Raw genomic sequence first — 288,358 nt, forward strand, 5'->3', positions numbered from 1 at the left:
CGTGGATGAGTCAACAAGTTGACCTATATTCGGCATACCGAACTATATTGTACACATCTTCCTCAGGCAACCGAACCTGTGTTAGGTTACTTTTCACCAACCCGAGCGCTCGAACCTTAGCATTCAAAATAGCCTCAGGCGACCGAACTTGTGAGTTAGGTCAACCAAATGTTGAACCGGGCACCCGAATCGCAGACCTTTTGAGGAATTGCCTTATTCAACTAACCGAGCCCATATTCGGGCACCCGAACCTTGGGTTGGGCACCCAAAAACTCTTGGGTTGTTTTTTTTTTTTTTTTACTAAGGTTAAAGTGGTTAAATAGGGTTATTTTCTTTAAATTGGCTTAAAACTTTTTTAATAATGCCCATTGAGTCCTCAACGGTCATAATTTTGTCTATGCCTATATATACAAGCTCATTTGCAAAATTAAGGGTGAATTAGCAAAATCATTAAGCCGACAACTCTCATTTGAAGTTTGTATTGTTTGATTTTTATCTTGAGAGTTAGGATAGAGTTGTTCCCACTAATTTTAACAAATAAATCTTGTGTGGGAAAACTCAGTAGCTTGAGGGTCTTTGCATTGATATTGTAAGATTTCTTAGGCTTATATTTTGTGTGCAAAAAATATTTTACAAGCTCGTTTTCAAACAACTCTTGTGTTTGCTGTATTGAAAAAAATATTTTTGAGTTTATTTAAATATTATTGCTAGCATCTTTGAAATACTGATCTGACATTGAGATTTTGTATACTTGGTTTTCAAAAAATAGACTGTTTAAATACTCTAGTGCTTGCTTGAGAATAATCATTAGACTGAGTGTTGATTGCACACGTAGAGCACCGAGCTTATAGTTCTTATATGTTTGGTGTGCATTGATTAGTGTTTGTGCTTAGTGGTACATATCTTCTTGTGTAAGAAGCATTTGTTTGTATGAAAATTTTTATATCATTTGTATTCCAAGCATGGGCCTAAAGAGGGAGACTAGCCTTGTTGAATAGTCCCGAATTGGCTTAAACCCGATTAGGAAAGTTGGGTGCATCATCCAGGTAAGGTGTAGGCTGAGGTCAGCCCCACTAATTGACCTAATTGTAACCGATGCCGCTCCAACTGTTAAGTGAGTATTAGTGGAATCCTCGGGCTTACGAGCTAGAGGTGAGAACGTAGGCAGTATTGGCCGAACTCCAATAACATATCGTGTGTGCACTATTTACATTTCTGCAATTCACATTCCTATACATGTATATTATTCTGTGAATGTTGCTCATGATTTAATTTCTGTATATTTTATTTATCTGCACATTAGGAATTACATAGAAAGGCCCTAGGTTGTGAAATATTGCTAACATTTGATTTAACTTAAGAATAAGTTTTAAAATTCCAATTCACCCTTCCTCTTGAAAATACACCAAAGCTAGCAAACTCAATCGGATCAAATAAATCCTTACAATTAAGAATATCCTCCATCTTTGGTTTCCAAATTGAATAATTTGAAACTGTGAGCTTGCACATAGTACCTACTACGTTGTCTTCCATATTTTAGATGAACCTGACGCTCTAATACCACTTGTTAGGACTAGAGGAGCCCATGGATAGGTTTGATACACATGGATGAACACCATCTTGACCCAAAAGTTTAAGCCTATTGGGTCTTGGATCCAATAATGTATATAAGCATTCATCATCCACTCAAATTTTCAATGTGAAACAAGCTTACAAGTAGAATTCTCAATACTAAGGAGTACAGAAGATCGATGGTGGCAGTTGCTAAATGAACCACCTGATGGACATTATCTAGGACCTTCCCATTTTCAATTTGGTAATAGAATATATATATATACATGTTGAACATGACAACTATATATGCTTGTATGATTTAATCAAGCAGAATTCCTATATATTAATTAATATTCAAAACTAAAATATTAACAGTGAAAAAAGCATCTAACCTTTTGCTTGGTCCCGGCACAGCCGACGACGTAACATCCGAATAACTTGGCAAATTGCCCAACCAAGTTCCCAACAGACCCTGAAGCAGCAGATACAAAAACCTTCTCCCCCTTCTTAGGCTTACACACTTGGAAGAACCCAGCATAGGCTGTCAGCCCACTGGACCCTGTCATAGGAAAGAAAAGAAACAGAACACAAATCAAGAACTTCGTTATATGAATTAACTAAATATTCTCATGGTACTGATGCAATCTCCATGCCCCCAATATAAATATTTACCTAGGACCCCAACATGGTAAGACGGTGGAAATCCCAGAGGATCCAACTTTCTCACAATTCCACTTCCTCTTATAATACTGAATTCTCCCCAGCTGAAAAGTCCCACCACCAAATCACCCTCTTCAAAATCAGGGTTCCCAGAGGCCACCACTCTCCCCACACCATGAGCACTAATGGCCTGTCAATAATAGTTCTCCACACGAATCATACATTCAATTAACTAGCGACGCATATATGAGGCTTACTATAAATTAGTAGTGTCGGTATTGTATATATATGCCTGTGTGTGGGCATTGGCTTACCTGCCCAGGAGTAATGGATGCTGCGTCTCTTACAGTTTTCTGTGAGTGGCAGTGACTTTTCATGCGGTTTAACTGGTAAGGATCGATCGAGAGGAATATGTTTTTCACAATAACATCATTTGAGTTAGGCTCAATCAACAGAGATATGGCTTCAGCCCTGAGCTCAAAATTGGCCTCTTCTGGTGCGCCTTCTATGTGAGTCTTAATTGTTATGTATCTGTTGGTCACTTCCATCGTCACCCCTTCAGTATTTTTGGTGCCAACTAAAACTGGCTAATTCGAGGAATTTGAAGAAGAAGAAGAAGATGGTGAGGAGAGAATCTAGATAGAAATTGTGAGGCTATCGTTTGTTTACTTTCCCCATGACCTTCTGACATGCAATGAACATTTCATCCAAATAATAAGTTGCTTGCGACTGAGTTGTCTAGCAACAGTAAAAAGGAAAGAAAGCTGTGTATGTTCATCCCAGTAAAGGGAATATTAATCTGAACCGAAATTATCACAAGGAAGATACTTTACTTGTTTGGTGAACATGAAGTTTAAAAGAGGCACATCAACAAGAATTAAAAGAACGAGGACTGTGCCCATGTCCACTGCTTTGGACACTGAGTCACTTCCTATACAACTCCAAATCTAAGGGGAACCCTAATACGTTTTGTAGGCTAAAAAGGCCGAGGGCTCATTAAGCCCGACCCATTTAATTATAGGCCCAAATTCAATCTAGGCAAGTTTGGGTTGGGTCCGGGACTACCCAACCCTTGATTTGTTTTTCAAAAATATCCTTGTGTTTGTATTGTCTAAATAAGAAAAGCTAATGAGAATATAAGAAAAAATATTACATATTTTATAACTACTTCCATCAAAAATATTTATAACTAACTAATAATTAATTTATAAATAATTGCGATTGTTTTTTTTTTTTAGTATTAGCTTTTGGACTTCTTAAAATATCAGTGACCAATATAAAAAAGAGATTAATTAAATCATAGAATAAAAAAATAAAGTTATATAGTAAAATAACTGTATATTAAGTGTACAAAATTATATTATAGGCTTATCATGTGTATATGACAACTAACAAATTAAAGTGGGATAGCACCCGTGCTTTTGATAAATGAAAGAATTTTAGGGCCCGATTAGTTGTGGAAATTTTTTTTTTTTTTTAATATTTTTAAAAAATGTTTCTTTTTTAGTTTTTTAAGATTCGTGTTAAAAAGATAGAAAATAAAGAATTTGTTTAAATGTGCGATATATTTTTTTATTTTAAAATTTTAAAATAATTACAACAAAAATAACTTGTTTTCAATTTTCCAAAAATCATATAAGGTAATATTTTGGAGTCATGGATTTTGTGGTTTGAATTTAAAAGAAATTTTATACACAATTCACACAAATTAAAATTGAAGATCCAAATCTATGCTCTCATATGCAAAGTAAGAGTTAAATAAAATAATAATAAAAGTGTGGTTTTCAACTAAAAAAAAAAAAGGCAGCCTGGTGCACAAAACTCCCATGTATACGAGGTCCAGGGAAGGAGCAGACCTGGACCACAATGGGTTCATAGTACGTAATCTTACTTTACATTTTTGCAAGAGTGATAGGGATCAACATGTCTTACCCATTTCTTTTGCCGACATGGTGACACGTGGACAACCTCTCGATGTCCACTCCTTTGCTAATATGGTGACACATGGACGACTTCCAGATGTCCACTATCATTAAATTTGTTTTGTAGAAACACATGGGATTAATTGAAGATCATATTTGAATACCATCTACTATCTGGATAGAAGACATTTGATGGAAGACTTTGTTATTGTGTTGACTTTATATTTTGTTTGGATATATTATTTCAAGGTTATTAGGTGCTTGAAGACTCAAGGTGAAGTGCTGAAGTAAGAAGGCTCATATAGGCCCCCACATGATCTTATGGGCCCCACACTGCTTTAATGGGCCTACACGGATTGGACCTCCCCTTTGAAATATGTTTCATATTTTAATTTGTAATATTGCAAAACAATTAAGCTTGCTTGCAAGTAAGTTGTGAGTCTTCAATGTGTTAGGATTTAGTGAGTATTTATTATGTTTAGTTCCTCATGCATTATCCCCACACGCTTGTGTAAAAAATTAATGTATTGTCCCCCATACTAGCTAATCTAGTTAATGTATTGTCGCCCCATGCTAGCTATATATATCCCTTCATTGTAAGAACTAAAAGTTTAGAGAAGAGAAATGATATTGAATATTGAAAGGAATTTCCTTTGCTAAAACTTGAAAGCTTTGTCCAATCTCTTGATTGTGTAGTGTGAGGCTATGTCGCTCTCTCCAGAGATTAGGTGGTGAGAGACCACTATCTATCTAGCACATTCATACACCCACACGGCCACCTTCCCTTCATTGCATTGTTGTGCTCATCTTGGTTACTCGAAGTTTGTACGAAGGACTTAAGGCATGGTCTAACTTGTGTTGAACAACATCAAGCCATCCAATAAAATCTCTTAGTAAATTCATTACTTGTCTGAATCCTTGTAGTATTCGTAAACCATTGCTAGTAGACTAAAATTCTATATTTGAAAAACTCATTTGAATCCATAGATTGCAATATTGATACTTACTAGCTAAAATCAATTGTGGAATATTGTTGTGCTAACATAGAACTTACATTCTTGAAACTTTGAAATAGCATATTTTCTGTCTATAAGTTGATTCCTTTGTGAAAGACCAATTGGGACTTATTTCTGGACAGCATCATACACCTTTTCAAAAATCCAACAACATGTGAAATGAAACATGATTTATGGAGTTATGTTTAGATAATTGAATTCTTAATTTAAAGTTTTTTAAGTGTATGTGCTTGTGCGAGGGTTGAATCGTAGGACTAGGTCGACCCATCCCGTCCTACATCATCTTGGTATCAAAGCATAGGTCAAATTAGGCAAACCCTCTAAGTCCCAACATCCATTAGCAGCTCGCAGGATTTCAGGTTTTGTCTAAAACTATTGACAGTTTCAGACATTCAGACAAAACTGTCGATGGTTTTTTCCCAGAACAGCTTACACGGATTTTGAGTTTTGGATCTTTAAACAAAACAATCAATGGTTTTTCCCAGAACAGCCTACAAAGATTTTGAACTTTGGGTATTTGGACGTTAGTTAGGTTAGGTTTACACTTAACCCTACTTTGTGTGACCAAACACCATTCCAAAGGACTGTCCTAGTGGTGTCTGAATCCTTCCCCAACCCCTAAAATGTATGCTTAAGTCGGGAATCCTTATCTAGGTCGTAGGATTGATGTTGAGAGAGATACCTCAATAGATGAGTTGTCAAGTGAGCTAAATGAGAATGCCAGGTTGAGTTTGATGAGACGCATTATGATAAGTCCCAATGATCAAGAGGATTGGCATCGCACTTCTATTTTCCATACTTACATCAAGTCTAGGAGTAAAAGTTGCAAGATGATCATAGATGGTGGTATTTGTATAAATGTTGTGTCTAAATCTGCAACTCAAAAGTTAGGTTTAAAAGTTGAGCCACACCTACAACCATATATTGGGTTGATGCCACTACCATGCCCATGAGCCATAGATGCCTAGTTCCCATTAAGATTGGTGATTATGAGGATGAGATTTGGTGTGATGTCCTTCCCATGGGCAATACCCATATTTTGTTAGAAATACCTTGGTTGTATGATTTGGATGTCTCACATAATGGACATGCCAACACTTATTAATTTAGGTGTCCATTAGATCCAAAAAGTGAGAAAAAGAAGAAGGAAAAGACACAAACTAGTGAAGAATCATTGAATATCATAAGTAAAAGTCAATTTGAGTAGGAAAGTCGAGATACACAGGTAGTGTCGATGGTTGTCAATAAGGAGAGTGAGACACCCCTTCCTAAGTATGAAACACAACTGGAAGTATCACCAATACTTTCCAAGTTTGAGAATGTTATCTCTCAGCCACCTAGTGTGTTACCTCCCATGAGAGATATTTAACATGTCATTAACCTTATTCCTAGTTCATCTCTACCTCATTTACCACATCATAGAGTGAACCCGAGAGAACATGAGGAGCTAATGAAAAAAGTGAATGAACTAAGGGAACATGACTTTATTCAAAAGAGCATAAGTCCATATGCCTACCTTGCTCTTATTACTCCCAAGAAAGATGACACTTGGAGAACTTGCATCGAAAATAGAGCAATCAACAATATCACCTTCAAGTATAGGTTTCTCATACCTAGACTAGATTATATGCTTGATTAGATGGTAGGATCCAAGAATTTTTCAAAGATACACCTTAAAAGTGGATACCCTTCATATTAGGATTAGGCCAAGAGATATTTGGAAAGCCTTATGAGCGTTACTAGGTACCGAACTCCAGTTTTCTAGTGCTTACCACCCCCAAACTAATGGGCAAACTGAGGTAGTTAATAGGAGCTTAGGTGACCTATTGAGATGTCTAGTGGGTGAAAACATAGGTTCATGGGATTTGTGTCTTCCTATGATTGAATTTGCATTCAATAGTTTAATGAATAGGACCACAGGCCTTAGCCCATTTCAAGTTGTCGCGGGATATGGTCCTAGGAAGCCTGTAGATCTGATTCCACTACCACCTAAGTCTAGAGTGAGTGAGTCGACTAATGCTTTTGCAAAGCATGTACACAATCTACACTCTAAAATAAAAATGAAAATTAATTTGAATAATGAACATTATAAATCTAGTGCTGATATACATCGCAGGTTACAAGAATTTTCATAGGGTGATATGGTTATGGTTTGTATTCGTCCTAAGCGGGTTCCATTAGGAATGGTAAGAAAGTTGCATATTAAAAAGATAAGACCTTTCAAAATTTTAAAGAAAATTAGTTCTAATACTTACATACTTGATATTCATATTGATTTTGGCATAAGCAATGTGTTTAATGTTGAAGATCTAATACCTTTTCTTGAAGCATCATCTTTTGTGGAGTCATCCAATACTAACCTTGCAGCTGATTCTACTCCATTCCCTACTCATGAACCTGAAAACCCAAAATTACCTTTGCCTCCACCTTTACCCTTACCCAAGAACCTTGATGAGATTGAAGAGATCATGGATGACAAGACAACGTTCACATGAGTAAGATCATACCAAAATTTCTTGGTCAAGTGGAGAGACAAGACACTTTCCGAAAGGAGCTGGATTCTTAAAGAAGACCTCCTTCGTATCAACCTAGAGTTGTATTCTCAGTACTTCATTTCTCATTTTTCAGAAAAGAATTCTTTTGGGCTTGAAAGAGATGATGGGGATTAACTTGCCTTACCCATTTCTTTTACCAACATGGTGACGCGTGGACAACCACCCGATGTCCACTCCTTTGTTGATATGGTGACACGTGGACGACCTCCAAATGTCCACTATCATTAAATTTGTTTTGCAGGAATACGTGGGATTAATTGAAGATCATATTTGAAGATCATCTACTATTTGGATGGAAGACTTTGTTATTGTGTTGACTTTATATTTTGCTTGGATATGTTATTTCAAGGTTATTAGGTGCTTGAAGACTCAAAGTGAAGTATTGAAGCAAGAAGACCCATGTGGACCCCATACGGTCTTATGGACCCCACATGGCTCCAATAGGCTCCATACTAAGTGGGCCTCCCTTTGACTTATGTTTCATATTTTAATTTGTAATATTGCAATACAATTAAGCTTGCTTGCATGTGCATATTTAGTAAGCTGTGTGTTTAGTAAGTTGTGAGTCTTTAATGTGTTAGGATTTAGTGAGTATTTATTATGTTTAGTTTGCCCATGCCTTGTCCCCCCATGCTTGTCTAAGAAGTTAATGTATTGTTCCCCATGCTAGCTAATCTTGTCCCTTTATACTAGCTATATATATCCCTTCATTGTAAGAACAAAAAGTTTAAGTTGAGTTTTAGCATTCAACACCGTTTTTCATCCTCAGACTGATAAACAGACTGAGAGAACGATTCAGATACTTGAGGATATGCTACGAGCTTATGTGCTGGAATTTGGGGGTAGCTAGACCCAATATCTACCACTGGTGGAGTTCGCATATAATAATAGCTATCAGGTTAGCATCGGTATGGCACCATATGAGGCGTTATATGGTAAAAGGTGTCGTTCCCCACTGTACTGGGATGAATTAGGTGAGAGGCGAGTTCTAGGACCAGAGTTGGTGCAACGGGCGTTTGATAAAGTCCAACTGATTAAAGATAGAATTAGTGCAACTCAGAGTCGGTAGAAAAGTTACACAGACACTTGCCACCGAGAGTTAGAATTTGACATGGGAGATCGGGTATTCTTGAGGGTAGCTCCTCTGCGAGGAGTTATGAGATTTGGGAAGAAGGGTAAGTTGAGCCTTAGGTACATTGGTCCATTCAAGATACTTGAAAAAGTGGATTCACTTGCCTACAAGTTAGCTTTACCACTAGCTCTGTCTAGGATACACGACGTATTTATTCCCCTTACCAAATTCCTAGAGAAATGTTGTAACGACCTCAAATGCTTAATATAAAATGTAACATAATAAATAGAAAAGTCAACCCGAACCCATGGGTAACGGGGACACCTGTCAATCACAGCGGAAACCTAAGTAACAGTAAGTATAAAATTTCAATCATCCAACCATAAAATATAATACCAGAGTTTACCATATCATCAAAATACTGTATTTATATACAACCTCCAAAACATCAAAATAGACGTAGGATCCTACAACAAAAATCTCCTAATCCTAGATCAAAGCTTACCCTTCTAGCAGGGAAGTTCAACTCACTCAACGGCGGTCATGACCCGCCGGTCTCCCAGGGTCTCCTAAAAAATTAATTAAGTTCAGGGGTGAGACACATCTCAATAAGGGAAAATAAACTAAATGCAACTGTGTGGCAACATGAATATATAATACAGTTATATGTATACAATACATTTCATATATCTGTAAACATTCGTCATAACATACTGAATCATCATATACTTTCATATTTTTCTAGTAACTCATATCATTCATAAATCGTCTATTATATCTGATAATACTGAAAACATACCCAGGATATATAACTAGTTGATGTCATGTATTACCCCCCATGACGGGTTGTGCAGCCCGAAGGCGGGACCCGACAATGGCTGGCCAACCACTTTCGAGTCAAAAAATGTCTGTAAGTACGATGGGCCCGCCATACCCTTGTCCAGACTGTCAAGTGGACATCTACAACTCTACACTAAAAGCCGCATCTACTATCCATCTCCCACCCCCTCGTGGGGTGGTTAGCACAAGTCTGAATATAGATATCTGATCTATATAGTTACGGTACCGAACTCCTGAAACTGAACCAAACTAACATCCGGGTTCTAATAACATATAATACATGATATTATAGCATTTTTCATAATTTCATAAATACGCCCTCGTGCCAAATATTTCATAATTACGGCCTCGTGCCGAACATTTCACAAATACGGTCTCGTGCCGATTCATAAATATGGCCTCGTACCGAACATTTCATAAATATGGCCTCATGCTGAACATTTCATAAATACGGCCTCGTGCCGAACATTTCATAAATACGGCCTCGTGCCGAACATTCCATACATATTATTTTGAAAATAAATCAATTATCATGTATTTCAAAATCATCATATACTACATTATTACGTAATTCCTAAAAACAAGCTTATCCGTAAAATTGCCGTAACATAATACATTTCATGAAAAATAATACTCATGCCACAAAATATTGAATTAAACCATACGTTCCATTTAAAATCGTAATTCCTGTATACAGCAGTATTTTCCCAAATATACATTTATTCAATAATATTCATACGTAATACACGTTTTTCTGAAAATCAATTTGCTGAGAAATAATGATAATTTGCTCGGAAAAATAATTGTTTTAGTTTATTCCCTTACCTGGTAACTAAAATGCTCCTATATATTCCTGAACTCACACCCATAAGATTTCCTGATCAATGCCCTGAAAATGAAAGCTCTCAGTTCTAAACTTCAGTATTTTCACGTGTATATCATTTCCTATAACTACAGTAAGACCAAATTCGGCATAAAAAGTCTTACCTCAACTCAGGGATGATTTCCAACTTGCTTTCACCAACGATCCGCTCCGAAAAATTAAGAGAGAACTTCCCCAGAAGCGTCGTGGTGGCTTTAGATCGTCGAACTGGCGGAAATCAAGCACAAAATAGAAGAGAGAAAAAAGAGAGAGAGAGAGAGAGAGAGAGAGAGAGAGAGGAGAGAGAGAGAGAGAGAGAGAGAGAGAGAGAGAGTGAGAGGTTTCTCAATTTTGAAGTTAAAATCCAGATTTTTGATATTTATAGGACTGGATTCGTCGGCGAGCCATGTCATCTCATCGACGAGTCCTTTAATAATTTCGTCGACGAAACCCACTTCTCGTCGAGGAAATTCAGACTGCTCAAAACCTCTCTCGGTATTTCCTCGTCGACGAATCCCCTGTGTTTTTCAATGAGGCCTTGATAATTTTTCTCGATTATTCCTTCCAAAGTGCAATGTTGTCGACAAACGCGAAGCGTTCGTTGACGAAATCGACTTCTTCCTTCTATTACTGTTTCCATTTCCCTTCCTCTTTATTATTTAAATCTCATTATTATTCGGGTTGTCACAAATACCCGCAGGGATCCTAAAGCAGTGTCTGCGGCGTTCGCACAATTCCCTATATTCACATACCCTAGTTTAATCAGTTCAACCACGGAACAAACTACTATCCTAACATCTCTATGCTCACACGCTCTCGTTAACCAATTAAATTTTAAAGAAAGCGTGGGCATGATTCACTTTCCATATTTAAATTTAATTCCTAACATAATTAAAACATCGATCTGATCAAATCCCCGCAGTTTAATCTAATTCCAAAATATTCACAAAAATCAAATATAATCCAATCCTGCTATATAATTTAATCACAGGAATGTTTCCAAAAATTTAATATAATCCAATCCTACAGTTTAATTTAATCTCAAGAATATTTCCAAAAATATAATATAATTCAATCTTGCAGTTTAATTTAATCTCAAGAATATTCTAAAAATCTAATATAATCTAATCCTACAGATTAATATAATCCCACGAATATTTTCAAAAATCTAATATAATCTCATCCTACAGTTTAATTTAATCTCAGAAATATTTTCAAAAATTTAATATAATCCAATCCTGCAGTTTAATTTAATCTCAAAAATATTTTCAAAAATTTAATATAATCCAATCCTGCAGCTTTTCCTAGTATTGTATGGGTTCGTGTATCCTAACTTTATATAGACTCTAGTATGATATGTTATATAAATAGATGAAACATCCTTTTTCGACTCTTCCTCCCAAGGGAAGACTGACCTAGTTCTTCCAAGGGGATCCATTCTTAAGGTTTCCATTATCTCAAATGTAACATCTAGATCTTCCACTACTAAGTGATATGTATTAAAGAGTGTCTTCTGAGAAATGATGAAATATGAAATATGGAAATACTTTACTGAGAAATATTGAATAACGTGAAATGATATATATATATATATATATATATATATATATATATATATGTTATTATGTCTCAGAAATATTTCCAAAAATCTAATATAATCCAATCCTACAATTTAATAATTAAATACTACAATTTAATCGGTTAATTTTTTTAAAACAACATACATATTTGTATTCCTCATCTTAGCCTTGGGGTGGTGCTTAAAATCTTCAAATCAAAAATCTGCTCTGATTAACTTGCTCAAAATCGAAGCCAGGACTTCGTGGTGGTGTATAATCGTCGATTTGACCGAAGATTCTGGAGCAATTGAGGAGAGAGAGCGTGAGGAGAGAGAGAGAGAGAGAGTGTGTGTGTGTGTGTGTGTGTGTGTGTGTGTGAGGCCGTACGGCCATATGGAGGGGCTCTCTAGGTTTTGGAAAAAAAAAAAATGGATCCTAAAGAAGCTTTAGGATCTTTTTACACTTATATATATTATTATAATAATATTAAATATATATATATATATATATATATATATCTTTATTCTAATTAGTTTCTTTAATTTTTTCTCATTATAATACTATTCATTATATTTGTTTATTTAATTAATTAATTTAATATAATATTAACAATAATTTTTTTTTTCACACTTACACATATTAATTTTGGGATCATTACATTATATATATATATATATATATATCTTATTACAATAATATTTTATTTTCACTATAATATTATTCACTTAATTTGTTTATTCAATTAATTTAATACAATAATAATAATTTTTTAATTAATTAAATATTTTTTCCCCGGTTTACTACGTTATAACTTTAAAGGATATTAGAAGATAATTATATACTATTTTATTATGTATTATAATATATTAATTATTATGAAACACAATTCAATTATCAGATGAAGAAGAAAACCCTCTTTTAATTTGAAATAATATTAAAAATTAAAAATACTAAGTTAATTAATAATATTACTTTAATATAAATTAATATGATAATAATATTTTATAAATATAAATTAAGAATAATTTTATTTTTAATCAAAAAATAAATTTATATTATTCGTAATCAATGACAAATATTTAAATATTAATTAAAAATAACAATTAACATAATTATTAATTAAATTTTTAATTACAAATTAACCATATATTATTTTACTGTGCATTACAGCCTATTAATTATTAATAAAAGATAATTAAATTTTGGAATGAATAAAAAAGTCTTCAATAAATTTAAATTAAAATTAATAAATTAAAATTTTTAATTTAGTTATTAATGCTATTTTTAACATAACTTAATGTGATAATCATATGTTATAAATATACATTAATAATAAAATTATATTTAATTAATAAATAAGAATATTATATTATTTTAGTTAATAAAAAATATTTAAATTTTAAATATTAAATTAATATTTTTATCAGTTAAATTTATTTATTAAAATATTTTTTCAATTCAATATATATTTTAAAATTATGATATATTATTTTACTATGTATTATGGTATATTAGTTATTATAATTCAATTCTGGATTAAAGAAGAACTATTTTTTGTTTTAAATTAATATTAAATAAATTAAAATTTTGAATTTAATTAATAATATTATTTTTATCATAATTTAATATGATAGTAATATGCTATAAATAAACATTAATAAAAAGATTATTGTGAATTAAAAAAATTAATTTTATATTATTTTTTAATATAAAATATTTAAATTTTAATCATAAATAATTAAAATAATTATTACTAAAATTATTAATTTAAAAATATATAATAAAAGTAAGTATCCAAATACCACTTATTTTAAACATAACCAAACACCACTTATAACTTTTAATACTTTTCCATCAGCACTTATTATCGACACTTATTCAACATCCTTTTTTCAAAAATACTTTTGCATAAGTGGTTCCGAATGAACCCTAATAAGTCAAAAAAATATATATAGTATTAAAAATTCTAGGTTTAAATTTTATTTATTAAGAGATCAATTTAATTAAGCGTAATATATAATATTAACTATAGAAAAATAATGTTTATACTTGAATATTTTTCAATATTTACCAGATATTTCTTTCCTTAAAAATTTTTGATTCAATGTCTAAAATTAATAAAATAAATGTCACTTTATCAAAACCAAAGAGATATGGATGCATGTATTATATATACAAAAAAAAAAATGTATTCATACAATAAAAAAAAAAAATAGATTTATTAAATGATATATTACAACAAAATATAAAACAAAATTGCTAAGATCTAATTGTATCAATGATAGAGTCAATTCCCATCACATAATTTTTTAGGAGTACTGAGAGAAAAATTAATATTTTATTAAGAATTATTTTTATTAAGTGCTGATTTTTCATTTGCTTTATGGCAAATTATTGCAATGATTTTATGGTGCATTTTGAATATTTTGCAAACCAAAATGAAAAAGAAAAATGTATTTTTATGTTTAATGAAGATTTGAGTTTTATTATTTACTGCGACAAAAAGGAATAAAAATGAGATCGATCTCGTGTGGTATCAGAGCCATGTCCTTGCCTGGAGTCCAGGGAAAAGTTTAGGCCATAGAAGTAAATTATAGAAGTACTAAGGAGCAAGTAGCTGAAAGGGGAAAATTGATTATCCATGGAATCTCATTCACAAAGCTCAGAAATTACTCCTGCTCGACTCTCTTCTTCCATCTCTCTACCTTCCACTATCAAGAAAACCACTTCTTCAAAGATTACAAACCTAGTAGAATACTCGTACATTCCTGATTCTGCACAGATACAGGAAACCTCTCTTCCTCTTGTAAATCCTTACAATATTTTTAGAAGAAAAAAGTCTCTAGCTAATCAAGTCCGTACTTTGCTTATCTCTCACAACCGACCACAAGTCAAAGAGTTTGTACAGACAACCGCTCTTGACAAGTGCCTGATTCCAGCCACAACTAAAGAACAGTATGTCGATCTTGAGCTCGATCAAGATCTCATCAACCAGTGGATTCGAGAAGGTTATACACATCTTCACTTTGGTGCTGTCAGACTCCTTCTGACACTCCACGGCAGAAAAGGTCTCCCGGTCACCGCCAGAATCACTTTGCTGAATACGACGTATACGCAGTATGAACATGCAGCAATCGGTACCTCGCTAACCACTCTCCAAGCTGGTAGCGTGTGTCTCACCTTCTTTCCCAACTTCAACATTCCTCTCAGAGACAAGAACCTGAGGAATTGTATGAAGGTTCAACTGCAAATCACTGGCGCTCCACAAGTCTCATCAGCCTACATGGCTACTCTGCATCATCAACTGATCTACAGACTCCAAGATCACGCCGTTGATCTTCCTTTACCAGGACAGTCTGAAGAAACCATCCTGATCACTGCGGAACGAGAAGATGACGTTCCAACCATTCTGCAGATCCCACGTCAAATCCCTAGAGAAGAACTGAAAGATCTCATTCCTCTTGAATGGATCTCCAGCTATGAGCAGCTTCATCAACAGTCCTCACCGATCCATCTTTCAGATCCAAAATTCCAAAGACTACCAGATGGTACGGTCAAGACAGTTTTCAACCCGAAAGACACGGCATCATCCAGTACACTTCCGGTGTTCCAGTCACTAATGATCAAGCCTGTTACTTTCGAGGATGACATTCCAGTCAGTCATGTTGAAGCAGACGGATCTCCTATCTACACAGACAAGATTGAAGGTCACTTCATATGGGATGTTGACCCATCCATGTGCGATCCAGACTGCTCATGCCGCCAAAAACAACAAAGAGAAACTAAACCATCCTGCAAACCGTTTTCTCCCTACAGAAAACCCGATGACCCATCCAGCCCATGGATAGGCATCCGACGCCCAGATCCAAAACCAAAACCTTTGTGGATATACGATAGAGCTCTTGAAATTCTTCGAGAAGAAGGTCTCCTTCCTCCTGAAGAACCTGAACCAGAACCCTACCAAACTCCTGTTTCCAAACTTCCAGAAACCCAGCCAATCCCTTGTTTCATGGCCTCGCCATATGACAAACAATTTCCACCATTAGAACCCAGATCATACGATTCCAACCTCCACTCTAGACCATTCATTCAACCCTCTGAAGTTCAACCAGACGGATCAAGGAAACTTCCATCACAAGCTGAACAAGTTCTGAACTGGCAAACCCAGAATGCTAGAACACAGAACACGACGCTGAATGCCATTGACAACAAAGTTGACAGACTTATCAACCATGGCGCTCAGATCAATCAACGAGTTGATACCCTTGATTCCAGAATTAAAGCATTATATGATGATCTTAAAAGAAGAATCGATGTTCTTAGTTCTGAACTCAGACATTTCATCTCTGAAGGATACTTTGGATCCTTATTCAGTGCTAAAGAAGAAGAAATCCGAAGACTCAGAGAAGAAGTATCACAGATTGAACGAGAATACCGTCCAACTCCTCCTACACCAACCTACACACCAAAAGCATTTCCATATGCTCCATCATATTCCTTCATTCCACAGTCACCTCCAACACCATCTTACAGACAGCCTGATTATTCCAAACACTTCAAATCTACTGCTGAAATCCTGAGAAAACATTCCCTTATTCCAGCAGCCCCTGCTGTTCGCAGATCTCAAATCCCAGCAACACCTTTGCCTCCTAAACCTATTCATCAACCGCCTGAACATGTTGATCAGAAACTCAAAAGCCCATTTGTTTCACCTGATCAATCTCCATCCTTCCTTGCTGACCCAATTCCAGAAATGCCTATTGAAGAAAACAGTGATGTTTCCACTGAGACTGAAACATCATCCTCATCAACAGATCAAGAGATCACTGATCTCACCACCATGATGATGGCATCTCCCACAGAACCAGGATCGTCCAGAACTCATGAATTCCATGACGAGTCCGATACCACAGTCCCTATTGTGGAAGAACCCTCGGAAGCCACCTCGGCTCCTCCTCAATCGGCTCCTCATCATTCAAACAACAACTCATGGTTCTCTTTTGACGGATTACCTCCAACAAAGTGGAGAGACAGAATTGGTGAATTCGGTGCATGGATCGATCTCCAACTCTCAAAGCCCAGGAACACATTACAATCAGTTCTTGTTGAATTTACGTCCAGATTTACTGGTACACTAAGAGATTGGTTCCAAAGTCTTGGTGAATTCAGACAAGTTACGTTCATTAATTCCCAGATTCCCTCCTTTGCATTGGGAACACTCTACAGAGAATTTGTTGGTGATCCAGACATTCACGCCAATGTTGTTCGTCAAGAATATTTTGAGATGAGATGTTGCTCTCTAAAGAAGAAGGATCTTGATTTTCATTATCAAAGAATGTCTAAACGGTATTATCTTCTTGGTGGATTTCATGATGATAATCTTAGACAAGTTTATATTAATTCATTACCAGAAGATATCCAGCCAGACTTACAGAGAAAGATCGCTTCACTCTCTCGGCCTCTCAAAGAAATCTCTCTTGGAGAAATTCATCAGCTGGCACTCACTGCTCTTGAGAAGTTGTGTGACACTCACCAACTATTTTCAAAGATGATCAAGCAGAACCATAAATTCACGAAACAATGCAAAAAGCCCTATCTACAGATCAAATGCAAAGAGAAGAATTGCATCTGTAGTCCCAAGAAGAAGAAGCATTTCAAAGACTACGGTTCTGACAGACTTTCAAAGAAAGATCATAGAAAGAAGAAAAGATTCAGATTCTTCAAGAAAAAGAACAGAAGAGGATATGACAAATCTCCTCGCTGTTTCATTTGCAAGAAAAAAGGACACTATGCAAAACAGTGCCCAAAGAACAGGACAAAGTCTGCCAAACTTGCTCAACAGTTGCAAAATGAAGAATTAGATGCAGATGCAGAATCTATTCTTTCAGAGCAAGAAGAAATGACAGAAGACACAGTTCTCGTCCTCACTGATTCAGAAACATCTGATTCAGACCATGATTATCAGACAGATGAATCTCTTCAGATCCAACCAGTCCAGCCTGTTCTATTTTCCCAGAATCCTCAAATCAGTCCACATGTCCAGATCCAACTCCTTCCTGAAAAACATGGTAAACCTATTCCTGCTGTTGCATTCATTGATACAGGATCTCATAAGACCATGATCAATCCTAAAGTCTTACCTCCAGACTGTTGGTCTTCCCACACTCAGTTTTTCAGAGCAGCCAATGATCAGATCTTTTCAACCTCTTTGATTTCCAAAAACAAAATTGGGATTAAACTCCTTCCTAATTGCATCATTTGGACTCAGGTAATCGGTAGTCCACTCCCTCAAAAGGATGTTCTTTTAGGATGGGATGTTTATTGTCTTTCGAAATCATTAAGGATTCTTCCCACTGGAATTAAGTACAAAAGAGAATTCAAGCCTTTCACCCAGACAAACAAAATTTATTCTCTTTCGTATTCCTGTCCAGATTTCCAGTCCATCCAAAACAAACTTCTGAAGTTATGTGCTGAAAGCCATGATCAGTTTATTCATGATCATCCTCTTTGGAAAAACCCAGACTTCTTCATCCACATTCCCTTCAAGCTTAATGAAGATGTTAGTCCTACTAAAGCTACACATCCGGGAATGTCTCCTTCAGACCTTAAGCTAGCCAGAGAAGAATGTTATTCTTTATTAAGACAAGGTCTCATTGAACCAACCAATTCCTCTTGGGCATGTCAAGCATTCTATGTTGAAAAAAGATCAGAGAAGATCAGAGGAAAAAAGAGATTGGTTATTGATTACAAGCCTCTGAACGTGTTCATCAGGGATGACAAGTTCCCTATTCCAAAAGCAAGAACACAGTTCATCCATCTTGCTGAAGCACAGATATTTTCAAAGTTTGATCTTAAAGGTGCATTTTGGCAACTCGGTATTCATCCAGATGACAGATACAAGACAGCGTTCTGTATACCGAATGAACAATTCCAATGGACAGTTTTACCCTTCGGTTTAAAGATCGCGCCGTCACTGTTTCAAAAAGCTATGACCAGGATCTTCAATCCTATTCTGCATAGTACCTTGATATACATCGATGATATTTTATTGTTTTCAAAAAGTCATGCAGAACATCATCAGCTTCTTGAACATTTCCACCAGTTGGCATCACAGTACGGGATCATGTTATCAGAAAAGAAAAGCGTGATTGGACAAAAGGAAATTGATTTCTTGGGGATGAAAATTTCCCACGGTACTATCTGCCCAGGTCCACATCTCGCAGAGCAATTATTGAAGTTTCCAGATAATAATCTTTCTGTCAAGGAAATTCAACAATTTCTTGGCATAATTAATTATATCAGAGACTTCATCCCGCACGCAAGCCATCACACCAGCTCCCTGTCACAATTGTTGAAAAAGAAGCCTCCTCCATGGGGCCCTGATCAGACAAATGCTGTCAAACATTTGAAAAAAGCTGCAAAGGATCCACCGCCTCTGACTATTCCATCTACCGGCAATCTCATCCTCCAGTCAGACGCAAGTGATCATTATTGGGGTGCATTGTTACTTGAAGATAAGGACAACAGAAGAGCCTACTGTGGACATGCAAGCGGAGAATTCAAAGAATCACAGAAACATTATCACACCGTATTCAAGGAGATAATTGCGGTGAAAAATGGAATCCAAAAGTTTGACTTTTATGTCAGATCGAAGCACTTCACTGTCGAAATGGACAACTCATCCTTTCCGAAGATGCTTGAATTCCACAATAAGATTCTCCCTGATCCACAGATACTCAGATTGAAAGACTGGTTTTCCCGATATGACTTCTCCGTGAAGCATATAAAAGGCGACCACAATGTTCTTGCAGACATGCTATCTCGCCCCAGGAAAACAGCCTTCCTCATTACCAGCCACCAAGCCATACCACTGATACTCATGGCTTCGTCCTCATCCTCTCCTCCTGATATCCTCTACCTTAGTGCCTCGACCCATATCCATTTCCCTCCAGATATGGAACCTGACCTCACTGATCCAGAAAGAATCAAATTCTGTGCCAAAATCTCCCATTACCACTATGCTAAGAATATTGGTCATTACCAAACCTTTCCAGCCTACCCATTTCTTAACCCTTACGTCATCAAACCATCAGCCTTCCATACACATGTATTATGGTACCTTTGGTATATTTCTGTTTTGCAGGTACATGCTGTATTCATCCCGCTACAGGAGACGTATACCCATCTTCATGATCCAGCTAACCAGAAATCACTATTCTGGACCTTCCTCCAATTGTTCGATCCACTATCTACATGGAGAAAGAAGCTAACAGCTCTCATGGGAAACTACAACTTATGGAAGATGGACCATGCGGAAGCAGAAGCCGTACACAGTATTTTCATACTCCATCGACCGTATTTCTACAATCCTACCAGAAAGCTGTTATGGTCCCAGAATCAAGCTTATGAATGGGATACCCTGTACGACCTTTCTACCTGGCCAAGATACAAGTTCTCACTGCTGAACCACCTCTGTGAATTGAATGATCTGAAGTCCTGCTCCGAGCTCGTCGTCCTCATTCCTGACGAGATTCCTGCTCCAAAGCCACCAGATCCTCCAGATGATCCGATGGACACAGATGATGAAGACAACCCATACAAGAAAATGACGTTCTACCATCCGATCCATGGACAGATAACGGATGAAGACTACTTCAACCTGAATCTCTCTCCATCATGCAGAAGTCTAAAATGACGGGCCACGTCCGTAACCACTTTATGTATTATTATGTTAAAGTCCACAATGGTGGGCCGTCCTATGTCTGTGTGCGATGTAAGATTGCTTAGAGTCCAAGTTTGTTGGCTTGATGTGTCAATAAGTCTTGCATAATTAAAGGTGGTGGGTCACTCCCGCACAAATGCAGCCGCCCATGTGCTGTCACCTTTCTTTATGTCAGTTGTCAGTTGTTGAGTCCTTTTGACAAAGTTGCCAGTCGATGCCACAAAGTCTTCACCGGCTTTGCTTTATGTCATCGTCCAACTTTATGTCTCAGTCGAGTCTGCTTTATGTCACTCTCGTTGTTTGCGTATCATGTAAGCTTTCGGGGTCTCAGACCTCTATATAAAGGGACTGCCTTCCCTTATGTAAGGCAGAGCTAGTTGGAAAGTAATCAGAGCAAGTTGAGTTAATACAGAGCTAAGTGTTTGTTTCCTTCCATGGCTTTCTAATCTTCTCCTTTCCCCTGAAGGCTAACTGCCCGAAGGACTTCTGTTCTCTTACTTCTATGGACTTGTAATGTCTATATGATGTTACGAGGGATATCTTTACAGTGGATACCCGTAACCTGCCAAGTCACTGAGGAGTGGCGTCAGGCTAACCTCTGGTTTAACGAAACTGTAATGGGTTCCTTGCAACGATCGTATCATGGCGCTGAGTATGCTCTGTGCTTGCCTCTATGAGGATCCTGCACACCAGAAAGGTAGTACGGTCCCCGAAGACCTCCTCTGAGAAAGCATTTTGGTTGAAAGACCCGAGTTCTCCGTTGAGTGGCCGTGTGGAAGGCCTGTGTTGGAGATGTGGTCTAAGATTGGGTTGCTTTCCTTTGGAAGGTCTTGGGGCTCCCGACTCTCGTGTGGTATCAGAGCCATGTCCTTGCCTGGAGTCCAGGGAAAAGTTTAGGCCATAGAAGTAAATTATAGAAGTACTAAGGAGCAAGTAGCTGAAAGGGGAAAATTGATTATCCATGGAATCTCATTCACAAAGCTCAGAAATTACTCCTGCTCGACTCTCTTCTTCCATCTCTCTACCTTCCACTATCAAGAAAACCACTTCTTCAAAGATTACAAACCTAGTAGAATACTCGTACATTCCTGATTCTGCACAGATACAGGAAACCTCTCTTCCTCTTGTAAATCCTTACAATATTTTTAGAAGAAAAAAGTCTCTAGCTAATCAAGTCCGTACTTTGCTTATCTCTCACAACCGACCACAAGTCAAAGAGTTTGTACAGACAACCGCTCTTGACAAGTGCCTGATTCCAGCCACAACTAAAGAACAGTATGTCGATCTTGAGCTCGATCAAGATCTCATCAACCAGTGGATTCGAGAAGGTTATACACATCTTCACTTTGGTGCTGTCAGACTCCTTCTGACACTCCACGGCAGAAAAGGTCTCCCGGTCACCGCCAGAATCACTTTGCTGAATACGACGTATACGCAGTATGAACATGCAGCAATCGGTACCTCGCTAACCACTCTCCAAGCTGGTAGCGTGTGTCTCACCTTCTTTCCCAACTTCAACATTCCTCTCAGAGACAAGAACCTGAGGAATTGTATGAAGGTTCAACTGCAAATCACTGGCGCTCCACAAGTCTCATCAGCCTACATGGCTACTCTGCATCATCAACTGATCTACAGACTCCAAGATCACGCCGTTGATCTTCCTTTACCAGGACAGTCTGAAGAAACCATCCTGATCACTGCGGAACGAGAAGATGACGTTCCAACCATTCTGCAGATCCCACGTCAAATCCCTAGAGAAGAACTGAAAGATCTCATTCCTCTTGAATGGATCTCCAGCTATGAGCAGCTTCATCAACAGTCCTCACCGATCCATCTTTCAGATCCAAAATTCCAAAGACTACCAGATGGTACGGTCAAGACAGTTTTCAACCCGAAAGACACGGCATCATCCAGTACACTTCCGGTGTTCCAGTCACTAATGATCAAGCCTGTTACTTTCGAGGATGACATTCCAGTCAGTCATGTTGAAGCAGACGGATCTCCTATCTACACAGACAAGATTGAAGGTCACTTCATATGGGATGTTGACCCATCCATGTGCGATCCAGACTGCTCATGCCGCCAAAAACAACAAAGAGAAACTAAACCATCCTGCAAACCGTTTTCTCCCTACAGAAAACCCGATGACCCATCCAGCCCATGGATAGGCATCCGACGCCCAGATCCAAAACCAAAACCTTTGTGGATATACGATAGAGCTCTTGAAATTCTTCGAGAAGAAGGTCTCCTTCCTCCTGAAGAACCTGAACCAGAACCCTACCAAACTCCTGTTTCCAAACTTCCAGAAACCCAGCCAATCCCTTGTTTCATGGCCTCGCCATATGACAAACAATTTCCACCATTAGAACCCAGATCATACGATTCCAACCTCCACTCTAGACCATTCATTCAACCCTCTGAAGTTCAACCAGACGGATCAAGGAAACTTCCATCACAAGCTGAACAAGTTCTGAACTGGCAAACCCAGAATGCTAGAACACAGAACACGACGCTGAATGCCATTGACAACAAAGTTGACAGACTTATCAACCATGGCGCTCAGATCAATCAACGAGTTGATACCCTTGATTCCAGAATTAAAGCATTATATGATGATCTTAAAAGAAGAATCGATGTTCTTAGTTCTGAACTCAGACATTTCATCTCTGAAGGATACTTTGGATCCTTATTCAGTGCTAAAGAAGAAGAAATCCGAAGACTCAGAGAAGAAGTATCACAGATTGAACGAGAATACCGTCCAACTCCTCCTACACCAACCTACACACCAAAAGCATTTCCATATGCTCCATCATATTCCTTCATTCCACAGTCACCTCCAACACCATCTTACAGACAGCCTGATTATTCCAAACACTTCAAATCTACTGCTGAAATCCTGAGAAAACATTCCCTTATTCCAGCAGCCCCTGCTGTTCGCAGATCTCAAATCCCAGCAACACCTTTGCCTCCTGAACCTATTCATCAACCGCCTGAACATGTTGATCAGAAACTCAAAAGCCCATTTGTTTCACCTGATCAATCTCCATCCTTCCTTGCTGACCCAATTCCAGAAATGCCTATTGAAGAAAACAGTGATGTTTCCACTGAGACTGAAACATCATCCTCATCAACAGATCAAGAGATCACTGATCTCACCACCATGATGATGGCATCTCCCACAGAACCAGGATCGTCCAGAACTCATGAATTCCATGACGAGTCCGATACCACAGCTAATGTTTTATTTCCAAGACCTGGAGGAAGACGGCATACGCTAATCACCCAATATATTATAGTCAAAATTTGGAATAAAAAATTAAAAATTTTAAAAGAAAATTTTATTACGGTGTACCCTCTAATCCCAATAGCTATCATTAAACAAAAAAAAATAAGGGCAATCACATAGTATTAATTAAAATCAATTAAAGTATAATGACACAAAATTCAGCGCTGAGCAGGCTTCTAATTCAGAGAGACAGGAGGTTAAAACAATATTTGGAAACAAGAGTTTCAATACTTATCTAAATTTATACAAATTCAAATACAAACATTTGAAATACATACTTTCGAACGCAAGAGTTTCATGGCATGATCCCAACACACTGCACCAACTACTACTGAACACCACAGCACACCACCGCTCGCTGCCAACACCAGTAATCGTGCCATTGCCAATCACCAGAGCCAGTAAGCACCCTTACCATTACCATTTTTCAGCACTGGCCACCACAGTAAACCATAGCCACCACCGACACTCGCTGGCAGTCATTGTCAACCATCTTCAGTGACAATCACCATCACCACTATCCTTGCCAGCAGCCTTCACCTTTGATGCTGCACCGCCCACCACGGCCACTGCCACTGCCACCACCTACAAAGAAGAAAATCTGGTAGAGTTCTTCATGCCAACCAAGCCTTTATTATGACTTGGACACAAGCCCATTTTTTGCTGAATTGGAATGAAAATACAATGGATAAACTGGTTTTGTTTGCATTCAGCACCCAACCAAGATCTACAAAAGACAGGGAATCAATGTTGTGACGATCATGCTGAGTAACAAAGAGGATGTTCTGCACCATGACAGTGACTTCAAATGAACATGAATGGTCCATTTACAAGCCCCCAAAACACCACAAGGATCTTCCACCCGCAAGGGAAACGCCACCTGAGGGCATTTACAATTTCTTATACAAAGAACAATAACATCAAGAAGTAAGAGATATATAATTAAATAAATTCCTCATTTCAATTGATAGTAAATAAATATTACAATTGGCCTCACAAAATTGTCAACTTACAAATATCACTATATCAGCTGTTGTTGTTCCAAGCACAAAACTCTTAACTTGCCTAACAATTAAATTATTTCGCTTCCACCCACCCCCCAACCAAAAAAAATCTTTTCCAGTCAAGAAAAAATGGCTTGCTACAGAATTTTTGGGTATTCATTCAACATACAAGAACAAGCAAATACCATGACTAGTAGAAGTATCAGGTTTCTATAATAAAAATATCAATTAACAAAACCACCATCAGCACTCGATTCGAACAGCCCCACTCTCGGATGATATAAACTTGGGCTTCCTGTTCACTTGCTCCAAGCACTGGATGACATCCCCAATCTGGAAATCATCACAATCACCAATCACAAGTCCACACTCACTCCCCTTCCCCACCGTCTCCACATCCTGCTTCTCCCGCTTGAGTGAGACGCACGGCCCCTCAAAGACAACTTCCCCACTCCTTAGAAGCCTAAGGATTGATGATTTGGTGAAATGGCCGTCTACTACCTTGCAGCCAGCAATCCTCACATCCTCTCCCTTGGACTTGCTCCTTCCTTTGATCTCAAAGATGTTGAGCACCTGAGCCTCCCCAGCAACCTGGGTTTCGAAAGTCCCAGGAGCTTTCTCTATGACTAAATTCCCAATATCCTCCAAAAGGTGATAAATCACACGATGCAATTTGATCTGTAGCCAACAAAAGAAAGAATAAAGGTAAAAAAAAAAAGACAATGATCTCCACCCATGCCATTTTTTTGTTAGAAAAAGGGCAGTATGCATACTCTCTTTTAAATACAATTTCACCAATCAGTTAAAATAAAATTGAACACAGAACACAGGATGGGGTTTGCAAGCAAAAGGTTAAATACCTTTATACTTGCTTGAGTTGCGGCCATGCTGATAGAACTAGGTGGGCTCCGAACATTGAATCCAACTATAAATGCACCACAAGCTTGTGCCAAGTCCACATCAGACTGGGAAACCGGCCCAACACCAACATGGACTATGTTCACAAACACCTGAAAATAAGATTGAAGATACATATTTATGAACATAATTTTTCTTAAAAAAATTCAAGATTAATTTTTCCTTTATCCCCCACCCCCCTTTTGGAAGGAGGGGATTTCACGCAAAAAAAAAAAAGGAAAATCACCATCTAATTTTTTATAAGCAAATACAGTTACTACAGTTTTACTTTAAAAATCCAGTGTCTCAAGGGTTAAGAATTTAACAAATTAGAATAATGAGAATGATAGTTATCCCTTTCTAGAGGGTCTTTGACTAGTGAAGCACTGGAGTATCAGGCCATCAAGCACAAATACACTTGTTTCAAGACCCCATTTGGCAGAACCAAAATGACCATAATTGTAACTATCAATCTCCACATTGCAAAATAAAACCCAATAATCACCAACTAACAGAAAATTATTGAAACCTTGTCAACAACTGAGATTAAAAATAAAACAAATAACACATGCATAGGGATGTAATAGATGCCAGACAGACCTGTGGACTGTTTAAAGTCTTCAATGCATCTGTTACTGCTTGGACAGTGCCTTGAACATCGGCTTTCACTATAATTGGCATTTCAACCCTCTCAGGCACCTCTTCTGATGGATCTGGAGTTTCTGTCCTCTCCTCACCAATCTTCCGAAGCCTATCTTTCTCAAATTTCTTTTTCCTTCCTGCACTAAGCATTCTAGCTCTCTCTTCTGAATCCACAACAATAATATCATCGCCAGCCATGGGAAGCCCCTTCAGCCCCTCAATCTCAACAGGCATTGCAGGTGTTGCCCGCTCTGTCAATGTCCCAACCATATCCCTAATAGCTCTTATTCTTCCCCATTCTACACCCACAACAATATGCTGCCCACAAACCAAAGTCCCTGCCTTCACTATTGCAGTAGCCAGTGGGCCCCGCCCTTTATCAAGTCTCGCTTCTACCACATAAGCTTGAGCAGGCCCATCAATGCGCGCTTTTAAATCCATCAGGTCCGCCTGAAGAAGCAAAGCCTCCTCCAAGTTATCCAAACCAGTTTTATTTATAGCTGAAACTTTAACCACCTGAATATCCCCACCCATTTCCTCCAGCAACAACCCTTCTGATGCAAGCTGGAGCTTCACTCTTTCAGGGTCAGCTGCTGGTTTATCACATTTATTAATGGCAACTACTATTGGTACTTCAGCGGCTTTTGCATGGGAGATGGCTTCAAGAGTTTGGGGCATCACCCCATCATCCGCAGCTACCACTAGCACAACTATATCCGTGACAGCTGCACCTCTTGCTCGCATTGCACTAAATGCAGCATGACCAGGTGTGTCAAGAAATGTGATTGATGCTCCCGACGCCATGCCAACAACAAAAGCACCAAGATGCTGAGTGATCCCTCCAGCTTCCACGGCTACCAATGATGTTTGACGTAGAGCATCCAAAAGAGAAGTTTTACCATGATCAACATGACCCATAATAGTTACAACCGCAGGCCGTGGTAGAATCTCTCTACCTTCATGCGAATGTAGCCTCCTAACATTGACCCCAACTTCCTGCAAACACGGATAGACTCTAAATTAACTACTTAAATATTGCATGACAGCCAAACACTATATACCACATGGCCAAAACAAATACAGAAAGCAGTAAGCAGAATTTCAGAAACTAAGGCAAGCAAAAATGAACATCATTATCTGTCTTGCCACCACAAAGAAAGGTGGCAAGGATTATTCAGACAAGGCAGTAATGATGTCAATAGTTTCAACCAGCATGTATGCATGGAGGACACGGAAATCCAACAGTGATACCTAGAGGAGATGCTATAATAAAATAATGTAGTAGATTATTTTTAAAAACCTACAATATTTCATCTTACCATAAGAAAGCCAAAATTCTCTCATATGAACCTTAACAACTGTTTTGCACTACTGTTTTTCACCTGGAGCATCTCTCTCTCTCTCTCTCTCTCTCTCAAAGGAGGGGGGAAGATGTTTCGTTCTTGACCCATCTCAAATACAAATGAACCTACAGTGTATATGGCACATGAACTGACTGGGTGATCAATTTTGGACTACCGTTTTTCAGCTGGAGCATAACTATCATTCATATTGTTTGCAATTTGTGGCTTTTATACAACGTAAGATATCATTCCATGATTTCTACAAGCAAAAGTGAGAAATACCATTGCAACCAGTTCCGCAATATCAATGCTGATAGGGTCAAACTCTGATTCAACCTTTTCCCCAACATTTACAAGAATATTCTGCAGAGTAGGTATTGACTCACTAGTACGTTTGGCAAGCTCAACAATGGTCATGCCTTCAAAAATGTCAATTGTTTTATCTGACAATGACTTGGTAGTTCTTTTCAGTCTGGGAGGCACATATGGCAATTCAACAGGCGGCTGGGTCTTATTGACCCTCTTCACAAACTTCCCTTTCCTGGGAGTCATCTTAGGATATGGTTCATCATTTTTTCTTCTAGCCAATAGCTCCGGACTTCCATGAAAACATCTAATCAAGATCAAAAAATATACATTGTAAGTTCCCAAAATGTACAGTAGTTAGGAATGCAAGGCCAATGAAATCTGACAAACACTATGCCTAGGTATGAGGTATAAAAATGCTTTTGCCATCAAGGACCAATACATAATTAACATAGCTTCTAGCACTGAAATAAGAAATAAGAACACATTTACTTTCTAAAATAAAAACATATGACCAGAGGGAACAGGTGGACTGAAACAAGCATTTGAGATTATACTGTTTTTATTCACACAGCACGTGATAAATTCCTGTTGACCATCTCTAAATAGATTCTGACAGCCTCCTCTTGACCATTTCTAAAATTGAATCCCTGCAAATACCTTGAGTAATTAGATTGCAAATACTGATAACTTCTCAGCCTATAATTTTTTCCCATGTTCATTTCTCTCTCGTTTAAAAACCAAGCTGATCAAAGCAGGAGCAAACTTCTTAACTTCATGCAGTGACCCACAAAGTACTTAATGCAATCATCAGAACCACTGCTACAAATACATGTAATATAACAGCAAATACTACATCAACTGAAAGACAGCTTTGCCAAACCCGCCTACAACTGGATTTATGCAGGCTCTACTGGCTCACCAGCCAATCCCACAGAATTCAAGTTTTCTTTAGCAGACTTCAGCATTCCCTTTCTTATTGAAGGTTAAAGTACACTAACCAAACCCATTTTACAAGACAACCATGAACAAATAAAACAAGCCCAATAACAGTAGTAACATAAACAATTCAGATTGGAGCACCAATTCTTGAAAACAAGGCATGCACAACCCACGCTATGAGTGCCATTTCAAATAAAGTTGGTAGTCCAAGCCAAGCATAGTAGTCTTTTAAATCAAAAAAATAAGGCTAAATCCATAAAATGCTCAAGCGCCAATCTATTGACATAAATATAACACTTAAGACAAAATTGAATATTTTTTAATAAATAATGCTACTGCTTTAAATAAAATAAAATTAAACTATTAAAACAAAAAGCAACAACACCACCTTCTCCTCTGCTTAGTTGATGAGTCGAGCTTCTTCATATACCAAGATTTGGTTTGGCCTGGTTGCGCATGTTGATGAAGAAACCTAACGGAGAGTTCTCTGAGAGCATTTGGAGATTTAGTTGAGAGAGGAAAAGTAAGCCACTAAAAAGTAGACACAACCTTTGAGGATTTGGTAAATAAAGTAGTCAAAAAAAAAAAAATCAAAACATCATAATTGAAAAAGTATGAAAAATTTTCTTTCAAAAGTAATGCTGAGCTTTGAAAAGTACCTAAAAACAAAAACCAGCTTCTCCTTTAAAAAGCTACAAAAACATTTTCCTAAATGGCTCACATGGAGCTTTTCCTTTCAACAACCCCAAGAAGGGGATCAAACCTAACACAAAAGAATAGGATTGAGGCCCCAACATGGGGTTTCAAATAAAAATCTATCTGGTAATACGTGTACCATTCATGGGGAGAGTTTGCATGAGCATCATGGACAAAGTTGCTAAACCTGGCTCTGTTTGGAACTCAAGCAATGAAATTGGCGAAAAGAAATGCAGACCTGAGATGTCTACTTACCGAATTAAGGGTTGTATAGTTAAAATTTTGAAATCATCGCCACCTGCCAATTCCGAGTTGACATAGAATTCTGCAGCATGAAACTTGGAAACATAAGAAATCATAATCTGGAATCTTCAAATATAAGTTTCTCTGTGCTTTGTTTCAATGCTCAGTCAATGCTCAAATGATGCCCAACAATCAGGGAGCCAATTAGATGGGACAATCACCATTCATTGACCAATTGTCATAACCATGGTAAATTAGAAGTTGGCAAGGGGTTGGTTGCTGAGCTTAAACTAAACTCAGTCCAGATGTGATCGTGATCATGCAAGCAAAAAAAATAGACAGGTGCTTCAATTTACCTGGTACATATCTGCCTGAAGCAGAAAATGATTTCACTGCATCTACAAAGACAGGTGTAGAAACTGAAACTCCATCTCTAGGTGGTGCTGAAGTGAACACCTTCCCAATACTACCAGAAATTCCCTGCCAAAAAAATTACAGGGAAAGGCTCAAGTATTGTAAACCATGTCTAGAAGGTAAAATGAGCTACTTCAGAATAACTAATGCTTAAGTAACTGCTTAGTCATCACCAACCATATCACACTACAGCTAAATGTGTGGAAGTGGAACAAGTATATGCGACTTTTAAGAGAAAATGCATCTTTGGGTGTGTGCACATGCACATAGAGGAGAGAGTCCATTTTCGTTGGCATTTTACTTTTTCCCACACAAACAGAAAGAACCATATTCATCCAGCATTAAAAGCAAGATTGATGATCCTTGTAAATAAGTAAATTTCCTTTCTTTAAAAATAATAATAACAGATAAACATGTTCTAAAAGAAAAATGTGTGCGTGCGTGAGAGAGAGAGAGAGAGAGAGAGAGAGAGAGAGAGAGAGGGGGGGGGGGAAGAGGTTCATCCAAAAATATAGGCTAAAGCATAACCATCACCCAAATAACCAGAAAGGGACAAACATGGCTTGAAGTTTAACCCAGTATGTTAAAAAAAAATGTTCCCACTATCCCATACAGAACATTTTGGGAAAACGGAAACAATCTTTTTTGTATAAAAGAAGAATTTTATTAACAAGGAGAGAGGAAAAGAAAATAATAAAGACACCTCAAAAGCCAAAAATAATAATAAAAAATTAATAAATAAATAAATCAGTACAACAATGATTTTTAATCATGTCAGAAATCAGTAAGACACACCTTAGACACCTCCTTTAAAGCTCCAGAAGAATAAACCCATAAGCCAAAAAAAAAAATCTACCAACGCAAAAAAATTAAGGCAAAACATTGAGCCTTAAAGATTCTAGTATTCTTGCCCAACCAAACACATCGAAACACAGAAAATACAGCACCAGTTGACAATTTTCTTGCATCCTTATCCCTCCCAAGACCCCTAAAGTAAATCTAGGCAATGCCACTGCTCCCCAAACAAAGCAAGCTTATTACACGTACTCCAAGCAGCATATCAATGTGAGAAAAGATGAGAACAGGATTCTCCATCATTCAGGCAAATCAAGCAAATATCAAGAAACAATGCTTCATCAACCTTCTAATCTATAGCAGATTATTGGGGTAAACTCTAAAAAGGACCACAAAATGAACAAAAGCTCAAACCCTGGAAAGAACTTTAGCTTTCAAGTATAACTTGCCAAAGGAAACAATGTAGGATAATGGATAAGATATTTTTTTTTGGGGTGGGGGAGGGGTTGCAGTTGAGAGCGGTTGTCATTTAATCTCCATAGTTTCAACTTGAGCAATATTAACCTTATATGAAGGTTCCATTTGCAATTCCAAGAATCCATTCAAATCGAGTACTTAAATTATCACAAGGAATTTCCATGTCATTAGGATTTACACAAGTGGCAAAAATTTTTATTCTTTTTCCACTTCATGTCATTTTTATCTCTTTTTTTTTTTCCAAAATCTATTCCTTAATTCCTTTCTGCTGTAGGCTTTCAAATATGGGTGATTGACCAACTGATCAATGGGCATGCACTCAGTTCAGTCCCTTTCTTCTCTTCTTTTTCAACCAGCTTGCATTTGCTCTCTCAATTTCATGACATTTTCAGGGTACAGTGTTGGTTCAAGAACTCGCCCTAACCATGGTGACACCCATGGCAACTATAGTGGTAGCTCCATTGATGATGATGGGGGTAACCAAGAAGGTATTGTTGCTATGGATGGGACCATGGTTGGTCAATAGGATGGTTTCAGGATGCCGGTTTGGCCATGAGCAATGGTGGAGATGCTGACAAAGTAGAAAGGGTTGAAGATGGCAACTATGGATGGCGCCAGATTCAATTGTATCTCTCAAAGGAATGGTGTTGGTGATGGTAGCAATAAAAATGGAGGATGGTTTTGCAGTGATTATGGATTAGTTATGGAATCAGATTGATGGTCTTGGACATGCTTGTCGACTTGTCATCATATTGTTGACCATCAGAAATTATAGTGACCATAGTAGGAGCCGCTACAAGTAGACACAAAATGATTTACTTGAAAAAGAATAGGGGAAGCATTGGAATGCCTGGCAGGGTCGCCTGAATGGATTAGTTATGGATTCAGATTGATGGTCTTAGAAATGCTGGTCAACTTGCCTCATATTGTTGACCATCATAAATAATATTGAGTCAGTGACCATGGTAGGAGCCGCTCCAAGTGGACACAAAATGATTTACTAGAAAAAGAAGAATAGGGGAAGAAAAGTGGAATGCAAACAACTGGCAAGGTCGCCCAAAATTGCAAAGATGGGGGCATTAGTGATTCTCCCTTCAACCATGAACTTTTCTCTTCATAGTATTTCTCTCTATTAGTTTACTTGTAGAAAGAGTGTAGGTGGTTGGGAAATAAATAAATAAAGTGAAGAAGAAGAAGACGAACAGCTTGGGTATCTCAATCCTACTTTCTGCAACAACAGCCTCCACTTGGCCCCATTTTCAGAATCTAGAAAGAAAATGAATAAAATCATGAGTACAGGGGGGGCAACAGAAGATGGCAACTATGGATGGTGCCAGATTCAATTGGAGTATCTCTCACAGGAATGGTGTTGGTGATGGCAGCAATAAGAATGGAGGATGGTTCTGCAGTGATTATGGATTAGTTATTGATTCAAATTGATGGTCTTAGGCATGGTTGTCAACTTGTAGTCATATTGTTGACCATCAGAAATAATAGCAACCATGATATTGATGGTCTTAGGCATGGTTGTCAACTTGTAGTCGTATTGTTGACCATCAAAAATAATAGCGACCATGATTGGACCCGCTACAAGTGGATATAAAATGATTTACTTGAAGAAGAAGAATAGGGCAAGAAGTGGAATGCAAACAATTGGCAAGGTCACCCAAAATTGCAAAGATAGGGGCATTAGTGATTCTCCCCTCAGCCAAGAACTTTTCCCTACATGGTTTTTCTCACTATTAGTTTACCTGTGAAAGAGTATAGATGACCGGGAAAAAAATATATAAAGTGAATAAGCTTACTTTCTGCAACAATAGCCTCCACTTGGCCCGTTTTTCAGAACCTAGAAAGAAAATGAATAAACTATGGGACAGGAGGGGGAGCAAGAGAAAAATGGCATAAGATGTGAGAAAACAGAAAATAAGGAAGAAAAGGAAAAAGAAAAAGAAAAAGGCATGATATCAGCAAACAATCCTAATTGGACAGTCTTAAAGGCAACAAGCAGAACTTAAATATATGGTTGACATTGCAATAATTGAACTAGAGAGATGAAGTTCACATTTGGTAGATGAGAAGTCTTCCTAGGAATAGAATGGTCATAATATAGAGATTAAATTGGTTATAAAAGAAGTGTTGTCATCATAAAGCAAATGACAAGCCAAAAAGTTTTGTAATCCATAACATGGAATAGGCATGGAGTTATTATTTCCAAATTTCACCATTAGAATGTCAATTTCCATCCTATTCCATGTTGGATAGAATAACCAAACTTTGGCATGAGTAAATTTTTTTAAATTATTATATCCCGCAATTTCTATTCCACTGCTAACTTATTCCATTTTGTGAACCAAATGTAACATAAATAGAAAATGACCATAAAGTCCAGACCACCTATTTGAGTTATTCACCTTATGCAGCAAGTAGACATTTGCAAGGAACTTCTGGAACTTATCTCTTAGGATGTTCAGTGTTTGTAGCTGTGAGAAAACCAATCGCATGAGTTCCTTCAGTGATTTATGGGCATCAATGCAGCTTTGAAAAGATTATCATGAAATCTAATTTCCTTCATATTCTTCCTTCTATACTAGACTGCTACCCTGACAACAATATCTTTTCTTAGAGGATCATAGACCATTCTTTCAATATTTTGGGGCTTCTCCATATTTTTAAAAAGGGTTTCAAGGCTTAAGATTAATATGGGGAAGAGTGGTATCACGGCTAATCGGCCATTAATAAGCTTGTGTCACGTGTTAGGGAGTTACCCTTGGAGATAGGATGTGTTGCATCAGATTGGCAGTTAACCTATTTAGGGGTTCCTTTGGGGGTAACCTATTTAGGAGTTCCTTTGGGGGTTAATGCTAGATTTGAAAGTTCATGGGATCCGATTGTCAAAAGAGTGACTAAGCAATTAGTTGGGTGGAGGGGTGCTCTTTTTTTTCTTTAGGAGGTAGGATTACCCTCATTCAGACTTATATTTCCAAAATCCTGCTGTATTTTATTTCTATTTTCAAACCTACAGGGATTGCCAATGAGATGCAGAGAATTATGAGAGATTTCCTTTCGTCAGGGGTGGGGTGGTTTGGTGATGGGAGAGGTGGTTTGTAGGTCTAAGCAGGAGAGTGGTTTGGGTCTTGAAAATTTGGTGTCTTAAAACACGGCTCTCTTGGCCAAATGGCTTTGGTGGTTCCCGCAAGAGGATTCCTCCTTGAGGCATAAAGTTATTAAAAACAAGTTTGGATTTGATGAGAATGGGTGGGATACTAATTTGGGTCCTAGATGTTCTTCGAAAAGTCCGTGAAAAACTATTTCTCGTATTTATCCCCTCTTTATTCCCCATACTAAATTTATGCTGGGTATGGTTTGCAATATTCGATTTTGGAAAGACCTTTAGTTGGGAAATGTTGTTTTGTCTGCCTCTTTTCCTCGCCTATTTCGTTTGATTTCAATACAGGATGGATCTATTTCTTCTTTTATTGTAGAGCCAAGTGGTCCTTTTTACCTTCATGGAATTTCCACTTTTGGAGATCTTTGAATGAAAAGAAAAGGAAGAGCTATCCTCTTTGTTAGTCTTGTTGAGTAATTGTCAAGTCTCTTGGGAAGCTAATAGACAATATTGGACCTTGAACCCAGCAAGGTTCCATTCCTAAAAATTTTATTGTGAGTTATTGACTAGCACTGCCTTTTTCCCCTCTCTATAAAACTATTTGGAAGGCCAAAGTCCCCTCCCCCAAAATCAAAGCTTTTCTTTTGTAATCCATGTCTAGAAGGTAAAATGAGCAACTTCAGAATAGCTAATGCTTCAAAAACTGCTTAGTTATCGCCAACCATATGACCCTACAGCTACATGTGTGGAAGTGGAACAAGTGTATGTGACTTATAAGAGAAAAAGCATTTTTGTGTGCACGCGCACGCACGCATGGAGAGACTCTATTTTAGTTGGCATTTTACTTTTTCCCACACAAACCGAAAGAACTATATTGATCCAGCATTAAAGGCAAGATTGATGACTCCTCATAAATGAGTAAATTTTTCCCTTGTTTAAAAATAATAATAACAGAAGAACAAGTTCTAAGAGAAAAATGTGTGTGTGTGTGTGTGTGAGCGAGAGAGTGAGAGGGAGACGGAGAGGTTCATCCAAAAAGATATGCTAAAGCAGACCCATCACCCAAATAACCAGAAAGAGACAAACATGGGTTGAAGTTTAACCCAGTATATTAAAAAAAAAAAAATGTTCCCTCTGTCCCATACAAAACACTTCGGGAAAACAGAAACAATTTTTGTATAAATGAAGAATTTTATTAACAAGGAGAGGGGAAAAGAAAATAAAAAAGACACCTTCCCAACCAAAAATAATAATTATTATTTAACAAATACATAAATAAATTAGTACAAAAATGATTTTTTATCATGTCAGAAATCAATAAGACACACCTTAGACACACTCCTTTAAAGCTCCAGAAGAATAAACACACAAGCAAAAAAATAATAATTCTACCAAACCAGACATATTAAGGCAAAACATTGACTGTTAAAGATTCTAGTATTCTTATCCAACCAAACACATCAAAACAGAGCAAATACGGCACAATTTGACAATTTTCTTGCATCCTTATCCCTCCCAAGGCCCCTAAAGTAAATCTAGGCAATGCCACTGCCCTCAACCAAACCAAGCTTATTACACATACTCCAAGCAGCATATCAATGGAAGAAAATATGAGAATGGGATTCTCCATCATTCAGGCAAATCAAACAAATATCAAGAGACAATGCCTTGACAACCTTCTAATCTATAGCAGATTATTGGGGTAAACTCTATCAAGGACCACAAAATGAACAAAGCTCAAACCTTGGAAGGAACTTTAGTTTTCAAGCATGATTTGCTAAAGAAAAGTAGGATAACAGATAAGATTTTTTGGGGTGGGGATTTTTTTGGGTGGCGTGGGGTGGCGTGGGGACACTTTGTTGCCTCGAAGTTGAGATTGGTTGTCAGTTAATCTCCATAGTTTCAACTTAAGCAATATTAATCTTATATGAAGGTTCCATTTGCAATTCCAAGAATTTATTTAAATCGGGTGCTTAAATTATCACAAGGAATTGCCATTTCATTATAAGTGGCAAAAAATTTTATTCTTCTCTTTCCATTTGATGTCATTTTTATCTCTATTTTTTTCCAAAATCTATTCCTTAATTTCTTTCTGTTATAGGCTTTCAAATATGGGTGATTGATCAACTGATCAATGGGCATGCCCTCAGCCCAGTCCCTTTTTTCTCTTCTTTTTCAACCAGCTTGCATTTGCTCTCTCAATTTCATGACATATCCAGGATAAAGTGTTGGTTCATGTACTCAACCTAACCATGGTGACACCCATGGCAACTATAGTGATAGCTCCATTGATGATGATGAGGGTAACCAATAAAGTATTATTGTGTTGGATGGGATCATGGTTGGTCAATAGGGCTGGTTGCAGGATGTCACTAAAGCTCTTGAACAAGATGAGGAAGCTGCATGGCAGCCAAGACCAGCAAATAAGGATCACTGCAGACCAAGTAGAAAGGGATGAAGATGGCAACTATGGATGATTGGGAAAGAGTATAGGTGATTGGGAAAAAATATCTCAATCCTACTTTCTGCAACAACAGCCTCCACTTGGCCCCTAACTTAGAACCTGGAAAGAAAATGAATAAAATTATGGGACAGGAAGGGGGCAAAAGAAAAATGACATAAAATGTAAGAGAGAAATAAGGGGGAAAAAAACAAAAAAAGCCATGGTATCAGCTAACCCTAATTGGACAGTCTTAAAGGCTGCAAGCAGTACTTAGATATATGGTTGTCATTGCAATAATTGAACTTGACAGACGAAGTTCATATTTAGTTCATGGAAAGTCTTTCTAGGAATAGAATGGTCATAATATAGAGATTAAATTGGTTATAAAAGGAGTGTTGTCATCATAAAGCAAATGACGAGACAAAAAGTTTTATACTTCACACATGGAAGGCATGGAATTATTATTTCCAAATTTCACCATGAGAATGTCAATTACCATCCTTTTCCTATTGGATAGAATAACCAAACTTTGGCATGAGTAACTTTCTTTTAAATTATTATATCCCTGCAATTACTATTCCATTCTAACTTATGCCATTTCGTGAACCAAATATATCATAAATAGACAATGACCATAAAGTCCAAACCACCTATTTGAGTTATTAACCTTATGCAGCAAGTAGACATTTGCAAGGAACCTTTGGAACTTATCTCTTGGGATGTTTAGGGTTTGTTGCTGTGAGAAAACCAATCGTGTGAGTTCCTTCAGTTATGTATGGGCATCAACGCAGCTTTGGGACAGAATATTATCATGAAATCTAATCTCCTTCATATTCTTCCTTCTATACTACACTTCTACCCTGGCAACAATATCTTTTCTTATAGGGTCATAGGTCATCTTTTTCAATATTTTGGGGCTTCCCCATATTTTTGAAAAGGGTTTCAGGGCTTAAGATTAATATGGGTAAGAGTGGTATCACAGCTAATCTCCTATTAATATGCCTATGGCAAGTGTTAGGGAGTTACCCTTGGAGATAGGATGTGTTGCATCGGATTGGCCATTAACCTATTTAGGAGTTCCTTTGGAAGGTAATCCTAGATTTGAAAGTTTTTGGAATCTGATTGTCAAAAGAGTGTCAAGCATTTAGTAGGGTGAGAGAGTGCTCTTTTTTCTTTAAAATGTAGGATTACTCTCATTTAGACTTGTATTCCTAATATCCCGCTGTATTTTCTTTCTTATTTCAAAATTCCAATAGGGATTGCCAGTAAGATTGAGAGAATTATGAGAGATTTCCTTTGGTCAAGGGTGGGGGAGTGTTAGGTACCATTTGATGATGTGAGAGGTGGTTTGTAGGTCTAAACAAGGGGGTGGCTTGGGTTTTGGAAATTTGGTTTCTAAAATTACAGCTCTCTTGGCCAAATGGGTTTGGCGTTTCCCGGTAGAGGATTCTTCCTTAAGGCATCAAGTAATTAAAAGCAAGTTTGGATTTGATGAGAATGGGTGGGATACTAATTTAGGTCCTAGATGTTCTTCGGAAAGACCATGAAAGTTAATTCACATATTTATCCCCTCTTTATTCCTCATACTAAATTTTTGCTGGGTAGGGTTTGCAATATTTGATTTTGGAAAGACCTTTGGTTGGGGAATGTTGTTTTGTCTACCTCTTTTCCTTGCCTATTTCGTTTGAGCTCAAGACAAGATGGATATATTTCTTCTTTTATTGTAGAGCCAAGTGGTCCTTTTTACCTTCATGGAGATCGTTGAATGATAGGAAAAGGAAGTCTTTGTTATTCTTGTTGAGTAATTGTCAAGTCTCTTGGGAAGCTAATAGACAATCTTGGTCCTTAGACTCCGCAGGGTTATATTCTTAAAAATCTTCTTGTGAGTTCTTGACTAACATTATTTTTTTTTCCCTCTCTACAAAATATTTGGAAGGCCAATATCCCGTCCCCAAAATCAAAGCTTTTCTCTAGTTGGTTGTGCTTAACAAGATCAACACCAATAACTTGTTACAAATTAGAAGACTGTTGAAGGCTCTCACTCGGAACGTATGTGTGCTTTGTCTCAATTAGCTCTCAAATTGCTCCACATCTTTTCCTTTATTGCGATTTTTCCGGGAGGATATGGGAACTTCAGGGGGTGTGTTTTTGGATATTCAGCACAATTGGCATTCCTTGTTTACTTGTTAGGGCATGCTGGTTATTCTAGGTTGTTTTTCATGCTTCTTGGTTTTCCCTTTTGCTTTTTTTGGGGTAACCCAGAGCATGGAAAGGAGATGTCTTGTTCTCCTGTTTGTACATTCTTAATCTATCAATGAATATCTTTTGTTAACAAAAAAAAAATACTACCCTTCTCTACATCATGTCCATTTGGCATAATTCCTTATTTTTCCCCTTTTAGGCACAATTTCACATTTCATACCACAACAAAATGGTTTTCTATCACCAGCTTTTCAACAATGAGGATATGAGTTGTATGATAAGTTGTCCATACACCAACAATAAAAAATATAAACAATGAATAAATAAAATCCACAATGGAGTAAAATGGTCCAATTAAAGCAAATGGATTTTGATAAATAAAAGTCCCCATGACCTATGTGCAATCTGTGGCTGATTTTTTCATGCCCAATGTGTCATATTTTAGACTAAACAGAAATCAAAAAAGTAATAATAATTGATAAATTGATAACTCACCTTTTTCCCAATCTGTCTCCAAGCCATTCATAAGTATGTTAATCCCTGCACAATTCAGGGCACATGAAGCCCAAAAAGAGCCATCAGCATGGGATCGCTGACAAGGAAACAAACTTACATGCAAAAGCAATAAAAACATATACTGTATTTGCAAACTATGCACATAAAACCAATGCTAATTTTTGGTCATTTCAAAATAAAAAATAAATACATTAGATAAAAACAAAACAAAAAAAAAACAGAAAACAAGTGATGTATTATTGCTACATTGGACAATTTAAGTTGCAACAAAGTTTTACAATAATCTCGCATATAGATTCTTGGTTTTCTGAGACAGTTCGCAGTTGATGATGAAGTGGACTATTTCTAGAACTTCAAGTCCAATAACTAATACTCATCATCAATAATAAAATTGAAGATGGAATTGATTTCGAGGTTAGGGAATTAGAGAATGCTCTTTATATTGACTAACATAACAATTTTCCAGTTAATGAGCATTACATGAATAGACTTAGACTGCGCACAACACATGAGTTCAACAGTGCCTTCGAACATCATAAAATTTTTAAAAGCCCTATCTTGCTTCTATGCTGGCCATTTTCCAGCAGATAATTCACATTTCAGACGATGAATTACGACAAAGGAATTCTGATTTGCACCAACCGCACAAATAATTCAAATTTATAGATTGGGGAGTACAACCATTGTCACGGATCTAGATATAGAATAGAGCATTAAGCCAGTGAGGGTGATGAAGAGAGGGGATTCTTAGGTCTTACCGGAAGGAAATCTCGATCTCAGATAGCTAAGGCTAAGGGAGTGAATAGAGAAGGATGACTGTGTGACTAAGAAACCTCAATTAATTACCATCGCGAAGCGGGGAGCCTTATGGCCCGGGACGTCCTTTAATATATATATATATATATATATATATATAGAGAGAGAGAGAGAGAGAGAGGGAGAGAGAATTGGGCATGTTTTTTTCTCTTTTATATGACAAATATTGAGGTAAACACAATTTTATGATGAATTGTTGTCATCACTCCCGCTCATTCTACAAATGAAAGCATAACATATAATCAACAGTTCATCAATCAACATATATCAGTTATCACCGAAAAAAAAAAACTGGGGTGAGAACCCCAAGAGGCAGAAAGGGACACGGGCAGTGCGCAGTGAACAATGCATCGACCAAGCCATCAAGAAATTCAGGAAAAAAAAATATTCCGGGAGAATCATCTCTGGCCTCATCTGGTAGGTCGTAAGCTGACTATCGTCGGAGATAGAGGGGGTGGAGAGAGAAGGGAGAGGGAGGGAAAAGAGACCTGTCCTTGCTGCTCAAGATTCCAGCACCGACAAAGAGGAAATCTGCTACGGAAGCTCCTTCGAACCTGTTTCTGCTCCGGCAACTCCTTATGGCCGTCGCAGCTCTGGCGGTGCAAGCGCAGGCGAGTCGAGCCCACAGACGGCCTCGGACTGGGGAGGAGGCTAAGCTGCTGCTGCTGCTGCTGCTGCTGCTGAACTAATGAATTATGAACCTTCTCATTTTTTCTTTAGGTTGGATATTAAACGAGGGTGAAAAGGAGAGAAAACGCTGCGTTTTGATCAAAAAGTGTCCCATCCGTGTCCGTGTAAAAAATAATCCAAAATAAATAAATAAAATAAATTTGTTTTTCACACAAGGGTTGTTGGTATCATGTCTTCTGTGTGATGATATATTTTTTATATCATTCATTTTGCCAAAAAGTGAATCTGATTTTTACAGCACCTTAATTGATATACAATTTTTACTAAATTATTGCATTTTTATGAAAATTAAAATTAAATAACTATGTAAGTTTAAAATATAATTAAAAGTATTCATCATTTTTTAAAAATTAAAAAATAATAAAAGTCATTCAAAATTTTATTTTGCTATTTTTTAATTGCCATATTAGGAGTATATTTACATCGTGTCAAATCTACACAATTCGATTGCAAGTTCAAAAAACTTGAAGTCAACTTGATTAATCTCATTTTGATTATGAACTAAGATTAAAATAATATAACATTGTAGTAATCGAGAAAAAAATAAAATTTAAAAAAATAATAATAAAATAAAATTAATTAATTAAATTAACAAGTAAAATGAATAGTATGATAAGGAACAAATATATATATATAAATATTAAAGCATGTATATGTATATATATATATATATATATATATGTGTGTGTGTGTGTATATATATATATATAAAAAGTACGAAAGCTTCTTCAAGAAGCTTTACTTTAATTAAGGTTTACTATTATATATATATATATAAACTAACACAAGCTTCTTTAAGAAGCTTTGAAAGTCAAATCCAAATTGAATTGAATTTTGGTGGGCGTGAGTGCACTCTCTCTCTTCTCTTTTCACTCTCTCTCTCTCTCTCCTCTCTCTCTCTCTCTCTCTCCTACGACTCTCTCTCTCTTCGATTCCGGGCTAGTTTTACGCTAGATCGACCAACCGAAGCCACCACGACGCTCCTGGCGAAGTTCTCTACAAGTCCGCCGGAGCAGATCGTTAGAAAAACGAAGTTGGATTTCATCCCAAATCTAAGGTAAGGCTTTATATTCAATATTTGGATTTTTGACAGTTGAAAAAAGTGATATATGCGTAAAAATACTGAACTTTAATACTGAAAATTTTCAGTTCCAGGGTGTTGATTGAGAACGTTGGGAATCATCCATAAGTTGAGGTAATACTTTTTAAGTCGAATTTGACTTAGTGATAGTTATAGAAAATGTTGTACGTACGAAAATACTAAACTTTAATTCTACGAGTTTTCATTTTCACGGAGTTAAGTTGAGAACCTTGTGGGTACGGAGAATATTTTCTTATGGGCTTTTCAGGAATCAGGTAAGGGGATAAACTAAGTTAGTTTTGTTTTGAGAAAATGTATGTATATATATGTAGCATCTGGTTTCAGGAAAAATAAATATATTTATATATATGATTTATATTTGAAAAATACTGTTTAAATGATGATATGTTGAATACGTAGAAAATTTGTTTAGTGTGGCATGAGTATAAAAATGTTGTGAAATACTTTTTTTTTTTTTTGGAATGGGGACAATATGGATTTCTATGATGGAAAACCGGTGTACGGGCCGAGATATTTTTATATGTATATGTGATTTGCCGGTGTACGGGCCGTGCTATGTGATTTGCCAGCATACGAGCTATGCGATGTGATTTGCCGGCATACAAGGCGTGCAATGTGATTTGCCAGCGTACGGGCCGTACTATGTGATTTGCCGGCAGTGCTATGTGATTTTCCGGCATACGGGCCGTGCTATATGGTTTCCCAGCGTACGGGCTGTGTTATGTGATTTGCCGGCATACGGGCCGAACTATGATAAAATGTGTAATACCGGCGTACGGGCCGATGATTTTCATGATACACGTATATATGTGAAATGATATGATTGATGTGAAAATAAATGATATGAGATATTTATGTATCACGGTTTTAATATATGTATATGATATCAAAACCTGGTTGGCTTGGTCTAGGCTAGCACTTGCACGGTATCGTTGCTATGTGTCTATGGTCCTCGTGATCATGATATCTGTGTTAATGCCGCTGTACGGAGTGGTATGAGATTGGATGGTTGATGTGGTTATTTTCAAGAAGTGTGTTGTTATCGCCTCTGGTGTACGGACCAGTCTAGGTAGACCCATCGGACCTACAGACTATTGTTTGACGTGGCAGTGGTCGGCCAACCATTGTCAGGTCCCGCCTTCGGGCCACACAACCCAATCATGTGGGGGTAAGACATGACAACAGCCAGCTAACCTACTAGGATTGTTTTTATGTTATTATTATTATGATATGAGATGAGAAATGTTTATGAAAATACAGTATGTTCTGCCATGTTTTGATATGCATAGGTTTTCCCAGATTTGATAAACGGTATTGAATATGTTATGTATGGTATATGTAGAACACAGAATACTCATGTTGCCACACACTGGTATTAGTTTATTTCCCTTACTAAGAGGTGTCTCACCCCTAAATCTTATACATTTTTCAGGAGCCCCTAATAGGGGAGCGGGAAAAGCCCCGCTGATCTAGATCAGTTGTTTGCCCTCTTTGGAATGGTAAGTTTTTGGTAGGGACAGTTAGGTTTTGTGGGGATTGTCCCTAGATTTCATTTTTGAGATGTATATACTGTGAGATAGTAATTATAATGACTCTGGTATGTGTTATGCACATTATGATGAGATGTATATGATTTTATACTTTTTGCTGCGTAGGCTTCTGCTGTATGTTTTATTATATCCCTGGTGCCCACGGGCCCAGGTGGATTGTGACTTGTTGAGTTTGAATGTATGATGTGATGATAATTTATTTATATAAAAAAATATATATGTGAAAAAGGAGCAAGTCATTACAAATATATATAATATTAAATATACATAAATATATTATTATATGACTTGCATGACATAAAAATAATTAAATAACAAAAATTCAATTAGGTTCACGTACTATAAAACTTGAACTTGACCATATGGTATTGTTCATAATTATGGTGCCACTAAAACTTTCGGCTACATGCCCATTAATGCATTAAACTTGATTATATGCTTGTTTATGATTGATATGCCCTAAATATATCAATTTATAAAATGAAGTCAAAATCCAACAATCATTACCCAAGTCAAGTGTTATAGCAGGAACAATTAGCTCTGACCTAATAATGTAGGGAAAGATCCACGTTGACACCTTAAACCTCCGGAGCAATCCACGCCCCCGTGTCATAACGATGGATCACCCCAATGGTCAAACCTCGCTGCTATAAAGAAGGGCAATGCAAACGAGCAAAGGTAACTCACTCTTAACCCAATCTTACTGTTGCATTCAACCTCTTCGAAGTGTTCCCTTACTTAGCCATCAGAGTGATCCCCTGGAGTACACCCCGAGTCCTCAAAGTCTGTTTTGTTTTCATCATTTTTAGGTCATCAGAAGTCAGAGAGTAACGTCGCAGGTCATCACCATTTTTATCCCGCAACAGTTGGCACCATTTGTGGGAACCGCTTCTGAGAGGTGTTCATCTTATTTCCGACTACCAATTCTCAAATAATGACAACTACCCACGACTCAAGCTCAAACCCTGCCTCTGGTAAATAATCACCCCAGTCTGTTCACTCCACGCTTGGAAATCGTTCGAAGGTCACCAAAGAGGAATTGTTAGGACCGGTGGAGCCTATGGGTAGACTTTATATACATGGGTGAACACCAATTTGACCCAAAAACTTAAACCTATTGGGTTTTGGGCCCAACCATGTGCATAAGCACCCATCATCCACTATATTTTTCCAATGTAGGACAAGCTCACAAGTGGAATTCTCAACAATCTCCCCCTCACTTGTGAGTTCCAACTGTTCCCCCTTGAATGAAAATCGTCTACCTTATAGGAGTAAGTCTAATTCTCCAACAATTACTCAAGTGGACCTTACCACCAGTGCCTTAAGTGCGTCGAATTACATTCCACGTGCCTCCGAACCAATCCTACCTCTCACATCTTGACCCTATTCGAATCCATCCGCAATCTAGATGATCCTTATTGGCATCAGCCACACACTTGGTCCTTCATCTATTAGCACGTTAGGATAATTAGTTTCACGTCTCGACTTTTTACGATGTCACTTACCCATACTTACGAACCGTCAGCTCTGATACCACTTATTAGGAACCTATATGCAATAAACACACGCCAAAAAAATAAGAGACACCAAAAATTACGTGGTTCGGTCTAGATTGACCTACGTCCACGAAGCACACCACAATCCACTATGAAATTTAGAGAAAATATAAACTCTCTCTCTGCTCTCTCTGCACTCATCCTCATGCTCCTCTCTACACATACATATTTTCACTTGCACATTGTAAGAACCCGAACTGTGATAACTAGATTTAAATATTAAGAGAGGGGCAAAATTGGAATTTACTAGGCTTTGTCGACGAATCCAGATTTCATCGACGAAGCGTGTGCTTTTCTCATTGATGAAAATCAGACATTCGTCAACGAGGAAAAACCGAGAGGTTTGGGAATTTGGAAATATCAGACTTCGTCGACGAGGCCACCGATTCATCGATGAAATCCCTAACTTTTTGTCGACGAAGGCACCATTTCGTTGACGAAATTGGGCCGGGTCAAAGGGCTATAAAAGGAGTGTTTCATTTCTTCTTCATTAAGTTTTCTCAAATATCTCTCTCTTTCTCTCTCTCTTAACTCTCCCTACTCTCTCTCTCTGGATTTTTTCGTCGATTGTTGACGGAATCGGAAAATGGAAGTTACCATGAGGATCGTGGAAGAATTCTCTACAACTTCTACAGATCGGAATCTCGTTTCGGAGGTTTTCGAATTTTGGCAAAAAATTGAGGTAAGGCTCGGTTTTCAATTCTGATCAAGTAGTTTTGTAGGTATCAGTCTTGTAAGTATTTTCTGTACTGTGATTTGTAGGTTTTGGAACTCGGTTCGCTGTTTAGGAGTCTTGGAGTTTGGGATTTGTGATTCGGGGTTAAGGTAAAGGGAAACTGTGTTATATTGGTTATTTTTGAAATCGGACTCGATGGAACTGTGGTCCACAGTCCTGTGTGTGTTTTGGCTACTCATTTGAGGGGATCTAAAGGGGAAAACTATGGGTTTTTCATTATTGCAGTTTTTGGGAAAAAGGGGGTGACGGGCTGAATCCCAGGTTTTGTTGAAAACCGAGTATATGTGTGATTTATACTGCTTGATTGTGATGGCCGTGTCTTGACTTTGTTTAAGCTGTATTTGTTTGGAAAACCGTGATTTAGATTACTAAATGAGTTTGGTTTGTTTGGTTATATGAGCATGCATATGTGTGTGATTGCGAAATGGCTGATGGGATCGTAGTTCCAAAAATGAGTTCAGGTACTGAGAGTGTCCGGCTTTATATCTAAGAGCGTGTGTTTATCGCCTGCCACGTAGGCAAGAGTTCCGGTTCTATATCCGAGGGCGTGAGCCTTGTCCTGCAGATTAGGCCGAAAGATGTGGATCCACCATTTAGCACCGGTACGATGCCATGGGAGTCGAGGACTAGCCATGTGCCAGTGGTGCCGTGCTTCGCGGGTTGGCTCCGGGCCAACATCGGATTGTCGTAGACCGGCTTCAGGCCGAAGGGTGTGACAACACCGGGTTACTGATCATGTGTGTGTGTTGTGACGGGGTTGCGTATAAATGGCTGCCGTATATGTGCGTGTATGCACTGTGTAAATTAGTACTAGATTCCATTCAACTGCATGTATGTTGTTGTCATGATAACACTCAAATGCCACACACCGATATAACCTGTGTTCTTCCTTACTGAGAAGTGTCTCACCCTTGCTGTAAGTACATTTTTATAGGTCCTTCGAGTAACTGGAACTAGCGTCCTGGTTTGGGGAGCGTAGTGGCCGGTGTACTGCATTAGCACTTGGGTAAGTGTTAGGACTGTAGTTTTGTTGGGTTGCCATTTTGGGTTGTATTTGGGCACCCGGTTGTACGTTTTGATAGAGCTGTGTTTGACTCATGTATAAACTCTAGTATGGTACTATATATATTGATATAGAATGACTTTTTCCGCTGCGTATACGTTGTGATTGGATGTGTTTAGGGCGCCTGGAAACCCCACGGGTGTCGGACCCTCATCCAGTGTACTGTATATTTTGACGATTTGTTTGATACAGGGACAGGTTAGGTTACATTCTCACCTTCGAGTCCCATTTCGGGGTTCGGGGCATGACAGACATACTTATTTATTTATAGATGGCTGGAGGAATTACATTAAATGGTGATGGAGGAATTACAATAAATCAATAATCAATAGCCGTGGACACAGCTCAACGCGGCTCCAGCTTACACATGGCACCAACTCACACACGACACCATGTCTCTAGCTTCAGCTACTCAACATCTCAAACTCTCTTTGTTACGTTATTTGAAATATTTTTTAAGAAAGTATTTTGTTTGGGCATTTATTTTTAAATGTGTTTTCATTACAAAAATCATATAAGCTAAAAACCATAGTTTCCCATGAACTTATTTTTAACACATTTACTTGGGAAAATATCTTGAGGGTTTAAAGATCTTTAAAAAACACTCATTACATATTTCATTTTTGAAATCAAATATCATATAAATCTTTGATGTGTTTATCATATAAATTATTTTCAAAAATTGCCAAATCATTTTCAAAAACACTCATACTCTATTGAGTATTATTTCATATGATAAAAGAGTGCATTTTTTAGAGTTTTAATGTTGTACATTTGAGTATGTATTCAAAAGCATATTTATATGTACAAAAATGTTTTCATGTATTGGTTGGGTTCATCCCATAAATTGAACTGGGGATTCTCCGCCTCGTAAGAGAGATCGGTTGGTTCTGCCCATAATTGAACTGGGGAGTTTTCGCCCCGTAAGGGAGACCAGTTTGGCTCAACCTAGTAATTGGGTTGGGGTTTACCTTACCTCGTAAGGAGAGGTTGTAATGACTTTTGTGTAATAACCAAAAATATATATATATATATATATATATATATATATATATATATATATGATTAAAGCATAACAATAATAATAAAATAATAAAAATAGTCATTAAGTTAATATCAATACAAAAGTGTTTTTCTATAAGATTCTTGATTCCATGTTTGATGCCTAAGAAAGACCTTATCTTAGCGAGTACTCATAAACCATTGCACTTAATCGCTCCCTGGAAGTCGACCTTGTAAAATGGAATTTCATAGAATAAATAGGGTAGACACTATTTATACACGTAAATAAGTATATATATATATATATATATATATATATATAATAATATTTTGACTGACATAATGTAATGCCCCGAACCCTTAAACCTGGGTTCGGTGCGATATACCTGATAAAATCCCTGATAATTCATATCATACGCAGCGGAAAACATAAATTAACCATAATCTCTATATAACAATATACCAGAGTTTACTAATTCTAACTATAATCCATATTATCCATTCATCACCTGCATTTCCATAATTACATAATCCCCAAAACATTTCAGTATTTTCGCAATCATTCTCTACTCAATAATCTTAAAACATAAAGACATAAAACATAAACATTTACATTCATCAAAATTAACCTAGAAATATACCCTTTTCTTTTTCTATTTCCCAATAATGCTATAAAAACCTCGAGCTCTCAAAGTTCGATCTCGAGGAAATCCTAAAAAAAAAAAAAAAAACATATTCAGGTGAGACACATCTTAGTAAGGGAAGAAATAATATATTAAACTCGGCGTGTGACCATCATGAGATTATACATATCATTTTATAATATTTGCAAATTATTATCACAATACTGAAAGTCATTTTCTGAACCTAACAATCACATGCAAAGGTTTATCCACGAGATTACCTAAAAATAGAGGTGATTACCTATCCATACAAGTAGTACCCTCCTACTCTGATACTTAGGTAACCCGAAGGTCACTATTGAAGTATACCAGAGTACTCACCTTACTCAGTAAGCCCTCAAGTGTTAACTTGATCTCGTAGTCACACATTCAACAACAGTTTACTAGCAAAGGCCCTTAGGATAGAGAATTCTACTCGTCCATACAAGTAGGTTCCCTCTGCCCTAGTACGTTATGCAGCTACTGCCACATCTAAAGCTAATAGTACACTCGCCTTACTCAGCAAGCCCTCAGGCGAAGAGTATGTCTCGCCCAATCGTAATATGTTTTACATACATAGATACTTCTAATATCATAATACATCATTATTTCCATCATTATTTAATCATTCACATTCTTTCATGTTCATAACTTAACATTTCTTTGTGTTTCACTTTAAGTGACTTTTTCTCATTTGTATCATTCACATTTCACATTTCATTTCATTGACTTTACTTACTTAACCTGCATCTCATACATTTAACATATATTTGCACAGAATCTCATGCCACATAATTTAATAATAAAATTCATACATATTCCTATGAAATAGGTCAACCCACATTTAGCATTTAATTACTGAAAATATAATTTATATTTCTTACATAATTATCTAGAAAATTCATTCTACCTTGTTTAGTTCATTTCCACAAATGCATAACTAAATAAGTGGTCCTACGCTCATAATTCATAGTTTTACATGGTTAACATTTTAATAATTCACACCAAAACATACATATAATATAACATAAATTATTACCTTTAATTTCTTAAAATCTGATTTAATATATAATTTCCCCTTATCTGATTTCTTGAACTACGCCAACAGGGACTCCGAATAATACCTGCGACACTCACTCAGACCCTTAATCACCCTAATTCCATTTAAATTAAATTTAAATAAAATACTATTTAAATATTTTCTAAGGTCATAATTTTCAAATTAACAGTTATACCCGCAAATTTAACTCATTTGCCAAATTTCTCAAATCTCACTCTTGCTTTAGAGTGGGGTCTAAAAAACCTCAATTGAAAAATTATCTACGCTAAAATGACGACGACGACGACTAGGACCCCGTGGTGGTGTCTGATTGTCGATTTAACCGCACATTTACAAAGAAATTAGGAATATAGAGAAAAAATATCTTTCCCCAGGAGCAGTACTTAAGCCGTTTCCATGACAAATCTACTCTAGTAGAAATGTCGACAGCAAAACTAGGAATCCAACGATACCTTCCGTTTCCCGATGCACCGTAAACTCATTGAGAAATTGAGAGAGAGAGAGAAAGAGGCGGAGACGGACGCGCAGGAGGGCGGCTACCTCTATAAGAAAAAAAGAACTTCTTCTTATATATTAAACTTAAACTTATACATATATATATATATATATATATATCTTGTTTCAATTATTCTTTTTTTTTTAATTCTTTCATACTATTTATTTTTATTTATTTATTTAATATATCAATTTAATAATATTTAACTAATTAATTGATTAATAATTTTAATTAATTAATTAACTTTATTTATTATTTTATCTATTTACCCCATTGATGAAAGGCTTAGAAGATTAGATATTACTATCCATATCAATAAGTTGCACCTTTTTTTTCGGGAGTCTTCTCATAAGAACTTCATAGTTAAGCGTGCTTGACTTGGAGCAATCTTGGGATGGATGACCACCTGGAAAGTTTTCTTAGGAAGTGTGTGAGTGGACAAAAACACACTGAAAATGACATGTGTTAATTTGTGGGGCCAGTCATTAGTTCGATAAGGCCCACCCCCCTATTATCTGGTTCAGGTGGAGGAGAAGAAACGCAGTGCTTCTTGGCAGACCCAGGTTGGGGCGTTACACATAATTTGTAAAAATATATAATAATAATAATAATAATAATAATAATAATAATAATAATAATAATATATGTATCATATGCGGGACCGACAAGACCACGTGGGGCTTACATGAGTCCCGAAATCGTGTGGGGTCCACATAAGTCCCGAAACTGTGTAGGATTCATACAATCGTATAATAACTATTAGAGTTACATATGATCCACTTGGGTTTCAAAATTGTGTGGGACCCACAAGACCATATGGGGTCTATATAAGTTTTTGAAATTCGAACTTAATTTATTTTCATAAAAAAAAATTAAAAATAACTTAAAAATAATAACAATGATAATAATAATGATTTCAAAATAATAATAATAATAATTAATTAAATTAGAGTGTCGGTAAGCACTCTCATTTCCCTCACATGATCCTCAACCCCATTCCATACCTAGCCCATCCCATGCACATTCCTTAATTTTTAAAAAAATTATAATTTCACCCATCTCCTCATATTTTTACAAATTTTATTTTATTTCCCAAAATATTATATAAATATAAAACTCTCAACCTTCATTTTTTCACAAAAAAAAATTTAAAGGAAGAAAATAAATAGTGGGTGAATAATTAGTGGCGGAGGGATACTTTTGTTATAATTAAATTCTCACTTACCTACTATTTCCGGTCTATTTATTTTTTCAGAGATATTCATTGTATTCATAGCACAAGGTTAAGTAAGAGGTAAGTAAATTTGATTATTTTAATTTTTTATTTAAAATTTATACTCGAATTTATTTGTAAGTAAATTTTGATTATGTTAGTTATTTTCATAAAATTTTCCCAACTTTATTTTTACGCATGTTTAATTATACCAGCTTTATTTTTAATATACTTATATTTATTCTTAAGTTAAAAATTATTTTAAACCCCTCAAGTATTTTACAGCATCAATTTATATTCAATAAAATATTTTTAATATAAAAATTGTGTAACATGAGTTTATTAATACGTTACATGTTTCATGAAAATATGAGTAAAGATGACATGAGTTGATTTTTATATTGCGTATTTCACGAAAACATGAGTAAAAATAAAAATTTAATGATATTATTTAAATTGTATAAATTATATAATAAGATATTTTCAAAACCTCTTATGACTTAAATGATACAGAAAATTACGAATGTTTGGTACCGCAACTTAAAGTTTAAATGGATTAAAATGCACTCACATTGTTCACATAGTAATTTTACATAGTAATGGATTTCTCCTAAGTGCACACTTGGGTCGGATCAGAGTTTAATAGGGAAAATCTCACTTAATGATAATGTACGTTGATTTAGTTTAAACAGTCAGTTAGTTAAGTCTAATTTTCAAACCGCACAATCCAGTCATAGGGGTAAACACGACTTACAACTAACAGGTCTAGGGGTGATTTTTATAATATATGCATATACATATTTAATTACGTATACAGAGTTATTAATGATTTGAAGGAAAAATATATGTTTTTATGAATAAGGTCATTCTTGTGCCTAAATAATGATCTAAAAGAAACGTATATGGAAAAGTATATTTATAAATATAATTAAATATTACAGTTATAATTTTAAGGTTAAAAGTTTAATTTAACAGTCACAATATATAGTTATAAATTTTTACCAATTTTTCTGTTGTAATTGATGGTAAAAATTTTATACATAAATTTTTAAATTTACATTTATTTTAAAAGCAGTTTTGAAGTTATAGTATTAAATATTATTTTATAAAATTATAAAACTCATTTTTGTCACACACTAATAATAATCTTATTTATTTACTGAGCGTCGTCTCACCCCAGTCATTATTTTACATTTCAGATAATTTTGAAGAGGGTACCCAAAATATAACGTAACAAGTGCATGGACGGGAGTAGAAATAGCATAGTAGAATAAAAATTTAGTATAATATAATTTAGAATTATGTTTGTGTATTTTAAAATTTTATAAATTTTCATTTTAATAATTGAGACATATATTTGTAATAAAACTAATTAGTACTCTGGTAGTAAAAATAATTTAGATTTATGTGCGTTCGTTGAAAAAATTGTATGTAAGAACTCACTCAGGTTTGGGTCCTTACAATTGGTATCAGAACATAGGATATAAGTCGTGCATACTCTAATATATAAATTTTACCAGAACTTAATCATAAAACATTATTTCAATAGGATTTTGTAATTTAGGATATTTCTTCTAATAACCCGAGAAAAAAATTAATTAATTAAAATTATTAATCAATTAAGTAGTTAAAATTTATTAAATTAACGTATTAAATAAACAAATAAAAAGAAATAGTATGAAAAAAAAGTTAAAGGTAATTATTAATTAATTAATTAAACATTATTAAAGTAATTAAACAAATAAATAAATAAAAATTTTAAAGAAAAAATTATTAAGAATTAATTAATTAATTAATTAAGTCTTATTAAATCAGATGTATTAAATAAATAATATGATATATATATATAAAATATAATATTATTATATTATATGTAAAGTAAGTGAAAAAAAAAAGAAAAAAAGAAAGGAAAGAAGCTGAGAAGGAGATTGAATTACAGAGAGCTTTGCGCTCTCTCTCTACTGCGTCGCCCACTTCTCCGTCTCCGCCTCTCTCTTTTCCCTCATTTCTCGACGAGTATTCGACCAATCGGGAAATGGAAGGTGCCGTTGGATTCCTAACTCCACTGCCGATATTTCTACTAGCGCAGATTTGTCGTGGGAGCGACGTAAGTACCATTCATAAGGTAAGACAATTTTTTCCTAATTTCTCAAATTTTCGTTAAATCTACTGTTGAATCGACAATCAGGTACCACTATGGGGTCTTAGTCGTAATCGTCGTCATTTTAACATAAGTAAAGTTCCAATTAGGGTTTTCTAAGCCCCACTCCAAAGTGATAGTAAGATTTGGGAAATTTGGTAATTTGGTTGCATTTAAGGGTATATTTATTTATTTAGAATTTATGGGTTTAGGAAATATTAATATAATATTTTATTCAGGATTCGTTACATGGAATTATGATTTTTGATTTAGGGTTTAAGTGAGCGCCACAGGTATTTTTCGGGGTCCCTATTGGCGTAGTTCAAGAAACCAAGTAAGGGAAAAAATATATATTAAACCAGAATTTTTATGAATTTAATGGAAAAATAAATTGTGTTATATATACGTGTATATGTTTCGGTATGAGTAAAATGCCAACTATTTAAGTTATATTTTTTTCGAGTTTAGGATTGGTTATTAGATATGTATATGTGAAAATAAACTGATGAAAGTGGAAAAATATTTTTAGGATAATTATGTAAGAAATGAAAGGTATTTTCAATATATAAACACTAAATGTTGGTTGACTTATTTTATAGATAGTGTTTGAATTTTATTGTTAAACTGTGTGGCATGAGATTCTGTACAAATATATGTTAAATATATGAGATGCAGGTTAAGTAATGCATTGTGAATAAAACATAATATGGACTATGTTACTTGTGTGTGTTAATGCAACCATGTAAACAGTTGAAAGATGTTGGGTAAACAGCTGAAAGATGTTGGGTAAAACAATTGAAAGATGCTGGGTAAATGTGTAACAACTGAAAAATGTTGGGTAAATGTGTAACAACTGACAGATGTTGAGTAAATGCGTAACAACTGAAAAATGTTAGGTAAAACAACTGAAAGATGTTGGTTAAATGTATGACAACTGAAAAATGTTGAGTAAAATAGTTGAAAGATGTTGGGTATTAAATGAAATGAAATGAAGATGGAAATGAATGACATGTAAATAAAATGTGAAATGTGAACAATGTAAAATGGGAGTCACATAAAGTGAAATAAAATGAAAAATAAAAGAGGAAAACATGAATAGTTGAGAAATGCAGAATAATGGCAAATAAAATAATGTATTATGGTATTAACAGTATTTATACTAGTAGAACATATTACGATTGAGGCGAGGCATACTCTTTGCCTGAGGGCTTGTTGAGAAAGGTGAGTGCCCTAGTTCTATCAGGTGTACTAGTAGGATGCATAACGTGCTAGGACAGAGGGAAACTACTTGTATGGACGGGTAGATTTCCCTATTCTTTGGAACCTTTACCGGTAAACTATTGTTGAACGGTGTGAGTACGAGATCAATTTATCACTTGAGAGCTTATTGAGTAAGGTATATGCCCTGATATGCTTTAACTGTGACTTTTGAGTTGCCTAGGTATCAGAATAGAGGGGTGCTACTTGTATAGGTGGGTAATCGCCCCTATCATCAGGTAATCTCGTGAGTTAAATCTTTTGCATGTGTTTAATTAGGATCAGATAATGATTTCAAAAATTGTATTTACGATTTTTAAATGTTAAATAATATGTTGTCATATACCTCATATTAGCCACACGCTGTGTTTAATATATCGTTTCTACCCTTACTGAGATGTATCTCACCCGAATATAAATGTATTTTTTTTTCAGGACCTCCTCGAGGTCAAGCTTAGAGAGCTCAAGTTTTATAGCATTTTTTGGAGATATAACAAAAAGGGTATAAACATTTTAATGATATTTTTGGGAATGTAAATATTTTATATTTTATATTTTAAGTCTTTTATGTGACGCCTCGATTTTTCATACAAATTTTTTTTTCAATATAAATATTAAATAAATAATCATGTCATAAATCCACAAATAGGCCACGTCAACAATCCTACTATCGTTCATACGATCCGACCCGCATTGGGTACCAGGTAAAAAGTTATTTTATTATACAACCTAACAACGGAAGACAATATATACATATCAGTCAGAATACAAAACTCAGAGTATCAACATACATACAAATATTCACACTACCTTCCCATACTAAAAAAAAACAACTCAATTATAGGAGAATTACATCTCCCCTAGTCCAAAACTCACCTTGTGTATCAGGGTCTCAGCTCCCTACTATCACGGAGCTCTATCACCCAGTCGATCTCTGTTCCTTGAAAAATTTAGATAAATTGAGTGAGACACATCTCAGTAAGAAGGAATAAATTATTTATAGTGTGTGGCCATATGAGTACAATTATAATATACTTTACTTTTCAAATCATTATTTCATCTGAGAAAATACACTAATATACACATTCTCACAATCGTATAGATATACAACACAAGCTTTTCTTTTATAAACTTTAAAATTATTTATCAAATTCAATGATTTCCAACACATATTTACTCGCGAAGTTCCTGAGAATAGGGAAGATTACCCGCCCATACATGTAGCTTCCCTTTGCCTTAACACGTTATGCTGCTAGGTATGGCCACATCTGATACCTATCAGGACACTCACCTTACTCAGTAAGCCCTCAGGCGGAGAGTTTCACTTCGCCTCAATTATTTATATTATTAACTTACACGGTTTCATTTCTTAATTTTATCATTCTTTATTTCTTAATTTCCATTTTTTCTTTCATTTATAATTTTAGCCAATTTTATTATTCTTTCACTTTTCATTTTCACTTTATTTTCTGGCTCATGAGTATTCTCGGTATCAAATACCAACATTGCGTCTGTAACTCATGGCTACCCTGAGGATCTTTCTATACACGTCATGTTTCCCCCCATAGTCAAGGTTGTGCGGCCCGAAGGCTGGATCTAACTGCGGTTGGCCAACCTGGTTAGATCAAATGTCATATCACATATCGCGTCTGTAGTACGACTGGTCGGCTTATAACCCTGATCCATACTCAGGGGTCCCAACAACTCTACAAAATGGCACAGTTGACTATCACGCCACATGCTCAAAGAGTCCGTGCGATTGCACTAACACCACTACCAACGGTAACGTGCTCAATATCATAACCATTCAATATGGTTTACCATCAAATACCCGCAATCATTATGCGGTATTGGCATTTTATCATTCATATTTCATGTATTTCCACATTTCTCATTTTCATATTGCAAAATTAACATTGCAATATTTACATTTCACATATTCACATTTCAATATCAGCATTCTCAACACATTTCATCATTTAAATGATATTTTCTCAGTTCATAATTCATCTCATCTCATACTATCATATACATATCTTACTTCACAATTACTCAATATTTCTCAAAACATATTTCCATATTTCACCTTTCTTCATTTTCTCAGAGAATACATTTCTTGCACATTTCACTTTCATCATTTTCCCACATTTAAATTCTCGTATTAAAACACATTTCAGTATCACATATTTCACAAGTTAAATCATTTAACTTAGTTTAAACATTTCTCAATATAAATCATATGCCACACAAATTTCATCTGATATTTATATCATAATAAATTTTAAGTAAAATAACATACGTCATTTTCACATATTTCTCAACTCAGAATTTTCATAAAAATACGGTTATAATTTATTCCCCTTACCCGACTTACTGAGAGACTCATTAGGACCCAAATCCTACACCCTTGGCGCCTGAAATTTAACTCATGCAATTTACATTTTTCCTAGATTAATTAATCTATTTTTCCAAAATAATACTCATTTAGCCTTCCCTAGGCTTCATATACCTCAAATTAACATTTAAATTATTATTTAACACCCCCACTTAATTTTCTAAATTTTGGCTACGGATCCCAAAATTACACTTGCGGCGCACACCCGGGTCCTAAATTTCAGAAATCCTACTTCAGCCCCAGATGCTCAATATTTTAGCATTTCTAAATTAATACTAATTAATTAAAAATAAGCCCCTTAATAACCTCCACACCCTAAATTTGGGATTTTGGCCCGACACCCCATGAGAATACCGTCCTGCTAGACTTGTAGAGAATCATCCCTAGATTCTTGTGGTGGTGTCCATTCGTCAATAGGGCTTATAATTTGCAAGAATTTAAAGAAAAAAGGAGAAAATGACTTATCCCACTGAATACGCCTACGCCGCTTTGGTAGAAATGACGGCAGCGGAGAATGAAGTCCAGTGATATCTTCGAATTTTCGATCGAGCGAAAATTCGTCACGAAATCGATGAGAGAGGGAGAGAGAATGAGTGGAGAGAGAGTAAAAATTCCGAGTTGCGCACAAGAAGAGAAAAGAAAAGAAGAAGAAGAAGGAGAAGAAAAGAAGGTGGGGGGGGGGGGAGAAGGCTCCTGAAGCTTCCTATAATAATAATAATAATATATTTAAATAATATTAATAATAATATATTTTATTAATAAAAATATAAAAAAATTAATTAATTTTTTTTCTTTTTTTTTGATTAATTAATTAATTATTATTTTATTTTATTTTTAGAATCACTACACTAATCTTCTATATCACCTTTTGGGGTTATTACATTTTAGACATTATGAATGGTTGTGAAAATACTGGAATGTGTTGTTTTTTTGTCTCACATTGGTAAAATAGTTCCATATTAGTATAAAAGGTTGTTTTGAATTTTTTATATTATTTGTCCCACATTAGAGAGAAGTGTTTTTTGAACTTGAAATTGAAGTTATATAAAGAGTTCAACTCTTCATTTGTAAAATACACGTCAAAGTTGTACTTTGTCAAAAAGTAGTGGATTGATCATTGGCGCCCGAGGACGTAGGTAATTGTATACCGAACCTCGTAAATTTCTTGTCTTATTTTTTATTTTATTTTATTATTAGTTTATGCATTGCTTTAATTTCTTAAATATTCAATAGCAATAGTTGTAGTATTGGTGTTTGACACAAGTGGGGTGTCCGACACAACAATTGGTATCAGAGCTAGGTTGAATAGTGTTGATACGGAGGTGTTCCTTTATTAGAATCCTTGATTCCATGTTTGATGCCTAAGAAAGACCTTATCTAAGCAAGTGCTCAGAGACCATTGTGGCTCATTCGCTCCTTGGTTGTCGGCCTGGTCAAAGTGGAATTTCATAAGATAAAACAGAGTAGACACAGTTGGTACGTACTATTCATCTTAGGCCTTTTACTTTGTTGGTTGCTATTGAATATATAGAAGATGACAGAAACTAGTGCAGCAGTAGGAGAAACTCTGTCCACACGAACTCCAATCCCTTCAGCTTCGACACTATCATCGAAGACGATAGCTAATGCTTGGTTTGAGGTGAAGAAATTTGATGGTACCAATAATTTTGGTACGTGGCAATGTGAGGTGATGGACATCTTGTATCAACAAGAACTAGATATTGTTTTGGATGATAAACCAATAGATATGGGTGACAAAGATTGGGAAAAGATTAATCGTTAGGCATGTGGTATGATTCGTTTGTGTCTCGCCAAAAATTAGAAATATTATGTTATAAGGGAGACATCTGCAAAAAAATTATGGAAGACATTGGAAGATACATTTATGACCAAGAGTCTGAAAAATTAGCTCTATTTGAAAAAGAAATTGTTTCACTTCTGGTATCAACCAGGTTTTTTGATTAATGACCTCATAAATGCTTTCAATAAAATTTTGGCCGATTTGTTAAATTTGGATGAAAAAGTGAAATATGAGAATAAAGCCATATTGTTACTGAATTCTCTCCCTGATGAATATGAACATTTGACCACCACTTTATTGTATGGGAAAGATAAAGTTACTTATGATGTTGTTTGTACAGCATTGATTAGTACTGAACGCAGAAAGAAGGATCAAAGGGTCCATAAGGAAACAGCATAAGCACTAACAATAAGGGGACGTTCTCAGAGTTGTATGCCTGGAAGGAAGAGTAAATCTCATGGGAGGAGTAAGTCTTGTAGGAGACCGGCTAAAGATAAATGCGCTTTTTGTCGTGAGAGAGGGCATTGGAAGAAAGATTGCCCTAAATTACAGCAGAAGAATAAGGGAAAAGCACATTCTAATGCCAATATAGCCAATGATGATGGAAGTGAGTCAGATTTTTTTCTTGTTGGAACATCTTCGTCACATTATTTTGGTGAGTGGATTTTGGATTCTGGTTGTTCCTATCACATGTGTCCCAATAAGGAATGGTTTTCTAATTTTAAAGAATTAGATGGTGGGGTTGTTTTCATTGGAAATGATAATACTTGTAAAACAATTGGAATAAGATCAATACAGTTGAAATGTCAAGATGGAACTATTAAGACCTTGACTGATGTTAGGTATGTTTCAAGCCTAAATAAGAATATGATTTCATTGGGTGCCTCAGAATCTAAAGGGTTCACTATTACTTTGAAAGATAGAACCTTTAAGATTAAATCAGGTGTGCTTGCGGTGATGAAAGGAATGAGAAAAAATAACTTGTATTATTTACAAGGTAGTACAGTTATTGGCTCAGCAGCTATTGTTTCTTAGAAAGACGCATGTTTAGATACAACTAGGTTATGGCATATGCGATTAGCACATGTAGGAGAAAAATATTTGCAACAATTAGCAAAGCGAGGTTTGTTTAAGGGTGCAAAGGTGTGCAAACTTGAATTTTGTGAGCATTGCATTATGGGAAAACAAACTAGAGTGAAATTTGGCACAACAATCCATTAGACTGAAGGTATTTTAGACCACATCCATACAGATGTATGGGGGCCCATAAAAACGGCTTCGTTGGGTGGTATGCATTATTTTGTCACTTTTGTTGATGATTTTTCTTGAAGAGTTCGGGTGTATTCCATGAAGCATAAAAATGAAGTGTGTGATATTTTCCTTAAGTGGAAAAAATTAGTTGAAACTCAAACTGGCAAAGATTAAACAGCTCAGATCAGATAATGGTGGTGAATACATGAGTGACCCGTTTATGAAGGTACGTAAGGATGAAGATATTACTCGACTCGGGTAATTAATCGAATTAACCGAAAAATTCGGTTAAATAATGCTGTTAACCGAACCGACCAAATTACTGAATCACACCGAACCCAACCCGACCGAATTACCAATTCAAGTAATTCGATTAACCGATTTTAACCAAATTTATTCAATTATACATTAAATAAAATTTTCTTAACTAATTTATTTTAATAATTGTGTTAATGCATTTACTTTATCACATAGGCTTATTTATTTTGAGGTGCAATAAATTTTATTTATTTATTTGTTATAGGGCTTCGCAAATCAAGTGGAAATAAAAAAAAAAGGCGATGTTTTTGTTATTATTGAAACATTGAAAATAAAAAAATGAAAAAAATTTCTCTAAAAAAATTTATTTGTCGGCCTCGTCATCCCCTTCGACGACAACATTAATTTCCATAAGGTATATCCATGTTCATAATAAAAAACAATTATATTCATAATTTATACTTAAAATTTAATTAATTAATAATTCGGTTAATCGGTTAACCGAATTATTTTTGGTTGTTAACTGAACCGAAACCGATTAACTGAATTTTTGTAAAATCCCAACCGAACCGACCGAACCAAGTTTTTTACCCAAACCGAACCGACCAATTTCGGCTTGTTAATTCGGTTAATTTAGTTTTCACCGAATTATGCTCACCCCTAGGTGGTAGAGCGCATGAATCGGACTTTACTAGAAAAAGTTCAATGTATGTTGTCTAATGCTGGGTTAGACAAAATGATTTGGGCTAAGGCTGTTAGATATGCGTGTCATCTCATCAATCGTCTACCATCATCTGCAATAGGGGGAAAAATACCATATAAGGTATGGTTTGGAAAGCCTACTAGTGATTATGATTCTTTACATGTATTTGGTACTATGATTTATTATCATGTTAAAGAATAGTTGGATCCAATAGCCAAGAAAACAATATTCTTGGGGATAAGTGCAGAAGTCAAAGGATACCGTCTTTGGTGTCTAGAGATGAAAAAAATGATTTTAAGTAGAGAAGTAACTTTTGATGAACTTGCGATGATGAAGAAAACAATACACAAGGAGTCATGAGTTGAAAAGAAGACCAGTGGTACTCAACAACAAGTGGAGGTTGAGACAATTTTGGGAAACTCAGTGAGAAATGAGACTACACAAGGTAACTCTCCAGTTACAGTGGGGAATAGTGTACAAGAAGAAGAGATTTCAATTCGAGAATCTTCACAGCAACAAGAATCAATTGTTTCTCAAAGGCCAAGACGAGAAATTCGAAAACCTGCTCGTTATACTAATATGGTGGCCTATGCACTTCCAGTTGTGGATGATAATGTTCCTTACACTTTCAAATAAGTAATGAGAAACTCTGAATAAGACAAGTGGAAATGAGCAATGGATGAAGAAATGCAGTCTCTTCATTAGAATTAGACTTAGGAGCTAGCTCAGCTGCTCGGGGGTAAGAAAGCAATTGGTTGCAAATGGGTTTATGTAAAGAAAGAAAGATTTCGAGATGCAAATAATGTTCACTTGAAAGCTAGATTGGTAGCTAAGGGCTATGCATAGAAGGAAGGCATTGATTATAATAAGATATTTTCTCCAGTTGTTAAACATTCTTCCATTCGAATTTTGTTGGCTTTGGTAGCACAATTTGATATTGAACTAGTTCAACTCGATGTAAAAATTGCATTTTTACATGGTGATTTGGAAGAGGAAATCTATATGACTCTACTAGATGGATTTCAGGTTGTTGGAAAAGAAAATTGGGTATGTAAACTTGGTAAATCGTTGTATGGTTTAAAACAGTCTCCAAGACAGTGGTACAAACGATTTCATTAGTTTATGTTGGGTCAGAAGTACATCATAAATAAACATGATCACTGTGTTTGTTTTCACAGGCTACAAAATGGATTTTTTATATATTTACTCTTATATGTTGATGATATGTTGATAGCTTCAAAGAATAAGGAATAAATCAACAAGTTGAAAAGTTAGTTAAATCAAGAATTTGAGATGAAAGATCTTGGTGAAGCAAAGAAGATACTTGACATGGAGATACGTAGAGATAGAATGAGAGGAAGAGTTAGTTTGTCATATAAACAGTATTTGAAGAAGGTAGTACTGAGTTTTGGCATGTCTGAGCAGTCAAAACCAGTAAGCACTCATCTTGCTCCTCATTTCAAACTTAGTGCGGCTTTATCTCCTAAATCAGATGAGGAACGTAAGTATATGTCACAGGTTCCTTATGCAAGTGTTGTTGGTAGTATGATGTATGCAATGGTTTGTACTATACCTAATATTTCACAAGCTGTTAGTATGGTGAGCAGGTATATGCATGATCCGAGTAAAGGACATTGGTAAGCTGTGAAATGGATTTTGAGATATATTATGAATATGATTGATGTTGGTATAGTATTTGAGGAAAATAATACAATTGATCAACGTGTTGTTGGATATGTGGATTCTGATTTTGCAGGTGATTTGGATAAACGTCGATCAACTACTGGATATATTTTTACATTTTGCAATGTTCCAATGAGTTGGAGGTCTACCTTACAGTCTATCTTTCCTTGTCAACAACAGAAGCAGAGTACATGGCAGCTTCAGAGGTTGTTAAGGAAGTTATTTGGTTACAGGGTTTACTTGAAAATTTGGGAGTTGTTCAGAAGCACATTGTTGTGTTCGTTGATAGTTAGAGTGCTATTCATTTGGCAAAAAACCAAGTCTACCATGCACGAACGAAGCATATAGACGTTTGGTTTTATTTTATGCAAGATATTATTGATGGAGGCAAGATACTTCTTCAGAAGATTCCTACAACTGAAAATCCCGCAAATATGTTAACCAAGATTGTGACAACAATCAAGTTTAAACATTGTTTGGACTTGATCAATATCCTACAAGTCTGAATAATTTGGAAGGCACTAATGATGTGGAACTTCAGAAAATGTTGGTGACTGAAAAATTTGTTGAATTTATCGTCAAGGTGGAGATTTATTGTTTTTTTGTCCCACATTGGTAGAATAGTTCCACATTAGTATAAAAGGTTGTTTCGAATTTTTTATATTATTTGTCCCACGTTGTAGATAAGTTGTTAGCTTTACCGTGATCCCAAAAGGGGAGGTGAATTGGTATTTTTATAATTTATCTCCTAGGTATTCCTCCTAACAGCAGTATGTTCACAAGCCTATGGCCAATCTAGTGCAAATAATGTAAATATACCAGAAATTAAATAAAGCAGTTTAAACAATCACACAAGCACCCGAAAGCAGGTGCCTATGTCCCCGCCTTGGCTAACCAATACAAGGATTATCACAATAACTTGCTCACTTAAACGGGTGGAGCGGCACCTATACAAACCAGGTCAAATTACCGTAGGGCTGACCTCAAGCTTTACACCAATCCTTACCGGGCTGGATTACCGTCTCCTTAGGCCACGCCTGGAATCTCTCAGATATACAATCAAAAGGTACAATACAAGAGTGCTTTCACATAAAGCAGATTTGTACCACAAATGCGCACAAACACATACACCACAAATGATTTAATAATGTAAGCTCAATGTCGTCTAAGTAGTTTAACTCTCAAATATGTATTCTATCAATGTAGTGAGTACGTGAGAGTATCAATAATAATCTGTGTATCTCAAAATATTCAATCAAACATATTTACACATAATACCAAGCAAACCTCAAGAATATCAATAAGAGAATATCTCAATCACACAAATGTGTATATGCTTGGATTGCAAAATAGATAATCTTTGTTTTAGATATTTGGGTAAGTTTGAAATATGTTATTACAAACTAAAAGCAAATACAAACTTCCAAAGATATTGCAAAGATAATGCCACACTCGAAAGTTTGCCACAAGTCTTCTTAGGGTAGGCTTATTAGCAAATCCTCCTAAGAAAACTTAGGTTATGCTTTCGAGAGAAAAATTGATTCAACCACTTCAAACAATGAGAGCAAAACCTTTTTGAATATACACTCAAAGCACTTACAAATGATTTTGAACTTGAAGAAGTAAGCTAGAGTGTTTTGTAAGAAAGGTATGAGCAATACGAATCAAAAGGAGTATTTTTGCTTGAGAGAGAAATCTTTAATCCTTTTTCGCTAATCACCGTTTAATCTACCAAATGAAAGAGTATATATAGACATACTGAAAATTTTGACCGTTGGGGACCTATTAGTGATTATTGAAAAAGTTTAATGACATTTAAATCAATTTAACCCTGTTTAAAATTATTAACTGCTGTAAAAAATAGGAGCAACCCGAGAGGTCCGGTCGACCAGGACTCAAATGGCTCGGTCGACCAGGAGACTTTTGAACTGAAAGGCTCGGTCGACCGGCGAGGGAGATTTCCCAAACTTCCGAGGTTCGGTTGACCAAGGCATTTTGAACTGCCTAGTTCGGTCAACCAGACCACTGGGAATTCTCTCGAGGACCCTTCGGTCGACCAAGTCGTTGTAGTACGAAAGTTCTCGGTCAACCAGATGGTCAACTGTTGACCCAGGAGGGTTTTCGATCGACCAGGGCCTTTTGAACTAACCTTACTGGTCGACCGAGTGGTCAGACTTTGACCCCAGGGAGTTTCGGTCGACCAGGGCCTTTTGAACTACCTTTGCTGGTCGACCGGGTAGTCAAACTTTGACCTAGGATGTCTCGGTCGATCAGGCCAAAATGAACTGGCTTGACTGGTAGACCAGAAGTGCATTGTGTGTGCATTTTGGTCCTATATTGAAGTAAACAAGCCCTATTCAAGTGCCTAACAAATATATGTGAAAGTGTGAGTGTCCTAGGGCACTTGGGGTCCAATTTGAAGACACCAAAAAAGTCCGGTGTCGGTCGACCAAAGGTCAACCGAAATAAAAATCCTAAGGTCTTTCTATGGTTATTTTTGGTTTGTATCTGGTTTGAGCTTACAAAATAAATCATGCATGTGATGTGTGTGCTTATTACAAGCCGAATACCCTAATTACTATTGCAGACAAAACTCACTACAAAAATATTATAATTAAGAGCATGAATGTCTTCAAGCTTTGAGCTTTTGCGTGCCATTGATGATATGCTAATATGAATCTGCACATGAACTAGATGTTTATTAAATACAGAAGTATTTGTCATTATCAAAACCAGGCATGACCTATAAGGTCAACATAAGTGTTTTTTGAACTTGAGGTTGAAGTTATATAAAGAGCTCAACTCTTCATTTGTAAAACACACCTCAAAGTTGTACTTTGTCAAAAAGTAGTAGATTGATCATCGGCGCTCGAGGACGTACGTAATTCTATACCAAACCTCGTAAATTTCTTGTCTTGTTCTTTTTATTATTTTATTATTAGTTTTTGCATTACTTTAATTTCTTATAAATTTAATAGCAATAGTTGTAGTTATGGTGTTTGGCACAAGTGGGGTGCCCGGCACAACAGAATGTGTGGAGAGGTATGTATTCATGGTAATGCAGGTGTTGGATGGATAGTAAGGATGTTATAGTTAGAATTAGTAAACTCTGTTATTATATTATATAGAGATTATGTTTATGTTTTCTGCTGTGTATATGTTGATTATGGATTATCAGGAATTTATCAGGTATAACGCGCCGGACTTGGGTTTAAGGGTTCGGGGCATTACATTTCTTTTGGTTTGTTATATTATTATACGTTAACAATAGATTTATGATTTTAAAATAACATTTGATCATTGTTTAAAAATTGACCATAAAGATAGCAACATTTGAGGAAATAAGATTAACATGAAGGTTCCTAATGACAGGTAATAATCTTATATTCTCTAAGAAAAATTGTAGTATTATTAAAGACACGTTAATTAATTTAAATATGTTATTTATGTTTGTAGAAACACGTACCCATATTGATGATTCATAATTAATTGTTAGATCAGATGCATTAATAATTTAACAATTTCATATTCATAATCAAATATATAAATATAATAATATAATAATATTAGAGATTTATTTATTTTCGTTGTTATTGTTTTCACTCAAAATATAAGAAGTAGCACATTAAACTCTGCTTGGTTTGGAGGTGCTGCACATACAAATAGATATGAATAAACGGTTTATTCTGAAATTTGGATTTACCCAAATTTTTTTTACATGTGCAAGTTGGATATGAATATTTATTTTTACATTGCATATTCAATTCTCATCAAAACATTCAAACTTAATTTAGGAATATAGATTTTGACGAAATCTTTAATTTTTATTTTGTATTAGTTTATAAGGAATTAAATACAATTTAAATGATACTATATTATATTTAAATTAAAAAAAAAATCAAGTTCATCATTCAATTATTGTAGAATTCTTCTTTTAAGGTAGTTAAGGAAATTAACCAGCCCTGACCATGGTTGTCCATAGTAGTATGTATTAGAGCATAGCTCCTTATGCAAAAATGTACATAAGTGACTTAAAGTAACTTAATAATATAAATAAATAAATAAAATAAACAAAAAAAAAAATAGCCTCACGAGTGGGAATCATCGGCTACAGCTCACTTACCCTTGAAGTAAGGTAAAGACATGAAACCACTTGGGCATAGTGGGGACTTGAACCCGTGATCATATAGATGCACGGCCAGTTCCTTACCACTAGGCCACTCACCCAAGTTGTGACCTAAGGATGAGATTAATTATAGTTAAAGTATTGGTAAATATGTAGAAACATAAATAGAACCTTGAGTCCGCAAATTTTGCAATACGCGTCGCTTGCTCAATTTCCGCGGCACGCGTCACTCTCTTTTGATTTCAATGACACATATCGCTCTCCATTGATTTTTGCAAAACGGGTCACTCAAGGCACGCGTCGTTTTCTCTCGATTTTCATGACACACATCGTTCTCCCTCGATTTTTAAAAAACGCGTTGCTCACAACACACGTCACCCTCCCTCGAATCTCGCGACACACGTCGCTCTCCCTTGATTTTTACAAAAAAACGTTGTGCACTATATATCCGCGGTACGCGTCGCTCTCTCTTGATTCTCACAGCACATGTTGCTCTCTCTTGATTTCCACGACATGCAGTCATTCCTCCTATAAAAATGGTCTACCCTCATCGAACTCTAAGCATTACAGCTTTCTATCATCTTGAACAATCACATTTCAGTTCGCAGATATTAGCTATTCCCAACTTTTCTCTTTGTTGTCTCATTACTCATTTCGTTTAACTGAAAATGTTACCAAATGACCCAACTCCCCAAGTTGCTAAGAGCACCATTAGATCGTTAATCCAAATATGGAAACCCAGCAAGGCACAACTCGAGATTTTAGAGGATGCCTTCCGCAACAATCAAGGGGAACTCACTTATGTGGAGTGGGCTATCTTGCTTGCAGCACGTCTCCGACGACATGGTCTGATCAAGCCGAAAAATATACGCTTTTGGTTTGAGAAACGTAGGCGTAAGCGGGGATCAGTTGAAGAAACCACTATTTCAATTATTGCTCCACCAATTATCCATCTTACCTCCTCCGCCACTACCGCCCTGAGTAGTGCCCTCTGCCATTTTCTCAACCACTTGTGCCCTTATACCTATCGACAATATTCCGTCTATGAAACTTATAATTAACATCACATCAATGAGCCATACCCCAACAATGGCAACATTGTAGTCACCGCACTAAAGGTTTCCGATAATGCTGACCTACTCCACCATTGCCAAAAGATCCAATACGCATTGAGACTCATGTACGGGCCACTGATGGCTCCTTACGAGCATCCCCACCGAAGGCCACAAGGGAAAGAGGGCAACTCTTCATCCCTTGTCGAACAAACGAGCATTCTCTCCCTTTTTCCGACCCAAGTCGGCAACATTACAATAGGTCAACCCTACCAATTCCGACATATAAGACTGCTCTTACCTATTTGGACATTATGAATGGAATTTAATGCCATTTGACCTTTAAAAATGCTCATTCAGGATTTCAAAATGCGATGAATGAAATATTTAATCCTTATTCAAATTTACAATAATTTACATTAATGATGTTCTAGTATTTTCATAAACAATAGAACAACACTTCAAACATTTAAATATAAATTTTTTAAATAATCAAAATAAATGGTTTAGTAGTCTCTCGGCCAAAGATCAAACTCTTTCAAGTAAATGTTCATTTCTTAGGCCATAATATGTATCAAAATACTATAACTCATATTAAAAGAGCTTTAGGTTTTGCAGATAAATTTCCTAATGAAGTTAAAGACAAAAATCAATTGCAAATATTTTTAGGATGTCTTAATTATGTTGTAAACTTTATACCTAATATTCAGAAAATTCTCAAACCACTTTTTAAGAGACTAAAGGAAAATTCATCCACTTGGTCTGAAGAACATACACAAGTAGTCAAAAGAGTAAAATCTGCTATCAAGACTCTTCCATGCCTTAGTCTACCATATCAAAAAGCTTTTATGATAGTTGAAACTGATGCTTCTGACATATGTTATCGTGGTATCCTCAAACAGAAGTTAGATTCAAAAGAAGTCCTTGTTAGATTTCATTTCGAAGTCTTGTTAGGTCCCAAAGTCAATTACTATACCATCAAATAAAAGATTTTATCGATTGTTTTGTGCATCTAAAAATTTCAAGATGATTTGATCAATAAATAATTTCTACTGCGCATTGATTGCAAAAGTGCAAAAGAAGTTTTAGAAAAAATATGTTAAAATTTTGGTTTCAAAGCAGATTTTTGCTAGATGGCAAACCATTCTTTCTATTTTTGATTTTCAAACTGAATTTATTAAAGGATTTTCAAACTTTGTACCTGATTTTCTTACAAGAGATTTTCTTTAGGGCAAGAATGCCATGACAAAGGGCTAGTGACTGTTATTCAAAAGAGAGTTATTCAAAAGAAGCTTCTCGCGAGGGAAGCGAGGGAATCACTATTCAAAATAGGTTTTAACCACTTATAAGACCTCGGATACAACCTTCATTCACTGAAATCTTGCAAGAACAAGCTTCAACTCTAAAGAAGTCTACAGGTTATGCAGACAAGCTGGTTTTCAAAATTTGTTCGCTATTGAACTAGAGTGGGATTCTGCCACTCCATTTGAAATTATTCAAAAGTATTTCTACAGAGGATGTCATTTTGACACTCTTGATCATTCAAGAACTCAAAGGTTTTATGAACTCATTTTGATTGAAACTAATTCGATTTTCATTGATCATAATTATGATTCAAGAGATATTTCAGGAATAAATTTTTCTAAAATTAAAATTTTAAAGTTCTTACTCCTGCAGATTGGGGGCAACATCCTAGAACTCCCAAAAGATTTCAAGGCATTTTTATTCCTTAGATATATGATTATAAAGATTATATTCAAGCCTTGTCAAATGTCTTATTCATATGAAATTTCAGTCATTTTTGGCTTAGTTATTTTGATCAAAAGATTTTAAGAAGTTTTCCAAAATAGTTTATTTATTGGTTCCAATTTTTCGGCCCAAAAGAAAATATTTTTCTTGAGGCAATTCAAAATGATTTTGAATTCTTTCAAAAGAATTTGCATGCCCCTCAAGGATTCTCTCATCGTCATTCAAATTTATTACTTTGTTGTTCTCATTTATTGATAACTTGGATTTTCTATTGGGACTATTGCATAGTTCTTCTTGAGATTAGTTCCTTAAATCATTCAAGAATGATTCGAATAATTTTTAGAGTTCGTTGGTGGGACAAGTTCACCATCCCCGAAGGCAAAGTTAGACTTTGGCTTGCCCAAAGTTTGCTTGTTTTTTAAGATGGTCCATCGTCAATTTCAAAAGACAAGAAGATAGTTATGGAAGACAAAGCATTGTCATCATGTTTTTTAAGGAAGTCAAAATCCAAAAGCCTTAAGGTTCAAATACTCAAAATAGTTGCTCAATTGAATTCAGACAATTCAGACTCAAAATAATTAATAACAAGATTATTATTAAACCATTCATAACAACTTTAATATGTTATAAATATACATTGATAACAAGATTATTGTCAATTAAAAATGATAATCTTATGCTATTTTTTAATTCAAAATATTGAAAATTTAATTATAAATAATTAAAAATAATTATCTTATGTAATTTTTTAGCTTAACATTTATTGTCCGTACTTATTAAATTAAATATTTTTTCTTAAATATACTTTTATATAAACAGTTCAAAATGATCCCTTAAATTTTTTCTTAAAATTTATTTAAATAATTATCAAGAAAATAATTTCAAACAAATACTTTTAATGATAAATAATTATTATAATATAAGTTAAATATTAATTTTTATAAGAATATTTATTTGAAGTGATAAATGCTACAATCACTGTCTTTTTACGTTCCCTTTGGAACAGTTAAAAAAAATAGCCGCCTCGCTTTCCCCCGCCCTGAAATTGAGCATTCCTGTCCGAAGGGCTGCGGAGCTGATAAACCACGCAGTAGGGTTTTAGCTTTTGTAATTAGAAGGCTAAAGAGTCTTCAGGACTGAGCCATCCCCGTCTCAGATTTCACCTTGGGGCATTTCCCGTTCCCGCCCTTTTTATTCACCGTTTCTCTTCTGCAATTCTCCGCGCTTCGGTCATTGCACTTCTCGAGCTCTTAGGGTTTCACAGTTGCAGGCCAGTATGGTCTCCCCAAAGCAGCTCCTCTCCATTATCGAATCGGCTCTTCTCGGCCCTTCACCTCCCTCCCCCACACAAAGGATTGAGCTCCTGCACGCCATTCGTAGCTCTTTCTCTTCTCTCCAGTCTCTTATCTCCTACCCCGTACGCTGTCTCCTTCCTTCACCTACAATCAGTTCTCACTCGTTTTGTATATCAATTTACTTGAACGTATTTGCGTGCATTTCCCTTTTTTTTTTTATAAATAATTTACTTCGGTTTGGTTTTCCAGCCGCCGAAACCATCGGACCGTTCTCAAGTTCAGTCAAAAGAAGTGAGACTTCCAGATTCCTCGCCAGTATCGCTAGACGATCAAGATGTGCAGATTGTAAGCTCAGTTCACCCTTCGCTTGTTAGCCTGACTTCCATTTATTGACTTTGTAAATATTGCTAGTCCAAAATTCAGGAGGGGCCTAAGGCTACATTTGGATAAGGCATTTGTAAATATCTGGAATTTCTAAAATGGAGGGATTTTATTATATTCTAGTTTTTACAATGCATATAGTCTCAAATGTATTGTTTGTGTTCACAAATCTGGAAATTCCATACTTGTAAATTCCCCGTTGGGTCCTTTATGAAAAGAATTGTAAATCCATCACTAGAGTTGTGAAAAATCACGAATTATTTATTGATACACTTGTACCATATTCAATAAACTATCACTAAAACTGCAAATGAAAGTAAGTAGCATTAGCAAACAAACGGCAGGAGCTGCTAGCTCAGGCACTGACTGAGTAAAACAAAAAAATTCTCTATCATTAAATCATTGACAAAAAATAAAAAAACAATTAATGGTATTATATCTGTAGAGATCAAACAAAGAAGCATGATTTGTTCAGGATCGACCAAAATTCTTTTAGAACAACAAATTTCAACATGTTTTCTCAAAATCAAATCCTAATCACAAGCACCTTACTCCATTCATGAACAAACAAAACAGGAAATCAGAAGTGTGGTTAGAGAAAGAAGAGATTGAGAGAAACAGGGATAGAGAACATTTTTGGCTAGGTAGAGTAAGCTATGGATTGGCTGAGAGATGTAGGGATCAATGATGCTTCAAAGGATCCCATTTATCTGGTATAAGAGATGCTGTCAAGAGAAACTGGCAAGAGAGAGAGAGAGAGAGAGGTGGAATTTGATCCTGTAGATCCATCCATGGCAGTGTGTAGCTTGAAGGGGGTGTTGTGGGGGAGGGGATGTAGGTATTTCGAATACCTCTCCAAACTGGTTTTAGGAAATGACACCATTTTAGGTGTCACTTGGGGAGGGAATTTGGTGGGTTTAAATATCCTCTAAAAATCTCCTGTAATTTTTAAATTATACAGTGGAAGGATGCAAACAAGGAATTTGGGACAAATGTGTTTTCTAATACCTTTTAAAAATCAAGTGCGTCCTTAAAACACCCTATCCAAGTGGACTAAGTTTCAATCTGTCTCAAAATAACTGTGTTATTTATTCATGCATATGTGCTGTTCTATTGCTGATTTACATTGTTATTACTAATTTTGGTGATCATTTTTATTTTATTTTTGTATTAGATTCCTTATAAGTTATTAGCATGCCACAGTAAGTTATGGTACAAAGCAGGCCTCTAGTTTCAGCATGGTCCAGCCGGCATTTTAAAATTTTGAGTGCTTATTGTATGACCATATTTAAATTTATTTTTGTATTTTAAATTTTTTTGGCACTTTGGGAATTTTAGGCTCTACGACTGAGTGATGATCTCTACCTCAATGAAATAGACTGTGTTCGACTGCTTGTGTCTGCTAATCAGGAGGTAGATTTGGCTTTTTTATTTTTTTGTATTTTTGTATTTTTTTTTTCCCAATTTGCATTTATGTCTAATGCATTGGTCAGCATTATGATCTGATACTTTTTTCTATTTTAAATTTTCCAATATCCCAGTGGGGCTTGATGGGCCGGGAGCCATTAGAAATATTGCGACTTGCAGCAGGACTTTGGTATACAGAGAGAAGAGATTTAATAGCAGCACTATATACATTATTACGGGTATTTTTTCCCCATATCCGTTCCCTTCCCTTTTGAATTGCCGTAGTTTTTGTTTTCTTACAATAATTTGTTGCATTTGCAGGCTGTTGTGCTTGACCAGGGGCTTGAAGCTGATCTTGTGGCTGACATTCAAAAATATTTGGAAGATCTTATCAGTTCTGGGCTTAGACAACGATTTATTAATCTTATAAAGGTATGAGTCATTAAATGCACTCTTTCTTATTTGTCTTTCGAGAATCAAACTTGCACAATTGTTTTTATTTTCATAGTTTAAGAGTTATTAGTCATCTCGAACAAAGTTGTTGAAATTGGGAATCTAAGTAGAATCTACAGTGAATTATTTGAGATTAAATCCTGGAACCAGAACAATAATTTTTATATTATAAACAATGATAAAAGAGACATGCACTGACATTTTTATTTATTTCTATATATATTTATTCAAATTTAAAACTAAAATTTTTTAACTGCTGTGGTACAGAAAATATAGGTAAAATTTGTACAAGGAAATATCCCTGTTTGATTCGTGATACATGAATGGGAAAAAAAATCCTTGACAAGTCTCTTATATTTTGGCGCCCCTTGGGGGGGGGGGGGTCCAGCAGGTGGGCAGGTGGGCAAAATTGTTCAAACCTGCATACTTTTGTGCTGATTTCTTTTTCATTTAATTACTAGTAAATAGCCCATGAGTTGTTGGAAGAAATTGCCCACAATTGTATAAATTGGTAGAAAAGGATTCATATAACTAACCTTAGCTAGTGGGACTCAGTGCTTCGTTTGTTGTTGTTTAATTACTAGAAAATATGTCATTTGTTTTGCATATGATTGCATGTTTTATAAAATAGTTTTATAATTCTTAATGAAGTTTAGGTATATCTTTAAAATAAATGAATAATAAATTCTCATTATTAAGTTAACAAATATTGAAGTATGAATGTTGGAAGTAATTTAATTTTTTACATAAAATACAAACATAGACACGGAATAATAGTATGGCACCACATTGATATTGGCATACAAAAAATATTTAAAATATAGTATATTGTATGATTGGATTGCACTAATTAAAATTATGCAAAGTATTAAATTTTAATATCCATATAACCTTATAGATTAAAAAAATAATAAAAAATATGCATTTTTTTTATAAAGATTTTAGGTAGCAAGTCTTAGTGGATGAATTCTTCCAAGAAAATACTAATATGTGCATTGAAATTTCTAAACTGTGATTTGCTGCCTAAAAGCCTTACAATTGTACTCTTTATTTACTTAATGATCAATTAATATGGTTTTTAAATTTTAGGTAAACATAAATTTTATTATTTGCAAGCTATTTACAATAGCAATAACAACAAGTCTTAAGTCCCACTATGTGGTGTTGGCTAGATGAATTATTTTCTGCCAATTCACGCGATCAAGAGCACTTTCTTTGACTAATTTGAAAGCTATTAAATCTTGACAGTTATGGTGTAATCCCAAGAGGGGGGGTGAATTGGGTATATTAAAATCTAGGTCGCTTTTTCCCTAATTTCAAAACCACAATCAGTATATTGCAACCTAGGGTCTTTCTATACTATCTCAAATCCCACAAATATTTAAGCACGCAAATATTTAAAGTAAATTAAAGCAATCACAACAAATTAAATATTAACATGCAAGTGTTGAAAATAAATAGAGAAAGGAGAAAGAGAGCAAACAAAATATTTTATGAGGTTCGGCAAATCCTGCCTACGTCCTCTCCTCAAGCCAAACCGTTTGAGGATTCCACTACCTTGCTCACTTAACCGGGCGGAGTAACGTCGTTTACAAATTCTCCTTACAGAGCGGAGTCTCCCTAGCTTACTTAACCGGGCGAAGCCAAACCGTTTCTCCTTACAGGGTGGAGTCCCCCTAGCTCACTTACCGAGTGAAGCCACACCGTTTCTCCTTACAGGACGGAGTCTCCCTAGCTCACTTAACCGGGCGAAGCCAAACTGATACACACCTTACAAGATGATGCCCTCCTCTTCTGGCAATACCCCGCACCGGGAATACGAAGATATTAAATAAAAGTTTGCGTACAATATGAATGCTTCTCAAATAAGCAAAGATGTACAAATTGAAGTTTATATGCACTCTTAAATGATATGAAATTAAGTTTAGTAGAGTATTTAGGATTTCCCTCTCAAAAAAAGATATTTGAAATATATGAGAGAAGATAATGCTAAATGATCTTTGATTTAAATATGAGTTATGAAGTATATGCTTTCAAAGATCCTTAGAACCCCAAGTCTTCAAAAAATGATCTTTAAAAAATTTGTTCAAAGGAAGTTAGGGTTTTTGCCCAAAAAGATTTTTGCAATGAAGACTATAAGAGCTTATGTATCTTGCAATGAGGATGCTCAAAGATTCACAAGCTAAGTAATGTTTCTCCAAAGATATTTATCAATAAAAATATGTGGAGAAACACTAGCTTTATTCTCTAAAAATGATTTGCAAAATGAAGGATTAAATGAGAGTAAATGCTTGGGATGAAGAAATAAATGCCCCAAATAAATGTTCCTTTCAACGACCCTCAAGTGCAATACTTTGCAAATGAAAGGAAGTGAATGAAGATCAAAGCTCTTTTTCAAAAGAATAAGAGAAAGAGGGTAAAATAAAGCACAAAATATTTGAGAGGATTTGCAAGATAATCAATCGTTAAGAAATGAGTTATGAGAGGGGTATTTATAGATTCTCTCAAAAATATGACCGCTAGGGACCTATTTGGCATTTTTGAAAATTGTTTAATAAAAAGTTAATGACTGTTCAGCGTTGGAAAATGGTCCAACTCGAGAGGTCTGGTCGACTAGGGGAGGCCCTAGTCGACTATCCTCAGGTTATTTTTCAAATTGCAGATACGTCCGGTTGATTGGGCAAAGCGCCGGTTGGCTGGCCTCAGTGCTTTTTCAAAAAGCAATGATGGGTTTGGTCGACTGGGGACATCACTGGTTGGCTGGACCAAGGCGATTTCCCAATCATCGAGACTCGGTCGGTTGGCCTGATGATCCGGTTGGCCGGGCTTGGAAGGCCGGTCGACTGGGCATTTTCAGTTCATTTGGTGGCTGGTCGGTTGGGGCTGCTCACTACAGGCCAAATGAATAGGTCGGTCGACTGGGGCTTGTAAAACATTAAAGGGTAGGTCGACTGGGCTTTGTATATTTTTATTTATGGCCTAAGGGTAGGGTTGGTCGACTGGGGCTTATAGAACGTGAAAGGGCCGGTCGATTGGGACTTATATATAATTAAATTTTGGGCCTGATTTGTTTTCAAAAACATTTTTAAAAGCCTTTGTGTGAGTTTAGATTTTATGTGAAAGTTTTTTCGTGAAAACATTAGTCCCATATGGTCAGTCTATGGTCAGCTATTGAGCTTAGCATCATATCATGCTAGACATGCATTATTACAAACAAAATCTAAATGCATTGCAAACTAAATAAAACATGTCTTCTCTTCTTTGCTCTTTAAATCTTCATGGAATACGCCATAATTTATATGTTTTAAGTCCCTTCTTGGCTTCCATATTTCCTCTTCCATGTGTGCGTTCTGAATTATGAACCTGTTCAAATACTAAGCACACACATGAGATACTTGTGTTTTTGTCATTATCAAAACAGAGATCAGATTCTCAACAAATCTTTTTTCGCTACCTTATTTCAAGTTATTTGGATTTATCCCTTCCAACCCATTTACATTGGTGCATTATTGGGCCTACGTTTCAAATGCGCAAACCATTTAAGCCACCCCTCCCTTATTTTATTATCTACCGGTGTTATGCCTAACTTACTGTGAAAAATGTTCATTCCTTAATATATCTTTTCAATGTTATATCACTCATCCACCTTAGCATTTGCATTATGGTGACTTTTACTTTTTGAATTTGTTGTTTTTTAGTTGCCTAACATTTTGATCCATATAACATGATTGGTCTTTAGTCAACTTATGGAACTTATCTTTTAATTTTAGTGGTATTATATGATCACATTGTTTTTGAGTTGTTTACCCCATGAACACTCCTTGTGTATTTGGTGTTCATTTTGATATCGATAAATTTATTACTTAAAAAAAAAAAAAAAAAGACCATATATTTAATAAATATTATATAAATTTCATTGATTTTGTTTTAATTAATAAGTATACGCTAAATTTAATATATTCGTTTTAACATTTTAAAATATTAACTAATACTTTAACGGTTCGTATTTATGATGCTGGAAGTTATACTTAATTTTACTTGTATAAACTATGATCCAACTTCATTTCAAGATACATTTTTCTTCTTCAAAACAACTTTATCTTTTGTTCTCTCTCAAAATTTATATTCTGTTGGGTAATTAAATGATACTACATCTCCTATCGCTTTGGTGTTTGTGAGTGCAAACAAAATCGAGCCAGCTGAGTAATCTTGGAGGTCGTTCACGTTGTGACTATATGCACCGGGAAATATTCTCTGTAGGCGCAAAATCGGCTTTAAGGACAGTGGTCCTTCCACACTTCAGTTTCTGATGAGTATTTATATTTTTAGTTAATATTAATTTTATTAGTAAATATTTTTCCTTCAATTATATTTCCAACACACAACACACATGACGCACTCATCCATTTTACGAAACCTGCTTTAACTCTATGTGCTACGTCATCTTTAATTTCTCCCTCTACTTGCATAATAGATCCTACTATCCAAGATATTGAAATCTATTAGCGTTGTTAAAATCTTGATTGTTTGTTTAATCTTGTCTTCAATATTCCTTCTTGCATGGCTGAAATTACATTTCATAAATTCTATTTATCTTATTTCTACTTATCCTAAAACCTCTAGACTCTAAAATTATTATCCAAAGTTCTAACTTAGATTTTATTCCACTCTTACTTTCATCAATCAAAAAAGTATCATCTACAAGCGTGGGGTGCGTGATTGGATTGGCCTTTGAACTACTTAGGGGTTCCTTTAGGAGGGAACCCTCGAGTGGTGAATTTTTTGAATTTGGTAGTGGAAAGGGTGACAAAGAGATTAGGTGGCTGAAAGGGGCTCCTTTTTCTCTCTTGGGGGTAGAACTACGCTTATTCAGACTTATCTTTCTTGTATTCTATTGTATTTCTTGTTTGTTTTTAAGATTTCAACAGGGATTGCTAGTAAGCTTGAGAGAATCATGAGAGGTTTTTTGTGGTTTGGTGTGAGGAGTTGTAGGGACCTTTTATTGAGTTGTCCGAAGGTTTGAAGGTCTAAAAAGGAAAAGGTGGGGGGGGGGGTGCGTGTCTAAAAACACCACTCTTTTAGCTAAGTGGCTATGGCGCTTCCCTTAAAACGAAATTCCTTGTGGTATAGAGTTATACAAAGTAAGTTTGTGTTGGATGATAGTGGGTGGGGTACCAATGCTAATTTGAGATATTCTTCGGGGAAATCACGGAGGTGTATTTCCTAAATTTATTCTCTTTTCACTCCTCACACTAAATTTGAGATCGGGAGGGGATCCCAGATTCTCTTTTGGAAAGACCCATGGCTTGGGAATGTTTCTTTCTCCATTTCTCTTCCTTATATTTTTGGATTGTGCTCTGAGCTGAATAGAGTTATCTCCTTTTCCGTCAACATTTGAATGGCCCATTGGTTTCTTGGAATCTCCATCTTAGGAGGCCTTTAACCGATAGAGAGATGGTGGAGTTATCTTCCCTATTGTCCTTATTAATAATTGCAACAAATATTCGAGAAGGGAAGCTCGTTCGTGGTCTCTTGATCAATTGGGGGTGTTTGCTTGCAAATCATTCTATGATTTCTTGACCTATTCCAACTCTTCTTTTTCTCTCTATCCTATTATTAGGGATGTTAAAGTTTCCCCAAAAATAAAAGCTTTTACTTGGTTGGTTGTGCTTAACAAAATCAATACCAATAACTTGCTGCAAATTAGGAGATCTTTGAAGGCTCTCTTCGGATGTTTAAGTGCTTTGTTATAGGAATTCCAAGACAGGGTCCCATCTTTTTATGCATTGTGATTTTTCTTGGAGGATATGGAATAAACTGTTCGGTATTATGAAAGAGAGTTGGGTTTGCCCCTATTCAGTGGAAGACTTGTTTGTCATCTCATTTGCTGGCTTTGGAAGAAGGAAGGATAGGGTAGCTCTATGGAGGAGTGGTTTATTTGCAGTCATATGGGCTACATGGTTTGAGCATAATGCGTGGATATCTTTTGGGAAGAAGCTAAATTGGTCACTGGTGTGGGAAATGATTCAGTATATGGCTTTGTTGTGGTGTGTCGGGTTTGGAATTTTTAGGGAAGCTAGTTTTCAGGATTTATAGAGAGATTGGAGGAACTGGCTGGTTTGATGTTTTCTCTTTTTTGTTGTTTTGGTTTCTTTTTTCTGACTTGAATCAAATTTTCTTCGGCAGATATCTTTCCTCCCTCCTAAATTCTTCCCCTATTAATGAAATTTCTGTCACTATTAAAAAATATCATCTGCAAACAGCATACGCCATGGGATCTCTTTTGGATGTTCCTAGTAAGTTCAGCAATCACTAGAGTAGACAGATAGAGACCTAAAAGTAGAACCTTGATGTACACCTATTGTGATTGAAAATTTTCTAGACTTTCGTCCTGCTGTCCTACACTAGTCGTTACTTTGTCATACATATCTTTAATGACATCAATACATCTGCTGCATGCTGTTTTATTTTCTAAGACATACCATAGAACTTCCTTAGGCACTTTATCATATGCTTTCTAAGTCAATAAAAGTCATATGCAAGTCCCTCTTCTTTTCTTTGAAATTTTCAATTTATCTTCTTAGTAGGTTAATAGCTTTTGTTGTCGAAGTGTCAAACTCTCAAGCATACGACCAAATTGATTTTTAGAGACCCTCGTTTCTATTCTTATTCTTTGTTCCAATAACCCTTTCCCATAGTTTCATTCTATGACTCCTAAGTTTAATTCTGCAATAGTTATTACAATTTTGAATATCACCTTTATTTTTTTAAACAGGTATTAATGTGCTTTTCCTTCATTCCTTCGACATTTTTTTGGTTTTTATAATAGTGTTAAATAGATTAGTTAATCATATACTTCCTTTATCCCCATGACATTTCCAAACTATAATTGGGATGTTATTTGGTCCTATAGATTTCCCACTTCTCATCTTTTTTAAAGCCATCTTAACTTCAGTGATTTTAATCTTGCAAACAAATCTCAAATTTGTAATCTTTTTCTCATTTATCACTTCTAGGCTTAAGCCTTCAATTTGGTTTCCATTAAACAACTTATTAAAGTTTCTTCGCCACCTCCCTTTTATGTCTTCTTCTTCTTCTACCAACACATTATCATTCTCGTCCTTTATACGATTGTCATTTTTTAAATCTTTGCACTTTTGTTCTCTAGCTCTATTTAGTTTATATTATGTATCTTTCCCCTTCTTTTGTATCTAGTTTAGCATCTAAATTATTATAAGCTCTATGTTTAGCCTCACAAATGACCTTTTCTTCTGCCTCTTTTCGGGCTTCTTTATACTTTCCAAAGTTTCTATATTTCTACACTTTTGCCATGTTTTATATCAAATTCTTTTTGTATCACTACTTTTTGGCTGGCTTTTTGATTCCAGCGCCAGTTTTCTTTGCTCTTCGAGACTCTTCCTTTGGATTCACTTAAAATCTCTTATGCTATCTTTTTAATATAGTTAGTCACTCTATTCCACAAGAGTGTTCACATCTACTTTATCCCCTATTGTCCAATCGTCTACTTCGATTATTTTATCATCAAATTTTACTATATTTTCTCCATTCAGACTCCATCATCGAATCCCCCTGCATTGATTTATGTTGCTCTTTTTCTTCCATTTCGTGACATAAATATCTAATCCTAGAACTCTATGATGTGAGGTCAAGCTTTCCTAGAATCGTTTTACAATGCTTACAAGACAAATGATCTCCCCTCCTAGTCAAGGAAAAAATATATTTGGCTTTTGTTTTGTCCGCTCTGGAAGGTTATTAAGTGTTCTTCTGTTTCTTAAAATAGGTATTCATCAGAACAAATTTGTATGACATGGCAAGATCTAAAATCATACCCCCACTCATTTTTATCTCCATATCCAGGGCTTCCTTATGTCCTCTCATAACCTTTATTATTCTTTCCAATGTGTCCATGGAAAAATCTAAAATCAGCTACTACGAATGTTTTTTAGAGGCTTTCTTATAATTACTCTAGGAAAGCCATGTTGTAAGCAACTATTGCGGAATTTGAATTTGAGAAGTGGATGCAAGTTCCCCCTTGTATCTCCTCTCTCTTTCCTTTCCCCTTCCTTCTTCTCTTCAACTTCTAATCTCTACCATGGTTGCAGATCCTTGATGCTGCCTCTGCGTCATTTGGTATCATTGCCCAATCATGATCTCATTCTTCCATTTCAAATCCCACATCTTTCCTTTCACTTTCTTCTTTCCCCTCTTTTTCTCTTCTTCATTCTCCCCACAGTTTTGTAGCTTTTCTTCCCTCTCTTCTTCTTCTTCTTCTTCTTTTTCATCTTATTCCTCATTCTTCTTCTTATCTTCTTCTCTCTCTGTTTCTATTCCTTTGTTCTCTCTCTGATTCTTCTCTGCCTTGAATTTTAAAAAAAGGAGAAAAAAGTTCTGAATTTTTTTTGAAATTCCAGCCATGTCCCCGTTTGTTTGAACACCACTTTCCAGACACCATTATGCAACAACACCCATCCCCTGAAATCAGAAGTCTCAAATTTTAATCACCATCTGACCACGTGCATGTCCTGATGCGCCACCATAAGGTTACCTTACTGCCGGTCCCTTCAAAATCCAGCTTTGATAGAATTGTTTTGACACACTGCCACCCCCACTATATTCCCCACCCTTAATCTATCTTCGCCTGAAATATCGTCGCTGGAGGACACTTGCTGGCGCCCCATGTGCTGGTGATTCTGAGTGAGATTCTGCTACTCTCCTGCTTCCAGAATTGAGAGAAATTGGTTCCGGCCATGATATTTTGGGTTTTCTATGCAATATTTTGACTTGCAATTGTGGGGACTATATATTGCAAGCAAGCGTGATAATTTGCTACGAAAAGCAAGAAATTGTCGCTGCCAACTTTGAAAATGAGGTTTTGTTGCTGCGTTTTGTGAATTTTCTAAGTGAAATTTGTTTCATTTCAACACAACACTCAAGATTTAATGTGACTTGAAGATGATTCTTGAAAATTGAGAGTCAACTTGTGGTTTTACATAAATAGATGGAGCTGGTCAAATTGTGTTGAGGGCCATTGGTGATATATAGTTGCAGTATATATTTGTAAATCAGCAATATGGTGACAAATTATTGGAAGAAGGAATGCCATTTATCATACCTTGGCCACAATATCAAGCTTTTCCACACCTTTCTCTAGTGTGGAGGAAATGTTTGCGAAATTATCATTGATGGATGATACCCTATGCATATGGTTTCTACTAATGGAGTCACTTTTATGCAACTTCATCCAAAGCCTCACCCAAAGCCTTATGGGATGTCTTGGACTGACAACACTACCTTACATGTTTATGAAAGATGCTTGGTTCCTATCCAAATGGGTGACTATTTTGATCATGTTTGGTTATCATATCTATGAATTGCTTCTTTTTGGGCTCATTCTTTTGGGGTTTTTGGGGTCCTTCACTGTCTAATATTCATAGTGATTGGAAGGCAATGCTGGTATAATTTTGTTTACATTTTTTTGGAGGATACCTAATCCTCCTTACACTGTAAATTTCTTTATTCTTTCATTAATTAATTTTTTTTTCTATTATCTGAAAACATTATTGTGCTATTATTGCTTTTATGTTAACTTTTTATCTGCTTGATTCTAGGAACTCAATCGGGAAGAACCAGCTGGTTTGGGTGGGCCTCATTCTGAACATTATGTTCTTGATTCCAAAGGTGCACTTGTGGAACGACGGGCTGTTGTTTGTCGTGAAAGACTCATCCTTGCTCATTGTCTTGTTCTTTCTGTTCTGGTTGTGCGGACAAGTAAGATTCAAAGAAGCATATTTTCTGTGAGTTTATGAGATCATTTCGGAGCATCTTGAATGTTATGCAAACTTGAGTTATAGATGTTAAATTAGATGGTTTCATGATCCAATTCCTAGCACTTCTTGAACAATATACAGTTTGTGCAACTTTGTGCTAGTTTGAATTCTGTGTTATGGGGGTTTGATGAAGCAGCAGGGACCCAGATACAGCATTCTAATCTGGAAGCAGATAGGCTCTGATGTTTTACTCACAGGGATGCTGTGCAGGAGGATACTAGGCTCCTTCTCAGACGACAGCTAATTGTGTAATGGGACCCTACTAAGGATATTTTGATGGTTCCAATGGAGGGGAACTGGCAGGCATTCACGCTGCAGGGTTTTTCAGAAAACACTTGTTGGTAACTGGTGGATGTGGATTCATATCTAACTATCCAGAAGGGCAGAATTTTGCTGGTGATTTGGGAATGCAAGGTGCTAAGGGGTTTGAATATGGTCATGGAGCAAAGACTTAAGCTTTTGTGGGAGATAATGATGATGAAAAGTCTCTGATTGCTCTTAAGGATAAGGAAAAGTTTAGGCCTACCAAGGTTAATGCTCGGGCATGTGATTAAATGTTTAAATGGAATTTGGATGGTAGTTATTGACTTATTGTATTGAGGAAGTTTTTATTGATTTAAAGGAAGGTACAGAAAATAAGGGTAATATATGATAAAAAGTATAATTAGGGTAAGTTCAAGAGAAAAAATAGAATTGGGGTGATGTATATGATAACGAGAATGAGTTTGATAGTGACTTTGCATGTGATAAGAGTACACCACTACTGGATTACTTTTGTGAGCAATGTGGGTTTGGCTCAGATTCCTCTGATGCTGTTCAAGATATTTGCTGTTTCTCAGCAACTCTGGTTGGAGGTTTAGAGGTATTCCAATTTTTGATGATATAGAAATGGATAAAAGCAGCAGGCGAGTGATCAGATTAGGATGGTATTCTGCTTGGCCCTGTTTCTTCTGTGACAGAGATTAATGAGAAGTATTTAGAAGCTAAACAACTATTGGACGAGATGGGATTGTCACTGTTGGATTCGGGAGGTCAAGAAGTTCAATTAGATGATGGTATGAGAAAGGTGAAAAACAGCCAGTACAAATTAACAAATTTGCAGTGTTCAATTAATTATGACGGGAAGGATTTTAGAAGGGATTTTCTTAATTAGCATTTCGTTTGATTTTTCTTTAGTTTCTCTTTGTTTTGTTTTTTCTCTTTTGAGGACCTCCTTTCCTCCTATAACTTGTATTCTCTTTTTCTTCTATAAAATTGTCTTGCTGTGTGGCAGATTAAAATTCTTGCTACTTAAGATAACTATGATTCTGATGCCCGCTAATTAAAGGGTTAGTGATGGCATCGTGTTTCTCAGAAATATGATGCTGGGGACGATGCAGGTTTGGCAAACGGAACGCAAAAATGAAGCCATTACACTCACTTGTCGTATACATGTATTACATATTATGGTGGCGCTCCAACATTGCTATTAGTAGAAAGCAATTGTTATTTAAGGATAAAAGTAGAGTTCTCATCGTCATAGATGGATATAATTATTGTGTTTCTTTGTCACACTTTCGGTTGAGAAGAGGTGATGGGTATTAGCGGAGTTGCAATCTTTTATTTTCATAAGAACAACAAATCCTTGGGTGAAGACATTCTGGATGCCCAATAATTTGATCATGGTCCATTTGGGAGCAAGTGGCCGTAGGCGCTTCTCTCTTTGGATAGGATTCCAAATAAGGTAGCTCTAGTTGATTTGCATACCAGATGACAAAGAGGTAGTTAAGTGACAAAAATTTCTGTGCATGACGATGGGAGGTATAGAGGGTTATAGGCCTATCACATTCAAGTTGCACAATTGCACTGAAGATGCAATGCCTGGACTGTGGTTCCATCAACGTGCCTAAAAAAATTAGGAATTCAAGAGAGCTGATCACATGTCAATCGTAGTCTGTTTTTGTGAAGCAAAGTTTCTTTTTGACGGAAATGACAGATTTCAGGTGAAGATGGCCAACAAATGAAAGATCCTGTTCATGGAAAATTTGATGAGGGCACAAATAAGTAGATTCAATTAGGAAGATTACTTTATGCTTTGGGAATTGTTTCAAATGTAGAGCACAAAATGGGAGAAAAGCATGCTAGTGTAGTTCATCTAGATCGTTCCAATATCTGGTGGGCTTGCGGCTTTAGAGTTTCTTACGCTGTGCTGATTGTTACAAGGGGTTTGAAAGCCAATGATAAAAAAGATGAGCTGATGGAGAGAGCCCAAAGCAAGGCCCAATACAAATCAAATATGGTTCTGTTAAAGCTTGATATACATTGTAGACCCACTACGTAATAGCTAAAGCTTTTAGGTAAAGTGGTATTCTAACATGATATTAGAGCTGATTACCAAGGTCCCAAGTTCTAGTCTTGTTGGCTGCATTTATTATGTGGTGTTTAAAAATTTTTGTATGCCTTGTAATGGGTGTTACCTATCGTGTGTTTACCTCTCCACATCTTGTTGGGCTGCATATGTAGGGGAATGTTAAAGCTTGATATACATTGTTGCCCACAACCTAATAGCTTAAGCCTTTAGGTAAAGTGGTATTCTAATAGGTTCCAACTTGCCTACTCCTAACAATACAATAAAGCAAATTTGAAGGTATGAGTCGTCTTCTAAGGCCTATTTGATTTGGGCTTGATATATTCATGGGTTACATGGGACATTGTTTGGTCATGCAAACACGCAAGACCTGGGATAGGCATTATAAGATAGGGTTTCTTTTGTGATTCGAATGGAATTGGAAAGTAAAGTCTTCCGCCGTTGCAACAACAAAGGGGAAAGGAACATTAGATTCATGTTTTTGAAGGCCTTGCAACAATTATTGGAGGTGTGTGATTGAGTGAAAACGAAGATTATCGGAATTCAAACTAAGAAAGAGAACTAGGTGTTAGAGTTAGATGATAATGTGAGTCATATGATGCTTTGTTTTGACTTTGAGGATGTGGCGGATGATTAGTATCCTCTCAAGACTTCGAGCAAGAGGAGCTACAACTGCTAACAAAGCATTTGAGGAGGATAGGGGGTTGTAGCAATTTAGAAAAGCCAAAATCTGAAGGTGAGGTTTTGGATGTCAAAAATGATGTTGGAACTACTACGAATGGTAGGCCTATGGTTATTGGTTTCAACATTTATATTAATCAAGCATATAGTCAAGGGTGGAGATGACTTAGGTCCTAGCCAAAATTTGTTGGAATCAAATTTCCATGTTGTAAGTTCTTTGGAACATTCTACCGTTCCAAGCTGGGAAACAAGTGTCTTTGGAAGTGACAGCCACAAACTTATTAACAATGTCAATTCCAAAGGTAAATTCCCTATTCCCTTTGTTTCCTTATATGAATTTTGAATCACCATTGCGCCAGAGGGGATCATTAGCTGAGGGGAATTTTAAAATCGTTGACCATTTAGGAGATGAACATATAACTAGCCCACTTAAGATATTCTTGATGAGCTGGCTTTGAGTTTGGTGAATCCTTGTGTGGATTTGGTTAGGATTAGAAATGGGGTCTTGGCCACAGGAAAAATGCAAAAAAATTGAGCTAGGAGTTCGTTAGGCTTGCTTCCTTAACTATGATAAAAGAGACAAGTCCTTGGGAGTGAATGGATGAATTATATAAGACTTCTCTCTCATAATATGTGGGGGTTGGTAATAAGAGTAGGTTGGTTAATAAGGTTAGTGATGATATCTTGCTTTTGCGGGAGTGTATATTAGTGGAGGAGAGGTTGATGTTGTTTCTTATTCAAGAGAATTTGAGAATTTGAGATGAAGGGTTTGGTGTCTCTCCCTTCTTCTGGTGCATTTGGTGTTAGATAGTGGTTTGATACTAGAGTAGCAATGCCGGAATTGTTTGGAACCACTTATAGAATAGTACTTTTTCAAAAAAAGTACTAATCTAAAAAGTTACTTACCCAAAAGAAGTTTGCAATTACTTTATTTAAGTACTTTTTTCAAAATTTTTTTCTCAAGAGATACTTATTTTCCTTAAAAAAAAAAAAGTTTGGAAAAGTATTTTTTGAATTGAATACTTATCTAAGTGTACTCTGTTGAGATTTTGATTAAATAAATGACCTAACTCGAAGATAGGTCTCTCCCTCTATTTATAATACAAATCAAATACATTCAATGACCATAATACCCTTACTAACTCTCAATAATTAACATACTCATACTTAGTAGTAATACTAAAATATTAAAATAATCTTTTAGGCTCCTCTTCAATCCAGAGCATGAATATCATATGCTCCTAGCTTGTTACAAATAAATTTAACACAAGCATCCCCCAAAGCTTTGGCAAACAAATTAGCAAGCCGCATATTGGACTTCAAAACGAACTTTAATTTGAATAATCATCTACAAAGGTTACAAAGTAATGGAAACCCAACTTGGACACAACTCTACTAGGACTCCAAACATCAGAATGGACTAACATGAAATGGCTTGCCGCCTGTTTATTAACTCGCGAAGCAAAAGAGACACAATTGTGCTTTCCCAACTGACAAGACTCACAATCAAGACTAGACAAAAAACTCAAATAAGGAACTAGATGTTTCAGTTTTTCCAATGAAGGATGACTAAGGCGACAATGAATTTGGAGAGATGTAGCAGCAACAGTGTTGGCGGTAGAAGGAGATAGTGACTCAAAGTGATAAAGTCCACCAGCTTCATGTCCTATGCCAATCGTCTTCGTTGTCTTCCAATCCTGAATAACCACAAAATTAGGGAATAATGTTAGTGGGATTTAGTAATCTAGCTAATGAACATAAGACTGAAAGGAAACTTTGGAATATACAAAACCGAAGAAAGAGAAATAGAAGAAGTGAGATTTACAGTCCCAAGTCCCTTGATAGCAGTGATGAATCCATCAGCAAGAGTAACAAACAGTGTAACACAAGGTAAATTTGTAGAATAATGAAGAGTAGAGCAGAAATTAGGTATACTTATGATTAGTGGCAGCAGAGTCTATAACCCTAGGACTAGGAGGAGAAGTACTAGATGACAGAGATGCTGTGGGACTAATTGTTTGGGCAAGAGATGCAATGGGAAGAGAAGCTTGTTGTGACAATTGATGCTGCTAGGACTTGGAAAATTATTCCTCTGACATAGATACAGTATGTTGCCCCCACTTGGCCCCAAAGGTGTGGAGTCGGTGGTGACTGCATTGGCCACACATGAAGGTCTGTCTTGGAGATGCCAACACTGTTCAATAGTATGATTACCTTGTCCACAACAAGCGCACTTGTGAGGAGTGCCTTTATGTTGTCCGTCTCTACCGACACAACCATGCAAACCACTTCGATAACTTCTGAATTGTTTGGTAGAGAACTAGAATCACCATGTGTGCCAAAGGCTGTACTCTCAAAGCTAGGTGCAAGAGTAGGAGAATGTGGGGTAAAAGAAGCACAAAGGACGCTAGAACAAACATCGTCAAATGATGGCAACTCTGCACTACTAAGTATTTTGGACCTGATTTGCCTCAAATTCAGGTCTCAAGCCTGCTAGAACTCGAAGAATTGTCATCTGCTCCCTTTGCTTTTGCATCTCACAATTGTTAGTGGTTATTGGTTGCATGATGTTATGCTCATGAATATTTTTCATCTCTTCAAAATAATCTACAAGGCTCCTGTCTCCTTTTTGTAATTGAAAGTACTCCTGGGATAAATCATACATACGTGTAATGATACTAGAGTATAGAAGCTTGACATTATCCCAAATCTCCTTGCATGTATCTTGATGCATGCACAACCATGCAATCTTGGGCTCCATCGAATTCCAAAAGAGGAAGCAATCAAGGCATCTTCCGGATCCACACTTCTTTTCTCTTCTTATCTTAAGGATCAGACTGGAGCAAGTGATTAGATTTTCCTCTTGCTAAATAGAACTGAACTGCCTTAGGACTGTTGAACATAATTATTTCCATACAACTTTTAAGTTATCTGTGGCAGTAATGAAGGAAACATGTTTTTAGGATTCATAGACTCCATCCAAACACTCTCAAACCAGCAAACAATCTAACAAGAAGAACTATCAAAACTAATCGGGACAACCACAAACAATCTGAAGCACTGAAACAGCAAACTGATGTAGCACTGCCACAGCCTCACAACTCAACTTATGAACACTGCCACTGCTCCAAGACACTCAAAAAAGCCTTTACGAACACCAAACAAGAACAAACGGATTACCACAAGTGCATGGTCGAAAAAGGTTAGATCTTTGAGCAAAAAACTTGCCCAACAGCTTGAGAATATGGTTTAGGGAAGGAATCAGAATATGGAGAAGGAAAAAAGTAGAAAAAGTGGCTTGAATCTCTCTCACGTGCTAGCGTGTGGGGTTGGGACTGCCGGCAGTTTGCTGGCACGTGGCGACGCATGGAACACTTTTTGGCAATGGGGTTTTGTAGGGTTATGTTCAGAGGGTTCCGTTTTTGATAATTGGTTGGTTTTGTGAAATAATGAAGGGTGGAGGTGGATCTGAGAAGGGCAGCGATAGGAAGGTGTTTTTCGGTGAGCATTTAGTGTGATAGGTTTTGGGTTGGATCATGATTAGATACCATGTTGAGATTTTATTAAGTGAATGACCTAATTTGAAGATAGGTCTCTCCTTCTATTTTATGATACAAATCAAATACATTCTAATAACCATAATACCCTTACTAACTCTCACTAATTAACATACTAACACACTTAATAATAATACTAAAAGACTAAAGTAATCATTAACATAAACCAAACACTATTTATTGACACAAGTACTTAATTTAAGTATTTTTTATAATAAGTACTGATTTTTTAGGTCATCCAAACAGGGGCTTAGCAACCGTTTTTTTGAAGAGTTAGTCTGTCTCTTTGGATTTTGTAGTTTACATTGGGTGGTTGGGGGACTTAAAACATTATATGGTGTTCCAAGGATAGGTTAGGAGGATTGAGGGTGACTTTTATTGTGAACAAGTCTTATTTTTCATTTGTTCCCTTGAACAATGGTAATTTTACTTGGTGGCTTCAAAAGACAAAACACTTCTTGTATTAATAAATTCCTACTTGCGTTTAGGAAGATGTTTTTTCAAGTTTTGTGCAGAAGGTTCTAGCCAGGCCTGTCTATGATCATTGTTGGGTGCTTTTAGATCACAATCGAGCTCAGTGGGGTCTCAGCCCATTCATATTTGAGAACATGTGGTTGAACTTACCCTTCTTTTCATGACATCATTGAGGTTTGATGGGGAGACTGTTAGGTTCCAGGGGTGGAGTGTGTTCTAAATTGATGAAAAAAAATTGAAGTTTGTGAAAAATAAAATGAAAAATTGGAATGATGAGTCTTTGGAAACAATAAAGAGCAAAAAAATAACATTTTTTATGAGATCGAAGGATTGGATGGGTTAGAGTGCAGGTTGTTAGGTGGGGAGGACAGAGCTAGAAAAGCTCATTTTTGTTATGATGTTGAGATGCTTTTGTTGAGAGGGGATATTAGTTGGAGATAAGTGGGTGAACTAGGAGGATTGTGACATTGGTGTTTGATAAGGTGGCTGATGGGTGGCGTACGAAAAGCTTCATTAAGGAGTTGGAGTTAGACTAAGAGTTTTGTGTAGTATTGTAAGCAGATTGGAGAGAAAATTATGAGCTTTTGGAAGCTTTTATACACAGAGAATGGCCAACTTGGATCGTGGTATAATATTATTAGCTAATTTTGCTCATGCCATTATTACCATTATATCTGATTGTGGTATAATATTATTATCTAATGTTGCTCATGCTATTTATTGGCTGTTTCTCCCTGCCTGGCATCTTATGTCCTTTAGAATGTTTGATTATTCCTTTCCTGTCTGCAGGTCCCAAAGATGTGAAGGATGTGTTTTTTGCTTTAAAGGATAGTGCTACTGAACTTAATAATAGCAGTGACACCCTAAAAGATCAGGTTTATTTTGTATTCATATTGCTTGAACCAGTAGGTTATCCTTGAAATTTCAGGATGGTCTATGAGCTAGCATTGCTGTATGTGTATTCTTATGGTTTTACAATTTGAGCTAATTCATCTTTTGATGCCTATTTCATTTGTGTGCAGATTACATTTAGCCTTCTTTTTGCGCTCATAATCGCTTTTGTATCAGATGCTTTGGGTGCATTACCTGATAGAACATCCATCCTTTCCCGTGATAGCTCCTTTAGACGTGAATTCCAGGATATTGTAAGCTGATCTGTCCCTTGTGTTTTGTTGACTTTTCAGATTTGACTTTCAACCTTTTTATAAGTGTATATCCCTTAGGTGATGGCTGTGGGAAACGATTCAGTTGTTGAGGGCTTTGTTGACGGTGTGAGACTTGCTTGGGCTGTACATTTGATGTTAATACAAGATGGGATTGCTGCAAGGGAAACAGTTTCAAGCACTTCATCAAATGATTTGGGGAGCATTTATTCGTGCTTGGAAGTCATTTTCTCGCATGGTGTTTTTCAGTTTTTGCTGGACAGAGTACTTAGAACTGCTGCCTACCAGGTTGGTTTTTTAGCTTTCTCTTGTATTTTTATTTTAAAATGCTATGATATTTTTTCGCTAACCATGACCATTCATGCTAAAACATGTTTTTAATCAATCATCTTATGGAGTTATTCGTGAGATTTATGTTTTGTTGTTTATCTATTAATTTTTTTTCGTCCTGAGTGACAGAATTATTTGCAATTTTTGTATTGAGCCCTTAGATCTCAGCCTGAAGAAACTTATAGATGCTTATTTGCCTTTTGGATTTCACTTTTGCCCCATGGAATTATTTATTTGCAGGTGGCTTAACTTTCATTTTACTGTTTATTGGCAAAGGTAGCTGTATTAATATGTATGCTAAGTTTTAGTTCAATTCTTGTTGTTGTCGTCCTTGTTGCATTTTCACCTTTTTCTTTACAATGCTTTATGGGGAAACCCACCATTGAGGTTTGATCAGTATTGCACTTCAGTCCATACTTTTGGTCACATCCATACCCAATGCTTTGAACTTTTTAATGTTTAAAGGATAGAAAGACGAAATGTCCATTAATATATTTATGTAAGAAGATACATAATGCTCTCAATCGGTTAATGAATGTTGTACCTTTGTCAGAGGGTTTTTTGGAATTCATTGGGTGTTGTCTAATAGTGTTGAGAAATTCCATGAATTATCAATCTTTCTATTCTTTGGTTAGGGGGTATGTGAATTAGTGAATACTCTAAAGCATCTAAAAGTGGTTTTGAAGAAGTGGAGTTTAGAGGTTTTTGGGGACATTAGAGTTTGAAAGGTTAATATTTGAGCAATGTTGAGCATCTAGTTAGGAGAAATGAAAATTTTTTTTTCCTCTAAAGAGGTAAGAACTTGGTGGGAAACACCTTAATTTAAGTGGGGGTTTTTGGCTAATGGGAAGTACAAGCAGAATTTGATTGAAGAACTAGAGTCTATTAGAGGGGAGGTTATTGAAGATTTTTGTTTGATAACAAAAGAGATTATGGATTTGTTTAAAATTTTTCATTGTGAGGAGGATTACAAATTAATTTCGGTATGTGATTAAGGGATAGATCATTTAGCATGTAAGGATTGTAAGGTTATCCCATGTGAACATAGAGTTTTAGTGTTAGATATTTGTATTAAAAATGGAAGAGAAAGGATATTATAAATAGTAGTGCAAGTGAACTAGGTGGTGAAATCTAAAGTGAGAAAATATAGTAAAATTTAAAGATAAAATGATCAAAGATTCTGATTGGAAAAGCACTTTATTACCTATAAACACAAGTAAAGGAGATATTCAAAATCATAATAACTTTCATGGAATTAAACTTTAGAGTCATACAATAATATTCCGGGATAGGGTAATTTAAAAAAAAGTTTAGGTTAGAAACAAGGGTCTCAAAAAATCAACTTGGTTTTATGCTTGGGAGATGTAGTATAGAATCTATATATCTTTTAAGAAGACCAATGGAAAGTTTAGGGAAAAGAAGAGGGATTTGCATATGGTTTTTATTGACTTAGATAAAGATTTTGATAGGGTACCTAGGGAAGCTTTATCGTGGGTATGCAATAGGTATGCTGATGAGGGCTGTAAATGTATCAAGTTGCTTGCGAGCGGCTTGAGAGCTCGGCTAGGTAAGAGCTCGTTCAAACTTGTTCATTATAGAAATGAGTGATTTCGGGATCGTTTGATGAACGAGCCAAACTTGAACATGAACGGGCTTGGCTCGTTTTGGATCATGGGCAGATCTGTTATAGATTTAGTTGGGGTCGTTTTATAGGCTTGTTTATGGCCTCATTTAATAAGGTTTAATTATGCTCGATAGACTGTAGTGGGCATAAAAAAATGGGTTGTCTAGGCATAGGCTTGTTTAGCCCCAATTTCATAACTTGAATTTAGTGATGGTTCGAGTGTCCAATGCCAATAGGTTGGATCAATGAGGGCGGAGAAACCCTTAAGCAACACTAATAAGAGCCTCTTTGAACCTTTTGCCTAACAAAACCCTAGGTTCCTCTTTTCTCTCATAGTGTGAGGGCCCAAAAAACCAAATTGTTCTTGAGCATCATTGTTGTAGTTTGACTCAGTAAGGGTTCGTGGGCTCGTTCATTTACATAATGGACAAGCTTGGGCAAGCATATCCAAGCTTGGCCCAAGCAGAGTTAAAAATTTGATAAACAAGCTTGAGCATGGTAAAGCTTGCCTTGACTCAGTACCTTTGCAGCCTAGCAGCGATGTCATTAAGGATATATATGATGGAGTAATGACTAGCATTAGGACCAGGTTGAGAGTGTAGGGAATTTTCCATCACAATACGTGTACATCAAGGATCTGCTTTGAGCCCTTATCTTTTTGCAATAGTGACGAATGAACTTACTCGGAGTATCCAAAATGAGGTTCCATAGTGTTTGTTGTTTGCAAGTGATATGGTCTTGATTGATGAAAGTAGAGGTGGAGTAGAATATAAGTTAGAATTGTGGAGAGAAGCTTTAGAATCTAGAGGCTTTAGGATAAGTAGAAATATGATATAATATATGAAATGTAATTTCAGTCATAGTAGGAGTAATATTGGAGATAATATTAAAGTTAATGGTCAAGAAATTGATAGCATTGGTAGATTCCAATACCTTGGATCTATTATGGATGCTGAAGGAGAACTTTTAAAAAATGTATACTTAGAATTAAATCAGGTTGGCTAAAATGGAGAAGTGCTTCAAACATGTTACGTGATCGTAGGACACCTTTAAAATTAAAAGGAAGGTTTTTTTTTTGATATGTAGAAAGACTTTATTAAAAGAGCATCAAGGGGATGCCAACCTTGATTATGCACGGTCATCCCTCATGCAGGATGTCATAAAAATATAAAATTACATCATGGTTAATCATTACATTCCTACTTTGCTAGCTGAAAACCACAGTAATCAACTGCTTTTTACTAGTTTGAAGTGGTGCGAGAGAGTTTTTGAACACTCTTATTTCCTTCTTTCCAAGCACTCTAGAAAATTGCAAGAGGGATGAGAGAGAGAGAGCCTTTTTCTTTCCCTTGGTTACTTGAATCCCTTTCCATGCCCAGAGTTCCCCACCCACTGAGTTGGCAGTAGCCCTCCTTTGTCGGATTATGTTTAGAGCCATATTCCAAAGGTTGTTTCTCTAGGGGCAATGAAGGAGGATATGCTCAACCAATTTTGCATTAGCCATGCAAAGGGAGCAGCCAATGATGACAATCAACGCCCTTTTTCTATAAATTATCTAGGGTTAACGATCTTACCATGTGTTGCCTTCCAAGAAAGAAAAGCTACCTTTGTAGGGGTAGCCGTTTTCCAAATGATAGTCCAAGGGAGATTGTAGTGATTTGTTTCCATTGGTGAGGGCTTCCTGTAGAAGGATTTGATGGAGAAGACCCTGTTTTGTCAATGGTCCACTTTGGTTGATTCGGTATGTTTTGGCGTTGAAAGTTGTAGAGAAGACTATAAAAATTAATAACATGGTGGATTCCCAATCTTTTATGTTTCTGCAAAAGGGAATATTCCAGAAGATCCCTTGCTCTGAAATTTGAAGGTGATGATTGATGGGAGCTTCCTTATCACGGCCACGTTGTAGATAGTAGGAAATAAAGTACTTAGGGCCTCCCGGTCGTGCCACACATCATGCCAAAAGTAAATGTTGTCTCCATTCCCCACTTGAAATATGATAAAAGGAAAGAAGTCATCCTTTCTTTCTTGATGAATTTCCACACCCCAACATCATGTGGTCCTCTGCTAGCTTGAGTAATCCATTCATTATGCTCTAACCCATATTTGGAGGCAATGATACCCTGCCAAAGATGGTCCTTCTCTTATATAAATCTTCACAACCATTTCTGAGAAGGGCTTTATTGAAAATGTAAAGCGACTTAGCCCCAAACCTCCTGCGTGAATGGATTGTTTGATCATGCTGCATTTGACAAGGTGGAATTTGAACTCCACTCTCGCACTCCACCATTAGAACCTCCTCAGAATTCCTTCTAGCCTCTTGGCTACAGAAGTCAGATGAGGAAAGAAGACATGAAATAGATGGGAAGGTCTGTGGAAGTACTTTAAAAGGAAAATTTTATAGTATGGATATAAGTACATGGATCATAATGTTGGGCAACTAAGAAACAACATGTACAAGCAAGTAATTGATATGAGAATGCTAAGGTGGATGAGTTGCATAAATCATAATGTTAGGTGATAAATTAAGGATTGGTAAATTAGGCATAGAGATAAGATAAGGGAGGGACAACTCAGATGGTTTGGGCAATTGCAGCCTAGGCCAAGTAGTGCACTAGTGAGGAGGAGTGAGTTAGTTACTGTAAGGGGCATTAGAAGGTGTAGGGTGACCTAAACTAACTTGGAATGAGATAATGAAGAAGGAATTAATAGCCCTGAAATTGTGGGAGGAAATTGCCCACAATCGTTTAGATGGGCGGAAAAGGATTCATGTAGCTGACACCACCTAGTGGGACTTAAGGTTCGGTTTTGTTGTTGATTGAAGGGGTTTAGTGTGGAGCCCTCTATTTCAACAATGACAATATCTGTATCTGGAGTTAGGACTTCAATCTCATCTAGGAAGGGTTTTTTTTATGACAATTTCAATGCAGATATGGGCACAAGCAAGGTTTCTCATCTATTTAGTGAATGCATCAAGATGGAGAGGGTTTCCAATCCAGCTGGAAATGTAGCCAAGGCCGCCTTGGAATGTTGAGGAATTTTACCCAAATAGGAAGTTTTTAAGGGGCTTTGGATGTTTTTTGTGCGGGAGGGTCCCACTTTGAAAGGAACGTTGGGGTGTTGCCCACAAACCACGATCCATTTTTAAGGACCCTGCTTGAAGCTGCATGGTTTTGGAATTTGAAGTTGAATAAATTATTGGGTAAAGTGAAAATATCAGGGTTGATTTTCTTCCAAAATTTTCCTACCAGTTTTCTCACAAGAGTGAATGCAGGGCTTGCTGAGAAACTGAGCAATGAGGGAGCCTTTCCATTTGTCCAAGCCAAGCTTGAGAATGCTCTTGGGGGCACATACAATGATGGGCTTGAAATATTGTAGGTGAGAGTCCTAATCTAGTTTGAGGTTTTCTCTCTTGCATTTGCAGCTGAAGAGTCACAGTCATGACGCTGGGTTAAAGGGCTTAGACGGGTTTGAGCCAAGAAGCTGCTCAACCGTGGACCCTGGGGTGGGGGGAGAGCCAAAAGATGGTTTGTGGTGAGGGAACGAAGCTAGGATGTGCGAGTATGGGTTACAGGGATTTCAGGAATGACATGGCATGTGTTGGCTTGTTGATGCTAATGTACGCCAAGAGGAGATGCATGGCTTTTTAATCAAGCTTGACTTAAAAAATGTTTTGAAACTCTTTGATTTATGAATTTTTTAATAGTGATAATTGGTTTTTTTGTTTGATTGAAACAAATAAGGTTCACGAGGCCTTTTGGGTCTGGTTTCTTGTTTGTTCAGTTTGCAGAAAATCTCTCTTTTTCTATTTTGTATATTATAAAATTGTGTGTTCCTATTTGGAATGAAGCATGATGCATTATTTTCTTATGTAATGATTTTTAGTGTGATTTATATTTTTAATTTTTAGGAATAAAGGCTCAGTTTTTGTCTCTTTGTATGGTTATTTATGTGCGTGTTGTCTCTATGCAGAATGATGATGAGGATATGATCTATATGTACAATGCATATTTACACAAGCTTATTACATGCTTCCTATCACATCCAACTGCTAGAGACAAGGTAAGTTGGATCATCTCATTTTCCCCCTGAAATGTAATGACATACTGAAGATACTGTTCAAGATGATAGTTCCAGAAATCTGGCAAATAAGATGGTTTATTCACTAAATTAGCAAACAAATTTTTTTGTTAAATTATCTTCATAATTATGCAGTGTAAATATCTTTTAAGGTATCACACTTCTGATAAATCATTATGATTTTGAACAACATAATGATGATGAATAAACATTCATTGTTTCGTTAAGCTTAATTTGTGTGCATGGTTCACTTTCATTGTGCTCTTAGATTCATTGATTTGTGCTTTTGAGTTGCATGGACACATTGGGAAAAACTCAATTAAGTTTTAGTCAGTTATAAAGTACATAAATTTTTTTGGAGGTTCTGCTGGTTGACTGCAATGCCTTCTTTGGAAGTTTTTGTTATGTATCTCCATTTTCAGATGGTAGCTCTATCTATTGCTTTATACTAATGGGATTCTGTAGCAGCTTATGTTGAGAGAAGTTATGTGCCTTGGGCATGGTTCTGTTTGTTAAAAGGATGTGCTACTGTGAATCTAATACTTGTTTATTATCTTGATGCCAGCTTATTTGTTCTTAGATCTTTAAAGTATCTTTTTTTTGCTATCTTCTTAAATTGCTCGTTTGTTTTTTTTTGATTGGGAGAAAGTAAAAGTAATTACAAAAGTAGTTCATTGAAAGGAAGTAGTTTGATATTTATATTTGGGAACCTTAATTTCTCTATGATTTGCTCTAGAATCTTGATCAATGGATGACATTGTTGCAAGCGAAGAAGCATTTGGGATTTGTGACAAGTAAAAGAGGCATATTTATCATCCATTATTTTCTTTTTTGTTTTTTGTTAAAAAAGATTTATTAGATAGAGAAAAATAAGTTACAAACTAAATGGGGATGGAAAGTCCGCCAAAAATAAATATAAAAAATCAGAAGAAATTGAAAAGAAAGAAAATAGAAACAATGAAATAAAAACTAAACTAAATTAACCAAGAAAACCCTCTTCAACACTTCGAATTCCTCTAACCTGTCTTCACTTTTTTTTACCATCATCGGGGCACACTTAGTTTCCTCCAGGGTTAGACAGCTTTAATTCCTTATGCATTATTTCTTGAGCTTCTAAATCCTTCCTAGGAATCTCCTGGACAGGTGTAGGCAGAAATCCTATTTCAATGAATATAATAGCCATTGAATTTCTGGGGGAGTTGTTGATTATTCTATTCATTATTTCTTGAGAGCGAAGAACTTTCTGATGGAACAAAATTCAAAAAATAAAAAAAAGGAAGAAAGAAAAGAAGGAGAAAGAGTTGTGCAACTGTTCACTCCACTGTGTTTTGAGCATGCTGTAGTAGCATGAGGCACATGAGTATTTTTGTTAAAATTATTGTTAAAATTTTGCTCCTGCATTACTTCCCCTCTGTTTTCCTCTCTAACAAATGTGGTCAAACAAGAGACACTCATAATCTCTTTCTTTGCAACTTATGGGGTCTAAATGTTTCGGGATGGAGTTCGATGATCTTAAAGCTGTTTTCTATAAGATTAGAATCCTTTTTTGTTTTGTCATATTATTTAGTGTTTTCTATGGTAATGTTTGAATTGCTTTTCTTGTTTTGCTAGTTCTGCTGTTATTTTTGTTTAGTTCTCTTTGTTATTTTTTGATGTATAATCAATGTGAATATTTTATGCTAATGGTCTTTTGAAATTTTGGTTTTTGAATTATAATGATCAATTTCTAGTGTCAAGAGTTAACTGTAAGACATTGAACATAGGGTTAGTTTTTTTTTTTTTTTGGTGCCCATATTATTTCTGTTTTTTGTGTGATGTTTTTTTTGTTTTCTTCATTTTGTGAGTATTACTCTTATTTGTGCTTAGTTCCCTGTGTATTATTTTTTTTTTTATGTGTAATAAGTGTGACTATATGCTTATGGTCCTTTCAGAATTTCAATTTTGAATGATAATGATTATTCTTAAGTGTCTATTTTATGTGTTTTTTTTTAACATACAACGTGACAGGTAAAAGAAATGAAGGAGAAGGCTATGACTGCCCTTAGTCCATATCGTATTGCTGGATCGCATGATTTCATGCATGACAGTAGGTTGGACTCTCAACAGGCCACTGAAGGGGGGCCTCAACCATTTGTCTCTCTCCTGGAGTTTGTTAGTGAAATTTATGAGGTTAGTGTGCCCTCACTTGTAGGCGTCATGTTTGCTGTCAGTTTATTGAACCATTAGCCATTGTTGTTATTAGTAAGTCATCTATCTTGGAAGGCATTGTTTGGGAAAAAACTCAATACTTGTGGATAAGACTTCTGTGCCACATTGGGAGCTTAAGGAGGGCATGATGTAAAGCTGGGCATGATGTACAGCAGGGCATGATGTGCACAAGGCATTGTGGAGAATGGAGATGCAAAATATATATTTTCTAAAATTTCTTTTTGAGAACTAATTTATATTTGCATGTGTTTGTATTGTGTGTGTGTGCATGTGTACTTTTCATCACTTACAGTGCCTTCTAAAAAAGGCAGTATATTGCACTGACCAAAGGTTAAAAGGTTCAATGAACTATTTTGTAAGGCACTGTAAGAGATGAAAAATACATGTGCGCGCACAATACATATGTACATACATATATATATATATATAAGTATGAAGTGTGTAAATTATTTTGTAGTCTGTCTTTTAAAAGCAAGATGAAACAGTTGTAAAAAGGATTACGTTGAACTGAATTATAAGTCAAACAATACTCTCTGAATAACAAAAGCTAGTTTATTTGAAATTATAAAACCTTCTAAAGCTCTATCTGACCATTAAGTATAAAAAAAATAGTAGTTATTAAGCTTAAATATAAAAAAAATTACAATTATAAAGGGAAAATTGTTGTCAGCAAATCACTGTTTGCATAAATATTGAACTATTAATATTGATTTTTTTTTCTATCAAAAAATTATTGAATTCTGTCCACAGGTTTGTGTGTATGTATTTCAAAATATATATGGATAATAATCGAATATAATATAGAAGATTATAAGCAAAACTCTAAACAATGAAACTACTTAACTTCTTGCGTGTGCAACGCAAAACCAAATTCTACGTTAATAGAACAATTAAACAATTTAGTTAATTATTTACTATTTTATCATATAATTTAAATGCGATTCCAATATTCTTCAAATCAGAATTATGATATGATGTATGGGGGTAATATTGTAATTAAAAATTAAACCATCAGAACTAACTATGTGCTCATTATGCAAAACCGACAAAAAAAAACCAATGATAACTCTTATTTATTGTGGGCAGTGGAAAAATCTTAAAAGGGAAAAAAATGGAGAAAACGTATAGTCACACTCCAAGGATTTAAGTACAAAACACAACTTTCATTTTTTTTTCTTCTCCTTCAAAGTTATAGCGTATTTCTTCACTACAACAGTTGGGAGTACTCCAGTTTTTTTTATCATTTTACTGAGGGTGTTTAAATTGGTATAGATAATTAATCAAATAAATTTATTGCAAAACTCTCCATTATTTTTTACTATTTTACGAAATTGTAATCAATTTTCAGAACAAAATTTATTGGTAAAAATTAGAAGAGTCTGAGATGCCCAATATTTGAAACCTTTCTAAAAGAAGTAAGCCAGGGTATGGTGCAAAGTAACACCACACTTGTCTTGCATAGTCAGTAGGAAAAAAAATTATATTTGTCTATAGTTGATAGACAAAAGTTAATCTCCTTTCCTCTCTTAATATATCTTTTTTTTTTTTAATCAAAAACAAAATTGATAGGCAAAAGTATATATATTTTTTAAAAAAATTAGAGAAATGCTGTAGCATCAAAATTTTTATTTAAAGAGAAAACATTTATTGATAAATGTACATTATATTTTAAATCAGAATAATTCCAGTTACAAACTTATAATAAAGTTTTGTTAGTCTGTTTAAAGAGCATACAACAAAAACAACAACAACAAACCAAGCCTTAAGTCCTGCCAATTTATGTAATCATGGACAATTTCCTTCGATAAATTTAGGCTATTAAATCCTCACTCTCTATTCCATTCCAAGTTATTTTAGGCATATGGACCCTTTCAATTGCCTCTCACAGTAACTAATTCACTCTTCCTCACTAGTGCACTATGTGGCCTATGTTGCAAGCACCCAAACCATCTGCGTCGTCCCTCCCTTATCTTATCTTCTACAGGTGCCACACCTAACTTACTGCAAATATATTCATTTGTTAATTTATATTTGAACGTTATATCACTCATTCATCTAAGAATTCTCATTTTGATAACTTTTATTTTTGGATATGATGTTTCTTAGTCGCCCCAACATTTTGATCCATATAACATAGCTGACCTTACAATCGTTTTATAGAACTTTCCTTTTAATTTTAAGGGTATTCTAGGATCACAAATCACACTAGAAGCACTTATCCATTTTACCTTTTTTGCTTTAATTCTATGCGTTACATCTTCTTCAATTTCTCCTTCAGCTTCTATAATATATCCAAGGCATCAAAATCTACTAGTACTATTGGTTTCTTCATCATCAAGTTTAACTTTGTCTCCAATAGTCCTTCTACTATTACTGAAATTACATTTCATATATTCTGCCTTATTTTTACTTATCCTAAAGCCTCTAGATTCTAAAGTCTCTCTCCATAATTCTAACTTAAATTTTACTCCACCCCTAGTTTCATCAATCAAGAGAATATCATCTGCAAACAACATACTACATGAAACCTCATTTTGGATACTCCTAGTCAGTTCATCCATCATTAAAGCCAAAAGATAATGGCTTAATGCAGATAAAAAATATAATTGAATATTACAATTACATTTAAAAATTTTTGTTCTAAAACACATATTATATCTTAATTCTAATTCAAAGAAAATAAAATCTATTAGTAAGTATACATTATAGATATTAAAATTAGAATAGTTTCAGTTACAGTAGAGTATTTTCGATTTTTTTTATTTAAATAGCATGCAGACTGTATTAGATAACTAGAGTGCAAGTTGTTTTCCCAAAAAGAAAAAAAGGGAGAAAATATTTCAAGTTCGTATAAAACAATATAATTCAATCACATGGTGAAGCTTAAAATTATTCATCTAGAATTAAATTCGTAGAGACTATTGATACTTTAAATCAAAATTTAATTACAGCAATGTGTCATTTATCTTGTTTATAAAATAGAAATTACTAGAAATTATCTAAATATCATTTTGCAGCTTAAACTATTTATAAAGTTAAATCATTAAAATTTAAAAACTTATCTATGTTATCTGATGTTATTCACTTGCGATGCATGTGACAAGTTTGCTAGTAGATATGTTCGTATTATGTGCATGCAGTCCCAAATTGATCAAGAATATACATCTTTTCTCAAACATATACATTTTTTATTCATAAAATATTTATCCTTTGGGAGTTTTCTCAGCAATGTATATTAGTATGTTCATAAATTAGATGCATATGATACATATGATTTTCTTTGGCATTTGAATGCTGTGCAAGTTTCATTCTTTTCAACATACTGTTTCATCCTATTCTGCAACTATGCTTTTGTTTTTTCAGTTGAGAACTGATCATGTTGTTGTTTATAACCTTTATTCAGAAGGAACCAGAACTGTTATCTGGCAATGACGTCTTGTGGACATTTGTGAATTTTGCTGGAGAGGATCACACTAATTTTCAAACCCTAGTTGCATTCTTGAAAATGCTGGGTACCTTGGTATGAGGAGAGTGTGTTAGACCCTCTAATATCTTTTTTTATTATGATTATATCCATGGGAAGCTTCTTCATGATTATGCAGTTTGTAATATTAGCTATTTTGGTGTTCCTTTCAGGCTTCTAGCGAAGAGGGCGCTTCAAAAGTTTTTGAGCTACTTCAGGGCAAAACGTTCCGGTCTGTTGGATGGAACACTTTGTTTGATTGCTTATCAATTTATGAAGAGAAGTTCAAACAATCCCTTCAAAGCACGGGGACCATGTTGCCCGATTTTCAGGAGGGGGACGCAAAAGCACTTGTTGCATATTTGAATGTTCTTCAGAAGGTTTTCACTTGTTTACCTGCTGTTTCTCCTGACATTTAACAATTATTCTTTTACCTTTTTATTACTTCGCTTTGTCCGTGCCCTTTCAAGTGTACAAGTGCATCATGTGTCTCTTTGTTTATGTACTCATCCGGAAAAAAATATTATGGAAAAAATATTATGCAATCTTTTAAATTTGATTTACGTATCTTTTTTGGTGTGAGTTTTAACCACTTTGTTTAGCAGTAGTTGTCCCTTGTCCTTGTTCAAATACAGTCTTATGATGTATAAGGCTAGTTATTCAGTCATTTTTTTGGATTAAAAAACACAATATTGATAAATTTTAAACTTATTGTAATATTTTTGTAAATATTACCTTCTGTGAATATACCCATCTGTTTTTATTTATTGCAATCTCATTTTGCGTCTATCAGTATTACATTTCATTTTGAACATATCTATTCATGAATTTCTATTCCTGAATACTAATATATTTGAACTTCAGGTCAATACCTTCTGAATCCTAGACTCCTGGTTGATGTCAATAGGCATTTTTTTGCTCTTCTTGGCAACTGTTCATCTTAAAATTTGTTTTTCTTTATTAGTAAAGGTTACTAGCTAGTGTAGTTCTATTATGTGGGCTTTTAGGAGGTATGCATTGGATATGATCCAATCTCTTGCAGTTTGAACTAATTAGTTTTTCTCAAGAGGTGAACGTTTGCATTTGTACTTGACAGCATGAGACTTCTTTCATTGCACCATACAATGATTTTTTTTTTCTTAATTCTTATCCTTTTTGTCTTTTAAACCGCAGGTAAGGTCTGACCCCCCCAGCACTCCTGCGGCGGAAGAAATGGATTTTATATGTCATATTGTCTAAACTGCTTGAAATTTTTGGATTAGGATCATATGTCATAACATTAATGGTGTATTATGGAGTTTTACTTAATTTTAAACAACTGTAACTGGGAACTTATTAGAAGAAGGGAAAAGTGTACACATAATGATGAATTCTCAATCAAGTTTTAGTTATTTGAGTCTTCTAAAAAATATTTACCAATCTTATGAGGGACATTCTTGAGTTATAAAGGCAATGTAGCGATAACATATTTCCATTCTATGATCAATAACATATTTGTGACACTGTAATTTTAAGTAATCTTCACCAGTAACCAACCATTTGCCAACACATCATTTTTCATTATATGATCAGTAACATATTTCCTTTTCTATTTTTGGATGAAACTCAATGGATGGAGCAACTGATTTGTAATCTTAACATTCCATGTGACAGGTGGTGGAAAATGGGAATCCTATTGAAAGGAAGAACTGGTTTTCTGATATTGAGCCGTTATTCAAACTCCTTAGTTATGAAAATGTCCCTCCTTATTTGAAGGTTTGTGTGTTGCTTATCTAGATGAGTTTGTTATGTCTTATTCCAAAATCACACTTATTCTCTCTAAAGAGAGAGAAAAACTTGCAGTTAATATTTCTATACATGTTTTCCTCAAGTATTGCTTGCACTTCAACAGGGTGCCTTGAGGAATACCATAAATACTTTTGTTCAAGTCTCTCCTGCATTAAAAGATACTATATGGAGTTACCTTGAGCAGTACGATCTACCTGTAGTTGTTGGGCCTCAGGTTGGGAACGGTGCACAACCTATGGTGGTGCAGGTTAGATTTATTGTTTACCATCTGCATTTTTTTTTGCAGGTTATAAAACCTGAAGTCTATATTAATTAGCCCCTCCCATAGTAGGAGAAAACTAAATATCTTATAATGACATTTTCTGTGTCATTTTACAAACTATTGATATATTGTATACATAGCTTTGCATTTTCCCTCTCCTTGTAACAAAATAAGAGGGTTTCTTAATTTCATGCATCGGGTTTTCCTTTTAACATTATGGTTGCTTCTATAAATTGTTTCTGTAAGTTATCTCTAAAATATATTGCAACTACTCATAATGATTGCAAAAGTGCTACAGTTACATATACTTCAATGACAATTTGATGGCACTTGATCTATATGCATTGTGTTTGGATGTCATATTATCAATCTGTAATTATAGCAGGTTTACGATATGCGGTTTGAGTTGAATGAAATAGAAGCAAGAAGAGAGCAGTACCCTTCAACAATATCATTCATTAACCTGTTAAATACTCTTATTGCTGAAGAAAGGGATGTAAGCGATAGAGGGCGTAGGTACTATTGCTTGCTTTTCGTAAATATTCTTTATCAGTTTAATTTCTTCTTTTCCTTTGTCTCATTTACTGTTGAAATACCTTTTGCAGATTTATTGGGATCTTTAGGTTTATATATGATCATGTTTTTGGGCCATTCCCTCAAAGAGCCTATGCAGATCCTTGTGAGAAATGGCAGTTGGCTGTTGCTTGTCTTCAACATTTTCAAATGTGGGTCCTGCATTTTTTTTTATCTGAGAACTGTATTCATTCGGTGGCATCTTCATGTCTAATTCTCTTTTGGGAAGTGAAAGCTCTTTTTCACTATAAATCTTGTGCAAAGAAACCATCTACAAAGTGAGGAGTGACACTCTGGATGTATAAATGTCAAAGATAGGGCCACACAAATACATACAATCTCAGGGAAGCATTACGTCTTAGGACTTGAAAATGAGTGAACGTTTTGGTTTGTGTACAATATTATCTTATGTATGTAAAACAATTATTATTATTATTATTATTATTATTATTATTATTATTATTATTATTATTATTATATCTATTTTCAACTTAATTGCAGTGATTAGTCTTCCAAGTTGCTCTTATTTGTTTCTCAAGAAGGAAGGCAAGATGTAATGAAAATGTATCCTGGAATTGTAAACTTACCATGAACTTATGAGCTGTGCCCTAGCAGTCAAAGTGTACTATCCGATTGTCTGGTTTTATGTAAGTTCCACCTTCTAGGATATGTAAGGTGTATATCTGTTGCATATTAAGCCATTTGACAAATATGGACCAGGTGGACAAGCTAGGGTTTATCTTGTGAAAACAAAATTTTGATTATCTGGTCCTTTTTGTTCTTGTCATCTTTGTGGAATTTTAGTCGCTCTGGTTATTCCATGAAAACATGTCCACTGGAAACCTCTCTCTCTCTCTCTCTCTCTCTCTCTCTCTCTCTCTCTCTCTCTCTTTGAGTTGGCCAGAAATTTGAGATTCTTTCGTATACTTGTACTCTTATGTGCAGGATACTGAGCATGTATGATATTAAGGATGAGGACGTTGGCAGTGTTCTTGATCGATCCCAAGTTTCAACTGTGCCACAATCAACTCCTCTTGAAATGCAGCTCCCTGTTATAGAGTTGCTGAAAGTATGTGGTGTTATTTTTGTTGCCATTCTTGCTGTTTTATTGTTATAACCTTTCACCCCATGTGGAAGTACATGAAATTCCAATGCTTGCATTTTCTATGTTTGGACTTATTTTTGGCCTTGGGTTCATATTGAGCTAGTTCTTCTTTGTTGGATTCTACGTGATTTGACCTCCATTTCCACTTTTTTTTTTGGCCTTGGGTTCATCTATTTTTTGGATGCTATGAGGCATATCCTCCCTTTCCATATTTGTTTTGTATATCATGGCAGTAAAGCCTGCCTTTACAGATTTTGTTTCTAAAACTGTGTATGATAAAGTTTTGGGATATGTTTTTGGGGCAGTTTAGGCTCATTTTTCCTAGGGTTGCTCCTCCTTGTTGGAAGTAAAACCTATATGTAATTCCTTTTTAAAGGTACCAAAGTAAAAGCTATACTTAGTTTGGCGCCCCATTGGTGCCCTTCACTGTTTTATTTTGTTTGCTTATTAAAAAAATGATGTTGTGGTCTTTAAAAGGGCGAAGGTGGCTTTCTCTATGGTACTTTTAAAGGCTTGGTCATGCCCCCTTCTTAAAGTAAACAGGAACTTTTTGCTTCATCTCTCCATTTTGGTCAATTATGATTTTCACTCAATACTTCTGATCAGCCACTGGGTTGTGCTATATCACCACTTACTGTCCGGTTACCAGCATTTGACACACTAAAACACATTAAACGGTATCTGGAAACATTACGTTTTTTACTTTTCACATTTTTTTTTTTGGGTGATTGTAAGTGCATATGGCATACTAATTCTGAAGGGAATTTTTGTTTGGCAAAGAAAAACATTGTTGAAGGCTGTGGGGTGGGACGTGAACCAAAAGCAAAGAGAATCTGCATAGAAATGTAGTCAACAAATTCAATGGCACAATCCACAAAATTCTAGGGCTGTAACCATGTAACAGTGAATTCTTGTTTTTGGACAGCACAAGAAGAATTTTATTCATAGATCAAGAATTTGCGACCAGGAGAATAAGACATCTCCTTAGCAAAGGCTGGAAAAATCCAAACAAAAACAGAGGAAAATTGAAAACTAAAAAAAACTAAATAAAACCAGTGCAATCTAACAATCAAATAAGTACTGCCAGTTGCACTGAATATCTGAAAAGTGCACCCCCTTAAAATTCCCATGATCCACACACCAAAGAGATTCCAAATGATGTATTTTCTCCCAAACCAGCTAATACGACGATTTTTCCATGAAAGAATACATGCATTATGCTCCATCCACAGCCCCCAAAATTTTGCAAAAACAGGACATTTTCAGAGCACTGTCCTTTCCTTTTTTGCTGCCAAAACCAACAAAAAATTGCTGAAAAGTCCTCTACTACCTCTGAACTCACCCAACATTCACCTAACAAACCAAATAATGCTGTAACAGCTAAACTGAAAAACCAAACTGAAGTGGTTTGGTTCTTTCTAGTGTTTGGGTTGGTTGTGTTTTACCAAACCATGAAGCATACCCACAGTTCGTCTTGGTTCTTGGTTTTGAGTTTTTAACATTAATTTTGAATCAAACTAAACCACTAATCGATTGAATTGAACCTTTTGTAGAACAAAAGTGAACCACACTGTCATAGAACCATATATTTCTCGACAAGACTAAACTGGAATTAACCATGTTAAATTCATGCATAAAATCTGAAAGTAGTGGAGTGGGGAGTTGAACCCTTGACCTCAAGATCAAGCCTCAATGCAGCATCACATTCACAGTTATGTTTTGTATTAATGTTTTTAAATTTAAATCAGTACATAAAAATTGCAAAAAAGCTTTCAAGTTCCCTGTTCCCGATGTGCTAGTGCTTTACTCCCAAAACTCAAGTTGTAAATCACTCCCCCAACATTATACGATATCCGTTTTGTTCCCTTAATTCTAATTTTCCAGTCTCACATCTTCCATTCTGCCTCCTAGTTGTGACATTGAAGGTTTCTTGAAACATTTTGTTTGAGTGTTTTTTTTTAAATTTACTTATATTTAAAACCATTAGAATGAACTGGGAATTTCATTGTTTGTTGCCCATCTATAATTTTTCTAATTTATAAAGCTCAGTTGACCACAAATCGGAACTGTACCGGGAAATTTGAGATCGGTTTGGTTTGGTTCTGGTTCTAATTTTTTGGAACTGAAATAGTTTGGTTCAGTTCAGTTTATCCTTGGAACCAAACCAAACTGAATGTGCATACAGTTGGGGGGCGGCAGAGAGGATTGCACGATATTCAGAGTTCCATTTGGTATATTATGGTGTCTGTATCATTCATGTCCATGCTGTTGTCTTTTTTCACAGATTACAAAAGTTTCAACCCTCAATAATTTTTGATCGATGTGGCTTATGGCAAATTGGCAATAAACATCTGTGTAGAGGTTCAATTCCCTGGGCTTTGCACAGTTGTGTTTACATGTTTGCAAGCTGAGTTTTGATGCTTTGAGTTAGGGGTTTTTCTTTGTTGATGTTGGTAACAGGATTTGATTTACGTACTAAGCAACTGCTGGGAGAAGCCTGAGGTGTTGTACTGCTTGATTTTCTTCCATTTGTTTGAATGATCCTGATTTATGATGTGACTTTTAATATGAAAGAAACAAAAAATATGAAATAAAAAGGTTAAAAAAGTTTTTCTTTAACATTTAGAGTAGCTCCTTAATTGCTACATTTATTTTATTTTTTGCTACAAATTCCATCTAGGCTTCTCCCCCAAATAATATTAAAGAATATGGATGAAGTTAGTTTTCCTACACTTGCAAATATATGTTGAATTTTTTGGCACCTTTTAGTTTAAAAGTTTTTAGAATGGTCTGCAGTAAAATATCTGTTGGTAGAAAGTGGATGTGTTCTTTATAAGGGTCCAAGTTGCATTACAGGAGGTCTGACCACAGGGCTATTGCTTAGCTTTTTCTCATTTCAATTGCAAATGATTGAGGGAAATTTTGGGAGTGAAGAGCATAAATTTCTACAGTTCCTTGATTTTAAAAAGAATAACTTTCCTAATGTAAGTACGTAACTGAGTAAGTTATCTATGGAGACAAAAGCAGCCTTGCTAGAACTTTCTGTACGATTGTTTTAAAATTTTTGTTGTTTAGCATTGTGTGATAAAATTTTAATGATTTGTTGATATTTGGGTTCCCTGTTTGTGCTCTCAACAAGTGCTGTTATTTTGCAGGATTTCATGAGTGGTAAAACAGTTTTTCGAAATATCATGGGTATTCTTTCACCTGGGGTGAATTCTGTTATTACTGAGCGCACAAGTCAAATCTATGGACAACATCTCGAGAAGGCTGTGCTACTTTCTTTGGAAATTATAATCCTTGTTTTGGAGAAAGATATAGTCCTTTCTGACTTCTGGCGCCCTCTATATGAGGTAATATTTACATATTTGACTCAATGTAGAGTTCTTTAGGGTAATTCCTCTCTCTATTATGTGGTAGGAGTTTGTGTTGAGTTTATTAATGAATATAAATGCACATAGTAGGAGTTTGTGTTGAGTTTATTAATGACTATAAATGCATATCCTTATGCAATTGACAATACAGTGCCCGTGCCAACTTCTGTCTGAAATTTATTTAGGTTCTTACTAAGTAGTTCAGTTTGTGTATAGAGATGGCCATTATACTATTAAGTTGACTTACTTGAAGATGTGCTGCATCTCATACAAAAAAAAGAGCTTATGTGCAACTGTCCAGGTGTAATTTTGTACTCTACAAAATAGAAAATTTATCTACTTTTTGAAGGGGAAAAAATGCTTTTGGCTCTTTCAAATAGAAGAAATTTGACCTTGCTGCATCTACCCATGCCTTTATTTTGTGTCCAATGTTTGTAATTGAAAAATCATAATTATAATTTTCTGTATGTGTATTTATGCTATGAAGTAAATGCTCCTTTTTATTTTGCTAATGCCTCTGAATCAAGGATCCTAAGGACCCATGAGAATGATTGCTCACGTGTGAATATCTCCTATATTTCATCATTCTCTTCATCTTATTTGACTTCAAATTTATCTATTGGTGCACGCCATTTCTAATGATATGATATATTATTTCTTGGGCAAAGGACACTCACCTCCCCTGAGGTTTGGTAAAAAGACAAATACCTCCCTTGAGGTTTCAAAAATGGCACAAATCTCCCCCGAGGTTTGTCAAAAAGACAAATACCTCCCCTCAAAAACCTCAAGAGAGGTCCTTGGAATTCTTGAAACTCAGGGGAGGTCAATGTCTTTTGCCCTTATTTTTTTTACTGTTTGCTTCGCACCTGTAGATGGGTATTTTGTATTTCACTTAAAAAATGCTTGTAATTTTCTGGTAATAGAATTCATAATTATTTACTGTGGAAATAAGTTTGTTTCGCAAAGATATATTAATTGTTAGAGATATTAGTTTATTAACTGTTTTTATTTTTGTTAATCAATGAACTTTTATTTTTTTGATGAGCAAAAGTGTAAATTCATTAAAGGGCACCAAGAGGGTGCCACCCAAGAACTAGCAGGAAGAAACAAGTACGGGGAGAAAGGGACAGAGGGAATCCTGTGTGACAGGATATCCAAAAATTCTTGACTGTTTGTACACCTAAAATGTAAAAGACATATTTAACTAGTAAGTTAGATTATCAGGCCATCTATCTTTAATAAGGCAAGTGTTGTATCTGTTCGGCTATTCTATTTCCCTCAGTTCAACACAATCCAAAAACTGGCAAGAGGGATTGAAGACAAATATTTTTTCCTGTATGCACCTGAATGGATTCCTATTGGAGCCCTTAATTCTTTCTCCACAGTCCCAGTTGTTGCCCAAGTTTGGCCAACCAATGCAACAGCCAAATCTCAAAAAGTATTTTTTTGTCCAAAAGCTGTGCCGCAAAAATGTGATCCACATATTCTGTTGCTTTTTTACACAAAAAACATCCACTGGAAAATTTTCGGTCTTTTTTAGATCATCAATGGTTAAAATCTTGCCTAGAGTTGCTTCCCAAGCAAAAAATGCTTCGTTGATTGGGACCACTGTTTTCCAGACAGCCTACTGAGTGAGTTAACCTGTTGGCATTGATGTTTGATCTGCCCTGCTCCTTATATAATGAGCTAACCTTGTAATAACCATTCTTGAAGGGCTTCCACTTAGGTTCATCTTGAATACCTCGATGTACCTCATTTCTGTACAAGCAGCTACAAAAAATCGGCCAAGGTTTACAACTCCCAGTCTTGGGCATTCCAAAATGGATTTTCCACACCATCTCTTTGTCTGATAGAACAATATGTGTCATGTCTCTATTTTTGGCATGTGACTGACTGTGACCCCATTTAAAATTTGATGGATGCACTAGGCCTAGGCAAGAATTTATTTTGCTAAACCATCCTTTGAAAACAAGTTAGAAACCAATTAAGAGTGAATAGTTGTTGAAAACACAAGATACATATATATATATATATTGTAAAACAACTAAAAAACATTTTACTTTCAATACAAACCCTTTACGTTGGGCTGTACTTTACAAACAACATTTTTCACACTTCCTAGTTACACACATAACCGCCAACTGGATACATGCTTAGTATCCCTATTGTCGTCCTGCCAACCTATAATACATGGCAAAATGACAATATCTTGGAGAACTTAATACGTGGAGCTCTCCTTCAGTTTGAACATGAAATTATCTAGGGTGAGCAACTACAAGCTCAATAGACATTCTTAATCCCCCCTTATTCATATAAGGATTTCAATACTTAACACATGATTTCTTAACATGCATGCAGAATCATAAGGTGCATGAAAACACTCTTTATTCAAAGCAATATGCCCTTAGAAGCGAGCCCAACTGAGTATTCCCCTGTTGGGGGGATCCCTTGTCAGAAACCAAAGAGAGGCCCATAGCTTTATTATTTAAACATTGGGCATGTTCTATTAAATGAACCAACTTGCTAAAAAGGAAGCCCCTCCTTTCTTACATACCTAGCCCAAGTCCAAATGAGAGCTTGCGTCCCATCCCAACCTTCTTACTCTTGTCTTCACGGATTGCAACCCTAGCTGTTTCTTGCAGCGACTACCGGAGACCTGTGCCCTACCTCCTCTTGGATAATATCCTCCGGAAGAACATCTAGAGTTGTCACTCTAGATTTCTTCAAACGCAGCTCTTTTCCACTCCAAAAACATAAGTTCTATGATTTTGTACTGCTTACATAGCCTTCACTTACCTTTCCTTTGGAAACCACCTGCCTCCACAATTTGGGAGCTGACGAGCTTGCGACACCTGCTCCTTCAAGCTTGGGATGGAACTCCTTCACAAAATCATAGAACACATTCGCAAAGCTTTGCCATACAATACCATTTACATGTCTAGGAATGAACACCAAAAAATTCTTCCCTTTCCCTCTCAACCCTAGCTCCAAAAACTTCCCACCCTCGCCCATCTAATCACCATCCAACAAATGAGGTTTCTGTTTTGAATATTTCTGGATCCCCTACCTAGCCGAACGAAAGTTAACAATCCATCAGCCACCCATGAAGCTGCCTCCTTAAAAAACTTAATCCACCTATTTCGAGAAATGTTGTTCTCAAGCACACACAAAAATGAGGTTCCCTCCTAATTTTCATACTTGTATTGAAGGATTTACCTACCTGCACCGAGTGCTTTAACATTGTCTACTATTGGCACATCCATGGTCGATTTTGTGCGAGAGTGAGAAAGTTGTTTCGTAAGAGAAAGAGAGAGACCCTTCGTTGAGAAAAAAACCAAAAAATTTGAGACTGTGAGAGTGAGAGAAAGCTTTGAAACAACCCTTGGACAAAGGATGGGCTGCTTCAACAAAAGACGCTTTGGGCTTAGCTATTGTCACCGATGAGCAAGCTTGATATTTTCGGCGATGAAGGTGAACTAGGCTGCAAGGCAAGGGGGAGGTTCGATGGTGGTAGCAAGTCCTACTAGGGCTTCCTTATGAGTCCCTGTTGCTAGGGGAAGGTTTGATGGTGGTCGCAAGTCATTTTGACATATTATATTTGCCTATTCCTCTTGCTTTGTCATCCAATTGAGTCCTTCTCGTTGCTTGGATAATCCTAGTCGTTCTTCCTCCAACTTCTACTTGTACGCATATGTTTCTTGGTCTGAGATGATTATCCAACATCCAATTTTAATTTTGTTTGCTGTGATTTCTTCCCTGATATTATTGTTTTGTTTGTACTCCATTGTTCTTCCTAGGTTTGTCTTTGAAGTCTTGTCCCATCCTAGGTAGAGGATTGCAATGGTTGAAGAGATTTGTGCATTACAAGATATTGACTCTTATTGGGAATTAGTACATCTTCTTGCTAATAAGTCCTTGATTGGCTGTCGCTGTGTGTATATAGTGAAGGTCAGTCCTCATCTTTTCCGTGCTTGAAGGCCCACCTTGTTGTTAAAGGCTATAGTCAGGTTTATAGTTTGAATTATTTTGACACATTCTTCCTTGTTGCCAAATTTGTCTTGCTTTCTTTTTTCGTTGTACGTATACTTGGCTACCACCTATTATTGGCCTTTACATCGCTTAGGTGTGTAAAATGCCTTCGTTTATGGTGGTCTTTAGGAGGAGGTCAATATGGAGCAACAACCTAGGAGGTTTGTTGCTCAGGGGGAGTCACGAGCATTGTTGTGTCATCTAGAAAAATCTTTATATGATTGAAGCAATCTTCTAGAGCATGGGTTGATAGCTTCAATGCAGTTGTGCTTGAATTTGGCCTTCAGCTATTTGCTTCTATCCCGTACTGCTGCTTGTAAGATTTTGCTATTTGTTTATGTAGATGACATTGTGATTACTATCCAAAATTTGAAGCGATTTGCAATTTATCTAGACAAAGTTTCAAACTAAAGGTTTGGGTCCGTTAAATGGATCCAGAGAGCAAATTATTAGCAGATGTGGTTGATTTGTTGGCTGACCCTAGACAGTATCACATACTTGGGATTTCAACTACCTCAGTCACAAGATGAGACAAATTTCAGCAAGTGTTGTGAGCTAGTTCCTCAATTTTCCCCGACCGAGCCACTAAGATGCTTTCATTCATATCTTGTGGTGCCTAAAGTTGAATCGGGAAGAGGCTTCTTGTATCAGAATCTGGGTCACACTTGTATTTAGGGTTAAACAAGTGCATATTGGGATAGGTCACGAGATCCACAACCGGGTATTGTGTGTTTGTTTGTGGTTACCTGGTATCTTGGAGGAGTAAGAAACACTGTTGTGGCTTGATGGATTGCTGAGTCTGAATATAGGGCCATGGCGCACAGCACATTTGAGTTAATTTGGTTGAACAATATATTGGAAGAAGTTGATTTCTCAGTGTCTCAGCCAGTGGAGCTGATGTGTGAGATAATCAGGTTGCTATTTACATTGCCTGCAGTAGTCTTCCATTAAAGAGTGAAGCATACTGAAGTTGGCTGTTATTTTTTCGAGGAGAAAGTCTTGCAGAAGCTCCTTCAAACCACTCATGTGAAGTCTGTACACTGTCTTTTTGATATGTTCACCAAAGCTGTAAGGGGAGTTCAGGTTAAATCTATTGGTAGTGAGCTAGGAGCATATGTTGTCGAAGCTTCGGCTTGAAGTGGTGTGTTTTTAGTTATTGGTTATTTAATGTTATTATTTATGTTAGTAACTAAAAATTTAGTGAGGTTGTTATGGTTGTAGTTATGTAGATGGCATATATTATAAACATTGGAAGGGACATATCATTGTGCTTAGATCTTCCAATTTACAACATTTTTAGATTAGAAAAAAAAATGAAAAATTTTTGAACTTCAGTTGGATTCGGACTATGTTTCTATCTTCCATTGCTCGCCACACTTTTCTGGTATATGTTTGTCCTAGAATCTCATGTTATATGCTATTACTCTTTTCTTAAAGACTTAAACCAAAGTGTGTGCCTGATTTTTTTTTTAATAAATAATTTTTGAGTATGATTGCAATATGCCTTTATGTTGCTTGTGTCACACAGTAGATGTGCTTTTCTGTCCCTCGCTTATTTTGTTGGTTTTTTTTTTCTTAGTCTCCCCTCCCCTTGTAAGGTAACTGCTTCAAGGTAAAAAAATGGCCAATTTTTAATGATCTTGTGGCATTCAGTTTAAAGCAGTCTTTATTTCCTCTAGGAAAATTATATTTAAAATGATACATATTTAAGAACCAAAAGAAGTATGTCTACTAAAGCTCCATACTTATTTAAAAATAGTTTCCCTCAACTCTTGGTGATAAATATTTGAACTTAAATTATGTTCTTTGATGTATCTCTACTTTTTGGACATGAAAATTTTATTGTCTTCTCATTATTTCACATATTATTCTAATGCTCTATAAATTTTCTTGGGATGTGTGTGTATGCTTCCCCCACCCCTCTTTTTTAATGTCTGAATCTCAACCCTATTTTGATGTTTGGAACAAACATTGGATGAGTTTGAGCATTTGCTTTTGGTCCTCCATGAGCTCTAATGAAGATGATTGAATTAATCATTTCATACTGTACTGAATTTGAAAACCATGATTCATTCTCTAAAAGACTAACCACACTGAATGAAATAGTTCTCATTGGTTGTTTTCTTGCTGTGCAGCCATTGGATATTATACTAGCTCAAGATCGTAACCAAATTGTATCTTTGTTGGAGTATGTCAGATATGATTTTCGACCACAGATTCAACAATGTTCTATCAAAATAATGAGCATTCTAAGGTGACCTTGTTTAACAATGTTCCTATTGAACAAACAATGTTCTTTCTGCTGTTTGTGTGTGCATATTTGAGCAATATTACTCTACCATCATCATCATAGTTGTCAAATATAGGTCCAAATTGTGAATCAAAATCCCAATTTCACAAGTGACAAATCGGAGACAAATTGAGGTTCGATATAAAATTGGAAAAATTGATTCCAAATGACATGCATGTGTACAACAAATGAAATTGTGGAATACATTGAAATTTCAACAAACATGGACTGGTACGCCAAAAGCTCATGAGTCAAAATTTTTTAAAAACCTTTACGTTTATGGTATAAGTTTAACATGTTTTAACAGTAAAAGAAATCATGTGTATGCTGTTTTTCAAAAAATAGAAGGGGCAGGAATCAAGAAAAAATAATAGAAAAATTGAACTTTATGGTTTTAAAGGGAATGAATCAACAAAGAAAAATAAAAATTTGACCTTTATGGTGTTTATAAAAGAAATCATTTTTAGCGGATGGGATTTTGAAGCAAATAGTAGGGGTGTACAAAATTTACCGAAAAACCGAAAACCGGACCGAAACACATTTCGGTTCGGTTTTTCGGTTTGCGGTTTCGGTTTCGGTTTTGGAATATAAAAAATTTCGGTTTCGGTTTCGGTTTCGGTTTGGGACCAAAACCGAACCGAAAAAACCGAAAACCGAATTAATAAAAATAATTATATAATTATATATTATAGATGCTGCTGGTGTTGCCGTGTTGGATCGCCAGTCGCCAGCGAGAAACCACCTCCAAATCCACCTCTGGTCGGTCTAGATGGCGGAGATTTCTAAGACGAAGTCCATGGCTCCATGCGACGCTTGCGCTCCTCTTCTTCGAGCTTAAGAGAGATGCCTCGGACACGATGGACACGACGGACAGAACACAATCAACACAGAACCCTTCTGCCTTCTGGATCCGTTTCATGAGGTGGGTGGAGAACAGGAGAAGCCGGCGATCTTGTTTCGGAGGCGCTTGGAGGGGATAATGGCCACTTCTTGGATGATCTTCTTGTTGGTGAAACGGATCCAGAACTTGCCGTGGAAATCCAGGGTCATGCGACTGCCGAGAAGATTTCTCAATCACCTGCCGGCTGTCGAGAAGATTTCTTCACCGTCTTGGTGTGCAGTGCACAGTGCGCACCTCCATCTCTGTTTGTGTGTGTGTGTTTGCGAGAGAGAGAGAGAGAGAGAGAGAGAGAGAGAGAGGCCGGTGGCCACCGGTGAACTGCAAAAAGGGCAAGCAGATCTGCGAAGGAACATGCAGCTGCAGGAACCTGCTAGCCATCCCACATCGTTTGGAAATGGGAAATGAACTAGGATCCCACCTTATATATTTTATATGGATCCTTCTTTGAACATGTATCAAGGTTTGGGCTTTGCAACTAAAGCCTTGGCCCAGGAGTTCTGTGTCGTGATGGGCTGTGGCTCCCAGGCCCGAGTATTAATACTATTTTGATATTTTAAAATTCGGTAAAACCAAAAATAACCGAACCGAACCGGGAAGTTCACGGTTTGGTTTGTTCATAAACCGACGGTATACGGTTCGGTTTCGGTTCAGTTATTTTGAAAACCGAGGACTTCGGTTCGGTTGGCGGTTTTGGCAAAAACCGAACCGTGTACACCCCTAGCAAATAGGCATGGGAATAAAAGAAAAATTCACGAATGAGGACTGAGATTTCAGAATAGTATTTTACCTACCATCTTTGATTTAGATAGCTACTAATCCTCAAACTACTTAAGAGATACTGCTGTGAATTTCAGTCAAAGACAAGCAATTTCTAGGTGCAACAGCAACATAATCCTTAGTTCAGTACCTGGTTTGGCACTGTTTCAGAACGACAATGGTGGCTCTCTGCTACCTTTAGCAATGATGGAGGGACTGGTAGGTGCTGCAGTGTCGAATCCTAAAAATCTTCACAATCCTACCTGGTCTGGAGCTGAGCTCTGCCAAGAAATCTTTTCAAGGACAGAAGCCAGGGACTGGTAGGTGCTGCAGTGTCAAATCCTCAAAATCTTCACCATCCTAGCTGGTCTGGTGCTGAGCCCTTCTGAGAAATCTTCTCAAAGATAGAAGCCAGAAATAACTTCTAGAAAAATGGCTGATGGTTCTTATTTATACTAGGCCTAACACTTCCAAAAGAAGCCAATGGCTATTTTGAACATAACCCCCTCAAAAAATCACTTATCTTGAAAAGCCCTGCGAAAGATAACTCTCATCACAAAGTACCCCCTAAATACAAAACGACACTCAAAATCGAATATGACCAAAATAAACCTTAAAATTTTGAAATTACAGAAATAACCCTGGCACCTATAGATAACAACACTAAATATAAACAGAAAATTGTATAAAGATAGCAGATTTGCATCAGCTTTCTCTAACAATTAAAACAAGAAAAAAACATTTTTAAAACTGAGAAAAAATAAACATTTAAATCTGGACAAGGCAAGTAGAAGCTCACCCACTCTTGTCAACCAGCTTTCTTCACAATGGCAGACGGGTAGGCTGGTTTTCTTCTCCAGACTCAGGTTTTCTTTTCAATGGCAGTATCGGCAGAAAACTGTGTTGCGGAAGGAGAAGGCCAACGTTCTTCTTTGATTTCCCCTCTCGTATGAAATCACATAAACAACAAATGGAATGCCATTGAACGAAAAGAAGGGTTTAAAAGTATTTTGGGTCAGTTTTGAAGCAGTCAGTTCCAATTCAATTAAAATCTGTGATTCACCAGGTGAATTCTGGGTTCACCCGTGAGATTCAAATTGATTGAGAATTGTACAATTCTATTATTATTATTATTATTATTATAAAGATAATAATTACAAGAACATGTCATATTACCATTATTTTTTTTTTATTCCCTCTCAAAAACAGTTCTCGAATGGTTGGGTTGGTACAACTATTGCTAAAATCCAGCGCTGCTAACTCTTTGATGGAGGATTATGCAGCCTGCCTTGAGCTACGATCAGAAGAGTGTCAGATTATTGAGAACAGCAACGATGATCCTGGTGTTCTTATAATGCAGGTTGGTCACTGCAGTTTTGGGTTTTGTGTTTGTGTTTAACTCATATTACTGATGGTTTTTCTGTTCACTTCTACAGCTTCTTATCGACAACATTAGTCGTCCAGCTCCAAATGTTACACATTTACTGCTTAAGTTTGATGTTGACACCCGCGTCGAACGAACATTATTACAACCAAAATTTCATTACAGGTTTTTTGGTGAAAAATTGCCTAAGCATGTTCATACTGCATGCTCCTAATTTTCCTTTTTATCAAACTTGCGTCTCTTTTGTCATCTGCAGTTGTTTGAAGGTTATTCTTGATATCCTGGGAAAGCTTTCAAAACCAGATGCTAATGCATTGCTTCATGAATTTGGTTTTCAGGTTAGGTGGTAGTAGTCCTATTAATGGAATCATTTTTGGTTTGTTTACGTTCTTGAGAGGACTGCTAACAGTTTTCCATCTCCAGCTACTCTATGAATTATGTCTGGATCCACTAACATGCGGTCCTACCATGGATCTTTTAAGTAATAGGAAGTATCAATTCTATGTTAAGGTACAAATTCAGCAACATAATGTTTTAAAGATCTTAAATGGCACCCCTTTTTTCCTTGACTAGATTATATCAATATTGCTACTTTTCCCTTTATTTGTTAAAAACCTTTATATTTCTGTACAACAGCACCTTGATACAATTGGTGTGGCTCCACTTCCTAAAAGAAACAACAACCAGGCGCTACGCATCAGTTCCCTCCATCAGGTTTATTTGTGGAATAATTTATTTTCAATTATTTAGAGTAGAAGTCCTTTATGTTAATGAGTTCTAGATGCTTTTACATGGGTATGTTTTATTGGTGGGCATCAGCAGATTCTTTGATATGTGGAAAAGAAAAACTGAATATTGCACTAACTTATGAAAAAGATTACATTCCCTTTAAATAGATGATAATTCTCATCTAATTACTAGGGATATTTACAACCTACTGAAAATAAAATATCCTATTTAAAATGGAAAGCAGTAAAATAGGAAAGACTATCTACAGAATCGGGTAACATGCTACCCAAATCCCCTAGGATTGTGGAACCAAAAATAGCTAACAAATCAACTGATTTGTTAGCTGTAAATCTCCTAAAGATCAGCTTCTAATAAAGGCTGACAGATATCTAATAATTCTACACTCCCCTTGAGTTGGGTAGTAAATATTGATAGGCCGACCTTGGAACTCAGATCATCAAAATTCTTTCTTGGCAGAGCCTTGGTAAGGATATCAGCTGTTTGGAGACATGTAGGCACATACAACATCTTGATTATTCCTTCCTCTATTTTTTCTTTTATGAAATGTCGATCAATCTCCATGTGTTTGTTCTATCATGATGCACTGGGTTCTTTGCAATGCTGATGGCTGACTGACAACATCCCCATGTGTTCTTCACCTGAAATATTTAATGCCTTTAGAAGCCTTATTAGCCATATTCCTTCACAGATGCCGTGTGCCATTGCCCTGAATTCAGCTTCTGCACTGCTTCTTGACACAACTGATTGCTTCTTACTTCACCATGTAACTAGGTTTCCCCACACATATGTACAATACCCAGAAGTTGACCTTCGATCATGTATTGATCCTGCCCAATCCGCATCATTGAATACTTCAACATCTCTTCTTTGATTCTTCTCAAAAAATAGTCCTTTACTTGGTGTTAGCTTTAAATATCATAGGATTCTATAAACTGCCTCCATATGTTCTTCATTGGGATTGTTCATGAATTGACTCACCATACTGACAGAGAAGCCAATATTAGGTCGGGTGTGAGACAAATATATAAGTTTTCCAACTAGCCTTTGATATCTGCCTTTATCCACTGGTGCATTGTCTTCCTTGGCTCCTATTTTGGTTGTTGAATCCATAGGATTATCTGTTCGCTTGCATCCGAGCATTCCAATCTCTTTCAAAAGATCCATAACATATTTCCTTTTGGGAGACAAAGATTCCCTTCCTTGACCGTGCCACTTCCATGCCTTAGAAGTATTTGAGATTCCCAAGGTCCTTGATTTCGAATTCTTTAGCTAGAAGACTTTTGAGACTACTCATTTCCTCCTCAAAATCTCCCGTTAGAATGATGTCATCCACATATACAATGAGGATCTATTTTTCCTTCAGGAGAGTATTTAACAAATAGTGTATGATCTGATTGACATTGAGAATAGCCATACCTACTAACCACCTTTGTGTATCTTTTGAACCAGGCTCTTGGGGATTGCTTGAACCCACATAAAGATCTTCTAAGTTCGCAGGCTTTGTTGTGTGTAGCTTGTGTCTCGAATCTAGGAGGAATTTCCATGTAGATTTCTTCAGCTAGGTGAGGAAGGCATTCTTGACATCTAGTTGGTGAAGAGGCCAGTCTAAATTTTCTGCCAAAGATAAGAGGACCTACAATGTATTTAACTTGGCTACAGGGACAAATGTCTCTTCGTAGTTGATTCCTTATGATTGAGTGAATCCCTTTGCTACCAGCCTAGCTTTGAATCGGTGAACACTTCTATCTTCATTGTATTTTACAGTGAATATCCATTTGCAACCTACTGGACTTTTTCCAATTGGTAATTCTGTGATCTCCTATATTCCATAATTCCATTCTTTTCTAGTGCACTGATTTCTTCCCAGATAGCAGACTTTCATTTAGGTGTACCGAGAGCGTCTTGCATGTTATTAGGCACCTTGATTTTGTCGAGTTTGGCAACAAAAAATCTAAAATTTGATGACAGCCCCTGATATGACACAAAAGTATATATTGGGTGTTTTGTGCATGATCTCACACCTTTTCTCGCAGCAATAGGACAATCTCTATCATCATTAGTTAACTCATTATGGGAAGTCTCGGGATTAGAGTTACCTGGTGGATTTTCACTTGATCTAGGGGATCAGACTCTTGGATTTGCTCAAGAGATGCTTGTTGTTCTATCTCCTTTTGGTTCCTTCTCCTCCGTGAATAGGTAATCAACTCATCATTTTTTGTTGGTTGAATAGTGTCCAGATGCTGATGTTTCACAGGAGATTCTAAGAAGGGATGTGAAGGAGAAATGGAGTCAGTAGTTGGAATATATTAAAAAATTTGTGATAGGTGAGAAGGGCCATAATCAGAAGAAGGGTGAGATAACTCTTCAATATCCCAAAGCTGGAATTCTTGTGTAATCTCCCCCTAAATTTTAGATTTGGGGTAATATGGTTGTGTCTAAAAAAAGGTGACATCCATGGAGTAATAATATCTTTTAGTAGCTGGTGAATAGCATTTATAACCCTTTTGGTTTGGAGAGTACCTGAGAAAAGTGCACTTAAGGGCTCTAGGATCAAGTTTACCCCAGTGTTGACTATGAACACGAACAAAAGCTGAGCACCCGAATACTTTGAAGGGAATAGTGGAGATGAGTCGAGTGTTGGGAAAGGATTGAAGTAGAGTTTGACAGGGAGTTTGGAATTTGAGAACGCGAGAGGGCATCCTCTTTATGAGGGAGGCTGCAGTGAGAATGGCTTCACCCCAAAAGTATGGCTTCACCCCAAAAGTGTTTCGGTACATGTGTAGAGAACATGAGGGAGCGGGCAACATCTAGTATGTGCCGGTTTTTTCTTTCTCCAATTCCATTTTGCCGAGGAGTGTCGACACAGGAACTTTGGTGTATTATACCTTGACTTAAGAGATAATCATCAAGAATGAATTTGAAATATTCTTTGGCATTATCAGTTTTCACAGTTTGTATTTTTGCTTGGAATTGTGAAGATCATGGTGTTAAAATTTTTGAAAATCTAACCTGCCTCTGACTTTTCTTTCATGAGGAATATCCAGGTAAGTCTAGTGTGACCGTTTATAAAAGATATAGTGAGATCCAGTAATATTCTTGATCTTAGATGGCCCCCACACATCACAATGAATCATTGAAAAGGGTTGGGATGCTTTGTAGGGTCGGTTGGGATAAGAGTTGCGAACATGTTTTGAAAATTGACACATCTCACACTGAAAATCATTTGGATTTTTATTATTGAATAATGAAGGAAAGAGCTTCTCGAGATACAAGAAATTTGGATGTCCTAACCTATAGTACCACAACATAATTGCACTATCATTATTAGAACAAATGACAGAAAAATAACTTTTGACTTCTAGACACTAAACAATTGGATTTGTGAGTTGTTCCTTGAGGAGGATCATTAACCCCGAGAAGATAGAGCCGTAAACACATCTTATTTCTGCCAATCGCATGGTTTTAAATTGCGGTTGTGGGTAGCGTAACGTAACGGTAACGAGTGTAATGGCCGTGAATTTTTTTGAAGCACTCACAACCTTGTGCATATTAGCGTACTTGCATGTTTTAAGCTTTTAGCCCTTCTTAGAAAGAGTTAAGTGTATTTTGGATCCTTTAGTTCGAGTAATTAAGTTTGTTGGTAAGGGCAACAAGTTTACATTTGTTTTAAACCACCATTGATAGAAAAATTACGTGCGTGTGTGTATTTATACTTCTCATTATTTTTATCTGTGATAAATTCTTATGTGCGCTAAATTAATTAAAAGAACAAAATACATTATACACTTTATTAATCTATTAGACACATAAGACATACAAATAATACAAATATAAAATAGCTAGAAAAGAAAGATGGTTGAAGTTGAAAAATATAGAACATAAATATCACATTACAATATCAAAATAAAATATTTTCCTAACTAGTATTTTCAAATTGTTAATTAATGCATCTATTGTGATTATTTAAAGAAATAGTAAATTTTGTATCATTGTCATCCTCATTATAATCTTTCCCCCCTTTCGCCACATGGTATATTGAGAATGATTTATGAAAAAGAGGGAAAAAGTGAGAAGAAAAAGTAAAAAATAAAGTAAAATTTTTGGTGTAACAGTCTTATAGCGGTTACGTAACGGCCGTAGTGGCCTTTACGTAATGGTCACGGTCCATAATGGCCGCTACGGCCGTGATTTTTCTTCTCACCGATTTCTTGGTGTGTAATGGTATCGGTAACCCAAAAAACCGTTACGTAATGGCATTACGTAACGGTCGCGGCCTTTATTTAAAACCATGGCCAATCGTCTTCCCCGAATCCAAGACCTGAAATTCACACATTTTGGGAAAAATTTAGTAACACAATTGAGATCCCGAGTGAGTTTACTAATAGACAATAAATTGCAATCCAAATTTGGCTCTAATAGAACTGAGTTGAGTGTTAGGTTCTCTGAAATTTTAACAGAACCTGTACCAGCGACCTTTGAGAGTGAACCATTTGCTATCCAGATTGTTAAATTTTCATAATAGGGACTATAAGTTGGAAAATTTTTTTCTATCTTTGGTCATATGATCCAATGCTCTTGAGTCTATTATCCATGGATCTACCTTCTCCTTTTTAACATTAAGAGCACTTAAAAAATTACCTTTGTGTGCCAAAGAACCGGTACCAACCACAATGGTAGGGGCTACTGAAGATTGGCTGAACATTTTTTTGCAAAAATTCTAGTTGCTCCTTGCTGAAGAGACTGGGCTTGGGTGGTGTTGGTTTTTCATCTACCGAGACGAAATTTCCCCGTCCTTCCCTTTTGTTGGCAAAGCGAGAAGGTTTCCAATCTGTGGGTTTACCATGGATTTTCCAGCAGGTGTCCTTAGTGTGACGAGGACGTCAACAATGGTCACACCACAGCCTCCCTTTCTCGGTCTACTGTCACTGCTGTTATATGGATTTCCTCGAACCACAAGGGCTGAACTCTCTAGGTTTGTTGCGGAATCTTAAGGGCCCATCATTATCTTATTTCGACTCTCCGCTCGGTGGACTTCTGAAAACGCTTCTTGGATGTTTGGCTGTGGTTTGGTTCCTAGGATTCTTCCTCTTACTTCATCAAGAATTTTATTTAATCCAATTATAAATTTGTATATTCTTTTCTTTTCAACAATTTGTTTAAACCTGATTCCATCTTCGGGACAGCTCCAATATTGCTCCTCGAATAAGTCCAGCTATTGCCAATAGCGGTTGAGGGTGTTGAAGTATTGGGTCACTGTCAAATCTTCTTGGCGTAAGTCATGGAGAACACTTTCCACCTCGAATAATTCAAATGTATTCTCATTGTTAGAATATGTTTCCTTGGTTGCTTCCCAAATCCCCTTCGCTGTTCCGTAGAGAAGAAAATTTTCTCCAATGTCATTTGTCATGGAATTAATGAGCCATGACATGACCATGTTATTTTTCGATTTCCATGTTTTGAACTTCGCATCATGCTTTCTTGGTTGGGCTGCAACTCCTAAGAGATAATCATCCTTTCCCTTTCCTCATATAAACATCATCACGGAATGGGACCATTGGAGATAGTTATTCCCATTAAGTTTGTGTCCTATAATGGGCATGAGGCTGCTATCTGAACTGCTGCTGTTGCCTGATACCATGGTTTCCTGATTGGTGGTGACGTTTGAGATTGAATAGGTGGAGTCGCGTCTCCTGGTGGCCATACTGTATTTGGTCGTATGGGAAGATTAGGGTTTAGAGGATGCTCTGATACCATGTTGAAATGTGGAAAAGAAAAACTGAATATTCCAATAACTTATGAAGAAGATTACATTCCCTTTAAATAGATGATAGTTCTCATCTAATTACTGGGGATATTACAACCTACTGAAAATAGAATATCCTATTTAAAATCATAAGCAGTAAAATAAGAAATACTATCTACAAAATCGGGTAACATGCTACCCAAATCCCCTAGGATCGTGGAACCAAAAATAGCTAACAGATCAACTGATTTGTTACCTGTAAATCTCCTAAAGATCAGCCTGTAATAAAGTTTGATAGATATCTAATGATTCTACAATATGTGAGCATGTGCATCATTGTCATATCATGTGATCATGTTGATTATAATTATGTTGATTATGTTTTGTATAGTCTACAGGCATTTTCCTGGAATGACAGACCATGATACAGTTTTAATATGGATTTTTAGGACAAAATGGTTGCTTTCAAGACAAGATCATGAGCTTTTATGCTTTGACTACTGGAAACATATATTATTACCAAACAATGCCCCCTTCTTTTATTATTTAAATTCACAACTTTATAATGAAAATGGTATGATGGAATTTCCATATTTTATTGTGAGTGAGGAACCTGGGTTGGGAGATTGTGTGGTTAGACACAGTTTGCATTAAAAGTTGTAGCATTTGGCTCTTTCATGATTAGGGAATAGAAAATGGTCCTTTGTTTATTTGAAAAGCTTTGTGCTTCTTTCTTTTAGCAGCAAAAAAGAGATTTTGTTAAAGGGCACCAATGGGCTGCCGCCTGGGTACAAGCAGAAGGGACCAAAAGGATAAGTATCTCATTTTAGATAGTCTATCCTAGAAATCCGTTATATCAGCTAGCAAGAGTATAAACCATCTACCTTCAAGATTTGAAAGCAGCCTGCTTTTATCCTTTGAAAGCTCAAATGATGTTCTCCTTCCACACTACCCAAAAATTTGTGAAAGAGTCGGTTAGGCCTTTTTTTTTCTTGTCACTGCTCGAACAAGTGCCTCTCCAGGCTCAGATCTCTTTCTGCAGAGTCTTAGCTGTAGCCCAAAGCTGGCTGACCATATTCCAATGATTTCTAGTCTGAGTGGATCTGATCGAGGGATTAAGCATCTTCTTCGCACAAAGGAATCTGTAAACTAAAGTTACCCCATCTTTCTGAACATTATTAACAGTGACGATTTTCCTCAAAGCCGCCTCCCAAGCTAAAAACCCGCTTTGGTGGGGTCTAGAGATTTCTTGAAAGCTTTCCAGGGAAAGTTGATCTTAACCTCAACAATCCAGGATCTGGTAATAGGAGTTGGCAGTGAAGTGATGGAGATAAAATGCTTGGACTTCAATCAAACAGATCGCATATGTGGAACAGATTATGCATAAGAATATTATGTTAATTCTTATTGCTTATACACCATATGCTTCCCTCACTCACCCTCATTGTCTTGATGCTTCTTAGAATGACGGAGTGATGCAACATGTGAAACAAAGCTGTAAAAAGTCAAATTCATTGCATTTTGGTTTTCTTGATTTTTGGATACCGATATCATTTAAATTTTTATTTTCGTTAGATCGTGAATTAGTAGAGTTTAGGATTTTATCTGTTTGGAAATTAGGACCCCAGTATATTAGGTTTGCTTGTTTCCCAAGTATGTTTGGTCTTTGCTGTTGCATCATTGACATTTGAGGATTTCAAATTGGCTTTGACAGTAATCTGAGTTAGCAGTCAGGTTTACTGGATATCAACTGGTTTTCTTGATTAGGAGTTGTAGTAGCTTCCGGTGATGTTTGAAGAAAATTGTATTATGGTGAATACAACTAATTTAATTTAAAAAATTGCATTTTGATATGACTACGGCTAGTTTAATTTCATGAACTTTTGTTCTATTTACTCTGTAAATAGTGGGTGAGGTCAGATGGACGTATAGAGGACTGCGTACTGCAGAGGGCTAATTTCCTTTATCACAAATCATGATTCCTGCCTGCATTTGTGGCTTCTTGGAGAATTTCCTACTTCTTTTTTCATTTTATACTTTTTATATGCAATTTTGGTTATTAGAGTGTGACACTAGTTTGAAGACCTTTTTCCAAAAGATCTTGGAAAAATAGATCACCTCTGAACTGTATTGAACTCAATAACAAAGTCTACAACCCAAAACTAGTGAAGGGTGGAGCTTGTGCTTGTCATTTATCAATGACAAAGTCTACAACCCAAAACTAGTGAAGGGTGGAGCTTGTGCTTGTCATTTATCTGATTGTAGATAAACACATGTTTATCTTTAACAATTATATTGCTTTATTGTATATTTCCGTGTTCCATTTTTTTTTTGCTATGTAATTGAATTTTAACACATCACTGAGCATTCAAGAAAAATGTTCGTGGCCATAAGTCTACAACAAAATTGTGGATATATTCTGTACTTCTACTCAATATACAACAACAACAACAAAACCAAGCCTTAAGTCCCACTAGGTGGGGTCGGCTATATGAGTCTGCCAATTTATGCGATCATGGACCATTTCTTTTGACAGATTCAGATATTAAATCCTTACTATCTCCTCCAAAGTTATTTTAAGTCTATCCCTACCCCTTCTACTACCCCTCATAGTAACTAACTCACTCTTCCTCACTGGTGCACTATGTGGCCTACGTTGCAAGTGTCCATACCATCTGAGTCGTCCCTCCTTTATCTTATCTTCAACAGGAGCTACACCTAACTTTCCGTGAATATGTTCATTCCTTGATTTATCTTTCAATGTTATACCACTCATCCATCTAAGCATTCTGATTTTGGTAACTTTTACTTTTTGGATATTCTGTTTTTTCGTCGCCCAACATTCCGATCTATATAGCATAGATGGTCTTATAGCCGTCGTATAAAATTTCCCTTTCAATTTTAAGGGTATTCTACGATCATAGAGTACACTTGAAGCATTTCTCCATTTTACTCAACCTGCTTTAACTCTATGCATTACATTATCTTCAATTTCTCTTTCAGCTTGCATAATAGATCCAAGGTATCGAAATCTACAAGTGCTATTTATTTCTTCATCATCAAGTTTAACTTTGTTTCCAATATTCCTCCTATCATTACTAAAATTACATTTCACATATTCTGTTTTATTTATACTTATCCTAAAGCCTCTAGATTCCAAAGGTTCTCTTAATAATTCTAACTTAGCCTCTACTCTGTCCCTAGTTTCATCAATTAATACAATATCATTTGCAAATAACATACCCCATGAAACCTCCTTTTGAATGCTCTTAGTCAACTGGTCCATCACTAAAGTAAAAAGATAAGGGTTCAAAGCAGATCCTTGGTGTACACCTATGGTGATTGGGAGACAATTTGTGACAACATGCCCTCTTTTCTAAGAGACAATTTCTACTATTGGGGATTTTATAATAATACACACACAAATATTATTTTGAAGCCGGAATTCCTTATTATTCTTTTGTGAATTTAATGTGTTCGGTCATCCTGTGGACTAATGAACTGAGTAATAGATGCATCCTACATATATATTTGAGCACCAAATAATACATACTTTTTCTTGTTTCTCTCAGCGAGCATGGCTTTTGAAGCTTTTGGCAGTGGAATTGCACATTGGAGATATGACTAGTTCCACTCACCGGGAAGCATGTCAGAGTATTCTTGCTCATATTTTTGGTCTTGATCTTTCTGAACATGGAACTGATCCTAGTGCATCCCATTCTTTCACTATTCCAATCAGTGCTGCAAATGCTGGAACCTGGAGTCTCAGCAAAAGTAAGGTACTGTTACTTTTGTTTGCTTTATCTATGTATTTTATAACATATTACTCTAGAGCTATAAATGCTTTAATTATATTTGATCTTTAAATCACTTATGGTTGGAAAATTGTATTTTTATTAAATGCTTTTCTTTAATTTAATGCTATTGGAATTTTTCCTGCTATTTACCTTATATGGACATTGACCATGGACCTAGGCCTGATTTCATTTTTTTTTTTTGCTGGACTTTACTGTTGCCATTATTTTAGAGCTTGGTTATAGCGGATTTATGTTAAAATAAACATGCACTAAATTTTTTCACTTATTCATGTTCAGTCAGTCTGTTATGTACTAAAAAGTGTTTTTACATCTGTAGTGCTCATGATTGAACTTATTGTCAAAGTATGGCTTTACTTTTTCTTATATGCAGGTCCTTGTATTAAATCTTAGCTTCAAGTACATAATTGCTACCCTTTCTCCCTATCTTTAGTGCACTATCTAGAATTTCAAAAACCATTGGTAATACAAACACTGGGGGGTAAATGATACTTATGACTAGAGAAAACACATTTAAAGTCCTATTTGGCATCAACATCTGATGTAGATAGTTACTTTGCTTAGCAAGTAGTTTCTTGTGAACTTGTTTTGGGTTCTTGCTATGTTCATTATGATTTTTATTGAGCATTTGATTGGCCATGCTCTTAAAAATCAGTTATTAATGAAACACTATTAGAACTTGTTGCCAATAATTGCTATTAAGGATACGAACAAATATAGCTGTCATTGGGTCCTTGCCCTAACCACACAAAACATCTTCTGCCCTTTTAATATGGTCATCTCATCCCTTTTTCTACTTGCCCTTATTCCTTCATGGCTGCAATAATCAATGTACTTTCTGTGTTAATAAATGTGATGCTGACTTTAATCGGGACTTCTGGCTTCATTTTTGGAATTTTTTGTCAATTTGTCTTAATCCATATGAGGGATATTTTTATAATTCAGATCTTATATTTGTTTGGTTCTATCTAGGATTTGTTCTATTTTGATTTAGTTTAGTTTTATTTGGACTCTAGAAAGTGTTGGAAATTTCTTATTTTAAGGAGTTAAACTAATTTTTTTGATTTTTGTTTTGATTTTTTTAAGTTCTTAATTCTGTTTACTTGTTCCTTGATTGTGACAAGGCCATTTAGATTTGAATATCTGCTGATTAGAAGTTCTTAAAAACTTTCTGTTTTACAGGAATTTAAGTCTCAACTGGTTTTGCATTAGTTAGATTTGTTTTTGAAATGGTTTGACTTGCGTGAAAAGATACTAAGATTTTGTAAAGGTCCCTTGTTGTACCAAAATGATATGATAATTTGATGGCTATTTTTTGTGTGTTTTCAGTTTGATTCTTGACCATGGAAGGCCATCCCATGGCCTCCTCCTGAATTTCCTCATCTGATGCATTTCTAATTTCCTTCGTTCTTTAACATCTTCAGCACTGTTTCACATATTCTTAACCCCACCCAGTATACTCGATCTATATTGTGCATTGCTTTTTTTTTTTTTCTTAATATGATCAACATCATCAAGGATAATCTACATAGGATGTGCATATATGATAATTGTGATTGCTTTTTGGATGCCTAATCTCTAAGAGTCTATTGCCTTTTTCTTTCTGAATTGGCTTAGTTCATGGTTTGGAATTTTTGGATTCTTAGGTCCCTACGAAAAATCAAATTCCACTTGATCGTTAGGGTGAGTTTGGTACATCATTTTTGCATTGACTTCTCCTTTTAGAAAGTAAAATATGGGTCTTCAGTGAATTACTTTTTCTGTTTATTTTCCTTTTGGGATAGAAAACGAAGCTTTATTGAAATTAGAAAGGAGAAACAGGTACAATAGAGTGTAGTAGTCAAAAGCGCACCTGAGGCACGCCTAGGCGCAAGGCGCAGTGGGGCAACGAGGCTAGCACCTCATTCCTCTTGAGGCGAGGCGACCTTCAAGAGTCAAGGAAGACACACTGAAGTGCACTGATGCTCTGGGCACAGTGAGTTGCGCCTTGAACTTTTTGAACCTGTTAAGAAAGAAAATGTAGCCAGAACCATCCCTAGCCCTCTTCCAGCAATCCAGCCTTCGATTCAAACCAGTCCTAGCCCTTTGTCTTTGAGCTTTAAACTCGAACCAGCAGGATTCATCCTCAACCCTTCGAACCAGCTTGAAACCAGCAGGAGCCCTTCATCTTCGACCTTTTGAAGCAGCACAAAACCAGCAGGAGCCCTTCGTCTTTGACCTTTTCGAACCAGCATGAGCATTTCGTCTTCAAGTCTTTGAACTAGCAGGAGCCCTTCGTCTGTTTGTCTTCGAGCCTTCGAATCAGCAGGAGCCCTACGTCTTCAAGGTTCGAGCCTTCGTGAGTCGTCAGGCTTCGTCAAAGTTCAAACTAGTAAGTCTTCTTCTTCTTCTTCTTCTGCTTCTTATTTTTCAGTTCTTATTCTTCTTCTTCTTTGTCTTCTTCTTCTTCTGCTTCTTCTTCTGCTTCTTCTTCTTCTTCTTCTTCTTCTTCAGTTTTTCTTCAGTTGTTCTGCTGCTTGCTGCCTACTGCTTCTTCTTATAAAAATAACTTGCATTAAGCCACTAAGTTAATATTATATAATTTGTAATTAATTATTTAGTTTAATGCAAGTTCAAAATTAATATATAACATTTTTTTTTACTGAATTTAGCTGCTGTTTTGTAATTTAGTTTTTATTGATGATTGAGGAGAATTTTTAGATTTTAAACTTTGAAATCTTTTATTGTACTCTTTTCTTTTGATATTGAACTATGTTGATGCTTTTGGGCCTTCGGCCTGGTAATTTCATTACATTTCTGATATTAAATATTTTGGCATTTTAAATTCTAATATATTGATGTGTTCATATATCAATAACCCACCAAAACTGATAAAAGAAAAGATGACAACAATTTAATAAAACGACCCAGTCTCAGTTGACATCTTGAAAACAGTATCCTTTAAAGCAGCCTGCGCCATATGCCCAAAGAGAACTCAAACATCTCAATGAAAGCCTATCCTTGACTGACTTCCCTTGCTGCCTCCAGTTTTGAACCCTTTGGTACAAGGTTTGCTCATAATCCTGGGGTAGGAATTGAGCCTTCAGCTTCACTTTCATCTTGCCCCATCTTTTGATTTTCCTTTCCCCCTATTCTCATGATCATTTTGATAATGTTTCCACCAATTAGAAGCAGGCCCCCTAAGCTTTGCTCCCACAAGCTTCACTTTACTCTCTTTTGGCACATCTTTCCATTCAAAATAACTCTCAATCTCAATACTGTCAACCCAGTCCAAGAATTCTTCAACTTCCATATCATCATCAAATGAAAATTTTCTTGTACACATTACTCTTTGGAATTTCGTAAAGCTTGTACAATGAAATCTTCCCATCTTGGAGGCCTTTCATTTTGTCGCGTAAGCCTTCATTTTCAGAGATCCTATCATCACTAGAGCTGTCAATTTCAGTCTCAGATTGCTCATTTATTTCGTTTCTTGCTCCTCTAACAAAATCATATTTATTGTCACCATCATTTCAGTGGCCTCGATTACCCATAGCTTGTGTAACAAGATGAGTAAGTTGTCTTACTTGTTCCTGCAGCCCCTACACCTGTTAATCATCCAACCAGCGACAATAGTGGGAAGGTAGCCCAAGTTAACCAGCGGAAAATGGCGGTGAAATGCTATAGATGCTTCGAGTTGGGCACGAGGCCAACAAGTGTTCAAAGAAGGACGAAGGAAGAGATGATCTTGCTGAGGATCCGGAGTCTGATGGTGAAGAGAATTTTGGATTTCTAGAGGATCAAGAGCTGCAACAGGAAGCTGGAAGGGATGCGAGGAAGAAGGGATTGAGGGTGATTTCGCTTTGAGCTTAGGCATGAGTCCAACGAGTGTCCAAAGAGGGACGGAGGAAGAGATAATCTTTCTGAGGATCCAGAGTCCGATGGTAAAGAGAATTTTGCATTTCTAGAGGATCAAGAGCAGCAACTGGAAGCTGAAAAGGATGTGGAGGAAGAAAGGATTGAGGGTGATGTCCTTGGTGAGGCTTTACCCTATTGATGGTTATTAACTTCAATCCATTCTTTGCCACATCCTTTTTGGCTTCCAGTTTCCACTCTTGGCCCTCAAGAGATGCAAAATTCTCTTCATCATCAGCTTCTTGATCCTCTGCAAGATTAACTCTGCGTTCAGCCCTCTTGGACACTTGTTGGACTTGTGCCCAACCCCGAAGCATCTATAGCATTTCACCACCACGTTCCTTTTGCACCCCTTGCAGCGATGAATCCACAATGTCAACTTGCTCTGATATCAATTCGATGCAAATAGGTCTAGGAATATAAGAAAAATTCAAAAATGAAGACTGAGGTTTTAAAATAGTGTTTTGGCAACCTTCTTTGACTCAAGTAACTACTAACTCCGTAAAATAATGAAGAAATGACTGCTATAAATTTCAATTCATAAAATAAGACAATTTCTTGGCACAACAGCAACTGAATTCTTGAAATCAGTACCTGTTCTGGCATTATTTCAGAGCGGTAACAGTAGCTCTCTGCTAGCCTCTTGCGCCTTTAGCAGTGATGGAGGGACTCATAGGCACCTCAGGGTCGAGTCCTCAGAACCCTACTCTCCAAATCTTCACTACTCTAGCTGCTCTGGAGCTGACCTCTAGAGAAAAATCTTCTCAAACATAAATGCCAAAGACCTCCATGGAAAAGTTTATGAAGACTCCTCTTTATACTAGCCTAAGGCTTCCAAAGAAAAGCCAACTCCTATTTTGCACATAACCCCCTTGAGAAACCATTTATCTTCTAAAAGTACCACCAAAAACAACTCCCAGCACAAAAATACCCTTGCATATTACAAAATGACCCTCCAAAGCTAATATGACTAAAATAAACCTTAAAATTCTTAAATTAAAAAAACACTCCTAGCACTTATAGATGATTAACACTTGACATAAACAGAAAAGTAAATTAAGATTGCAGAATTGCCTTAAGAAACCACATCAGCTTGCAGAAGGTGAGAAAAGAAAAGTTTACATGAATTACCCCCTGATGAGTCCAAACACCAAACTCTACCATCATTCCTATGGGAGATTTGGCTATCCTCCTCCACATATCATAAACTTAACAAATTAGGCGCAGTATCTGATATTGGGAAGAATTCCTTTTAGAAGTTTAGAAACGCCTTGAGATGCCTCAGCAGATATCACTTGAGATTTACCCAAAGACTCTCAAGACAGAATAAGCAGATTCTGATTTAATTGGAACAGAGGCCAAAATTCCTTCCTTGACTACAGTGTTTCAAAGGCATGCAACTTCCTTCAAGTGGCAAACACGACCTGTACATATGGCCTTAAATTTTCAGGAAATTATTAAAATTTTTGTTGACTTTTGCTTCAAATCAGCCTCGAAATTGAAATGGCTGTCGATTTCCATCTTACAAAATGTCCATCAAAATTTCAATAAATTATCTGAAATCTATTGAAATCTCCAAAATTTTTGAACTTGTTGAAAATTTTAATATTGAATGAAACTTCCTGGGACTTAAAATGTGACATGGAAACACAAAGTGAAATTCTCTCTTAATTAATTAATTAATTAATTTTTTCAAATTAAAACCCATGATTATACAAGGGTTTTAGAAATTGTATGAAAAAGGAATTTTAGATATGTGCAACAACATTTTATTTTACCATTTATGTTTAAACTGTCTTTATTTATATAATAATTAATAAATAATATTTAACTGATTTTTGATTTTCTTTAATTTTAATTGAATATTTTTAATACGAATTACCGCTACTGCACCTCATATACAACATATTTGTCATTGCTGTTTTACATTTATAATATATTAGTTCTAAAACTTGCATTATTATGTCTATTAGCCATTTGTAAAATTTCATGAAAGAATTCCATGCTTTACTACTAATATTCATAATTTTTTTAAATAATCAAAATGGACTTAGAAATTTCTGTGCTTTCAAAGCTTCGAATTTTAGTCGAAATTTGTACATTCTCAGACTTCTTCTCGCAGTTCAATGCCACCTCCGCGATGATAAATAATTCATATTCCCTCGATCCCTTGGTGCTTGAGCTTGATGCTTCATGTTCTTCAAAAGTTTCATCATCACAATCATTTTGTCTAAAACTATGGGTTTCAATAAACCTCTATCACACTCGATCACAGTACCACTCCTCTCTGGTTATCTGGGGCTGCGATGAAGGAGAAATAAGCCCTTCATTAGTTATTTTTTGAACGTTTAGTTTAATCAATCACCCAGGGGGTGGTAACTAAGCCTTAACATGTTTTGCATGCTTGTTCTAATATCATTCACATTTTCCTTTGTCATTCTCATGGAATTTAATAGTGTACAATCACTTCAGTGGTCCAAATTTGTTTCTTACTAGTTTTTAGATTTTGAAGAAGTGATTCATTACACCCTTAGTGTTTTTGATGATAATTTGTATCATGGCTGTTTGATACTTGTATACTTATGCAAAATTTAGTGCTCTTTGGGTCATTTGTTCCAACATTGATGCATTCTAGGGAGCTTGATGTCATTGTCATTTTCACTCATTTTTTCTTATCCTGTTTTCATGTATTTCTGTAGGTTCTGCCAGAGACTTTATGTCTACTCTTTTTTTGTCTGCACATGTGATAATCTATTCGGATATATATATATTTGTAATCCTGCATGAAAATATTGGATTTCTTTTTTTTCTTGTCTACAAACTCATCTCTAACGGACTCTACATTTAATTTTTCACATTGCTGTGAAAGGGCTTGTATATTATGTAGTCTTGGAATTTCGTTTGAGTCATAGCTTTTGTCTAGTCTCTCAAGAATGCACTTACACTTGGTTCTCCAAGGGATTGGCTATGGAAGGCACATGTTCCTTTCTTGGTGGGTAATGGAAAATCACTGTCGAACCAAATTATATATAGCTCCAACTGCCTGTTACAGATGTAGACTTAAAATCTGCCATCATATATATTAACAATAAAAATAAATGAAGCACAAAAATGCTCCCACTCACACCACATAATTACAAAAATAGCATATTTTCTTCTAATACTCCCCCTCAAGCTAGAGGGGAGCAAATATCACTTCTTGTTACAGCCATTAGACAAGGCAGGCTTAAATAAAGCATTTGTGCATATGTCGCCCTCAAGTCATCCACAGATTTAATGAATGGAGTCCTCACAACCTTCTTCAATACTGCATCCTTTTGAAAATGACAGTAAACTTCATTGTTCTTTCTGATCTCACGAAACACGAGGTTGCTAGCATGATAAGTGGTAGCATCATCCCAAAGCATGTCTATGATTTTTGTTACCCAGAATCCCATCTCTACCATAAGAGATTTGAACCATATAGATTCATGCATGAGCCATAGCTCTGTATTCTGCTTTGGCACTAAATCTTGCTAAAGGAATCTTGAATTTAGATTGAAGAATTCTTACAAAAGCAGCAGGGAGTGAACACAATCTTCAATCTTGGACTTCTCCAAGATTCCCAAAATTCCCAAACCCCTTTTGTGACCTAGCCTCACATGCTTAAAGCAGTCTGCTGCTCTACAACCAGCATAGCTCTGGCGTTGGCAGATTCTTTGCCTCTTCAGTGTAGCTCCAGCACAGTTAGAGCTTCTGTCTGGGCGTCAACATAGCTCCAACACATACTCTGCATGACTATGTGTGCTACGGACCGAGACAGAGGAAGGTCGGGGAGTCTGAGCAGATGACCAGAGAGGAGAAGTGGCTCGGGCGGGAGGCTACGAGCAGACGACCAGAAGGGAGATTACGAGACTCAAGCCAGGGGGGGGGGGGAGTCCAAGCTGACTAAGGGGCTCGGACGAACAGATCGGCTCTTCAGCTTGGTCGAACAGACGGCTCTTCAGCTCGGACGAACGGGCGGCTTTTCAGCTTGGAAAAACGGACGGCTCTTCACAAAGGAGCTGTTCTTCGCTGAGGAACTCGTATCTTTGTACGTGGACTGAGCAGGCTGAGGCGCTTCGCAGGGGGGACTCAAACAGAAGATGCCGAGCAGCTTGAGGGGCTCGGGCGGGATGTCTCTTCGCAGGACGAGCTCTTCGTGGGACAGGTCATTGTGGGCCGATAGCGTTAATCACGTGGAAGCTGGGCTGGGCGCCGGGTCGAAGTCTCTGGAGTCTTCAGCATCAATTTTACTGCTTTATTGTTGTCTTAATGTAAATGGGCCAAATGGAGGCCAAGTGTAGTAGAGCCCATAGGGCATTTCAGAGTAGTTAGTTACAAGTTGTTATGTATTAAGCTGGGGGGCCAGTGGGAATAGGGGGTCAGTGAGAAAATTGGGAATCTGTTTGTTTCTTTGTTTCTTTGGAGAGTGGCTCTCTCGAACCAGCCAACCTATAGCTTCATTTCCATTTTTATTGCATTCAGTAAGTCTCCATTCAACCATTCATTCCATTTTCCTGTTGAAATTCATCCAATCATACAGCTCATACTAGCAGATTCATTACAACATGCAACCTCAGTGATTGCCCCCCTGGCTGACGCTTAGCTTCAATTTTTAACAATAGAATAGGAAAAAGAAATTTAGTATTTCTGCTTCTTTATCTCCATACTCTGCCTCATCTTCCAAAACTGGGTTCTCTCCAAGAAGATTGCGCGAGTAAAGGACTCAATTCCTTTGTGTTTGCTTCTTAGAATGAAAGGAAAGGGTCCTGCTTGCAGAGAACTCTTGATAGTAGCCGCATTTTTGTTTTTTCAGTTCTATTCAATAATCTTGCATGGTTGTTCTCGTTTAATCAACTCTAGTTCTCTTGGGTAGAGTTCTTGCAGAGTTCTTGTTTAATCAGCTTGGAGTTCTTGGATCTTCTTGAATTCGATTAGTTCTGGTTTTTTGGAGTTTGATCAGCTTGCACAGTTCTTGTTCCTTGAACTTGCAATCTTGCAGATGCAGAGAGCTCTGGAGTCAAACCTTCAACAACAAGAGAGCTCCCAAGTCTTTCTTTGATTCTCTTCTAATTCAGAAAACAGCAGTGCAGGCTACTAACTGCTGGTTGCTAATTCTAGTGTTTTGAAAGGCGAAGCTGTAAGCTGTGTTGGATTTTGAATCTTGAATTTGGATTAAAGAATTCTTGCACTCCCTTGTTGCTTAAATATTCTTTGATTGATTTTCGTTAGCAGCATCAAAATTTCCTGCAGCAAAAGGTACATATTGTAGTATTTTTCAATCGGTTGTCATTTCCTTTTTGAGTTGCAGTCACTGGTGGATCTTTTTCTCTCTTGTTATTTCTTTTCTTATTACTATTATTAAAATTTTCTAATAGTTGGTCCGTAGTGGAGATTTTGTGTTTATGATTTGTAGGCTTAATATATGCATTTTTGTGTTTTTGTGATTTTTATTTGTGAGTTTTGTAATATACAAGATTTTTCAAAATGTACTATTGCATGATTTTTTTAATTGTAGTCTAGCTTGATTCACACTTTAAATTGTGTGCTTTAAAATTTATTAATGCATTTGTATTAAAAATGATGTGTGGTTTTTACCAGTTATAGGGCGCGATTTAGAAATTTGTTTGTGTGACAAAAAAGGCAAATGTTTACTTCGCTTGAGCAACACAAATTCTTTGTGCACACAGCTGGTCCCAAACCCAGATAAAGGAGCAAGGTTGTGTTAGGTACAACGTAAAATTTTGTCAGATCTTTTTATCATGAGTTCTTACCAAATTCACCCAGGTCATGGGAGTAGACCAGGTTAGTATAAAAGGGAGAGGATAAATAAGTTAGCACAAGAAACTAAGATTAAATTAGCAACTTGGAATATAGGGACCCTTATTGGAAAAAGTATGGATATAGTAGAAATAATGTTTAGGAGGAAAATTAACTTAATCTGCCTTCAAGAGACGAAATGGGTAGGAGAGCGAGCTAGATAAATTGAAAAATCAGGATTTAAACTTTGGTACACTGGTAAAGAGAAACATAAAAATGGGGTGAGTATTATTGTAGTCAAAGATCTAAAAGATAATGTAGTAGATGTTAAAAGAATAGGGATAGGGTCATTAAAATCAAGATAGCTTTAGGCTTGGAGATAGCGAACGTCGTTAGTGCGTGTGCTCCCCAAATAGGACTAGCAAAAAATTTTAAAAGACAATTTTGGGAAGATATGGATAGCATTTTACAAGGGATACCAATGTCTGAAAAGAAATTCATAGGAGTTGATTTGAATGGTCACATTAGAAAGGATAATATAGGATGTGAGAAGATACATGGAGGCCATGGATATGGAGATAAAAATGAGGTCAGTGATACAATCTTAAATTTTGCCATGTCTTATGATTTGGTTATATTGAATACTTGCTTTATAAAAAGAGAAGAACACTTAATAACCTTCAAGAGTGGGTATAATAAAAGCCAAATAGATTTCTTTTTAACTAAGAATGAGGATTGACTCGCTCTAAAATGAGCAGCGCAAAAGCTATCTCAAGTATAGGAGTTCTGTCGCGTAATAATTAGCCCAAAATGTGAGATCATCTCTTTAGGGAATGTAGTTTAATTTCAAACTCGCGTTAAAACAAAAAGGAGAAAATAAAACATTTACTGAACACAGTTCAGATTCAAATTCCTGGGTTTTTGAGAGTTTGTGACTAAATTGAATCTACGCAAAACATAAACTGCGAACCTAACACGCATAAAGTAAATGACAAGAAATGGTAACGATAAATAATAGACGACAAGTAAATGACAAAAACAACCAAAGCTTTAAATATTCAAACAATGAACCAAAAATAAGAATTTCGTTAATCTAACAAAAATCATTCAACACTAAAATAAACCCGACACAATAAAAATAACTTAAACGAAAAAAATAAGCCTAACAATATCTTAAATAAAAAAAAAAAACTCAATCCAGTTTCATTAATTTAACAAGATATTCAAATAACCTTAAAGTAAAGCATAAAAGAAATATTCATTTAATAAATATTCAACCATGAAATTTCCAATCTAATCATTAACTTAAATAAAATCAAATCCAACAAGAGCTCAAAATAAAATAAACTAAACTTAAACAAAAGCTTAAATAATGATGAACTCAAACAAAATATTAAAGTAGCAATAAAGTAATGAACAAAAAATAAACAAGGGAACATACCATGGTTTTAAATCGCGGTAGCGGGTAGCGTAACGTAACGGTAACAGGTGTAACGGGAAGCAAGGGTAGCAGGTGTTACATAACGGGAAGCAGGTGTAACGGCCGTGAATTTTTTTGAAGCACGCACAACCTTGTGCATATTAGCGTACTTGCATGTTTTAAGCTTTTGGCCATTCTTAGAAAGGGTTTTAGTGTATTTTGGACCCTTTAGTTCGAGTAACTAAGTTATTTGGTAAGGGCAACAAGTTTACATTTGTTTTAAACCATCATTGATAGAAAATTACGTGTGTGTGCGTATTTATACTTCTCATTGTTCTTATCTGTGATAAATTCTTATGTGTGCTAAATGAATTAATAAAATAAAATACATTATACGCTCCATTAATCTATTAGACACATAAGACATACGAATAATATAAATATAAAATAGTTAGAAAAGAAAAAAGGTTGAAGTTGAAAAATAAAGAACATAAATATCACATTACTAATATTATTATAAAAAAAAATTCCTAACAAGTTAGTATTTTGAAATTGTTAATTAATGCATCTATTGTGAGTATTTAAAGAAAAAGTAAATTTTGTATCATTGTCATCCTCATTATAATTTTTTCCCCCTCTTGCCACTTGGTATATTGAGAATGATATATGAAAGAGAGAGAAAAAGTGAGAAGAAAAAGTAAAAAATAAAATATTTTTTTGGTGTAACAGTCCTGTAGCGGTTACGTAACGGCCGTAGCGGCCTTTAAGTAACGGTCACGGTCTGTAACGGCCGCTACGGCCGTGATTTTTCTTCCCACCGATTTCGCGGTGTGTAACGGTATCGGTAACCCAAAAAACCTTTACGTAACGGCGTTACGTAACGGTCGCGGCCTTTATTTAAAACCATGGAACATACCCCCAGCTCCTTCCCAGGTGCTGCTCCAACTCCTTTGTGCGGCTGCCCTCCTCCCCCAATAAAAAACCCTATTCTCCTCTCTCCTTTTTGCCCTAGCCGTGTGGTGCTTGAGTTAGGCACATGGGCCTAACTTTTGGTGCCCCAAGACTCTCCTTTTGCTTCATGGCCCGGCTGCCGTAGCAGGTGCAGCAACTTCAAGCCAGATTTTGACCTTGATGCAGCCAGTATCTCTCAAAACTCAAAACATGAAAGTTGTAGAAATTTTTCTTGGCGTTCCATAGCATCTTGAATCATCTCAATCGGAGCTTGGAGGAGAGAGTTTTGCTCAGATTACGAAGTGATGTCGAAACTGTCCATGATCGCCCAATTAGCTTCGTTTTGCTCTTAAAGCCTCCATTTGCATCATTTTGCATGGCCTGTTTCACTTTTTTAATTCCCAAAATACCTTGCAATAATTAAATACAAAAACTCATAAACTTAAGGCAAGTATAGGATAAAAAATTCAAATATTATAAATTGAGCTCAATATTGAAATATTGGACATAATTAGGCATTTAAGTGAACTTGCAATCTTGAATTCATGATTTTAAACACCTAATTACGTAACTTTGATGCGTAATCAAAGATCGTCTATTTTGTAAGGATTGTAAAGTTATTTCAGGTGAAAGTTTGACTACACAACATAGTCTTAGTATTAGATATACATATACAAAGATGGAAGAGAAGGACTAGCATAAATCAGCGCAAGAGAACTAGATGGTGAAACTTGAAGAGAGATAATATAGTAAAATTTAAAGATAAAATGATCAAAAAGTGTGATTGGACAGTAGGGGATAAGGTGGATCCGTGGATGCAAATACTGCTTGGAATAGAATGACAAATTCTATCATAAGGATAGCAAAATAGGTTTTAGGCGAGTCTAAAGGAAGATACTCAAGTAGTAAAGAAAGTTGGTGGTGGGATCAAGAAGTCCAAAAGGCCATTAACACAGAAAGAAATTGACATAAAATATGTCAAAATTGTAGAAATATAGAAAAAAATTGAAAAGTATAAAGAAGCAAGAAAAAATGCAAAAAAAACTATTTGTGAAGCTAAACATAGAGTTTATGATACTTTATATACTAAACTAGATACAAAAGAAGGACAAAAAGACATTTATAAACTTGCTAGAGCTAGAGAAAGAAAATGCAAAGATTTAAGTGATGTAAAATATACCAAGGACGAGAATGATAATGCCTTAATTGGAGAGGAAGACATAAAAGCGAGGTGGTAGAGATACTTTGATAAGTTTTTTATTGAAAATCGAAATGAAAGATTGAACTTGGAGGTGACAAATGAGGAGAAGACTAAAAATAGTAGATTTATTCTCAAAATTAGAGTCCTTGAAGTTAAGATGACATTAAAAAAATGAAAAGTGGGAAATCTATAGGACCAGATAAAATACCAATTGAAGTTTGGAAATGTTTAGGAGATAAAGGAATTAATTGGTTTACTAATGTATTCAACACTATTATAAAAACCAAGAAAATGCCAGAAGAATGGAGGAAATGTACATTAGTACCATTGTATAAAAACAATAGCGATATTCAAAAGTGTAATAACTATCGTGGAATGAAGATTACGAATCATACGGTGAAATTATGGGAAAGAGCAATTAAACATAGAATAATATTAGAAACAAAGATTTCATAAAATCAATTTGGTTTTATGCCTAGGAGATCAACAACACAAGCTATTTATATTTTAAGAAGTTTAATGGAAAAGTTTAGGAAAAGGACTTGCATATGTTTTTTATTGACCTAGAGAAAAGTTATGATAGAGTACTTAGGGAAGTTCTTTGGTGGGTCATAGAAAAAAGGGAGTTTGTAGTAGATTTACGGAGGTCATTACGGATAGGTATGATAGAGTAGTGGATAGCGTGAGGATTGTAGGAGGTGAATCTTGATATTTTCCAATCACAGTAGGTGTGCATCAAGGTTATACTTTGAGTCCTTATCTTTCATTTTTAGTAATTGATGAACTAACTAAGAATATCCAAAATGAGATCCCTTGGTGTATGTTGTTTGGAGATGATATCATGTTGATTGATGATAGTAGGAGTGGAGTGGAATCTAACCTAGAACTTTGGAGAGCAACATTAGAGTCTAAAGGGTTCACGATAAGTAGGAATAAGATAGAATATATGAATTTTAATTTTGGAAATGTAAGAAGTAGCAATAGAAAGAAGATTAACCTTGATAATCAAGCAATTCATAGCACTGATAGATTTAGGTATCTTGGATCTAAGGGGATATTGAAGAAGATGTAGTACATAGAATAAAAACAGGTTGGGTAAAATGGAGGAGTGCATCAAGTGTGTTGTGCGATCGTAGAATTCCCTTAAAATTAAAAGGAAAGTTTTATAAGACGACTATAAGGCCAACTATGCTTTATGGTTCAGAATGTTGGGCAACTAAGAAACAATATATACAAAAAATAAAACTTGCTGAGATGCAAATGTTAAGGTGGATGGGTGATTTAACATTAAAAGATAAAAGTAAGAAATGAACATATGTGTAATAATTTAGGCATAGCACCAGTTAAGAACAAAATAAGGGAGGGGGAGACTTAGATAGTTTGGGCATTTGAAATGCAGGCCTAATGGAGCACCTATAAGGTGAAGTGAGTTAGTTCTTGTGTTTGGCATGAAAAGGGGTAGGGTGTAGGCCTAAAATAACTTGGAATGAGGTAGTGAGGAAGATTTTAATAGCCCTTAATCTAATAGAGGAAAACAATTTTGATAATATGAATTGGCGGAAAAGTATTCATGTAGCCGGCCCCACCTAGTGGGACTTAAGGTTTGTTGTTGTTGTTGTTGTTTACGCTGTGTAGCAAAATTACCTTCCACATAAGTACAATATCTAGTACTAGACCTTCAATCATCACTACAGCTACGCCAATTTGCATGAGTGTATTCCATGATTTCACACTTTCTATTACATTTATATACCAAACCTTTGCCAGGAGTGGTTGGGGGATACCATAGAATCCAAAAAGTAGCATCCTATTGTAGTCATTTGAGATTTCTTGAAAGTGACTCATCACTCTATAGCAAAGGATATGTATAGCTAAGTGAATATCAAGTATATCTACTTGCGAATGAGCTGCCTATATCAACATTTCACTTTGAAATCCGGATCAACATCAAACTTCACATTGGGATTCATAGTTCTATCTATTGATTTAGAACTCCCAACATCCGTGCCTCACTTAGTAAGTCTAAGGATGTAATGCAGAGTTTGTGAGTCTTTGATTTCAAAATTTTTTTAGCAATTGCTTGACATTGCAATCCTGCTCTTATCACTACTAGGAATGATGTATCATGATATCATCAACAAAATTGCTAGAAGTATCAATTCACTCCTTTTTGTGGACAAAGACTAAATGATTAGAGTAACATTGGATAAAAAAAATAGATGCTGAGACCACCATATTAAATTTGTCAAACCAAGCTCAAGGATTTAGGACCATAAATGAAGTTATACATTTTAAAAACTTTACCATCCTCCCCCTAAGCAACATTCCCAAGAGGTTGCTCTATGTATATGTGCAAATCTTTATACAAGATGGCATTTTTAAAAAAATAATCAGTACCATATATTTGGGTGTACGCCTTGGCAATTAATTGAGCCTTAAGCCGCTTGATTGAGTTATGATGAAGATATTTGATGGTGTAGACAAAATTACACCTAACCAACTCTTTACTTAGGAGGAAGATCCACCAAGTCTCATGTCTCTTGAGTGATGAAAGCGTTCACTTCTGCAGCTATTGCATGCTTTGACCCAAAGTTGGCAAGTGCTTCTAACATTTGAGGAAGGGATATAAACTACAAAAAATGGATTGGGCAAAGGAACATATAGAACTAGGAAGGTGAAGAATTAAAACATAAAGGAATGGGATAAGCAACTAAAGATTGAGTATATGTTCGGGTACCTTTTCGGTGAGCAATTGGCAAATTCAGGTAATGTAGGGATGGGTCTCCAAAACTAGAAGTTAGGATAGCGAAGGTGACTACTTAGCGATAATGATGTCTTTGCTTGCTTTCTGCCGTTCTTAAACCATAATTGCTTCTTTTAGTTTGTGATTAATGTATCCAGAAGGATCTTGAGTTTTCTCCAAAGTAGTAAGGGTCGGAACAGAGGATCAATCCACAAGGAGACTTGTTGATGGACTCAAAATAGATTAATCCAAGGAGGACTCGACGCTAGATAAATAAGGTTTCCTGTGAAATAAAGTAACAACTACAGTAACATTTTTCTTGTGAGCGTGTGGTGATATCATCTATATCCATTTTGAGTTCTTGAGTACCCAACATAGGCACATTTACCAATGTGAGGGAACTTGTCCTAGACTAGTTTGCGGAATATGGACAAAACATGTGCAACCAAAGGCACAATGAGCAATAGAGAACATAGATGTTTTTGCGCACACGATACATAAGGGAATTTGCCTTTGTAGAATACTGGAGGGAATTTTGTTGAGTTGAAAACAGATTTTAAGAAGAGCATTAATCAAAAGGGTTTTAGGAAGATGAATATGAAACAATATAGATCATGCTATTTCAAGTAAATGCCTATTCTTCCAATTTGAACTACTCCATTCTACTAGGCGTTTGTACTAATAATATTTGATGAGTAACCCATTTTGCCCAGCAAAAATACTTTTGAAAAAATTAAAGCTCATTATTAGATAAAAAACTTGAATTCTAATGTCAAATAGAGCTTTTATTACTTGGAACTAGAATTAATGTCATATTGCAAGAAGTGGATGTATAGGACCATTAAATAGTACATGCCATCCTTCTTAAGCCCTCCAACAATACTCCTTTTCGTCTCTAGATCCTAAATAAAACAATGAGAAGGAAAGGAGGTCAATGAACAGTTATGTGATTTTTAGTTAATTGATTAATTTATAGCATGTTGAAGTGAAGTTTAGGCACATAGAGTATAGTGGAATGAGGAATAGAGGGAAACAAAAGAATATTTCCACAACAAGAAACTGATATATTCAAACTAATTGAGCCATGAGCAGAAGTAACCTTAGAGTGTAAACTAGTGTGTTTCAATAATCCAATGTTGGGAGGATGAAGAAGCAAGAAGCCTAAGATTTCTAAGATTGAGTTTGGAGTTGTTGAACTACATGAACATAATTGTTATACTCCTCTTAGGACATAGTAGATGGTGTACTCAACTTCTTAGTGGAGTGGCCAAGTGCTTTTGAAGTCTCAATATTAGATTCACCCTCAGCAAGAGCTTCTTGGCCTAAATCTATTTCCTGTGGAGATCCTATGAGTGATCAATAGTGTGCTTTCTTTGCCACAATGCTTGCAAATGCAAGAATTGCCGTGAGAAACTCCTCCTGATGCGATACCCCATCCACATCTACCATCCAAACCTTGTCCTCATCCTTGACCACTTCCTTTACCATGGTTAGAGATGGTGCTAACCATGGATGAATTGTCATGGGAAGAATCTTAAGAAGACTAAGGGCCATCTTTGGTGATCTGATGGATTCTGGCATATTCTTCATTCATGGATGGTATGGATTCACTAGCAAGAGTCTGATCATAGATGGGTTGAGGCACAAAACTTGGCAAAAACTTTGCAGCCAAAAACTCCATCCTTTCCCTCTTAATCATCTCAAAGTTAGAACTAATCGGTTATAGATTTTGAGTTCCCCCCCACATACCCCTTGTAGTGCTATGATACTAATGGACATAGCTTCTTGGTCTTATTTGAAACTCTTTTCATACTTGTTAAAAACAAGAGTTTGTTATCTTATGAGAAGCTCACAAGAAGATCATTCATATGGACTTGGATGTAAAACATCACCTTTGTAAAAATTTGTGTCTCCATGCTATTCCCCTACCAGAGAGGCAATACGTCATTCTCTTTCATCCAATCTTCATAATCCTTGGAGTCTGGAGCTGGGGGAGAGTGCAACAGATACTTGAACTTCCCTTTGTGTTAATATATGCGCACTGCCTGAGACCACAAGAAGTAGTTAAAGGATCCATCCATTTTGATGGCTGTGATATATATGTTAACAGCATCATCCAAAGCTCTCACTTTAGAGGCCATCGTAACCACCATACATGACAATCAGCTCACACAGTATCAGGAATGAACAATACAGAAACAATGCAGAATCAGCAGCATGTAGTGCTCAGAACAGCATTTCAGACCTTAAAATATCCAGAAATTCAAGAGGCAGATATGGCCACAAACCTGAAGGTAAAATATTCTTGGAGGAATCACTTGACTAAAGAGGGCTGGTGACAACAAAGCACCAAAGGCACTTAATAAACAAACTTGCAGCGGCTACAGGCATTATGGCCGGCAGCAACTAGAAGCAAGCACAGGCAAGAGCAGGAGATAAAGTCATGAGCACCAATCAGAACCAACTGCAACTGATACAAGATTGCCAGTGATCAACAACGATCACCCACCACACCAAAACAGCATCATTATACCACGACAAGCCAGTGGAATATCAGAACAACAGCAGTAGCATGCCAGAAACAGCATGCAACTGACTTCAGGTCTGAAAACTACCAGAGACTCACAGACCATCCGACCAAGGATGCTTTACATCATAAGAGAGAGGAAGAGTGTCCCAAAACAACTCTCAAACCAACCAGACGATCACATTTTTGAACTGATCAAGGGAAGAAAATAATAAAAGAAAGAGTGTCAAAAAGAAAAAATGGATTGTCCAGAATCAACTCTGAGATATCAGGTTTAGAGGAGATCAATGCTCTGATAGCATGTTGTAAAGTTAGAGATGGGGAAGAGAAAAGAGAACAAGAGAAGGGAAGAGGGAGGGAAACTACTGATGTCAGTTTCCTGGAGCACTTCATGCAGATCCAGGTTTGCCCTAATTATAAAAGGATAAACAAGACAAAAGTAGTACCTCATTTACATCTTATAATTACTAAAACAGCATTTTTTCTTCAACAATCACAAACAATTATGATATAGCATATTCAGCTGCATATATGGATTATAATTTTTGAGTGAGATCTTCTTTTTCACCTTCCGAGCTGCAAGAATGTTGGGTTCTTTCCTTTTTGTTGACTAATACTTTGATTCTATATTTAGGTGTTGGAGTTGCTTGAGGTTGTCCAGTTTAGATCTCCTGATACTGCTATGAAGTTTTCTGAAGTTGTCTCCAATATGAAATACAATGTGCTGGTAAGTTCCTGTTCTTGAGGCTATCTCATATCTTGGTTTTCCTGTATTACATCTAATTGTATGTACTTTACAGGCAGAAGATGTACTTAGGAATCCAGCAGCATCAGGAAAGGGTGGTATCTACTATTATTCAGAGCGTGGTGATCGTTTGATTGATCTCAGTTCATTAAGAGACAAGCTTTGGCAGGTTAATTTCTTTAGTGTGTGTTTTATTTCATCTAATGTGAACTTCAAGCTGTATTTTCTTGTGTTCATTATGCTATTTTCCTTTCAGCAATGTAATTTCCTTAATCCCCAGTTGAGCTCCTTAGGCAGTGAAGCAGACTTAAATGATGTAAGAGAGACCATTCAACAACTTTTGAGGTGGGGATGGAAATACAATAAGAATCTTGAGGAGCAAGCTGCTCAACTTCATATGTTAACTGGCTGGTCTCAGATTGTTGAAGTCTGTAGCTTTCTTTCTTACTATTTAAGATCTCTTCCAAGTGTTTGTGATATCGGCTTTATGTTTTCTAACTTTACGTCATTCTCCACTATTTGCATTTTCAGGTTTCAGCTTCCAGAAGAATATCATCTCTTGAAAATCGATCTGAAATTTTGTTCCAGTGAGGAACCATTCCATCATGAGTGCTTTGAATCCACTGTCTTTTGATATCTCGTTACCTATTAACTGTTTATTTTTGTTCCTGGCAGGTTACTTGATTCCTCTCTGACTGCTTCTGCTTCTCCTGATTGTTCATTAAAAATGGCCTTAATATTGAGTCAGGCATGATTGATCCATTTACACTATGTTTCTCATTTGGCACTGCAGAATCATTTTAGCAGTTTCTATTATGGTGCTTGACAATCTCTTTATTACTTGAAATGCTTGAAGGTTGCGTTAACTTGCATGGCCAAACTGCGAGATGAAAGATTTCTTTGTCCTGGCAGTTTAAACTCTGACAGTGTGACATGTCTTGACGTGATAATGGTAAAACAATTATCAAATGGTGCTTGTCATTCCATATTGCTTAAGCTAGTCATGGCAATTCTGAGACACGAATCATCAGAAACCTTGAGGAGACGGTGCGTTTCTACTGTCCAGATGGTGCTTTTTCTTGATTGCTTTAGATTTATAATAGCCATCTGACTACATTGTTTCTGAATTCAGCCAATATGCCTTGCTTCTGAGCTACTTCCAATATTGTCAGCATATGCTTAATTTAGATGTTCCAATAGGCGTCCTGCAGTCCTTGTTGCTTGATGAGCAAGATGGTGAAGATATAGATCTCCAAAAGGTTTATTACCTTTGATCCCATTACAATTTCAGTTTTATTAGCTGTATACTTGAAGAGGGATTATTGTTTTTGTTAACCATGTTTTCAGATTGATAAAGAGCAGGCAGAACTTGCACAGTCCAATTTTGCTATTCTAAGAAAAGAGGCTCAATCCATCCTTGACTTGGTATGTGCTTCAATCCTTCTTTGGTAATTTGTTTACAGCATAGAGAACTGGACCAGCTGTCTGTAGGACTTCCCAAAAACTTCGTAATTATTCATATTATCATGTTAAAAAATTGATTAAATAATGGATAGGAGCTATAAACAAATGCTCATGTTTTTCTTTAATTATCTGCACATCTGTATTAAAATAATTAAGTGGGTTAGGTGCATAGTGCATGTTTGTACTCAAGGTTTTAAATTTCAGTTTCAACTCAAATTTCGAAGCTCCACAAGTATGGAAATTTTGATGGAAATTTTGATTTCAATGTCAATTTCAATTTTGATTTGAAAAAATAATGGAAATCAGTAGAAAAACATGGAATTCTTTTATGAAACTTTAGAAATGGTTAATCGACATTATAATGTAAGTTTTAGGACTAATATATTACAAGTTAAATACATCTATATTATGTATGAGTTGGAAAAGTTGTAAAATAATGTGTATTAAACATATTTGTAAGATGATGACACTGGAGAGAGCAATGTGCCCACCAAAAGCTCACCCATCTAGTTGACTTTGGTTTTCTTCTCAAGATAGGTTTCCTTCTCTTATTCTGGTTTTCTTCTAATCTTATCTAATGGCAGAAATAAGAGGTGCAGAGTGAGATGGCCAACAGATTTCCTTCTTCCCTCTTGGAGGACAAAACTCGTGTAAATTGCAAATAGAAGGCCGCTATGGAAGAAGAAAAAAAGGTTTAAAATTATGTATGTTGGATTTTTAAAGGAGTTTCATCCAAATATTATCATTCATATGATTCGATCACCGATTCTACCATTCGATTCGAACTGATTTATGCCTTTCTCGATATGAATTGTATAATTCGAGTCGAGAATTGTATGGTTCTAACAGTCATGCTTTTGTTTATGAGGGCAAGTGAATAAGCATTTTGTCGCCTCTTAACGTCATCATCCTTCGTCAGCTTCAGCACAAGGTTCTTCTTTTCTTACCATCTTTCACTAAAAAATGAATAAGTTTTTTTGATGCCATAATGGATTGCCCCTCTGTTATATTGCTAAGGCCACCCAAGAAGAATATGACAAGCATCTGTGGGAGCCATATTGCAATAGAGAGATTCTTTAAAGGAACTAGTTGAGAAATTAACAAGGCATCTTGAGGAGACAATTACCTCATTTCCTTTGTTGAACCACGGAATCCAATATGGCTGCGGATGTCTTTCAGTTTTCAATCCCAGCTTGTCTAGATTAACTCTGCCTCCTGCCGTCTTTGGATACTCGTTGAACTTGTGCCCAAGCTTGAAGCACCTCTAGCATTTCTCCCTCAAATTCTGGAATATGTACTTGTACACCATACTATTTGGAACTTTGTAAAGCATGTACCGTGGGATTTTCACATCTTGGATGCCTTTTATTTTGTCATGCAGACCTTTCATTGTCAAAACTCCTGTCATCACTATAGCTGTCGATTTCATCCTGAGATTGCTTATTGATTTCATTTCTTGCTCTAACAAATCATATTCATTATCATAGTCATTTCAACGGTCTTGCTGAGTAAGTTGTCTAACATATTTGCTTCTACGGCCCCTATTTTCTCTTCCACCTCTTGTGGGCATGAACCCACAAGACCGAACTTGCTCTGGTACCAATTTGATACAAATAGGTTTAAGAATAGAAGAAAAATTCTTAAGTAAAGACTCATATTTTAGAATGTTGTTTTAGAAACCTTTGTTCACTCAAATAACTGCTGAATCCTCAAAACAATAAAGTGATTACTGCTTTGAATTTCAGTCCAGCAAAAATAGGGCAATTTCTAGGAGTAACAGAGAGTTAATCCTCAGACCAGCATCAATTTTGATACTATTTCAGAAGAGTAACAGCATATTTGCTTGCCTCTCGCGTCTTTAGCAGTGGTCAAGGGGCTGGCAGGCCTCGTAGGGTTTAATCCTCAAAATCTAAGCCTCCAAATCTTCATAACCTAGCTGGTCTGGAGCTGAGCTTTGCAGAGAAATCATCTCAAAAGACAAAAGAAAATACCTCACAGAAAATTGTTTGAAGGCTCCCATTTACACTAGGCCTAAGGCTTCCAAGAGAAGCCAACCCCCATTTTGAACATAACTCCCTCTAGACATTTTTGACGAAATTTTTGCCTCTTGCCGAAACATTCCTCTTTCCCTATCGCGCAGTCAGTGCTACAGATTCTTTTGCAGTCGGCTACGCGGAAATGATCGATTTGGATAGATGGAGAATCCTTTGATCTTCTTTTAGATGGGGCTGGGGAGAACTAGCCTTTGCTTGTAGTCGAGGGAAATGTCCCTTGAAACATGTGGTCTGGTTTGCTAATGGGTTGTATGCTTTCAGGTGGAATGCAAAAGGTATTTCAAACTGTTCGATTGGGTGTCTTAAAGTATTGGATGTTGATTAGGTGTACATAATATTACCTAGAGTGTGGAACATTCTGGTTCGTGGAAGGGAAATGAGATCGTGGTACGAAAAATGCTCTAAAATGTGAACATTATGGGTATATATATTGGTGAAAATAGTGTAATGACATTTGTATATTTTGGAGAGGATTTTAAGATGTTTCTAAATGTATAAGAGATTTTTTGTCGATAAATAGAATGATGATGGCATAAATAGAATTAAAATGTCATAATCCCCCATTTTTAACTAAAAAAAGTTATATTGTGTGAAAAATATTGAAATAAAATATTGGATTGTAAAATTTAGCATTATGGAATGAATGTTCCAAGTTTTGGAACGTTCGTAGTTTGTACCAATGCGTGGTTTGCTAGGGTGTTAGTGTTTTTTGGTAAATATGGGTGGACGAAGGTGGGAAAGCATTTGGAGTTGGGGCTAGGGTGGAAAGGAAAAAGTTTTAGCGTTTATTCTTGATGGAACAAAGGGTGATGGGTGGTAAAGTTTGGCAAGTGATTTCTGTGATATTTTCAGTGTTTATTCCTAGTGGCGCAAAGGTTTTTCGTGATGATTCTTGAGGTGTAGGTGTAGATAGTTCTTCACATCACTGATTTTGGAGGCAGGTGATGCTGGAAGGCAAAAAAGGTAAATGTGAGGGTCGTGGTAGCCAAGTTTATTGTGGAAATTAGGGTGTGTGTTGTCAGTGTGGAGGTGCGCAGCATCTGAACAAACCTAGGGCCATTGCAAATCGTTTGGGTTTGATCAACTAGAATGCAAAGGAAGCTTTGGTTTCAGATGGAGCTGCAAATCTCTCAGAAGCGGCTAGGGTTGCATTAGGCGAGGAGGCTGGCCGGGCTGTAAGCTCCTTGTTTTGGACCTGGCCCAAGCAGTTGAAAAAAAAGGAGGTATTTCGTTTTTGACTAAGTTGAGCTAATTATTTGAACTGGCCCAATGTTTAGGAAAGTTTGATTCAGACTTTACTTTGAATCCAAAGGGAGGCTCTCCTTTTACGGGCTTCCAGCAGAAGGGTCATGGTGGTAATTTGGCCTATGCTTGGGGTAATGATGACCTGCGTACTTCCTTGTTGGTTTTGGATAATGCGTAGACCAAAATTCTGCTACTAGATCCTCGTAGATGTGTATAGAGAGGCAGGACTCTTTACCCTCTGCTAATGGAATTCAAATCCAGCCTTCATGTAGAAATCCCTACAGTGTGAATGAAGACCAGCAGTGTGAACGAAGGCCATGATTGGTGAATGACGGCCACCTACCATGAGATCCTGCCACAAGCCAGAAGCTATAAATTGAGACCCCCCACTGAAGCTAAACTACACATATCAACTACAAGTTGTGTCCTCTTTTGTTTTTCCATATTTTATTCTCTATGTACATGTTAAATAGGGACCTGAGTATGTAAAGAATACACAATTGAATATACAATTGATTCATTCTCATTCTCTGCATGGTATCAGAGCTGATTTTTCCCTAAACCAAGCCAACTATGGGGGACAACTCCATCCACAGTCGAGAGTTTACAACCTCAGAGACCCAAACGAGTCAAACCAATGCCATCATCAGTTCGAATGGACTAGATGGCTGTTCTGTCCAACTATCGGCAGAAAAACTCAACGGGAAGAATTTCTGAGAATGGGCCTAGTTCGTGAAACTCGCAGTCGATGGTAGAGGAAAGCTCGAGTATCTTATCGGTGACTCAAAGAAACCTGATTCAACGGATGGTGTGGCACTCTAGCAATGGAGATCGGATAATTCCTTGATTACCTCATGGCTTATCAACTCCATGAAGCCAACTCGGGAAAACATATATGTTCTTGCCCATAACAAAAGAGGTGTGGGATGCTGTCTGAGAAACCTACTTTGACGAGGAGAATGCTTCCCAAGTCTTTGAACTTAAGAAATGCGTACGGCAGATGAAACAAGGTGAGAGGGAGGTGACAGACTATTACATGGAGATGTTGGGATTATAGCAAGAATTAGATTTAAGCAGCAAAGAAGAATGGCGCTGTGCTGAGGACAGTGCGTTGTTCAAGAAGAGATTGGAAAAGGAGAGAGTTTTTGAGTTCCTTGTAGGCCTTAATCGAGATTTAGATGATGTACGAGGAAGGATTCTCAGTCGTAGACCTCTACCATCCACTCGAGAAGTGTTTGATGAAGTGAGGTTTGAAGAGGCAAGGCGCAAAGTCATGTTGAAGGAAGCTATAGCCACCGTACGAGAGGGCTCAACATTTGTATCCTGTGGGACCTACAGTGGGCCAAATACCAAGCAACCAAAGGGCCGCCTCTGGTGTGAACATTGCCGAAAGCTTGGCGATTCGAAGGATAATTGTTGGGAGATTCATGGCAAGCCAGCTGATTGGAAACCACGACAGAGCACCAAAACCAGAGGCTATCAGGTTTGTTCTGAGACTCAACCTGAGAGGCAACAAGTGGCGAGCAACCATTTTGACAGTGGTAGTAGCAGCACCTCCAGCCATGACCAACTACATAAAATCATGGAGATGTTATCTGCTCTCCAAGCCTCGGGCCAGTCACCAAAAATACTCCATCTGGTAATTTGGCACACAGAGGTAGTTTCTCACAAGCCCTATACACCTTTTGTAACCATACACCTTGGATTATAGATTTTGGAGCCTCTAACCATATGACATACTCTTACCACCTTTTCTTATCATATACCCCATGTGTTGGTAACCAAAGAGTCAAAATTGCTGATGGATCTCTTGCTCCTGTTGCTGGCAAAGGGAGTATTCGGATTTCTGATTCGATTACTTTTAGAGTTTGTTCTTCATGCTCCAAAATTATCTTATAATCTTTTGTCTTTCAGCCAACTCACTAAACACTCCAATTGCTCTGCTAAATTTATTTCATCCCATTGTGTTTTTCAGGACCTGTTATCGGGGATGACGATTGGCAGTGCTAAGGAGTATGAGGGAATCTACTACTTCGAGGAAGCCAAAATGAGTGATTAGTGTCAAAGTAATTCTATCTCTATCCCCAAGAATTATGACCTAATGTTATGGCATTCTCGGTTGGGTCACCCCAATTTTCAGTAAATGTGTCATTTATTTCCTTTGCTATGTTCGAATAAAATGTCTCTTGATGTTAGATGTGAAGTGTGTAAACTTGCAAAACACCGAAGAACTTCATTCCCAAAATCCAAATACAAACCCACACAACCTTTCACAATCATTCATAGTGATGTATGGGGACCTTCCTAAATTTCCAATCGCATTCACACAAAATGGTTTGTGACATTCATTGATGATCACACTCGTACTTTTTGGGTCTACTTGTTAGAAGATAAGTCTGAAGTACGGTCGGTGTTTATTAACTTTTATGCCATTGTCCAAACACAATTTCACACCAAGATTCAAATCTTGCGTATTGACAATGACATGGAATATTTCAACCACACCGTGGGTCTCTTCCTTTAAGAAAAAGGGATAATTCATCAAAGCTCATGCGTTGACACCCCTCAACAAAATGGGGTTGCCAAACACAAAAATAGACACATTCTTGAGGTCGCACTAGCCTTAATGCTCGCTACCCACATGCCTATAATGTTTTGGGGTGATGCTGTTCTAACAGCCACTTACCTTATCAATAGGATGCCCAGTTGTGTTTTTTCCTATGCTACACACCTTGACACTCTTCTTAAAATTTTCCCTACCTCTCGGCTGGACTCCAATCTCCCTCTTTGTTTATTTGGCTGCACTGCCTTTGTGCATGTCCATCCTCACCGGCGCACCAAGTTGGATCCTTGGGCCACCAAGTGTGTCTTCCTTGGGTATTCTCCATCCCTAAAAGGTTACAAGTGCTATAACCCTATTTCTTGTCGTCTCTTTATCAACCTTGATGTCACCTTTTTCGAGACCACTCCATTCTATCCCAAGTCTTCTATTCAGAGGGAGAATGTGCATGAATCTCAGACTCGGAATAATTCCAATGGTGACATATTTTTCCTAGACTTTCCTCTCACCAATCTACCATCCTCCTCCACTTCCTTGCTAGTCACAGAAGGAAACTTAAATTCAGGGGGAGGGATAGAACAACAGAATAACAAGGAGACACTAGTCTACTCACAAAGGCTGAAGCCAAGCGGTAATGAAAAACTCATACCCGAAGCACCAAGAAAGTCTGAATTGGTGGCAGCTTCGAGCAACCAAGTGCCCAACCAAGAACCTCCCAACAACTCAAAACATGTAATATTCATCCAATTGAAAAATTTGTGACCTATAATACCTTGTCCACGAGATACCGTGCCTTTACTTCTAACCTTGACAGGGTGAAAATTCCAAAGAACATTGAGGAGGCACTTGAAATTCCGAAATAGAGAGAGGCTGTAATGGAGGAGATAATGGCATTGGAAAAGAATGGAACATGGGAGGGTATGAATTTGCCACGAGAAAAGAGACCAGTAGGCTGCAAATGGGTATTCACCACAAAATACTGAACAGATGGGACAGTTGAAAGATACAAGGCCTGGTTGGTTGCAACATGATTTACTTAGACCTATGGCATCGATTACACAGAAACCTTTGCACCCGTGGCAAAGTTGAACACTATCCGAGTGCTCCTATCCCCGGAAGCCAATCTAGATTGGCAACTTCAACAACTCGATATAAAAAATGCATTCCTAAATGGTGAGCTAGAAGAAGAAGTGTACATGACATTACCCCCTGGATTTAGTAAAAGGGGCAAGGAAAACAAAGTCTATAAACTGGGAAAGTCCTTTTATGGACTCAAACAATCTTCCAAGGCATGGTTTGCTAGATTTACAAAGGTGATAAAAGGAGAGGGATACTACCAAGGATAGTCCGACCATACTTGGTTTTTCAAACAAAAAAATGGGAAGAAGACTATTCTGATTGTGTATGTAGACGACATTATCCTCATCGGAGATGACATTGAGGAAATGGGAAGATTGAAGAAAGTTCTAGCCGCGGAATTCGAAGTGAAGGGTTTGGGGAAAATGCGATATTTTCTAGGGATGGAGGTAGCTAGATCAAAGAAGGGAATTAGTGTTTCACAACGAAAATACACCCTTGATCTTCTGACCGAAACAGGCATGCTAGGTTGCAAACCAAGCGACACACCTATTGAAGCTAGAAAAAGAATAGAAGATGTTGGGAAGCCAGTAGATAGGGAGAAATATCAAAGATTAGTCGGCAAACTAATCTACCTGTCACATACCAGACTAGACATTGCTTTTGCAGTAAGTGTAGCAAGTCAGCTTATGCAATCTCCAAAAAAGCACACTAGGAAGCAGCCTTCAAGATCCTAAGATATCTAAAGGGATCTCCAGGGAAAGGCTTATTGTTCAAGCAAAGTGAACAAAAGGAAGTGGCAATATTCACTGATGTTGAATGGGCTTGCTTTACAGAGGATAGAAGATCCATGACTGGATACTGCACCTTTGTATTAGGAAAACTGGTCACTTGGAGAAGCAAGAAACAAAATATTGTAGCAAGGAGCAGTGCAGAGACAGAATTCAGAGCTGTTGCTCAGGGAATATGTGAAGGTTTATGACTGCGGAGGCTATTGGAAGAACTACATGCTGAGTTAGAGTTACCTATCAAGCTGTACTGTGATAATAAGGCAGCTATCAGTATCTCTCTCAACCCTATCCAGCATGACAGAACCAAACATGTAGAAGTTGACAGACACTTCATTATAGAAAAGGTGGAAGAAGGAACTATTTGCATGACATATGTCCCTACTAAGGAGCAGATTGTAGACACATTCACCAAGGGACTACCTTGGCAACTCTTTGAGGATTTCATTGAAAAGTTGGATATGATCAACATCTATGATCCAACTTGAGGGGGAGTGTAGAAATCCCTACAGTGTGAACAACGGCCACAGTCTGTGAATGACGGCCATGGTTGGTGAATGACGGCCATCTACCATGGTAGGTGAGCCACCACCAGCTACCATGAGATCTTGCCACAAAGCCAGAGGCTATAAATTGAGACCCCCCACCGAAGCTAAACTACACATCTCAACTGCAAGTTGTCTCCTCTTTTGTTTTTTCTTATTTTATTCTCTGTGTACATGTTAAATAGGGACCCGAGTATGTAAAGAATACACAATTGAATATACAATTGATTCATTCTCATTCTTCACACTCCAGTTTTTGGGTTTGGGGCAAAATCTATTGATTATTATCTTAATGCTGATAGATTTGAGAGTAACAAGATTTATGCTTGTTGGAAGGTGGGTTGTGTGGGTGCTGAAATGAAGGTGGATTTTGAAGATAAGGGAGAAAATTTTGGTGAGTTAGTGACTAAGGAGAGTTTCTAAAGGAGAGTTTAATATTGTGGAAGACCCTCATGCTAAGAAGAAGGTTGGATGCAGTAATGAGTCCAGTAAAGGATTGATGGTAATGAAATGGGGGGATTTTTTACATTCAGAAAGTGATGATATTAGTGAGTTTGATTCTGGTGGGGGGTTGTTACTGGATGAGATTCATGAACAATAGGTGTATGTTTATGACTCCTGTGATGAAATAGGTGATTTATCATATATCCATCCACCCGCATTGGAAGGTATGGAGGGAGTCTATTTTTTATAATGATGGGTTGGTGAGCTAGTCACAATGCAGGAATGGGTTTTGCCTACTGACTCACTTCTAAAAATGAGTAGCACTAGGGCTATCCCAAGTATAGGAGCTGCGTCGTGTAATAATTAGTCCAAATAGGCAAGATACGGGGAATGCAAATTAGTTCTAGACTAGCGCGAAATAGGCAAAGAAAATAAGAAGACAAATTTTATTGAACATGGTTCAGATTCAAAATCTTGAAGCTTTTGAGATTTTATGATGAAATTAAATGATGCAAAACCTAAAATGTGAATCTAACACGCATAAAACCAACCAAACAACTCACCACTTAAACATTCAAATAACAAAACAAGGATAACTAAGATCAGACTTCAACAATGACGTAAGGATAATGAACTGACTCTACACAATAGTGACTTAGACAAAATGGATAGATCCTACGATACCTAGACATAAACTGAACCTAACAATGACTCAACTAAATGAAAATAGATTAAGCTAGACATTAAATAAAGCTCAAATAAATAAATAAAATAAACATAACAATAGATAAAGTCGAACAACTCTTAAATAAAGAAAACTAGATTTAAACTAATTAAAACTCCAACAAAATATTCAACATGACATCAATTAGAACAAAACAACAAAATAACAACTAAGTTTTCCAACCTTGAAGTTTTAAAATAACAAAATAAAAGACAAGAATTTAATTTAATCTAATGAACATACTCAACAATAAAATAATATTTAATACTCAGTCTAACATTAAACTACTCCAACAATCCATTAAAACAAGTATTCAAAAAAATAAGCAAGTTGAGAGAGAAAGCAAAAATAAAAAAACAAATTAAACCCACCAATACAATATTCAACATTAACTTTAAATGAAGTGCTCAATACAGTAAATAACTCAACCAATACAAGGAAATATTAATTGAAAAGTTAAAGAATAGTAAATAATAATTTAACAAAACATTTAATTAAAGAGAGGGAGAGAGAGAGAGAGAGAGAGCAAAGGAAATGGCTGTGTGTTGAGCTGGAGAGGAGAGGCTCGGGTCTCCCAAAATCCCAGCTGCGGTGCTGCTCCCAAGACCTCCAATAATCCCCCACACGCAACCTTTTTTTTCCCCCTAAACCCTAGCTTCAATACCCCCTTTTGCTTTACTTTCCCTCACTTTTCTTTTCCCTTTTCTGCCCTCCTGCCAGCTGCCTGCTTCCATATCCGCCCAGCGCATTCTCCTTCCTTCACTTGCCAGCCCCAAAGAAAGGAATTCTCCCCAGCACCGCACTCTCATCACACAAATGGGCTGCCCCAAAGCTTGCATGGCCGGGTCACATCAAGGACCTGGCCCTTCTCTCCTTTTTTTTTTTTCTTTTATTGTTTCCGTTGGGCTCCCTTCAAGCACATACTGCCAGCAAACTCTTGTCTTTCAAATTTCTCCAACCCAGCAAGCCCACATTTTTTGATTTTTGTTTGCAATATATATCATTTTTTGACTTTTGTTTACTTTTGCATCAAATAGCCCACATTGCGCAAAATACACACACACACAAACATATATATATATATATATATATATATATATATATAGATAGATAGATAGATAGATAGATAGATAAATATATGTTCTCATATATTTTTTCTTCTTGATTTTTCGTTAAATATCCAAGGGAATCTTCGGTGCGTAAATTCTCAATCGATGCGCACGGATTGTGTGGCTTACGTTATAAGCATGGTTCGACCTTAATTTCCAATAAATATCCTGCAATAATAAGAAAAACGAATATCCGTAAATTTACGGCAAAAGTAGGGTAATTATTCCAAACGAGCTCAATGTTGAAATATCGAACATAACTAGGCATTTAATTTGAGTTATGATCTTTAATTAATAATTTTAAGTGCCTAATTACACATTTTTGATGCGTAATCACACCCCACAACTAACGTTGCTAGTCCCTAACAAATAACGTGATTGCATTCAAACCAGGGGGGAAGCAACTAAAATTTCAATACTTGTGAAAGTTACATGCCATGAAATATGCTTAATGAGTTTAGGAACACAAGACACAGATTAATCCAAGTTACGTCTCAACTAAAAGATTTATACACCATTTAGTAAAACAACCAAGATAATGGAGTGTAACAAAGCTCGCGTGTACAAGAGAGGATCAAAATTCCAAGATTGACTGCCACTAGACATTAACGGTTTCAATCACAATCAACTAGTCTGAGACAACCGCACGGTCTTACTCTAATTCAAAACTATTGTACTGGTGGCTCTCACACTATTACACTTTAAATGGTACCCACTTTCTTGATTAGTTAGGACCCCGGTAGTAGGTCCCGTTACTACACTAAGGGACCCCGGTAATAGGTAGCCATTTTCAATACACAATTGTTCCCCTTTATTTATTTTATTTATTTATTTTTCTCTTTTTCTTCTTTTTGCAACTGATCCCTGACTTGTTTCTTGTTTTTTTTTTTCTTTCTAAGCCATTAGGATATGGTTCATTAAAGTCCCAAACAACTGAAGTGTATATCAACCAGAAATGGTTTAAGGCAGTCTTTCTAAGTCTTCTAACTTGTGAAGTGTGTGTAGCAAGACTCTCAACATCCTTCTCTTGGTTACAACTAAATGAAGTGGATAAAACTCTCTTTTGATTCAAACTCTGATTGCACTACATCCTACATGTTCCATATCCTCAAAAAGAAAAAATAAAATAAAATTTGAGCATGTAACATTCATAGATAAGGAATTCAGCATGCTTTGAGCTCAATAACAGTATTTCCCAAATGTGGACCTAACTGACATGCAAACATCACATACAATTTTCACATTGAAAATTTTTTTTTCACATGGAAGCACACTATTGCACATGCAAATTCTCTCCCCCCAACTAAAATGAGACATTGCCCTCATTGTGAAAGCATAGGGGAAATGGGAAAAGATATGCATTGGGAAACAAACCAACAGAAAGAAAGACAGAACAATAGAGGGTCACAACCAGCAAACACAATAGAAAAAAGAAGAAGAAGAAAGAGATGCAAATAAAAATAAATAAAACGAAAAAAACAAAAAGAAAAAAGAATAAAAGAGGAAGGTTAGATGACTCCCCTAGGGTCTTGCAGAACAAGACCCCATGTGGATCAAGTGGAGTCATGAAAGGTTTGAGACGCTGGCCATTGATTGTGAAACTTTTGCCATTCTTTGGATCTACAATTTCTACCGCGCCATGAGAATGAACTTTTTTAACGATGTACGGGCCACCCCATCGGGACTTCAGTTTCCTAGGAAACAGATGCAATCTAGAGTCATAGAGAAGCACTTGTTGAGTATGGAAAAGTTGTTTGTCTTTGATTTTCCTGTTATGCAACAATTTTATCCGCTCCTTTGCTAAGCGGGCATTGTCGTAAGCTTCCCTACTAGATTCTTCAAACTCACATTCCTGCAATTTCCTTAAACCTTTGACATCATCAAGTGAAAAGTTAAATCTATTTTATAGCCCGTAAAGCACGATGTTGAATCTCAACAGGTAAATGACATGCCTTATCGTAACTAACCTGTAGGGAGATATCCCTAAATTCGTCTTGAATGTAGTTCGGTAGGCCTAGAGTGCATCAACAAGTTTTTCTGACCAATCTTTTCGATTAGGATGCACCGTTTTCTCAAGTATGATTTTAATCTCTCTATTGGCCAACTCATCTTGACCATTAGTCTGAGGGTGATATGGAGTAGAGACCTTATTGGTCACTCCATACTTTTGCATGGTTTTTTCAAACGGTTTGTTACAAAAGTGCAACCCTCCATCACTAATGATCGCTTTGGACATTGCAAAACATGCAAATAATTCCTTGAGAAAACGGATAACAACGCTGTGATCATTTGTTTTATAAGATATAACTTCTACCCATTTTGAAACATAATCTACATCAACTAAAATGTAAGAATGTCCAAAAGAGTTTGGGAATGGTCCCATAAAGTCAATCCCCTAACAGTCAAAAATTTCAATAGTCAAAATGGGAGACATATACATTTCATTCTTTGCCGTGATTTTTCCTAATTTCTGACAAGCCTCACAGGTTTTATAAAAATTCTCAACATCTTTGAACATAGTAGGCCAGTAGAGTCCACTTTGCTGAATTTTTCAAATGGTTTTCTTTGCAGCAAAGTGGCCTTCACACGCTCCACCATGATAAAAATGCATCACAGAAGTAAATTCATCATTGGACACACATCTGCGAACCAATTGATCAGAACAATATTTAAACAGATACGGATTATCAAAATAGTAGTGCCGTACCTCTGCAAGGAACTTACGCTTATCTTGAGTTACCTAATGGTCTGGCATTCGGTCGGTGACAAGGTAGTTCATAATATCAACAAACCAAGGGGCGCACGACACTGCAAAAAGACGCTCATCAGGAAAATCATCTTTTAAGGGAGAAAGGGATACAGATATATCAGGTAGTTGCAAACGAGAAAGATGGTTAGCTAAAAATATTTTCTACTCCCTTTTTATCTCGAATGGTGATGTCAAACTCCTGAAAATGTAGAATCCATTTGATCAACCTGGGCTTAACATCTTTTTTTTGTCAACAAATATTTCAACGTAGAATGATCAGTAAAAATAATAATAGGAGATCCAATGACATAAGAGTGAAAATTTTCCAAGGCAAACACAACAGCCAACAACTCCTTCTCAGTGGTGGTATAATTTTTTTGAGCATCATTCAAGGTACGACTTGCATAATAGATGACAGAAGGCTTGTTATCAACTATTTGACCAAGAATGGCCCCAAGAGCGAAATCACTAGCATTAGTCATAATCTCAAACGGCAAGTCCCACCGAGGGGGTTGCATAAATGGGTGCCATGGTCAAATATTTTTTTAGTGTCTCAAAAGCTTGTTGGCATGCATCAGTCCATAAAAATTCAGTCTCAGTTTGCAATAAAGAACATGGTGGTTTAGCAATGCTATTGAAATTCTTAATGAAATGCCAATAGAAGGCGGCATGACCAAGGAAAGAACGGATATCCCTCACTGTCTTAGGGATAGGTAACTGGGAAATCAACTCTATCTTGGCTCTGTCAACCTCTATACCACGCTCAGAAACTAAATGGTCAAGTACCAAACCACTACTTATCGTAAACTGACAATTTTCCCAATTCAACAACAAGTTCTTTTCTTCACATCTTTTTAAAATGACAAACAAAATTTTCAAACAGGTATCAAAAGACTTACCAAACATAGAAAGATCATCCATGAAAATTTCACACATCTCATCTAACATGTCAGAGAAAATACTCATCATGCAGCGCTCGAAAGTAGCAGGTGCATTGCATAATCCGAATGGCATCCTGTGAAAGGCGTAAGTACCAAAGGGGCAAGTGAAGGTGGTCTTCTCTTGATCCTCTGGTGCTATAGCAATTTGATAATACCTAGAAAAATCATCCAGAAAACAATAGAAAGCATTACCAACTACTTTTTCGAGTATCTGATCTAGGAAGGGTAACGGGAAGTGATCTTTTCGGCTAACCAAATTTAATTTACGATAATCAATGCACATTCTCCAACTCGTTACTTTCCTAGGTGGGATCAACTCTCCACTAGCATTCTCAATGATAGTTAAACCAGATTTTTTTGGTACTACCTGTGTTGGGCTTAACCCACTTGCTGTCGAAGATAGGATAGATGATGTCAGCAGCTAATAGTTATAACACTTCTTTCTTTACCACTTCTTTCATGGTTGGATTCAATCTCCGCTGCCATCATGAACTGGTCTTGCATCTCCTTTTAGAAAGATGTGAGTACAGATTGCAGGATCAATCCCCTTGATGTCTGCAATAGTCCAGCCTATTGCTCCTTTATGCTGCCTCAATACCTGCAATAACTCAGTTTCCTACTTCAAAGTAAGATGTGAAGAAATTACGACAAGGATTGTGCCCTCATTTGGGCCTAGAAAAACATATTTCAAGTTGTCAGATAGTGGCTTCAACTCAAGTGTAGGGACTTTTTCTTTTGATGACTTCACGACTTCTGGTAAGTCAAGATCTTCAAAAGTTGGCTTACGCCAACTACTCATATAACTTGCAGCTAACGACTGAGGGGAGCCATCTATCTTCGTGCACTGTTCCTCAGATTCTGTCAACTCTCTAGACAAAGGAACTATCTCATAAAAAACATCAGACTGCTCGGGAGAGTCATTCTCAAATGCACTGTTAGAACCAAACACCTATAACAATTCTGAAATATCAAAATCATCTATCACATCAACTGCACATAGCTTAGAGTCATCACAACCACTAGGCATCTTGCAAGCATTGAACACGTTCATCTCTGATGTCATATTCCTGAATGTGAGCTTCAACACTCCACTTCGACAATTGATCAACGCATTGGAGGTAGCAAGGAATGGGTGTTCAAGTATGACTGGTGCCTGGGAAATGATAGAGATAGGCTGCTACATATCCAAAACCACAAAGTCCACCGGGTAGTAGAATTTGTCGACTTGAACCAATACATTCTCAATAACACCCTGTGGTACCTTCACTGATCTGTCAGCCAACTGTAGTACAATAGAGGTCTTCTTCAGCTCACCTAACCCCAACTGCTCATATATCGAGAATGGTAGCAAGTTCACACTACTCCCCAAATCAAGTAGAGCTCTCCCAATGCGAGATTCACTGATCATAATGGAGATGGTGGGAGAACTAGGATCTCTAAGTTTCTGAGGAGTTTCACTCAATATCAATGCACTAGCTTGCTCTGTCAAGAAAGCCTTCTTCTTTGCATGCAATTTCCTCTTCACTGTGAACAAGTCCTTTAAAAATTTCGTATATGAAGGAACCTGCTGAATGGCATCCAGAAGTGGGATATTGATCTTCACTTGCTTGAAGATCTCCTCAATCTCAGTATGACATTTGTTCTTCTGACCAGCTGTCAACCTCTGGGGATAGGGTACCACAGGTCGGTATTCCTTACTAGTCTCGGCCTCCACATCAACTGACTTCTTCAATACTGGGCTTACTTCCTCTGGTTTCTCTTGGGCCTCATCTGCCTCAACTACAACTTCCGGTGTTGGGGCAACTGTTTGCCTCTCAGTAGATATCTCGGGTCGGGGGACTTCCTTCCCACTTCTCAAAGTAATGAAGGCCTTTGCCGTCTCAATAGAATCCTTTGAAACATTATGCATTGGCTGCTGTTGTTGCTGATATACCCGAGAATTAGGCTAAGGTTGCGCTGGAAATTTCCTTTTCTCTAAGGTACTCAATTGTGTATTGATCTTATTAATGACGCCTCGTAGTTCATTGTTAGTTGTGGCCTGAATTTGCATGAACTGCTGAAGAGTATCCTCAAGAGACCTTTTCGGTGAAATGGGTGCAACATTAGATGGAAACACTGGAGGTGAGTAGTGCTGAGAAATCAGATCTGGCTGATAAGGGTGCAGAGACTGTGGTGCAAAAGACTGGGGAGGCTGCTGAAATTGTGAAGAAGATTGACCAGCCTGATCATTCCTCCATGAAAAATTTAAGTGATTCCTCCATCCCGGATTGTTAGTGTTTGAGAAGGGCTGATTGGGAGCTTTGTTAACCCAATTTGTTGACTGAATTTGATCAGACATACTCTCCTGCACTATCGTCAGAATCAGACAATCCTGGGCCTTATGGCTAGAGTCGGCGCATAGAGAACACACGTCAACTGATTTCGCCGCTTTCACCTTCTCTAACTCCATAATCTCTACCCTCCTAGCTAATGCAGCAATACGAGCCTAGATATCAGTTTCCTCCTTTACCTCATATTTACCTTCACCACCAATTGCCCTGAGAGGTTGCACCGCCATTGGTGCCCAATCAGATCGTGTATTCCACTGTTGTGCACTTTTAGCTAAGTAATCAAAGAATGCTAGTGCCTCATTTGGTTCCTTGTTGAAGAACTCCCCATTACACATAGTCTGAACAAACTGCTTACAATTAGGAGTGAGGGCAGTGTAGAAAAAATTTACCACCCTCCAAGACTCAAACCCATTATGCGGACAGATATTTATCAGCTCTTTGAACCTTTCCCAACAAGCCTGGAAGGTCTCATCACCTCTCTGCGTAAACTGACTGATTTGCTCCTGTAGGAACTAAGTTCTCTGAAAAGGAAAAAAATTATGTAAGAACTCATGCTGCATGTCAGTCTAATCAGAAATAGAGTTAGGTCTTAGAGAATTAAACCAGATCTTTGCTTTATCCTTCAAGGAAAAAGGAAATAAACGAAGCTTAATGTATTCATCAGTTCGTGCTCTAGTAATTAAGGTAGTACATGCCAACTCAAAATCTGTTAGATGCTGATAAGGACTCTCAAAATCCATCCCGTGGAATTGAGGTATTACTGACAACATACCTTACTTAATTGTGAAATTCGGTGCATTATTTGGCAAAGCAATATAGGATGGTGTGGTGGTACGTGTAGGTTGCAAAAAATCTTTCAAAGTGCATGGTGCAAGTGGGGGTGCAGGTGGATGTTCAGCCATGGTTTCCTCAAAATTCTCTTCAAAAAGATCACTCAAATCAATTTCAGCATCCTCACTTACAACAGAAACTGGAAACCTATTACCTGTATTAGGTGACAGTTTGTATAACTTATGTGAAATGTCTCTAACCCAAGGCATCAAACTTCAACCCAAACAGCAGATAGTCACCAACATAGCAGTAGTTAAGCATGATCAATTTTTTTTTTTTTTGAATATATATATATATATATATATATATATATATTTGTGTTTTTAAATTATGAGAGAAATAAAAATAAATGAGAAAAACACTAGATTGAAACTAATTCTGGCACTCCCCGGCAACGATGCAAAAAACTTGACTCACTTTTAGAAATGAGTAGCACTAGGGTTATCTCAAGTATAGGAGCTGCATCGTGTAATAATTAGCCCAAATGGGCCAAATCATCTCCACGGGGAATACAGATTGGTTCTGGACTAGCGCGAAATAGGCAAAGAAAATAAGAAAACAAATTTTATTGAATATGGTTCAGATTCAAAATCTTGAAGTTTTTGAGGTTTTATGATGAAATTAAATGATGCAAAACCTAAAATGTGAATCTAACACGCATAAAACCAACCAAACAACTCACCACTTAAACATTCAAATAACAAAACAAGGATAACTAAGATCAGACTTCAACAATGACTTAAGGATAATGAACCAACTCTACACAATAGTGACTTAGACAAAATGGATAGATCCTACGATACCTAGACATAAACTGAACCTAACAATGACTCAACTAAATGAAAATAGATTAAGCTAGACATTAAATAAAGCTCAAATAAATAAATAAAATAAACATAACAATAGAAAAAGTCAAACAACTCTTAAATAAAGATAACTAGATTTAAATTAATTAAAACACCAACAAAATATTCAACATGACATCAATTAGAACAAAACAACAAAATAACAACTAAGTTTTTCAACCTTGAAGCTTTTAAAATAACAAAATAAAAGACAAGAATTTAATTTAATCTAATGAACATACTCAACAATAAAATAATATTTAATACTCAGTCTAGCATTAAACTACTCCAACAATCCATTAAAACAAGTATTCAAACAAATAAACAAGTTGAGAGAGAAAGCAAAATTAAAAAAAACAAATTAAACCCACCACCAATACAATATTCAACATTAACTTTAAATGAAGTGCTCAATACAGTAAATAACTCAACCAATACAAGGAAATATTAATTGAAAAGTTAAAGAATAGTAAATAATAATTTAACAAAACATTTAATTAAAGAGAGGGAGAGAGAGAGAGAGAGAGAGCAAAGGAAATGGCTGTGTGTTGAGCTGGAGAGGAGAGGCTCGGGTCTCCCAAAATCCCAGCTGCGGTGCTGCTCCCAAGACCTCCAATAATCCCCCACACGCAACCTTTTTTTTCCCCCTAAACCCTAGCTTCAATACCCCCTTTTGCTTTACTTTCCCTCACTTTTCTTTTCCCTTTTCTGCCCTCCTGCCAGCTGCCTGCTTCCATATCCGCCCAGCGCATTCTCCTTCCTTCACTTGCCAGCCCCAAAGAAAGGAATTCTCCCCAGCACCTCACTCTAGTCACACAAATGGGCTGCCCCAAAGCTTGCATGGCCGGGTCACATCAAGGACCCGGCCCTACTCTCCTTTTTTTTTTTTTTTTTCTTTTATTGTTTCCTTTGGGCTCCCTTCAAGCACATACTTCCAGCAAACTCTTTTCTTTCAAATTGCTCCAACCCAGCAAGCCCACACTTTTTGACTTTTGTTTGCATTTTATATCATTTTTTGACTTTTGTTTACTTTTGCATCAAATAGCCCACATTGAACAAAATATACATACATATATATAGATAGATAGATATATATGTTCACATATATTTTTTCTTCTTGATTTTTCGAAATATCCAAGGGAATCTTCGGCGCATAAATTCTCAATCAATGCACACGGATTGCATGACTTACGTTATAAGCATGGTTCAACCTTAATTTCCAATAAATATCCTGCAATAATAAAAATAACGAATATCCGTAAATTTACAGCAAAAGTAGGGTAATAATTCCAAACGAGCTCAATGTTGAAATATCAAACATAATTAGGCATTTAATTAGAGTTATGATCTTTAATTAATAATTTTAGGTGCCTAATTACGCACTTTTCACACATAATCACCTACAACCATGGAGGAGATTCCTAAGGAGTTAGAAGCTCAAAATATTTTTGCATAAAATTGATTCAAAATTGAGTGATTTTCAAGGAAACGGAGTGCATATGGATAGTGTAATAGCCAAAAGATTAAGGGTAAAAGGGAATTAGTGAATTTGAAGAGCTTGGTAAACTACAGTGGAGAAAGGTTTGAAAAGGGTGTTCCTTAATATTGTTTAGTTTAATTTTGTGAACTTGAGTTTTTTGTTTTCTTTCTTATTTTTCTTTTTTTCCTCTTTGGTATGTTTTCTAATGTTATCTAGTTGACTCCTTGCCCCAGGATGTTGTACCTTCTCATCTTTCGACCTAATGTATCTCCTTTTGTTATCAAGGAAAGAAATTATTATGACAAAATTACCCCTGAATATTATGAAATGATCCCCCCCAAAGCTAATTTGACCAACTAAAGCCCAAAATTTTGAAATTACAGAAATAGCCCTGGCACTCATAAATAGCAGCACTTGATATAAACAGAAAATTAAATACAGATTGTGAAATTGCATCACAGAGTTGAATAGCTCATTCAATATTGTTTTTGAAAATAATTTTTAGAATTTTTTTTTTTGTTCCTAGAAATAGAAGAGGGGAAATGATTGAAAGATTACTTTTTTATTTGTATTTTATTTTTTTCCCCTATTGTTAATAGATGCTCTAATTTCAATAAAACTGCTTATTATCATCGGTTAGTCAAACTTGCATGCTTTATTTTTAACACTCTCTTGAAAAGAAGTTTTCAAAAGAAAGTAGTCTATGTTAGATTACCGCTTTACCTAAAATTTATATCAAGCTTTAACAGTGCTAAATTTATTTTTTGTTAATTTTTTCCCATTATCAGAAACATAAAATAGTAAAGAAAATGGATATGAAACATGCCCTGAACTTATCATGTTGAGCCTATCCGTAAAAATTGTAATTGAAGGGAAAAATTAGTCATGTATTTTTTTTATCCTTTCATGTCTTGTTGGAAGTGATGACAAAGTATTGAAGTCGGAACAAGCTGTCACTTATATTGTTTTCTGCTTGGTCAGAGCACAGAGGGTTTAGATGCGAATAAACGAAAAATGATATTCATTTGTGACTTTGAGATAGGTTTTGGCACTATGAGAGGGTTCTAAAAGTCATGATGTGATGCACTTTCTAGTATGTTACATGAAATGCAGTTCCATGTTGTGCTGTTTGACAATTTAATACAGGATGGGGCTGCAATACCCATGGATTGTTACATGGCAGATGTGCCACCACATGACCACATTCCATACTAATCATTGCACTAGTACTTGTGGCCTGGATACTTTGAATTTTAGGTCATTGATGTGTGTCTATTGGATTGTGATTTTGGGAAATAAGCATCCTGTGCTATCAAATTATCCAGATGCTTGTTTGTGTTAGTCGAAACTTTAAAGACCGAGTTGTGTGAGGTTAAGTACTCCGAGTATGACGGTTTTCCTATCTTCTCTCTGGGTTGTAAATATTTTATGGGAATTTCTACGAGTGAGTTGCAAAGGGATTGGAGAGCGGCTCTTTTGTAATTTTTTTTTTCCCTGGGGAAAATTTCCTGTTCCCTTATTTTTTCATATTCTTCTAGTTCTTTCTTAATAGACTTATTTTCTATAAACGATATATTGTCAAATTGAAAACTTGTGTTTACATCGTTCTTTATGTGGAATAGGTTTGGCTATACAAAATGTAAAAGTGGACACTGTATTTGCCACTATATTTTTTGGGTATATATTTTAATCAAATTTTATAAAGTTTTCCTGTAATTCTTTTTTTCATTTTTTTTAAAGGTGTGCTTTTTGTTCTATTACTATTGATAAAAATTTTCTTGGCCTTGAGCATGTTATATTCTCTCTATCTTGTTTTTGCAGCAATTGAGATTTGACTTTTCATTGTCGATATAATTTCATTTTCTTTATTTATGTAATTAGGGATGCATTTATTTATGGGTTAAACCTTCAGGTGATAAAGGATGCAACTCAGGGCAGTGAATCTGGAAAGACCATGTCGCTCTATGTCCTCGATACTTTAGTTAGTATTGATCAAGAGAGGTTTTTTTTGAGCCAACTCCAAAGCAGAGGATTTTTAAGGTCTTGCCTTGTGAGCATCAGCAATATATCCTTTCTGGTTTGTATTCTCTCCTTTAAGTTATTTTTATTTAGGCAAGGTATTACTATTCTGTAATTTTACCCTAAATGCTATTAATCTATCAACTTTTAATGTGGACTTCTGGAAAATTTCTTTTTGGCATTCAATTGTTGTTTCTTAGCGATGTTTTAGGAAGGCATAAGGCGGGGGGGTGTTCTACCCATATGAGGCAAGGTGCAATCCATGAGGCATTGAGGTCTAAGAATTTTTAGAATTTTAAATTTTAGATGAAATATGTAATAAAAAAATTAATAAAATTACAAATAAAATTTTAAAAATCAAATATAAATTTGAAATTGCATGTTGGCCATTCTAAAAATGCTAACTTGAGTTCATTAAGTAAATCATGACAAAATATGGTTATAAAATTGCAGAGTTCAAGTTAATTTGATGGTCTAAAACAACTCTCAATTATTTTGGAAAAAGGTAGAGGTTGAAGAGTTTACAAGATCAATTCATAATAATGCATTCCTTCATATAAAAAACATGAGGTTATGATTTTCTGTTCAAATCTAACTGGAGAATAACACAATATAAAATGTGTAAGCCTCAACCATGGAGGTGCAAAAGGCATGCCTTATATACAAATGCTTAATTCTCATTGTATAATTGATGCAAATAGATGTAGAAAAAAGAAAAAAAAACAAATAAAATTGAGATTTCAGAGTATTGTTTTAGCAACTTTTCTTGATTCAAATAACTAAATCCTCAAAATAGTAAAGTGATTACTGCTGTTACTGGGCACAACAGAAAAATAGGCAATTTTTAGGCACAGCAGCGAGTTAATCTTCAGATTAGCATCTGTTTTGACACTATTTCAAAATAGTAATAGTGGCTTTGTGCTAGCCTCTTGTGCCTTTGGCAAAACCTGAATCATCAAAACCTAAGCCTACAAATCTTCAAACCCTGGCTGGGTTGGAGATGATCTCTGGAGAGAAATCTTCTCAAAAAACAGAAGGAAAAAAAAAAAAAAAACTCCTGGGAAAGTGGCTGAAGACTCGTACTTATACCCACCCCATGGTTTCCAAGTGAAGCCAACTCCAGTTTTGCGCATTACCCCTCTGAAAACCACCTACCTTTTAAAGCCCCAACAAAAGTAACTCCTGTGAGAAAACCATGCCCTACAAAATGACCCCAACCGCTAATGTGACAAAAAATAGCTCCAAAATTCAGAAATTACAGAAGTACCCCTAGGACCCATAACTAACAATATTTGATTTAAGAAGAAAATTAAATAAAGATTGAAGAATTGCATTGTTCCCTCTTCTTAGTAAGGACTTGCCTCTGTGCGAGTTGTCATCTTAGTTTCACTCAGCATAAGCTCCTATTTTCTTATGTAGGACTTCCAATTGTTGGTCTTTCCTTTCCATGTGACAATAAATTTGAAGTGATTATCATTTTTACCTTTGATTCCCTGCTTCTCAATTGCCTTTTTGGCTACATGTTTTCCGTTTTAGGTAACCATTTTTGAAATTTTCCTTATTCAAAATTTGTCTTTTTGATTAGAGTTCATAGTCCAAGTTCTCACTTTATCCTTTCTAAACTTGCAATGGTGACCTTGCATATTTCTTTTGGCATGCATGTGAAGATTTCGGTTGACCTCATTGAACACCCTGCACATTTCCGGCATTCTTGGACTCCAAAACTTGTTTTTGTTGCTGTCTTACTCTTGATTTGGCTTTGGTAAAAGCAACTACTGCATCAATTTCTTGTAAAATATGCTGATCGCCAATAGCCTTAATATTGTGGCTGCCATTCATGAGAATAGGGCCAACATTAGTGGCACAACTTGCTTTTGTTGCTAGACCACTTAGATCTTTTTGTTTGTTCTAATAGCTGATGTGTTGAGTAGAATGGTGGACAGGGCTGCAGATAGGGGGTTGGTGAAGGGGTTGGAAGTGGGGAGAGAGGGAATGGTGGACTCTCATCTTCAGTTTGTGGATAATATTATTTTCTTTTTAGAGTATCATAACCCTTCTTCAGCTGTATTTTGGGTATCCACCAAGTCTTTAAGAGGGTATTGGAAATTAAAATAAAAACGGGGAAAAGTGGTTTAGCAAATATTAATGTGCCAGTTGAACGAGTTATGGACGAGCAGGGTGTGGTATCTTTTGACTTATTTAGAGGTCCCTTTGGGTGGTAATCTTAGATGTGCAGAGTTTTGGAAACTGGTAGTGGAGAGAGTGGCCAAGGGGCTTGACAGTTGGAATTCAGGCCTATCTATCAAGTATCCCATTACATTAATTTTTTTATGTTTTTTATTTTTTTATGGATTCTAGTGGGGGCTGCTAATAGGATTGAGAAAATTATGAGATCTTTCTTGTGGTCTGGTGTCGGGGGTTTTAGGCCTCATTTACTAAAATGGGAAGAGGTTTCTAAGTCTAAATTGGAGGGAGGGTTGGGCTTTGGAAAATTGGTGTCTAAAACATTGTCTTCTGAGCTAAATGGTTATGGCATTTTCGCCTATAAGATCATTCCCTTTGGCATAGAGTGATTAGAAGTAAGGGTTGGCTCATAATGGGCAGGATACCATATTTAGTTTGCGAAGTTCATAGGAGATCCCATGGAGATCTATTTCTCAGATTTTTCCCATAATTACTCATAAAATTAAATACGTGGTGGGGGCGGGTTCACAGTTTCGCTTTTGGAAAGATCCATGTTTGGAGATTGATATTTTACTCGCATCTTTTCCTCATCTCTTTTGCCCTATGGTTTTTTGGAACTTTCTCCATTGTTGTTGTTATTGAACAATTGCCATCTTTCTTCAGGTAGGGATATTTGGTCTTGGGCTTTGGATCATGTGGGGGTGTGTTCTTGTAAATAATTTTTTGAGTTTTTGACATGTTCAAATTCTTGTTTCCCCCATATTCATTTGGCTGATTGTGCTTAATAAAATCAATACTAATAACCTGTTGCGGATTAGGAGACCTTTGAAGGTCTTATCTCTCGTTTTTTGTATGATCTGTTATTTGAATTCTAAAACGCCATCTCATCTGTTTTTACATTGTGATTATGCTTGGAGAATCTGGAATACATTATTTGTTGTGATGGGAAAATCTTGGGTTTGCCCTGTGTCGATGCAGGAATTGTTGTCTATTTGTTTTAAGGGGTTTGGAATAAGGAAGGAGAGGGCTGAACTTTGGAAATACGACTTTTTGCAGTGTTGTGGGGATTATGGTTGGAGCGTAATGCACAGATTTTTTCAGGGAGAAAATTGAATTGGCAGCTGGTCTGGGTGAAGGTTCATTACCTGGCCTTTTTATGGTGTATTGGCTTCGGTTGCTTTAGGGGAGTTAGTTTTTGGAATTTCAGCGAGAATGGAGGAATCATTTTATCTGAGTTTGGTTTTCTCCAGTTTTTTGTTTACTAGTTTATTTTTTCTGGATTATTCTAGAATTTTGAAGGGAGAAGTCTTTTTACCTTTTGTGTAAATTCTTCTCTTATCAATGAAATCTTTTCTTTTGTTATCAAAATGTAAATTTACCAAGAGCTTCTTGCGCTATAACTTGATTTTCAGTTGAGGGGACATTTGGAAATTCCATCAAACCCTTCTCATTTTGAGTGACACATTGGTTTGTTTTATCAAAACTAATGACTTGCATTTCATCCTTCTCCTTGTTTGTTGCATCAACATCTTTTGGGCTTTGAAAGTAGCTTATTCTTATTCTCACCATTTTTGACATGGAAAGAGTAGGTATTGACATTTTCATCATGGGCAAAACTTCAATCTCTTTGCTAAGGATGAACAAGTAGAATATGACATGTTTCCATTGGCACTATATCATATGAAATGGATTCTTTATAAGAGATTCCAATCGAAAACTTGATCATGCATCTTGTTGTCACGAATACTTCCTTCCTTTTATTGGACCAAAGAATGTGATACGGCCGCAAATGTTCCACCACTTCAAGCTTCAATTCTTCCATCACTAATTTAGCCAGCAGATTTTTGCAGTGGTTATTGTCAATTTCTAACTTACAAAGCCTTTTTCCTGATGTGCATTTTGTTCTGCAACAAGTCTTTTGCAGCCAATCACCCTTCATCTGAATATTTTCACAATCTGTCCTGTGCTCTTCTTTACAGGTTGCTACTGCCATATTAGTCATTACATCTTTAAAAGTCTTCTCTAGTAGCAATAACCAAGGGTTTCTTTGACATAGGGAATGGTTTATCTTTGAAAGTGGGCAGCTATATTTAATGATTGAAACTTGGATAAATATCTGCAAGTAGATCCAAGAAGCAAGACCAATGGACTCAGTAAAAAAAATTGAAGAGGAATTACCAAAAAATGGGATACTTGAAGGACAGTAGAAGTTGAACAGTCTCAAATGAAGAAGCAATAACAAACAGTACCAGCCAAGGAAGGAACTGCGCTGATACCAATTCGATGCATATTGGTGCAGGAATAGGAAGGAACAATTTACAAATAAAGATTGAGAATCTGAGATTTCGGCATAGTGTTTTGGTGACCTTTCTTGATTCAAATAACTACTAAATCCACAAAATAATAAAGAGATTACTGCTGTTTTAAGTTAGATGAGGAAAGTGTGCTCAATTGTGCAAATTGGTGAAAAATGATTCAAATAGCCGACCTCACGTAGTGGAACTTAGGGCTAGTTGTTGTCGTTGTTGCTGCTGCTGTTTATAGGCACAACCAAAAAATATAGGGCAATTTTTAGGCACAACAGCAAGTTAATCCTCTTATTAGTACCTGTTTTGGCACTATTGTAGAACATTAAAAGCGACTTTCTGCTAGCCTCTTCACTCTTGCACGTGGGACTGCACTGTCGAATCCTTAAAACTCAAGCCTATTACTTACCAACCCCAGGGCTTCCAAGAGGAGAACTCCAATTTTGTACATGACCCCCTCTAAACACCTCTTATATGTGAAATCTCCAACAAAATAAATCCCATCACAGAAGTACGCCCCTGAATATTACAAAATGACCCCCAATTTGACCCAACATAAACCCCCAAATTTAGAAATTACAGAAATCCCCTAGCGCCTGTACAAAATAATGCTTACTCTAGACAGAAAATTAAATAAAGATTGAAGAATTGCATTATTGGCCTTTTTGGAATTTGGTTTTTTAAACTATGCCTAAAGGCATTTTGAGCATGTCTTGTCTTGAAGTGAGCCTCGGTTTTGCCTTTTAGAACACTGTTTCTTAAGAGCCAAAAAATTGAATTGAAATCTAATAGTGTTTAGTTTCTTTTCTCTATCTTTTTATCTTCTCTTCTTTTATTTAATACGTTTTTTTTTTTTTGGTTGGGGGGGGGGGGGGGGGGGGGGTTGGGGAATGGGGCGGTTGTGTGTATGGAGAGGCTGTTCGTGTTGTTTGGGTCCAGTGTAAGTGGGATGACACTTTATACTGGGCACTGAAATATAATTTTTTTTGTTGTTTTTTTAATAAAATATTAATCGTAAAAAAATTTATTACTTTGATGATTATACAAAAAAAAATGATTATAGTTTGCTCACAATTTTTTGTTTTCATGTGTTGGAATTGAAAAAGCTTGGCTCAATCTAAAATACCAAATTCCAATAAGGCTAACGCATTACATGCTAAGGCTTACGCATTTTTACAAAAACCACGCTTTTTGTGTTTTTTTAGTTGAGGCTTACACATTTTGGGTGTGTGATTTTCTTGTTAGAATTGGTGAGAAAATTTTAACTACATGTTTGTATAAAAGAAATTTCATAATATGACATTTAAGACTTGCACCTCGCCTTTTGAGGGTTAAAACGCCTTGCCTTACGCCTTTGCCTTTTAAAACATTGGTAAAATATTAATCATAAAATATTTGTTACGTTGATGATTGCCTTAAAATATATATATATAGTTTGTGGTGGTGGTGGTTGTGTTGTTATTATTTACTTTTTCATTTTATTTATTGGTCATTTATCTAATTAGGTTTGGCTGCACATTTGACCTGTAGTTCCTTTTTTTTTTTTACTTTTTTATGGTGAAGTAAAACATCATAAATGTTAAGCCCTTTTGTTTTAAAATGTCCTGATATATGTGAGCGTAATGATTAATGTTTTATAAAATTTTGCATTACTTGTAACTTTGATCTTAAAGATAGTTGAGTAATTTAAAGAGCTCCATAAGTTATGGAGGGGCTTTAAGATGTGACTTCTAAGGCGATCTTAGGTTTTTTTGGTTCTTCTTTCTTGTTTGGATGATGATTTGTTCCCATTCTTTTTGTATTTCCTTCTAATGAATTCTCTTTTGGTGTCTTAGAAAAAAATGTTTGATCTTGAACACCACTTTTTACTTGTGTTTTGGATCTCACTGTTGACGAATTTCTTCATGATTGAGCAAGTTGCGTGTATCTGTGTGCGCTTGCTGTAAACATAAATTATGAATGTCCAGAATTGCACACATGTATCTGCTTTTGAAATTGTATTTTCAATTTCAATCTCTTTTTTAGAACATGGACTGCGCTAGTTGCTGTACTCAGTTTACCGAGTCAAGTTGATTGGTACTTTATGTATGTTAAAGCTTGATATGCATTGTTAGCCCACAACCTAACCGCATATCTTTTAGGCAAAGTGGCTGTTTTAACATGGTATCAGATCTATGTTTGCTACTTTTGTTGCCCACCTTTCTTGTGTGGTGGCTAAAAATTATCTTATGCTGTGTAATGGGTGTTATTCATCGTTTGTTTATCTCTCCACGTGCAATCAGACTGCACATGCGGGGGACTGTTAAAGCTTGATATACATTATTTGCTTACAACCTAAAAGCTTAAATTTTTAGGTAAACTAGTTGTTTAACAATATACATCTTTTGTGATGCTTCTTTCTTGATATGCATATTGGAAGGTAACATATGCTGAGCTTGTTTTTTAGGATGGGGGGCGTTCAGTAGACTCCTTGCAGCGTGCATGTACTCTCGAGGCTGAACTGGCCTTAATGTTGAGAATTAGTCACAAATATGGGAAATCAGGGGCCCAGGTTCTGTTTTCTATGGGCGCTTTGGAGCATATTGCTTCATGCAGGGCTGTCAATTTTCAGGTGAGAACATTGCGTTTGCATTTACTAGTCTCAATCATCTTGGTTGATATTTTTACTTATGTGAATTGAAATTATCAGGGAAGCTTGAGGCAGGTTGACACTAAGCTTCGAAGAGATAAAGCTGTGGATATTGATAAATGGCGACTGATCATAGTTCCTATGCTGAGATTGGTGTTCTCTCTGACTTCCTTGGTTGATACATCTGATTTCTTTGAGGTTGGCCTATTTTCTTGTTAAAAGTTATTCTTTTGTATCTTGGTTCTTGTTCATGCTTATTATGGAGATTGGATAAATGAATGTTCTCTATTGGTTGAGTTGGTGGTGCTGTTGCATCTTGGGAATATTTTAGTTGTAGAGCAATAAATTCGTTTAAGAAAAATTCAATGAACATAATGAATTTTTTTTTTTTAATACTATATGGAACATAAACAAATTTATTTTAATTCCAAGTGTGTGGGTGGAATTTCTAAAATAATGGCTAGTTTCTTATTAAAAATTTAATAAATGAAAGTGCTACATCTTTCACGCGCAATCTAGCTATTTTTCACCATTTATAATTGGTGTATCCGTGTATGTGAGTTCTTGATAAATTAGACATTTGTAATTGCTATCAAGTGTATTTACAAAAGAATAAAGATGATGATTTTAATGAAGAAAAAAAAAGGTCACCAAACAGCCTGATGTTTACGAATTTCTTTTAGTTGCACTACAAATTTTAATTCCCCTCCCTAGTTGTTCCCCCAACTTCCCTGTATTTTGCTCTTCTTTCTTGTTACATAGATTAAAACATGAACAGATAAACCAAAATTTCAAGAGATCTGGACATTAAAAGGATCTCTTGTAACTCATGGTGAGTACCGTTTTATGAAACATCACATTTGCAGCAATTCATGGCTCCATGCTATTCCACAACCACACAAGCAATATGCTGTTCTCTTGCATCCAGTATTCATAAGCCTCCGGTTTGTGGGGATGGTGGAGAATGCAACAGATACTTGGATTTCCCTTCTGCGTTAACATACATATGTGGTGTCTGAGGCCACACCTTGTAATTAGAGAATCCAACCAAATTGATGGTCATGATCTGTATATTGACAGTGTCAGCTGAAGCTCTTTCGACAGAGGTCGTCAGACCCCCCCCCCCCCCCCAACCAAATACACTACAATCAGCACATACCAGTATTGGGAATGAACAACACAGGGATGATGCAGAATCTGCAGCACACATTGCACAGAACAGCACATTAGACCTTCAAAGATCCAGAAATTCAAGAAACAGCTATGGATGCAGAATTGAAGTTACAATATACAGACCGCAGAAAAGCACCTTCAGCACTTCAATAAACAACTTGACAGCAGCTGCAAGCATTATGGCTGGTAGCAAGTAGAAGGAAGTGCAGGCAAGAACAGGAAATAGAGTCTTCAAGCACCAATTAAAACCAACCAACAACTGATACAAGACTGCAAGCAATCAACTATGAACACATGCAGCACCTCAACAGCATCATTTTGCACAACTAACTAGTCGAATATCAGAACAGCAGCAGCATTACCAGAAACTGTATGTGACTGACTTCGCATCATCAAACTACTTTGAACACAGACCTAAAAAAAGATGCTGGAGGCCCTAGCAGAGAACAAGAGGATCCTGAAATATCTCCTGAAGCAACCTGGCAATCACATTTGGGAACCAATTTAGGAAATAGAAGGAAAAAAGGAAAAATAAAATGGGGGTTCCAAAATCAACTCTGATAAATCAGATTTAGAGGAGATCAATGCTCTAATACCATGTTCTCAAGTTAGAGATGGCGAACAGAAGAAGGGAAGCACAGAAGAAAAGAAGAGGAAAAAGTAAGGAAGCTGTTTCCTGGAGCATATGTACAGCTCCAGGTCTGTGCTGTTGCATATTAATAATAAAATGATACGAAAGACTAAGATGCCTCCACCCCCTTCACATAATTGCTGTACTAACATAGTCTCTTCAAGGAAGAACATGCTAATTAATATCGTATTTAAATGTATTACTTGTTACTAAACAACCAAATCAAGTTGCATGTCTCCATTCCCACAATTCCCACATTAAAGTAGACGAGAGAGAAGAAGTTCTCCGATCCTCTTCTGATAAATCTCTAATCACCTGTACCACAAGCTTTTCCTTTGAATCTTTTGAGGTCCAACCATTTCGATGGAGACCATACTTGGCAGCAATGACATCCCTCCAGAGATGATTTTTCTATCATGAATCTCCAAAGCCGTTTCCCCAAAAGGGATTTAATGAAAATAATGACGGATCTTAGGCCGAGCCGCCCTTTTGTAAAAGTTGTTTAACCACTCCCCAATTAAGAAGATGATATTTGAAAATCTAACCCGTGTGTTCCCCCAAAGCTATCTTCTTTTGATGCTCTTCAATCTCTTGGCAAACGTACTGGGGGTAGGGAAAAGAGACATTAAATAAATTAGGAGATTAGACAAGAGTACTTTTATTGAGAGGGAGTTTGTCACCTTTTGACAAAAATTCCTTTTTCCAACCAGCAAGCTTCTTTTCAGACCTTCCAACGATGGGGATCCCAGGTATCCTTCTTCTTGAACTTGGCTCCGAAGGGTAGACCGAGATAAGTTATAGGAAAGGTCCTGAGCTTACAGACAAGGAGATTTTCAAGCAAAGGACCACAAACAGAAGTCCCTGTTAAAATGATTTCAACTTTTTCCCAGATTCACTTTTTAGCCTGAAATCTCTTCAAAACTGAGTAGGATACATCTAAGATTAAGAATGTGCTCTGGCTCATCCTTGGAAAAAAAAGGTTTCTCTCTTGTCAACAGATGCTTTTTATGTCTGCAGCAGGAGGAATCAGTTGATCACGTCCTTCTCCATTGCCATGGACGAAGAAATTGTGGGACCTAACCAGGTTCATCATAAAACAGAATGTCTTTGCAGCTATGATAGAAGGTGAGCTTATGGGCTTGAAAGGGGATCAAAGGAAATAAGGAAGAAAGAAATCCTTTCTCCCTCATTCCCCTTGCTATTTTTTAGGTGGTGTGGAGAGAAAAGAAGAGAAGAGGCTTTGAAGGAACTATCTCTTCTATTCAGGCTGGCATGGACCATTGGATTGCTATGATCTCTTGCTGGCATTCTGGGCTGGCTGGAAGGGACCCCTTTGTAATTCTTGATCTTCTTGATTCTTTTCAGTAAGGGGATGTTTATTGTTACCTTTGTACTTCAGTGGCATCCCCTTGATGCCTCTTTTTAATATATTTAATCTTTTCTGATTGACCAAACAAAAAAATGTCTCTTCAGCTATATGTTTCTTTTTCTAAAATACCACACAATCTTGGACAATACCGGTGGAAATACCCAATGTTGAGGTTGTTCACTTTTATAGTTATTGTTTATGAATAAAATAAAGTAAAATTACAATGTGTCATCATACTAAGAAAATTTCGAAAAAAAAAAAAAGGAATCCAACAGGTGTCCAAGGAGTGTCAAGAAATGTCTTACATTTATTTTTAAAAATTGCATATGCATCATGGGATTGTTAGAGAGTGTTGGACATGGAGATGAGATGGGCACAGGAACCTTAAGTGGCATCTTTGGAGTAGGCTATATGGATCTTTCTTTGAAATACCACACAATCTTGGGCAATAATACCTGTAGAAGGACCCAATGTTAAGGCCATTCAGTTTTATAATTATGGTTTTATGTATAAAATAAAGTAACTTTACAATGTGTCAATATAAGAAGCAGAACATTTAAAAATATATATATATATATATATATATATTAAGAATCGAACAAGTGTCCAAGAAATGTCAGGAAGTGTCTGACATTAAATATTCTTTTCAAAATTGTTGATGTGATTATGAAATGTTTGATATGCATTGTGTGAGTTTTTGGAGATGAGATGGACACAACAGCCTTATAGAATTGTCAGTGCTACAAAGATTTGTGAGGGGCCTTTCGCCTCTAATTCACTATCATTTTCTCCATTTGATATATTTTTTAATTAAAATTTAAATAAATAATAGCTTCCTGTTTGTCCCTTTCAATTCTTTTCTTCGTGTTTCACTTGATTTGTTCCCTTCTGCCCTAATCCTCTAGGTTTCCTTTCCCATTGACCCCCTCTTTAATCGGGTCTTGGACTATGCTTATTGTCGGATTTCTAGGGAATAAATTAGGATATTCTATTTTTTAAAATCTGAAATTACTATTTCAGTTTCTAGTAGTTTCAGTTTCCTGTTTTTTAGCCTAGAGATCTGCTGATTTTGTGGTGATTTAATTTGCTGATTTTGTGGCCTTCCTAATTTGGTGGCCTTCCTCTACTATTTATCTTGTAATCATGTCTCTTGAAATTCAATAAGAATGATTATTCTTCTCCTAAAAAATCCTTCATGGTATCAAAGCCTTGTGCTCTTTTCTTCTGATGATGTCATATAAGTCGGCAATGACCCGCGCCCAGAGAAATCCTACCAGCTCTTTCGGTACTTTTGAAACCATTCCACCCAATCCCGCTATTCTTTCCAAGTTTGTATTTGCTAATTACTACTCCCAGAATTCAGCCCTTTATCTCATGGTTACAAAACTCAATGGGCGTAAGAAACCATGGTGCGAGCATTGCAAAAAACCATGGCATACGAAGGAGACATGTTGGAAGCTTCATGGTAAACCAGCAAATTGGAAGCCAAAATCCAAACGTCATAGTCACACCTACCAAACCATTGCTGAAGAGACTCAGGAGCCCTCTACCAACTCGGATGCACTCCCTTTTACCAAGGAGCAATTAAAGCACATGTACAAATTGTTTCAATCTCCAAAACTGTCCTTAACTCCGTCTTGTTCTTTGGTACAAAAGGGTAACTCTCTTGCTACTGCACTTTTAGGTGTCATTCCTAATTCTGTTCATTCTTGGATAACTAATTATGGCGCAACTGATCATATGATTGGCTCCTCCAAATTGTTCTCATCCTATAGTCCGTGTGCAGGCAATAAAAAGGTCAAAATTGCAGATGGTTCACTTTTGGTAATTGTCGTGATAGGAACTATCAAACTCATTTTGTAATTAAGTCTCCATGATGTGCTCCACGTTCCAAATTTTTCTTGCAATTTGTTGTCCATTAGTAAAATTACCTCTAATCATCAATGTCAAGCTAATTTATACTCTTATTATTATGAGTTTTAGGAATTGACCACGGGGAGGATGATTGGCAGTGCTAAGGAAAAAGATGGACTATTATTTTGACGATAGACCTAACTCGAGTAGACAATGTCAAAGTACTTGCTTAAATTCTGTTTCTATTTTCAAAGACAATGATATCATGTTATGACATTATAGGTTAGGCCATCCTAGTTTTCAATATTTAAAATACTTGTTTCCCAGTTTATTTCAGAATAAAAGTCCATCTTATTTTCAATGTGAAGTTTGTCAGTTTGCTAAACATCATCGTGAGTTCACCCAACCCTACAAACCAACTACACCATTTACTGTGATTCATAGTGATATCTGGGGCCCATGTAGAACATCTAAGTATTCTGGAAAAAAATGGTTTGTGACCTTTATTGATGATCACACGAGATTAAGTTGGGTTTATTTGATAAAGGAAAAATTTGAAGTGGAAACAATTTTCAAAATTTTTTACACCATGGTACAAACACAATTTCTAAAAAATATTCAAATATTGCGGAGTGATAATGGTCAAGAATATTTCAAAAACATTTTGGGCCAATTTATTCTTGAAAAGGGAATTGTTCATTAAAGCTCTTGTGTCGATACTCCGCAACATAATGGTTTGGTTGAAAGAAGAAACAAACACTTATTGGAAGTAGCTCGGGCATTACTTTTTACCAATCAGGTACCTAAATATCTTTGGGGTGAAGCCGTTCTTACTGCTACATATCTCATAAATAGAACGGCTAATAAGGTTTTAAGCTTTGAAACACCTTTTGATGTTTTTCATAAGTTTTATCCAACAAATCGGCTATCTTCTTCTTTACCACTAAAGATATTTGGCTGTACTGCTTTTGTTCATATTCATAGTCATAATCAAGGAAAACTTGAACCCCGAGCCACAAAATGTGTGTTTGTTGGTTATGCTCCCACTCAAAAGGGGTATAAATGTTTTGAATCCATTTCCAAAAATATATTTGTTTACATGGATGTTACATTCTTTGAATTACGTCCCTATTTTACGCTTCATCTTCAGAGGGGAACCAAAACAAAGATTTGACTGTGTTTCATGATTTTTTCCAAACTGAAGACTTGCAAAATGATCATTCTCCAACTTTGATTATTCAACCTCAAAACCCAAGCTTTATTATGCCAGGAGAAAGTGAGTCGAATTTTTTAGATATTGAAAAGGTAGGTCTTCCTATAGTGCTATCTTATGATGTTCATGATCCTATAATGACTAACAGAGGGGAAACAGAAAAAAACACAACAACATTGGTACCATTTGACATTGTTTACTCGCGACAGAGGACAACAGGAAAGAAAGGGTCTTCCAATCCTTTACACTGTCCAGAATCTGTAAACCCTCTGTTGGAATTGGTGTATTCCCAAGAGGGGGGGGGGGGTGAATTGGAATTTTAAAAACTTCTTCCTAGGTTTAACCAGATATCAGTAATACACAACCTAGGGTCTTTCTAATCATATACTAATTGCGCAGATAATGATATGCGAAAATTAAATCATGCGCAACATTCACAATATATTAAATATAACATACATGTGTAGAAATATAAATGCTGGAAATTAAAGTAGACACACGATATGTTATCAGGGTTTGGCCACTACTGCCTATGTCCCTGCCTCTAGCTCGCAAGTTCGAGGATTCTACTACGACTCACTTAACGGGTAGAGTGGCACCGGTTACAACCAGGTCAAATTACGAGGACTGACCTCAACCTTTACATACAATCCTTCCGGGCTGGATTATCACCCCTTCAGGCCACGCCTGAAATACAATAGATATTCAATTTAAATTTCGTGTGCAAAATACGTGCTTCTCCAACAAGAAGATATGTACCAATACGCACAATCAATTACACTTCAGTTTGATATGGATGTATAAGCTCAGTGAGGTCTAAATGCCAACTCTCAGTTATATGCAACAATAACAATTTATATGTGAGAATGGTTTGAATACATCTTTAAGTTAAAAATATGTATGTCAATCGCAAGCCATAACCTCAAAGATCTCAAGAGCACACTCAAATATCTCTAGAACAAACATCACGTATAAAATATAGGAGATATTTGAAATCAAGCTTGTTTGAAAAGCTCAAGAATCTTGCAACACAAATGCAAGACTCACAAGCCTTTGAGAGTTATTCCCAATGAAGACTGATGAATTAAATCACAAGGGAACTCTCAAGCATACTCTCAATAAAATCAATATCAAACAAATACGATGAGAGTGTATGCTAATATGAACAATCTCAATAATACTCTTACCAAAAGATTTTAGCAAGTAGGATGGGTAAGAGAGGAATTTTTAGCTTATGTGAGTATTTGGAAATTCAGAGCATTTTGGCTAATGATATTTGCTAATCTCTCATTAATCTTTCCAAATGAACTAGTATATATAGACATTCATAAAATTATGACCATTGGGGGACATAGATGGAATTTTAGAAAAGATTAATAAATGTTAATTAAAATTTTTAACGCGGTAAAAATAAACCAACCTGAGAGATTCGGTCGCCCGGTCCATAGGGCCGGCTAGCCGAACAAACACAAGCTTGTTCTAGGTTTCGGATGGCTGAGGAGAGTTCGGTTGGTTGAATGTCAGGGCGATTTCCCAACCTTCGTGGTTTTGGGCGCCTGGTCCATGGTTCGGGTTGCCGAACGTCACAATTCGGTCGCCTGGGCCTGTTTTGAACTACAAGTTCGGTAACCCGGGGACAGTGGAAAAAGTGAACTTTTATGTTCGGTCGACTGTGGACAATATGCACAAAATCAATTCGGTCGCCCGAGCCATAGTCACAGCTTGACTTTAGGCTAGTTCGGTCGACCGAGGCATTTATAACGCCAAGGTTGGGTCGCCCGAAGCCCTTTGAAAAATATTTCCTCTTCTTTTGACCTTATATGATTTTATCCCTATTTTTATATGCTTGCAAGTAGACTTGAGGGGATTTTTTATGAAGTGAACTAATGTCAATCTAGGTAGTATCCTGACCGAGCCTTTACCTCATGTTCAGTCCATTTCATCTTCGAGTTCTGAGTCCTCTAGTTCTGAACCCGAGTCTACTTCCAATCATAGGTTCGATGATTATGAACTTCCCATTGCTGTCTGTAACGGTGTGAGGTCTTGCACCCAACATCCATTGTTCAATTATGTGTCATATGAAAATCTCTCACCTGTTTTTCATGCTTTTACCTCACAATTGTCTTTTATGGAGATTCCTAATACTGTGCAGGATGCTCTAAAAGTTCTCGAGTGGAAGGAGGCTATCTTTGAGTAGATGAAAGCTCTTGGAAAAAATGGCACGTGGGAGTTATTTGATCTACCAAAAGGAAAGACAACTGTAGGGTGCAAATGAGTGTTTACAGTCAAGTATAAATCTGATTGTTCTCTAGAACGGTATAAAGCTTGATTGGTTGCCAAGGGATTTACTCAAACCTACGACATTGATTACTTGGAGACATTCGCCCTAGTTGCAATGCTAAACTCTGTAAGAGTTCTTTTGTCACTAGCAACTAATTGTGACTAGCCTCTGCAACAGTTGGATGTAAGAAGTGCATTTCTTAATGGAGAGTTGGAGGAAGAAGTGTACGTGGATTCACCTCCAGGATTTGGTGAAAAGTTTGGCACAAAGATGTGTAAACTGAAGAAGTCCTTATATGGGTTAAAACAATCACCGAGAGCCTGGTTTGAGAAATTCACTCAGTTTGTTAAAAGTTAGGGGTATACTCAAGGGCAAGGTAATCATATGATGTTTATAAGACATTCACAGGATGGGAAGATAGCAATATTGATTGTGTATGTGGACGACATAATTCTCATTGGAGATGGCGTACTTGAGATGAACCGATTGAAGACTTCCTTCTCATCAACATTTGAGATCAAGGACTTAGGATCTTTGAGGTATTTCCTTGGAATGGAGGTTGCTCTGTCGAAGAAAGGGATTGTTGTCCCCCAACGGAAGTATGTCCTTGACCTCCTTAAGGAGACTGGGATGAGCAGTTGCAGGCCAGCAGACACTCCAATAGATCCCAATCATAAACTTGGTGGGAAAGTTAATTTACTTATCACATACACAACCCGATATTGCTTTTGTTGTGAGTTTGGTGAGCTAGTTTATGCATTCACGCTACGAGAAACATCTTGAAGTAGTTTATCAGATTCTTAGATACTTGAAGAGCACACTAGGCAAGGGTTTACTCTTCTAGAAGACCACACAACAGAATATAGAGGCAAACACTGATGCGGATTGGGCAGACTCAGTTATTGATAGGAGATCCACGTTAGGATACTGTACTTATGTCTGGGGAAATATTGTCACATGGCAAAGCGAGAAACAGAATGTGGTTGCAAGGAGCAGTGCCGAGGCAGAATATAGGGCTATGGCTAACGGAGTTTGTGAGATGCTATGGCTAAGAGAATTCTTGAAGAGCTGTGGATGCCAGTGAACATGCCAATGAAGTTGTATTTTGACAACAAGGCTGCCATAAGTATTGCTCAAAATCCAATACAACATGATCGCACGAAGCATGTAGAGATTGACTGACACTTCATAAAATAGAAGATTGATAGTGGAGTTGTTTGCATGCCTTTTGTTTCAACTACTCAACAAATAGCCGATATCTTCACAAAGGACTTTTCACCTAGTTTTGAGCTTTTTGTAAGCAAGTTGGGCATGATAGATATCTATGCTCCAACTTGAGGGGGGTTGCTGAATTTCTAGGGAATAAATTAGGAAATTCTATTTTTTAAAATCTGAAATTACTATTTCAGTTTCTAGTAGTTTTAGTCTCCTGTTTTCTAGTCTAGAGATCTGCTGATTTGATTTGCTTATTTTGTGGTGATTTGATTTGCTGATTTTGTGGTGATTTGATTTGCTGATTTGGTGGCCTTCCTCTACTATTTATCTTGTAATCGTGTCTCTTGAAATTCAATAAAAATGGTTATTCTTCTCCTAAAAAATCGTTCACTTATTAATGTATTGATCTGCATGGATTGTATATACCAGGGCTGATCTAAGTAAGAATATCATATTTTGTTTCTAAGAGATTCATTAATGTGTGCAAAGAGCATTGCTAATTTTGGAAACAATCTTTGTTTGCACTATCAGGTTTGTGTTAGGAATTATTTTTGCTTCCACTACTAGCTATTGTCTAAACCTCTCAAATATATATTTTTGATCATCGAAACTCTCTCTCTCTCTCTCTCTCTCTCTCTCTCACACACACACACACACACACACACACACACACACACATAATGATATGCATACATGCATATCTGTGTGTTCACCCCCATTTGTTTATTGAATTATTTGTTTATTCTTGTTTTTGTTTTCTTTCCTAGACTGCTGAAAATATATTCCTGCCTACTTGGGTAATGACAGGTGAGGAATAAAATTGTTCGTGAAGTTATAGATTTTGTCAAAGGTCACCAGTTCCTCTTTGATCAAGTTCTTCAGGAAGATGTTCAAGAAGCTGATGAATTGACAATGGAGCAAATCAATCTTGTTGTTGGTATTCTTACCAAGGTAAAGGTCGTCATAGATTTGTTAAAAATGCACACTGTGCCTAATAATTAGTTGGCTTGGCTATTTTCAACTGATTCAAGTACAAGGGGCTCATGGGGAAGGATAGATGAAAAGTTGGCCCAGCCATTTTCAATGAGATAAGAATTGTGCTCATTAGTGATGTGATCCCCAAACATATCAAGGCCCTTAATTTTGTTGGGATAAATTGAACATCTTTTCAATTGCCTTTTAAGGGCATCTTATGGTCCTCAAACATTGTATTGCATGTCTCACTGGGCTAAGCCAGTTATTTCTTTTCCTGCTATCGTTTGTATGGTGGTTTTTGGTCCATTTATTTATAAGGAACTTTGGATATTGTACAGGTTTGGCCATATGAAGAAATCCATGAGTTTGGTTTTGTTCAAGGGCTTTTTGCTATGATGTGTGCCCTTTTCTCTCATGATTTGGAGTCCCTTTCTTTTTCCCAATCAGTACAATCACTTCAGGTAGCTCATGTTTATGTTGAAGCTCGGCTGACAAAGTGGTGGATTCATTTTTAATCAGTGTTATTGCTGCTGTCATTATTATTATATCTTGTGTAATCTTGCCCCTCTTTCATCGTGAGTGAACAGAACCGAAGGAAGTTGGAATTGGAAGCATTTCGGCTTTGCTTTAGCCTGAGTTCTTATCTGTATTTTCTAGTTACAAGGAAACGTATGAGTCTTCAGGTAGATCAGAATTTTCATCTAGAAATCATGTTTTTTTACTTGCATCCCTGCTGCATTTTGATATTGATTGCACTCAAAAGATATACACACATTTTTAATTATTGCCCTTTTTTTAAAATCAGGTTTCAGATGATTCCCATGCTCGTGTCAGACTGCAGCAACCAACTTTGACTCTGCTTGGTCGTTTTCTCAATACCGTGACAGCTGCCCTTGAAAGAGCTGTGGAGGAAAAATCCTTACTGCTAAACAAGGTGATAATGTTTTTCTAGTAACCATGATATTTTCTTTCACATATTTTGTTGTCATATGACTATGCTAGAGCTTATTAGTTTTATTTATGATCCTGCAGATTCAAGACATAAATGAACTATCAAGACAGGAGGTGGATGAAATTATCAATATGTGTGATCAGCGAGATTGTGTGTCTTCATCTGACAATATTCAGAAGAGGTATAAATGATGATATTTTTTGATCTGTTTAACATCAAATAATCTAATAACAATTTTAGTTTTATTGAACCATGTGTCAATCAATTTTGAGTTTGTGTTAAAGAATTTTGAAGTGATGCTGTTGCCTTAATTAGGTGTTGTTTGGTATCATTTCTATTTCTATTCCCTTTTTTATTTTTATTTTTATTGTATTATAGTGAAGAAATAGGTGCCAACAACACATTTGCTTGTGTTAGTTTAGTTTCCCTCGTCGGTTTTCAGCTATTGCAGCAAAAACTGAAAAAGTGAATTTTGTGGTTTTTTTAGTTGTGGCAACCTGTTGCCACATTACTAGAATCCACATTTGTGTATTAAAATGTTCTGAACACAATTTTTTATGAAAGAATTAAATTGTCCATAAAATTTCTAAAAATTTGAAAAATGTCACAAGAGTCATCCATAAAATATTTTCACTATTTTCAACCTTCATGTGCAATTGGATTGTTCTTGGAACACCGAAAGGTTAGTTTAAAAATATAATAAAATAAAAAATTTATTATGATATTTTCTAATTAGTATTCTTTTGAATTTTCATTATTCTAGTCGTATATTTTTTAATTGTTATTAGATCCAAGGACAAATAGTGCAAGTGATTAGGGTTTTAAACTTTTAATTTATTCTGGTTTTGGGGATATTAATCAAACATTAGTTTTTTTTTTTTTGGTTTTATTAGTATTTTTATTTATTTTTTTTTTTATTTTTTTTTGTCATTATAATTTTTTAGGAGGATACCAGAAAAGCTTTTTACTTTCTGCTTCTCTTTCAAGAGTTTTATCTATAATCAAGTGGTCCTCAGTTTGAAGCTATCCCCTATCTAAGCTATCTATCATGATCCAACATTGAGCATATGCTAGGAAGATCTTGGCCATGTAAGGTTGGAGTAGTTTTCAACCTTGTGAAGCGCCATTTATGGAGCAAAACTGTGAGGCTCAATTGCCCAGCACCAGCTTGGGCTGACACTGTTACACTATGCACCTCTTTTTGTTGGTGTGTTATTAGGTGAAAGAGTAGCATAATGGCATGGCAATGATGCTAGGAGAGGTAGGGAGGCATTGTTTTGAATTTAAATTTGAAAATAGTTTGTAAATTTCTGGGTAGGGTGTTAAAGAGAAAGGTTGTGGGGAATAGAGGAGGAAGTGGAGGGCCCAGAACATAGTTTGAAGCCTTTGTTGAATAGAAAGAGTGATCCTAAATCACCTTTTCTTTTCTTTAATGGTTGATGTGTTATATAGAAAGGTGGATGGGGGATGGTGATGTCAAATATTTTGTGAATGTCCGAATGAATTGGCCTTGAGTTCTGTATATTATATATAGACTTTATAAGAAGGCTATACATGGAAGGTAAATAATGTCTAGCATGATTCTAGCCCTATACAAGTAAACTATAATTTGTCAAGCCCTATACATGTAAACTAAATATATGCTGACTGTACAAATAATGAATTGAAATATAAAGATATAAATGTGGGCTGAAGTAAGGAAAGAAATCTTTTGCTTTGTTGTTTCGTTGACAGCCCCCCTCATATTGATGCGGGTTGATCAACAAGCATCAATTTGCTACTTAGGAAGCAATGTTGATGACGAGTGAGAGCCTTGGTGAAGATATCCGCAAATTGTAATTCAGTGGAAATGTGTGGAAGAGTGATAACACGAGCTTCAAATGCTTTACGGATAGAGTGACAATCGACTTCAATATGCTTCGTGCGCTCATGATAGACAAGATTGACTGTGATCTGGATAGCACTCGTATTGTCGACATGTAGAGGTGTAGGATCGGTCTTAGAAAAATCTAGCTCAGCAAGCAAACCTCGAAGCCAAATAATTTTAGAACAAGCAAGAGACATTGCCCGGTATTCAAATTCCGTCAATGACTTAGAAACTCTGTTTGGCTTCTTACTCTTCCAAGAGATCAATGCATCACCTAAGAACACACACCAACCAATGATGGAGCGATGTGTATCCGCACAACCAGCCCGATCAACATTGTTGTAAGCAGCAAGGCGAGTAGAATTGTCTACAAGGAAGAATAAATCATGGGTAGAAGTGCCCTGAACATAGCGTATGATCCCACGGACAACAGCCAAATGAAGATGATGGGGAGTCTGAAGAAACTAGCCGACTTGCTCTACAGCAAAAGAAATGTCTAGTCTAGTAATGGTGAGATAGACAAGACTACCCACCAACTTCCAGTATAAGCTGGGATGAGCAAGTCACCCTCCTCTTTGCGAAGCTTGACATTTAATTCCATGGGAGTATCAGTAGAAGTACCCTTCTGAAGGCCATCTGTGGCCACCAAGTCACTAGCATACTTATGTTGATTGAGTGAAATACTTGAGGGACTATGATTCACCTCAAGACCAAGAAAATATGTGAGAGACCCAAAATCTTTCAAATGAAAGGACTCTGAGAGATGAGTCTTGAGATGAGCAAGTAAAGCAGAATCGGAACCAGTTATCACAATATCATCAACATAAACCAAAAGAACAACAATAGCCATGTCTTATATTCGAAGAAACAATGAAGTGTCATACTTGCTCTGCTTGAATGAAAATTGTAATAAGTGGTGCGGAATTTATCAAACTAGGCCCTCGGAGCTTGTTTGAGACCATAAATAGAACGACGAAGCTTACATACATGTGAAGTTGGAGAGGGAAACAAGCCCGAGGGTGGCTTCATATAAATACACTCTTTAAGATCCCCGTGAAGAAAAGCATTCTTGACTTCCATTTGATGTAGTGGCCACTCACATGAAGTAGCAATACCTAGAATCGTACAAATAGTAGTCATCTTAGCCACATGAGCGAAGGTCTCTTCATAATTGACACCACATTCCTGATTATTCCCAAGTGCAACAATTCGAGCTTTGTAACGATCTAGACTTCCATCAGATCGGACCTTGGTTGAGTAAACCCATTTATAACCTAGAGGAACAATGGTGGGAGGACAAGGCTCAATGTCGCAAGTGTGATTGGCCTTTTGAGCAGCAATTTTGTCCTGCATAGTTTGTTGCCAACAATCATGCTTGGCAGTGTGTGAGTAGGAAGTGGGATTATCTAAATTGGACAATGCAACAGTAAGAGCTGAAACAGAATTACCAGAACTTGAAGAGGGTAACCCATACATGTCCGGGGGTACAAACACTCAAGAAGAGCAACGTACCAAAGGCTCTGGAGGTGCTGCAACTGACTGAATCTGGAGCATGGTAGGATCATATATTGGGTGAGCTACCGGAAGTGACTATGGGCAGGGGCGCTGTGTATACACAATACCTGGTTTAAACCGAGAACTAACTGGATGAGGATCCGAGAACTGCTCCTCAAAGGAGGGGAGAATCACTGTAGGAGAGGAGGGTATAGAGGACACAGGAAAGAAATGTTGATTTTCAAAGAAAACAACATTCCTAGAAATGCATGTACGATGTAATGTAGGATCATAGCAAGCAAATCCCTTTTGACACACATTGTATCCCAAGAATGCACATTGAACAAATTGAGCAGATAATTTATGTCGCTCATGAGGAGGTAAATGAACAAAACATACACAACCAAAGGTTATAGTAACTAGGTTGCTTAGCAAATAAACGGAAATAGGGAGATTCCATGAGTAGGACTTGAGAAGGTAAACGATTAATCAAGTAAGTAGTAGTTTTCAGAGCCTCAACCTAGAACAATGATGGAATAGAGGTTCCCAGCAAGAGAGTACGGACCACATCTAGGAGATGACGATTTTTTCGTTGGCTACTCCATTCTCTTGGGGAGTAGCAGAACATGAACGTTGGTGAGTAATGCCTTTAGAAGCCAAAAATGCCTGAAACTCAGTAGACAGATATTCACCACCAAAATCTGTGCGTAATATCTTAATAGAAGCAGAAAATTGATTGTCAACCTATGTTAAAAACTCAATGGAAGTACGAAAAACCTTTGATTTAGAGCGAAGAAAGTAGACCCAAGTAAATTTGCTGTGATGATCAATGAAAGTCACATAGTATTTAAATTTTTCATGTGAACTAATCGGGGAATCCCCAAACATCACAGTGGATAAGCTCAAAACACTGAGAAGCTCTACTAGCATGCAAAGGGAAGGGAAGAGTTTTGCTTTTACCTAGTTTGTAGGAGGCACACTCAAGAGATAAAGAAGAATGTTCTTTAATATCAAGTAAACCGGAATTCAATAAATGAGATAAGATTTGAGTATTGGGATGGCCTAAACTACGTTGCCACACCGTAGTAAGATCTGAAAAATTATTACAAGAAAAATACTTAATAGAAGAAACTAGAGAACGTGTTGGAACAGGAAAAAATAGTGGAAACAAGTGCCCCACTTTAGGTCCCTTCGTGATCAGCTCCCTCGTTACCTGGTCCTGCACAACACAACCATTACTAGAAAAATTAACAGCACAATTGTTATCAACTAATTGGCCAACATAAATAAGATTCGTGGAAAGCTAAGGAGCAAGAAACACATTAGTGAGCTTAGAAGAGGCATCTCCGACAACAACTATTGGCAAAAAACTGCCATTGGTAGTCTGAATAGCAGATTGACCAGTGTAGGGCCGAACATGACACAAGGTAGTGGGATTATTCGCCGTGTGATTAGAGGCACCTGAGTCCACATACCAGAGATTAGTATAATTGTTACCTTAGAGCCCCATTGATGAAAATGCCGAAATTAGCATCTCTTGCACCATTTTGGGTGTGCAGTTATTCGGTGGAGGAGGTGCAGGAGTAGAGAAGTTACCTGAAGAAGAGCCAGGGCTGCAAAAGTCACTGTGGGGGGTACACTAACAGAAGGCTTGAATGCCTGGGCCTGACGATTATGTGGCCGGATATGACATTCTTTGATAATGTGACCCTTTTTCTTGCAATAAGAGCAGAATTTCTTGGAACAATTAGTAGCGAAATGTCCAAATTCTTTGCAGCAAAAACACTGCAAAGTGCTAGAATGCGCAAGCGGTCCTCATCGGTGAGGAGCATAAGCCACAGGGACAGACCCATAACTACCATGAGATTGTGCCAGAGTAACTTGAGTACTAAGTTGTTGTTCTTCACGAAGTAACTCACCAAAACAAACATCTAGAGAAGAAACAGGAGAGTGATTTAGCAGAGACAAGTGAACATATTCATACTTGGGGCGGAGTTTCTTAAGAAACTGATCACGACGACTAGTCTCGTGAAGACGTTGAATAATGGGAAGAGAAGCTACAGGAACATCCGCAGTAACCATATCAGAATATCATTCCAAAGAGTAAGAAACCTCAAATAATAGTCTTGGATGGAACGATTGTCATGTTGAAACATGATAATCGCATGCTCTAACTGAAAACGACGAGCACCATTATCTTGATGATATATTGTTTTTAAATAAGTCCACATGGATTGAGCAGTGCAATAAGGTCGCAACTTGGGGAGAATATGTGGCTTAATCGAGCCAAGAAGCCAAGACATAGTCCGAGCATCAAGCACAGCCCATGAAGGACAAGCTGCGGACTCCTTGGATTTATTAGGATTGGGTGCACAATCCATGCCATCAGTATGACCCCAAAGATCTTTTCACTTTAGGAAAAGTTCAAACTGAAAAGTCCATGTAGAATAATTGTTGCCTGTAAACTTGGCATACACAGGTGTGGAGTCCTTGCTAAATAATGGAGAAAATTGTGATGCCCAAAAAAATAGACTGCCGAAAGAAACATACTACCAGAAAATCGAGAAGTCCAAAATAAACAACGCAGGTACAAAGAAAAACCAAGAACAACCTCCCTGCACTAAAAAAATAAATCTTGCACCGAAAAACTGCACTAAAAATTAAATATTGAACCAAAAACCTGCTGTGCCTAGAAGATAAGTGCCAGAAACAGCAACAGAAAGCTGTTGCCTGCTTGCTGAGAGTCACAAACAGCAACTGAAACTAGAGAAATAAGAGGCAAACCAGAAACCTGCTGTGCCTGCTTGCCGAAAGTCACAAACAGCAACAGAAAAACTGTTGCCTGCTTTCTGAGAATCACAAAGACATAAACTGGAGGAATAAATGGCAACCCAGAAACCTGCTGTGTTGACAGTCACAGCAGCCACAGGAGTACCAAAAGAACAGAGAAAAATTCCAGAAGAGAAAACAAAACCACAACAGCCACAAAACCGAGAAGACAAGATCGAAAGGAAAAAAACCCTAGCAGTCGGCTGGCTCTGATACCATGTCAAATATTTTGTGAATGGCCAAATGAATTGGCCTTGAGTTCTGTATATTATATATAGACTTTACAAGAATGCTATACATGGAAAGTAAATAAGGTCTAGCATGATTTTAGCCCTATACAAGTAAACTATAATCTGTCAAACCTATGTATGTAAACTAAATATATGCTAACTGTACAAAACAATGAATTGAAATATAAGGAAATAAATGTGGGCTTGCAAGGAAAGAAATCTTTTGCTTTGCTGTTTGCTGTTCTGTTGACAGGTGAACAGTTTGGCGTGCAGAGAATTTATTTATTGCTCAAAATTTGCAAGTGAAACCCATTTTTCCTTTTTGACCCTTTGAGGATATGCGTACTTTTTCTCATTTGTTGACAATTTATCAATTTTTTTTTTTTATAATATAATGGCAGTTTACTCTAATTTACTCTAACTACTTTGCTTCATCTGTCAAATTTCAATTATGAATGCATGTTCATACCTTCAATTCATTTCATCTTCATGTTTCTTTTGTTTTGATTTTTTTTTTCTTGAGAGTGGCAGCATCATTTCTTTTTCCCCAAATGATGGCATGCACATCACTGTTTCTGTGATTTCTTCACCCAGAAGTGGCTCCAGGACACAAATTGGTTCTTTAACAAATTTGACCTCATTGACATTTTTGTGCTGGTATTTTATGCTCCTAAGTTTTCTGTGTCTTCTCTCACTGCACAGGAGGTATATTGCAATGGTGGAAATGTGCCAGGTTGCTGGCAATAGGGATCAGCTGATTACCTTATTGCTTCCACTCGCAGAGCATGTCCTGAATGTTATATTTATCCACTTCCAGGATGGGTATGGCTTCTTTTACGTTATTATCTATTGCTGCTATTCCCTTTTCTAATGTAACATTTTGATGGCAGCTCTATTATATCTGAGACAAGTGAAACTGAGAAACTGATCACCTATGGCACGAAGACCGACCTTGAACAGGAAATATCGTCGTTCTGTGGCAATATGATTTCAACTCTAGAGCGACTTGAATTGCTGAGTGAGGTGTGCTGCTTCTGCTTCTACTTGTTTGTTGCTGCTTTATGAAATATGAACCTTGTAATGCTTTGTTATACAAATGTATGGAATGTGTTTTTATATGCACTTTCCTATCAATATCACAGTAGTCCCATTTGCAGAGGTTTGCACGGTATTATTTTCAATGAATGGAAGTACATTAATAAACTAAATTGGCCTATATTCATATCTGCATTCATGCTTCATTACATGTTTATATTACGTAATAATTAAAAGTGGTCATTGGAAATCGTATAATGTTTCATCAAACTTCCAGCCATACTGACAATATTTGTCCAATTTGCCATTGACATGATAGATGCTTTTTTCATTTCATAAATTCCTGACCTTTTCAAGAATCAAATGGGCTTGTTTTCATTTTCCTGAGGAGTCTATATCTAACACAAGCAGCCTATGCTGAATTAAAAGTTTACTTCCATGTACAAATGTCAGCTTACTTTACATATGCTACTCCCTCCTTGGTCATGATCACCGAGTAGGCTGAAGATTGGGTCTTCGGAGACCTGGCTTTATGTTGTTTATTTGGAGACGCAGCCTACTTAATCCCCACGTTCCTTGGGCACTTTATGTGAAGTAACCAAGCTGCATGTATATCATGGTGTGGATGTGTTGGGAACGTGTGTCACACTCAATAGTTATATAAGCATACAGAATACTACATGGGTATCAATCAAAGAGATTGGCAGATTTGTTGCCTGTTGAGTTTGTCCCCTTGGAAACTTTTTAAATTTGATTTTGTTGCAGGTATATGCCCCTACAAGTAAAATGTTGCTACTGGTCCAATTTTGGCACACTTTTTTGTTGTGAACTGTAGAACGAAAAATTGGATAATTTTATAATTGAAAGTGTCCTAAGATTTGGTACTTAAATGTACAGGGGGAAGAGTTTTGGTGTAATGTACACAGCCTCACCTACACCTGTGGAAGGCATGTGTGTCAACTTACTACATGTTTGGGATAAAGGAATAGAATGGAATCGAATTGCATTTATAACTTGATTTTTTCATGCTTTCTATTCGAATTTTTATTCCATTCACTTCCTACTCCCATTCTATATGCAAACCAAACATGATGTTAGTCCTAGTGTGGATTAAGTATCAATTTTCCTTGATGCTATTGTTCTTTATTTTGAGCTGTGTTTTTTGTGCTTGGAAGTTTTATGCGACTTAAATTCGTCTCACCTGCCATGTTTTCGAATGTTGATCTTAATGCAGGACAAAATGAGGTGCAATCTGAAGGTTTTTGGCAGATTAGTGAGTTCGCTGAAGGAAATGATGATTCAGAAATGTGCTATTTGAGAGTTGATGGTCTATTTATGGAGCGGTGGAATGCTTTCATCACAGCATCCTAGTGATTTTTGTGTTCGTTTCTCCCTCGTGGTTTTAAAGCTCTACTGCTGTCAATACTGAATGTATAATGTGTTGTATCTAATCCAATCATTTGGTTCAGTGCAAATGATAGAAGAGGGAAAATTAATAAACTCATTTCCATTTGTTCTCTTTATATTAAATGCTATTAAAAGTTAAAAAAAAAATTCTAATACTGATTAGGAAAAATTAAATATTAATAATACGTAAAATTAAATTTGTGATCATGATCAATGATTTGATATATAACTTTTCTTAATAATCAAATAATATGATTCATTCTATTAATATTTTTTTAAAGTTCTAAATGGGACCTTATGAGGTTGATGCTTTCATAATATATTTTGGCTATATATTTTTTCTAAAGCTAGCAAAGTATCACAATTTGGAGTTTCATTGTACTCCTGTTTTTAGTAATGGTGATTTCATGAAGGGTTATTTTGGATTTCTAGATTTGGAGATCCCAATTACAAATCCATTGTTTGAATGCACAATATTTTGGCTATTTGATTTCTTGCCTTCCGTGTAGGGTGATGTTTTTTGTTCAACTTTTAGGAGGGATGATGCTGTTGTGTACGGAAGCTGTGCTATTCTACCTCGGAAGTAGGTAACCCAAATTAGAGGAAGGAAAGAAAAATATAAAGGAATTTTCATTTTTCATGTTTTGGTTATCAAAGAAAATAAGTAGGAAAATGAGAAAGCAAAAAAGAAATATAGTAAATTTATAAGTAAAATTTGATTTTACACATCATTAATATTTTATTTTTAAAAATTTTTTTAGTTAAATGAACTTTTATTTTTTTTGGATTACGCATTGGGTACACCCGTCCATTTTACGGTCCACGTGACTAATCTTGCGTCCCTTGAAGTTGACCCCACAACTCCAAAGGGAGGGAAAATTCATGAGTCCAGGAGCGGAAACGAGTTCGGGAGGGTTTGAACACCTGATCTCGTGAGAGACACTTCCGCAGTCTGCATTACCACCTGAACCACACTCTAGGGGTAAATGAATTTTTATTTTTAATAGTATTTAATAAAGAAAATGAGAGAAAATGAGTCTATTTTTATTTTTATTTTTTTTCATGTAAAATTCTTAATCTAAATGGACATGTAGAATAAAAAATTATCAATAATATTATTATTATTATTATAAAAAGAATGCCTTCCTTTGTAGATGCCAAATCCTTAAAAGTGTCTTTAAAATAATTTTTTCCCTTTTTGAAAAATATCATAGTAATCCACCAGTAATTTTGAGAAAGAACATGAAATAGTATGTTTGAAGAAGCCATGTTTTGGTACCATCTCATATTTTTTAAGGGGAATTATATGCAAGTCTCGTCAAAGTTTGAGACACTGATTTATGTATAATTGCATGCAATGTTAGATGAAATCCCCTCATTCTAAATTTTGGATCCTTGCTGACTTGGATTTATATAATGGTAATAAATTTATATGAATAATGCGATCCTATCAGTTTATAAGGTAAAAAAAGAAAAGAGCAGAAAAAGGAGGGGTCAGAAGATCCCTGCCATATACTAAGAACTAACAAGAAGGTGAAGAAAGGGTATAGGGACGGAGCTCATAAGTAATTTTTTAGGGATGAAATTATTATGAATTGAAGATGCCCAACCTTCAGTTCCAGCTCAGACTCCAGCTCAGTTCCCTAACTCACACCAGAAACCTGAAGGAAGGGATCCACGTGAATGGCTTCAACAAATCTATTATTCCTTTTTTTGTTATTCTTTTTTTTTTTTTGCTTAGTCAGTTATTTTGTTTGCTCGAGATTCTCTCATTTTGTTATTCCTTCTCCCTATTTATCTTGCTCATGGTGTACAGTTCCTTTGGTAAGAAAAGAGGATGAATTCCAAAAGTCCTTTTATCACCTCATCACCTTCTTCTATTTTCAGTACTGATCTTTCTTCTTCCAGTGCTTTCTTTTGTTTCAAGTTGTTGCGTGGTATTAGAGCCAAGCTGATCTTAATGGCTCGAACTGACTCCACCAATTCCGATCAAGACACCAATCAAAACCAAAACCAGAACACCAATTCAACAGTCTCAAACCATCACTCAAACCATCTTGATCCATCACAGCCCAGTAGCCCATACTTCATCAGCACTAATGACAACTCTAGAGTCTTACTCGTCATGCAAGTGTTGGATTCCAGCAATTATCATCCTTGGGCAAGATTAATGAAGTGTGCCTTGCATATTAAGAACAAGCTGGGTTTCATCGATGGCAGCATTTGTGAGCCAACTAATCCTGACAGTCCCTTGATGGATCATTGGCTTCGATGCAATGACATTGTTATTACTTGGCTGCAAAACTTATGTCGGTTGACGTCAAATGCAGCACCCTGTATGCAAAAACGACACATCAGTCATGGGTTGAGCTTGAGCATCGTTTAGCACAGCAAAATGCCCCAAGGATTTATGAAATCAGTCTGTGCCGTAGAGGATACCCATGAAGTTTATACATTTCTCTGTAGTATGTCTAGGAATATGGCATTGATTGCACACTGGTTTGTTGGGGTTGGCCTTAAAACACCTCTCTAGAGAGTGACCATGAATTTTGCAATGAGAACAGTAGTATTTGTCACGTCTCTGAGAGCTGTTTTGAGGTGCGAGCTGTCTGGTGCTATCCTTGGCCAGGAAAGCAAGGGGTTCAGTGGGAGAAGGGTCGGAAGATATCTCTCTACACTTCATTCAAATTGAGTAAACTTCATTCAAATTGAGAAAAGATTTGATAAGCAATATCTGTGCCTTCAAACCTTTGTAGGAGTCATTAAGTCCCATTAGGAATTTCATTACCCAGTCCCTTTGTTGATTTTCGATCACTGCTTTCAAGCCACCACAACTATAGTTAGGGATGGATTCATAGTTCATCAGTTTATCGAGAAGTGTTTTTAGCTTGGAGAAGTAACAACTCACCGAATCTTGTTGTTGCATCAAGGTAGCTATCCCTTGTTTGATTTCACCTATTGGCTCGTATGCTCATCAAGTTTCAGCATCTCCTCTACCTATTCTAGAACAAGGAACTTATGAAGGTCAAAACACTATAACCCAAGAACAATACCAGTAGCTGATGGCCATGCTCCAACAGACCAGTCAAGCCTTAGTTCATTCTGTTCAAATTGCTATTTCTACTCCTCATGATGAACACATTCCTCAATTCTCTAGTATACCTCTATTTCTCTCAGCTTACACCACCAAGCCCAAAGATATTTCGACTATTCCCTGGATAATTGACACAGGTGCAATAGATCATATGGTCTATGCAACCTGCTTCTTCACTTCCATAATAGTTGAAGTTTCCTACTCTGTAACCTTGCCTAATGGAGAAGTTGTTTCTGTGACCCATATTGGCACAGTGAGACCAACAAAAGATCTTATTCTTCACAATGTCCTATGTGTTCCATCTTTTTCCTTTAATCTCAACTCTGCTCGAAAATTGGCTCACACCTTGAAGTGTTGTCTCATTTTCTTATCTGAAAATTGTTTTGTTCAAGACCTTTTGACTTGGTGCACGACTGGAATGGGTGAGGTGAAGAATGGGTTATACCATTTGCTGCAGAATGAAGTCTCACCAGCATCTTTGACTCAAGCCCTGTCCAAAGTCACCAACATACCACCAAAAGCAGCTGCCATTACCAACAGCCAGAGCCTGGACCTTTGGCACTATATCCTAGGACGCCCTTCATTAGTAAAATTAGATTTTCTTAAACTTGAACTTGTATGCAAAACTTCACTAAATGCTAAGCCTTGCTTTGTTTGTCCCTTAGCCAAGCTTCACAAGCTTTCTTTTCCCTGTAGTCAACACAAATCTGAACATCGTTTTGAACTCATTCATTGTGATCTCTGGGGGCCATGTAATGAAGTTTCTTATGATGGTTTCCGATACTTTCTTACTATAGTTGATGACTTCAGCGGGTGCACCTGGGTATATCTCTTGAAATTTAAATCTGATGCAAGTTCCACCTTAAAATGATTTTGTGCCCTGATGGAGACTCAATTTGCAACCAAAATCAAAACCATTTGAAGTGACAATGGAGGGGATTTTGATCTGAAACAATTTTATCATGAGAAAGGCATCATTCACCAAAGAACTTGTGTCGAGACCCCTGAACAAAATGCCACAGTTGAAAGAAAACACCAGCACATCTTAAATGTTGCAAGAGCCTTGAGATTCCAAAGTGGACTTGCTGTCAGATATTGGAGTGACTGTGTGCTAACAACAGTCTACCTCATTAACTGAACCCCATCTATGATCTTGAAGTCCAAAAGTCCTTTTGAACTCCTTTTTAACGCCAAGCATGCATATGCCCACCTTAGAGTCTTCGGTTGCTTAGCCTTTGCCTCAACTCTTTCAAATAACAGACACAAGTTTGATGCTCGAGCCAGTAAGTGTATTTTCTTAGGATACCCCTTTGGGGTAAAAGGATGCAAACTGTTGGACCTCCAAACTAAAAGACAAGGAATGTCGTTTTTCATGAAGACATTTTCCCCTTCCAATCTGGAGAAGCCGCCTCCGTCCCTATTACTTAGCTTCCCTTTCCTCAGCCTACTATTGTGGACTTATCCTATGAAGACTCTCCTACACCAGCTGAGGCCACTGTAGAACCTAACAACCCACAAAATACACCAAGTCAGCCTTCAACATCACCTCAACCTCCTGGTGAGACCTCAGACCACACTATAGGTAGCCCTCATCTCCCAAGGAGATCTACTAGAACCAAGAGGCCACCATCCCACCTTGAGCACTTCATTTGTCAGCAAGCTAGCTCCGCTAGCTCTCTTATCCATTCACAGGAGTCCAACAAGGAACGAGGTCCTGCAACTCCAAGTAGCCCTTCTCCTTTCTATGCCACTTTATCTTATCATAACATTTCACCTAAACACAAGACTTTTGTCACCTCAATCACTGAAAGCATTGAACCTCATTCATATCATGATGCTGTTGAGAATCCGAATTGGGAGAAAGCTATGTAGAATGAGATTGCAACTTTTGAAGAGAATAAAACTTGGGTTATCACTTATCTTCCTCCTAGTAAGCAGGCCATCAGATGCAAATGAGTTTACAAGATAAAATACAATGCTAATGGGGCCATTGGACGATACAAGGCCAGATTGGTCTACAAGGGATACACACAGGAAGAAGGCATAGACTATCATGAAACTTTCTCCTCGGTAGCCAAGATAGTATCTGTCAGAGCCTTACTAGCATTGGCAGCAATCAAAGGCTTGCATTTACATCAATTCGACGTCAACAATGCCTTCCTTCATGGTGATCTTGATGAAGAAGTGTACATGAAGTTGCCACTTGGTTATCCCACATCAGATGAAACAAAGGTCTGTAGGCTGCTTAAAAGTTTGTATGGCCTTAAACAAGCCTCAAGGCAATGGTATGCCAAACAGTCCTCCTTCATCATCCAGCATGGTTACCCTGAATCTAAGGGAGATTATAGCTTGTTTACTTGAATGTATAATGGTTCCTTCACTGCCATCTTAGTCTATGTTGATGACATAATTATGGCCATCAATGACATGAGATCTATTGAAGAACTTAAGGGAGCTTTGAATGAAAAGTTTAAAATCAAAGATCTTGGGCAACTCAAATACTTTCTTGGCATCGAAGTTGCACGATCGGCAAAGGGAATTCATCTTTGTCAACAAAAATATGCATTGGACATTCTATCAGATATGAGAACCATTGGGTCTACACCTGTTAAAATCCCCTTGGATCAAAATCTCAAGTTGTTAAGAGATGAGGGAGAACCTATTGGAGATCCCACCATATATAGAAGACTCATTGGCTGCTTAATGTACCTGACCATCACTCGACCAGACCTCTCTTATTTTGTCCAACTTCTTAGCCAATTCATGGGAACTCCACGAGTCCCTCATCTAAATGCAGCACACAAGGTTCTTAGATATATCAAGATGGCATCAGGTCAAGGACTCTTCTATCCATCAGATTCTAGTTTACAGCAGAAGGCTTATAGTGACAGTGATTGGGGTTCATGTCCTGATAGCCGGAAGTCCATAACCGGCTACTGTGTTTTCCTTGGTTCTTCTTTAGTCTCTTGGAGGTCCAAAAAGCAAAACACCGTCTCTAGGTCTTCTGTAGAGGCAGAGTACAGAGCCATGGAAATGGTATGCTGTGAATTGCCTTGGATCCGCTACCTTTTGAATGATCTCCAAGTGCCTCATCCTCAACCTGCCACTCTCTTATGTGATAACCAGGTTGCCTTACACATTGCTGCAAACCCAGTATTCCATGAACGTACAAAGCACATTGAGCTAGATTGTCATCTTATTCACGAAAAAATTCAAGATGGTAGCCTGATTACTCACCATGTCAGCAGCAACTCGCAAATGGCAGATATGTTCACCAAACCTATAGCCTCTTCCCTATTTTATTCTCACCTGTCCCAGATGGGAGTAGAAGACATCTACTCTCCATCTTGCGGGGGGCTATTACGAATTGAAGATGCCCAGCCTTCAGTTTCAGCTCAGACTCCAGCTTAGCTCCCTAGCTCACACCAGAAACCTGAAGGAAGGGACCCCACGTGAATGGCTCCAACAAATATGTTATTCCTTTTTTTGTTATTCTTTTTTTTTTGCTTGGTCAGTTATTTTGTTTGCTCGAGATTCTCTTATTCTGTTATTCCTTCTCCCTATTTATCTTGCTCATGGTGTACAGTTCCTTTGGTAAGAAAAGAGGATGAATTCCAAAAGTCCTTTTATCACCTCATCACCTTCCTCTATATTCAATACTGATCTTTCTTCTTCCAGTGCTCTCTTTTGTTTCAATTTGTTTCAGAAATTGCATGCGATTTGATTTTTCAATTAAGATGACATGTTTAATGAATAATTATACATTTTGTGGCATCTTTCACCGTCAGATCTCATTTGGATTCGCTATTCTTCTTTCGACATTAGTAGATTTCTATAGTGTGTGCCAAACAATGGGGTTTTGAAGTTGTAGGATTGCTTGTTTGTGTCTGTGGCTCAAAATTAGATAACTATAGGGGACATTTGTGTTTCTCATAGGGTTATTAGAAATTGCTTGTTTCCCGACCAAAAGAAAAGAAAAAAAAAAAGAAGAGAAGAAAGTAGTACTCTCTTTTATTTAAGTTGATTGGACGCATGTTATAAACTTATACTAGACCAAGCTGTTGTACTTCCTTTAAACTATTTTTTGTTTTCTTCTTCCATAGTCAGTACACAATTTGCTTGCACAATTTTCAATTTAATTTTCACTTGAAAATCCTTTTGATGGCCTGGTTTGTGAAAATTTTATGTTTTGGTCTTTGTTTTTGTTGTTGTTTTTTTTTTTCCACTTGTGTGTGTGTGTGTGTGTTTGAGAGAGAGAGAGAGAGAGAGAGAGAGAGAGAGAGAGAAGCTATACTAATGGGCAAAGTTTTGAAACATACTTAAAGTCGCAGATGCACATACATAAGGGTCCGTTTGGATGTGAAAAAAATAATGAGCAAACTCATCTTCCCTTATATTTTAAAAAAATTTATTTTAATATGATTAAAAATTAAGAAAAATTAAACATTAGTAATATGTAAAATCGAAATTTGGTGCATGGATTCGGTATGTTATTTATTTATTTATTTATTTTTTACTTTTCTCGATAACCAAACATGAAAATGTGGATTCCTTATATTTTCCTTTCCTTTCCTCAATATTTTCTAAGTTTCAAACAAAGCTTAAAGGTCCAACAATGTTTCTACATTATAATTCTGTTTGTTCAATACTATTTACTCGTGTTAAAAAAGAAGCATTAGACGAAAAGTTGATAGGAAATTGTATTGATACTATTTAATTATATTTTATGATTCTATTGCTATATTGTATGATGTCATGGTATTGCATGTTACTGTAAAGTTTATAATGAGTATTAGTGCTGGAATAGGTGTTTATTAGTGAAGGCTATCAAATTAATTATTTCATTCTTGATTTTTAAGTGTGAAATTCATGTCAACTTTGGCTACTGCCTTACCATCTTCTTTTCTCTGTGTTTTTTTTTTCTTTTTTTTTTCTTTTTTTTTTTTTTTTAATGTTTTTCTTCTTTGTTGTGTTTTTTATATTATTGTCACCCTTTTATAGTATCAAATTAATTTTTAAGTAACATGAGAGTGTTAGGTATTTCATATCCCACCGTCAATTTAGAAGCCCACCAAAGTTGAAGCCGTAAATTCAGAAGCCCACTAGATTTGACTGAGTGGCTGCTGCAACCATTGTTGATCTGAAAATTAGGTAGCTGTATTTTGTTGACGGAGAATGAAATTGGCTACTCTCACTGTCCTATAAATATGAGATTGCATTTGTTTGAAATGCAATCAGTTAAATAAAAAAGGATCAACCAGTAAGGAGAGAAAAATCTGAGAGAAATTAATTGTTAGAGATGGAGCCAGAAGACAGCCAAGAGACAACGCGTTGCAAGCTTGGAAATGAGTCAGAAAAGCGGTGGAATTATCTCTCCATTAATCTCTTTATTATAAACTTCCATTTGTATTAATTTTATTGAATTATGATTTAAATTCCAAGCCTATAAAAGGAGGGCTGTGGAAGATGTATAGAACAGCACAGAGAGAGTGCAAAAGTGTGAGAAGCTCAGAGAGAGCTGAGAGGAAGAAGAGAGAGAGAGAGAGAGAGAGAGAGAGAGAGAGAGAGAGAGAGAGAGAGAGAGAGAGAGAGAGAGAGAGAATTGTAATAATTTCTAGCGAGATAGTGAATACTTGGTGTGTGCTCCGTGGACGTAGGTTGTTATTGACCGAACCACGTTAAAATTTTGGTGTCACTTTGATCTGGATGCTCACAGGTTCCTAACATTAATTTCATTTGTTTCTTTCTTTTTGTGAGAGAAACTACTTCTTGTAATTATTGTTCTCAAATTGATTAGTGGATTGTTACTTTACAACCGTGGATGCATGCAATATTGGCCGAACCACGTTAAAAATTTGGTGTCTTTTGTGTGTGTTTATTTTAGCTGGAGTTTTAAATCCCCTTACAGAGAGAACATTAGATGATACCATGCAAACCTATGCATACATGTAATCTGAAATGTTACACAAAGAACTGTTAATTGGGAGATTTCTAGGATGGACTTGCATAATCCTCAATTTATTACTAAGTTGCAGTGAAAGCAGGTTATGTTTTTAGAAATACAACTACTGAATTAGATGATCATTTTAATGTTACCATAAATAAATAAATAAATTTAGTCATTGCTAGGAAGGTGATCTCCAATTTTTAAAAGAAACAAATTAATAAAGGATTCTCATTTTGGACAACTAAAAAAATGTCGAGCTCAAGTGTGAGTAAAATACCAAAATACAATTTAAAAAAAAAAAATCATATTTTGAGACGAGCAGATTATGTTCCACCCTTTTCATGGTCAATAAACAACAACTATGATTTTGTTCCAAAAATAAATATATACCAGCTTTTAGCATTAGGATATTTTTAAATAATCAAAATGATCTTTTCTACATTTTTTGAACCATGTAGCACAATAACATTGTGGCATGCTGGGATGGGGTAGACAATGATAAATTAACCTAGGTGATAGTAGCCGCGAATTACAATTTCATCATGGATCACTAACTACTAGTTAGCATTACTACTGTTTGTCCTTTTGGTACCATAGGTGTTAAATGCATAATGGTTGGATGTAAAGCAACTCAATCCTATAGGTCATTATTATAACTTTTTGCTTCCTAAGAGGCTTAGGATTGTCTTGCAGGACAAAGAAGATTAAAGTTTATTGTGCATTTAATATTCTACTTACAATGACTATTTGAATTTTAGTAGTATGCACGACTATTTTCATCCATTTTATATGCATCAGTTCGCCTGGGAACACTTAATTTTTAGTCTTCTTTTTGTTATCTTGATACCATTTTTCATAGTCTCATACATTCTTGTAGAGATTTTCTGCATGCATTGAATTAGCTAAATTTACAGTTGGAATGAAGTCCTTTTGCATTTGGTCGAATGACTAAAGTGCATTAAGAAGAACTCAACAACAATAAACTAAAAACAATCAGTACCAACTAAGTTACTGAATTACTTGATGGTGGGTGGTAGCATTGGTGGTGGAGAAGTGCAGCTAGATCTGGGGTTGAAAGCGGTGTATAAAGGGGTTCTCAAAATGTGATGCTTGCAAGTTTTGAGAGGGAAAGATGCATAGACATTGTCGATTGACCGATCGTGTTTCGCTATCTGTTGAGTTTAGTTGAAGGAGAGCACACTGGTGGCTATAACTCTTGGTTAATTGAGCTACATTGATAAATTTTCATGCATTGCTTGTAACTTACTCACCTATTAGATATTAAGGACATCGATCAAGCTTCTCATGTCCGAAATATTTATATGTAGAACTAAATTTTATTAATTGGTGGGTCCCGGTGCCACATCAGCATGCCAAAGAGATTATATTTTCTTACGTTGGAAAGTGAAATGCTTTAACTATGCTTTTTTTTTTTTTTAAAGAAAATGAAGGTCGTCTTTTCCAAGTAAACATGCCCTTAATTTTTGGTTATGTTGGTTTTGTGACTTTTTTTTTGCTATTAAAATTTTCAATAATTGTGTATACAATATTATCTAAGATGGTAATTAGAAATTAAATCACATGTATTCAAATCCATATCCTATACTTAAATTATTCCAAACAATAGATTTGGATTTGCTTTGAACCTTCATTTCCATCTTACAGTTAGCCAAATCATGGATTTGAAATTTTATGAAATTCCAATACAAAATTATGTGTTTATAATTCCAATTCAATTTCAAATCCATGCATTCAAACAGGACAATGAGCTCCAAGCATGACTAACATCTGACTGATGTTGGAAGTCTGAATGGGGAGGCACACCAGAAGACACAAGTGAAGGAAGTTGGATCCCATTTCCCAAGCTGTTGTTTTCTTTTGCAAAAGCATAAAAGAAGGGCTTTTACAAAGTACTTCACTCGGCAAAACTTGGAAGTTTCTCACTAATTTGTTTTCTTAAGAAAAAAAAAATCATAAGGAGTTTCTAAATATCTATATATATGAAATGCATAAAATCCTATGCCCCAAACCCTTTAGGACGCTATCAAATTACACCTACATGATGTTGACTATATCTCATGATTCTCATTAGCCTCCTTTCCTTTCTTTTACAATTGCATTTCCCATTTTGGGGCATGTCTATGAAGACTGAAAGAAGCCCTAGGTTTGATTCTTCATGGGAATGTTTTTGAATTATGTGATGCTTGCTGTGGCAAATTCATCACCTCACTTTGAGTTCTACAAGGAGGTAAAGGTCCAAAGAACCCTAGTCACCTCTGGTTTTAGTCGCAAAAAAAATAACGATACATTGTATTTCTTTAGACAGCAGACCAACCCTTTTGAGGCTCTTGGGATAGCATTTCTCATCTTCTCATTTTTGGAGAACTTGCATCAATCTCAAATCCCATCCTCACTCCCTTGTTTCAACACATGCAGTGACTGCATCTACGCTATCAATTGATCTAAATTAATAAATAGTGCACTGCATAAAACTAGTTAGGGTTAGTGTTGGAGACAACTAGTGGGATGCACCATTCCAACTGTAGTTCCATGGGCATTAACACAACTAGATTTGACGGGTCGCTTGATAATGTTTGAAGTGAGTTGAATATTGTCCAAAACTATTCCAGTACACGCAACAGCTCGACTGCATTGTAGATTAACAGCAATGATCGTACTCGAGGTCCCTGTGAAACCCCTAAAGGTCACATCACTTATTTTAACCCCAGTTTTCTGCAACAAATAATTGATCAATTAGTTTTGGTAATTTTTTCATTTATAGAAAGCTAAGCGTGAATCAAAATGTGAAGTGTAACGAGTGTTTATATTAATTTTGATTTACCAGTTCCTTGCAAGAGCTTTTATCACAATAATTTTGATCTATGATTATGGGGTTTGCCACAGAATTGACCTTGATGTTTTCGTACAAGATCCCTCGAACAAAGCCCTTCCCAACCTAGATTTCAATGCGGAAATATATTCAAACGATAACATACATATTCAGTACTCTCTAGCTATGTATTGTATGCAAAGTAAGTTAACAATAGGGAGGAACTGGGAATTAATGTTCTAACTTAAAAAAGGAAAAAAAGAAGAAGAAGAAACGTACCTGCCATGTCTTTAATCGAGCTCCATTGGTAGTGTTGGTGAAGTTGACATTGCTCACATGAATGTTTTCTACTTGTACAACATTTCCAGCCTTGCCCAAGCTTCCAATGCTTTGTAATTTCCCATCAAATAAACAAGAAGACCGATACTTGCCTTATTAATTAATATTAATATAGACTTTCCTAACTAATTATTGAATTTTTTTTCATATTTTTTCTTTCATCTCCTTTATATTTTTCAAATTCCAAATGGAACCTAAAAGAAAAAGAAAGTAATTGCATACCTTATTCCGTGTCCAGGTCCACAATCGATGTGGGTGATATTGACGTTAGAGGTGTAATCTCCAATGGAAATGCAATCGTCACCTGTTGATTCTCAAGTTGGATCAACCAGCGAAAACCACATTTTAATCCACAATATAGAATGACTAATTTAAGAAGTCCACATTTAGAAGTGCTTCATTGATTGTTAAATGAAGAAGAAAAGGGCTAGTTAATTAGGGTTTTGATTTGAAGAAGAAGAAAAGCAATGGTTAATAAGGGTGTGTTTGATTTGATAACTTGGCTTGGGTAGGCCAAGTCCTTTCTTCTTTTTCCTTTTTATTAATCGAATTAAATGCCTTCTTTTTACACATACCAGTTCTTATTTCAGAGTTGGAAATGGTTAGGTTGTGAACATCCTGAAGGTGAATGCCATCAGTGTTGGGGCTCATGCCAGGAGCCTTCACCTTCAAATTATTTACGTACGCACTGTTGCAGCCCATCATTAATACGTGCGTCTGAGGAGCGTCCACAAAGTGCAAATCCGCAATGCTGAGATCATTGCATGAAAGAAACTTCACAGCCTGAAAAATTGTATGTTCCGCAAAGGAATCAAATCATATCAAATGTTAGTGATGTATAAAATCAAAATTTTATTCACTAATTTGCTCTATATTTTATTTTCTTCGAATTTTCTTTAATGACTGAACGTGAGAAAGTTGATTACTTTATTTTTTTCGTTTCTATTAATGTCCGTCCAGCCCCACATCATCTCAATGAGCAATTTCAAAATCAGTTTAAGATCCTCTTAACTCTCTATCCTTAACGCTAGGTTTTGAGGATGAGTTCTCTAACATGGTATCAGAGTTGGGCATTGGGCTGCTTAACTCCTCCGTGGGCTGGACTTCTCCTCGCCTCATTTCCTCCATGAATTCGAGGGGGAGTATTAATGTCCGTCCAGTCCCACATAGTCTCTGTGAGCAGTTTCAAAATCAGTATAAGATCCTCTCTAACTCTCTTTTCTTAACACCTAGGTTTTAAGGATGAATTTTCTAATCGTTTCTGAAAAAAGCATAAATTTCAGTATGTGGGTAATGACAAAAACATTAATACTCACAGTTGGTGCCAAGGTAGTGCATCCCTTCTGAAAAGCAATAAAAGACAAATTGAAAATTATTACTTAATCATTTAAAAAATTATATTAATTGTTACTTAACTATTTATTTAGATAGTGTCCGTGTGAAATTGCATTGACGTACCAAGGAGGGATGATCTCTGCAGCTCTGTAGCCACCAGGCAAGGCCCCGGCCGTTGATTGTGCCAGGCCCACTGAAGGTGAGCCCGTTCACACCTGTAAATGCTATCCACTGGCTTTGATCAAGCCCGGCCCATGCTCTTGGCGAATTAGGTGCAATTATTTCCCCATTTACCTATAGAAAAATTTTAAAATAAAGAACAAAAATAAAATTCAATAAGTAAGAGAAGCCAATGAATGAATAAAAAAACTAAAATGGTAATTATGTATAAAAAAAATTAACATTTTGTTCATTTATTTTTTATATATTTTAATTTCTTTCTCAATTTTTTGAATGACAAATATGAAAAAGTAGATTAACAGACATCACATTAGCTAAAGGTTAATTTATAGATTTCGAGCACAAATCGTGAGAGGGGATGAGATGCTTACCTCCATTATATAGCCAAGTTAAGTCTCACAGTACCACAGAAGGAGGTTTTAGGCTTATAAGGATGGTTTGGACTCCAACCATGTGAGACGACTTTCATAGGACAAATCCGTAAGGTCAGTGGGTCAAAGCGGACAATACCTCACTGAAGTTGGGTCCATAATTGTCACACTAAGCTTAAGACTTTCGTCCATAACTCAAGTTCGTCAAGCAACTACGTCAAAGCTAGGTAAATTTTTGAAAAGTAAAACTGCCATTATTATTATTATTATTAAAGCATAAATACCTGAAAGGTGATGGTAGGAAGCTTGCAGGGGCCATTAAGGACTGTCGGCTTCACTAAAAATTTCTTTCCTTGGGGAACCACCACAGTAGGGTTGTCTCCTCTTGCACCACATGCATTAATCCAAGCCTTTTGAAATGCCTATATTAATAAATAATTAAACAAAATTATAATGTAATTAATAAAAAATGCTCAATACCAACGTAGAACGAGTCGAAATACCCTAAATCTCATTGTATAATTCAAGTCTAATGAGTCTCCCAAAAAAAAAAAGCTGTATATATATTATTGAAAAAAAAATTACTTGGGTATCGTCCGTGATGCCATCACCAGCAGCTCCATTATTTAAGACGTTAAAGTCAGCAGCCTTTGAGGAAGAAATACAATTAGAAGAGAGCAACCCCAGAATGAGTATAAGGGAGAAGGCATCCTGCAAAACACACGCACTGCTTGGTTGACGAGAAAATGAAGGAAGCTTCAAAGAAAATTTGTTAAAATTTTCAATATTGAAGTCAATGGAAGGAATTTGTTAATGCTCATGAATCCAAAAGTAGCTTGATTAATTCTCACCATGGCGTGTGAAGAGGCTGAGATTTCCATGGCACACTGAGTTCCTACACCAAGAAATTAATGAAATCAATTCTGAATTCAGTTTCCATGATTAATTGGAATATGATCAAAGATGTGATCTCTTTTTCCATATCTTCTGCAATTTTTTTCCTATATCATTGGAGAACTTAATAATTTTCCTAGCTCATGCAAAGGTTGTGAAGAAATTATTAATACACAGGCATTGTATAAGAGTCATGAAGTTCTATTCTAGGTATATAACTCTTGGTAAGTATTAATTAGATAGGTTGATTAACAAAGTGGGTTTGAAGAGAAAATTAATAAGAAGTATTTAACAAATCAAGAAAATATTGAATACTCTGTAAATTTTAAAATATTGAATACTACTCAAACTATTAAATGATATGTATGGAAATATATTCAATTATCGAGGAAGAACCTAAAAAAGAAAAAAACTCACAGAGCTTTTTAAAGTTGTGAGAGATGCTCTGAACAGGCTGCCATAGTTGAGCAAGAGATGAGAGAATTTAAAGATAATGAATTGTGATTTTTCAATTCAAAAAGGTATATTTAGAAAATAAGTATTGAGATATAATATTGACTAATACATTATGATTGCATGTTATTAGCGGCAAGGAGATATTGAAAGGAGGATATTTTAGATTAGTTAACTAAATTAGAAATGGAAAGGACGGATTCTCGTAAGCCGCTTGACGGAGAGGTTGAGGGTTCGAATCCTACCAATCCGAGTGCACATCTACGATTTACTCCTGCATGTGTGGAGGGCGCTGTGCGTGCAGGTGTGGAATTAGTCTCTCTCGCTGATCCCGTCACATTGTGTGCCAAGTTGTGTGCCCCAAAGGGAGTGTCCGCTAGTGGTGATAGGGATGAGAGAAACCCAACATAATCAAAAAAGAAAAAGAAAAAGAAAAAAAAAGATTAATTTGACTTGTAGCCCACTTATTTTAGTGCCGAAGATATTATATATTACTTAATAGTTAAATCAAAGATTAAAAATTTTAAAACGAATAAAAAGAGTAGACAATGGCATAATGTGTACTTGTGAATGACAAGTTCAAAGTCAAAAGTTTATAAAGTTTCATACGATCCCTTGTCTATCAAGCATAGTTTATGTTATGGGTTATGATTACGGTAGGTCTAAAGTTGGGGGCTTGTGTAATAAATGTAGAATAAATGTATGTGATGAAAATAGATAATTTAAGGTAAAGATATAGTTTTATTTATTTATTTATAATTTTGGTTATGACTAGCTACATTATAATTATTTATGTATGTAAATATATACATATAGATATGATCGATTAATTTTAGTCAACAGTATTAAAACTCTAACCCCATGTTTAATTTGCAGAATGAGACTTGAAATGAAATCAAATTTCAAGAGTGGAATCGCATTCTTGCATTTGGTTTGCGTAGTCAAAGGTGGAATCGTATTCTAGCCAAAATACGATTCTGGGGAATCTTGATTCTAGTCCAAATGGGCTGAAATCGAATTTCATTTCAAGAAATTAGACTCATTTTATAATAACAATATTTTTAAAAAATAAAAAATACAAATAATAAAAATTATTATTTCTATAATAATAATAATAATAATAATAATAATAATAATAATAATAATAATATTTGTTGTACTAGAAGTAATAATAAAGAAAAATATTAATAATAAAAAAGGTCAAAATAATAATAATAATTTTAGGGATAACAATCATTATAAATGCAGTAACTAATAATAATTACAATAAAAATAATATGTATTATTGTAAAAGAATAATAACAACTAGGACAATAGTAATAAAACAAGAAAAAGCTGTAATAATTATTAATTTAAGGGTAATAATTATTATAAAAAATAGTAATAACAACAATAAAAAATAATAACTACACTAATAATAATCAGTATTATGAAGTTTAAAAATAATAAATAAAAAAACAAAAAATAATAAAATTAATTGTTTATTATTAAAAAAATAATAACAAATTATAATTACAATAACAATAATTACAACAAATAATTTATTTATTACTTTTAAAATAAAATAACAACATGAACAACAATAATAAAAAATACAAAAAAAATAATAATTATCATATTTTTACACTAATAATAATCACTGTTATGAAAATAATAAAAAATAGTAACAAATAATAATATTAATTTTTATTATTGTTATAAAGACAATAATAGTTAATAATAATAAAAACAAATAATACTATAAATTACTATTAAAATAATAACAACAACAAGAAAAATAATAAAAAAAAATTTAAAAATAATAATTATTATTTTAAGGACAATAATTATTCTAGAAATGGTAAAAAAAAATAAATAATAGTAACTAATAATTACAATGGCAATCATTTAATAATAACAAAAAGGACAATAATAATAATAAAAATGGGAGAAATTAATTATTATTACTTTAAGGACAATAATTATTATAAAGATAATAAAAAAAATAATACTAACAACTAATAATAATTAAAGTGACAATAATATTTATTACTACAAGAATAATAATAACAAAAAAGCAATAACAATAAAAAGGAAACTAATTATTATTTTAAGGATAATAATTAGTATAAAAGCAAAAAAATAATAATAGCAATAGTATAAAATAATATTAACACCAATAAAATTCACTATTATAAAATAAAATAATAATAGAAAATTAAATAATTATGTATTAGGGGTTTTATGAAAATAAAAAAAAGGTTACTTTTTTATTCCATTATAAAAGTCTTTGTAGAATACCAAATTCTAGGGGTGGTAAAACAAGTTCACGAACCAGTTTTGGTCAAATCATAAACGAGTGAGGGTTAAATGAATTCGAATTTCAATTGACCCGTTTATTAACGGGTAAATAACCTATAAATCTAAACTCGATCATTTATTAAACGAGTCATGAATGCTAAGAACATATTTTAAAATATAATTTATTTGTTTTAGTTTTTTTCTCTAACATTTCACCAAATTCTACATTTTTTAAAGAAAAAAAAAACAATCCTCATTTAGTCATTTATTTTATTTATTAATATCTTAACAAAAAAAATAAATTTTAAAAACAATACATCTCTTTTATTTTTTAAAAATATGATTTAAAATGTGAAAAAATAACACCGAGACAAATATAATTTATTACTTGTGTTGTGTATCATTTTTACTTCTTCAAATTTTCAAAAGAAAATCTAGCTTTATAATTTGTAATTATAATTATTATTTATCTAAAAACCCAAAAGTTAAAAAAAAATTATAAAATATTACCTTTTTTTAATGTAAACAAGTGACCTGACCCAAACTCCACCCAAACCCATCTAACCCGTCTATTAAATGGGTTGGGTTTGAGTTGACTCAATTATAAATGGGTCGTCTCCTCTCAAACTCAAATTCGGTTTAAACAAGCAGATAATAGGTCACTTGTTGGGTCGTGACACATTTTGCCATCCCTATCAAATATTGAAAAAATAAAATAAAATTATATTTCTACATCATTCTATGTTACTAACCAAATACAGTAATTACATTTCAAAAACAATTATATTCCTTTCTTGATTCCATTCCTTCCATGATTCAATTTCATTATGCAAACCAAATAGGAGGTAAGTCAATAACTGAAATAGGAGATATATAGCTATTAAATATAACATGTAGATAAACTCTTAAAATCTCATTTTTAGAATTAATATAAATAATAAAAACTTTTAATTTAACTACTCATATTCTAATCCATAGGAATTGGCCCTCACTTCAATTTTTTAGTTGAAAAGAATGAAAGTAAAGAAGGGACATAAACAAATTATTCAAAAAATGTTAGCAAGTATGCCTTTTATAAAAATCAGATATATATTTTTTATATAACAGAAGTGAAAAGTCCTTGTGTTATGATTGCACTATACTTTTTATGAAGGATATTTATTATAATCGTACTTCCAATTTAATTCTGCCAATAATTCTATTAATATTTAATTTGTATTCATATTCTTTAAAATTTTGGCAATTAATTAAATGATGCATATTTATAACAAAGCCATCGGAGGATCGAGGCGACCCTTGACTATCACATTGGGATATTTTTATCCTACTCTATGTGGTGTTGCCATTGAAATTCGATGGATTGATTTGTAACTGTGATTTTCTGAAAAAGAAAATAGGATTTTGAAGTACCAAGTGTGTAGGGTACTTCGAGATTTTTTTTTTATATTTAAATTGAGAATAAAAAATGTAAGGTTAAAATATGACAACAATATAAAGATGTGTTCCCCTTATCTTTTACAAGAATTCATTTTGTAGCGGTGAGGCACCCTTCTTGGCATTCAATGCTAGGACCTTTAATCTCCTTCATTTTCCCTCTTTTTTTCAAGAGTTATGATTCTTGCATCTCCCGCATTTAGTTGCTTTAAATAGTTACATCATTTACGTTCCTTCACGTTCTAGGTTGTAAGTATTATTTTATCTTTCGTTAGTTACCCATGCTCTCAAGTATTAGAAAGCAATCTTATGTTCGAGAGTACTTATTTTTTTACATTATTTTTTGCTTAATTTTCGATTTTGAGTAGCTTAATTATGAGTCAAGCTCATATTTTATTTATATGAAAAACTTATATGTCATTTAAGAGCAGAGTTTATCTATCATTTATGAACAGAGTTCATCTATCATTTATGAGTGATGCTCATTTATTATTTTATGAGTGAGGATTATCGAATTAGGTTCACCTATTAATTATGAGCAAGGATCATTTATCAATTTATAACTAGGGGTCATCTGTCAGTTATGAATAGAAGTTCGTTGACGCCAAGGTGGTCTCGTCGACAAGCCTGAGATTTTAGGATTTCCCAAAATTTCTCGGCATCTCCTTGTCGATGAGTTACTGAATCTCGTCGCCGAGCTAAACAAGAGGCTTAGTCAACGAGCAAAGAAGTCTCGTCAACGAGCCCTGCAAATTTTTGCCTTTTAAACTTTCCTTCTTTTTTCCTCATTTATACAATACACTTATTTTGGGTCGGGTTCTTACAAAACCCCTGGGGTATTTTATAGCATTAATTTCTATTCAAGAAAATATTTTTAACATGAAAATTGTGTGACATGAGTTTATTTCTATGTTGCATATTTCATGAAAATATGAGTAAAGATGACATGAGTTGATTTTTACGTTGCATATTTCATGAAAATATGAGTAAAAATGCGATTTTCATGATATTATTTTAATTGTAAAAATTATATAATAAGATGTTTTTAAAACCCCTTATGACTCAGACGATACAGAAAATTACGAATGTTCAGTACCACAGCTTAAAGTTTAAATGGATCAGAGTGCACCCACACTGTTTACAAAGTGATTTTATATGGTAGTGGACTTCTCTTGAATGCACACTTGGGTCAGACCATGGTTTAATAGGGAAAATCTCACTTAATGATGATTTACGTTGATTTAATTTAACCGGCCAACAAGCTAAGTCCAGTCTTCAGACCGTACAATCCAATCATGGAAGTAAACATGACTTACGGCTAACAGAAACATGATTTACGACTAATATGCTTAAGGGCGGGTTTTACAGTATATGTATATACATATTTAATTACGTGTATAGAGATTGATGATTTGAAGGAAAAGTATATATTTATGTGAACATGACCATATTTATGCCTAAATGATGATCTTGTTGAGAATTTCACTTGTTAGCTTATCCCACATTGAAAAATTAAAGTGGATAATGGGTGCTTATATACATGGATGGACCCAAGACCCAATTAGCTTGAGCTTTTGGGTCAAATTGGTGTTTACCCATGTGTATCTAGCCCACCCATGGGCTCCTTCGATCCTAATAGATTTAAAGGAAACGTATAAGGAAAAGTATATATGTATATAATTAAATATTATAGTTATAGTTTTAAAGTTAAAAATTTAATTTAACAATTACAATATATGGTTATAAAATTTTACTGTTGTAGTTGATGGTTAAAGTTTTATATAATTTTGTTTTAAATTCACGTTTATTTTAAAAGCAGTTTTGAAGTTATAGTATTAAATATTATTTTACGAAAGTATTATATTATGAAAGCTCATTTTGGCCACACGCTAATAATGATCTTATTTACTTACTGAACTTCGTCTCACCCCAATCATTATTTTACATTTCAGATAATTTTGAAGAGTATATCAGAAATATGACGTAGCAAGTGCATGAACGAGAGTAGAAAGAGTAGAGTATAATAAAAATATAACATAACACAATTTAGAATATGTTTTTGTATTTTAGAATTTTAGAAATTTTCATTTTAATAGTTGAGACATATATTTGTAATAAAACTAATTAGTGCTCTAATAATAAAAATAATTTAGATTTATGTGTCTCTGCTAAAAAATTTATATGTAGAAACACACTCGGGTTTGGGTCCTTACACATTGTTTGCTGAAAGTTGGTGGATTATTCTTGGCATTGTCTACTTTAAATTTAAGTTTGAATTTTGTGCAGTCTTGCTTGATCACGGGGACACTTGGAACGAACAAGAATCTGAGATTTGCAGACAATTTTGTTGTGAGTTTGTAATTATTGTTGGGCATGCGTATAACTACTTGAATGTGGATTTACTTACATTATGGATGAAATATAAGTAGGAAAGATATGGAATGAAAATTTAAAGAGGAAACATGACGAAATCAAATGATAAATTTGATTCTATTTCCCTTAATTCTATTGCACTCCTATACACCGAATGTATAGTTAATAGTGTTGGGATATGAATCCTGTCCAAGATCAAATAACACGCTCATAAATAACACACAAGATTTACGTGGTTTGGTCAATTTAGCCTAGTGAGAGGAGTCACTTCATTATATAAATGGGTATATAGTGCAGAAGGAGGAAAATTACAATACACCCAACTCACTCGTTTTAGTACACACTCACAGTGTACTCACACTTATTGTGTTTTCACTCACTCTAACTCACACTTCATTTGTGTGTATATTAATATTTTTTTGTGTATATCAATACTTTTCTGTGTATATCAATTCACCACCGAAAAGCATGAAACAATGGAGGAGTACTCCTTTTATAGGCGGATAGGAGAAAATTATTTTAGCAAGTCTTCTCTTTTACACGAGCCGGTTGCAGCAATCATGTTGCCATATTTGACCCTATGTGAAGCTTGCCATATTTGACCCCATGTGAAGCTTGTCTTATTTTGCTTTATTAATTATTTGCACCAGTCGACACCATCAATTGACAGCAACTTTGTCTTAGTTTATTAAATGAGGCGGGCCCCAACAAGTAGTAATTGATCATAGACATAATATTTGTCAATGTTGGGGAATCAGAACATAATCATTTTGTTTTAGTGCAATTGAATGGGAATATACTAAGGTAGTGTTTGGGGGCATGAATTTTAAGCATTGAATTTGAATTTTGATAAATTTCAATACAATTTTATCTTACATTTTATTCAAAACTAATGCAACTCTAAATTCAAGAGCTTTCAAGAGCTTTCGAAACTCAAGGTAATTTGTAATTTGCTCAATCTTAATGAATGAGATTGTTATAGCATGGTTGCGACTATCTTCAATGAATTTTTTTGAACAATTTGAAGATTTTAAAGTAGTGAATAAATTCGGCTCTTATTGTGTACTAAGAAGGAAGTATTTTTTGGGAATCGACTGTCATATCATTGTATGGAGAAGATGCACAGTGTCCCAAATATATTGAGTATTCGTTTAAAAAAAAATCTAAAAATAAATAAATAAATAAATAAGAGGATTTAATTAACTCACACATTCTAATGCAGACTTACTATTTGGATCAAGGTTTTTAAACCGGTCAGACTAAGGTTAGTCAGAACCCATCGTTGCCTCACCGGGTCAGTTTGGTCCAACTTCTATAACCAAATTTGATAGGGAGGGGTGTTGACCCGATTGATTTGAATTGGAGTTAAAAGCCTCTTGCTTTCAAAGAGAAAGAAAAGAAAAGGATTGGCCCTAACCAAATTTGATATTTTTTTTACTAAAAAATATAAATTTTAAAGAATATTTTTTGTAAAAATTTAAAAAAAAAAAAAAAAAAAAAAAACTGAGACTTCAAATTTTTATTTAGATGGCTGTTAAGATTCATGTCATTTAAAAAAAAAAAAATTTGTTGATACGTTTTATATGGAATTGGTGTAGCTTAATTTGTTATAATAATATTATTACACATAATATTTATACATTGCCTTGAATATACTAATAAATATATCATACTGAAATTACTATATTGAATAATACATATGAATTTATATTATAAAAAGGAAAACAAGAATATGATCTTTAATGTGCATGCACATATTCTAACTAATGCAAACTTATTTTTTATAAATGTATATTATGTTTTTTTTTATAGAAAAGAAACAAAGAAGAAGATCTATAACGCATGCACACACATTATATCCAAAAAATTTAATTCCTATCGTAACTTTCATGTTAGATTAATTGGATATAACCAAGTAAAAATTGTTGTTTTTTTTGTCCCACATTGGTAGAATACTTACACCTCTGTATAAAAGGTTGTTTTGAATTTTTTATATTATTTGTCCCACATTGGAGAGAAGTGTTTTTTAGACTTGAGGTTGAAGTTATATAAAGAGCTCAACTTTTCATTTGTAAAACACATCTCAAAGTTGTACTTTGTTAAGAAGTAGTGGATTGATCATCTGCGCTCGAGGACGTAGGTAATTCTATACTGAACCTCGTAAATTTTTTGTCTTCTTCCTTTTATTGCTTTATTATTAGTTTCTGCATTGTTTTAATTTTCTTTTATATTCAATAGCAATAGTTGATACGGAAGTATTCCTCTGTTAGGATCCTTGATTTCACGTTTGATGCCTAAGAAAGACCTTATCTAAGCAAGTGCTCAGAGACCATTGTGGCTCAGTCGCTCCGTAGAGGTCGGCCTAGTCAATTGGTATCAGAGCTAGGTTGAATAGTGTTGATACGAAGGTGTTCCTCTGTTAGGATCATTGATTTCACGTTTGATGCCTAAGAAAGACCTTGTCTAAGCGAGTGCTCAGAGACCGTTGCGGCTCAGTCGCTCCCTGGAGGTCGGCCTGGTCAAAGTGGAATTTCATAGGATAAAACAGAGTAGACACAGTTGATACGTACTATTCATCCTAGGCCTTTTGCTTTGTTGGTTGCTATTGAATATATAGAAGATGGCAGAAACTAGTGCAGCAGTAGAAGATACTCTGTCCTCACGAACTCCAACTCCTTCGGCTTCAACATCATCATCGAAGACGATAGCTAATGCTCGGTTTGAGGTGGAGAAATTCGATGGTACCAATAATTTTGGTATGTGGCAATGTGAGGTGATGGACATCTTGTATCAATAAGAACTAGATATTACTTTGGATGATAAACCGGTAGATATGGTTGACAGAGATTGGGAAAAGATCAATTGTCAGGCATGTGGTACGATTCGTCTATGTCTCGCCAAAAATCAGAAATATTGTGTTATGAGGGAGACATCTGCAAAGAAATTGTGGAAGACATTGGAAGATACATTTATGACCAAGAGTTTGGAAAATCGGCTTTATTTGAAAAAGAAATTGTTTCGCTTCCAGTATCAACCAGGTATTTCGATTAATGACCACATAAATGCTTTCAATAAAATTTTAGCCGATCTGTTAAATTTGGATGAAAAGGTGAAAGATGAGGATAAAGCCATATTGTTACTGAATTCTCTCCCTTATGAGTATGAACATTTGACCACCACTTTATTGTATGGGAAAGATAAAGTTACTTATGATGCTGTTTGTACTGCATTGATTAGTACTGAATGCAGAAAAAAGGATCAGAGGGTCTATAAGGAAACAGCAGAAGCACTAACAATATGGGGACGTTCTCAGAGTCATATGCCTGGAAGGAAGAGTAATTCTCATGGGAGGAGTAAATCTCGTGGGAGACCTGCTAAAGATGAATGCGCCTTTTGTCGTGAGAGAGGGCATTGGAAGAAAGATTGCCCTAAATTACAGCAGAAGAATAAGGGCAAAGCACATTCTAATGCCAATATAGCCAATGATAATGGAAGTGAGTCAGATTTTTCTCTTGTTGGAACATCTTCGTCACATTATTTTGGTGAGTGGATTTTGGATTCTGGTTGTTCCTATCACATGTGTCCCAATAGGGAATGGTTTTCTAATTTTGAAGAATTAGATGGTGGGGTTGTTTTTATGGGAAATGATAATACTTGTAAAACAACTGGAATAGGATCAATATAGTTGAAATGTCAAGATGGAACTATTAAGACCTTGACTGATGTTAGGTATGTTCCAAGCCTAAAGAAGAATCTGATTTCATTGGGTGCCTTGGAATTTAAAGGATTCACTATCACTTTGAAAGATGGAACCTTAAAGATTAAATCAGGTGCCCTGGTGGTGATGAAAGGAATAAGGAAAAATAACTTGTATTATTTACAAGGTAGTACAGTTATTGGCTCAGCAGCTGTTGTTTCTGAGAAAGATGTAGGTTCAGATATAACCAAGTTATGGCATATGCGATTAGCACATGCAGGAGAAAAATCTTTGCAACAATTAGCTAAGCGAGGTTTGTTAAAAGGTGCAAAGGTGTGCAAACTTGAATTTTGTGAGCATTGCATTCTGGGAAAACAAACTAGAGTGAAATTTGGCACAGCAATCCACCAGACTGAAGGTATTTTAGACTACATCCATACAGATGTATGGGGGCCCACAAAAATGGCTTCGTTGGGTGGTATGCATTATTTTGTCACTTTTCTTGATGATTTTTCAAGAAGAGTTTGGGTGTATTCTATGAAGCATAAAAATGAAGTGTGTGATATTTTCCTTAAATGGAAAAAATTAGTTGAAACTCAAACTGGCAAAAAGATTAAACAGTTCAGATCAGATAATGGTGCTGAATACACAAGTGACCCATTTATGAAGGTATGTTAGGATGAAGGTATTGCTCGACACTTCACAGTTCGAAATACACCACAGCTGAATGGGGTGGCAGAGCGTATGAATCGGACTTTGCTGGAGAAAGTTCGATATATGTTGTCTAATGCTGGGTTAGACAAAAGGTTTTGGGCCGAGGCTGTTAAATATGCGTGTCATCTTATCAATCGTCTACCATCATCTGCAATAGGAGGAAAAACACCTTATGAGGTATGGTCTGGAAAGGCTGCTAGTGATTATGATTCTTTACATGTATTTGGTACTATGGCTTATTATCATGTTAAAGAATCTAAGTTGGACCCAAGAGCCAAAAAAGCAATATTCTTGGGGATAAGTGCAGGAGTCAAAGGATACCGTCTTTGGTGTCTAAAGACGAAGAAAATGATTTTAAGTAGAGATGTAACTTTTGATGAACTTGCGATGATGAAGAAAACAATACGCAAGGAGTCACGAGTTGAAGAGAAGACTGGTGGTACTCAACAATAGGTGGAGGTTGAGACAATTTTGGGAAACCCAGTGAGAAATGAGACTACACAAGTTAACTCTCCAGTTACAGTGGGGAATAGTGTACAAGAAGAGGAGATTTCAATTCGAGAATCTTCATAGCAACAAGAATCAATTGTTTCCCAAAGGCCAAGACGAGAAATTCAAAAACCTGCTTAGTATACTGATATGGTGGCCTATGCACTTCCAGTTGTGGATGACAATGTTCCTTACACTTTCAAAGAAGCAATGAGGAACTCTGAATCAGACAAGTGGAAAAAAGCAATGGATGAAGAAATGCAGTCTCTTCATCAGAATCAGACTTGGGAGTTAGCCCAGCTACCCAAGGGCAAGAAAGCAATTGGTTGTAAATGGGTTTATGTAAAGAAAGAAGGATTTCCAGATGCAAATAATGTTCGCTTCAAAGCTAGATTGGTAGCTAAGGGCTACGCACAGAAGGAAAGCATTGATTATAATGAGGTATTTTCTCCAGTTGTTAAACATTCTTTCATTCGAATTTTGTTGGCTTTGGTAGCACAATTTGATCTTGAACTAGTTTAACTTGATGTAAAAACTGCATTTTTACATGGTGATTTGGAAGAGAAAATCTATATGACTCAGCCAGATGGATTTCAGGTTGCTGGAAAAGAAAATTGGGTATGTAAACTGGGTAAATCATTGTATGGTTTAACACAGTCTCCAAGACAGTGGTACAAACGATTTCATCAGTTTATGATGGGTCAGAAGTACATTAGAAATAAACATGATCATTGTGTTTATTTTTCGTAGACTACAAAATGAATCTTTTATATATTTACTCTTGTATGTTGATGATATGTTGATAGCTTCAAAGAATAGGGAAGAAATCAACAAGTTGAAAAGTCAGTTAAATTAAGAGTTTGAAATGAAAGATCTTGGTGAAGTAAAGAAGATACTTGGCATGGAGATTTGCAGAGACAGAATGAGAGGAAGAGTTAGTTTGTCTCAGAAACAATATTTGAAGAAGGTAGTACAGAGTTTTGGCATGTCTGAGCAGTCAAAACCAGTAAGCACTCCTCTTGCTCCTCATTTCAAACTTAGTGCTGCTTTATCTCCTAAATCAGATGAGGAACGTAAGTATATGTCACAGGTTCCTTATGCAAGTGCTGTTGGTAGTCTAATGTATGCAATGGTTTGTACTAGACCTGATATTGCACAAGCTGTTAGTATGGTGAGCAGGTATATGCATGATCCGAGTAAAGGACATTGGCAAGCTGTGAAATGGATTTTGAGATATATTATGAATACGATTGATATTGGTATAGTATTTGAGAAAAATAATACTATTGATCAACGTGTTGTTGGATATGTCGATTCGGATTTTACAGGTGATTTGGATAAAAGTCGATCAACTACTGGATATATTTTTACATTTGCTAATGGTCCAATGAGTTGGAGGTCTACCTTACAGTCTACCATTGCTTTGTCTACAACAGAAGCAGAGTACATGGCAGCTTCAGAGGCTGTTAAGGAAGCTATTTGGTTGCAGAGTTTACTTGAAAATTTGGGAGTTGTTCAGAAGCACATGGTTGTATTCTGTGATAGCCAGAGTGCTATTCACTTGGCAAAGAACCAAGTCTACCATGCACGAACGAAGCACATCAACGTTCGGTTTCATTTTATGCGGGATATTATTGATGGAAACAAGATACTTCTTCAGAAGATTGCTACAACTGAAAATCCCGCAGATATGTTGACCAAGATTGTGACAACAATCAAGTTCAAACATTGTTTGGACTTGATCAATATCCTGCAAATCTGAGTATTTTTGGAAGGCGCCGATGATGTCGAACTCCAGAAAATGTTGGTGACTAAAAATTTTGTTGAATTTATCGTCAAGGTGGAGATTTGTTGTTTTTTTTTTCCCACATTGATAGAATACTTACACCTTAGTATAAAAGGTTGTTTTGAATTTTTATATTGTTTATCCCACATTGGAGAGAAGTATTTTTTAGACTTGAGCTTGAAGCTATATAAAGAGCTCAACTTTTCATTTGTAAAACACACCTCAAAGTTGTACTTTGTCAAGAAGTAGTGGATTGATCATCAGTGCCCGAGGACGTAGATAATTCTATACCGAACCTCGTAAATTTCTTGTCTTCTTCCTTTTATTGCTTTATTATTAGTTTCTGCATTATTTTAATTTTCTTTTATATTCAATAGTAATAATTGTAGTATTGATGTTTGGCATAAGTGGGGTGTCTGGTACAACAAACATACACATAAAAGAATGCAATACCTGAGATGTCTTCAGTAAAACAAGATGCAAAAAGAAAAAGCATATTCAACAGTAAATGCCCCATTGTCTTCGATCAGCAAATAAAAAAATTCAAAAGGAAGGAGCAGAGAGAATAAGCTTGCCATCTTGGAAGCAAAAACACCAATTTCTTCTTCTTCTTTCTTCTTCTTCTTCTTCTTCTTCTTCTTCTTCTTCTTCAACACCAATTTCTTCTTCTTCTTCTTCTTCTTCTTCTTCTTCTTCTTCTTCTTCTTGTATCTCTATATGTTTGTGTGTCACCTCAAGTCCAACCTTGTTAGAGTGAATAATATTTTTATCTTAAAATGTTGAAAATGGAACAAATGTTTGTATTTATGAACTATATTTTTTACCTTACAACCCATTAACTGCTATGGCAAGAAGAGTGTTGGCCTTACCCCCGAGCGCTGGCTCAGGTGGCAAGGGTAGACCCGGACGTGCCTGTGACCCCGGTAGGTGTCCTAGGTTCGATTCCTGCCTCGTTGAGCAAATCTCAATTTACCTCCCTGCAAGGCCTTGGGGTGGGAATTGTGGGGCGTGGGATTAGTCTCTGCTGCGATGCATCCCAGAGTAATCTGGCAGATGCCGGTTGAGGACACCCGGCGTAACCCAAAAAAAAAAAAAAGTGTTGGACTTGACGCCTGCATGCATTGCAAAACACGTCATCTGGCAATATATAATATAGATATAGTATAATATAATATATATATATATAGTAGATGTATGTATGTTGTAGTTAGGGGGAGTTTTGAGGAAGGTCCTTTTAACAAGTAAACATGTATAAATATGAATTGATATTAAGATTTATTGCATAAATAGTGCGCCATTTTTGTTTTATTTTTATATTTGTTTTTTGCGTATATGATTTGCATTTTTTTTAATCCCCGTTTTGTGCTACTGAAGGTTCGATCATTCCATACTATGCGTCCCCTAACAAATTCGTCATCACGTAATTGATTGCGATGTGCTACACTTGTGACAACACACTGAGTTCCCGTGCTACATGTAGGGAAACCCCCCACCTATTAACTAGTTACGTACATCACATGTAAATAAATAGAAATAATTGTCAAAGCCAAACATTGGATCAGATGGTATCACTAATCAACATTTCTAAATCAGTTACAATTATTTGCTTTAATTTTTTTATGGAATTGCTGTAAGACAAAGATTGGTTTTGATCACACTGGTTGCTCATTCAGAAAGAGATTTTGCTGCCAAATTTAATATAGTCATCATTGCCAAATCCATTACTAAACAAGAATAGTTTGATTACACTACAGAAAGTTGAGATGTATTAAGACCAATACACAAAAATATAGCATTTTTTAGTACTTCCGAAAATTTTCTCAAAACATTGTTAACACATACAAACAAACAAATAATCATCACGTAAATCCAATACAATAATCATTACAAGCTCCCGGGAAATATCAACACCAGAAAAATAATCTTAGAAAAAAGAATAAAAAGAAATAAAAAAATAACTTAGAAATTAAGAAGAGAAAATGAATCCAGTGCAATACCTTATGGAAGGTAATATTCCCAAGGCGATCCGAGGCTGCTGCTTCAAATACAGTAACTGAATCCCCAAGCCGATTAAAGAAAATCCCATCGCAAATCCTCTGCAAATTCTCAAAAACCGGCTCAAATGCCAAAACCCTAAAACCCATTACGGCAGCGGCGAAAGTTGCCATCCCCACATTCGCCCCAACATCCACCACGAACCCATTTCTACCCTCACCCCTCATCTTCTCTAAAACCTCTTGAATCGTCACGGAGATGTCAGGCTTCCGGAAGGGCTTGCCCTTGAGCATCCGAACAATGTTCTTGTGGGGCTTATCGGGTAGGGTTCCGAGATCCGAGAGCGAGAAGATAAAAGGGAATTTCAGGCCTTCCACGACGTTGGCGATGATGGGGTGGGACTGAGGGCACTTGAAGCAGTCAAATGGGTTAATTGCGCGGACAGGTATTAGGGTTTTGACAGACGGGTAAGTGAGGTTAGGGTTTGAGGAGCGAGAGGTGAGGAAGAAGAAGAGCAGGAGGAGGAGGGAGGTGGATAGGAGGAGGAGGATGGGTCTTGGGGAGAGAAGCCTAGGGGGTTTGTATCTTTTCCAGGCATTTGCCATGGAAAATGGCGAAGTAGATTTTGATGGAAAATATTTTCCTGGGAAAAATCAAGATTGGATCTTTATGAAAGGGAAGGAGAAAGATCGTTGGGCAGTGACTGTCACCTGCTACTGCAGCAGTGCCTGTGTGTTTCTATTTCCACCTGACCTGCTGATGATTATATATTACCAACAAGGGAGCAGGGAGCTCTTTTGGTTTTACCATTTTCCTCTTATAATATTCACTTCATTAATATTAAATTTGAAAACTTATTAAAATCTAAAATTTTAATAAAATATTTTATAGAAAAATATAATAAAATAAAAATAGATCTCATCTTCAAAGAAAGTATAAACTATAAATAATTAAAAAATTTGAGATCTGATATCTTAATTTAGAGTTTCATTTTAGTACTTGTTTTCTTATTTATTATTTACGATTTGGGTTTACTCTTCACCCTTCAATAAATAAAACTCTGAAAGGAGACTTCATAAAAAAAATGTATTATTCTCCCTAAACTTGTAATCACCATATCTCTTGTGATAATTGAAGAGTTGAGAATGTATAGGTAAATTTCATTCCCTTCTTTTCTCTTCTCTCCCGTCATGTAAGTCTGTAATGTCATGAGTTTATAATGTTAAACACTTTCCTCTTTCAAAAGAATAAATGGGTTAAGGTAAAGGGTTATCTTTTTGTTATTTTAACAAAGGTTCTTATTCCCCCTTTTAAAAAAAATATTACAACTCAAAGAATTTCATTAGTAAATGGATTGAAAATGGTATCATCATTTTTTGTATATGAGGGCCTAAATTTTGAAATGTACACTTAACATCTGTATGATCTCAAATCCTACAAAATTCAACTTCTAATGCTTTAGTATTCCTTTATAGATCAGTAATAGACTCAAGATCTTTCATTAGTAGAGTCATCCTTTATGTTTTATTGGGAGATTTTAGGAATATAATGCTTAGGAAAGTTAGGGACTTGTTTAGTTATCGAAAATAGCTTTCATTGTACATCTTTAGTTTTTCAAAGATTTGCAAAAGAGTTAGCTTTTAGTGTGTAACATTTATATTTAAAAAAATAAAAAAAAATATATATATTTTCATTATTTACCTGTTGAAATAGTTTCATTTTTTATTTTTTATTTTTCAAATAATATTAAAATGTCACCTTCATTACTTTTTTCGACTTTCATACATCTAAACTAACAACAATATTTTTATAATCAAACTCTTTAAGGAGCAAATACAATGTAGACTAAAATTCTATCTCAATTTTTTTTTCTTTTAAAAAAAACGTAAATTTTATTGATATGTCCTCACTTTTGGTGAAGGAATACCGTGATTACAAGACAAACATTGGAAGATTACATATAAAGAAATTAAAGCCCTCCCAAAAAATAACACCAACAACTAACTAAAATAGGACTACAAATCCAAATAAAATTAAATAAAAAACAAATCTAAAAAGTCCTATCAAAAATAAAAATAATAAAATTAAATAAAATTAAAAAATCTAAACCTACCAAACAAAAATCGAGAAGTTGAACTAATGACGAAAGAAAGTGAGACCCAACTTATTCATCCGAAGGATACCTTTCAGAGAACGTGGTAAAAGATGTTGTTTTTCGTAGATGACATTATTTCCCATTTCTCCTTCTCTAGCAAGAAAATCGGTCGCATTATTGTCTTCCCTATATTGATAGATCACCATGAAGTTCATTTCTTCTAACATCGCCACGAGGTCCTCCCAAAAATACCACAAATTATATCTACCTTTCTGAAACCAATCAATAACAATTCGCGAGTCACTTTCAATAATTACATTAAAATAATGAAGTTGTTTGTATAAACAAATTCCTTCCAGAATTGCTTTTAATTCTGCACTATTGTTCATAACATTGCCAAAATAGTTTGAAAAAGTCGCTTTCACCATGCCATGACAGTCCCGAATAATTCCTCCACCTCCTGAAATACCCAGATTGCCCTACATCTCCCATCACAATTAAGTTTTATCCACCCCGCTAGGGGTTTAACCCACGAAATAATTTTTCTAAGCCTAGCACAAACTCCTTGATGCTAAATTTGAAACTCTTTCAAAATTGTAATGCTCAATATCTTCAATTTTCGAAAAGAATTAGAGCTCTTAGCTAAAGAACCAACCAAGTATTGAACACTTCTTCACGTCTGATTCGCACTTTGATAAACTTCTTCCATTCTCGCTTTGCATCTTCGATTCCAAAGGCACCACGTAATCAAACACGGAATCTGGCCGATTAAAATACCTTCAATAAATGATTTTCGAGCATAGTGGAACTAGTTTGCAATTCTGTTTTTTCAGGGAAGGAACCGTTGAAAAGGAATCCCCAACACCACACTAGCCCGACGCCAAACCTCTGAAACCACCTCACCTAAAGAAAGAATGTGATCAGTGTTTTCTTGACTTCTGTGCACGTAACAATCACAAGTCGAAGCCATCGATATTTCTTTGGCCTGAATTCTAACATCTATTGCCAAGCATCTAAACCAGGCTTTCTATAAACACAATAAGATTCTTCTTGACAATAAAAAAATGTCAAAACCAGTCATTCCACTCAAAATTATCACTTCTGCTCCTCACTACCTCCTATGCCATTTTTGTAAAGAAATTGTTGTCAGGGGTAGGCTTCCAAATGAATATATCCTGACCACTTTTACCGACTAGCACATTATGTAAGATTTCCATTATTCTGTCGGCCCCAACCAATTCCATTAATAAATCAAAGATTATGTCATTATTCAACTAGCAATCCTTAATACACAGCTTCTTATTCTAAATATCCTCAGTGCGCACAGCTAACATGTAACATCCTGAAAATTCTTACCATTTTTTTTTTATATATGTATATCTACATTCATACCTAAGCAGCAGAGACACAAGTCATCTAACCATTTACATATATACTGTACAATATTAGAGTCCAGTATATACAGACCATAGTCATACAAAATAAACCCCTCCAACATCATCTATCTCAAAAACACAAAACTCTATCAAAAACTTATCCTATAACAAGGGTAATCTCGTAAACTTCCTATCCGTGAGCCTAATCTGCTCGCCTCGCTGTCTCACCTGAAAAATGATAAAGTAATGGGGTGAGTCAACGCTCAGTAAATGAAAATATGCTATTACTAGTGTGTGGTGACCGAGTCATAAAATTATAATAATGATGTTTGAAACTACATGATTTGGAAAATCTATAAAACACATGTATACAAGCTTAAAACATTTGTATTATCTAAGCTTTCTATCATTCATACTGCTATAGCATACAACATACAACAAAAACTATAAATCTGTATACATATATATAACTGTGTTCTTTCCCTAGGACTATGTATGTCATGATTTGACCCCTCATAATAGGGTTGTGTGGTGCGTAGGTGGGACTTAACTTGGTCGGCCCTCCAAGTAAGTCATCATACTCTACACTACCTCAGTCCGGCCAAACTGCATCCACTCCTAAGCACGAGACTGGTTGCTACCTCGTCTAACCGGCCCCCTCAATCCAGCGTACTGGGGAGTTGCATCCACTCCGAGTACGGTTAGACGGTATCCACACACTATCTAAGATATGTGGTTGCACTCTATCTATATATAGCAACGGTACTGTGCTCTATAAACTGTATCTGTCTGTAATGTTTCCACAGGGATCTGATACTATATAAGTACATCTATATATATATATATATACCTTTGTTGTTTTCATTATGTTTCCAAAATAACCATAACGCTATAATTCTATACTGTAAATACTGTAAAATCTAAGTAACTGTAGCATCTCAATGCTATAATTGTACAATCTGTCTTTATAAACTGTGTGTTATGGTATTCAGGAAAACATAATATTCTGTAAAAACTATGATATACTAAACTGAATAAAATCTATATAAATCTGTTTATTAATCATCTGTGAATAACTGTATGTATATGCTATATAACATGATGTATAAATTTTACATCAGATAATATCTACTTAGGCCACACAACATTAAAACATTCGTTTCGTAGAAATTGCACACTAACTGGTATATATGTATTTACGAAAATTTTATTAATATTCTTAAAACCCTAGCATAGCATATTTCCCTTATCTTAGCTTTGAAAAGCCCCTATAAAATTCTGGCTCTATACCCGCAGGGTTCATAGCTCGACCTCTTGAAAACAAAACCCCCCAGAACAAAATATCAGTATTTTCTTACCTACAACATTTCTTATAAATGAGGAAAAGGCAAATACTGAATAAAATGTCTTACCCTGAGATTGAAACGAAATCCAACCCAACTTTTCCAACAATCAGCTCCAGCAGACTTGCAAAGAACTTCACTAGGAGCGTCGTGGTAGCCTCAAATCTTCAATCCGACGAGAAACAGACCCGAAAACGAAGAGAGAAGTGAGAGAGGGACGTAGAGAGAGAGAGAGAAGAGAAAGAAGAACACTGAAAATAGATAAAAATATGAGTTTTTACTATTTATAGGGCCAAATTCGTCGACGAGACACGTCACCTCGTCGACGAGTTCTTCAATAATTTCGTCAACAAACTTCCTCCCTCGTTGACGAATTTTAGGATGCCCCAAAACCTCTCTCAGTATTTTCTTGTCGACGAGACGTGGCTTCTTCGACGAAGTCCCTTATGCACTCGTCGACAAATCCCCTGTATTCGTCGACGAACCCTGTGCAAAAATTCTGGGTTGTTACATTCTTCCCTCCTTATAAAATTTTGTCCTCAAAATTTATTATTTGTATCTCCATCTATACACTTCATCTTTTCGTAAAGGAAAAAGGGTCTACTTATTTTATTACCTGCCCTCACTTATAGCAAAGGAATATCGTGGTTACATGGATAGTTCTGGGAGATTACACATATAGAACTAAAGACTATCTACTAACTAAAATCAATACATGTACCTGCAAAAGAAACACTATCTAAATACTATACTCTACCTGATTACCTCTATACCTCTTGGAACAATTACGGGTATCTCTGTCTGATCTGCTCCTTGAGTTCCTAAGAAGCTTCCTCTATGACGTGATTCCTTCACAAAACTTTAACTAACTTTATTTCTTTAGTGCGTAAAGTTTGAACCTTCATGCCCATAATTTGTACTGGTACTTCTTCTTATACCAATAAATCCTTAAGCTCTATCTCTGCATAGCTAATGATGTGGGATGAATTTGGGACGTATTTCCTTAACATGGCAACATGAAACACGTCATGAATTCGAGCCAAAGCTGTTGGCAAAGTTAGCCTATAGGCAACTGACCCTATTCTCTCAAGTATCTCAAAAGGGCCAGTATACCTAGGGCTCAACTTGCTCTTCTTTCCAAACCTCATAACTCCTTTCAGAGGAGCTATCTTCAAAAATACCTGATCTCCCACATCAAATTCTAACTTTCGGCGGCGAGTGTCTGCGTAACTTTTCTGCCGACTCTGTGTGGTACTAATTCTTTCTCTAATTAGTCGGATCTTGTCACAAGCCTGTTGTACTATCTCTGGATCCAAAACTCACATTTCACCTACTTCATCCTAGAAAAGAGGAGAACAACATCTCCTTCCATACAATGCCTTGTGTGGAGCCATGCTGATATTAGCCCGGTAGCTGTTATTATAAGCAAATTCAACTAACGACATAAACTAAATCCAACCACCTCCAAAATCAAACACACAAGCATGAAGCATATCCTCTAGTGTCTGAATCGTCCTCTCAGTCTGACCATCTATTTGGGGATGAAAAGCATTGTTAAAAGCTAACTGCGTACCCATAGCCTCTTGAAAACTTTTCCAGAATCGTGAAGTAAACTGAGGATCTCGGTCCAAGACTATAGATACGGGTACTTCATGAACACGAACTATCTCTTGAACATAAATGTCTGCTAGTCTGTCCATGGAATAACCGATTTTAATAGGGATGAAATGAGCGGTTTTCTTCAGACGATGAACAACCACCCAAATCGCATTCAATCCCTATTGTACTGGTGGTAACCCCATAACGAAGTCCATCGAAACGTGGTCCAATTTCCATTTTGAAATGAACAGTGGCTGCAACTATCCTGCCGGTCTCTAGTGCTCAGCTTTAACTTGTTGACATGTCAAGCATTGCTGAACAAACTCGGCTATCTCCTTCTTCATTCCACTCCACCAAAAATACTCTTGCAGGTCCTTGTACATTTTAGTACTGTCGGTATGGACCGTGTATAAGGATCTATGAGCCTCTCCCAGTATAGTTCTCCTGATCTCAGTATCTGCAAGAACACATAACCTAGTACGGAATCGCAGAGCTCCGTCATCTGATATGCTGAACTCCTCACCCTGACCATCACGTACTCTAGCCATCACTGCTGCCAACTCTGCATCGTCACCTTGAGCTGCTTTAATCCTCTTGTATAGTGTAGGCTGAACTACTAGACTGGCAATAACTGCCTGAGGACTCTTCTCCACCAATTCTATACTGAGCCTCTCCAAATCCACCAGAATTGAGTGTTGAATCTCCATAGTTGCTATTACGGATCCCCCTGATCTCATGCTCAAAGCATCTGCCACTATATTTTCTTTTCCTAGGTGGTAACTAATCGTGCAATCATAGTCTTTAATAAGTTCTAGCCATCTTCTTTTCCTCATATTCAACTCTTTTTGAGTAAAGAAATATTTCAGGCTCTTGTGATCTATGAAAATCTCGCACTTTCCGCCATATAAATAATGCCTCCAAATCTTGAGAGCATACACCACTGTAGTAAGCTCTAAGTCATGGACAGGATAATTCTTCTCATATTCTTTAAGCTGCCTAGACACATATGTAATAACCCTGCTGTGTTGCATCAACACGCATTCAAGACCCTTCAAAGAGGCATCACTGTATATTACAAAACCGTCCTCCCCTGATGGAATAGTTAGTACTAGAGCTGAAACTAACCACTACTTTAACTCTTGAAAACTCTGCTCATAGTCATCAGTCCATTCAAATTTTACATTTTTTCTCGTAAGTCGTATTAGTGGACCTGATAGCCTAGAGAAACCATCCACAAAACGCCGGTAATAACCTGCTAATCCCAGAAACTCCTAACTTCCTGAACATTTCCTGGCCTTTCCCAACTCACCACTGCCTCTATTTTACTTGGATCAACTAATACACCTGCTTCAGAAATCACATGGCCGAGAAAAGTAACCTGTCTTAACCAGAACTCATATTTCTTGAATTTTGCATATAATTTCCTTTCCCTTAATACCTGTAACACCAATCTCAAATGATGTTCGTGCTCCTCAAAACTCCTCGAGTAAACTAATATATCATCAATGAACACAACCACAAACTGGTCCAAATACTGGTGGAATACCCGATTCATCAAATCCATGAAAACTGCTGGTGCATTAGTCAATCCAAATGGCATCACTAAGAACTCGTAATGCCCATATCTAGTACGAAATGGTGTATTCGAAATGTCCTCTTCTTTAACTTTCACCTGATGGTAATCTGACCGCAGATCAATCTTAGAGTAAGCCTGGGTCCCCTAGAGCTAATCAAATAAATCATCGATTATAGGAAGAGGATATTTATTCTTAACTGTCAGTTTGTTTATCTCCCCATAATCGATGCATAATCTCATAGTTCCATTTTTCTTTTTCATGAACAAAACTGGCACACCCCAAGGCGACACACTGAGCCTGATAAAACCTTTATCTAGCAATTCCTGTAACTGTTCTTTCAATTCTTTTAACTCTACCGGGGCCATACGGTATGGTGCTTTTGGTATTGGTGCAGATCCCAGCAACAAGTCTATGGTGAACTCAATCTCATGATCTGGTGGCAAACCAGGCAATTCTTCTGAAAATACATCTAGGAATTCCCTCACTATTGGTATGTCAGCTTGTCTCAATTCTTCTTTTGAAAATTCTTTTATTTATACGACATACCCCTGGCAACCACCCTGTAACAATCTCCTCACCTGAATAGCCAACACTAGCTGTGGGGAGGTACATACACGTGAACCCGCGAATCTAAACTCTGACTCAGCCAGGGGTCTAAAAATTACTTCCTTCAGATGACAATCAATACTTGCGTGATAAGTTGCTAACCAATCCATGCCCAGTATCACATCAAACCCCTGCATATCTAGGACCACAAGATCAGCTAACAATACTCTCTCCTGAATACCTACTAGAAAATTTCGAAGTACCCTCCTGCAACTAACTACAGATCCCATCGGTGTACCCACAGACAGTTCTACATCTAGTAGCTGAGTCTCTACCCCAGTTATTCTAACATACCCCGCCGATATAAAGAAATGGGTGGTACCCTTATCAAACAAAACAAAAATTGTATATGGTAAAGTAGTAAGGGTACCTATGGCCACATTTCCAATCGTCTCAACATCTCCTAGTGTCAATGCATAAACCCTTACCAGCGCAGTATTTCTTTGCTGACCTCCGTGGGGTGCCTCGTATCCTCCTTGAAAATGGCCTAGAAGTCGGTACATAACCTGGGGTCATCTGACAGGATCGAGCCATATGACCGGGTCTTCCGCAGCAGTAGCAAACATTCTCTCCAAATCGACATTCACCCAGGTGTCTCCGTCCACATTTGGTACAAATGGCGAGAGGATGACTACTCTGAGATCCACCTTGCTCTACCATCTGTCTCTGACCTCCGTCAGATCTACCTCCCCTCCAAGGGCCTCGGCTGGGACCCGCCTAAAAGCTCGAGGGTGCAGTCCTCTTCTTCTGACTCTGTGTCTCAACATCTTTCGGTAGACTCTCCTCTGCTATAATGGCCCTGTCAACCAACTCTGTAAAATCCTAGATCCTTAACACCGCCACCTGCCTGTAGATATCTTGCCTCAAATTCTTCTCGAACATTTTGACCTTCTTTACTTCATCAGGGACGATATATGGGCAGAAACGCGAGAGCTCAATAAATCTCGCCACGTACTGCTAGACTATCATCGACTCTTGGGACAGGCTCAGGAACTCCTGAATTTGGGTCTCTTTAACTGAAGTAGGATAGTATTTATCAAAGAATATATCCCTGAAATGGGCCCAGGTCATCGGCACTGGAGTCTTCCTCTGCTCCTCCAATAGTCTAGTGGCCATCCACCTCCTCTCAACCTCCTCTACTAGTTTGTACGTAGCATACATAACTCTCTGCTCGTTGGTGCAGTGAAGTACTGTCAGGATCTTCTCTACCTCATGCACCCAATTCTTAGCAACTGTAGGGTCAGTCGCTCCAGAAAAAGTTGGCGGATTCATCTTCATGAATTTCTCTACGGTACATACCTAAACTGGAGATGGACCTCCCTGCTCTTTAGAGCTCCTTGTTATCTCAGCCATAACTTGTTGAGCCACACTACGTAGCACAACATCTGAATCCCCACCTGCTGCGCCAGAAGGACCAGCACCATCATTCCCACTAGCGTGAGCGCTATTGCGTCTTGGGTCTATCCTGCAAACACATAGAATACCGTTTCAGAATTTTGTTTCCCTATAGACCCAACTTATTCAACTAAAACTCCAAATTCTCGATTAACCATCCCTCCTGATCCTAACCCCAAAATCCCTCCTGCAACCCAAACACATGACTCGTCAACAATTTACTATGGTTTTTCTGAAAGCGTCACCCCAGGAAAAACACAGAAACTAACACGAAATCCTGTATCCAGATCACAAAATAAAACCTCAAATCTTTTTCCTATATTCTGGTATTGTTTTTCGCTGCACTCTAGAGTCTACAAAACCTAGCAACCTAGGCTCTGATACCAAAATGTAACATCCTAAAAATTCTTACCATTTATATATATATATATATATATATATATATATATATATATATATGTATATCTACATCCATACCTAAGCAGCTGAAACACAAGTCATCCAACCATTTACATATATACTATACAATACCAAAGTCTAGTATATACAGACCATAGTCATACAAAATAAACCCCTCTAGCATCATCTATCTCAAAAACACAAAACTCTATCAAAAACTCATTCTATAACCAGGGTAATCTCGTCAACTTCCTATCCGCGAGCCTAATCTGCTTACCTCGCTGTCTCACCTGAAAAATGGTAAAGTAATGGGGTGAGTCAACGCTCAGTAAGTGGAAATATGCTATTACAAGTGTAGCGACCGAGTCATAAAATTATAATAATGATGTTTGAAATTGCATGATCTAGCAAATCTATAAAACACATGTATACAAGTTTAAAACATTTGTATTATCTAAGCTTTCTATCATTCATATTGCTATAGCATACCACATATAACAAAAACTATAAAGTTGTATACATATATATATATATATATATATATATGTATATAACTGTGTTCTTTCCCTAAGACTCTGTATGTCATGATTTGACCCCTTATGACAGGGTTGTGTGGCTCGTAGGCAGGACTTAACCTGGTCGGCCCTCTAGGTAAGTCATCATACTCTACACTACCTCAGTCCGGCCAAACTGCATCCACTCCTAAGCACGGGACTGATTGCTACCTTGTCTAACCAGTCCCCTCAACCCAGCGTATTGGGGAGCTGCATCCACTCCAAGCACAATTAGATGGTACCCACACACTATCTGAGATATGTGGCTGCACTCTATCTGTATATAGCAACGGTACCGTGCTCTGTAAATTGTATCTGTCTGTAATGTTTCCACAGGGATCTGATACTATATAAGTACATCTATATATATACCTTTACTGTTTTCATTATGTTTCCAAAATAACCATAACGCTATAATTTTGTACTGTAAATATTGTAAAATCTGAGTAACTATAGCATCTCGGTGCTATAACTATATAATCTGTCTTTATAAACTATGTGTTATGGTATTCAGGAAAACATAGCATTCTGTAAAAACTATGATATACTAAACTGAATAAAATTTATATAAATCTGTCTATTAATCATCTATGAATAACTGTATGTATATGCTATATAACATGATACGTTGAAGTACTGTATAAATTTTACATCAGATAATATTTACTCATACCACACAACATTAAAACATTCGTTCTGTAGAAACAACATACTAACTGGTATATATGTATTTACGAAAATTTTATTAATATTCTTAAAACCCTAGCATAGCATATTTCCCTTACCTTAGCTTTGAAAAACCACTATAAAATTCTGACTCTATACCCGTAGGGTTCCTAACTCGACCTCCTGAAAACGAAATCCCCCAGAACAAAATATCAGTATTTTCTTACCTACAACATTTCTTATAACTGAGGGAAAGGCAAATACTGAATAAAATGTCTTACCCTGAGATTGGGACGAAATCCAACCCAAATTTTCCAACGATTAGCTCCGGCAGACTTGCAAAGAACTACCCCAGGAGCATCGTGGTAGCCTCAGATCTTTGATCCGACGAGAAACAGGCCTGGAAAAGAAGAGAGAAGTGAGAGAGGGACGTAGAGAGAGAGGAGAGAGAGAAGAACACTGAAAATAGATAAAAATCCATTTCAGTATTTTTTCATCAACGAGATGTGGCTTCGTCGACGAAGTCCCTTATGCAAAAATTTCGGGTTGTTACATAACAGGTCTGATGTAAGCCACCTATCGAACCAAAAAGAAGAGTTTCTACCTCTCACCAAAATTTTAACATTATCCATAACTTCCAGAATGGTGGTCATTATTGATTTCTAGAACCGAGAGGCATTTGGTCTCCCATTTCTTATTAATAAATGATCATTTCTGCAATATTTAGCCCTGAAAAAACTTGACCTTAGATTATTAGAAGTGAGCAGTCTGAAGGCAAATTTCATGAGAAGAGATTTTTGGACTTCTTTAAGATCTCTCAAGCCCATACCCCCTTCCAAGGTAGGTTTACAATTTTTCTCCCAAGAGTGTCAATGAATCTTCCTTTTACCTTTCACCTCTCCCCATAAAAAATTAACAAGAAGAGAGTTGATACAAGAAAATGTGATCTGCAAAACATTAATAACCGACATCAAATGTATTGGCACGCTAGACAACACATGTCTTAGTAAAATCAATCTTCCACCTTACGAGAGCAACTTAAATTTCCACCTTACAATTTTCTTTCTAATCTTCTCCACAAGAGGCTTTAAGATCCTAGAAGATAATTTTCTAGAAACCAAAAGCGCACCCAAATATGTAACTGGGAATTTACCTTCCATGAAACCCATGATTCTCAATAAACCACATTTTCGAGCAGGAGTAATACATTTCGAAAGGAATAACGATGACTTTGTCTTGCTGATTTTTTGACCCGACCACTTCTCATACTTCTCTAGATTGTAAACCAAATTTCTAATAGACCTTTTCCCACTATTTGCAAAAATAAGAATATTATCCACATAAAAAAAATGCGAAACCAAAGGGGCTCCAATCGGATGCTTAAATTGTCCAATATGACCTGTCTCATAATTTTTCCTAAGCAACCTTATCAAAACCTCCTCCACTATGATGAATAAATAAGGAGAAAGTGGATCCCCTTCCCTCAAGCCTCTAGTCGATTGAAAAAACCCTTTAAAGGTTCTATTCATCATAATAGAAAACCATGAGGACTCCACACAATTTTTTATGAGCTTGCAAAACCTCTCAGAAAATCCAAAAGTCTTAAGAACCTCCAAAAGAAAATTCCAATTCACTATGTCATAAGCCTTAGTCATATCCAGTTTTACCATCACATTGCCGCCAACCATTTTTTTGTGCAAAGAATGAATCATTTCCTGTACAAGCGAATATTCTCAAAATACTACGTCTGGGAATAAAAGCACCTTGCTAATGTGAAACCAACTTATCAACAATCTCAGTTAGCCTAAAAATAATAATCTTGGAAAAAATTTTGTAAGCCACAGAGCACAAACTAATAGGCTGGAATTTATCAAAGTTAGAAGGATTGTCCACCTTCGGAATTAAAACAATAAATAAAAAGGAAAAGAACGTAGAAAGAGGTGTGCCCTAAAAAAAATTCTTTGCCGCATCCAAGGCATCTTTTTTAACAATGTCCCAGCAAGATATATAAAATTCATCTAGTCCTAGACTGCTTTCTTTGGGAATAGATAACACTGCTCTTTTAATTTCTTCTTCCATCGGTTTGGCGCAGAGAAAATTATTATCAGCATCTAAAATTTTCCTTTGAATTAACTCAGAGAGATCACAAGGTTCAACCACTGAAGACTCTGAGAGAAAATTCTGAAAAAAAGAGCAACGGTTTCATTATGTATTACTTCCGTACCATCCAATATCCTCCCATCGTTCAAAACCATACGGTCTATACGGCCCTTATTCCGCCTCTAATTGATAACTAAATGAAAGAATTTAGAGTTTTGATCCCCCTCAATCAACCTTTTTTTTTTTTTTTTTTTTTTAGCAATTTGTCCTAGACGAGATGCTTCTCTATTCTCCCACACCTAAATCTCCAACTTAGTAGTCAAGTAATCGGCTTCGACCTCCTCAGAAAAACCTAATTGCAGCTGATTTTCTAGAGATTTCATCCTTTCCTCGAGAGCTTGTAGGTTTTCTCCCACTCTCCCAAAGACATTTTTATTCCATGCACATAAAGCAACTTTAGTTCTCTTAAGATGAATAGCAAGTTTCAAGAGACCTGAAGCCGAGTCATTCCTAATCCAAGCATCTTTAACACACGACAAAAACAAATCATGCGAGCTCCACATTAAGAAACCGAAATGGAGTAAGGCCATACAAAGAGATAGACGTATTTGTATAAACTACCATGGGATTATGATCTGAGGATTTCCAACTAAGATATTTGAATTGAGCCGAATCATAGAGATTGGAAAAAGCATTATTAATGAGAACTCAGCCTAACTACGAGCCACCCCTTCATAGCCATTGCACCATGACATACGAGGGCCAATGTTTGATAAATCAAAAAGACCACAATGATGTAAACAGTCATTAAACTCCATCATAGGTAAGAGTGGTCTTGGATTTCTACAAATTCTTTCGGAATCCGTTCGAATAACATTAAAATCACCCAGGACCAACCAAGGAAAATCCGAAATTTGGCACTCCTCTAGTTGCCACCATAATTCTCTTCATAAGAACATTTGGCATAGACAAAACTCACCAACATCCTTTGGCCTTCCTTGAAGAACCAGCCGGTAATCATCTGAGTTGTGATTGAAATCACCTCAAAGGCATTCATATCCTTCCAAAACAACCACAATTTACCGCCCTAATTTTCATTCGATATAAAATAATGATAATTCAGAAAACTACCCAGCATTACCATGCTTTCCTCAATCGTGAAAAGTTATAAAATAGCTAACAAACCAACATTAAACTTATTAATCAGCTTCTTTAACTTGCCTCTAGACCTGCCCAACCCACTAATATTCCAAAAAAAAAAAAAGTATCAGTCATAATATAAATTTATGCGGCCGGATATGAACCCTATGGGATTTCCTCACAGATTTTTCCTTTATGGTTTTAGTGTTTTCGTAAGTCCATCTTTGCCGTGTATCAAACTTATACATTTTCTCTTTGCCCTTCAACGCTAAAATTTCACCTTCCTCCCTCTATGACGAATAATCTAAAGCCAATTCCCCCTGATGTAAACCTTGGTTCTCACTTTCAGTCAGTTTAATACTATCCACATGATCCACTTTCTCTTGAGACATAGTTTCACCATATGGAACTCGAGCATCATCATCACACCAGTCTTCCTCACACTCCTCTTCATAACTCTTTGTTAAACCTTCATTCACCTTATTTTCCAAGCCTCCCTGTGGTACATCAGAGTTTTCTCTTGCAAGTTCCCCTTTTTCTTGAGCCACAGGAATTTCCATTAATACAAAGCACCTATCTATGGCCCTCTTTGTCATCGGCACATTACTGGGTCCTGCTTCTTGTTCCACGTTCTTTGCCCCCTTATCCACATCGGTATTGGTTTTCATTACATCATCATTAGTCTTTGGTTTCAATATCTTTTTTTCTTTATATTTTCCATCATCCCTTCGCTTTTCTCCCACCCTACAAACAATCAAGGTATGTCCTTGCCGGCAACATTTAGAATAAAAAAAAACTCATCTTTTCATATTTGGCCTTTTACCAAATACATTGTTTCAGAGATAAAATAAGAGGAAATCCCTTTATCGGCTCCATCATCAGGTCGACTTCCACGCAAATACATTGCCCCGAGGCTCTCGTACGATTGATTGTTTCATTATCGGTTCCGAGATAACGATCAAAACGAGTCACTATAATTTGTAGAAAATATGTTCGGTAAAGATGCATTGGTAACCCTTGTAAGAAAATCCATTGAAGAGTCAATGGAGATTCTTTTTTGAAATCAAAATCCTTTGTCTATTGGAACAGTCGAAATAAATTGTCTTTCATAGTTCTACCTTCCCTTGCCCAACCATGCCAAAAATCACGTTCATTTTTCATGTGAATTAGCACATGGTAATCATCCATAACACTGATCGTTAGAATTTCCGTCAAACCTCATATTTTCACAATCGATAACCGAATTTTATCAATAGATGACCAATTCCTCAAAAAATTCTTCATTAATGCAAAACGAAACTCTTCCTCAACCTTAACCATTTCCGCTTCTGAGAAAATAAATCTCAATTCACCAATGATATTATCTGGCAATCTCATAGAAATTTTGAACGCAGGTACCTCCACTTTTTTATTCACGGCTTCCACATATGTTTGCACCCTACAACCAGCCTAGACGACATTCCTTGTCGACAATGAGGCCATCGATGGGGACGACACCTTCCCAACCACCCTACGAATAATCTAATAATCTACAAGCACTTGCACAAGAATTTCGAAGCTTTTGATGATTATAAAAGATTTTAAAACAACTAAATGAAAAACATCTTTGTCTCACAAAAAACAAATAAAAAACACTCAAGCAAATAATAGACTCTAGTAATGATTAATTTTAAGGTCCATTTAAGCGGGAAAAGAAAAGAAAAAGAAAACAAGGAGAAAGTTCATTTTTCTTTATATTTTTCTTCCCTATTAAATATTATAAAAAATAAAAATTTATTTTAATGTGACTAAAAATCTTAAAATATACAATATTAATGATATGTAAAATAAAAGTACAAATCAAATTATACTTGTTGGATTGAAACATAATAAGAAATAATAGCTCCAAAACAATTGTATTCAGGAGATCAAAATCTCTCTAAAATAATGATAGTTTCCTATTCATGATGATAGTTTTAATTTGATTTTTCGCAAAAATAATTGCAATGGAAACAGAATGTAAGCAGGAATGTTTTGGCTTGCGCCAGTTCTTATACAACATTTAAAAGAAGGCACCATTCATAAATCATGTCAATATTAATCGGCGAATGTCCCCCGAGTACTTGAATGACTTCTCGGTCTCTTCCAAACAGTGGTTCTTCTCCTCTCTACTCCAGCTCTGGGTTAACATGCACATAATCGTGTTAGGTCACAATCCAATAAGCACTAGAGTTTTTAAAAGTTATAATCCATTAAAAAACATATTTAGAACATAGTGAGCATAAATGTCTTGATGTATTGTCCACTCTCAGAAGGTGCAGAGTGAAGAATGAAGCAAGGGATGGAAATTACAAACTATGAAATGAGCAACAAGAAAGAAGATTACTTCAGCAACTCTATTTAGCTTCTCCCTCACATTCTGCAACAGTCCAGAAAGGTCACCATCCCATTTATAGAATTCCAGTTCCTTCTTGTCAAGTACTTTTTTCAGCAACCTGAAATAAAGGGAAAAAGGAGAATAATACATACCATACCATGCTATAACAACACACACACATGTATATGTACATGTACACACACACACATATATATATATGTATATGTATATGCATATATATGTATATGTATATGTATCTGCATCTAGAAGGGAATTAAATTGCCCAGATGGGCATGCCCAATTTCTTAAAACAAGGGGAGAATATAAGGTTTAGTGGCCAGTATCTGCACACTAGTGCTAAGAACAAATATGCTAGCATTGTGGACTTTAGGTCGTAAACAAAATCACCATTTGTTTGTTCTAGCATGTTCTCAGATTTACAGTTACGTCAACACATGTAAGAAACATTATGTTGGCATCAAGGAATTGGGCTCAAAGCAGAATTGGCACGTTATTGGGGTCTGCAAGAATGCTAGTTCAAATGACATGTCAAATTCAAATCCTGCACCCTAGATCTATGCTACCGAATATAGGATTAAGGGGATTATAGTTTTACAACGCAAAACTTGATTCAAAAGCCGTATGGGGAAAAAAAAAAATGCATGCAGCACGACCAGCCATTTTCTATTGGAAGCAGATTCCATTTTGAAAATTCAAAAAATATTTTATCATTCTCTGAAAATGGCATGCTTTGTGGAACATTGTTGAAAAACAGTCCTTGAATCCGTGTACCAGACATGTTTTAAATGGAAATCAAAAGGTGCTATTTTGGTTTGATATCCAGGAGGTGGGAACATTTGACATGCAACTGTACTAAAAATTTGTTTGCATTAAGCTTCACACGCGCACACACACACACATAGCCAGTAAAGAAGCTGTAATTTAGAAGTACGATAAGGTCCACAATATTAAAAAAAAAAAATTCCTACCACATTTCAAAGAGAATATTATTTTACCTTTTTCCCAATCATTCGACCACCTGCTGTATGGCCAAAGTATATATTGTAAAAGTGGCAAAGGAATGCCTGAGGATCCTTCTCCGCTAATTCTTTGAGGTAAAGAGAGTAAGAAATACCAGGAGAAGAAGGTTCTGGAATTTCATGGCCTCGCTCTTTGAACCACTCCAAATCTTTTGCCAAATTTTCTGACCTTTCTAATCCTGTGTTTCTGAACTCAGAGTCTGTCGGAACAAAAAATAAAATAAAAATAAAGTAAAGCCTATTAATCCTGTCATGACTAAGATATTCAAAATAAGTGTCCTATGGGTCATTGATGCAGCCGTACAAATCTAAGATAAAGTCACTTTTCTACACCGGCCACACAGTCATTTTTGAAATATTGGCACAATCCATACATAAATTCTCTGGGAAACTTGTTCTTGATTTTACCTTTCTTTTCTACACCGGCCACACAGTCATTTTTGAAATATTGGCACAATCCATACATGAATTCTCTGTGAAACTTGTTCTTGATTTTTCCTTTCTTTCATCCAAATCATGACACAGGATATTAAGACTATAACAACCATATATAAGTTAGAAACCTGAGCAGCTGAAAACCACAAAAGCAACAATCTAGTAATGTTCAGCAATTAAATCCCCTGTCCAGGTCTCTTCGGCTTTAACATGCCTTTAAGTGAAACATTTTCACATGATTCCAATGTATCCTATTTTAGTAAACTAACTTCTGTGTATACTATTTGAATATACGCTACTTCTGCATGAATAGAATCTTAAACAAGTGACTTGGCCACATGAGGCTTGATGAAAGAATTTAATGGGCAAATCCAATAGTAAAGAAGATTAGAAGTATGCTGAAAATTTAGAATCTGGAGCACAGGTCCCAACTTAAATGTTTCGTGCAAGCTGTGGCATGCCCAAGGCGCTGCATCTGAGCAATCTTTGCAGTTGCAGTGTTATGATGGTGCTAAATACACAAAACAATCACATATCTTACTTAAATCATAAGCTGTACACAGTGGAAATTATGGATTGAATGAATATTCACAAACCAATTCTACCTATTGCCAAATCGCCAACGTATCTAATCAAAACCACCCACCATTATGGCTAGGATCCATCTGATTTACAGTTGAAATGACAAAACTCAATCCCAACTAAGAGTAAATTAGAAGGCAACACAAGTAAATCCAAAAGACGAATAATTCAAAAAAATAAAAAAATAAAAGAAGAAAGAAAGAAGAAAAGTAGCCCACTAGAACACATGTGAAAAAACTGTCTCCAGCTGATCATTTCTAAGAACCTAACCAATGTGCAGCTGTTGCATCTGGACAGTTTCATCGAAACCAGATGATAGATGAAACTCATTACATCTGACTTATAACAACAACAACAAAACCAAGCCTTAATCCCATTAAGTGGGCATGGACCATTTCTTTTGATAGATTCAAGAATATTAAATCCTTACTCACTATCGCCTCCCAAGTTATTTTAGGTCTACCCCTACCCCTTCTACTGCCCCCCACAGTAACTAAGTCACTCTTCCTCACAGGTGCACTATAAGGCCTACGTTGCAAGTGTCCATATCATCTGAGTCGTCCCTCCCTTATCTTATCTTTTATAGGAGTTATACCTAATTTACCACGAATATGTTCATTCCTTAATTTATCTTTCAATGTTATACCCACTCATCCATCTAAACATTTTCATCTCGGCAACTTTTACTTTTTGGATATTATGTTTCTTCGTCGCCCAACATTCCGATCCATATAACATAGCTGGTCTTAAAGTTGTCCTATAAAACTTCCCTTTCAATTTTAAGAGTATTACATCTAACTTATATTAACTAAAAAAACCTTTTACTTAAAGTATCCACCGGATATAATTTATTCATATGGAACAGAATGCAGAAGGTGGAAAAAGGTATTCTGTCCCCCAAGCTACAATGGATGAGGAACAATTAAAAAAAAAAATTAGTGAAACAATTATATGGAACAGATCACAGAAGGTGGAAAAAGGCATTCTGTCCCCCAAGCTACAATGGATGAGATACAATTAAAAAAATAAATTACTGAAACTCACTATGAATTTGAAATACATAGAATTTAGTTATTTTGCCTCAAAATGTCAAAATTGTACAGGTCCACATAACCAAAACACATCAAAAAACTAGTTGCAGTTGAGGAGAGTAAATTTATTGGTGATAAAGAATTAAAAGCACAAGCAAACTGCTAGCTTAGAAATGCTAGGATATTCTTGGTCTACTATGATTCATGCGCCGAAGCCTTGAAGGCCTGGGGGAAAAAAGCCATGTATTCGCAAAACATTAAAATGAGTACCCTCCGATTGCATTCAGCTATTCAATGTAAAATGAATCACTTTATTAGACATTGCATATAATTTGACAATTAATCCAATCATGGCAACCAGAGATTTTCTATTGTTGCTTGATTATCCATGGACTAACAAATAATAAGCTAGCTACCGTCTAGCTAAACCTTGACCCAAAAACAGACAAAAGGAAAAATTAAACAACTCGATGGTTTCTTATTTATTGGACATGAGTTAATGGTAAACCCGAAAACAATTAAATTAAGGCAGTCATCTGGGCAAAGCATTAGACAACTGTAAGCATACTAAAAAATTGCAGAAGACAAGGGTCAACATACTAAAAAATTGCAAGAAGACAAGAGTCAAGATACTAAAAAATTTGTTGGCTCTACTTTGAGTAATTCCTGACTTCAAACTAAATTGAAATCACAAAGGGTTGTAGGGTTGTTATCCTCAAGAGTGGCAAAGATAAAATGCAAAGCAATCAGAATCAAAATCAAAATCAGAAAAAACAAGTGAACGAATGAAAAAGAGCTTCAGAGAATTCAATTGATAAACGCTGGAATGTTCTCAGTGCGTGCCAACAAGAAAAATAAATTCAATGGAAAAGAAATTCCCCAAGAACTAACAGGAAGGAAAAGCTGCCCTATCGATGATTCCTTCAAGGCTATCATACACCGATTTGCTGTCCACAAGAAACCTCAAGTACCCTTTGATCGACGGCTCCCATTTGGCGATGGGCTGCTCCTGCAACTCCTTCTCACCCTCTTTGGCCTGGTCTCTGGTGTGCAATTTCATGGCCACAAACCTCATCTCCTCCACGAACCCCTTCGCTTCACCGGGGTAACGCTTCTCAGCCGTGGTGGCCACCACCACCACTAGTTTCGGGGGCATATCCGTGGCCCCACACGTAGAGGGCTTGCTCGTTATCGAAACCCTAGAGGCAAAGCAGGGCTTTGCAATGGAGAAAGGGATGAAGACTGTGCTGAGTGATGGTGGGTGCGGACTTTTCCATCTGGGTTTGTTGAGATAAGTGTGGGATTGAGAAATTGAGGTAAAAGAAGCCATAGCAAGCAACAAAACAGAAGCTTCCAAGTAAACCAGCGCGGAGAGGGAGAGGATTGGGTTGAAGTGAGGATTAACGTATTTGTGAAGGAAAAGAGAATGGATATGGAACGAGGAGCGCGAGGGGGGTATGGGGGGTGAAGGGGGTTTCTGCAATCTTGATTAAAGAAATGCAGAGTTTTAAGGAATTAAAAAAAATGAAATGAGGAGCGCGAGGGGGCATGGAGGGAGATGGGGGGGGGGGTGATGGGGGTTTCTGCAATCTTGATTAAATAATTGCAGAATTTAAGGAATTAAAGAAATGGAACGAGGAGCGCAAGGGGGTACGGAGGGAGATGGGAGAGAGGGGGGGGGGGGGTGATGGGGGTTTCTGCAATCTTCCATGGATATAATAATAATTGGAGAGAGGAAGAGGCAGAGGCGTGGCACTTCAGTTCTGCTTTTGCTTGGGACGATGGATGTCAGGATTGTGTGTTGCAGTGTTTTAGGATTTTGATTTTATTGGATAACATTGTTCCACCTAAAATAAATTAATAAAATATTTCAAAGTTAGCAAATCTCTTTTTGGGGTTTTGCGTTGCAGCGAGGAGGCGTGGGGAGCGTCCCCAAGGCTCTGCTTTCCTCAACCATGCAACGAAAGATTTTCTTTCTCAAAACATTGTTATCACATACGAACGAACAAACAATCATCACGTAAATCCAATACAATAATCATTACAAGCTCCCGGGAAATATAAACACCAGATAAATAAACTTAGCAAAAAGAACAAATAGAAATAAAAATAACTCAAAAATTAAGAAGAGAAAATGCACCCAGTGCAATACCTTATAAAAGGTAATATTCCCGAGGCGATCCGAGGCTGCTGCTTCAAACACAGTAACTGAATCCCCAATCCGATTAAAGAAAATCCCATCACAAATCCTCTGCAAATTCTCAAAAACCGGCTCAAATGCCAAAACCCTAAAACCCATTACGGCTGCGACGAAAGTTGCCGTCCCCACATTCGCCCCAACGTCCACCACGAACCCATTTCTGCCCTCACCCCTCATCTTCTCTAAAACATCTTGAATCGTCACGGAGATGTCAAGTTTTCGTAAGGGCTTGTCCTTGAGCATCCGAACAATGATCTTGTGGGGCTTATCGGGTAGGTTTCCGAGATCCGAGAGCGAGAAGATAAAAGGGAATTTCAGGCCTTCCACGACGTTGGCGATGATGGGGTGGGATTGAGGGCACTTGAAGCAGTCAAATGGGTTAATTGCGCGGACAGGAATTAGGGTTTTGACAGACGGGTAAGTGAGGTTAGGGTTTGAGGAGCGAGAGGTGAGGACGAAGAAGAACAGGAGGAGGAGGGAGGTGGATAGGAGGAGGATGGGTCTTGGGGAGAGAAGCCTAGGGGGTTTGTATCTTTTCCAGGCATTTGCCATGGAAAATGGCGAAGTAGATTTTGATGGAAAATATTTTCTTGGGAAAAATCAAGACTGGATCTTGATGAAAGGGAAGGAGAAAGATCGTTGGGCAGTGATTGTCCCCTGCTACTGCAGCAGTGCCTGTGTGTTTCGTTTTCCACCTGACCTGCTGATAGTTATATTACCCAACGAGAGCGCTATTTTGTTTTTACCATTTTCCTCTTATACTTGTATTCACTTTATTAAAATTAAATTTGAAAACTTATTAAAATCTTAAATTTTAATAAAATATTTTATAAAATCTTAAATTTTAATAAAATATTTTATAATAAAATATAATAAAATAAAAATAGATCTCATCTTTAAAGGAAGTATAAACTAAAATAAATAAATAAATATTATGAATGGATGAGGGTGGCTGTCATTCATCTATATTTTGTCCACCTCTTCATGTTCTCATGAACTTGTCTCATATATCTTTATCAATTCATGTCATCATGAACCTATCACGTATGTTTGTACTAATTTATATCCTCATCTACCTCATATGTCTGTACTAATTATGTCTCCATGTGAACATGTCCGATATGTTTGCACTAATAAAGTCAGCATTAACTAGCTTGTGAAGGGTATAAATATCTCCTCCCACATAGTAAGTGTACTAGTGTAGTAAGAAAAGAATAGTAGAAAAAAGATGAAGAGAAAAAGAAAGAAGTAGAAAGAAAGAAGAGAGACATAAAAGAAATAGGGAGAGATATTTTGTATAAGGCCAAATCCATATCATATTGTAATTCCTCCCGAAATAGTGAAACTTTGAACCAATCCGCTCGCGGAGTACGTATATCCAAACCACGTAAAATCTTTGTCTCGTCTTATCAATCGATTTCATGTGTAATGCTTGTTATCAAGGGAAATTAATTATCATTTTAATGAAATAGTATTCCCTACATTAGGAGGAGAAAAATTAATGTCTGTAGAACAACATGAAATAACGTGGAATGTCATGAGTATCTCATTTACATTATTGTACAAATCAAAATGAACTTGAAGTTCAAAAGATTATATATTTGCAAAGGGTTGCAAATCAATTTTCTAAATTCTTTTGCAGATACCAAGACCATATTAAAATATCATATACCTACTACAAATATTCCAACACGTATATTGATGTCCCTGAAGGACAATAATTGGCTAATAAACCTAGGCAGCAAGTTAAATGTGGAAGGCCTTTTTGGTGCAAAAGATAAAACTCTCAGAAAACTGAAATCTATAAACACTCCAAAAGAGGTTACAGTGGTGGATAATCCATTCGACATTCATAAACTCATTTCTCCTAAAAATGAAATCTCTATTATAGACCTCCTGAAGAGGAACCTCCTGAAAAAGAATCTCCTGAAGAGAAAATTCCAAAAGAGACATTCCTTGAAAAGGGACAGGTACCTAGAAATAATAATGAGATCTCAATTCATTACACAGGAGAAATGTAGTTTAGGGACCTGAGTCCAGAGAATAAATAAAGAAAAGAGAAGGGAAATTAAAAAGGATAAACCAATAGAGCTCGTCGACGAGGCTCCTTTTCTTATCTACGAAGTCTCTTTTGTGGCTCGGCAACGAGACGCAAGGACCCGTTGACGAGAAGATACGGAAGAATTTTCAAAGATTCTGAAATCTTAGGCCCATCGATGAGGTCACTCTCTCGACGAAGAACGACCTTCTTCGGCTCATCGACGAGAACTCCAACTCATCGACGAGGCTGGCCAGGTTAACCTAATTATAAATAGAATATTCATTGCTTTATTGCTAAGTTATCTCAATTCTCTCTCTCTTTAGAACACAAACCAGCCCTCTCTCTCTCTAATATTTCGTGTCGTCTATTGCTAGAATCAACGATCTGACTTCGCTACGTGGATTAGGAAGAGAATCTCTATAATTATAGCGGATCAGATCTTTGTTCTGAGGATTTTCAGATTTTTCCCTAAAATCGAGTTAAGGATCTAATTTCATTTTGGTCCAGTAGATATGTAGTAGTTGGATTTATAGTGAAGTATTGTTCTTCGATTTTTAGGTTTCAATGATCCCGTGTCGTTGTTTTGGATAGATTCATTCGTGTTTTGGTTTTCAGGATTAATGTAAGGGGATTTGTTTACAACTGTATTTTTAGAAAACGAAACCACTAGATATGTAGCTTATGTTTATATGAATGATATGACTGCTTTTTTGTAAAATTTCACTGGGTAGATATGTCGGTTTTGCAGTTTTACAGTTTTGGCAAAAATGAGGTGTTTTTGGCATAAGATCTCCAAATTTCTTAAAATTACTTTATTTGCATTAAAACTAAAGTAAGAGATGCTTGAAACTCTTGATTGCAGAAAAAATGATATTTTCTAACCAGTTTATAGGAAATGTATATTTTGGCCAAACAGGTGTGGCATATGATATGAAATGGTACTATAAGAGAATATACTGATTCAGTTAAGTACGTATATGAAATATGGGGACTAAATCCCAAATGACTTTCAGGAATGCAGAAATGAGATGCCGGTTAAATACCGTGCACTATGTATGTGAGGGTTAACCCGAGAGGGTATGTGCCGGTTTTTACCATAGTATGAATGAAAGATAGTATATATGAAAGATTTCATGAATGAGATTGTAAAAATACTGGAATTGCACAGGTTAATACGTTTTATGGTAAATTATATATATGATAATTAAGACCGCAACTTGTTACTTAGAGCATAAGAAGCTCAATAGTATATGAAACCTTAAAAAGCTTATATTATGTAAGCACGGTACCGTTGCTAAACTAGATAGGTACAGTGCAACCACACACATGTTTTCAGTGTGTGTATCTAGTAGTCATCTTGGTACGAAGGGTCACTGGTCAAAAGGGATCAGGGTGGAGATGGCCAAGTCGGCCTATAGAGCTTGATCAGTGCTTAGTTATCGCACAACCTTGGCCATGGGGAGTTACTGGCATAGTTATGATAGTTTCAAAGTCTGACGGTGTTCTAAATATGCATATACATGATTTAAAAGCTTTAATTGGCAAAGTCACAGGTTTGAGTACCGGGCGGAGGGACTGTACAGTGTATGGACCTGTACCCTACGCAAACCTTGGGAACTCTCACTTGTTACAATGCTGAGTTATCTATTGAAGGAATTATATACATATCTCTTGTAATAACCCTGAAAAAAAAAATTTGTAATGCCTCAACCCGAGTCTGGTAGGGAGCACTGTGTCTCTCCTCCTCCACTCTGACCAGACCACAAGGGGCGAGCCTTATTGGACTAATGACTAGCCCCACAGACCAACATGTGTCCTTTTCAATGTGTTTTCTCCTCATTCACACACTTCTTGAGAAAACTTCCCAAAAGGTTACCCATCCTAAGATTACTTCAAGCCAAGCACGCTTAACCGTGGAGTTCTTATGGGAAAGCTCCCGAAAAGAAAGGTGCACCTTGTTGATATGGGTAGTAACATCTAATTCTTTTAAGCCTTTCTTCCACGGGATATCACATTCTCCCCCACTTACAAAACACAATGTCCTTGTTGCGAACCCACATTCATTTCCAAACCCAGCCAATGTGAATCTCATCACACTTCCGACGGGGTAATGGCTCTGATACCATCTGTAACTCCCAGACCCTCTACGTGGGCCCGAAGTGCTACTAATCCATTCATTTACCTGATAATCCACATTCTAATATCATTTATGCAGTGGAAAACATAACTATAATCTTCCAACAAATATAATACCAGATTTTTCTACTTCCATCTACATTCTAACATACATCATACATCCACTTGTATTCACATATATACATATCTCCAAAACATAACCTACACTTCTAGTATTCACAAACATCAGTATGTTTCACAACCATCCATTTCTTAGAAGACTTAAAACATAAAACCTAAAACATACATATCAAAATTAACATAAAAAAAAAAAATACCCTTTTCTCTTTCTATTTTTCCAAAAATGTTATAAAACCTCGAGCTCTCTAAGCTCGATCTCGAGGAAATCCTGAAAAAGATAAATTCATATTCGGGTGAGGCACATCTCAATAAGGGAAGGAACAATATATTAAAACAGCGTGTGGCTAATATGAGGTATATAAATATCATTTTAATAACATTTTTCAAATCATTAACATAACACTGAAATCATTCTTTGAACCTAATCAATCACATGCAGAGATTTAACCCACGAGATTACCCAAGGATAGGGGTGATTACTCGCTCATACAAGTAGCACCCCTCTTCTATGATATTTAGGTAACCCTAAGGTCACTAATAAAGCATACTAGGGCACTCGTCTTATTCAGTAAGCCCTCAAGTGTTAGATTGATTTCGTACTCACACCATTCAACAATAGCTTACCGGTAAAGGCCCTAAGGATAGGAAAATCTACCCGCCCATACATGTAGGTTCCCTCTACCCTAGTACATTATGCAGCTACTGCCACATCTGAAGTTACTAGTGCACTCACCTTACTCAGCAAGCCCTTAGGCAAAGAGTGCGTCTCGCCCAAACGTAACATGTTCTACATATATAAATACTTCTAATATCATAATACATTATTCTTTCGGTTATTATTCAATCATACACATCTGTTCATATTCATAGCTCAAACATTGCATTGCATTTCACTTTACGTAATCATCAACATTACATCGTTCACATTTGTCATTTCATTCCTTTATCATTTCATTACCATTACATTGCATTTTCATTTCTTTCCTTCGTACTACAACTGGTCTTTAGCCATCATCAGTTAGTCTACAACTCCTTTTAGCTATCATCAGTTAGTTTACACACAAGTGTGCTAGATCTGCTAACATAGCTGTCTTTCAGTTGTCTTACATTTACATGGTTGCATTAAACATACACAAGCAACATAGTCCATTTCATATTTTATTCTCAATGTTTTACTTACTTAGCCTGCATCTCATACATTTAACATATATTTGCACAGAATCTCATGCCACACAATTTAACAGGAAAATTCATATATATTTCTCGTAAAATAAGTCAACTCACATTTAACATTTATATGCTGAAAATACATTTCATTTCTTACATAATTCTTCAGAAATTACTTTTCACTTTCATCAGTTCATTTCCACTTATACGCTAAATAAGTGGTTCTAGGCTCAGAAATCATAGTTTTATATGGTTGGCATTTTAATAATTCACACCAAAACATACATGTATTATAACATAATTTAATACCTTTAATTTCATAAAATCTGCTTTAATATATAATTTCCCCTTACCTGGTTTCTTGAACTACACCAATAAAGACCTCGAAAAACACCTGCGATGCTCACCTTGACCCTAAATTAAAAATCCTAATTCCATTAAATAAATCCTAAATAAAATACTATTTTAATATTTTCTAGACCCTTAAATACCAAATAAACAGTTATACCATCAAATATAACCAATTTGCCAAATTTTCCAAATCCCACTCCTGCTTTGGAGTGGGGCCTAGAAAATCTCAATTTGAAAATTACTTATGTCAAAATGACGACGATCACGACTAGAACCTTGTAGTGGTGTCTAATCGTCGATTTAACAACAAATTTAACAAGAAATTGAGAAATTAGGAAAAAATTACCTTACCCCAGGAATGGTGTCTATGCTGCTCTCACGACAAATCCGCTCTAGTAGAAATGTTGGTGGCGGAGCTAGAAATCCAACGACACCTTCTGTTTCCTGATCAGTCGAATATCTGTCGAGAAATGAGGGGAGAGAGAGAGGCGGAGATGGAGACGGCGAGAGAGAACCTGAGAGAAGCTGAGAGAAGGGAGAGACACGGGAATGTTTGAAATTCCTTCTCAGTAAGTTTTCTCTATATTATTTTTTTTTCTTTACTTACTTAACTTAACTTATACACACACACACACACACACATATATATATAATCACCATTTTACTTAACTTAATTAATTCAAGTTAAAAATGTTTAACTAATTAATTACTAATAAATAATTTTAATTTAATTTAATTCTTTTTTTTTCTATTTCCTTTATTTGTTTATTTAATACATTAATTTAATAATGTTTAACTAATTAACTGATTAATAATTTTAATTTATTAATTTTTTTTTAAATTTTTTTTCCAGGTTATTACATCTCCTATGTTACAATATTGAGAATGTTGTGAATGTTAATTGGCACTAATGGTTTAAACACATGTTGTCACACACTGATTTAATATCTTCCTCCTTACTAAGAAGTGTCTCACCCCAATCTTACAACCTTTATTTCAGGTTGTACAGGAAATCGGTTCTAGTTTTCTAGAAAGACTTTGGAGCGTAGAGTTTGGTTAACTAACGTAAGTTTTGTATAAGTTCTAGGTTTTTAGCCAGGATGGGTTTTTGGGAATGTAATATAGTTTATGTTTTACGTATGAATGAATGTATGTAAGGAACAGTTACAAACTCTAGTACGTCTATTATAATCCATATGAATGTTTATGTTTTTCCCCAATATATGAACGTACAGATCAGTATGATATACATGTATGTCCCTGTTTAGGGCGGGTATTTGATGTATGTTATCTGATTGTACAGTTTATGCATGTATAGTAGCACTATAGGGTTGTATAAAGGGGCGGGGCGTTATAGTTGGTATCAAAGCCATAGCTAGCCGGAAGTGTGATATGAATTGCACTACCTAGTTATGGATATGCTCAGAGCTTAGGTTGCTAGGTTTTGTAGATTAGACTATACTAGAGTTTGAGATGTGAATATAATTATCGAGTGTAGTTTTGTATACCTAGAGACAGAAATTCATTGACGGACTTCTGTACTTTTCTGGATCATTCGAAAGGTTCAAAAAATCACGGTAATCTATTGGCGATTTTGTTTCTAAGTGGAAGGGCGAAACTCGAGTTAGAATGAGAATGTGAGTCATTAGAGTACGTTAGTACTAGGAATGTTATCATAGGAAATGAGTTTATAGTATTGCAATATTAGTTGATTAAGCTTCTAATTGATTTCCTCAATTGCTTCTTCAAGATGGAATTCAAGGATATTACTGCTAACGTTGGAAGCAGTAGTAGTGAAGGAGTTGGCCATGAGGTTGGCAGCAAATCCACGAGTGTTCTATGGGACTTCGCTCAGCAACTTATGGTTGAGGTTGTCCCAACGAATAAGGGTTAGGATCGTCCCCTTGTTGATTTGGGATGCTTCATTGACCAATTCACACAACTGAAACCTCCCATCTTTGTAGGGAGTGAAGATCTGATTCGAGCTAAGAATTGGATTGGGGAGATTGAGAAAATCCTGGACGTTCTTAACTGCACTGAGAAACAGAAGGTAGCCTTTACGACGTTCAAGCTGACGGGCAAAGCAAAGAGGTGGTGGAAGTCAGTTAAGATGCTTGAAGAGCATCGACGTATTCCTGTAGTTGTGATGTGAGCCCGATTCAAAGATTTATTCTTTGAACGATATTTTCCAGCCATGGTCAAAAATGCCAAGATGAAGGAATTCATGAGTCTAGAGTAAATGCAGCTGTCAATTCAGCAGTATGCTGCCACTATTCATGATTCCGGATGAGGCAATGAAGGTTTGGAAGTTTCAAAGGGGTTTGAAGAAGGAGATTCGCAAGTAGACAGCCATCTGGCAGATGTAGCACTTTGTTACTCTAGTTGACAAAGCCACCATAGTAAAGGACAGTTTGTAGGAGGACCTTCAGGTTCAGGCTTCAAAGAAGAGGCCAGCGCCTCCTAGTTCATCTTTTGGTTCAAGGTAGGGTAACTGGAAGAAGAACAACAAGGGTGTTTCTTAGAGTACCACATCCACTCCGATTTGTTCTACGTGTGGTAGACCTCACTCAGGGGGTGTTTGAAGGGTTCTGGAGCTTGTTTCCAGTGTGGTAGGATGGGACATTAGAAGAAAGATTGTCACATGCCAATGAATAGCGGAGCTCCATAACAGCCATATAGAGGTGCTCAGGCGCCACAGCATGGTCAGCAAGGGGGGACAGCCCAGGCTAGGGTGTACTTCCTAACTGCTGGCGACGTAGAGAATGTAGGAGATGTCATCACAAGTACCATATATATGCTTTCTAATAAAGACATTATACTATTTGACTCGGGGGCAACGCATTCCTTTATCTCCTGAGGATTTGTTAAACTGTATGGAATTAAGATTCAATAGTTAGAGTGTGAACTAGTAGTGACTACGCCTTCAGGGTCAGTAGTCATATGTAGTAGGGTAATCCGTGACTTTCCAATATAAATTCAGGAAAGAGTACTACCAGTTAGTCTTATTGTGTTTGATATGCATGACTTCAACATCATTCTGGGTATGGATTGGTTGTCTGCCAGTTATGCCAGTATCGATTGCCATTGGAGAGAAGTGGTGTTTAGACCTCCAGGGAAGTAGGAATTCAGATTCTTAGGGGTCGTGTGTGCGCTCCGCACCACGGATCCTCTCAACTTTGCAAGTTAGGAAATTACTTTTGGAGGGGGGCCAAGGGTATCTAGTGTTTGTGAAAGACACACCGACAGGGGAATGTGAACTGGAGGAGATTCCTATTGTGTGCGAGTTCCTAAATGTGTTTCCAAGGGACCTGCCGGGATTACCTCCAGATTATGGGGTGGAGTTTGGTATAGAGTTGGTTCCTAGTACAACGTCAATATCGAAAGCTCCATATCGTATGGCTCCAGCAGAATTGAGGGAGTTGAAAGTTCTAGAAATAGTCCTCTCGGTAATTTCTCATCGACAAGATGCATGTCTCCGTCGACGAGCCCAAGAACCCTGCTCGTCATTGAGCACTTCTTCACTCGTCGATGAGACCCTGCTAAAATCCCTTTTTTAGAAATCCTTTTCTCCCCTTTCTTTTATTATTTAATTCGGTAAAATTCTTCGGGTCCCTACAGTCACTTTGATGTTTCCTAGTGCCAGGATGATAATTACATAAAAACCTCTTTAGGGGAGGGTGAGTGTTCATCGATCATTGTAAAACTCACTAGCTATTATCAACGTGTTTAGCCTACTTGCCTCTCTCGCCAAACACACGATGTCAGTGGAGGTGTTGTTAATGAATTGCATAGATTCAATGTTTACTGCTTGCTTGCCACTGCTTTCATGAATACTTACTGTTTTTGTTGCCATTTGATTGAATGCTAATGAAAGTGTTTCGTGGATGAATGTTGGTAAATGATAGGCTGGCTAGTTAAACTAGAGTGTTTTAGCTAGCACCGCACGACCCTTTCACAACAGTGTGAAAATAGTCAGACCGTGACGCTTGGTATCAGAGCCAAGTTGAGTTGCTATGATAATTCAATTACCTTCGTTGTGGGATTTGGAAAGCTTTGGTAAGTGACCATGGCACCAAGTAATGCTGAGAGGATCCACGTGTTGGAAGCACAAATTGAGGCAACAACCAATACTATAGCCGCGGAGGTGGCTCAGATGAGAGAACTTGTTGATGAAGTGATATGATCACAAAAACATCAAACAGGTTTGATAGCTGACATGTTAGAGGACTTTAACCATGCAGTTGAAACTTTGTAGTCGTGGATGGCTGATCTGGATGCAAAGGTGAATCTGATGGTTCTTTCTATGGGAACTCCAACACTCTGAGAGTTAGCAAGACCAAGGTTTCAAAACCCAGAACGTACGGGGTGCCCGTGATGCCAAGGAGTTAGAGAACTTCTTGTTTGATGTGGAGCAGGTACTTTCGCATTGTGAGGATGGCCTCAGAACGGGCAAAGGTGGATACTGCAACCATGTACTTGGTTGGTGACGCCAAACTATGGTGGCCCTGGGGAGCACCGGTGCTATTTATAAAGAAAAAAGACAGGTTGATAAGGATGTGCATCAACTATAGAGAACTTAATAAGGTGACGATAAAGAACAAATACCCGTTACCTAGGATTGATGATTTGTTCGACCAGCTTCAGGGCACGCAGATCTTCGCTAAGATCGATCTACGGTCTAGGTATCACCAGTTGAAGGTGAAAATGAGGATGTTCTGAAAATAGCTTTCTGAACTCGGTACAACCATTACGAATTCATGGTTATGTCATTTAGTCTAACAAATGTACCTGCAACATTTATGGATTTGATAAATCGGGTTTTTCCACGAATACTTAGATCAGTTCGTCGTGGTATTCATTGATGCCATCCTAGTATATTCTAGAAGTGTTGCAGAGCATGAAGTTCATATGAGACTGGTATTGCAAGTGCTCAAGTATAAAAGGTTATACGCTAAATTGAAGAAGTGCGAGTTCTAGCTAGAACAGATTTAGTTTCTAGGGCATGTAGTTTCCAAAGGAGGGGTATCAGTGGATCTGAGTAAAATAGAAGCGGTGGTGGACTGGGTGAGACCGAAAAATTTTCAGGAGGTCAGAAGTTTTTCTAGGTCTTGCGGGTTACTACCGTCATTTTGTAGAAGGGTTCGCCAGTTTAGCGAGTCCATTGACATGACTCATGAGAAAGAACGTGAGGTACGCTTGGACCGAAGAGTGCGAGCTGAGTTTCCAGGAGCTGAAACAGTGACTGGTTACTACTCCAGTTCTAACCATTCCATCTAGGGATGGTGGATTTGTTATCTACAGTGATGCCTCTAAGAAGGGTCTCGGTTGTGTTCTAATGCAGCAGGGAAGGGTGGTTGCATACGCTTCTCGTTAACTCAAAGAGTATGAGAAGAACTACCTGACACATGATATGGAATTGGCAGCTGTAGTGTCTGCATTGAAAATCTAAAGGCACTACTTGTATAGTGAAAGGTGCCAGATTTACTGATAAAAAATGTCTTAAGTACATTTTCACCCAGAAAGAGCTAAACATGAGGCAGCGTAGATGACTTAAGTTGATATAGGACTACAACTATACTATTAGCTGCCACCCAGGAAAAGCAAATGTGGTAGCTGATGCTCTGAGTTGGAAGTCTATGGATGCGTCAGTCTCTGTAGTGAGAGTTTAGCATCAAATCTGTATGGACCTGGAAAGGTTTTGCTTAGAAGTGGTGGAAGGAAATCATCAGGCTATTCTTGCTAGCTTGGTGGTACAGCCGACCTTACAGGAGAATATTAGAACAGCTCAGAAGGAAGCTCCAGAGCTGGTTGAGGTTATGGAAGGAGTCTTGAGTGGGTTAAAGCCGGATTTCAGTATCTCTGGTGATGGGATTTTGAGATTCCATAACAGGACTAGATGATGCCGGGATTAAACAAGTCATTCTGGAGGAGGCACACTGTTCGCTTTACACTGTACATCTTGGTAGTACGATGTACTGAAATCTGAGGGAATCTTTCTAGTGGTCGAACATGAAAAAAGAGATTGCCCAATTCGTAGAGCCATGCCTGATATGTCAGCAAGTCAAGGTAGAGCACCAAAGGCTAGCAGGACCACTTCAGCCACTTGACATCCCCAAGTGGAAGTGGGAGCACATCTCAATGGATTTTGTGACGAGATTACCTGCAGCAATGCATGGACAAAATGCTATATGGGTTGTAGTTGATCGGCTGACAAAGACTGCACATTTCATTCCAATCAGAGTTGGTTATGCTCTGAATCGGCTGGCTAAGTTGTATGTGTAGGAGATTGTATGACTCCATGGTGTCCCTATTTCTATTGTTTCGGATCGAGATCCACGTTTTACGTCTCGTTTCTGGAGGAGTCTATAGGATGCCTTGGGATCACAACTGACGTTTAGCACATCTTTTCACCCACAGACAGATGGACAGTCTAAGAGGACTATTCAAATGCTAGAACATATGCTGCAAGCATGTGTACTAGATTTCCGTGACAGCTGGATACGGTATCTACTGCTTGTCGAGTTCATGTATAACAACAGTTACCAGGCTAGTATAGAGATGGCACCTTACAAGGCATTGTATGGTCATCGGTGTCGATCTCCATTGTACTGGGATCAAGTAGGTGAGCGGAAGATATTGGATTCGAAACTGATTCAGAAGGCCTCTGCAAAGGTCGAGTTGATCAAGGAAAGAGTTAAGATAGCTCAAAGTTGGCAAAAGAGTTATGCTGATACTCGCCGACGAGAGCTGGAGTTCAAGGTAGGAAGTATGGTATTTATGAAAATCGCTTTGATGAAAGGGTTGATGAGGTTTGGGAAGAAGGGGAAGTTAAGTCCTTAGTATATTGGGCTTTTCAAGATCCTGGTGATTACGCGTCAAAACTGCGTAATTGGGCGTTTAACCTGGACTTTACGGTTTATATTTTTAATTAAATATCCAAATTTGTTCAATATTTTAACAAAGTGCCAAAATTATTATTATTGAACTTTATTGCACTATTTATGAAGTTTTGGTATTTTTTTGTCGCGGGAAAAATTCCCGGGAATCAAAACCGACACCTGTTCGTATTTCATGTATAACTTTTCCGTCCGAACTCCGATCAAGATGATTCAAATTTCTGGAGAAAGAGGAAAGGATCATATACAACTTTTGTGTTTTAAGTTTTAAGAGATACAGGCTCCAGAAGAACAGAATTTGCAACAAACAGAGAATTAAAAAAATGAAAAAATCAAGTTGCCGGGTCAACCCGTTGCAAACGGGTCGGGTTGGGTAATTCGGATCATTAGGGTTGTCCTCCTCCTCCCCTTATTTAATCTATTCTTCTTCTCTTTTCCCGTGTGTGCCCTGCGCACCAATTCTTCTTCTTCTTCTTCTCTTCTTCTTCTTCTCCTCTTCTCTTCTTCTTCTTTGGTTTTGTTTTTTTTTTCCTTTCCATTGCAGTTTCTCTTTCTCTCTTGTCCTCTTTCTCTATTCCCTTGCCTCCTGCCTTCTTTCCCTCTCCCGAACTCCCTCTGTCCCTCTCAATTTATTCTCTCCACTCTCCACAGTAACCCGAGAGCCATGACAGCTCCTCCAGCAAGCCTCTGCTGTAGACTTCTAGCACCTACATAGACCACCCGCTGCACACCATCTAGCAGCACAGCAGGACCTGAGCCGTTCTCTGCTGCAAACAGCAAGCCTCCTCCTCACCCTCTGCACAGCCAGCAACCCGTGACACACCACCACAGCAGCCTGCAGCTTCTTCAACCCGAGAACACAGTAGCAGCAGCCCCAGCTCCGGCTTCCAGCACTGCAAACAGCCGAGACCTCTTGCTGCCACAGCTCCTCTTGCAAACAGCCGAGACCTCTTGCTACCACAGCTCCTTGCTGCAACTCTCTTCTCAACAGAGTCCCACCCGAGCCCTACTCTGTTTTGCTCTCTCTCTCACTCTCATCTTTTCTTTTCTTTGCTGTTTTTTTTTAAGTTGCAATGAATGATGTGTTTTTTTTATTTGTTTAAGTTTATTTGAGACTTGGGATTTGAGTATTTGTTAAGGGACTTAATTTTTTTAGTGAAGTGTAATTTTTTGTTTACTCTTATTGTTCTTAATTAAAGTTAGTATTAGATCTAAGGCATTTAAATTAGTCCTGTTTTATTTATCTTCGCTTACTTTAGATTTTGATTTTGTTTCATAAAATAAAAAATAAAAAAAATAAAATACGAAAAGAAAAAAAAGGAAGTGTTTTGTTTTTAACGAAACTAGAATAGTCATCTTTTCAAGATTTAATTTTTATTTTTCGAAACTTGATTTAGTTTAGGGTCGGTTTTTATTAAAGTCTGTGTTTTTATCGTGTCTTGTTTTCGTTTAATTCATTAATAATTTAGTTTTAATTCAAGGTTCTTCTTGTTAAAGGTTCGTTTTTTTTGTGTGTATTCATATCTAGTTAAGTTTCCTTTGCGTGTTTTAAATTTATATTCAAAGTTTCCTTCTTTAATTGACACGTGCTTTAATGTTTCCTTAGGTAGATTAGAGTTTATATTCTAGCGTGTTTTAATTCCTTATTTGTAGTTTCTATTTTTAATTAGTGCGTGTCCCAATGTTTCCTTAAGTAAACGTAGGGTTTCTATTCTTGTTTTCTTTTATTTAGTGCATGTTAGTTTTAGGGTTTTTAAATTACGTGTCATTTAATTCGGCAAACGTAAAATTGAACAACTCTTGAAAAACCCGAATCTGAACTGAGTTCAGTACCTTTTTAATTTCGATTGGAAGAACGTAAAATCTAAGATTAAACGCATTCCCTGAGGAGGCGATCTAGCCCTTGGGCTTAATATTACACGACGTAACTCCTATACTTGGGATAGCTTTCGAGCTGCTCATTTTTCGAGTGAGTCACCTGGAAAGGATATGTTCAGTTACTTATTGAGTGGCTTTACCCCCAGCACTATCCAGAGTCCATGACGTATTTCACATGTCAGTGCTAAGGAAGTACGTGTCAGTTCCCTCACATATGCTGAGTTACGAACCTCTAGAGATCAGTGATACTTTATCATATGAAGAGGTACAAGTATAGATATTAGATTGGAAAGTTCAGCAGTTACGGACTAAGGAAATACTACTAGTGAAGGTATTATGGCGTAACCATGCAGTGTAGAAAGCTTCATGGGAACTGGAGTCAGAGATACGCCAGAAGTACCCACAATTATTTTCTGATGGTACGTAAGTATGTATAGTTATATAGGTGGTTTAGGTTAAATAGTATGGTCTTCGGGAGAGTTTTGTATGTGTATGTAATCTTCTAAAATGTCATGTTGTAACCACGGTATTCCTCCGCCATAAGTGAGGGTAGGTAATGAATTTGGGCCGGAGCTACTTTGTGGGTAGCTGTCAACTCTTTTGTAGGTCTCCGACATAAGGTAGAGTATGCTTAGTATTAATTGGTGAATTTCGGGGATGAAATTATTATAAGGAGAGGAGATTGTAGGGACTCGAATCCGAAGAATAAATAAAGAAAAGAGAAGGGAAATTAAAAAGGATAAAATAGCAGAGCTCGTCGATGAGACTCCTTTTCTCGTTGACGAAGTCTCTTATGTGGCTCGGCGACAAGACACAGGGACCCGTCGATGAGAAGATACCGAGGGATTTTCAGATATTCTGAAATCTCAGGCCCATCTACAAGGTCACTTACTCGGTGACGAACGACCTTCTTTGGCTCGTCGACGAGAACTCCAACTCGTCGACGAGGCTGGTCGGGTCAACCTAGTTATAAATAGAATATTCATTGCTTCATTGCTAAGTTATCTCAATTCTCTCTCTCTAGAACACGAACCAGTCCTCTCTCTCTCTCTCTCTCTCTCTAAGATTTCGTTCCATCTGTTGCTGAAATCAACAATCTGACATCGCTACGTGGATTAGGAGGAGAATCTCTATAGTTATAGCGGATCAGATCTTCGTTATGAGGATTTTCAAGTTTTCCCCTAAAATTGAGGTAAGGATCTGATTTCACTTTTGGCTCGGTAGATATGTAGTAGTTGGGATAATAGTGAAGTATTGTTCTTCGGTTTTTAGGTTTCGAGGATCCTGTGTCATTATTTTGGATCGATTCATTCGTGTTTTGGTTTTCGGGATTAAGGTAAGGGGATTTGTTTACATTAGTATTTTTAAAAAACGAAACCACTATATATATAGCTTATGTTTATATGAATGATATGACTGCTTATTTTCAAAATTACACCGAGTAGATATGTCAGTTTTGCAGTTTTACGGTTTTGGCAAAAATGAGGTTTTTTTGGCATATGATCTCCAAATTTCTTAAAATTACTTTATTTGCATTAAAACTAAAGTAAGAGATGCTTGAAACTCTTGATTGCAGTAGAAATGATATTTTCTAACCAGTTTATAGGAAATGTATATTTTAACCAAATAGGTGTGGCATATGATATGAAATGGTACTATAAGAGAATATACTGATTCAGTTAAGTACGTATATGAAATATGGGGACTGAGTCCCAAATGATTTTCAGGAATGTAGAAATGAGATACTGGTTAAATACCATGCACTATGTATGTAAGGGTTAAACCGAGAGGGTATGTGCCAGTTTTTACCATAGTATGAATGAAATATAGTATATATGAAAGATTTTATGAATGAAACTGTGAAAATACTGGAATTGCACAGGTTAATACGTTTTATGGTAAATCGTGTATATGATAATTAGGACCGCAGCTTGTTACTCAGAGCATAAGATCGAAGCTCAATAGTATATGAAGCCTTAAAAAGCTTATATTATGTAAGCGTTGTACCGTTGCTAAACTAGATAGGTACAATGCAACCACTTGCATGTTTTCAGTGTGGGTATCTAGTAGTCGCCTTGGTACGAAGGGCCACTAGTCAAAAGGGATCCGGGTGGTGATGGCCAAGTCGAGCTGTAGTATGTTATGATGCTTGACAATGCCTGCACGAACAAAGCTCGATTAGTGCTTAGTTATCACACAACCTTGGCCATAGGGAGTTACTGGCATAGTTAAGATAGTTTCAAAGTTGGACGGTGTTCTAAATATGCATATACATGATTTAAAAGCTTTAATGGGTAAAGTCACAGGTTTGAGTACCGGGCAGAGGGACTGTGCAGTGTATAGACCTATACCCTACCCTAGCCCCGAGAACTCTCGCTTGTTACAATGCTGAGTTATCTATTGCAGGAATTATATACATATCTCCTATATTACAGTACTAAGAATGTTGTGAATGTTAACTTCCACTAATGTTTTAAACACATGTTGTCATACACTGAAGTAATATCTTCCTACTTACTGAGAAGTGTTTCACCCCAATCTTACAACCTTTGTTTCAGGTTGAACAGGAAATCAGTCCTAGTCTTCTAGAAAGACTTTGGAGCATAGAGTCTAGTTAGCTAACGTCAGTTTTGTATGATTTCTGGGTTTTTAGCCAGGATAGGTTTTTGGGAAAGTGATACAGTTTATGTTTTACGTACGTATGAATATATGTAAGGAAGAGTTAGATACTCTGGTACGTCTATTAGAATCCATATGAATGTTTATACTTTTCCGAAATATATGAAAGTACATATCAGTTTGATATACCCGTATGTCCCTGTTTAGGGCGGGTATTTGATGTATGTTATCTGATTGTACAGGTTATGTATGTATAGTAGCACTTTGGGGCCGTATAAAGGGTAGGGGTGTTACATGTGGGATAGAAATAAAGTTGTTGTCAACAACACATTTGCATATGCAGTAGCTACTAATATTACCAAAAATATTGACATTACTAGAAGTAATGAGAATTTTGAATCTAAATTTGTTAATGAATGTCGATATAGAAGTGATTGGTCAAAATGAAAAGAGGCTATCACATCAGAATTAAACTCTCTATCAAAAAGAGAAAATTATGGACATGTAGTCCAGACACCAGAGGATGTCCAAACTATTGGATATAAATGAGTATTTGTGTGCAAGCGAAATGAAAATAATGAAATTACTTGATATAAAGTAAGGCTTGTGGCCCAAGGTTTCTTGCAGAAACTCAAAATTGATTATGAGGAGACATATTCTCCAGTGATGGATGGAATCCCTTTCAGATTCTTAATTATGCTAGCAATCGCTGAACGACTGAGCATGCGCCTTATGGATGTAGTAATAGGATACCTTTATGGATTGTTGGATAATGAAATTTATATGAAAATCCCTGAAGGATTTAAATTGCTTGAAGCAAAACCCATAAATTTATATTCAATTAAACTCCAACATTCTTTATATGGATTAAAGCAATCTGGATGCATGTGGTACAATCGATTAAGTGAGTACCTTATGAAAGAATGAGTCATAAATAATCCAATTTGTCTATGCATTTTTATTAAAAGATCAAAATCTAGATTTACTATAATTGTTGTTTATGTTGATGATTTGAATTTTGTTGAGACTCATGGAGAGCTCACTAAAGCTGCTAATTATTTAATGACGGAATTTGATATGAAAGATTTGGGAAAAACAATTTATTTTCTTGGCCTAGTTGAACATGTAAATGGTGGAATTCTTGTTCATCAATCTAAATATACCAAAAAGGTATTGAGGCAATTCTATGGATAAAGTTCATCCTTTGGGATCTCCTGTGATGGTTCGATCACTTGACTTTAAAAAGGATCTATTTCAACCTCAGGATGAGGGGGAGGAGTTACTTGGTCTTGAAGTACAGTATTTAAGTGTTATCGACTCTTTGATATATCTGGCAATTTGTACAAAACCCGACATTGCATTTGTTGTAAATCTACTAGCAAGATATAACTCTACTCCTACTCGGCAACACTGGAATGAAATTAAACACATTCAATGCCGTTTGAGAGTAAACTAGACGATTGCAGCAACACGCTCCAATTGTTCTGAAATACTAGCTATTCATGAAGCTAATAGAGAATGTGTGTGGCTTAGATAAATGATTTCTTATATCCAAGAAAATTGTTATCTTTAATCAATTAAGGATATTCCAATAGTTTTATATGAAGACAACGCTGTGTGTATAGCTTAATTAAGAGGATGATACATAAAGGGTGACAGAACAAAGCATATCTCTCCAAAATTCTTTTATACACATGAACTCTAAAAGAATAGTGATATAGATGTTCAGCAGATCCAATCAAGTGATAATCTAACTGATTTGTACACCAAAACTTTGCCTACTACAACATTCAATAAATTGGTTTATCTCATCGGAATAAGACATCTTAAAGATCTTAACAAAAGAAGTTAATATATGAGTGACAGCCAAGGGGGAGTCTTATGAATGGATGAGGGTGGCTGTCATTCATTCATATCTTGTCCACCTCTTCATGTTCCCATGAACCCGGCCCATATGTCTGCACTAATTCATGTCCCTATGAACTTGCCCAATATTATAATAATCCTAAAAATTAAGCAGGGTCTCATCGACGAACACAGGGAATTCATCGACGAGAATACATGAGAGTCTTGTCAACAAGGACACGTCTCGTCGATGAGAAGATACTAAGAAGGGGGTTTAAAGCAGTCTAAAATTCGTCGACGAGGGGTTCAGGTTTGTCGATGAACTTTCTTCATGGACTTGTCGACGAGATGACGTGTAACGACCCAAATTTAAATTGGAAATTTGAATAATAAAGGTAGGGAAATGGAGACCGGAAACAGAAGGAAGTCGTCGACGAACGTGAAGCGTTCGTCGACGACATTGAATTTTGGAAGGGGTAAAATAGGGGTTTAGCAGGATTTCGTCGACGAACACAGGGTTTCAACGACGAAATCTTTAAGAATTTCATCGACAAACACAGGACTTCGTCAACGAGAAAATACCAAAAGGGGTTTTGAGGCAGCCTGAATTTCATCGACGAATACAGGGTCTTGTCGACGAAATTTGTGAAGGACTCATCAACGAAGGTCGGGCTCATCGAAGAATCTCGCTGTTTTATAAGTATGAAAATCCGGGGAAAATATCATTTTTAAGAAGCCTCTCTCTCTCTCCTCTTCGGCCCTCTCACTCTCTCTCTTAGATTTTGGGCTGATTTTACGCCGGATCGAAGATCTGAGGCTACCACGACACTCCTGGCGAAGTTCCCTACAAGTTTGCCAGAGCGGATCATTGGAAAAACGAAGTTGGAAATCATCCCAGAGTTAAGGTAAGGCTTTTTAAGCCAAATTAGACTTTATGGTAGTTATAGAAATTGATGTACGCATGAAAATACGAATGTTTAATACTGGGAATTTTGAGTTTCAGGATATTGAGTAGGAAATCCTATGGGGGTCAGGTTAAGATTTTAGGGGGCTTTCTCAGTAGCCAGGTAAGGGAGTAAACTAAAACAGTTATTTTTCATGCAAACTATTATTGATTATGAGTAGTTTTATTTTCAGAAAAACATATGATATATTCGTTTATTATGAATGAAATGTACGATTGAGAAAATACTGTTATGATGCTTAAAAAGTATATGTATGTATGAGAGGTCAGAAGATCATGATTTTAAAATATGAAGTATGAATTTTAATATAGCATGTGTGGCATGAATATTATTTTACGTGAAATGAGATAAGATATGAATGCTTTTACGAGCAAAACACATTTTCAGGTATTTTGGAAAGATGGGTTATGTTATATTGAGTTGGCGAATATATGATAAATGAGTTATTTTCAAAGGTAAATACCTGAAATGTATTTGGCGCGAGGCCATATTTATGTTATCAACACAAGGCCTTATTTATATGATTTCGGCACGAGGCCATGTATTTATGCTATCGGCACGAGGTCGTATTGATATTATTGGCGCGAGGCCATATTTACTATGATTTTGGCACGAGGCCATACGTATGATTTCGGCGCGAGGCCGTATCTATGTTTTTGGCACAAGGCCGTAATGATGTTATGTATGATCATGTATTATATGTTATCACAACCAGGATGTTAGTTTAGTTCAGACTAGGAGCTCGGTACCGTAGCTATGGGTAGATCAGATTTGGCACGAGGTCGTATTAGTGCTAACCATTCCACGAGGAGATGGGAGATGGATAGTCGATGTGGCTTTCAGTAGAGTGTGGACATTCACTTGGCAGTCTGGACCAAGGTGTGGCGGGCCCATCGTACTTACAGACATATTTGATTTGGCAGTGGTCGGCCAGCCATTGTTGGGTCCTGCCTTCGGGCTGCACAACCCGTCATGGGGGGTAATACATGACATTAGCTAGCTATTCATCCTGAGTATATTTTCAGTATTACGAGTTATAACAGATGTTTATGAATGTTATGATTTATTAATGAATATGAAAATACATGATTATCCAGCATGATATTATGATTATTTCTAGAGTTATGAAATGTACTATATACGTATAAGCACTTTAAATATTCATGTTGCCACACAGCTGTATTTAGTTTACTTTCCCTTACTGAGAAGTGTCTCACCCCCAACATTATTAAATTTTTCAGGAGCCCCAGAGAGACCGGCGGGTCAAGGCCGCCGTTGAGTTAGTGAGATTACCTGTGAGAAGGGTAAGATTTTGTACTAGGGTTAGAGTTATTTTGTGTGACCCTAGAGATATTTTGGTGTATATGGATATGTACAGAAGTACAGTATTATAATGTTATAAAAGCTCTGGTATTATGTTTTATGGATGAATGTACGGATTTTTATGTTTACTGCTGCTAGGCTTTCCGCTGTGTATGACAGGTGTCCCCGTTACCCATGGGTTCGGGTCGACCATTTTATTTATTATGATGTATTTTAGTGAGGGACGTTACATGACGTGTCTTGTCGATCAATCCGGGGTTATAAGTAGCTAAAACCCGGATTTTACAGCAGAAAATTATGCAAAAAGACACACACACACACTCTCTCTCTCTCTCTCCCTCTAAAATGACCCTCTCCCCTTCTCTCTTTGATTTCAACTTCGTTTCTCACCAGTTCGATGATCCGAGGTCACCATGATACTCTTGGGAAAGTTCTTTTCAAGTCTGTCGGAGCAGATCGTTGGAGGGGCTGGTTTGAATTTCATCACAATTTCAGGGTAAGGCTTTTATTCGGAATTTGGCTTTACCATAGTTATAAGAAATGTAGTATATGAAGAAATACTTATATTTTTTTCTAGGAGATGTTGTTTTTAGGGTATTGAGTGGGGAACCCTGTAGGACTAATGCCAGAATACAGTAGGGGCTTTTTAGGAATTAGGTAAGGGAAATATGCTATGCAAGAAAGTTTTTAGAATGTAATACAAAATTTTATGTATGTATATTTACAAGCATGTTGATCAATTTATTTTTCCATAATATCATGATTATTATTATTTCAGTGAAATTATAGAAATGAAGTGTGAGATTTTAATTACATAGTTGTGTGGCCTGAGTTTATTATAGTTTAATATGTTGATTATCAAATTTTACAGATATCCAGTTATACAAGTTTATTACCGGAAAGTAAGATTTATAGCATTTTTTAGAATAACATGATTTCTAAACCATAACACTCAGACAGATATTATAGATAGATATTACAAATATTATAGACAGATATTACAGGTATAACAGACAGATATTAAAGATATTCTAGACAGATATTATAGATATTTCAGATAGATTTTTCAGATATTATAGCTCAGATTTATGGTGTTATGGTTGTTTTGAAATCATGTTAAAAGCAGCAAGATATATATACTAGTATTACAGAGTATCAGATCCTTAAGGAAATTTCAGACAAATTTAGATAGCAGAGCACGGTACCGTTGCTATTACAGATAGAGTGCAACCACATAACTCAGATAGTATGTGGATTTCGTCTAACTGTGCCAAGAGAGATTGTAGTCTCCCCAGCGAGCTGGGTTGAGGTGGCCGATTAAACGATGTTAGATTTGGAGATTACCGGAAGAGATTACAATGGGCCAGATTGGCGGATGTTAGAGATATAGATTGACTTGCTTGGTAGGCCAACTAGAGTAAGTCCAGCTTATGAGCCGCACAACCTGTCATGAGGGGTTATATCATGACATACAGATCCCAAGGTGTAACGACCTGCTTACTTATCATATGGAAAAATATAATTATTAATATAGTCAACCCGAACCCATGGGTAACGGGGACACATCTGACATTCACAGCGGAAACCTAAGCAGCAGTAAATGTAAATCACATTCTTATAACTATAAAATATATTATACCAGAGTCAACTACATTCCAAAATACTATGTTTATATACAATCTCCAAAAATACAAAAATATATACATATCTAGGAACCCACAATACAAATCTACTATTCCTAGATCAAAACTTACCCTCTTAGAGGGGTAATATCACACTATCTCAATGGCGGCCTCGATCCGCCGGTCTTTCTAGGTTTCCTGAAAATGATTTAATGTTAGGGGTGATGTGACGCCCCGAACCGCCAAGTGGGGCCCGAGTGCCAGGTGTTTCAATCACCTGTATCTGATACCATAATTAACATACACGCAGCGGCACAGGAATAAATAACCTCAAATAAATACCAGATTTCTATATAACAACCAAAGATCAACACTATAACATCCAAATAACTGTATCCACAACCAGCATTTAAAACGTAATTCCGTACAAATATATCTATACATATATTAGTATCTCACAATACCCCAAAAAGAAACTATCACAAACAGTCCCAGCCTAGGCCTTCAAACCCGGTCTCCAGAAGAACCTGAAAAATTGTTAATCCACTAGGGTGAGACACTTCTCAGTAAGGGTGGAATAAATTATAACAGTGTGTGACAAATGAGTTTTAATATTTATAACTCAAAATAAACTGCTTCTTATATAACATCAATAACAACTGAGAAAATGTACCATTAATAACATTCCCGACATCCAATATCACACACACATTCAATATGCACAAGTATATAATTTTTATGCAAGCGAAAGTCCCCAAGGATAGGGAAGATTACCCGCCCATACAAGTAGCTTCCCTCTGCTCTGGTACTAAAAACTACCTACTAGAGCACTCACCTTACTCAGTAAGCCCTTAGGTGAAGTATTATCTTGCCGCTAGTCCACAGATAATTATTATTTTAAAGGCGAAGGTTTCCGAGGATCGGGATGTCTACCCGCCCATACAAGTAGCATCCCTTTGCACTGATACCAAGAAACTACCTAACAGAGCACTAGCCTTTCTCAGCAAGCTCCCGGTGGTATGTTTACCTCGCCGCATGCACACACATGCATTCACAATATGCTATACCATTATTTTTATGCTATAATTAAATTCACATGCACACAACACATCCACACAGGAATCATGCATCTCATACTTCATCTTCCAATGTCCTCAGTACGTGGCCCACACAGAGCAACTGCGTACATGTCAGTACGTGGCCACATAGGCACCTACGTACTTCTTATCTACACATGGCCCACACAAGTACCACTAACCGCACAGGGTACATAACATGGCCCACACAGGCGCCATTATCCACACAGGATATAACGTGGCCCACACAGGCACCATTACCCACACAGGGTATATAACATGGCCCACACAGGCGCCATTATTCACCAGTATCCAATCCCCATGACCTACCCGTCATACATCAGTAGAACAAGCTCCTCGACCTGCCAATGTCCTACCCCATATAAATAACGATATGACGAGCTCCTCGACCTGCCAACATCACATCATCATTTATATATAGGCAATATAACAACCTCCTCATGCCAACGTTATATTGAGATGCATACGAATAACCACACAGTTAGTTCACACAAACGCATTAAATCATTTCCACACAGGAATCAAACATAACAACTCATTCATCTTACCATAATCATTTCAAACACCCCCACATGCAAACCCAAATACCACAGTAATTCATATCCAATTTATTAGGAAAATTACTCCCATGTCACACGAATTTAATATCATAAACAATTATCCCAAATATAACCGTAAACCAAATAATCATTTTTTTTCCAGTAATCAAACTATTCTGAAAATCATATAAATAAATAATAAATTTCGTATGCTTGTAAATAATTGGTTCACTTTAATAAAATACTGATATAATTTTATTCCCCCTTACCTGATTCCCTGAATTACGCTTGCAGGGCTCCCAAACTTATACCCACGACGCTCACCCGAACCCTGATTCAATCAAATCAACCCCAATAAAATATTATTTTAACATTTCCTAATTTATAATAATTAAATGATAATTAATTTCTAAATAACACATTTATCCTAATTTTGGACTATTTCTACAATAACCCCACGAGAATTTCACTCCGCTAGACTTGTAGAGAATCATCCCTAGATTCTCGTGGTGGTGTCCGATCGCCCATTTGGCTTAAAATTTAGGAAAAATTGAGATAAGAATGAGAATTTGGCTTACCCCACGAGATATTCCCACGTTACTCCTACGACAAATCCACTTCGGTAGATATGTCGGTGGCGAAGAATGGAGTTCGGTGATATCTTCGGATTTCCAATTGGGCGAGAATCGGCCGTAAAATCGTAGAAGAAAGAGGAGTGGAGAGTGAGAGAATATATTTAATTTTTTTCTTTCTCTTTCTTTCTTTCCTTTCTTATCTGTTCTGTGCGCGTGAATTTTTTTTTCTCCTCTTTCCTTCTGTTTTGTTCCAGCGAGAAAACTTACACACTAAGTTTTCATTTTTTTTTTTTTCTTCTTTCCTTTATCCTTTCTTTCTCCTTTATCCATTATTTAATATATATATATATATATATATATATATATATATATATACTTATGTATACTTACTTATATATACTTTTATATATATATACTTACATATATATATATATATATATATATATATATATATATCCAAAATCCTTAAATTTATTAATTTAATTAATCTTCTTAATAATAATTAATTAATAATAATAATAATAAAATTTTTTTTAATTAATAATTTTTTTATTTTATTTATTTATTTATTTATTTTTTGGGTCGTTACAGGTGAGATACCTCTCAGTAAGAAAAAATAAACTAAATGCAGCTGTGTGACGACATGAATATTTAATGCTTATTATAAATATACAGTACTTTTTTATATACTAGAAAACATTAATCATATAATAACTGTGTAAACATATACTCCCATATTTCTAATAAATAGTACTGTTCATGAACTGTCTGATATATAGCTAATAATACTAAAATTTACCCAAGATGTATAGGTAACCGATGTTATGCATTACCCCCCATGATGGGTTGTGCAACCCGAAGGCGGGACTCGACAATGGTTGCCCGACCATTGCCGAGTCAAAAATGTTTGTAAGTACAATGGGCCACCACACCCTGGTCCGGACTGCCAGGTTGACGTTTACAACTCTACACTAAAAGCCACATCGACTATCCATCTCCCACCCCCTCTACTTGTAGGGGCGGTTAGCACAAGTCTGAAATATAATAATCTGATATGTATAGCTATGGTATTGTGCTCCTGAAACTGAACTGAACTATCATATGAGTTCTGATAATATATAATACATGATAATATACTTGTCTAACATAAATAGATTGATAGCATTTTCTATAATAACATACATACATACTTACGGCCTTGTGCCGATTTCTTTCATATTTGCGGCCTTGCGCCCAACATTCATAAATATGACCTTGCGCCGAAATCATACATAATACATGGCCTTGCGCCAACTATCAATCACGGCCTTAAGCCGAACATTTCATACATATTATTCTGAATAAAAAATTTGTTTATTATGTATTGTGAAACCATAATGTACTGCAATATTACGTCATTTCTGAAAACATACTTTATTCATAAAATTGTCATAACATAATACTTTTCACGTAAAATAATATTCATGCCACACAATGCTGAATAAAACTATACTTTCTATTCTAAAATCATATTTTCTGGCATTTCTTACTAATACATACATTTCAGTATCATAGCAGTATTTTCCCAAATATGCATTTTCTTAATAATATACAAATATAATACATGCTTTCCTGAACATAATTCTTCTAATAATTTAATAATAATTTTTATAGAAAAATAATTGCTTTAGTTTATTCTCTTACCTGATTCCAGAAAAGAAAGCCCCCTAAAATACTCTGGTCCTACACCCATAGGGTTCCCCGTTCAATACCCTGAAATCAACATCTTTCAGAACTAAACTTCAGTATTTCTTCGTGTACAACATTTCCTATAACTATGGAAAGACCAAATTTTGAATAAAAAGTCTTACCTTAAACTAGGGATGAATTCCAAAGTAGCTCCACCGACGATCCACTCTGGTAGGTTTGCAGAGAACTTTCCTAGGAGCGTCGTGGTGGCTTCAGATCGTCGAACCGGTGAGAATCCGGCCCAAGATCTTAAAGAGAAGGAAGGAGGGACGAATAGAGGAGAGAGAGGGAGATTGGTGCGTCAATTTTCAGCCCAAAAATGAAGTTTGGGCCATTTATACACTGGCCTTCGTCGACGAGCCATGTCACTTCGCCAACGAGGTCAAGAAGGCAATTCATCAACAAATGTTACTCCTCGTCAACGAAATTCAGAGCTGAGATATATATCCCCTTGGTATCTTCTCGTTGACGAAGCGCACCCTCGTCAATAAGCCCAAAATGTCACGTCGTCGAAGTGTTCATCGATGAAGTCTGCTGCCGCCCCTTTTACTATTTCCATTTTCCTCTCTCTTTATTATTTAATTATTCTTCGGGTCATTACATTCTCCCCTCCTTATAAAATTATGTCCTTGAAATTTACTATTCATATAACTCATCATCCCTTAAAGGCAAAATGGTCTACTTATTTTATTACTTACCCTCACTTATGGTGGAGGAATACCGTGGTTACATTTCAAATCTTGTTAGATTACATAAGTAAAATAAAAATTCCCTCAAAACTAAAATATTACTTACTAACTAAATTATTATAGGTACCTGCAAAAGAAACATTATACAATCACTTACATTTTCTTTGATCATGACTGAACCTCGAGGAACAACTGCGGGTATTTCTGTCTTATCTGTTCCTCATGCTCCCAAGAAGCCTCTTCTATTGCGTGATTTCTCCATAGAACCTTTGCCAGAGGAATCTTCTTGTTACGCAATTCTTGTTCCCTTCTATCCAGTATCTGCACTAGTACCTCCTCATATACTAGTGAATCACTGAACTCTAATTTACCATAACTGATAATATGAGAAGGGTCTAGCACGTATTTCCTTAACATAGAAATGTGAAATACGTCGTGCATCCTAGATAGCATAGGTGGTATAGCTAACCTGTAGGCAACCGGTCTCACTTTCTCTAAAATTTCAAACGGACTGATGAACCTAGGGCTAAGTTTACCCTTCCTTCCAAACCTCATAACCCCTTTTAACGAAACTATCTTCAAAGATACATGATCACCAACATCAAATTCCAAATTCCTACAGTGATTATCGGCATGACTCTTCTGTCGGTTCTGAGCTGCACTAATTCTATCCCTGATGAGCCGAACCTTATCATATGCTTGCTGCACAAGCTTTGGTCCCACAACTCGCCACTCACCCATCTCATCCCAATATAATGGAGAACGACATCTCCTACCGTACAATGCCTCAAACGGTGTCATACAAATGCTGGCCTGATAACTATTATTATACGTGAACTCCACCAGTGACATGAATTGAGTCCAACTACCCCTAAAGTCTAGTACGCACGCTCGAAGCATATCTTCTAATATCTGTATCGTCCTCTCAGTCTATTCGTCTGACTGAGGATGGAATGCCATGCTAAAAGACAACTGAGACCCTAAAGCCTCCTGCAAACTCCTCTAGAAACGTGACGTGAAAAGCAGGTCTCGATCTGACACTATGGACACAGTCACTCCGTGAGAATGGACTATCTCCTAAACATACACCTCTACTAGATGGTTAAGGGAATAGTTGATCTTGATAGGTAGGAAATGGGCGATCTTAGTCAATCGATCTACAATCACCCAAATCGCATTCTGGCTATGCGACACCGATGGCAGCCCTGCTACAAAGTCCATGGATATATGATCCCACTTCCACTCTGGGATAAATAGCGGCTGCAACTGGCCCACTGGCCTCTGGTGCTCAGCTTTTACCTACTGGCACGTCAAACACTGCGCTAAATACTCAGAAATTTCCTTCTTTATACCACTCCACCAATAAAACTCTCGCAGATTCCTGTACATTTTCGTATCCCGAGATGAACTATATATAAAGATCTATGAGCCTCCTCTAAAATGGTCTTCCTGATGTCAGCATCGGTAGGAACACATAACCTGGAATGGAACCGCAAAGCTTTGTCATCTAACAAACATAATTCCTCCCCCTAACCATTCTGCACTCTGATTAATACCTCTGCTAATTCTGGGTCTTCCTTTTGAGCAGTTTTAATTCTTTCCTACAGAGTAGGTTGTACCACTAAACTAGCGATACACACTGGAGGATCACTCTCTACCAACTCTATGTCGAGTCTTTCCAGATCCATCATAATTGGATACTGGATCTCCATTGCTGCCAGGATGATAATTACATAAAAACCTCTTTAGGGGAGGGTGAGTGTTCATCAGTCATTGTAAAACTCACTAGCTATTATCAACGTGTTTAGCCTACTTGCCTCTCTCTCCAAACACACGATGTCAATGGAGGTGTTGTTAATGAATTGCATAGATTCAATGTTTACTGCTTGCTTGCCAATGCTTTCATGAATACTTACTGTTTTTGCTGCCATTTGATTGAATGCTAATGAAAGTGTTTCGTGGATGAATGTTGGTAAATGATAGGCTGGCTAGTTAAACTAGAGTGTTTTAGCTAGAGCCGCACGACCCTTTCACAACGGTGTGAAAATAGTCGGACCGTGACGCTTGGTATCAGAGCCAAGGTTGAGTTGCTATGATAATTCAGTTACCTTCGTTGTGGGATTTGGAAAGCTTTGGTAAGTGACCATGGCACCAAGTAATGCTAAGAGGATCCACGTGCTGGAAGCACAAATTAAGGCAACAACCAATACTATGGCCGCGAAGGTGGCCTAGATGAGAGAACTTGTTGATGAAGTAATAGGATCACAAAAACATCAAACATGTTTGATAGACGACATGTCAGAGGACTTTAACCATGCAGTTGAAACTTTGTAGTCATGGATGGCTGATCTGGATGCAAAGGTGAATCTGATGGTTCTTTCTATGGGAACTCCAACACTTTGAGAGTTAGCAAGACCAAGGTTCCAGAACCCAGAACGTACGGGGTGCCCATGATGCCAAGGAGTTAGAGAACTTCTTGTTTGATGTGGAGCAGTATTTTCGCATTGTGAGGATGGCCTCATAACGGGCAAAGGTGGATACTGCAACCATGTACTTGGTTGGTGACGCCAAACTATGGTGGCCCTGGGGAGCACCGGTGCTATTTGTAAAGAAAAAAGACAGGTCGATGAGTGGGTTAAAGCCGGATTTCAGTATCTCTAATGATAGCTTGATCTGAGGTCAATCTTGGAATATACCCGTGTACCCTAAAGTTGGTCAAACAAATCATCTATATGGGATAGAGGATACTTGTTCTTGATGGTCATTTTATTAATCTCCTTATAATCTATGCACATCCTCATAGACTCATCCTTCTTATTCACAAATAATATTGGAGCTCCCCATGGGGATACACTAGGTCGTATAAAACTCTTATCAAGTAAATCTTGCAACTGATCTTTCAGTTCTGCCAACTCTGCCGGCGCCATTCGATACAGTGCTTTAGAAATCGACGATGTACCTGGAAGTAGATCGATAGGAAAGTATACCTCACGATAAGGTGGCAGACCTACTAATTCATCTAGAAACACATTTATAAATTCTTTCACTACTGGCGTATTAATAAGCTTCAATTCATTCCTTGACATTTCCTTCACAAAGGCCACGAATCTTTGACAACCACTCTGCAGTAGTCTCCTTGCCTGAATAACTGAAACTATCTGAGGTAGAGATTGCACTCGTGACCCTATAAATCTAAATTCTGGTCTTCTTGGATGTCTGAATATCACCTCTCTCAAACGGCAATCAATACTAGAAAAATTAGATGCTAGCCAATCCATGCCGAATATGACATAAAAACTATGCATATCTAACACTATTAAATCAGCAGATAGAATCATCCCATGAACATCAACTGGACAGCCATTGAGTACCCTACTACACCTCACTGTCGACCTAGTCAGTGTAGTCACTAACAATTCAACATCTAATGTTTGTGTGTCTACCCCATATAATTTAACATACCTCGAAGAAACAAACGAGTGTGTGGCACTTGAATCAAATAATGCAATGACTTTAAATAAAAACATACTAACCATACCTGTCACCACATTGCCGGCTGCCTCAGCATCACTCGGCGTTAGATAAAAAACCCTGGCTGGAGCCATGTTCCTTTGCTGGCCTCCACGTCGCGCCTGATAGCCTCCCCGAGCAGGTCTTAGAGCGGGAGTAGCACCAATCTGAGCCTAACAATCTCTCATCATATATCCTGGCTCCCTACACCGGTAGCAAATACCTCGCCTGGCACGAAACTCCCCCAGGTGCTCTTCCCACAAGTCGGGCAAGCTGGAAGTGGTTGCATACCCTGAAAACCACGATTCTCGGTCTCCTACCTCCGGTCTCTGTAGTAGCCACCTCTCTTCCACGAACCACGACTAGACCCTTGCTAGGAACCAGACGGCGTGGATCTTTTCCTCTATCTCTGCTCCTCGGCCTTCAACCACTCTTCAATTTCTACTATAGTGGCACTATCCACCAACTCAACAAAATCCTGTAACTTTAGTATCGACACTTGCTTATATATTTCTCTTCTCATACCTCTTCCAAACTGCCGTACCTTTTTCACCTCATCTAGAATAATGTATGGGGCGAAGCGAGATAGTTCAATGAACCTTGTCGCACACTGTTGCACTGTCTGCTGTTCCTGCTTCAGATTTAGGAACTCCTCAATCTTAGCTTCCCTGGACGAGGCTAGAAAATATCTATCGAAGAATATCTCCTTAAATCGCTCCCATGTCATCTCCATAGGTACTGTCCTCTGCTGCTCTAGGAGTTTCACCGCTGTCCACCATCTCTCGACCTCTCTAATCAATCTATATGTAACAAACAACACCCTCTGCTCCTCAAAACACTGTAGCACTACAAATACTTTTTCAATCTCCTACACCCAGTTTTCAGCGATAGCAGGATCATTTCCTTTTGAGAAAGCCAAAGGATTCATCTTAATGAATTTCTCTATCGAGCTGTCGTGGCTTGTAGACGAACCACCCAGCTCCTTGGAATTCCTGGCAATTTCAGCCATAACCTGTTGTGCCACGCTGCGTAAAGATGCATCTGAATCACCTCTTGTAGCGCTTGAGGGTCCAGCTCCCTTATTTCCACTGGCATGGGCACTACTGCCACCAAGGTCCATGCTGAAAAACAAATAACTTAACTTAGAAGCCCTTCACTATACATATCATCCAACCAATATAATTTATTCCTAATTAATTCATCTTTCCTAATCTTAATTCAAGGTTTAATCCTACAACCTAGATACCCAACCCGACGATATTTTAACATGACTTTCCTAAAATCGTCACCCCAGGAAAATCACACAAACCACCACGAAAGTCCTTAATCTAGACTACAAAACTAGACCTCAAATTCCTTTATCCAATACTCTGGTATTATTACTATTACATTCTAGAGTCTACAGAACCTAGTATCCTAGGCTCTGATACCAAACTGTAACGACCTGCTTACTTATCATATGGTAAAATATAATTATTAATATAGTCAACCCGAACCCGTGGGTAACAGGGACACATCTGACATTCACAGCAGAAACCTAAGCAGCAGTAAATGTAAATCACATTCTCATAACCATAAAATACAAAATATCAGAGTCAACTACATTCCAAAATACTGTGTTTATATACAATCTCCAAAAATGCAAAAATATATACATATCTAGGAACCCACAACACAAATATACTATTCCTAGATCAAAACTTACCATCCTAGCGGGGTAGTATCACAATATCTTAACAGTGGCCTCGATCTACCGGTATTTCTGGGTTTCTTGAAAATGATTTAATGTTGGGGGTGAGACACTTCCTAGTAAGGGAAAATAAACTAAATACAGCTATGTGGCAACATGAATATTTAATGTTTATTATAAATATACAGTACATTTTAATATACTAGAAGACATTAATCATATAATAACCGCGTGAACATATACTTCCATATTTCTAATAAATCGTATTGTTCATGAACTGTCTAATATAGCTAATAATACTAAAATTTACTTAAGATGTATAGCTAGCTGATGTCATGTATTACCCCCCATGACGGGTTGTGCAGCCCGAAGGCGGGACCCGACAATGGCTGGCCGACCACTGCCGAGTCAAAAATATCTGTAAGTAAAATGGGCCCGCCGCACCTTGGTCCAGACTATCAGGTGGACGTCTATAACTCTACATTGAAAGTCACATCGACTATCGATCTCCACCCCCTCTACTTGCAGGGGCTGTTAGCACAAGTTTGAAACATAATAATCTGATATGTATAGCTACAGTACTATGCTCCTGAAACTAGACTGAACTATCATCTGGATTCTGATAACATATAATACATGATAATATACTTGTCTAACATAAATATATTGATAGCATTTTCTATAATAACATACATTCATACTTACGGCCTTGCGCCAATTTCTTTCATATCTGCGGCCTTACGCCAAACATTCATAAATATGGCCTTGCGCAAAAATCATACATAATACACGGCCTTGCGCAGACTATCAATCATGGCTTTGCGCCAAACATTTCATACATATTATTCTAAATAAATAATTTATTTATCATGTATTTTGAAACCATAATGTACTGCAATATTTCATCATTTTTGAAAACATACTTTATTCGTAAAATTGCCATAACATAATACTTTTCACGTAAAATAATATTCATGCCACACAATGCTGAATAAAACCATACTTTCTATTATAATATCATATTTTCTGGCATTTCTTACTAAAACATACATTTCAGTATCATAGCAGTATTTTCCTAAATATGCATTTTCTTAATAATATACAAATATAATACATGTTTTCCTGAACATAATTCTTCTAATAATTTAATAATAATTTTCTTGAAAAAATAACTGCTTTAGTTTATTCCCTTACTTGAATCCTGAAAAGAAACCCTCCTAAAATACTCTTTTCTTGCACCCGTAAGGTTCCCCGTTCAACACCCTGAAACCAACATCTCTTAGAACTAAACTTTAGTATTTCTTCGTGTACAACATTTCCTATAACTATGGAAAGACCAAATTTTGAATAAAAAGTCTTACCTTAAACTAGGGAGGAATTCCAAAGTAGCTCCACTGACGATCCACTCCGGTAGGTTTGTAGAGAACTTTCCCAAGAGTGTCATGGTGGCTTCAAATTATCGAACCAGCGAGAATCCAACACGAGATCTTAGAGAGAAGGAAAGAGGGGTGAATGGAAGAGAGAGGGGGAGATTGGTGCGTCAATTTTCAGCCCAAAAATGAAGTTTGGGCTATTTATACACTGGCCTTCATCAACGAGCCACGTCACTTCATCGACGAGGTCAAGAAGGCAATTCATCGATGAAATTTAGGGTTGCAATATATATCCCCTCGCTATCTTCTCATCGACAAAGTGCACCCTCGTCGACAAGCCCAAAATGCCACGTCGTCGACGAACGCTTCGTCTGCTGCCGTCCCCTTTACTATTTCCATTTTCCTCTCTCTTTATTATTTAAATACCATTATTCTTCGGATCATTACATAGGGTATAGAAGAAGTTCCTATGTACAGATATATCATATAGTTGTAGTATATATTATCATATTAGTAGTATGTACAAATAGCAAACTCAAATACACAGTTGTATTTTAAACTGCTTTACATGTGTTTTGTACAGTATATCAGCTTACTCGTTTTACAGTATCAGTACTATTTCAGTATATTAAATATGAAACTCAGCCTCCACACACTAGTGATAGCATATTTCCTCTTACTGAGCGTTGTCTCATTCCAGTGACTTACTATTTTTCAGGAGATCCAGCTAGGCGAGCAGATCAGGCTCGCGGGTATAGGTTGTCTTGCGCTGCCCTTGCTAGGAGGGTAGGTATATTTTTGGTGCCAGTGAGCTAGGGTAGATTTTAGGTTTGGAGGTTGTCACTGGTTATTTTGTGTTGTAAAT

The 288,358-nt window shown here is 36.4% G+C and overlaps 7 protein-coding genes across 10 annotated transcripts in view; 1 reads left to right on the forward strand and 6 right to left on the reverse strand.

Moving 5' to 3' along the window:
- Nucleotides 1-3,157, reverse strand: part of LOC131157251 (2-alkenal reductase (NADP(+)-dependent)-like) — a 15,028-nt gene extending 11,871 nt beyond the window's left edge. Inside the window, exons 1-3 of one of the 2 annotated variants that reach the window (XM_058111242.1) lie at nucleotides 2,529-3,157; nucleotides 2,227-2,404; nucleotides 1,947-2,113 (exon numbers count right to left, since the gene is read on the reverse strand). In XM_058111242.1, coding sequence (XP_057967225.1) covers nucleotides 1,947-2,113; nucleotides 2,227-2,404; nucleotides 2,529-2,762 — 579 coding nt within the window. In that variant the 5' untranslated portion in view covers nucleotides 2,763-3,157. The remainder of the gene's footprint in view (nucleotides 1-1,946; nucleotides 2,114-2,226; nucleotides 2,405-2,528) is intronic. The other variant, XM_058111243.1, reaches the window with a different exon arrangement.
- Nucleotides 3,158-24,987: 21,830 nt separating this feature from the next.
- On the reverse strand, nucleotides 24,988-41,596 carry LOC131157252 (uncharacterized). The gene is made up of 9 exons (XM_058111244.1): nucleotides 41,379-41,596; nucleotides 40,054-40,098; nucleotides 30,478-30,601; nucleotides 30,134-30,203; nucleotides 29,571-29,669; nucleotides 28,217-28,547; nucleotides 26,550-27,587; nucleotides 25,913-26,062; nucleotides 24,988-25,730 (listed from the first exon to the last, which is right to left on the reverse strand). The coding sequence occupies exons 2-9, from the start codon at nucleotides 40,078-40,080 to the stop codon at nucleotides 25,296-25,298; spliced, it is 2,274 nt and encodes a 757-aa protein (XP_057967227.1). The 5' UTR covers nucleotides 40,081-40,098; nucleotides 41,379-41,596; the 3' UTR covers nucleotides 24,988-25,295.
- A 29,910-nt stretch (nucleotides 41,597-71,506) lies between these two features.
- On the forward strand, nucleotides 71,507-200,740 carry LOC131158343 (nuclear pore complex protein NUP205). Of its 2 annotated transcripts, none has more exons than XM_058113145.1 (45): nucleotides 71,507-71,852; nucleotides 71,980-72,075; nucleotides 73,450-73,524; nucleotides 73,653-73,757; nucleotides 73,840-73,950; nucleotides 83,601-83,760; nucleotides 91,668-91,753; nucleotides 91,901-92,023; nucleotides 92,102-92,329; nucleotides 97,965-98,054; nucleotides 100,080-100,241; nucleotides 103,684-103,800; nucleotides 103,917-104,123; nucleotides 105,397-105,498; nucleotides 105,635-105,778; nucleotides 106,179-106,309; nucleotides 106,399-106,518; nucleotides 107,312-107,435; nucleotides 110,627-110,824; nucleotides 117,010-117,128; nucleotides 120,031-120,181; nucleotides 120,258-120,370; nucleotides 120,462-120,543; nucleotides 120,629-120,715; nucleotides 120,842-120,919; nucleotides 130,271-130,477; nucleotides 149,665-149,757; nucleotides 149,831-149,944; nucleotides 150,032-150,202; nucleotides 150,307-150,362; nucleotides 150,451-150,523; nucleotides 150,632-150,822; nucleotides 150,908-151,034; nucleotides 151,123-151,200; nucleotides 172,874-173,038; nucleotides 179,917-180,081; nucleotides 180,160-180,297; nucleotides 190,643-190,786; nucleotides 191,149-191,271; nucleotides 191,398-191,493; nucleotides 191,616-191,744; nucleotides 191,843-191,943; nucleotides 198,885-199,004; nucleotides 199,073-199,205; nucleotides 200,452-200,740. In XM_058113145.1, the coding sequence occupies exons 1-45, from the start codon at nucleotides 71,712-71,714 to the stop codon at nucleotides 200,533-200,535; spliced, it is 5,658 nt and encodes a 1,885-aa protein (XP_057969128.1). In that variant the 5' UTR covers nucleotides 71,507-71,711; the 3' UTR covers nucleotides 200,536-200,740. The 2 variants fall into 2 exon arrangements, with proteins under 2 accessions (XP_057969128.1, XP_057969127.1); XM_058113144.1 differs by having other exon boundaries at nucleotides 71,512-71,852; nucleotides 106,176-106,309.
- An 11,322-nt stretch (nucleotides 200,741-212,062) lies between these two features.
- Nucleotides 212,063-215,601, reverse strand: LOC131158735 (polygalacturonase ADPG1-like). The gene is made up of 11 exons (XM_058113593.1): nucleotides 215,572-215,601; nucleotides 215,306-215,476; nucleotides 215,005-215,142; nucleotides 214,293-214,463; nucleotides 214,151-214,177; nucleotides 213,410-213,617; nucleotides 213,057-213,138; nucleotides 212,775-212,883; nucleotides 212,508-212,621; nucleotides 212,198-212,398; nucleotides 212,063-212,110 (listed from the first exon to the last, which is right to left on the reverse strand). Exons 1-11 carry the CDS (start codon nucleotides 215,599-215,601, stop codon nucleotides 212,063-212,065), a joined length of 1,299 nt encoding a protein of 432 aa, XP_057969576.1.
- A 14,900-nt stretch (nucleotides 215,602-230,501) lies between these two features.
- LOC131157331 (uncharacterized) lies at nucleotides 230,502-231,558 on the reverse strand. Its single transcript, XM_058111393.1, has one exon. It carries the CDS (start codon nucleotides 231,438-231,440, stop codon nucleotides 230,745-230,747), a length of 696 nt encoding a protein of 231 aa, XP_057967376.1. The 5' UTR covers nucleotides 231,441-231,558; the 3' UTR covers nucleotides 230,502-230,744.
- Nucleotides 231,559-247,556: 15,998 nt separating this feature from the next.
- LOC131157332 (heme oxygenase 1, chloroplastic-like) lies at nucleotides 247,557-252,921 on the reverse strand. 2 transcript variants are annotated; one of them, XM_058111395.1, is made up of 4 exons: nucleotides 252,021-252,921; nucleotides 249,057-249,281; nucleotides 248,051-248,157; nucleotides 247,557-247,843 (listed from the first exon to the last, which is right to left on the reverse strand). In XM_058111395.1, the coding sequence occupies exons 1-4, from the start codon at nucleotides 252,457-252,459 to the stop codon at nucleotides 247,751-247,753; spliced, it is 864 nt and encodes a 287-aa protein (XP_057967378.1). In that variant the 5' UTR covers nucleotides 252,460-252,921; the 3' UTR covers nucleotides 247,557-247,750. The 2 variants fall into 2 exon arrangements, with proteins under 2 accessions (XP_057967378.1, XP_057967377.1); XM_058111394.1 differs by lacking the exon at nucleotides 247,557-247,843 and having other exon boundaries at nucleotides 248,023-248,159; nucleotides 249,058-249,281.
- Nucleotides 252,922-253,120: 199 nt separating this feature from the next.
- Nucleotides 253,121-253,881, reverse strand: LOC131158736 (uncharacterized). The gene is made up of 2 exons (XM_058113594.1): nucleotides 253,282-253,881; nucleotides 253,121-253,177 (listed from the first exon to the last, which is right to left on the reverse strand). The coding sequence occupies exons 1-2, from the start codon at nucleotides 253,879-253,881 to the stop codon at nucleotides 253,121-253,123; spliced, it is 657 nt and encodes a 218-aa protein (XP_057969577.1).
- Between the last annotated feature and the right edge of the window lie 34,477 nt (nucleotides 253,882-288,358).

The sequence above is a fragment of the Malania oleifera genome, chromosome 6 (assembly GCF_029873635.1).
Source record: "Malania oleifera isolate guangnan ecotype guangnan chromosome 6, ASM2987363v1, whole genome shotgun sequence".
NCBI classification, from domain to species: Eukaryota; Viridiplantae; Streptophyta; class Magnoliopsida; order Santalales; family Ximeniaceae; genus Malania; species Malania oleifera.

Bases quoted from the DNA above. Each gene is read 5' to 3' on its own strand.
- LOC131157331 (XM_058111393.1), bottom strand. From the start codon at position 231,440: ATGGCAAATGCCTGGAAAAGATACAAACCCCCTAGGCTTCTCTCCCCA.
- LOC131158736 (XM_058113594.1), bottom strand. From the start codon at position 253,881: ATGGCAAATGCCTGGAAAAGATACAAACCCCCTAGGCTTCTCTCCCCA. The intron at 253,178-253,281 runs GTATTGCACTGG...ATTTCCCGGGAG, and splicing joins GGAATATTACCTTTTATAAG to CTTGTAATGATTATTGTATT.
- LOC131158735 (XM_058113593.1), bottom strand. From the start codon at position 215,601: ATGGAAATCTCAGCCTCTTCACACGCCATG. The intron at 215,143-215,305 runs GTAATTTTTTTT...TTATTAATATAG, and splicing joins GCATCACGGACGATACCCAA to GCATTTCAAAAGGCTTGGAT. The intron at 214,178-214,292 runs GTACGTCAATGC...ATTGCTTTTCAG, and splicing joins GCAGAGATCATCCCTCCTTG to AAGGGATGCACTACCTTGGC.
- LOC131157332 (XM_058111395.1), bottom strand. From the start codon at position 252,459: ATGGCTTCTTTTACCTCAATTTCTCAATCCCACACTTATCTCAACAAA. The intron at 249,282-252,020 runs GTTAGTTCTTGG...TTGTTCCGACAG, and splicing joins TAGGGCAGCTTTTCCTTCCT to ACTCTGAGTTCAGAAACACA. The intron at 248,158-249,056 runs TAAAATAATATT...TTTATTTCAGGT, and splicing joins TCGAATGATTGGGAAAAAGG to TGCTGAAAAAAGTACTTGAC.
- LOC131157252 (XM_058111244.1), bottom strand. From the start codon at position 40,080: ATGGCTTGGAGACAGATTGGGAAAAAG. The intron at 28,548-29,570 runs GTGGTGTTGTTG...GATCTTGATTAG, and splicing joins TCAACTAAGCAGAGGAGAAG to ATGTTTTCATGGAAGTCCGG. The intron at 26,063-26,549 runs GTCTGTCTGGCA...TCTTATTTTCAG, and splicing joins AGACTTTAAACAGTCCACAG to GTGTTTGTGAACATAGTCCA.
- LOC131158343 (XM_058113144.1), top strand. From the start codon at position 71,712: ATGGTCTCCCCAAAGCAGCTCCTCTCCATTATCGAATCGGCTCTTCTC. The intron at 150,524-150,631 runs GCATGATTGATC...AAATGCTTGAAG, and splicing joins TGGCCTTAATATTGAGTCAG to GTTGCGTTAACTTGCATGGC. The intron at 151,201-172,873 runs GTATGTGCTTCA...TTAAACCTTCAG, and splicing joins CTCAATCCATCCTTGACTTG to GTGATAAAGGATGCAACTCA.